The following is a 264,015-nucleotide window of genomic DNA, read 5'->3' as shown; positions in this document are numbered from 1 at the left end:
GCAAAATTTTTTTTCGAAAACCTAGCCCAACCTGTACCCGATGAAGAGTAAGAATCCTTACCCATACCAAACCCGAACCCCAAATCCATTCTGCACTTCGATCAAGTGATGTTGTTGTATGGAAAACTCGAACCCGATCAAACTACATAAAACACACTAAAAACCAATTCTTGAACTCGATAAAGTAAAATGCCGAGACAGAAAGGCAACACACAATTTTTCTGATTACTCGTAATTAATATTATGTTTTCCGAGACTCGTTTAATAGATTTTTCGTTTTTTTTGCCGAGATTTGGTTAAATCTTGTGCTGAAATTATCAGTGATTAACAATCAACCCGAAATCAGCCAATGCTATTGCCGACATTTCGAAATATGTGTCGTGTTTCGGCAAGACAACTGTCATTTACGGTTTACATTTTAGCTTGGCTCTACGCAGTTTCTTTCTGACGAAATATTTCGAAGAAATGTGCCGGAGGTCATTAGAAAAAATGAAATTAGTTCAAAAGGAAGACGAGAGAATCTATTATCTATTCATTGAGCGTAATAACTGCAAATTATTAACGGATCAATATTTTTGCTGACGTAATCATTTTGCTGACAATTCAGGTAATAACTGACATTTGAAAATTTTTAAATTACAGACACTCTTAGCAATTTTATCATTTGCTGAGATGATTAACGAGTACTCGATGGTGCGAATCTCGGTAATTAATAATAAACAATATTTACGATTATGAGAAAGACATAATTACACCACTAGGTGAATTAAAACAGGTTTTGAACAATTATCTTACTTTCGAGGGTTTAAAAATTCAATTTACTGCTTCCGTTTTTTATATATCTCAGTGACAAATTGGTGAAAGTATGTCATCTTTTTCTGGACTTTCTTATAGCAAAGATATATTAACAAGATAATTGCCAAACTATTCAGCATTTTTTTAATATTTCTCTCATTCAAGCTTTAAGTAGAAATTCCACGTCCAAAAGAACATCGAGAGCTGAGAAATGAAGTATTTTTCGGGTATCTCCTTAGAACTACGTTTAAAAATCTCATCTAGAATTTATCCAAACGTTCATCTTCTGAACTGACAGTACCACCCAGCTCAATGTATTCCATCTTTATTTTGTCTGTTACTTGTCAGTAACTTTGATGTAACAATAGGATTAAAACAAGAAACAGCCAACGGTAATGCAAGTGATTAGTTTTGCATTTCACGAAGCAATGAAACATCAAAATTCTTGCAGTTTTCTCGAAAAAGCAACACATTTTATTCAGACTTCATGCTTGTTACAACAATGCTTTTAAGTGTAGTTTTCACATCAAATTCGATTATTGTTAGTGTTTTGTAGGTTGTCAGAAATATCATTAGGCATTTTAAAGCCCAATAATGAAAAATTAAATTTAAAGCCCTACAATTAAAATTAAAATAATTATTTTTCGAACTTTTCAATCTTTTGCAAGACTACCACTGAATCAGCCAGTCCTTCTTAAAACATATTCAAATTAAGAGTGTATTCTAAGAATGGGCAAAACCGTTAAGTTAAAAAAATCGTTAAAAACCTAATAGTTGTACCGAAATAATTAGTACTATTGAACCGCCCCTTTCGTTTTTCTGAAGTTTTGTATGTTTCTTCGAAAATAATATGAGAGCTGCAAATTATATTTTGTAGTAAACATATTCAATAGTAGTAAGTGCATTTTGCATGTGCACTACCAATTCCAGTGTACTACCATATGCATAATATATGCCACAATACACCGATAGACACGATGCAGTAACTTTGCAACATGATGATGCTCGCTGCACAGCCGGTAAAACATATTAAGAAACACTCAAATGGGAGGTCCTATGCATTAGATGATCTTCAAAATTTTGAAAACAAATATAAGTCAACGTAGATTTGAGACGAACCACAAAAATATTCTAGCAAGGAACGATATGCCGTTATCGATATTTGAGAACGAGACACAGATTACTGCATTTTCATGACATTCATGACAATCATAATAAGGAATGTACCTTTCAAAGGTCTATTTTTGCTTCAAAGACGGAATTTCTTTCAGCTTCCTTGGCTGTTCCACAAACATTCTTCTTATTGTGTTATTACTTTTATTTAATAATTACTAGCATTTATTCATGCACATTTCTGCTTTTTGTTGCTATTGTAAAAGTGTTTAGAGTGTTGTGTGTTTTCCTTTTGTTTCTTCAATATGCTCAATAATGTATAATAATAGTCGCCGGTTCTAGGTATATCTATATTACTAGGGTCTGGTTCACTCTCCCACTTTACTTTTTGATAGACAACGAGAACAAACATCAGTGCAGTTTCTGTGATTGTTGCTTCCGCTAACGTTGTCCTATTAAATGTGCATTCCACGTGTGCCAGCGGCCGATCGGTGGAGTTTTTTTTTTGCTGGAAGAAAGGGCGCTATTTGATCCTCTTGGCACTAGTTTCTTTTTTTCGTTTTAATCTTATCTTTCTTTCATAATAGAAGCGCTTCTTATGAAGTGAATCGTTCACTTTCGCACAGCTCAGTACTCACACACGTGCTAAGGGAGGAAGAATCCTTTCAGTGGAGTGAGCTACTTCTGCTAAGAAAGAAAATGATAAGCACCTGCTTGAGGCTCATTTCGCTACTCTCAGTTACTGTTGATGTTTTTTTTTATTTCTATCTGCCTTTCTACAACGGTACTTTATAAACACTGTGCTCAGTAAAGAGCTTGTGTTTATTTAGTTTGAGGATATTCCATAATCTTCTTCAGTTCACTAGAAACGTACAAGGTTCTCTAATCGGGCTTGCCATTAAATTATTGTTGCTTCGTACTTTTAATAATTATTTATGTTTCGGTGTTTTACCCGCTCTCTAGAATCGGATATAGTTTATGGGAGGGCTTAAAATTCAAATGCAAGATTGTAAAAACACGACTGTAGTAATTCAAACTGGAAAACTAAGTTGGGTATCGACTTGAAAGTGTTTTTTTTCATCTTTATTTTGTGTGACACATTACACTTAAGGGCTATTACACATAATGCAAAATTACGCTTTTCTATGAAAAGAAATTAGTCAAAGTTTGTTCCTACATAGTGTGTATACGCAAATAAAAAAACCTAACCAAGTCTACATAAAATAATTACACAAACAAAAGTTCGAGAACGAGGAAATAGAAATGCTTTTAATGTGAGTTTTTACAACATAAAAACAAGGAAGAACTATAAACATTAGTCATTTTTTCGTCATTGTGTTCCACAATCATTTTCCAATTATCTCCGGTAAGCTAATGGATATCCATGTTTTCTGGTGTTATTTTTTTGTTCTCTGGGGTGCTGCTCGCTTCATCTAAAACTTGTATGATATATTATCCAATCTAAACATTTAACACCTGAATTTGATTTCTTTTGATTCCGCGTATGTATGTTTTAGATTATATTTTTGCCCGCAGGCCCAGACGTTTGCTCGTCTTCTGGCGGAAAGATCTCAGTTCGCTTATATTCGACAATTTACATCATTTTCACTGCCTTCATTCGGCGCTACATCGTGCGTTTCCGTTTTAATAATTCTGCTTGCGGTACATCGATCGTGTTGTATTGGCATCCGGTAGGATTGCATGGTCGAATCGCTAACACAAACGCCACTTTTAGCTGTCCGGCCAAAGCCGGAACGAGTGGGTTTGCGATCCCCACAATCCGCTGATTGTTGTTTTTTTTTTCTTGTTAGTTTTTTCATCATTTTGTTGTCTCAGTTAAACATTAAAAATATATATAATATTTATATAGCAAAAAATAATAATATACTTAGATCTTATGAATGGTAGGGAGCTACGTATATTGCTGGAAAGAGTCCTTTTCGGTTGCCAATTTCGCCGTTCCACCAGTGCTCATCGGAGCGATCGGTGACGGTAATAACGTCCCCTCGTCGGAAGTCAAGCTCGCCGGATTCTTGCGCGACAAAGTCGTACAGGGCTTGTACCAGCATCTAAAATGTATGACAATGTATTGTTAGAATGGCAAACAAAAAAAAACGGATTATTCATACGTACCTCCTCCGGCACCATATCGCGCAGTTTGACCTCTTGTGAGCGAGAAACGCTGGCGGTCCGGTGGTAATCGACCAGTTCGTTTAGTGAGCTGAATTTCACCACCCAGAGGAAGAATTTGCCCTGTGCATCGCGAAGTACCTTGAAATGTTGCACCCCATCGGAACACTTTACCGAAAGGCTGAAATCTCCCGGACTGGACTCGCTGATCCGTATCAGGAATGCACCCTCATGTTTGTTGGACAGGAGTTTCTCGGCGTCTGCTCGTGTGATGCGACCATAGTACCAACTGTTAGAAAAAGACAAAAAAATTTCAGTACTTATTTAATCGCAGGTCTTTGAGCAGGGGCGATACTTACTCGTGGTTTTTCATTTCTATGTAGTTACTGGGTATCAGACCTTCCTTCCCATCCAGCTCGGCTCTATACCAGTTCATGTCGTCTTCCATATTAAGAATCTGTGAGTGAGGAAAGGATAACAAAAAAAAAACCTGTTTTAATCCACCTAGCGTTGTAAAGATGCCTTTCTCATTTTCATTCTCTCCTGTATATTACAGCAGAAATACCCCGAAATACTACAATTTGAAAAAGTTTAGAAAATAGTTTTGAAGATTTCTGTTGCACAATACTGCTACATTGATATACTACATTTGAATTTAAGTCAGTGAAAATCTATTCAATCATGTGTGGGAAAGTGAAGTGAGCTCCATTTTATCATATTTGATTATTATTGCCGGTACTTCCGGAACCGAAAGCTGATTATCGGCATAGTGACATTCGGTTCATTCAACCATACACAAATATGATCTACCAATTTATTTACGATTCTCTATGAAGATTTAAATTTTGGAAAAAAATGTACTAGTAGTCGAGCTTGAATAAAATTCAGCAGATCTTTTATGGTTGGTTTATTTGGTTACAGACTCTCATGGTCGGCAAACTAGAGAAATTAACTAGCAAATATAAAGAGGTAGCTTATGAAAAACAAATTCTTAGAACTGCCATTTTTTCACTAAGCACCCTACCTCCGGAGGAAGCAGAGGTTTAAGCCGAATAAAAATTGGATGTTTGGGGAAATCGGTTCAGCCATCTCCGAGAAAAGTGAATGACTTTTTTTTACATTTTTAATGCATTATTTCTAGATTTTTTGTGCATAATACCCTGTGAATCCGGAACCGAAAGTTGGATCCAAATGAAATTGTGGAACTTTGTATGGAATCATGAGACCTTTGATTTGAACCTAAGTTGGTGAAAATCGGTTCTGACATCTCCGAGAAAAGTGAGTGACATTATTTTCACAATTTTGGTGCATATCACCCTGTAGTTCCGGAACCGGAAGTCGGATCCAAATGAAATTCAGGAACTTTGTATGGGGCCATGAGACCTTTCATTTTTATCTAAGTTTGTGAAAATCGGTTTAGCCATCTCGGAGAAAAGTGAGTGACATTTTTTACATTTTTAATGCATTATTTCCACATTTTTTGTGCATATCACCCTGTAATTCCGGAACCGGAAGTTGGATCCAAATGAAATTGTGGAGCTTGGTATGGAATCATGAGACCTTTAATTTGAATATAAGTTTATGAAAATCGGTTGTGCCGTTTCCGAGAAAAGTGAGTGACATTATTTTCACAATTTTGGTGCATATCACCCTGTAGTTCCAGAACCGGAAGTCGGACCCAAATGAAATTCAGGAACTTTGTATGGGGCCATGAGCCCTTCCATTTGAATCTAAGTTTGTGAGAATCGGTTGAGCCATCTCCGAGAAAAGTGAGTGACAAAATTTGTCACACACACACACACACACACACACACACACACACACACACACACACACAGAGATACATTTGCTCAGTTCGTCGAGCTGAGTCGAATGGTATATGACATGCGGGCTTCCGGGCCTCGGTTCAAAAGTCGGTTTTTGCACTGATTGTATAGCCTTTCTATATGAGAAATGCAAAACTTTCTATATGAGAAAGGCAAAGCCGTTGAAGCAGTAACAAGAAAAGTTTTTAATCTTCTACAGAGCCGGTCAATGTAGTTGACATTTTTAAATCGATTTCTAGAACTTGCTGCAAATTTGTTTCCTTCAAGGTGATACCATAAGTTTCTGAACAGAGTAACACTGGTTATGAGTTCAATTTGCTTAGCTTCAGAACTGAAAATTGAAAATCTCACATCGGTTTCCAGACGTAAACAAATCAGAACTAGAGTTCGTTAAATAATTAAATAATTCGTCACATAGTGGCACAGTTTTACATTGCATAAGAGCTCCATGTGGTTTCACAAAACGTACTTGATACGTGATCAGAATTTCCATTAATATAAATACATACGAACACCAGCAGTTTTGACCAACTCTTATTACACTAGAAGGACTTTATAATGCTGTTTTTGCTTGAAGCTTAACTCCATCCTGTTTCGAACTCAACTGCTGACATATGTATGCATTTGACAGCAGTTTGGGTCCGAACTGCAATAGTTTTAACCTCAAGCGATATCGACATAAAACTCAGGGGCTGAGGTCCACTAGGAGATTGATAGTACCTATTATCTTTCTCAGGCGACAATTGCAGGAATTTCCTTTTTCCTTCAGTTATCAGATATTTTTAACGTTTCACATCTGATTACTCTATTTAACTAAATTATCTCTTCATTAAACTTTATTCAATGTATCAATTTCCAGCTAGCTTCCGAGAAATGTTTTATTTGGTATTTTTTCTTCTTCCATGTTATTGCTTGTCTTTCGAGATTATGAATTGAATGATAAAAATCAACTATTGTGAAGATCCATCAATATTACAATTTTAATAACAGAGATAACATACACTGAAATAAAACTCTTATTTATATTCATTAAATTTGTCATATGAATCATATGCAGAATATAATTTATTGAGGTTATATGCAAACTTATATTTTTTATTTGAAGTGTACGTTAAATCCAAATAGACGTTACCATAATGAAAGTTATAAGAATACATCTTATACTTTATATGAAAATCCGATGAAATCTAACTCGTTACAAAACTTATATTCATTGAATGTGTCTTATTTATGAATCGTACGCAGATGGTATTTTACAAAAGACATATGACAATTTGTGATCTTTAATGGAACTCTACATAAAATGTAAATGCTGTTCAATAAATTATATTATATTTAAAAAATTTAATTATATATATATATATATATATATATATATATATATATATATATATATATATATATATATATATATATATATATATATATATATATATATATATATATATATATATATATATATATATATATATATATATATATAATAAAATTCATGTGAACACTTACAATTTTTTATGGAAGCGTAAATAAAATCTGCAACAAGGAAGAAAACGAGACACTGTTTTCTTAAGCTGAAGAAAATAGCAAGAAATAATATTATAACTTAGACATATAATGAAGTTTGTTTTTACGAAAGAATAGTCGTGAACTGCTTGAAGTTGAAGAAAATGTTGTGTCCTCGATATTTATCAACTGACCCTGACAGTTTTTTTTAGGAAGTTCTGTTATTTTAAATCGCTGACAAGACAGCTTTTTAAACTTCGTTCAAAGATATGCCCTAACGGACCATGAAATAAATATCCGGTACATTACATTGCTCTGTCTGTCTTGTAAAAGAATTTAAATTTTTATTTATAGTTTCGGAACTCCACGATTATCGGCAATTATCAGGAGGTGCTACCTTATGGAACTGACGATTAGTATAGTTTGAAGCCTCGAAAAAAGAAGTAGTTTCCGATTATCAGCTATTCATAATGAATCTGATTCGTCTGGTAACAGTAAATATCCGATGAAATCAGCCAATGCTAAAAAAGTAAGTGTAGTTGAAATATTAAAATAAATATAGATTATGAAACGCAAACGAAACAATAAATTTTGGATAAGACAATTATTTTTATTGTAGTTTTTGATTCCCTTAAGTACCATAATCCAGGTATTTTTATTTAATTTGAATCATATACGTATCACTAGAATCAATAAAATAGCAATCATTTGATCTATATATAGCTGCTATATAGAACTGGGATGACCTCCATGAAAAGTTATATATAAATTTTATAAAACTAGTCATATGGTATAGATATCATTATAAATTCGAAGTGAATATAATATGCGCTTCATCAATTGTTCCAATCTATGTTGTGTGGATATCTAATAATGGTTATGGGACGCGCCAATAAATTTGTCTCAGCCTGGAAATTTTATTCGTTATATGAAAATTTTGTACAAATAACGTTAAGAAGAGTTTTAGTTTAGAACATAATCTTATATATTTGACATGATGTTGAATACACTTTGTAGATATCATTGGAAATGCTAATAGTGCAAAATCATTAGAAAATCATATAATATGAAAAGGAAAATTCAGCACAGTGTATTTTGTTGTTTGATAAATTAATATTTTTTTCTCGGTAGTTGACTGCACAGATCAACCAATATAACAAATTTACAATCGAGGAAATAATAAAAAATCAAGACGCGCATGAAATCTGTTGACCTTTGTTTGGTAATTTAAAATGATACAATTTATAGAATATGTCACTACGATGAATCAACCATTTTGTCTAAATCCTATTCTATCGTTAATTTTGTAGCAGGAAATTCTATTTAAAAAAATAATGAATCTTTTTTTCATTACGCGATAGTATTTAAAATTTTCCTTCAGTTTCCATAAATAAGAACTGTAAATCAAGACTTCCCGAGATTTCAATATCGGACATTGTTGTGTGTGTGTGTGTGTGTGTGTGTGAGAGAGAGAGAGATAAATATTGTTACTCACTTTTCTCAGAGATGGCTCAACCGAATTTCACAAACTTAAATTCAAATGAAAGGTCTCACGGTCCCATACAAAGTTCCTGAATTTCATTTGGATCCGATTTCCAGGTCCGGAATTACAGGGTGATATGCACCAAAAATGTGAAAATAATGCATAAAAATTTTGAAAATAATGTCACTCATATTTCTCGGAGATGGAAGTTCTTAAGATGCCATAAGAATATTCCAATTTTCATTCGGATCAAACCCCTGGTTCCGAAGATGGGGTGCTCAGTATGAGTCAATTTCAGGAATACTATGTTAATAAGCTACCTTTTTATATTGGCTAGTGATAGTCTCTAATTTGCAGACTATAAGACTCTGTAACCAAATAAACTATTGATAGTCCCATAAATGATTTGCTGAATTTTATCCAAGTCCGACTACCGGTACATTTTATTCCAGAAATTAAAATCGTCATAGAGAACCGATTTGTAGTTCATGTTAGTGTATGGTTGAATTAACCGAATGTCGCTATGCCGATATTCAGCTTTCGGTTCCGGAAGTACCGGCAATAATAATCAATTATGATAAAATGGAGCTCACTTAACTTTCTCACATATAATTGAATAGATTTTCACTAACTTAAATTCAAATGTAGTGTATCAATGTAGTAGTATTATCCAACAGAAATCCTCGAAACTATTTTTTGAACTTTTTTAAATTATAGTATTCCGGGGAATTTCTGCTGTGATATACAGGAAAAAAATATATGAGAAAGGCATCATTACACCACTGTGTGGATTAAAATAGGGTTTTGTATCTTGCCATTACTCCAGCTTGCATCCAATGTCCTGTTTCTTACGTATCGTATCCAAACCTTTGGTCTTTAAAACCAACTAATTGTACACATCTGAATATCATTTTTAAAAACTTCTTCCTAATCCACCTAGTGGTGTGATAATTCTCTTATCTTGTGATTCAAACAGTCTCCTTAAAACATTTTTATTAATAATAATTTAACCCCAAATTTAGGCTCATTTCAATTGTTTCGATTAGTTCACAAAAGCGTGATTGTACTTTCTGAAACAATTGTGCGTAAAAAAAATGCAATTTGTCTTCTACGTCATTTATAAGGTTGAATTTCCTGAACCAAAATTAACAGCAATTTGATCTTCGATCTTCTTTTTCATCTATGATTCAATAGTAACTTTCAATTAAGCATAAAATTGTTGAAATCGGTTCGGTCATCTTCGAAATAAGGTAACGGAGGTATTTTGGCCACTCTAACACATTTTGGCCCGGTGCCCATATTTCTGGTTGTAATCAAGTTTCCACAAGGTTTCAAAACACGAATCATATCTCAGTAGACAACAGCGCGCTCTACGCGTTCGAACAAGCATATTAAAGCTTGACTCTTTCTCTTTTTACTTGTCACATTTCATTACATTTGATTGACAAAAACAAGGATGTGACAATTCTTCCTGCAATCAATTGTTACTGGCGGTGAAACGTAATGCTTTCAGTGCGATCCAGAAACTAAGAACCAAAGTTCGAAATGGAAGTCATAAAACTTACAACAAGCCAAAACCCGCGAAAATCTCCTTCGAGATTCAAAACTATGCCTATTACTTTTTTCGATAGCAAAGGCATCATTATCCACAAAGAATTCGTTCGCACTGATCAAACGGTCACTGGTGCATTTTATATCGAATTTCTAAAGCATTTAATGGCCAGAATCCGTCGTACTCGACCCGAATATCGCGATCCATAGAAATGGTGCTTGTTGCACGACAATGCGCCGAGTCACAAATCAATCTTTGTTCGTCAGTTTTTGGCCCGAAATCAAGTCTGTGTGTTGAACCACCCACCGTATTCACCTGATTTGGCGCCGTGTGACTTCCCCTTGTTTCCAAAGAAAGGATGCTTTTTTGAAGATGTTGAGACCATCTAAACGGCTTCGACACGAGCATTGGAGGCTGTTCCATAAAATGAGCTGGAGCACCCATTTAAGTAACTATTGAATCGCTTTTATAATTGTGGTAAATCGAAGGGAGAATACACAGATAAAAATATTTTGTGAATTTATATCTATTTTCATGCACATATTTGGAGCAGGAAATTAAATATAAAGTTACTTCATAATTATTTACGTTTCAATATAATTTTAACACAAAACTAAGCGTTAATTGCAAGACACAGTTATATTCTTTGAAAAATCAATGCAATCTTTTTCAGTTTTGCACAGATGATTTTTCAATCAAACTTTCGATTCAACTGATGTCTATTCCATATTACTATTGATTTACATTTCGTGTAGATTTCACTATTTCTTTCTGTGTACTTTGAATAATTTTTTTTAAAAACTCAAGAAATCTTGTTTATTTTGTGATTTATGAAATCAGTCTCGAAATTAAATGGACGCAATGTGTATGTGAAAGAATGGAATTTAAAATCCTGAGACACGGTGTACTTCATTTTGTTTACATACAGAAATATGTACGCTGAACTACAATACATTAGAGTGGCCAAAATACCTTAGTTACCCTACTGAGCGGAGGGAAAAATGCGTTTTGTCGGTGGAATTACTTATACCATTATATCTCTGAATTCAAAGTGATAGTCAATCGATCTTCGAACTTGATTCACAGCCCAGAAGTAGATTCAAAAAATGAGATTGAGCTTGTTGAAATCCTATAAAATTAAGCGGAGAAAAATCTTTGAAAGGTGCACACACAAATAAACACAGAGATATTTTCCGATCTTTTAGAGCTGAGTAGAATGTTATATAATACTAGAGGTCTCCGGAGCTCCGATCAAAATGTGGTTTTCCAGGAATTCTATTACCTTTCTATAGAGAATGGCAAACAACTGCATAAATCCACCTTGTGGTGTAATGCTGCCATTCTCATAAATATTGCATATAGTAATTCCATGAAAAATAGATATATGTACGATCTCGCAGAAGCTCGTAATATTTGGTACAATCATTCTCCAGCGAAAAATATTAGACCCGGAATTTTTCATTTTACCATTAGGGTATTCCATTTTATGGTAGATCGAAGAACCAATTTTTTTTTGATATTTTTATAAACTGGATTTTTTTATTTCATAACTTTGGTAACCACCAAAAAATTGAATTTTACAGGTGACCTAATCCTAGTTCCTGAATTTCATGTCATGGAATTATCAAAATCACACAATATTATATACTCTTGCACTTATAAGATCACAGGGTTTTTTTCGAAGTAGGAACTGAACCGATTTTTTTTAATTTTTTGATATATTGTCTAAAAACCAAGCTTGGAAATTTTCAAAAAGACCATAACCAACAAAAATATGACTCAATTGGTCACGTAAAGCTTTTACGCGAATAAGATCCAATAAAAAGTTTTAATTAAAGGAAGGGAGAGCTAAGCGGGAATATTCTTGTTTAGTGATTGTTTTCACTTTAAAGAGATATTTATTGTGTAATAAATTTGCACTGTTCCAGGTGACTAATAACCCGACCAAAACCTATTTTTATCTGAATTATTCGTAACGTTAGGTAATTGTACATCAGAACGATTTAAAAAAAAATTGCCCCGCTTTACCCCATATGAGGGGTAAAGTAAAGTACTTTATAAAATTTTATGATAATGCCGTTTACATTAACTAATATTAATGAATATTTGAAGCCAACATTCCGTCAACAATTGAAAAAAACAGTAAAAGAATATAATAAAAATTAAAATTTAAAATAAACTGTTAGTTTGAATTTGAATTGAGTTTATGAAAATCAATTGCACAGTTTTTAGAACATTTTCAAGTTGTCGGTTCAAAGTCATCGTCTGGCCAATTTTTTTCGCAATTCATTTTCACAGTTCCATTTGTTTATCTTCTCTGATTCATAATATAGGATAAGCTATCAGCAGTATGTGAGATTGAAAGTGACCGAAAAAGTAACTATAGACGGCCATCGTTTGGGACTTAAAAGCTTAGTGTAGTATCAGGGAGCCGAATCGGGCGAAAAAGGTAGTCGGGGAATGGATTTTTGAATTATTTTCGTTCAGGATTTTGCACATTATTGGAGTCATCTTAGCGATTCTAGATTAAAACGAAAGTGTCATCTACGACTACACGAAAGCTATTGTTTTCAACGTGCTAGAAACTAAACTGGACACAGAATCAAATAGAACAGAAAGAGGCACCCAGGTTGGAATGAGAGCCGCAATTAGTTGGTTTTAGGTATGGTCTTTTAAGAACAATATTATTTTTCACCACATATGAGGCCATTTCGGAGCAATTTTAACTTTTAATCGGTCTAATAATGCGCAATAATAATTACTGTTGATGACTTTTCTTTTTTAGAGGTAGTACAAAAAAATGTACCATGACATTACCTGAAAACAGACACCATGGTAGTTTCCGATCCATGGAACCTCCCTAATCTGCTTTGGAACGCTCGTGCTGGCTTCAGTCTAGTATCGAGCACTCATCTACACATTTTCAAAGTGAGCTCGCCATTCACGCTACCAAAGTGCGCTTGACTTATTTTTCGTGCCGTTTTCTAATAGATGGCGAAACTTGGTTTTTGTTCCTGGAAACCTTACAGTTAAGAATCAGTATGTGTCATTTGGCTGAAGCATAAACAACAATACTTTTTTTTACTATTAAAATGTCGAATTTCGAGACGAAAAATAAGTTTTTGTGAGAAGTTCTTCTCTATTATTTCAATATAAAAAAACAAAAACCTGTTTTAATCCACCTAGTGGTGTAATGATGCCTTTCTCATATCAATCATACTTCGATTCTTAAAAGAATAACCGAAATTGGTTTGTTCGACCGTCTACTGATAAAAAACAATCAATTGGAGAAGATTTGAGGTCGATTTAGAAAACTTTTTACGGTTCTTTTTCAGTGATGTTATAACATTTTTCGCATACTTTACCCTATATTTCCGGATCCGGAAGTCGGATCCGGATGAAATTCAGGAATTACGAATGGGACCACAGGACCTTTAATTTGAACCTAAGTTTGTGAAAATCGGTTGCGCCATCTATAAGAAAAGTTAGAAAACATATTTTCATTTTTTTGCACATTTTACCCTATAACTCCGGAACCGGAAGTCGGATCCATATAATATTCAGGAATTTTGTATGGGACCACATGACCTTTCATTTGAATCTAAGTTAGTGAAAATCGGTTCAGCCATCTCTGAGAAAAGTTAGTGCCCTTATTTTCACGAATTTTTCCACATTTTACCCCATAATACCGGAACCGGAAGTCGGATCCAAATAATATTCAGGAATTTTGTATGGGACCACAAGACCTTTCATATGAATCTAAGTTTGTGAAATTCGGTTCAGCCATCTCCGAGAAAAGTTAGTGAAACAAAAACGTTACATACACACGTACGCACATACACACACACACACACACACACACACACACACACACACACACACACATAGAGAGAGATTTTACGTACTCGACGAACTGAGTCGAATGGTATATGACACTCGGCCTCGGTTAAAAAGTCGGTTTTCACAGTGATTGCGATGTCCAGCCAGCGACAGGCACCATTAAAGAAGGTGACAAGCGATTATAAATACAATCTCCTACTCAATGCTTCATCGGAGAAATAGGTATAAAGCGAGAGGACTAGTGTTTGATGGACAGAGAAGATGTTTGGATGTAAGGTATCGGTCGGGTGACGGGCAGGATGTAGACCATGTTCGATGTACGTTGCTACTATGTCTGTTTCGAGTTTTAGAGTGGCTAAAGCATGATCAGAGTGGCGAAATGGTAGCGCGTATGCACGGAATGCATAAGAACGCAGGTTCGAGTCCTGTGTCTGAGCGTATCTTTTTCCAAAAATTCATCTTTTCAGTTAGTTTTTCTTTCACTTGGCTTCTCCAATATATATTTCCGCTCAGTCATTGTAAAAACCAAAAAGGAATTGTTTTTATTTAGGCATTAGCCCTTCTAAAAACAAAATGCAGAGCCAGAGGTGACATTTATACAGATTTATCTGTATTGTATAGATTTTTGCGTTGATTTAAATCAGAGTAAAGATTTCCTAACTGTAATACAGATGTTAAAATGGAAATCTTCGCAGATATGAAGAATTATCTTTTAACATCATTTTATTCGTGAAAACAGGTAGAGCAGATACAGACTTTTTATACAAAGTAATACATATTTTCTATAAAAATATCTGGCATCTCTGTGCACAGCCGATGATACACACACACTTAACAGCGTTAGGTTGACATATAGCGGAAAGAAACCAGTGCTACTAGGTTTGCCACAATGGTTATTTCCTTAGTATTTAACACGCTCTTTCTTGTAATATTCAAAGCTGAAAAAGTTTTTTTGAAATATAAATATCAATAATATAACTAAACTAATGTCACGGCTACCAAAAAAAACTTGTTGATGATAATTTGAAGAAGAAAAACAATTTTGTTTTGTAACATTATGAGAAAACCTGGCAACTTTGCAAAACCAAATTAGATGAAAACAAAGCGCAATTAAGTGAACTAAGTGAAAAACTTTCACCTCATATTTTTGAAGACTTTTATGGCTTGTCGGGTAGTTTTTGAAGTTTTTAATCGTTAATTAAACAAGTGACAAGTGAACATTACTAATTAAGAAGTCATCCAGCATTCAATAGTAGTGTAATTGTGCGAAACAGTGATCATGTTTTGAGACAAATCGTTTAGTAGATATTCAGAAACATGACGAACTGTAAATCTTGAGACGAAAATGTGTCCTAAATCGAAAAGATACAGTGGTATCCAAAGTATGAAGATGAAGAATTTGAGGAATTTCTCGATAAAAACACGTCTAAAATGCAAGAAGAACTACACAGCCAGCAATTTTCCAACGTTTGAGAGCAATGAGAATGATCCGAGAGGTAGGCAATTCGGTACCGTATGAATTTTAGTCAAGGGACGTCGAACGCCGTTTCTTCACGTGCGAACAACTGCTACAACGGCACAGAAGAAAAGTTTTTTTTGCATCAAATTGTTGCTGGAAATGAAAATTGGTCCGATCCGACAATTCAAAACGTCGAGCAATGGTAAGATCAGCTGGGTGTGGTGTACTATGAGCTGCGGCAATCGAATGAAGGGATCACGGAAGAAACTTACTGACGACAATTGATGCGTTTCAGCAGAGCATAGGAAGGAAAAACGACACAATACAACGATAGAGCTGAGCTGAGCTGAGCTGAAGTAGATCACCCGTAGTTGCACTTCGTGATTGACCGAATGGGTGGAAATGTACAATGAACCAAGAAAATTAAGCTTGGGAGAAGCAAACCATTTTTACTGTACATACCCACTCATTCCTAACTTTTTATTAAATGATCAATAACGACGCTGGTTACGACCAAAGGATGTGCTACTGAGGGAAAGGAAGGAATGTTAGTCCGATACTCGTTGTTTCTAGAGACTGCGGGTACCACTGTATCTCCACGAGCATTACGGGATAGAAGATTTGTTAGTAGGGAGGGAAAGAGATCCGGATATGTTTTGGTAAACAATATGATCTCAACAAAACCTTCTTTTCGATACTCAAGAGAAATATAATAAATAAGAAAAATATAAAATATCGCCAAGGAATGATCTCACCAGTACCCCTTTTCTCCTGCTCGCTCTGCTTTCAGCAAAGCGAGATGAAAAACGATCACTGAAAGAATAAAATAAAAACACTCGCGAATGGGTCCGCTGCAGATCAACCCTAGACCTTCAGTCTGAATGACACGATCGACTTGTAAACTTTCACATTCCATAGAAATCCGACAACACCGACAATGACATGCAGACGGCGCTTCGATCGGTTAACAGGTTAACATCGTTGAATCTTGGGGCGGTAAGTTCTCAGTATCCGCCGCTTGAGCATCTTTAGTTTCGCGGATCAATATTATTCAATAAATAGTACTCTCACTACTAAACATACACTTGCTACACCTGCACTAATATTCAAAATAACTATTTCAACCTAATTTTTAACTATACGTATCAAACAACACATTGAAATTATACTTTTTTGAGAGCAGCGCCAGGACATCGCATCGCATTTCCAGTGATCAAAAAAACGACACAATACAACAATAGACACGACAAAGTAATTTTGCAACATAACAATGCTCGCCCACATGTTGCACAGCCGGTAAAAATATACTCAAACGCTCAGCCTAGGCTTCTCCAGATTATTATTGGTTCCGGTCAGAAATTTCAACAAACAGATAATTAATTATTTAATCATATTTATCAGATTTCTCGTGGTGATGAAATAGTACTGAAAATAATTATTAGGTCGACAATTCAGAGAATAATGTGCCTGATTTCATCAATTGAAACCATGCAACATAGTTACGAAATTCATAGAACAAGAAACTTATACCAAATTGTATCTACATTGGGAATTGCGTCCCCAATTAATATAACAATCCGAACTTTCCATATCGTTTCACGACAACGTCAGATGCGGGAAACGACAGCACTGCTGTTTATCACCGCTCGATTACCTCGAATTATTGAGAAAAGTCCGCTTGGATATAAATAGTATCAATTCTCCGTCTCTGTAAATTGTTTGGGATTTTATTACAGATGCCCGGAAGCCTCCAATGAGTTCGGCATTCGTTCACTCGCCAGAACATAGTTATTGGCATGGGTGCAGAAATGTAAACATTACTACAGACGATGGCTGGTGGCAATAGCATTTTTGATGGAAGCTGCCTCAATGGAAATAACTTTGCGTGACTGAACGATGCGTGCAGCACACACACACAAACACTGTTTATACATTCGCAACTGATGCCAGTCTATTATTATCTGGGTCACAGGAGGGCATTTCAATATATCGACTGCCAATTTGACCAAAATGAAAGGTCGAAAAATTTATGCATGGAAAATAGAATTTGACACCTCGTTTACCAAGCGTAAATATGTTTATTGGACACGAACAAATGAACTGTCTGAAAATAGATTTGACTTATGATGAATGGCTGTTAATGTTGTGACTGGTAGAGTTATCACAAATGCAACTAGATGGATGCGGATCAAGCTTTCAAGCACAGTTCCTCAATTTATTTCCATAAAATAAATGCGACATTCACTTTCCGCAAATATAAGCAATGCCAGATGTAAGTAACACTGCTGCAACTATGAGCACCAAATCATAAAATTGCCCATTCCTTGAGTTCGTTTCCTAATATAACCCGATTTCGTTAGAAAACCATTCACTAGAAAAGACCATTCGCCAGAAAAACATTTCCCAGATATAAATTTCTATTTTATAATTTTCTAATCCATGAAGTTATAATTTGTACGCAAATTTCAAATTAAATGCAAATAAGTGCGGTGAAAGTTTTTTTAATATATCGTTTATTTATGTCCGGCTTTAACCTTTTAGTCGTTCGCCGAAAGTTATTTTTCTGTATAGGTACATCAATTTCACGTCAAAAAGATATACCATCTCTTAGATATTCGTTATATTTGGTACAAGCGTTCTCCATCGAAAAATATTAGACCCGTATTTCTTCATTTTGCCTTCAGGGTGACCATTTCCATGTTACAAACAAAATAAAACGGTGCACAGTGGAAAAAAATCCATGAAAACCCGCAAAGAATTCTGTAACTCATGAACTAATTGAGATAGGTCAACAAACTAAAGCGTTTCTTATGTAAAAATGTCCAAGAAATTCAATGGAATGGTTTACAATGGCCGCACGAATCGCAAACCTGCTTGTTTTTCCCCAAATGTACAGTAGTTTTAAGGTTTCCTATAACATTCACTCTGTAACTCGAAAAGAAGTTGAGTGCGGTATTCTGGAATAGCCTACTTTCATGTAAAAATGACCGCACGAAACGTTTTAATGACTATTTTACCCCATTTCCTCCATTTCATGATATCTTATTGTACATCGTACTTAAATCTCGGTAAACCTTATTAGAAGTTTACTAAATCTAGCTTACTTATAGAAAAAAGTCTGCAGAACCGAATGGAAGAACCTACACTGGCCGCACGAAACGTTTTGATGACTATTTGATGTTGTTTTTGGTACGGTATAGGTCCGATTTTCCGCATCAACACCACAATGACCAGATTCGAATATAAAGCAATTTTTAGTGGATGTCATGTTACCCTATGCCAAGGACGAAATGCCTATTATATGGTATTTTCAGCAGGATAACGATCCGAAACACACATCAAAGTTAGTAAAACAATGGTTTCGTGATAATAATGTATCTGTCATCGCATGACCCAGCCAATCTCCCGACATTAACCCAATATAAAATTTATTATCTGGTCATACTTTCTCAAATAAGAACCATTTATGGGATTTCGTTCAAAAGGAATGGTGCACTATTCCTACGGAGACATGTCAGCGTCTGGTCGAATCAATGCTAAGAAGAGTGAACAAAATATTGCTGAATAAAGGAGGATACACTGGATACTAATGATCTTTTAATAAATCTTTTTTTTTATAATTCAAAAAAAAGAAGTTTTCTTTTTTTATACACCTATTTCACTATCCAAGAAAATTTGAAATTATATAACAATGAGAAAGTTACGGTAGTGTGATACATATAATCAATAAACTGAAATGTTCCCATGAACAATTAATTACAATAGTAAAAGTTAGATAAAGTACTCATACGCCGAATAAAATTGATTTTTTCCTATAATTTCATGTCAAACCTATTTAAATGGCCAACAGTGTATATAGCAATAATAATATTAATAACAATAATAATAATAATAATTATTATTATTATTATTACTATTGAACGAGAAATATTATATTTCCTACAGTACTGTGACGAAAGAAGAGCACAACTTACACTACGATATTAACTGTTATATATTGTATCATCGCAAAATATTTCATATATTATCGTCTTATATTATATTTTATTATATTTCATTATGTTATATTGTATTGAATAATATTGTATAATATTTTATTCTATTACATTGAATTATATTATATTATATTATATTATATTATATTATGTATTATGCTCAAATATATCGACAATGGACAGATACAGGGAGTGCATCAGGGTATCTTACAAGTGAATGACTGAATGATGGAGTGGATTGCCAACCTGAGTCACGTGAAGAAGCTGTTGTGTTTCTCTCTGAAGGTCTGAAATGAGTAAGACGGGTTTAAGCTGGTATAGCAAAATTCTTTATTATATGGCCGGATGTTCTTACTGGAAGGCGTCGGGTCCTTAAAACCCATTTTGACCTTAACAGCAGTTATATGAAAACTATCTGATAATCAAATCTGATCTACTGTAAGTCTACCCGCATACACTGGTAATGCCGTCGCCAGCCTCTCAAGACACGGATGCTTCGGAGACTTATGACATGCCCAGCTCATCGTAGACGTCCGATTTTAGCTGTTCGTACGATGGGTGGTTCTCCTAGCAGCTGTTGCATTTCGTGATTCATACGCCGTCTCCACGTTCCGTCTTCCATCTGCACTCCGCCATAGGCGGTCCTCATCTTTCTCTCGAAAACACTAAGGGCGCGTAGGTCCTCTGCCAACATAGTCCAGGTCTCGTGGCCATAGTGAATAACCTGTCTAATAAGCGTTTTGTAGATGGTCCATTTCATGCGGTGGCGTAGTTTTCTCGATCGATGGGTTTTTTCTGAGTCCAAAGTACGCACGATTCCCTGCCAAAATACGTCTCTGAATTTCTCTGCTGATGTCATTATCGGCGATCACCAGTGAGCCCAAATACACGAACTCGTCAACCACCTCGATATCGTCACCGTCTATCAATATTCATGGTGGGAGGCGTAGTGTTTCTTCTCTAGAGCCTTTTCTTTTCATGTTTTTTGTTTTTGACGCATTTATGGCCAGTCCGATACGCCTAGCTTCAAGCTTTCAGTTCGATGTATGTTTCCATCATCTTCTCAAGGTTACGTGTCACAATATCAATATCGTCAGCGAAGCCCAAAAGTTGTACGGACTTTCGGAAGATCGAGCCACTCGTCGATCCTCGCTCTTCGAATCACACCTTCCAAAGCAATGTTGAACAAGATACAAGAGAGTCCATCACCTTACCGTAGCACTCTCAGAGATTCGAAAGGACTCGAGAGCGTCCCAGATACTCGGACGTAGCACATCACTCAATCCATCGTTACTTTTACCAATCGCGCCAGTTTATCCGGAAAACCGTATTCGTGCATGATCTGCCATAGCTGTTCTCGATCGACTGTGTCGTATGTCGCTTTGAAGTCAATGAGTAGGTGATGCGTGGGTACGTTGTATTCACGACACTTCTGGAGTACTTGTCTTATCGCGAATATGTGATCCGTAGTGGCGCCAGCTCCAGTAAATCCTGCTTGGTACGGCCCTACGAATTTCTTAGCTATTGGTGCTAGACGACGGCAGAAGATTTCGGAGAGTACCTTCAGCAATGTGATTGCGCGGTAATTGCAACAATCTAGCTTATCACCCTTTTTGTTGACGGGACACACCACTTCTTCCACCCATCCATTGGATCTCCTCCTCCCAAATCTTAGAAGTCATCCAGTGCAGCGATCTAGCCAGTGCCTCTCCTCCATATTCGAGTAGCTCGCCTGGTAACTGGTCCGCGGCTTTGTTATTCCTCAGCTTGCCGATCTTTTCACTTATCTCCGACAAATGAAGTGCTGGGAATCTGTAGAAGGCTGAGCGTGCACCCAGATTGATTCCTGTGTCTTTCTTTGTATCTTGTGCTTCGCCATTCAGATGCTCATCATAGTACGATACATTTAGGCCTGTGGTGTTTAGCCTCTACGTGAGCGGTTCACCTTCTCATAGAACTTCCGTGTGTCATTTCTTCCGGAAAACCGTGTTCTGTCTGTTTCGCGCCTGTCTGTATCGTTCCTCGTACGCTCTCGTGTGGTGTTGCGGCATCTTCGCCCTTGCTGCATTCTTCTCTTCGACCAACTGATGACATTCGTCGTCAAACCAGTCATTTCCTCGATTCGTTAACCTCGTACTTAGTACGGTTGCAGCAGTGTTACTCACGGCGGACCTTATATTTCTCCAGCCGTTTTCAAGAGTCGCCAAGCTGCTCTTCCGTTGGTAGCCTAGCTTCAGTTGCTGCACGTATTCCTCTGCAATACGTACGCTACGTAGCTGCTCGAGATTGAGTCCCGGCGTTCCTGTGCGACACTGCGGTAAGTGCGGACATTGATGACGTCGGAAAAGAATCGCCGTCGATGGTCGATTTTATTTTCCGTATGTTGATCAGGTGATCTCCAGGTGGCTTTGTGAATATCTTTGAGAGGGAAGTAGGTGCTTCGAACTACCATTCCTCGGGAGGCTGCAAAGTTCACGCATCGTTGGTCGTTGTCGTTCGTTGCCGCGTGCAGGCTCTCCAGCCCGATCACAGGCCTGTACATTGCCTCCCGGCCTACCTGAGCATTCATGTCGCCGATGACGAGTTTTACATCCCGCCGTGGACAGCTGTCGTAGGTTCGTTCCAGCTGCTCGTAAAATACTTCCTTCTCGTCTCATGTGGGCAGTGCACGTTGATGATGCTGTAATTGAAGAAATGACCGTTGATATTCAATACGAACATCCTATCACTGATTGGCTGCCACACTGACACAAGGACGGTCAGCCGCTCCTAACATGGAGAACAGACGCAGTTTCGAGCCGACCCAACATGGGGAACAGACGCTCGGGTGGGCTCGCTCTCTGTATAGAGGAAGCAAACCCCCCCATCCCTGTCAGCATACAACCAAGGTCCCACCGGGATTAGTTACCCGATCTTTCCTATGGTTACTCCTACCCCAGCCGGCATCGCGGGGAGGTAAGGATAGGTGTTACTGGACAAGAGGCTAAGAACCACATTGGGTCCTGAATTGCGCATTGTCCAGTCGTTGACCATTCAATATATATTGTAATATTGTATGTATATTGAACTACTTGGTTCGTTTATTAGCGTTTCTTGTAGCATCATTTAATATTGAATCTAAAGTTCAATTTCATTATTTGTAAGACGTGGCCTTGAAATCAACTGAGCATGATCGTGGAAGTACCGTTGCCAAAACTTTCTGTTGATTGTAGCCTGTTTATAGCCAAATGATTCCAAGTAAACAATGTTATATCTTACACTGTAATCATTGAATGTCACGAGATTGAATCATACCGCTGACGTGATGTGATTTGGGGAGGGTCAGTTTTAAACTTCTGTAAAAGTCTATTCTCGTCTCGCACACGAAAGCAGTTAAAAACCGAGTCTCAACACAACAAAAATAACCTCACCGTTGCATGCAGTTAGACTGACGACAATCTCACATGTTGGTATTTGTTTTCCGCAAAAAGTGAAACGGGTGGCAAGTGCCTTAGCGACAACCAAACAATTATGCTAATAATGTGAGAAACGACTTCTGCCACTCATCGCCACTAAGTTGGTTGATTGGTGTGCTGGAAGTAAATATCATGTTGCAGTAACCGTGATATCCTCTCCCACTAGAAAACTGACAACTTCGTTCTGTAATGTGAACGATCATTTCCGCAGTCATGGCAAAGGATTGATCCGTTATCAGTAGTGAAGGAAATATATCCGATTGCAGACAGATGAAGCCACGATAAATAATTTCCCCCCTCCAAGAGAAAGTTTCCCAGCACAGCGGTACTGTGAATGCTTTCATTTAAAAAGCAAACTGATTATTCTGTAGGTTTACCTTTCAATATTGGAGTACGAGCAGTATGGAACTGTTTATCGTTGCTTTGTTTGATAATTTATTCTACTTTACCTTGTAGACTTAATTGCAAGAATAAATGTTTCTTGCTCACCTGTAAAGATTGAAAACAGAAAATTTGTTATAGTAGAAAACATTTTTGAGCAATTCATATTATACGAAACATGTTCTAATAAAGTTGGACAGATTAAATTTGGAACAAAACAAATGTTCTGTTAGTTCAATCCACGATGCATTTTTGTCTTTCTCATATAGAAAGGTTATGCAATTACTTGAAAAACTAGTAAACTAGTATAAATGGGCCCGGAGGGCCATGTTTCATGTACCATTCTACTCAGTTCGTCGAGCTGAGCAATATCTGTGTTTGTATGTATGTGAGTGCATGTGTCAAATAATCTCACTAGGTTTTCTCGGATATAGCTTAACCGATTTTCAAAATTCAAACCGGATATAGCTTAACTAGGATTCAAATGAAAGGTCTCGTTGTTCCATTCGTAATTCCTGAATTTCATACTGATTCGACTTACGGTTCCGAAGCTATAGGGTAAAGTGTGTTAAATGTTGTACACCGTCATTTAAAGCGGCGAAATAATAACCGTAAAAAAGGTCTAAACTGGTCTCAAAACTACACCAATCGGTAACAATTATCAGTAAGAAGCCAAACAAACCGATTTCGTCTATCCTGATTCCCGGTTTCCGGTTCCGGAAGCACCGGAAATCAAGGATGGCTTTTATCGTATCAAAGAACGCTCTCTTCTAAGTCTTCACACGATTCAATCAGTGCCATGAAAGAGAGACGGATATCATCTCAGCAACAAAAAACCGGCATGGTTCATTTAACCTAGAATGGACACCAGTGCGAGAGAGAATTTTTCTTGATGACCTGTCTGAGCATCACGAGTTAGTACGCTGCTGTGGGGATTCTCTCTGAAGCAACAAACGATCGCTCATTATCGTTTTGCGATCCGATTCTATACGGGTAGTGGATAATTGCGATAGAATCAATGTTATAGGTTGCCGCTTATTCTAACTATGTGCATATAACCTTCGTATAAGTTGTGTCTATAAAATGTATGTGAATGCTCCACACAAGGGTTTTGAAATATTGCAACCTAGTATGAGAATCATCAAGTCGAATCAACGATTCGATTTTCTGCAATAATTGTCAACTTGCGATTCTCTCTTGGTAAGTTTCACACAGCACCGATCATTACCAGACTGTTATTTTTTTAAGGGCAGAGAAATACTCAGAGTATGAAGTGGATCGAAGAAATGTAGAAAAATTTTCTCACAGTTCATACATTTAGAGACACGAGTTCATGTAGCATCTTCTACCGGATTGAGAATGTTGTATACAATGTAGAGAAATATCGAGCAGCTTCTGTCAAATTGTTGTCCCGGTTTGGCGGTCCAATGCATAGGGTCTTACAAACCAGTTGTCGTATGTTCGAGCCCCGACCTGGAAGGATTTGTAGTGTCAGTAGAATCGCAGCACCAGCCATGCACTGGTTCTGTACACTCTGAATCGGCTGCGAAGTCTGTTGAAACAGAAGGTCAAATTCCACTACAGGAATGTAATACCAAGACTTTGCTTTCCGTCAAATAATCGGTAATTACCAACACTGCCGGAAATAGTGGTCATATATTCAAACATGGATCTCACCGATTGCCACAAACTTAGATTCAAATGAAAGGTTTCGTGGACTTTCATCCGGATCCGACTTTCGGTTCCGCAGTTATAGGGTAAAGTATGTTAAATATTGAATACCATCGCTTAAAGCGGCGAAACAAAAACTGTAAAAAAATTCTAAACTAGATTAAAAACTACATAAATTGAAAGCCATTATCTGTAGGTATTAGGCAATTCCGGTTCCTGGATTTCGATTAACGGTGTGAGTTAATAGCAGGGTGGCAAGTAATTTGCCGATTTTAATTTCCCGGTGCGCGAGCTAAAAATTCACGGTTTTTGGAACAGGGCAAACACGTCTATGTTCAGTATTTTTTTAAATATTGCTTTTATTCAAGCTTCAAACAGAAAATCCCATGTCCAAAAGTACCTAGAGAATTGAGAAATACAGTATTTTTCGGGATTTATAAATAGGAAATATTCATTATGACGAGTTTCCATAACAATGACCAAAAGTTGTACTTGGCTTTAAAAAATCCTTGGAATCACGTTTAATATTTTCAGTCACAATTTGTCCAAACGTTCATCTTCTGAGCCGAGAGTACCCAACTCAATGTATTCCATCTGTATTTTGTCTATTACTTCGCCACTAATGTTATTCGTATTCATTAGCTCTTCAAGATAAAAACTCAACCTTTCTGATTATATCAAATAAATTCGAGGTAACAGTAGGATTAAAACACGAAACATATCTGGCCAACGGATCTGATAAAAGTGATCAGTCTTGCATTTCACGAAGGAATACAGCATTAAAAGACTTCATGCTTTTTCCAATAATGCTCTTGAGTGCAACTTTCACACCAAATTCGATTATTGTTGGTAGTTTTCTAGGTTGCATCAGTCACTTGAAAGCCAAATAATACAAAATAAATTTAAACCCTTATAACTAAAATGAAAGTAGTTATTTGTCGAACTATTTAGTCTTTTGCAAAGATAGGCAAAACCGATTATTTCGAAGAACCACTCAAAACTAAATAGTTTTGCCGAAAGAATTAGTTCTATTGAAGTACTTCTACTTATAATTTTTTTTTTCCCCTTTATGGGCTGCTCTGGCCGAGGGGGGTGGTTACAACGATCCACACTTTCCATACCAGACGAACTAGGCTATGGTGCCCAAATGAACACTAGTAACGAAGGAGGAAATCCTCCAGCATGTAACCCAAGCGACAGATTCCTTTGCGGCTATCAATTTGCAACGAAAGATACGAGTATCTTCTATTGCAAGTTCGCCAGAGAATTTGTCACTTGAGCAGGAAGTGTGTGCTTCACCCTGTAACCAGTCAATCATTGAGTCGTGCGTCTCTGTCGTATTCGTATTTTGTCATCCTACCAGCTGCTTCTGTGTCTTAAATGTCCTCGTCGATGAAACTTTGCAAATTTCGCATTGTATCCGCTTCGGTCTTGTCCCTGCTTTCCTAAATAGTCTTATATGTCTGAAGCGGTACAAACGATTATTACTTTAAAGTTCCTAAACAGATGTAGATATGTTTGATCTACTAACACTATCCATTCTAATCTGCTCTGATTAATTCTATCTTTGTCGAAGTTACGTTACATTTCCTTTTCCCCATTGCATCGCTTTTTTATTATGCCGGAGAAACCTGTTAATATCTCAATGTGATAATTTATCAAGAATAAAGAAATAAATATTTATAATATTACAATAACAACAACAATAATAATAATGATAATAATAAAAGTAATAATAAAAATAGAAATATTGTGACTTACCAAAAGTTAATATGTCATCAAAAGATTTATTACAATAACATACCAATGTTTCGTCGTTTCACTGGGGCTCTTGATTTGTTTTCAATTTCCTTTTGGTATTCCTGTAGCATCCTAGTATATCCATATCGTTTTTGTCTATAATCTTTTATTTTGATATTTTCTCGTGATAAGAATAAAAGAAAATTAGGTGTTAGTAAGCTTGTTAAATTATATAATGTAAGGATGCGCATTTAACACTAGATTGCCCAGGAAAGTCACAATATGTAAACAATGGAAGGACCGCGTGAAATTCTGTGAACTTTTTTAATTCTTTATTTAACGATATATGCACTTAGGAATACTGCACTAGCTTTTATTTATTCTGTCACAGTTTATATTATTGACTTTCTCTCTTTCCATCATTCTGATTGCCTTTGAGCAGTCTAGGTCTAAACTAAGTGTTGGGCCTTCTAGTGTTGAGCACGCATCCAGGAAACAAGAACTACATGTATTTCGTGAAGAAATACTAGGTGTGATTGGATGAAATGGTCCACGTGAACCGCTCTCTTCCAGAAACACACATCTCACACTCTTAGTTAGAAGGTGACATCTGTGTCCAAGTTTGAGAAATCTAAGTACATTCGAACCTTTCCCGATATGAGAGTGTATTCACACTTGATTAATCAGTTTCGTCATTATTGCAATTTGTAAACATTACCGATACCGAGCCGGATCGGAAAGGTTTGAAAGTTCTTAAACGATTCATAGGATATCAATTTACTCCTATTCCTGATAACAATAGTCCTCCTTTTAGAATTAAATTCACCAAGCTCAGGACGAATATGATATATTAATATTCATCCCAACTGGATCAAAATAATTCAAATTGGTGACCAATTCCAGGCATAAGAATGCTCGAAACCACCTAATGACCTATTGTCAATTTCAAGCATTATTAGTCCTGTCCACTCCGTGATCGATTCAGACAACACAATAATTTTCATCTTTTAAATTTATAAGCTAACGATCGATCTCGGTATGGTCAGACTTTGTAAATACGCGAAGTGTAAATTGACTCCCACCCCCATCCACCAAGCGGGGGTACGCACCCTGTAGCTCATCATCCAAAGCCTAGGGGTTGAAGTACTTCTACTTATAATCATTCTCTTTTGTATACGTTTTCAGAGGTTACGAATGTATGTAACTTCTACAAGATTCCTCAAATCAGAAATCGTTCCGAAAGACGCAACTAATTTGCATACATCCCCAAAGAATTCCATTACTTCCATTTCTATTGATAAAAATAGAGAACGATCATTTTTGAATAAAGAACTCCATTATCCATCTCTAGTGTATACCATATATACTATTTTAGCCTAGTACAGTCCAGACAACAAGTATACCTAAGTTTAGAAATGAATAAACAAGGAACAATCCTCCTCCCGCAAAACCGATTCCATCTAACATTTACGATATTCTTTCAAAGTTGGAAGTTAAAATGGACGCTTGTCGCTCTGGATAAACAACAACAATCCATGCCTCTAGTGACTGAAATGATCTAAATTTGATACTTCGTCGACAATAATATCCGCATTCTTGTGATCATACTATGAAATCCATGACCTTCAAAACAGAAATTAAACATAGATTCACTGAACAAATCAAACTATCTTTAAAACCTTTCTAAGGTTTTTTACAAACCCTCAGAAACCAATTTAAGCTCTCAAATAAGGAAATCAAAGAACATCAAAGTCGACCAACTTTTTCAATTTTGTGAATCCTATTGAAATCAATACCAAGATACAAATATTGCCTCAAAATGACATTACTAAGACAAATTATGATGAAATTAGGGCAATCATGAACTCGCCTAAAAACATGAAGGCTTTTTTTTATTAATTTTATTGAACATGTTACCTGATATTACTCTTGCAAACATATTATGCATACTTATTCTAAGATTCATTAGAAATCCAACAGTAGCATCCAAATTATCTTTATTTTTCATTATGAACATTTATTGTACTGTTATTAATAACAACTAAGAAAGCGTTGATGCTTTCTGATTGATTAAAAATTGCTGCCAAACCCATACAAAAATGAATTGTGCACAACCTGTATGAAACAGTGAGATGTTTCAAAACTTTTACAGACCTTCTCGTTCATACACAGAATTGAGTACTGTCACGAAAATACTCCAATTGATAAAGTATTATATTATTAAGAAAATTGCGTCACTCGGTGGATACGTGCTCCCTTTCAGTGGGGGCAAGTGACCCGGGCCCACGGTCTTAGGGGGCCTCGGACAGAACCAATCGAACAAAAAAAACCTGTTTTGATCCACCTAGTGGTGTAATGATGCCTTCCTCATATCAAACATACTATCATAGTATATAATACTGTGGTATTCTTTAAAATAGAATTCGTCAATTCTTGAAAGATTAACCGGAATTGGTTTAGTTGTCCGTTTACTGATAATGACTACCGATTGAGGTAGTTTTTTTGGCCAATTTAGATTATTTTCACGTTTTCTATTTCGCCCCTTTAAGTGATGGTATAAAATTTTTAACACACTTTACCCCTTTAATTCCGGAGCCAGATGTGGATTCCGAATGAAATTCAGGAATTCAGTACAAGACCACAGGAACCTTCTTTAAAACCTAAGTTGGTGAAAATTGTTAAAACCATCGCTGAAAAAATTGAGTGCTATCCATTTGAGAAAATATGACCACTATTTTCCGTGCCTCCGGAATCGGAAACTGGGAACCAGGATAGCCAAAATCATTTTGTTTGGCCGTCTACTGATAATGATTATCAAAATGAGTAGTTTTGGGGTCAGTTAAGAATTTCTTTTTTCGTTTTTTGTTTCGCCGGTCTAAGTGATGGTATGAAAAATTTTACACACTTTACTTTATAATTCCGGAACCGGAAATCGGATACAGATGAAATTCAGAAGTTTTGTGAAGGTTCATCGGAACATTTATTTGAATCTTAGTTTGTGAAAATCGGTCACACCATCTCTGAGAAAAATTAGTACACATATTTTGATTGTTATGCACATTTTACCCCGTAGCTCCGAAACCGGAAGTACGACGCCAGCTGAGTCGGCCGCCGACCCGCCGTCGGAAGCGATGGCCGCTTGCATACAAACCTGTAATTGCCTCGTTTGCCCGGTATACTCAAAGCTAGGTTTCTTTGCTTTAGTTAGGTCCGAACGAGCGGTAGCGATGTGGCGTAGTCGCATTAGATATTTTTTCATTTTCACTTAATAAACGAAAAATACCACATACATTCGCCTGATAGATACACCTATGCAAATTCCTTTGATGTTTAGTAGCCAGGCCTGTACCCAGGATTTCATTTCGGGAGAGGCCCAAAGATTGAAAAATAATGTTACTGAAGATTGCCTATGTACCTAATTCTCGGTGTGCCTTTTACGGCTGTTTTTAACATACACTTTAAACTCCAGTAAATCCCGCTTGGCACGGCCCTGCGAATTCCTTGGCTATTGATGATAGACGACGGCAAAGGATTTGGGAGAGTACCTTGTAGGCGGCGTTCAGAAATGTGATTGCGCGGTAATTGCAACAATCTAGCTTATCGCCCTTTTTGTAGACGGGACATACAACTCCATCCATCCAATCTCCTCCTCCCAAATCTGGGAAATCATCCAGTGTAGCGCTCTAGTCAGTGCCTCTCCTCCATGTTTGAGCTGCTCGTCTGGTAACTGGTCATTGCTCGCGGCTTTGTTGTTCCTCAGATTGCCGATCTCCTCACGTATCTCCGACAGATTGATTCCTGTGCCGTTCTCTGTATCTTGTGCTTCGCCATTCAGATGCTCGTCTTGTACTGCTTACACCTGTCGATCACTTCACGTTCGTTCGTGAGAAGGTTACCAGTGGTATCTCTGCACATTTAGGCCTGTGGCGTGTAGCCTCTACGTCAGCAGTTCACCTTCTCATAGAACTTCCGTGTGATATTTGTACAACTGTCCGCGACTGTCTGTAGAAAAAGATGCCAGTTGTCAGGTCTGGTCCTAGGTGCGAATGTCAAAACCCCTTGAATCAAATTGTTTTTTTTTCGGAAGAACTGTTGTGCAATAAAAAATTTTCGTCAACGTGTAAACATATTTATGTAAAGTACACATGGTCGAGTAATCGATCAAAAAAAAAATTATCCGTATATGGAACTGAGATAAATGAGGGTACCGTTACCCTACTTTTATCTCTACTATTGGTCGATCATTAGTCCTGAGCTGAAACGGTGGTCTTTATTACCGTTCTTACATACACTTCCTCTTACACTTCACTCACAGATCATCTCACCCATCAGGTCTAACATGAAAACGACACAACCTCACAAAATGAACTGGATGAACATCGTTTGACAGCTATCAGTGGTTTGCTCATTTGTTCAATCTGTATTATTTCATTCTGTTCTACAATATTCTGTCTCAATCCACAATATTACATGGTACACAAACCACACATAAACGTCAAAGATGGACTCGATTTACCGTTCATTTGCTATCATCGTGTGAAACCAAATTGGGATACGTTCACTCCACTTAATTTCCACTTCACACTGGTAATAAGGGCCGGTAGTATGAAAATGAAACATAAAAAAGAGTCATGCGGTAGAGTTAAGCCCTACCGGCCTCTCCAATCCCGGATGTTGGAGCGTAATTCAATCAACATCTTATTCAAGTCGTTCCATATCTTATTCATTTAATTTAATAATGAAGCTCAAAGCTGTAACACATATCTTTATCGAATTGTAACGCTAATTGATTGTATCTGATGATGTTTACAATACCGTCAAGCCCACCAACCATGGGAGAGAGATTTCGTACCCGATGGATATTACAATAATAAGTAAATAAATAAATAAATAAATGTATTTGAAATTTATTCAGCCGTGTTGGCGGATTAATATCAAATGTCAAACCCTGCGCTCCTGTTACTTCTATAAATCAAATTCATATCAAATAGCGTTTTATATGGTTTAACCAAAATATTGCATGAACATTATCATCATCAGCATCAACCACTAAGTACTCTTCTACTTGGTCATAGAACTATCGAGATCTCATTTGACAGTCCACTTTACAGTACAGATTACAGTTGACGATGATTTTAGTCAGTCTGTCAAGGTCATTCGACGTGACTGACAAATTGCAACTCTGGTTAAAGAAGCATTCCCCAAAGATACAAAATTGACAATTTTCCATGATTTTGTAAGTCTTATTGACACGCGTTATCCTTAATTATAAATTCCTGTAGGAATACTGTTGTCACTAACTTTCACACCCCTCATCGGGGGATCAACGATTTCAGACGTACATCAATCGGCACTCATGTCTGATCTTGATCATATGCGATTTTCTTCCATAACGATCAAAGCTGATTGGATCATCCAATAATTGATCTCACATGAATTAAGAATCAATTTAGCTCAAAATCACTATTTATTTTGGCTAACGGAAGATCAGTACCGATTTTGATTGATGTGATTTAAAGATCACTAATCAATTGATCTTTAAAAAAACAGATCAGTAGTGATTTTTATTGGGGAAGCTCACAGGCGATCTTCTTTGGCAGTGATCCCGATTTGACGATTTTTTTATCTTGATTTTCGCAGCCCTGATTTTAATTTCCATTTTGTTACCCTGATATCATTAATATACAGATCAATTATTCAATCCAGCTAGTTTTAATATAAACAACACGATAAAGCTAGTTTTAGTATGAGTCACACGAGTGTTTTTCGAAGTAGACAAACGAAAAGAATAAGCGAAACAAGTGCAGGTGAAGTAAATAACTAAACACGATGATACACTGCTAGGCTATTAAGTTTCTACGAAAAAAGCATCGCAATAACCGTGAGGGAAGAGATCATCAGTTCGGAGAGACTTATTAGTCTGAAACTTGTTCACGCGGTTTTGTTATCAAAGAATCGTGAAAATGTCAAGTGACTTGAAATCAGTTTATTTATATGAAGTATCTAATCAAGTTAGAAACGAGTTCATAAATTCCAAGGCGGATGCGTTGCTTGTATGATACAGTGCCAATATGTTTTCGGACGTATTTAGCACATCACATTTTGGAAGGCACTCAAATACGGTTGATTGTGTTTGGTGGGGAGTTCGTAATTGAATCAATCAACTCTTACTTATATTAAAAATAACAACCAGATAACGAATATGGTGTGGTCGCGATATGGTGCTTATAGAAATTAGTGATGATTTATCATGCGGTAATCAATTGAGAATAGAAGTAACTGTTGCGATATCCTGACTGAATTGGCCGCAGACTTGGAGATTGATTTTTTAGTCTTGAGAATTTTTTTTCCTATATACGTCCGAGTTTAGGAACGGTCTCTGAGGATGTAGACCAGCTTTAAAATGTTCTGAAATTTAACTATGCTTTCCCACACCAAAAAACAAAAGGGTATTTCCAGTGTTGACAGTGAAAACAAAAAATGGTGCAAAGCGATGGAACGTACATCCCCAAGCGGATTACATACACGTTATTCGTCGGTAGGTCGATTGCCTAGATGAACTTACAGTCTACTATGAACACCTACATAACGAAGGTGTTGGAAATCGCTCTGTTGATGTTGAGTAAAAGAACTGCTCATTTAGCTTTGAATCGCTTTTTAGCTGCAAATTTTATTTAACGTTTAATATTTCAGTGTGATTGTGGTATATAATTAATTTCACTTACAGTTTTAGTTCTTCTTAAATTTCACCTACAACAATTCAACAATATTTCCCTGTTTCGATAGATCTAATGAATTCGACGAGATCAGATCTGATATGAGTTTTATAAATTCTTCTTATTTTACTCTTCTTCCCCTACTTATCTCTTATCATCTATAGATATAATGAGTTATAGATCGGCGCGCTTATGGGCAGCCGGTATCCACATATTACCGTACAGTAGAGCTGTGTTGACTGCGTCAACATACCCCTACCCGTGAGGCTAGTGTGCACTAGTCTTACTAACTCCAAGCACGTCCAACACTGCCAATTTGACTACTGGTCGACGAAGTACGCCAGTAGAAGTCTGCACATCCGCCATTCTTACACGTCCATCCGGTCCGCACAAAACTTTAACCACACGCCCTCTTAGCCATCCATTACGTACATTGTCGTCCACTACAATCACCAACTCACCCTCCTTGACCGGTCTTGTTTCATCGAACCACTTCGTTCGTCGGGTTATGACTGGCAGGTACTCTCGTATCCAACGCTTCCAAAATACATCCGTCATATGTTGTACGTGGCTCCAATTGTTACGCAAAGCTAGTTTGTCGTCAATCGGGAGAATCGAAGGAACAGAGATTCCATTAGAGCTCAGCAGCAAAAAGTGGTTTGGCGTCAAAGCTTCCTTTTCCGCGGCCTCCAGTGGTACGAATGTTAAAGGACGAGAGTTTACAATGAATTCGGCTTCCGCCAGCAACGTGATTAGCGACTCATCGGTGGGTTTTCTGTCCATTGGAACAGCAAAAAGCGCCATCTTAACAGCACGAACCATCCTTTCCCACGCTCCTCCCATATGAGGAGAAACGGGAGGGTTAAATAGCCAACGAGTGTTCGTATTCGTGAAGGTAGATGCCACACCAGTAACTATTTGTTTCACTTCGTTTTGTAAATCCTTACTTGCACCTACGAAATTGGTTCCCATGTCAGAATAGATTTCCAATGGCGAACCTCTGCGTGCGATGAATCGTCGAACTGCTAATTTGCAAGCTTCCGTCGTCAAACTGTGAGCCACCTCTAAATGAATTGCCCTAACAGTTAGACAGGTGAAAAGAGCAACCCATCGTTTTTGGTTTGTCCGACCAGCCCGAATGAGAATAGGTCCAAAATAATCCAGTCCCACATAAGTAAATGGTTTTACGTAGGCTGCCAGTCTCGCTGCTGGCAACGGAGCCATTCGAGGAACACCAGGAGATGCACGATAAATTTTGCACCATGAGCATTTTTTACCAATACTTCGTACTGTTGAGCGAAGTCGAGGTATGTAAAATCTTTGCTTGACTTCATTGACAATTGTTTCTCCGTAACCATGACCGTATTTTCGATGGTACCAATCTAGCAGTAATAACGTAACAGTATGATCCTTCGGAAGAATTACCGGAAATTTAACCTCATATGGAACATAGTGAGCCTCGACAATACGTCCTTCCATTCGAATCACCCCTGATTCATCCAAAAATGGACTCAGCTTCCGTAGGGAGCTTGTGTTATCCAACCTTTTTTGCAACTTCGGTGGAAGTTTACTATTGTTGGTGAGCACGACAATTTCATTAAGAAAGGTCTCATTTTGAGCCAGACGCCATAGACTCGTTTCAGCTTTCTGAATTTGCTCGGAAAGCAATATATCACTATTGTCGCCCATTTCACCTCGACGCTTTCGTTGACAGCTATCCAGAAATCTATGAACATATGCTAAACTTCGTAACAGGCGCTCCCATTTGGAAAATCGGCGAATATCAACAACCGGCCTTTTCTCCACGTGATGAGAAACGTATCTCGAACGAAGCTCTTCAGATGTGTCGGGTGCATGTGATCCTTGTATTGGCCACTGAGTCTCTGGTTTGTAGAGAAACTCTGGTCCAACAAACCAACGACTGTTTGAGCTTAAGTTAGGTCCTTTTCCCCATTTTGTAGCTTCATCTGCTACGTTTTCCGCTGTCGGTACCCATTTCCAATCAGCAACATTCGATTGTGACAAAATATCACTAACTCTGAAGGTTACGAAAGGTGTATACCTTCTAGGGTCTATACATCTAATCCAGGATAGAACAGTGGTAGAGTCACTCCAGAAAAAACGACGAGTAATCTGTAGAGTGTGATTGTTTTCAACAGTAACAGCCAAACGACATCCAAGAGTTGCAGCCTGCAGTTCTAGGCGGGGAATCGTCTGTGGCTTCAAAGGAGCTACCTTCGATTTTGCTGCAACAAGAGCGCACCGTACAGCGCCACGGTCTTCAATACGGAAGTAGACGGCGGAAGCATAAGCTGCCTCGCTGGCATCTACAAAGGCGTGCATCTGCAGATTTCCGTAACTTTCTGAATGATAATTTGGAAAGTAGCAACGGGGAATACGAATTCGGGGTAACTGCGAAAATTGGGACACCCATCGGTTCCAGAAAGGCAAACTTCGATCAGGTATAGCTTGGTCCCACTCTACGCCAGCTCTCCATAACTCCTGGATGATCAATTTTCCATGAATTAAAAACGTCGCCAAGAAACCCATTGGATCGAAGATGCTCATAACAATTTTTAAAAGTTGTCGTTTGGTTGGTGTGATCGAATTAGATAGTAATACGTTCAGAGTATCACTAAACAAAATTGGAAATGTGAAAACATCTTCGTTCGGCAACCAGATCATGCCGAGAATACGTTCTCCAGATTCGTCGACCGATTTGTCAAATAAAAACCGCTTCATGTTACCACATGTTGTTTCTCCGAGTTGTGCGATGACGTTGTCTGAGTTTGAAAGCCAGTTTCGGATTTCAAACCCACCTTTGGAATGAACAAATTTCACTTCCCGAGCAATACGAATCGCTTCATCTTCGGTATCACGACTATCTAGATAGTCGTCCACATAGTGGTTGTTGATTATAGCTTCTGCTGCCTCCGGAAATTCTGTAGAGTACTCTTCGGCGTTCAAATTCTTGATGTACTGAGACGAACTTGGAGAACAGCTAGACCCAAAGGTGGCTCGGTCCATAATGAACACCTCAGGAATTTGCAACGGATTTTCGCGCCATAGAAATCGCTGGGAATGCTTATCGCTCTCTCGAATTCGAAGTTGGTGAAACATCTCTTTGATGTCAGCACTGATGGCTATCTGTCGCTGTCGGTAACGGCTCAGAACGGCTGGAAGTGATGTTAGCAGATCGGGACCCTTTAAAAGCATCGTATTCAGCGAGATGCCATTAACTTTGGCTGCAGCGTCCCAAACTACCCGTACTTTGTTTGGTTTCTTTGGGTTGATCACAATACCAAGGGGGAGATACCAAACTCGTCTGGGGTCTGCTAAAGAAAGTTCCTTTTCCGACGCTTTGTGAGCGTAGCCCTTGCGTTGATAGTCACGAATTTGTTGAACGAGATTTTCATGTAATTCTGGATCGGCTTTCATTCGACGTTCCAGACATTTTAATCGTTGCTCGGCCATCGAATAACTTCTGGGAAATTCTATGTGGTCGTATTTCCATAGTAAACCTGTTTCAAAGCCACCATCAACACGTACTGTGGTTTCAACGAGAATTCGACGAGCTCTTTTGTCGTCTTCAGTCTCAATTACGGGTCCCACTGGTGGAACTGCTTCCGTTGAAAAAAATCGTTCAACCATACCATGAAGTTCGCGGTCTGTATTACAGTCACATATATGGTTGTGGTGGAATAAACTGCTATGAGTATCATCTCCTAGTCTTCCGTGTATTGTCCATCCTAGACGGCATCGTGTTGCTACAGGCTCATTTGTACGTCCTTCCCGTTTCTTCAGAGTTAAACTGAGTTTTGAATGTTCCACTCCAATAAGAATGCGAGGGTTGGCATTTCGGTAGCTATTTATTGGAAGACCTCTAAGATAAGGATAGTTTTGAACCAGATCTTCATACATGAGACTTTGAGTTGGTAGTTTCAGTCCCTCTACCGTTCGAACGTTAGACATAGAATATCTGGTTTGACTGTTAGCTCCAGATATTTCTACTGATAAACGTTCCGAGTTCGGCTCAGTGCGGGATATATCGCCAGTCCAGTTTAAACACAATGAGCTTGCTTCTCCAGATAATCCAAGTTCTTTTGCGATACCTTTATCCATTAGAGTCAACGACGAGCCGTCGTCGAGAAAGGCAAATGTTTTGAGTGATGATTTTGGTCCATACAGCGTCACTGGAATCACGCGAAATAATATTGAATCTGCCATCTGTCGATGTGTACCAAGCACACCGGATGTAGCTGTAGCAGAATTCAACTTTCCCGCCGGATGAATTATTTCTCTTGATTTATTCACTACTGTAGTCTTTCCAGGATGAAGCAATTCATGATGACAAGCGTCACAGCCGTTCACACCACACGGGTTTGAAGTATGACAAGGCCATTTTCCGTGACGAACAAGACAACGGCGACATAATTGCTGATCTTCCACTGACTTCCAACGTTCAAGTAAATTCAGTGATTTGAATTTAGAGCAATCTTTCACTTTGTGTCCAAACAATTGACAAATTGGACAACATTTACCTTTTGTTTGGTCTTGAACTTTTCTATTTTGAACATTTTTTTCTTTAGCAGTTTCATCGATACCATGTGCGTTCACAAACGCCTTATCTCGAATGAATGCTCTTTTTGTTTCCTTGCCTCGATCTGTCTCGGTGAACAGTGACACCTCGCTTGCCTCTTCGATTACTGACGTCATATATTCCTCGAACGTGGTAAGATCAGGAAACGATACTTTTCGCTTATACCGCGCCCAATCCATCTTGATATTGGCCGGTAATTTTTCAACAAGTTCTTGCAAAAGACACGGGTTGCCGAGATGAGCAATTTGTCCAGATGCAATCAATTGACTACACAGATTCTGTACAACGAGTCCGTATGCAATGAGTGTTTCTAATCTTTCCGCTTTTGGAGGAGGGGTGGACCGAACTTTCTCTAGCAAAGCGTTAACTACCAATTCTGGTCTGCCATACAGCATCCTCAGAGTACTCAATACGCGTGCCACTGCATTCGGCATCAACAAATTACTGCGCACCGCTTCTAGTGCATTACCTCTCAATGAGCGTTGCAATCGCATCATGTTTTCCGCATCCGAAAACCCACATAAAGCTGTCGAGTTCTCATAGCTGCTCACGAATAATGGCCACTCCAGTGGATTACCCGAAAAAACTGGTAACTCCTTAGAGACTACTTGCCGAGCAGCTAATTGTTGCTGTGATGGCACAACTACACCAATAGATGAGCTAATTGCTGAATTATGCATGTTACGATCATTTTCAGGCAATATTGGAGACGAAATTTGCATTTGAGTCTGTCCCAAATGGGGAGTATGCATTCGATTATGGTTAACGTGAGGTGTACTATGAGACCATCTAAATTCATTTCTACTAGTAGGATTTATCGATGAGTTTTGAGAAGTTACAGGTCGTAAGCGTGGGGGAAACATATTTGTATTGGGCACTCTCATTGACCTATTTTCTATCATTAACTCTCCTATTCTATTGTTTATTTGATCGAGGATTTTTTCTAATGTCTTACCTCCTGAGCTTTGATGGACACTATAATTACCTTCTGTATTTGAAGCTAACAGAGACGTTACACCCGTTTTAACATTACCAGATGAACACGATGTCGGTACAATATAAGTACGTTCTGGCACGAACGGAGCTGCTTGACTTGTAGAAGGGTTAGTGGCTGCAGTACAGGTAATAGGTAGCACATTCCAAACAGCATTGTCGGCAGAAACTGGATACATCTCACATCCTCGTAACCCTTGTCCCGTTGAAAACACAGGTTGACTTATTATTGTAGAACGGGTGGCACCGATAGAGGTTGATGTCGGGATAATCCTGGGCGTTACAATAGGTGATGGTATTACAGGAAGAGCATCTGGAATACTCGCAAATGGTCTTTTGGGTATGGTTCCCGTATACACCAAGCGGGAAGTAGCAAAGTCAAAGATACTAGTAGAAGTGGAACTGACGGGTACAGACTTTTGTTCAGCAGCAGCGCTAGTGGTTTTAGATGAACTTATTTGGATTGCAGCGAACGAACTAGTGTCGACGGGAAAATTGTTTGTTTCCGATTTCGCACCCGTTATTTGTTCTTGCTGCTTTTCCATCCAATCATTGACCTTACTTCTACTGCTTTGCTGACTGCACGTTGACCGACTCTTTCCATCATTTTCTTCTAGCGTCGCTTGTAAAACTGCATATCGTTGTTCCATATATCGCTGGTCCAATGCCATTTGTAATTTTAACGCTTCTTCTTGTTGCGCCAACTTGGCTTGTTTGAGAGCAAACTCCTCGGAAAGATGTTTAGCTTGCATTGCTCTTTCCTCGTCCAATTTTTTGAGATGTAGTTCTGCTTGTGCTTGGGACATTGACTTTCGAGACGAATTAGAAGGAACTGATGACGTCCTCAAGCGACAATTGATACACCGCCACGACCGATCTGCTATTGAGTCATTCACACCAGCACATCTGAAATGATGCCAGGCATCGCATTTATCACAGGCCACCATATTATCCGCCTGATCAGGCTCTTTACACTGCGGGCAATTGTACTGCACTGGTAACGACATGACGAGGTTATATAACCTTTGTTCTCGTATATCACATAAATCTGATCACACAGAAGATGTTCGGTAATTTTTGCTTCAACGGACTTTAGAGGACCAGATGTTGACGTGGTCGTTATAGAGTAAAACTCTAAAAAGTTTGTTGGAAATCGCTCTGTTGATGTTGAGTAAAAGAACTGCTCATTTAGCTTTGAATCGCTTTTTAGCTGCAAATTTTATTTAACGTTTAATATTTCAGTGTGATTGTGGTATATAATTAATTTCACTTACAGTTTTAGTTCTTCTTAAATTTCACCTACAACAATTCAACAATATTTCCCTGTTTCGATAGATCTAATGAATTCGACGAGATCAGATCTGATATGAGTTTTATAAATTCTTCTTATTTTACTCTTCTTCCCCTACTTATCTCTTATCATCTATAGATATAATGAGTTATAGATCGGCGCGCTTATGGGCAGCCGGTATCCACATATTACCGTACAGTAGAGCTGTGTTGACTGCGTCAACAGAAGGTATGCGTCAAAACAAGTGTCAACGTGTTATGCGGTCATACTCATAGCTAGATTCTCCGCCGTCGACACGTGATAGCTTTTGCAGTTACTTCAAACGAGCACTGCATTTGCACCATTCACTTCTATGACTCAGCATGCGGAGAGCCACTCTCTCTCTCTCTCCCTCGACTCGTTGTCGACCACGGACGGCGAATGCCTAATTCACAGTAATTTGCATGTTTACTATTGTGCTTTTCCTATTCCTATTACTAGCCCGTATATAAATTTTGCACATGGAACATAAACGAACGGGCAAGTGACACCGACATCCAGCACAGGGAGTCATCGGAGGTGCAGACAAATTTCGCCTCTAGCTTGTTTTGCTTTTGCCTCGCGAAAAAAACTTTGCTGGCTGTAACAAGAATAACATGTATTTTCCATCTTAGAGCTTAAGCAGTGTGCCTTAATTTTATATTATATTATTGAATAAAAAAAACATGTATAGAAATATAAGGTGTTATTGGACGAAATAGTCTACGTGAATCGTAAAATTCCAGAAACATACATCTCTCACATTTAGTTAGAACGTGATATCTGTGTCAAAGTTGGAGAAATTCAAACTTTCCTCGATCTGAGAGTGTATTTACACCTGTCCGAATCAGTTTCGTCGTCATTGCAATGTGTCATAGCATCAGTGCCGGCATCGAACCGGATCATAAAGGTTTAAAAGTTCTTTCACGATTCATAAGATTTCAATTTACTCTTATTCCTGATAAGAATAGTCCTCCTTTTCCAATTGAACCGACCAGCTCAGGCCGAATGTGACATATTATTTTTATCCCAACATCTTTTTAATCCGAATTGGTGACCAATTCCAGGCATAAGAATGCTTGAAACTACCTAATGACCTAATTAATCATATCCACTCCGTGATCGATCCAGAGAGCATTACTTCTTTATCTTGTAAGAAGTGTAAATTAACTCACACCCCCATCCGTCAACCGGGGGCACACGCCCTGTGCTCATCATACAAAGCCTAGGGTTGAATGAGCCTGAATACATCTCTAGTTTAAACCATAATTCATAACACGTACATGTATAGAGGTTTGGCCAGACACATTAGTCTGACCGAAAGTATAAAAATGTTTGTCAAAAGGAATGTTAAAATAAGCATTTTCCAAGAATCTCAGAAACCGGAAGTCGGATCTGATTAAAAACAGGAAGTTTTGATGGCATCTTAAGACCTTTTACTTTAATCCTAGATGGAGGCAATCGGTTCAGCCAGCTCCGAGAAAATTGAGTGACATTATTTGTCACACACACTTTTCCTGATCTCGACGAACTGATTCGTATAAATGGATTGGAGAAGTTATGTTCTTCCAGCATTTATTTTTATAAGCAGTTAAAATCAATATAATTATGAAATTGTTTAGAATACAAAAAAACTGTCATCTTTCTAATGCATATACCTTATTCGAACGATTATGGTGCCAAAAACGAACCGTGCTAGAATCGAAACGAGACACAATATCACGAAAAGAGGTACTGCAGGTATTTCAGGTGCTCAGAAACAATTGCATGCAACTGTATTAAAAAAAAGCTTTTTAATTTGCTCCCAAACATCGCTTTATCATGCAGTTCTTAAAACTCTTACTTGTTGAACAACTATTGCCGTGTGGAATTTAAATCTTAAAATATATTTTGTTTACATGATTTTGTTTACATGGTTTCTCATATTACTTATATTTTCAAAAATATCACTGGAAAATTCGGCTAAGAAATTTGGTTTGAAGCTTGAAAAATATTAGAAACTTTATTTGGGTATAAACAAACATAGAACCTTTTCAATTTGTAAACAAGTTAACCCATTATAACCCAGGGGTTCTCAAATTTGAACCGAATGAGGTGATATCATCAGTTCCATCAAATTCTGTGCTTATTAGTTTATTTATTTGTTTGTTTCATCTGACAATAAAAGTCTTAATGAATAAATAAGGTCAAGTTATAAAATCGAGGATTGCGACACTCTCTGAACAAACTTATGTCACAAAAATCGAATAAATATTCAACTAGGAAGAAAGTTCGAACACACGCTTAATAGGTTCGTTGGCTCCAAACGATGTCCGATGGAATCTTCGTGGACGCAAGCCTGTTGATCGTAGAGTTCGTTGTGAAACCCGGAAGTCGTTGAGAGACAGGATCTTTAGAGAGCCGATTTCGCGGTTGATAATCTTCGCCACAAACGCAGCTTATTGAATCTTCCTTCGTCGTTCCAGGATGTCAAGACCTAACAGGCGACATCGATCCAGGGTACGGTGACAGATCGAAGGGATTTCTCTTAGCGCAAACCGAATAAATCTTTGTTGAACACGCTCAATCCAAACGAGTTGATATGGACTCCATACCAAACTGACATTTTCCAGCAATGGCCGCACTAAGGAACAGTATACCCAAGTAACAATTTTTGTTACGCTAGCTTGTTTGTGACTAGTTTGCAACCAGATATTTGAGTGATTGTTACTAACATCTAACCACTTGCATGACTCAAAAAGCGCAGTTTCTACTAGTTGTTAAATCGGCTAAAAATATGTTGTCGTTACGTTGTAATGCCATACTGAAATAACTTATCTTTTCATAACTTGAAAATAACTGGTTTCCAAGTAAACTAGTTGAAACTTAGTCACCATCGACATTATAAACATTGAATGAATCCAGAATACTTTTCTATCTTCAATAAAAAAGCAGAAGAGTACTTTAAGTCACAAACTTGATACAAGGTACAAATTTCACAACGATCCAAAAATTGTCGAGCGGAATTCAATTTTACTTAACTGTTTTTTTATGCGCCTTCAATAAAAATCTGTTTTTAAAGATATAAAAAATAAACAAAATTATAACCCTATGTTCAGAATGCTCAAAATTATTCCAAGTAGAGTGATTTCTCATCATTTTAAATTCATATATCATGAGAACTATAATATTATCACAATCGATGTTCAATCCCTATATTATTTTCTTCGTGTTTATGACAGTGAATAGAACAAAAATGACTATTCTGCCTTTCACTATTTTCGGCAAAAAGTAGTTTTGAATAAAGTAATATCTTGGTTTTATTTACGTTTCATACACTTCTTGAGACTCCATATTGTGTTCGCCATATTCGAGCCAACAAAGGTTGTTTTGTTTGCATTTTAGTTATCATAACGTTGGGAAAACTTACCGATAACTATCTGAATTGATGAAGAAATTATATGTTACAATCTTATAATATCTAAGTTATTGCTATATCAATTCACAGTAACGATTCACATATACGTTAACGTATTTATAATGGTTTCGCAACGGAAAATAAACCTTTTTTCAACTAGTAGCTAAAAACATAGCTGTGATTAAAGATATGTTAGAATCAAGTAACGATAACTTACAAATGATAGTTAGTTTAATGTTTACGTTATAAAGAAACACTGCTGTCACCTTGTTTTAACCAGTATAACATAAAAAACATGTTCGTGCTCTTGTTGCAACACAGTTGGGTTAAGTGGTATCAAAACTTGTTATGGGTTGCTACTGTTGACGTCAAATAAACTTATTTTCAACTAGTGGCTAGAAGCATTGTTGTGATTAAAAATATGTTTGAATTAAGCAGCGATAGCTTATAAACTATGTTTAATTCAATATAACACAAATATGTTATGATGAAACATTGTTGTCACCATGTTTTAACCAGTATAACATAAAACACATATTCGTGCTCTTGTTGCAACATAGTTTGGACTTTGTCGTATCAGAACTAGTTGCGGATTGCTACTTGGGTAACGCCTCCAAACAATGTGGATCCTTTAAATCTCTACCGATTTTAGCTATGAATCCGAGTTGTTTTGTTGCCTTAGATATTAAATCAGAACAATGCTGATAAAATGTGAGTTATGCATCCAATACACGGCGTATGAATCACGAATTGCAACAGCAAAGGACACCCTAGGACTATAGCTGTTAGAAAAAAAGATAGATAGAGATCCAACACAACACCAAGTTAGTAAACACGGTCAACTCTTGTAGTCAAAGATTAATTGATGAAGTATTCGGTGAAATGTAATTACTTAACATTTGACAACGCTGATCACAAGATGGTTTCGTCGACACCATGCGACAAATTCATCTAACAGTTCAAATCGTCTGCGTAGATCAGCTTACATCCATAACCAAGCAGCAAAGCGGCATCGTTGAAAAACAGTGCGAACAGAAGGGGACCCATATTACTGCCATGTGGAAATCCTTATTTATTCGTAAACGGGGATGAAACTGAGGTTCCCTACTGTACACGTAGAACTCTACCACACAAATATGAACTCAACCATTCAACGAATTTGTGAGATGCACCAAGTCGCATTAGTTTACATAATAGAATTTCGGTGGTCTATACGATCAAATGCCGTTTTTAAATCGGTGTACACTTCGCTACAGAGATAACTAATTTGAAACTATGGCAATGGTTTTTCAAAAGATGGAAGTATTACCTATAGTTTCGAACAAAAGATTCACACGAATATGTTGCTTACTTTTCTTTGGTCATTTGTGTGAACTTGGCAAGGTTATTATACAAATAAAACTTGAAAACAATTTTTATATACAAAGACATTAGAATTGTAAACTATCAACTAGTGCTCTAGTAAAGCTGTTAGGTATTAAACTTCTATAGTACAGGGTCCGGCACACGAAGTGTAACCAATTAAAAAAGCCATAAATTCAGTTTGGAAAATTACTTTTACTTAATTCAAAGTACAAAATGTGTAAAAATAATACAAAATTCAGAATCAATTCACTTTTGCTCGATATGACCACCTTTTGCCTTGACTATGGCTTTGAGACGGTCAAAAAACGAATCGCAAGTTGCCGAATGTGACTTGCAGGTATTTAGGCCCACTCGCGGGCAATAACTTTTTTCAGCGCCTCGAGACTGGTGTATCTTTTAGTTCGGACTTTGCTCTCCAAAATGGCCCAAAGTGAATAATCCATTGGATTCGCATCTGGTGAATTCGAGAGCCATTGTGTGGACGTGATAAAGTTCGGAACGTTGTTTTTCAGCCATTCTTGGTTCACTCGAGCTTTGTGAGACGGTGCCGAGTCCTGCTGAAACGTCCATCGTCTGCCACCGAAATGTTTGTCTGCCCACGGCTTCAAAGCAACCTCCAGAATACTTTCCCGATAATATGTCGCATTTACCTTGACGCCAGGCTCGATGAAAACGATTGGAGAGCGCCCATCTGCGGTTACAGCGGCCCAAACCATTATCTGTTGCGGGTGCTGCCTCCTGGTGGCCAATCGATGACTCAAATTCTCGTATGAACGGTCGGTCAAGTAAACCCTATCGTTTTGAGAGTTTACGAATTGCTCAATTGGAAAAAATTTCTCGTCAGAAAATACAATGTTCGGAAATTGACCGCTTTCGGCCAAACGAAGCAACTCCTTCGCTCTCTCAAGTCAAGATTTTTTTTTCGCGTTCACTTTTGGCAAAATGCTTTCTTGCGCTTGTAAACAATACAACTCCGAACTGTCATTTAGCAAATTTCTAGAGAGCTGATGCTCGTGCGTCAGCTGCGCGAGCGGTCTGAAGTTGGTTACACTTCGAGTGCCGGACCCTGTAAACATGTATTAAAATATAGAAAGTTTTGCGCTAGGACATAATGGGTTAATATGAATTTTACTTTATTTTGCCTCGTCGCACTAAATGATGGTTTGAAATGTTAAACACACTTTACTCTATAGTTCTGGAACAGGAAGTTGAACCCGGATGAAATTCAACACCAATCTATAAGACTATAGGACCTTTCACTTGAGCCTAAATTTGTGAAAATCGATCAAATCATCTCTGAGAAAATTTAGTGAGTTTCGTTTTAGAGGTAAATCAATTTTGATCCAAATCTAGAAGAATTTTACCGTTTTTTGCATTGTGGCTCTAAGTGATGGTGTGTAATTTTAAACAAATCTTATCCTTTGAAAGCATAATGAACGTCAATAGCAACCTATGGGACTGTGAGACTACACTTTTAATTTGAGTTTGTGAAAATCGGTCAAGCCATTTCTGAAAAAAAATGAGTAAAATTATTTGAAACATACTCACACACATTTATACAAATTTACACCTCTTTTTGTTGTAGCTTGTGTAAAAATACTCATGAAATTGAAAATTTTCCACTTATCGCCCTGTAATACCAGAATTGGAAGACGGATCTGGATTGATTTTACGGGGACTTTTTAAATAATTTCCAGAGCTTTTATTTGCATCATAGTTTGAAAAAATCATATAAGAAATTTTTGAGAAAATTGAATGAATATTTTCTTATATATTCACAAATATTACTTTGTGATTCCGGAACCGGAAGTCAGATATAGGTGAATTTCAATATCAAGCTATGGACCCTAAGACCTTTCTTCTGAATCTAAGTTTGTGATAATTGGTTCAGCCATTTCTGAGTAAGGAGAGTGACACTTTTTTCCACTCCACACTTCGTATAACTCGAAAAGTAAAAATCCGATCTCAGAAACATTTGATAGTACTCAGGCTGACGAGGAGACATTTTATTTTCGACCTTTTTGTGTATTCGCTTCAATAGAAAAAAAAACAAATAGTGCTATAAACGTGCAATTTATTGAACAGAGCAACTGAATTCGCGAACAAATTTGAATGGAAGCCTCCGATAAAACCAATCCAAGAACTATGTTCTAGTACGGATTTTTTTATCGATAATGTGTTAGTGTGGAAGATTTTTTCCCGGGCTCCTCAACGGCGTACGTTTAAAACGCATACGTTTGAGGAAACCTTCTTCTCAGCTTTTCGCTAAGAACACAATGAACTTAGTTTGAATGCGATACGTTCGAAAGTATATCAAATTCGTATTCTCGTTTACGTTCGAATCGATCACACTTTTAAACATCGTAAATGCATAAAATAACGCCCATCCAACTTTAAACTATCAGTACTGGTACAGACTTAAGTTTTAATTAAAAATGGTTGATATCATTTGTTATTTGACTTGTTTTTTCGCTGATTTTGTATCATCATGCTTGTTTACGTCTGTATCGACTATTCGACGAACGCATACTTTCAAACGAATGCGAAAAACCCATTCTTGTTTTCACTCGAATGTGTACGAACACAGTTCCTGTGCAAAAGAAGGATCGGCAGAGGAGGTAATTTTTTTAGGAAGATTCCAAGCATCGGAAAAAAGTGACGAATGCTACATAATAAATAAATATCGTACTCAGGACCAATTTTATTCAAGTAGGTAACTGACATTTTCCAATTAAACTTCGTGTAAAGTAAAAAGCGCATTTAAGATAGCAGTCCGATCAGTAGTATCTGCGAAAACTATGTTGCATTTTTCTAGCAATTTTTATCATGTTTTCGATAGTCTACATATTTATTACATTGGTAAAATCATGCATTTAATATAAAATAAAGCATGTTTACCCATGGCGTATTTCCCATAAAGTACCTAATAGATGTAATATTTGATCCGCAAAAACTTGGAACCGCACATATATTCGAAGGCTCGTCAGAACAAACAGCATTTTACTGTGACTACTATGCTTTCTAAATGTTCTATGCAAAACACAAATTTATGATTTGATTGAAAATCACCTTTAGATTCGAAAATAAATTTGTTCAGGAATCAGAACAAATTGGCTCAAATGGCACGAGAGAACTCTTCGGATTAGTTTGATATATTCATTTGTTAGTTTTTCAGCCCGGTATGTGGTTCAATACATAGGAAACATGTGATTAGGGCATATCATACGATAAGCCCTTGCGAATGTTACAAAATATAATGCTCATTGCTCGGTTCTAAAACTTTCGTTTACACAAGAATCGAGTACCGTGCTTAAAACTCGAGTAATGAGCTTTTTTTTGTAATTTTCAAAAGGGCCTATCATACGATATGCCCTAATCACATGTTAGTACCGAAATCGTTGACATTTGTATAGCTTCGTATATGATCCTTTAATGACGCATGGAAGTAGCGAAAACTATTTCAATACTAATAGAGCACTGTACAGGCAACACGGACGCGCCAAGTTCAACGACTTTTGGCGTTAAACCGCACCATCATCCACAACTATCTACGTCGGTCGATTATGGACATAAAGGAAATGGAAAGGATGAATCACGGTTGTAGTACATTATTGTACACAGACGAAGTTCAGTACAAAGTCACAGTGAGTTTAGTTTAACAACCCGATTGCTTTTTGCTTGATAGCAAACTTTTTCCTGGTCCAGTCACATTCATTATTCAGAACAGAATTCGTTAGTTGCAAAATTATACTTGTGGACGTCATAGATTAGAGACCAGTTTTGAAATCACAAATAGACAATTGTGATCATAGTTTGCTTGCCACATAAAAACACAGAAAAAAATGTAACCGAACTGGAATTTCAACTGTTCGCGAGATAAGCATTCGAAAAGTTCATCAGCAGTATGATTCATTCGACATCATGGCCACAACCCCACCGCCAGGCGAATAATATGAATCTGTTGGTATAACCTAAATCTGTCGACCGAACCGGTAGTAAACAGAAACGTATGCAGGAAGATAACATAAAGATCAGGGGTAATTTTGCAACAATCGAGAACCAATTGTGCAGCCTATGCAACAGTAACTGGAGCGGCAAGGGATTTATTGTTGTTGTTGTTGTTATTGTGGGTGCTAATGTTGGTAATGCGGCAATGGTGATGACGGTAACAGTAGTAGTAGCAGTAGTAGTAGTAAGAATGACGTTATTGACGGCCGGTACAGTATGATTCATTTATATGAAATAGCTATAGGTATCGTTGCGAAGTTGCATGGATTCCACGGAAAAGCAAAGCATAGCGTATGTGAAAACCAAATGGGGATAGGGTTAAAGTACAGAAAACGACCGTCGATTGGCGAGTAGAGTATGTTTGAGGAATTGAACCGACAGAAAAATCCAGATAATACCTCGTGTGTGTAAGGGATGGGAAGCCGAGGGGATTTCATAGAGTAATTTTCAAGTTCTACTGAAGGAAAGTGGCGATCCGATGGAAGTGAAGATGCATCATAAACAAACACACATACACCGAGGAGAGTGATTATGTGTGTTTACCTACGATGTTGTATCATAACAATTCTTATATTTTTCGTGAATAGTGCTTATGGGTAATGAGATTACCTATAGATTTTCTATGTGTACACAGTGAGAAAGAAATCTGTGAAATTCCATTGAATCAGCTGTAACAAAAGGCATTCATCAAAAATAACAGAATTTTACATGTGATTTGAAAATTATATAGCTAGAAAATCAATGAAATAAAAAAGAAAAATGGAATATGAATCAAGAATCATTCGTTCACAAAGAGCGTATGTGTATCCGTTGAGCCACAGAAGGAAATATCTGCTGGTCAGGTCAATTGTAAATATAAGTCAGTCGTACTAGTTAGTCGTGTAAAAGCTGTAAGTGAAAATTACGTGCATGTAAATCTAAAGAGCCTCGAACCACTAATCCTTTGGAAGATTGACACAATAGATGGCGGAACCTAAAAGATTAGAAAACAGGTGGAAAAGTATGACAAGTTATTTAACATTGTGGAAAAGTTTGCAGTAATAGACAACATTTCTGATTACATTACGGGTGTTGCATTAATACTAGAAGACTACTAATTACAATAATTATATTCATTTTTCAATGAACGCCTTTGTTCCTGTGGTTCCTTACTTTACATGTTCAAGAATGGTCTTTATCAACTTCATGAAGACATTATTTTAACAGTTCGGCTGAAAAGTTCGTATCGTTCAAAAGAAACACACATTTTTTTGCCAAAATTCGTTTTTATTATTCAACATAATTGCCATCAGAGGCTATACAGCGATTATAGCGATCTTCCAACTTTTCGATACCATTTTTGTAGTACGATTTTTCCTTTGCCTCAAAATAGGCCTCAGTTTCAGCGATTACCTCTTCATTGCTTCTAAATTTTTTACCAGCGAGCATTCTCTTGAGGTCTGAGAACAGGAAAAAGTCACTGGGGGCCAAATCTGGAGAATACGGTGGATGAGGGAGCAATTCGAAGCCCAATTCGTTCAATTTTAGCATGGTTTTCATCGACTTGTGACACGGTGCATTGTCTTGATGAAACAAAACTTTTTTCTTCTTCAAATGAGGCCGTTTTTTTTAAATTTCGTCCTTCAAACGCTCTAATAACGCTATATAATAGTCACTGGCTTTTCCCTTTTCAAGGTAGTCGATGAAAATTACACCATGCGAATCCCAAAATACAGACGCCATAACCTTACCGGCCGATTGTTGAGTCTTTCCACGCTTTGGGTTCGGTTCATCGCGTGCAGTCCACTCAGCTGACTGTCGATTGGACTCCGGAGTAAAGTGATGGAGCCATGTTTCGTCCATTGTTATATATCGACGAAAAAAATCGGTTTCATTTCGATATAACAGCTCCAAACACTGCTCAGAATCATCAATTCGTTGTTGTTTTTGATCGATTGTGAGCTCACGCGGCACCCATTTTGCACAAAGCTTTCTCATATCCAAATATTCGTGAATAATATGTCCAACACGTTCCTTTGATATCTTTAGGGTGTCAGTTATCTCGATCAACTTCACTTTACGGTCATTGAAAATCATTTTGTGGATTTTTTTCACGTTTTCATGGTAACAGCCTCTTTTGGACGTCCACTGCGTTCATCGTCTTCGGTGCTCATATGACCAGTACGAAATTTTGCAAACCACTTACGAATTGTTGCTTCGCCCGGTGCAGAGTCTGGATAACACTCATCAAGCCATTTTTTGGTATCGGCGGCACTTTTTTTCATCAAAAAGTAGTGTTTGAAATTCCTTTTTTTCAATTTTTTTTATAATAACAAAAGTAGCTTCACTCAAAATGCAATATCTCACAAACTAATAATCAGACAGCTGTCAAATTTATACAATTATCTTTGAAGGTTGGTACTAACTGAAAATGGTATGGATTTAATTCTAGTGGCGCCCCCTCATAGAAACGATACGAACTTTTCAGCCGATCTGTTATGTTACAAAATAACACACGAGCCAATATTCCGCGCAAACGGGTAGATCACTTTAATACACATTCCACAAACTTATTTCAAATAATGGTTTACTTCACTTTCCATTGCTCTGAGCTTTTTATGATTGCCGAGAACATAATTTTTCATCAGATTTTATGATTTGAAAAGCTTTTGGTACGTGCTCTTGTGGTACAAAAGCCAATGCTTCTACTTTCTTGAATTTCATATAAACATCTTTGTTCTCTATGTAAAGTGAGCGAAATCCAGTACACTGTACTCTTTTGAAAAAACTACAAGGATCAACCCCATGGTGTTGTTCGAGCCATTGATGTGGAACAAGGCAACCAAAGTTTCTAATGATCTACAATAAAACAGTGCAATCAATCGTCACACTTTTGAATCCGCAATTGCACGAGAGTCTGCTTAGATTGATCTTTATTAGGAACCAACACCGAACATCGTTTGTCTTGATTTGTATTTATTTTATAGCCCACCAAATTACACCAATATCCCGAATGTATGCAATTATATCATTGTACATACTTGCGATACGGATTTCAATATTTAAGCTTCTCTTCGCCAAGCTTGGGTTCAAGTTTTGTATGCAAGCAGTTACTTTTATAGCGTTAAGTTTCTCTACCATTCTGCGATTTCGGTTGCTACGCGTAGGACTGAAACGTTAGCTATAAATTCGTTTCTATTTATAGATTCGCGTACTGCAACAGCTTCGCTTTTGCATCGATTGACCAATCAGAGCAATGCTTTCCCTTTGATATATCGCTTACTCCTTCAAAACCGTCGTCTATGACAGGGAAATTCGATATGCCGGAGATTTTTAGCAGACAAAATAGGACACTGACATATGCGATACTGTGTTAGTTTCGAGATCATGGTTTGAGCCTGATAAAGTAATAAAATGAAACATACGGCACGACTGAACTATTACAATAATTCGTGTTAATTTGTTATGAATAGGTTTTCCCAAATGTATCTTTTGAATCGAACGAATCATTGGTACGCAGACAAATTTTGTACGCAATTCCCTTTTTTACCTGTTTATATAAGTGGTAAATGAATCCATCGGATGGTAGTTTCGGTTTACCTTTATTTGTTAATAATATTTCATAAGTTTCCGAACTACCATTTCGGCACTCAGTTACGCAGCACGAAAAATTAATAATTCCAAAATAGTTTTCGTACAGCGATTTATGCTTTAGCAACTAAAGATTGACAATGTTCATTTCAACAAATAATTATGAAGTGCAATTACGTTAAGTAATAGTGATTACCAACAACAATTAAAAATTTGGGAATAAACACTTTGCATCATTTTGCTTCTATATTACATTATCGACTTTTAGAGCCGCATACTTTGCCTCGGCTTAACCCTGGCGAATAATTTGGTTTAACCCTTACATTGTATTCGACTTATTGTTGTATTCTGTCTTCCGTTATATTCGACTTTTTGTCCCTCTCGACTTTATTGTGTATTCGACCTTATAGTTATTCGACCTTTCGTTATATTCAACGTTTTGTTGTTTCGACTTTTTGTCGTATTCGACCATTTGAAGCATTCGGCCTTTTGATATTTCGACCTTTTGTCATTCGACCTTCTGTCATTCGACATTTTAGTATATATTCCAGTAACACTGCGGTGAAAAAATTATTTCGAACAGAATGGCATCATTGTGTGATAAATAACACCAAAAATGATTCCACTCGAAAATAATCACAGAAGAAATAAACAAACACTTCTCTCAAACGAGAATTTCTAAATTTTATGACAATTCCTAGTGGCGTATACCATCTCGATTTGTTACGAAGTGTATACACGTAAAAATTCACATACGGAACAGCAAACATCATAGCACTCACCTTTAAAACCTGGTTCTTCCGGAAACTGAGCTCATCATCGGCCGTGGCATTAAAATCATGCTTTGCCACCGCTTCCATCGTGCCGAATCGTTGCACCGGTTTGTCTCCGCTGCCTCTCCAAATGATAATGTTATGATAGGATCAGCACCAGCCAAAGCTGCTTCGGTAGTCAGGCTGGGAGACAGACACAGACAGTAAACGACGGACCGGCCGAGCAAGCAGAAATCCTTTTGCCAAGAATTCTACCGACGACCCCACACTGGTTCACAGGCACACATATACCACTCAACACGAACGCGAACGAATATGAAAAAAATATACTTCAGCTATGGTACGGCTTTCTCGCAGCTTCCCCAAAAATCACGCCAATAATTTATCGGATTTCTGCTTCCACTTACTGGCCGTACTCGTGGCTGTAGATGGTACTTGCTGTATGCACTTTTCCCTTTTGTTTTCTTCCTGCACGTGTTTTTTGCGCTCTTCTTATCACTCGCTGTTTGATGCTGATTATTAATCACACCGAACCGATGCGATTTCGCTTATTTGTATGCACGATGTTTATTTTTTTTCTCCGACGTTCAATCCACTTCGGCTGGAAAACATTCACTGACTGAAACACCCATACGTATACAAAAAAAAGGAACGATGAAAAAATAAGAAACAAGAATAATATCAACTTCTGCTCTTTTTTCCTTCAACTAAACCGATTTCGCCTTTTGCTTACTCTCGTGCTAGTGATTTCACAATCTTCAATCTCGAGGAAAACTGTATCCCACCTCGGGGCCGTAGACTGTCGTATTGTCTAATCAGATTTTAAAAATAGCCACACACGTTCTAAAACGCACATATTTTTGACAACTTGCACTTTCTAGTGATGTTCGAGTACGACGCGGTCCGCCAGTACATACCGAATCGTGCCGAGGCGACAGATGAAAGAGTTCTCCACTGCCGCGATTACAGGGCGACTAGTTCACAACTAGTAGACATTTCAAAATTCAAAAATAATAATAACGATGTCGAACTAGCAGCCGACTGCGGTTTTGAGCGAAGGTTCAAAAAACGCACCCAAAGCGCTTGCAGTGAAAACTTCGTCTAGCTTCGCACCGTCGCTAGTCTCTATAGTCAATACTATACTCCAACTTTGGGACCTGCTCTTTATAGCAATACATTATTATCGTATGCTCTGCACTCCGACGATACTATGTCTGTATGTATACCTGTGTCCCCCGTCCCAGTCAAGTGTTCTCTCTCTCTCGCTCGCTCCAGCATGTGCCGACATTTGTCTCCTACTCCCCCGCGCGCACTTCCAGCAAACACAGGGAGGCCGCGATAGCAAAGACCGGCTCCGAAAACGAACCAGTCAGTGTTTTTCTTCTTTGTGGCGGTTGTTGGTATTGTTTAGTGCTCATAAATGTTTGGTTAGAGGGTTCGCGATTCAAATGCTTGGTTTATAACGGTGTTTCCATTAATGGTTCCAAGCAGACAAACATCAACCGAAGAATGTGCTGTTTTCCATACCATAGCTACCCGGCTTTGCGGAGATGGCGGAATAATACGTTAGAGCTTGTTGCTGGTGCTCGCCTAATGAGTTCGAATATGGTATTACACACAGTTCAAGTGATTTTTTTTAAATAACTACGATTCTGACTACCATCACGGATACGCAGTTTCGGAAATCTAGTTTTTCTCTGGTACTACCTGCTAGATAACATTTCATAACACCTATCACTACATTTCTCGACAAATCTTACAAGTCATTTCGCAACTGCCTTGTCAAAAATCGGCGAACTAATCTATTCATTAGTTCGCCGAGTCAGGATTGTTACAAAAAAAAATCGGAAGCAAATCTGCGCAAAGTTTAGAACTAAAAAGTGGGAAGAATTATTAAAATTATTTGAAAATTATTTAAGAAAATGTATGAAAAGACATTTTCAGTATATAGATCAAATCAAATTAAAAATAGTAGAACTACATTGGAGAGCTCTCAGCTTAAGTACGAAAAACATTGGAGAGCTCTCAGTTTAAGTACGGTGCGTTTAAGAAAACGTTTGATAGTACCAAACTCCGGTAAATGTTGGTCTTGTCAAACTCTAAGCTGAAAAGTTTGCCTATTTCTTATTTTCTGAGCTTTCAAATGGCTCCTAAAATAATAAAAAACCGGTTTTCATCCACCTAATGCCATTTCTCATGTGACTTGTAGTCTCAGCAATATTAATATGCAATTCTTAAAAAAAACTGCTCATTGAATAGAAACAGGCAAATGTGTTCGGGCGTAAATTAACATAGACCAAAAACCTAGTTTCAAGCCCAAATCAATTTTTTTCAATTATTTGCAGCTTCGATCTAAGTGAGGGTCACTTCTTCCTTTATTTCCGGAATACCTTTTATTTGGGTCTTGTTTTTGTGAAAATCGGTTGAGCAAAGCGAGTGAATTCCGTTTTTGAAACTTTTATCACTACTTTCGGTACTTCCGGAACCAGATTATATGGTTCGTATGACAAACAAGTTACAGGGCCTATGCATTGAAACAGTTTTGAGCTCAATTTAGATGATTTTTCCGTCTTTTACATAGTTACTCTATACGACGGAACGACATTTCAAACCCTCATCACACTGTAATTCCAGAACCGGATAAAATTCAGGAATTTTGTAAAGACCTTTCATTTGAATCTAAGTTTTTAAAAATTGTTTGAGTAATCTCGGAAAAAGTGACTGAGTTCCGTTTTGGAGGTTTTGATCACTATTTCCGATACTTCCGAACCGGATTCCGAGAACCGGTATATACGATGTGAGTTTGTATAATTGTCAATTCGTTAGACCTGTTAAATTGAGGAATTTATTTACTATTTGTATATACGATGTGAGTTTGTATAATTGTCAATTCGTTAGACCTGTTAAATTGAGGAATTTATTTACTATTTTTGAGAAACTAGTTCATCTTTACACATTCTTGTATAGAAGCAAACCATTCAATTTTCATTTCATTCGCCACCCTGTAAGGCCAAAAAAAATTATAGGACAAGAGTGGCTTTCATTAGAGCATAAGTTTGTTAAAATCGAATCAGTCATCTCGAAGAAAAGTGAGTGCATATTTTTGCATTTCGCATAGCATATACAGTACTATTTAGAAAAAAGAGCCCCTTCACATAAACAAAATTAGTATTGAATCGACTCAGTGCGGTCGTTAGTTCGCCGTAGAGAAGGTTATACACATCAGCATATGGACTTTCTGCAAATTTATTTTATGCACCGTTCGCCGAATACGCTGATTGATTATGTGGTGATTATGTTGATGAATAAAAAAAAATTTTGCAAAAAAATGTTGTTTCCATTGTTAGTCTCGGGACTTATTGATCCATGTGTTAAGGACATCAAAAATTTCAAAAATGTTTATTTAAAAAGTTGATGGTTTCATCCTTTTCCGTCGTGCGATTGTCAAAGGTTAAAATAACAATAAACAAGTTAACTTGGTTTACACTTGATCCTTCAGTTCCATGTGAGACTGAAACTTTAGCAATAATTTTGCATATATCTATAGATTCGTGTGCTTCCGTAGCTTTGCTTTTCTGTTGAATGGCCGATCAGAGAAATGCTTCACAACAGATATAATGCTTACTCTGTCATAGTCAGTAAAATAGGACACTGCTTGCTATTATACAAAATTTCAATTATTTTTTGTTGAAAATACGTGGCTTGATACATTCAAATCGATACGTAGAAATGTTGACTGAGCTGTGTTTAAAACCTAACCACATTTCTACATGTATTTTTGCTTTAATTTCTAATTTGCACAACTATATAGAAAACAGATATGTTCAGCATAAAAAAAAACAAACAATAATTTTATCCAATAAACGTTGTTATCACGGTATCAATCACCGAACTTATTACAAATAGGGTTATGAATAGAAATACTCCGACGAAATTGTCTGAGGTACTACTTAACTACAGGTGACTCAGAAATCCTCCATTTCAAACACCGCTCCAGTAAATCATCGAACCGAATGCACATGAATGTATACGTGTGTGTTTGTGTGAAGGAGTATTAGTGCGATCATGTCATCGATGGCATGGTGGACACGAGCACAGAGTCTCAACCGAATTGCCGTCGCCTGCAGGCAAAGCAAACTGTCAAGCCAATAGTCTACGGAGAGCCCCAGGTTCTGATTCCCGTGTCTGAAGCATCGGACGGGATGAATTTACATATTAGAATGAGCGCGTGAAAAGAAAACGCCACTGACGACCGGAGAAATCATTGGTGATTGGTGCTGTGCTGCCGACTTGCTGGGCTCGTTGGTTAGTACGAACGTGTATGAAAATGAGAAACTGAACAAAAAATAATAAATAAAAGGTCCCACATCATCTAGTCACAGCACACAGCTTAGACCTCGCATACCAAGGGGAGCGAGCACACTTCGGGAAACACCTCATTAAAAGTGTGCAAAATATGAGGGAATAGTAATAACAGCACTAGTAATAAGCTCACAAAACCAGTCACTTCGTTCAGATTCTATTCCACCCAACGTTGAGGACCGGTTTTTTGCCAATGGCATGTAGCAGCAATTTTCCTCCGAATTTGCGAAAATCTTCTCTGGAAGCTCTCGGCTTAGACTCATCGAGTTATTTGCCGGCAATTAGCCATTTCGGCTGGCGTGAAGCAATTGAGGAATTATAGGTGCTACATCGAGACTGATGGGTATGACGTTAAACGAATAAGTATTACGCGTACAATTAAAAACAAAACAATGTCATCGTCAAATCACAGTAAAACATCTATTCTTAATCAAACAGTATGTTGAAAATTAAAATAGGATTTATTTAATCATGCCGACTGCAGTGAATTTATGATTGCATGTTTTAGTTGTTTTGATTAATGACACTACTTTGCTGCTCGATGGTGACTGCAAATTAGTTTACGTCGATTTGAAACTATATCTTGAGGTACGCTATATTGACGACTGCGTCTGTCTTCAATAGTTTCTGGATTAATTTGTTACTTGTTGTCGCTTATCGTCAGTATTGCAAAATTTCAGTTCATACCATTCCACCCAATATTGAATCCATTATATTTTGACTATAAAATTGACGGACAAAAGCTTCATAGAGTTGATCGTGTTAATGCCATATTTTTTTCGTTGGATTCTAAACGCACCTTCAATCTGTATGCATCAGATTTGGCACTGTTGAACATCTCTTCAATTGCGGCTAGCCTATAAATAAATTTGTGCAGAAAGAGTTACGATCCACAATTTTATAACTTGACTACATTTTTTCATGAGGAACGTTTATTGTCGGATAACTTGAATAAAAATAAATAAATTCCAGAATCAGAAGTCTGTTAAGATTCTGTGTGGAATGAACTCGTGAATATTTTCGTGCAATGATTGTTACAATTTTCGACTAAAGCACCAACCCTCCAGACAATTTATAACTGGTTCGATGATGGATTAACGCGGTCGCAGTTCGATCATATACGAATTCCATGAAGGTAGTTCAAAATTAGTTGTTTTGTCAGAAACTATCTATGCTGTGCGTGAACTGATAATGCAAGATTGTCATGTGACATACCTTGAGACATTTCTCTTTTTTACTTGTATGTACGAGATTCAATGCGGACTCGCCGTCATGCTTGCAAAAAAGTGTGTTACTTACTATCTGTTCGTGAAATGTGAGAGCTGGATATTATGTTATGATGTCTTTGCTCGCATGCAAGTGTATAAATCATCATGTAGAATGTTTTAAAAAACAATAGTCATTTTCAATAATACATAGGTTATTTTTCTTACTTTTTGTAATAATATGGGTAGCAACGTGTGTACTATCTATTACTGATAGCAAAATGAAACTTTTAAGTTTAATTCAACACAAATATAGATACCCTCGACAACTTGTCGACATGGGCTCTTCAAATGGGTATCGAGTTCTCTACGGAAAAAAACTGAGCTGGTTGTAAAGGGTGATTTTTTAAGAGCTTGAGAACTTTTTTAAACAATAAAACGCATAAAATTTGCAAAATCTCATCGGTTCTTTATTTTAAACGTTAGATTGGTACATGACATTTACTTTTTGAAGATAATTTCATTTAAATGTTGACCGCGGCTGCGTCTTAGGTGGTCCATTCGGAAAGTCCAATTTTGGGCAACTTTTTCGAGCATTTCGGCCGGAATAGCCCGAATTTCTTCGGAAATGTTGTCTTCCAAAGCTGGAATAGTTACTGGCTTATTTCTGTAGACTTTAGACTTGACGTAGCCCCACAAAAAATAGTCTAAAGGCGTCAAATCGCATGATCTTGGTGGCCAACTTACCGGTCCATTTCTTGAGATGAATTGTTCTCCGAAGTTTTCCTCAAAATGGCCATAGAATCGCGAGCTGTGTGGCATGTAGCGCCATCTTGTTGAAACCACATGTCTACCAAGTTCAGTTCTTCCATTTTTGGCAACAAAAAGTTTGTTAGCATCGAACGATAGCGATCGCCATTCACTGTAACGTTGCGTCCAACAGCATCTTTGAAAAAATACGGTCCAATGATTCCACCAGCGTACAAACCACACCAAACAGTGCATTTTTCGGGATGCATGGGCAGTTCTTGAACGGCTTCTGGTTGCTCTTCACTCCAAATGCGGCAATTTTGCTTATTTACGTAGCCATTCAACCAGAAATGAGCCTCATCGCTGAACAAAATTTGTCGATAAAAAAGCGGATTTTCCGAATGGACCACCTAAGACGCAGCCGCGGTCAACATTTAAATGAAATTATCTTCAAAAAGTAAATGTCATGTACCAATCTAACGTTTAAAATAAAGAACCGATGAGATTTTGCAAATTTTATGCGTTTTATTGTTTAAAAAAGTTCTCAAGCTCTTAAAAAATCACCCTTTATTTTCGAGGAAGCGAGAACCAGCACAATTACAGCTTCAACTAAGGGGTGAAACCATAGGTCAGGCCTTCACATTTAAATATCTCGGGGTTTTGGTTCGACTCCAAAGGTACCTGGAGATGTCACATTGCATCTGAAACAAAAATGCCAACAAAGAATCGACTTTCTTCGTACAATAACCGGATCGTGGTGGGGTGCCCATCCAGGAGACCTGATCAGGTTATACCAAACAACGATATTGTCCGTGATGGAATACGGATGCTTTTGCTTCCAATCCGCGGCGAACACTCATTTCATCAAGCTGGAAAGAATCCAGTATCGTTGATTCTACTGTTTTTCGACACATCCACGAAAGAAGAGATTAGTGGAATTTCGGATCACGTAGGTCCCTAATATTTTTTATAATAAATTTAGAACAGTCAACTGTAAAAAGATGTTTTACACTGACGAATCACACATCAACGAGTCCACAGGCTTCGGCATCTTCAATCAGAACATCACCGCTTCGTACAAACTCAGTGATCCATCTTCAGTTTACGTCGCAGAATTAGCTGGTTTTCAGTACACGCTCGAGATTATTGAAACCTTGCCCAAAGACCATTACTTCATTGTCACGGACAGTCTAAGCTCAATAGCTCTCCGGGCAATGAAGCCAGGAAAGTATCTCCCATATTTCCTGGGGAAAATACGGTGATATTTATGAAAGACCAATCTGCTTCAATGAATTTTTCAGTATCTCTCGTCAGGAAACTCTCGAAAGTTGGCAAACTTCATGGAGCAATGACGAACTGGGACGATGGCTACATTCCATTATCCCTAGGGTATCGACGAAACCTTGGCGTGTTGGACTCGCGGAGAGCGGTCTCTGCACCTGTAGCGACGGTTATCAGGACATCGAGCATGTCGTGTGGTCGTACGTAGAGTATCGCGACGTCAGGTCGGAGCTACTGGAATCCCTTAGGGCCCGAGGTAGACCGCCCAAGGTATCCGTAGTATCCTCTCTCTTGTCGAGGCTAAGAATAATCTTCACCTACAGGTTCGAGACTAACATTCGACCGATTCTCCCAATCCCTCGCCTGTCCACCATCTCTGTCGAAAATAACAAGATCTTTTTGCTGTCACTAACTTTTCCGTTTCCTCTTCCTCTGTTTCTCCACCATCTCAATGTCAACTAATTAGATCTTTGTCGTTTTTAGTCATTCGTTCCCATACCCCCTTTTTTTCACTCCGTTTTCCACAAAATTACTTCATGTTTCTTTCAATCTCTTAGGCAACATCACCATCATCTTTCACGGAAAACTGCTCCATTCGATGACCAACATGCGGGCCACCCACCGACCATTGCCCAAAGCAAAAACAAAAGTGTATGCGCGGACTTACGACAAAATAGTTTTCCACGAAAAAGCAGATCTAGTGTGATATTATGAAAGTGAGACTTGCTGTAGAGTTGGAGATATTTAATGGGATCGAGTTAAGCTTTGAAAGAAACTGATTTGTTCCCAATCGTAAAAACCGTTATGAATTCTCCGTCAAACAAAAGCGAAAATTATCAAAACACACTAAAAACGGGTCGACTGTCATTTTTTTCACTTGACATGCAAAACTAGCTCTTACTAATGTTTTCAAGCAAAACTGGCTTTCACACACTGTGACTTTCGCAAAACGACGTAACTAACAGAAGCAAAACGACGTATGTGTCAAATCAACCAGGAAAAAACGACCTATCATACTGTCCAATGTACATGATCAAATTACAAAATGACGTAAGTGTCGTTTTTGCCTAAAAGTTATCTTTGTAGTTGAAAATTGTGAATTAGTCACTATGATACGTTGCACGCATACAAATTGGACGATTTAGTGAAGAGATGAAGTTGTTTCAATTATTCATTTTCAAATAGGATTTAAAATTGTGCGATTATTTTTCAACATCGCTATTCTCGGTTCAGCTGAAATGTTACATTTGTCGTTTTGAACATTTTATGCAGAATTAGTCACTATGATATGTTGCACGCATACAAATTGGACGATTTAGTGAAAGGATGAAGTTGTTTCAATTATTCATTTTTAAATAGGATTTAAAATTGTGCGATTATTTTTCAACATCGCTTTTCTCGGTTCAGCTGAAATGTTACATTCGTCGTTTTGAACATTTTATGCAGAAATATTCTCATTTGTTTATGTGGCCTCATGAAATGTTTACGTTAAAATTGGACTTTGTTAGATAATTTGACAGAATTCAGGATGTTCGTTAAAAATACAATTTAATAAATAAATACAATAAACCCGTCAAACTATCGAGTTCAACCTGTATCACACCCGCAACTTGTTTCTCACTACAACAAACATTGAAATCGCGACAAACACCGTCAGTGAACTTGTACGACGAAAGGAAAATCTCATCGCAAGTAACTCATACCGAACTTTTTTCTCACACAACCACTGTATCACGTATTCTCATCTATTTTCTGCTACCATGCTTACATGCACTCATCATAAGCCACCCAATATTGCATCGTCTGAAAACAGTAGGTGAACGGGTGTTTTGAGATTTTTCACAATAAAATGTTTTTTTACACCGTTCAATCATTCCCTATATTCCCGAAAATCAACCAACATCGGCTTTTACACCGGTCGCCAAGGGCTGAGCGAGCAAGAGAGAGCACAAACGGTGGATCGTCAACAGCAAAGAAACCCAAACGCGATTGTATTAGTGCGAATGGCCGACGAATTTGCTGGAACTTTATGCTGATAAATCCTTTCGGCGAAGAGCGCTTTTCCGTCGGGGACACATGATCTTTGTTAAAAACTTATTTATAACTAAAATATCATAAAAACTACACAAGATTTCAGAAACAATTCGAATCACAAACCACTTCAATAATGGAGCAAAATAACTACAGACGAGAGATTAGCGAAACGACCGAGACGCAATGAGCACTGCTGAGCAGAACAAAAGCAATCAAACGTTGCACTTCGAACGCACACCGAATACTACTGAAGTTTTTCGACAAGCTCTCATTTCGTCGTTCTAGCTAGCCAGTGATGCCACTTTTCCCTGAAGTCAAATCCGTAGATTTATCTTCAAGTCTAATTATGCTCTTATATGCTCCATTAAGACGAACTTTCCGTGCGGAACTCTTTCGACTGACAAATCATCCTACCCAATAGAGAACAAAAACTAAACGCGTCTACATGTTTAGAATGAAAATTAGTAAATACCAAATACAAAAAAAATCAAAAGGTACGTAAAATAAACAGTTTGGAATTCCAAGCGATAAAGACCAAAATAAAAAAAAATAAGTAATCGGTGACGATGGATGATTGATAATTAGACATGAGGAAAAAATATCTCTAACAAAGATGTGACAATATTCAATAATTTTTCTTTGTTATCTAGAGAAATAATAATAAAAAATCAATAGTCAATAATTTTTTGAAGAAATTATGTTAAATCCGTAGATTTTGGGTGGTCTATCCGTAGATCCGTAAAAAAGACAGAAATCCGTAGATCTACGGATAAATCCGTAGGGTTGGCATCGCTGTAGCCAGCTGAAATCGAAAGAGAAACGAGAAAATGACCAGAGTTACCATATTTACAGATTTTTCTCGGAAACCACAGTTTTTTGCCTATTTTGTCACGCAGATTCTGTGTCACAGAACACAGAATCTATCAAACACACAGATTTCTACAGATTTTCATGAATATTTCATACAAAAGGCAAATTTTCAAAATGTTTTTCACAGATTATGATTCAAAATATTTAACACAGATGGTGCACAGATTTTTCAAGTTGAGACACAGATTTTGAAATGGCAACTCTGAAAACGATGCGTACCAACAGTGATGCCAATTTTCTCTGAAGTAAAGTCCGTAGATTCGGTTTCAAGTAGAGTGCCTATAACCAGAGTGACGACATCTCATCCGTAATTTTGGCAACAATTCAAAACATTCCATTAGCTTTACATTGAATTGACAGGTCGTTTGCTCTTTTGGAACTGGGAGCTGTCATTCCAAACGAACAGCTGTCGCCACTCTGATTATAGTCACTCTAGTTTCAAGTGTCTTTATACTCGTATATTTAAATTTAACAGCTTGGAGTTCTAAGCCATAAAGACAGGATTCCAAAAATGAGTGATCGGTGACGAATAGATGAACTTTAATTATTAAATTTTGAAGTATTGAACAATCCAATCAGCGTGGTCACCACCAGATAGCGTTATGGTGATTGTTTTGACATATCCCATGTATTTAGAAAAATTTTGGACGATTTTTTCAATTTACTTGAGTTTGAAAGAATGCAGATTGCAAATACTTACAAATATGGGTAAGAAAAACGATTATTCACGTGTTGTCATCAAACATATGATTTCAAAATGTCCTATACTCTTGACAATCTAGGATGAAATTTGAAATTTTCAGTTCACATACATATTTGATTTAGATGATACAACATGAATAAATAGACTAGTCATAAAACTTTTGATCATAATTTATCAATTAATCTCAAAATCCAACCCAAAAAACAAAGAATATCCCCGATATGAAAACAGTACCCAACCTCACTTCTTCGAATTTGGTATTTCATGTTACGATTTCTCCATAAATATCAATCAAACATACCACGGAAAGTTACTGAATCATTAATGATCAATTTTTTTACCAAATTTTCACACGTTTTTGTATGTTTGTATTCGATTTATAAGAAAAAATAATAAAAACCCTGCATTTTGTTCGAATCTTCAAGCAAAATCTGAAAATTGTCACCATCGCTTAGTTCAAAGCTCGCCACTCGGGCAGCGCAGCGATCGCAAAAGAGTTGGTTAGATTCTTCAATTGATTGTAACATCAGACGAAAGCTAAAACATTTTCATTTTAATTAATGCTATGAATGACTCTTAGTGAGCATCACATCACTCAAAATTTTTCTTTTAAGTGAATGTTGACAGATTTATTGGCCGTTAGCAGAAAAAAGTGCCCGATTTGATGATTCTCCGTAGAGATCTGGAGAAATAATGCGAAAATCCGTAGATTTTAAAAGGCTCATCCGTAGATCCGTAGAAAACACTAAGATCCGTTGATCTACGGAAAAATCCGAAAGGTTGGCGTCGCTGCGTACCAACGTTGCCAGGTATACCGATTTATCGGTATTTATACAGATATTTGACCTCTATACCACAATACAGATATGTACTCCCAAAATACCACAGATAAATACCGATTTTCGTTGATAGCATGGATAGGCAGGAGAAAAGGTTGCTACGAGATCTTTTTTTTTTTTGCTCACCAAAATGAGCTTTGGTGACATTTCCGTGAACTTATGTTGACAAGATTCTGATACCGATATGGTACAGATAGATTTTTGCGCCGAATGCAGATTTTTGGAAGAATGACCTAGCAACGCTGGAAATATACAAAATTGTACACACATTCGTTGGAGGAATTATTTGGCGGATCGCACTATGGAATCTATTACAGTCATAATTGATAATGGATTGATTGTGCTGTAGCTGGCATTTCTAATGCTGATGATGCTCTGAATTATTCCGAATTAAATGAGAAAAATGTTGCACTTATTGATCATTTTAACTGATAAAAATGGAGACCACACGTTGATTATTGCTTAACTGATCGGTTAATCGACAATGAATACATCTAGGTTTTACAGTTCCCAATCCATCAAACAGTGTCTGGATGTAGCTCTTCTGACTCTTAAGTATGGTTTTATATGACTTTTTATATTTTTTTCTAACAGAATTTATTGCCATCGGTTCAGCGTTCTCACTAAAAAGTATTAGGCGAAAATTATGTGTTGTCAACACCACAAGAAGACATCAATCCATCGTGAAACACCGAAGATGACCAAATGATATCATTCCAGATGTTCATATGAAGGTCGAGCGAATCGATCCATTTATTCGCTCAAATTATACTGGAATCCATCGGTGGATATATCGGGGCATATCCGTTCAAGTTGGTCGTGTTGGTACGAGTGAGTTGGTCATACGTTGTTCTTCTCTACGATACAGTATGCCCGTTAACTCACACACAGTACAAACGGCTCATTTCAAGTACCTATCCGTAGTACGTAAGCGCTTTTTCAATTATGGTCGACGTGTTTCTGATCTTGTTAGTTTTTTTTTTTTTGAGGAAGGTGCTGTGGTCACTAAGTCTGGATAGATAAATGCCAATTGCTTTTATCGAATCCGTTTCGGGAAATTTGTTTTTACCGGAATTATCAAATGGAATGAAATTCAACTACGACGTGGATTTATAGCGAATCGAAGGCGCGCAAATTCTTTACACTATTGCGCTCCAGTTCACAATAACTAAACTAGTTTTTTTTTCTGATAACCGGGTTCTTCGGTGCTCAATAATATTAAATAAACATTATTTCCTCGAATTCGACTATTGAAGCATCCCATTACTGTCAATATTTTTAACCGGAAACCATGAGCTTCACACCAAGTTTTACACTAACCAAATGTTGTACCGACGACACGACCTGCCACTCGCTTTAAAAACTGTATCGCAAATTTAACTACCCCTCAGTAACTGGTAATGTCAAAATGAAATGTCATGAAAAACTATTGAAACTGGCAACACAGGTTGATGAATTATTGATTTTGAATAACAATTACCAAAACCTTGGTTACTGCATATTGAAGACTTGAAGAATGTAAACAAAACAAACTACCTCGAGTGGAAGATCTCATTTCGCGGCAAATAACAAGTTCTGCAGCATCACCTCGCGTAAGAGCAGTGGATCGATTAGTTCAGCTGGGGCTCGAACTTACGAAAAATTTCTTGTAGGATGTATGTGCCAAAATCTTTTGTATTGGATAATTTTTTTGCGTTGTCGGTATCACATAGCGTTTCAATATCCGTCGATGTTTGGTAAAAAATTTAACATAATCAGACTTCAGATCAAATCTATGAGGGCTGTCTGCTATGTAAATGAGTTTTAAGATGGTAGTAAACTGCAAAAGTCTTTGAACCGTTAGTGCGAATCCTTTTATCAATCTGATCATCAAAATTTAGTATCGAATAATAAATGATAAAGCTGAGTCGATCAGATAAATCAGCACTATTCTACGAGATGCAAGTAAATCGTTTGCAACAAATCAAAGATGCTTAAATATTTGAGGTTTATTTCTAATCCATTCCAGAATCGCACTTCATATGCAGGTACGAATAGACTTATAAACAGAATTCAAATTTGTTCTTTTATAATGACTTTCTAAAGTATTCGTCAAATTTATTCTTCTGATTTTCTACCAAATCATTGAACCCTAATTGCTAATCAACGTACATGTAAAACATTACGTCGGCATATTTTGGACATTCCAGGTACTCCTTTACTTCGCAAAACGGGTGTAAAATTTGATTAACCTGAGACATTTGAGAAACACGGGAATCCAGTTTCTGATCAGAATTATGAGCTGTAAAAATAAATTTCCTTAAAATAAATTGATACTCATCATGAATGAGTTTCATGACTACGATACAGATTGAGCTCCTTGATAGCCCTTGAAGATGATATAGCATGACGCCTGTCTATCGCAGCAATACATCCAATGTCAGATTCGCATATTGTGCACCCAGTTCCGGTTGGCGCAAATACAAAAGGAACGTTGTAACATTAACTTACAAATGTCTAGTTATTTCTGGTACATGTTCACGATTAAACTTGGCTCTGTTGCAAGATAATTCTGTAATTCTAGATAAATAAAAATGTTCAATTAGCCAAATTTTATTCTTCGTAGTTAGCGTATTGTGAAAGCGTCTTACTTCGTCGTATTGATAATATCATTTTTCAGGGGTACCAGTTCCCGGCCTCGCGCTTGCTCGATCTTGATTTCTCCAGAACTATTTATAGTTTTTAATTTTGGCACTGATGGCAAAAAATTTCAATTGAACTGTTTCAAAACTTTTTCAAGTGGTTTGTTTATTTATTATGGGGTTCCTTGGTTACTAGTTCGTAGCAACTTAAGCAGTGTTGCTAAAGAACATTATTTTCATCACCATCAAGGGGTCGCTATATTTGTGGTAACTGGCGGTGAATCGCTCACGAACACTTTTTATTTTGATTTTCCTTCGAAGTGTCTGGTCGTGTCGTCGGTTGTACACTCGGTGTAGTGTAGATAATGTTTCGTACATGAATGAGGAAATGACTTATGATATAAGTTTTAGAAACTCAACGGTTCTTTCGGAATCAGCAACATAATCTTTGAGGGTATTTAGAACAGTTATCGATGTCATTTTCTGTACTGGCTTGAAGTTCATTTTATCATTTTCTTTAATATCTGATAGCGACAATCCGTGCCTGTCCCTCGATACATCGGCAATTAATTTTTCTAGATGTATTTTAGACATTCGAAAGTTTCCTACAAAGACAAGTTAATCAATTAATATTTATATCGGTTTATTCTGTATTTTCACAGCACTATGGAAAAGTATTAAAAAATGAATTTGTAAAAGTAGTATAGTATAGTATAGTTAAGTTGGAAAAATATATCAAATCGAAAAACAGTCTTTCTTATGATCACTCTTTACGTGGAAAGTAAGTTTAATATTGTTGTTTTATATGCAAATAAGGAAATATTCAAATATTATGTTCGTAATGTTGCAACGGATCTAGACTTTGAAATCCACCTTATGATCGCCCGTTCTCCCGAGAAAAACCGGAATTCGGATGGAGATTAAAATCTTTCTGTGCACTTCCATGCGTCTGGACTCGTAACTTGAGCTGGAAGTTGACGTATGTCAAGTTCTATAGCGTCCAAATAGCTTTCAGTTACAACATATTCCAGTATAGTTTTTATGTTACACAGAATCTCTCTTACTTGTTTCTCCAATCTTTACCAAAAATGTTTCTGAAAACTAATGATTTAAAAAATATCATCATTTTATTTAAAATTTAATACCGTTGTTCCTTGAATAATAAAAAACCAAAGATAAACTCAAGATTACAATGTCCCATACGATTCAATGAAAAATGTTGGGTCAGTAATCGTGAACCAGTTGGTTCAGTAATAATGTAATTTTATTGACCCTCCGTTTAATTTTCTTTGATATCTTTGATCTGATCTGATTACAGGAGAATTATTAATGTCATTTTAAATTTTTTTTTTCATAAATACGTTTATTTCTTAAGGCAGTTTACATAAGTTTTTCTTCGCCGTAGCATCACTTTTACATAATATTCTTATCCTAATTTAATTCTAACATAGTCACAACGTTTTGCATTTATTAAAACATATTCTCTTATTACTTAAATATCATCTTAGGTAACTCGTCATTAATTATGAAATCTACTCGGAAATATTATTTGAACCAAACGATTAACTTCTATAAATTATAAAATAAGCTGTTATTTTCAGACATTTTGTTAATAATTTCATAAACTGTTTCGAGTTTGTTTGTATCATTACATTATTTTTATTCTAATTTAGCTATTGGTTGAACTCATGGACGCAGCTGGGATCAGAACTAAGTCTTGAAAGGGGCCTTTATTAAATTGAAACTCCAGTTTTCTTTATGAAATGATAAATAAGTTTCATGTATGAAAGGTCACGACAAGCAAGAATGTCTCGAACTGGGACATTGGATAGTCTACCTTGGGTACGCAAAGAATTTATTAGTTGAGATCTGACATCACGATACTCCACGCATGTCCAAACGACATGATCAATATCCCGATAACCTTCTCCGGAAGCACAATGATTAGTCTCGGAGAGCCCAATTCGAAGGAGATGTGCATCTAACGTGTAGTGATTGGACATGAGTCTGGACATCACACGAATGAAATCTCTACTCACATCCAGTCCCCTGAACCATGCCTTTGTCGATATTTTCGGAATAATTGAGTGCATCCACCGACCCAGATCATCTTTATCCCAAGAAGCTTGCCAGCTGGCAAGTGTTCTTTGGCGAGACGAGCTATAGAATTCGTTGAAAGCAATTGGTCTCTCATAAATTTCACCCTCAATAGCACCACGTTTGGCTAAAATATCGGCTCTTTCATTGCCAGGAATGGAGCAATGAGCCGGGACCCACACTATAGTGATTAGATAATTATTGTTCAATATGTCGTTCAGGCACTGTTTTATTTTGCCCAGGAAAAACGGTTCAGTCTTGCCAGTCATGTTTGAGCGAATGGCTTCAATTGCACTCAGACTATCTGTGAAGAGGAAATAATGGTTTGGAATTAATGTGACGATTACACTCAAACTATAATGAACTGCTGCTAGCTCTGCTATATAAACAGATGCAGGTTCTTGAAGCCTAAATGAGGCCGAAACATTATTGTTGAACATACCAAACCCTGTCGCTTCTTCAATTCGCGATCCGTCCGTGTAAAACATTTTCTCAGAGTCAATATGCCTGACTTACTTGAAAATATTTTTGGGATTTCCGTCGAACGTAGATGATCCGGGATTCCACGCACTTCGCGCTGCATGGATGTATCGAAAAATAAAGTTGAGTCAGGGACATTTAGGAGGCTGACACGGATAGGAATATATCTTGAAGGGTTGATTTCCTGTGACATATGGTTAAAATATACTGTCATGAATTTTGTTTGAGATCGAAGCTCGACTAGTCGTTCGAAATTATTAATTACCATGGGATTCAGCACCTCACATCTTATTAGCAGGCGTGATGAAAGCTCCCAAAATCGATCTTTTAATGGAAGAACTCCCGCCAGAACTTCAAGACTCATTGTATGTGTCGAATGCATGCACCCTAAAGCAATTCGCAAACAACGATACTGAATTCGCTCCAGTTTGATAATATGAGAGTTTGCAGCGGAACGAAAGCAAACGCATCCATATTCCATCACTGAAAGTATCGTTGTCTGATACAATTTTATTAGATCTTCCGGATGAGCACCCCACCAAGATCCTGTTATTGTTCGAAGAAAATTTACTCTTTGTTGGCATTTTGTTATCAGAAACCTAATGTGTCCTCCCCACGTGCATTTGGAATCGAACCACACCCCGAGGTATTTAAAAGTTAAAACCTGTTGGATCATTCTTCCCATCATATGGAGCTGAAGCTGCGCGGGATCATGCTTTCTTGAAAAGACGACTAACTCTGTTTTCTCCGCAGAGAATTCGATACCAAGATGAACAGCCCAATCGGACAAGTTATCTAAGGTATCTTGCAATGGTTTATGCAGATCAATAGCTTTGGGTCCAGTAACTGAAACCACGCCATCATCTGCCAATTGTCTTAGTGTACATGGGGTTACTAGACAGCTGTCAATGTCATTTACGTAAAAATTATAGAGGAGCGGACTGAGGCATGAGCCTTGCGGGAGACCCATGTAACTATTTCTGAGTGTTGCCAAATCGCCATGTGAAAAATGCATGTGTTTCTCTGACAAAAGGTTGTGCAAATAATTATTTATAACCGCTGGGAGTCCATTTTGGTGAAGCTTGTCTGAAAGAACATCAATGGAAACTGAATCAAATGCTCCTTTAATGTCTAAAAATACAGATGCCATTTGTTGCTTTTGAGCGAAGGCAATTTGGATGTCAGACGAAAGTAATGCAAGGCAATCATTCGTCCCTTTATTTCTACGGAAGCCAAACTGAGTATCTGACAACAAACCGTTCGTCTCGACCCAAGTGTCGAGACGTCGTAGAATAATTTTTTCGAACAATTTTCTGATGCAGGACAACATCGCAATGGGTCTATATGAGTTGTGATTGGAAGCTGGTTTCCCCGGTTTTTGAATGGCGATAACTTTCACTTGTCTCCAGTCAGGTGGAACAATATTTTGCTCAAGAAACTTGTTGAACAATTCCAACAAACGTCTTTTTGCGAGGTTGGGCAGATTCTTCACCAAGTTGAATTTAATTCTGTCCAACCCTGGAGCGTTATTGTTACAAGACAAGAGTGCTATAGAAAATTCCATCATTGAAAATGGGTTATTAATAAAACCATTATTTGAAGGAGATTCCCGTATAATGCTCTGCGTAGGAACAGAATCTGGGCAAACTTTCCTAGCAAAGTCAAATATCCATCGGTTCGAGTATTCATCACTCTCATTGCCCACGTTACGATTCCTCATTCGTCTGGCCGTGTTCCAAAGAGTGCTCATTGAGGTATCTCTTGACAAACCTTCGACAAAATGTCTCCAATAGCTACATTTTTTGGCTCGAAGTATGCTCTTGTACTTGGTTTCTAAAACCATAAGTTTTTCAAAATTCTGAGGAGTTCCTCCTCCCCGTTTTAGAAACGTCTTGCAAGCATTTTGTTTTGCGAGTTTAGCCTCTGAGCACTCTTTGTCCCACCAGGGGTTGGGAGGCCTTCTGTTAGTCGTTGGCCCAGGAAAGCGTTTAGTTTGGGATTGTTCTGCTGCCTCCAGAATCGAACAAATGAGGAAGTCATATTCTTCAAGTGGAGGGAGCTCTTCCATTGAATTCAAAATACTAGAGATACTACTTTGGTATTTAATCCAGTCGATATTTTTTGTCAAATCATATGGAATACTAGCGGAAGTAGCAATGCAATTGCTACTGCTAATTGAGATGATGATTGGTAAATGATCGCTACCGTGTAAATCAGGCAGTATTTTCCAGGTGCAATCTAGTCGAATTGATGTTGAGCAAAGAGATAGATCTAATGCACTTGGGCGTGCCGGAGGTCTTGGGATCCGTGTCATGCTACCCATATTTAATACCGTCATGCTAAAATTGTCACAAATGTTTTGTATTAAAGATGATCTGCTATCATTGTAAACGGAACCCCACATAATACCGTGCGAATTTAAATCCCCCAGAATCAATCGTGGTGCAGGAAGGGCTTCAACCATTTCATTAAGCTGTTGCTGTCCAACCTGTGCTTTTGGAGGAATATAAACCGAAGCTATGCAAATATCTTTGCCTTTAATGTTTATTTGGCAAGCAACAACTTCTATACTAGAAGTTGAAGGGATGTTTAATCTATAAAAGGAATAGCATTTCTTAATTCCCAAAAGCACTCCACCATACGGAGAGTCTCTATCGAGACGTATAATGTTAAAATCATTAAAATTTAAAGCTATGTTTGAAGTAAGCCATGTTTCGCATAAAGCAAATACATCACATTTTTGACTATGCAATAATATTTTAAATGAATCAAGTTTTGGCATGATGCTTCGACAATTCCACTGCAGGACAGTGATTGTATCATTTGCGACGGGTGATAAATTATCCATCAAAAGATACAAAACCTGAGACAATTGGCCATTGAGCTGATAACTGCTTCAAACAGGTTCTAGCTATTGGAAGGAATGCCATTATGAGGGTCTTTAAGGGTTCAGATATATTGAATGCTGAGAAAATCCATTCAACAATTTCCGAAAACTTCAGTAATCCTGTTGGTGGCTGTGAAATGGAGCCCACTGGATTATTATCTTTTTCTGTACTAGATCCTGGATTGGTTTGTGAATTTGACAAACCAGGAGGCACAGTCTTTGGTTTTGACTTTTTTTGTTTAACACGGGGATCTTTTTTTGAAGATGAAATTTTAGGTGTCTTTTTTGGTAATTTGGAGGAAGACTTCTTTCTCTTAACTGACCCTTGGGTAGTGATAAACGAATTACCTTCACTATTTTCGTCAGAGTCAGAGTCCTCTGGTTCCTCTAGATTTGAAAACCCGTTTTCGGTTTCCAAAGGGGGGACATCAATGACCGTTTAAAGCATTTCTGCATATGTGTGCTTAGACCGTGCTTTTAAAGAAAGCTTAATTTTGTCTTTGTGCACTTTAAATGCAGTGCATACTGAAATATCATCATGAGGACTATTCCCACAATAAATACATTTTTCAATTTCCTTGTTGCAATCATTATCTTTATGAGGCCCTTCACACTTAATACATTTTGGTTTATTACTACAGTAAGTAGCTGTGTGGCCGAATTTTTTGCAGTTCGTACAATTCATTACATTTGGAACAAAAAGCCGAACAGGGAGGCGAATTTTATCGACATAGACATGGGACGGCAACGCAGACCCGGCAAATGTCACTCGAAACGAGTCTGATGGGCGATAAACTTTTTTTTCCTCTTCATGAACTACTGAGTACAGTTGTTTGCACTCCAGTATTTTCACACCCTCAAGCATAGAGTTCTTGAAACGACCAACACCATGCTTGAGTAAATCATCTACCGAAAGACTCGCTTCGGTAACAACACCGTCAATTTCGACATCTTTGGAGGGTATGTAAACTTTATACTCTTTATTGAAATGTTCCGAAGAGACAATATCATTCGCGTGTTTCAAATTATTTACCACAACACGAATTTTATCGTTATTTACTTTTATGATCTCTTTGATTGAGAGAATCGTGTTGTCAAACCTTTATTAATTTGAAAAATGTTTAATGGCTTTGATATACGTCTAAAAAAGACTATCCAAGGCCCAGAAGAGCTCTCCTGATATTTTTTCGTTTGTGGGGGTATCGGATTCATGCTAGGATTTACGTCCATGGATTCATCCATTACATTAAAATTTTTAACTAAACTTTAAAATAAAATTTGAAATCAACACTACACAGTACTCAATCAAAAGGAAAAGAAAAAACTTCTACCTTGAAATTGTTGTCTATCTCCGTTGCACTGCCGTGTAGATCCTCGTTGCTCTAGATGTTCTTGTTGGATGTATCTGGACGTTGATACAATGCTGAAGCTCACTGTAGCGATAGAATATGATGTGATGCTACTGCTACCTGACATCCAGCACCACTCGAATTCCGATTTGCTTTCGTCTTCGCCAGCTGTAACCAGCGCAGGTCACCGGTGTATACCTGCGTGTTGTATGGCAGTGGAAAGACCGAGTTGTCTTGTCTCCTTCTTCCTAGTGCTCCGCACCGATATGCTTCTGCACCGAAGTGCCTTCGCACCGGTGTGCCTTTGCACTCTCCTGCTTCTATGTGCCTTTGCACTCTTCCTCTTCGATGTGCCTTTGCACTCTCCTGCTCAGCACTTGTGGCTGTATATTGCGGCCTGGGTAGAGTTTGGGAAACGCCCTTTGTTGTTTCCTTCACCAGCTTGGCCCAGCACTAGGGCTCTCTTATGCAGCACGACTATACGTTTTAACGGCTGCTGCCAACAGGTCTCTACCTGTAGTTCAACCGTTGTCGTATTTAACGCGTGTAAACCAACCAGCGTTATTAAACTGTACGCTTCTATACACAACCTTCTCGGTTGAACGGCTATTACTGAATGATGTCATTTTAAATGTTTACTAAGTAATGACATTCCAAATTTGTATAGAGAATTAATCATTGTTGCCCTTACACGTTCATTAAAAATGACATTACTGTGTTATAATGACACTTATAATGATCGAGCCGCTTCATATTCCATAGTTGAATGAGAGCAGAGATGCCAGGTCTGCAGATTTCTTATATGGGTCCTAGATACAGTGCTGCAGACATTTTTTGTGGCAGACTTTTGAAAATCGAATTTTCGCAGACTTTCGTCAAAACTCACACTTCACTTTTGAAATCTGCCATTCATTTTTTATTCGCCAAACCAGTTTTCTGTTTTTTTTTTGACTTAGGCTGTGAACCATTTCGTGTTAATATTAACATTTGGTTGAAATCGAGGGGAAAATCACTCTAAACTTTGCCTGAACTCAAAAAAGTTTAACCGGGAGTAAAAAGGTTTAGTAGGGATCTCGCTGGATAATAATGCGATTAGAAAAGTTTAGCCGAGATCTGGAAAAGCATTATTTTGACATAAAAAGCTGTCAACGTAGTATTTGTTTCTTTTCTGTTTTTTCTTTCTTTTTGCAACTGCTCAACGCAGGCAAAGACATCATATTAACAAGATATCCAGCTCTCACATTTCCCGAACAAATCATTGGCAACATCCTTTTTTGTGAGCATGGTGCCCTCATCGAATCTCGTACATAGAAGTAGAGAAAGGAAATCTCGGTTAATTTTTCAAAAGGGTGTATAAGCAAGTGACAGTTTCTCTTTGTTTACTTTCTCTTCTATTAATTACCAAGCGGTTTCCAGGTTTATCACTCAACTCTATGCATGAAATGATACCCGAAACTTTTGACTTTAAAACAGAATAGTGATATCAAAGAAAATTATTTTAATCACATCACAATAATTGAAAGAGAGAGTTTTTAAAGAGAAACTGTCACTTGCTTATACGCCCTAATGAAAAATCAACCGAGTAATATCAAATTCGTGCGCGCCAAATTAGCAGCACTGCGCACCTGTACAATTGACATGATATGTTGAATGTGATACCGTACGATGGCGTTGCTGAACTGAAGATAGATTTCGCTCCAAGCTGACAGGGTCTGATGCAGGTCAACTCTTTGTTTACTTGTCATACACTTTTTTGCGAGCAGATATGCCAGATATTTTCATAAAAAATATGTATTTCTCTATATAAAAAATCTGTATTTATCTGTATTATCTAATCAAATAAAATTTTGGAAAAGTTTGTACTAGCTTGGATGTTCTGTATGAGCCTGTCAAAATCTGTATAATACAGATAAATCGAATGACAGATACACTTCAAACAAGTTGAAAAATGGAATCTCTGGCAACGCTACAACATCAAAGTATGCTAGTAATTATCATGAAAACAATGCGTCGCTATCGAAGAGCGGATAAAAATATTCCTGCGTTATAATTATATAATTGCGGAAATGAGATATATTTGTTATAATTGCGAAAATGAGATATATTTGTCGACGACACGACCAGGCACTTGGAAGAAAAATCAGCATTAAAACTGTTCGCTAACGATTCACCGCCAGTTACCACAAATCTAGCGACCCCTTGTAAATGATAAAAATAATCTTCTCGAGCAACACTGTTTAAGTTGCTATGGACTAGTTACCAAGGAACCCCAAAACAAATAAACATGTTTTGAAAGCGGTGGAATTGTTCTATTAGTGTTAAACTTTGTTCAAATTAAGCAGAAATGCATTTAAATGAACTCGATTTTCGGAATTTAATCGAAACTAAGGATGAAACCAACGAACGAGGACAATGATCTGCTTCCAGCGATTCATCCGTACACTTCAACTGCTAGCTTTTCTGGGCAGTAGGATTCGGTGTAATATACCGGTGTCAACATTGTTTTGTGTCGGTTGATTGCGCAGAAGTGGAAACAGTATTTCACCTTGTTGGCCACTATTCGAGGATTACTAGTGGAATTCCACAAAGAAATCATTTTACTGTACGTTATACAGGGGTGGAATCATGTAAGGTGATTATCACCAAGTGATTATCACTTTTGAAAATTTGGAATCATGTAAGGTGATAATCACCAAGTTCTGTCACCACTGCTGAGAGGCTAACATCACTATCAAACGTTGGCATTACGTAAGGTGATAGTCACCACGATTTAATCACCTTCATGTCAAAATGGAGGTGATAGCAATTTAGTTATCACTTTCAGTAGTGATTTGATTTTTTGAGAAGTGGCTTTATAAATTATTGTCCGTTAGGTGAATTTTAAGCCACTGATATAAACAACCTACCAATATTGATCGAAGAGGATAATTTTTTAATAAAATTCGTACTGATATTGTGTCAAAATTAAATACCAAAATGAAAAGAACTTAGTTTATAAGGTTTAAAGAATTCATAGAATGAACGGTAGTATTTATCAATTAAATCAATTCATTTATGTTGTAATTATTATTTGAAGGAATATCATTGGGGTATTCGTAGAGTCAAAGATAAATTGCTTTCTGGAAAAGTGATAAGTTTATGAATGTAGACATCTCATGTTGCACATAACGTAACATAAAAAATCTATGCTAACATTTTCAGTAGAATTAGATGGCCGTGACTTAGTGAGCGACATATCAGTCTCGTTCAACTGAACGAGTAAAAAAGATCAAACTGCGTTCTTAATTTTCTTCTTGTGAGTTGAACTAAATAAGGCAATATTTTTGGACAATTGGTTGCTGCTAATCATAGTGGATATTCGTAGTACCGGTGGGTAAAATTTCCAAAATGGAGGTAGCATTTGAAAGCTCTGTGAAATGACATAATCGTAAAGTGAATGAAAACTATACCAGAAATTATTTAACGGATCTTTCTCATTCGAGAGGAATGCCATCCGTTGTGAAACATCAAGAAGATCTAACAATTCGTGTCAAAGCTTTCAAATTTATCCCAAAGAATTGACTGTGACATTGATTTCCATTGAAAAATAAAAATCGGCACTAAATTAAACCAACAAGTGAATTTTTTTATTTGTTTATGCGCAGGTAATTTTTTTCAGCGTTACTCTTCGATCCATACAAATCATCATTGATAAACATGACTCGAATTAATGAAAAGGATTGAAAACTATAGGGATAAAAATTTAGATTTTAAAATATTATATGGGTATACGCCACTTTCATATGTTACTCCTCTAAATATCAACGGTATACGCCACATTTATATTTTACTCCTGAAAAATTGACGTTTCTTGACAGGTGATATATGAGTGAAGTTAGCTCAATTGAAGAATCCAACCAACTCTTTTGCGATCGCTGCGCTGCCCGAGTGGCGAGCTTTGAACTAAGCGATGGTGATAATTTTCAGTTTTTGCTTGAAGATTCGAACAAAATGCAGGGTTTTTATTTTTTTTCTTTCGATTCGAATACTAACATACCAAAACGTGTGAAAATTTGGTAAAAAAATCGATCATTTATGATTCAGTAACTTTCCGTGGTGTGTTTGATTGATATTTATGGAGAAATCGTAACATGAAATACCAAATTGGAAGAAATGAGGTTGGGTTCTGTTTTCATATCTGGGATATTCTTTGATTTTTGGGTTGGATTTTGAGATTAATTGATAAATTATGATCAAAAGTTTTATGACTAGTCTATTTACTCATGTTTTACCATCTAAATCAAATCTGTATGTGAACTGAAAATTTCAAATTTCATCCGAGATTGTCAAGAGTATAGGACAAATTGAAATCATATATTTGATGACAACACGTGAATAATCGTTTTTCTTACCCATATTTGTAAGGTTTTGCCATCTGCATTCTTTTAAACTCAAGTAAATTGAAAAATTCGTCAAAAATTTTTCTAAATACATGGGATATGTCAAAACAATCACCATAACGCTATCTCGTGGTGACCACGCTGATTGGATTGTTCAATCGCCGGTGATGGTGATAGTAAAAGTGATCACCTTCGGTGATTCCAAACATTCTGGTGATCACCTCTTTATCACCAGGAGGTGATAGTCACTTATCACCTTACATGATTCCACCCCAGGTACCGCAGAGCACTAGCCTCGCTCAGCTCGTTGTCGGTCATTTCCATGTCTTTCTTCTCACACAACGGTTTCAAGTCAAGAGCTGAATTTTGAACTTGGCTTTATAAAAGACATAACTCATACTCCTCATTTTTTACATTCCGCTCGAGTCAGGTAAATCCATTAAAATGTTCCGTAATATAAAAACCGATCTGAAATTTATTTTGTTTACATTCATCTTGCCGTCGATATGCAGTAACCAAGGTTATGGTGACTGTTATTCAAAATCAATAAATATATCAACTTGTGCTGCCAGTTTAAAAAAATTCACTAGCGTTTTCGATTTGACATTTCCAGTTACTGAGGGGTAGTTAAATTTACGATACAGTTTTGATAGACGAGTGGCAGGTCGTGTCGTCGTATTTGTGGTCTTCAAACCTAACGTGGCATACAATACACAATAATACATAAAAACATAAGTTGGTTACCAATTACCATACAAATTTTAATGTTCATTTGAAATTTTGTTTCGCTGCGGAGCCGCAGAGGAAAGGAGAGTCTCGGAAACACTGGGATAGACAACAAGGTTGCTTTTCGAGAAAAGCATCTATCATTCACAATTTCAAATGCAGCGGAATCAAAATTTCAACTCCGTTGGTTTTGAACGTTTCTATGGAACCTAGATACCGCAACTCTGCAACAACCCGTGTGAAGCGGGCCCTATAAAACATGCACCATGTTAAGCAAAAGAAAAATGCTTTTTTTAAAATCTTACTGTATCTTGGGATCCACTAAGTGTTTTTGTTCGTCTATGTTACTGTCAACTAGAACACTTCGAAATTCCTGCAGCTAGTCAAAAAGATTGATCATCCTACCGCACTCGAGGTGCAGTTCATATTCAACTGAAAGATCCTGAAGAGTGGAGATGAGACTGCAGTCATCTGTAAGTTCGCAACATTCGTACTGTAAATAATTTTGAGGATTGTTGAGTGCAGCAACGCGAGGGACACCCACAATATGCCTTCGAATTCGTGTGTTCCAACGGCTCAACCTCGAAAAAAGTTTAACCCCGTATGCTGGCTTCATCGTTATATTCAATGTATTTATTGATAATTTCCAGCATGGTATGTTATATTCTATCAGACAAAAATTTTTTCAACCACTAAATTACTAAAAATATAAAAAGCTTTTCAACTTACTTGTATTTTGAAGTCTTAGCAGCAAAATATTTCTGATTTGACCTTAGCGATCAGAATAATAAACAGTAACTATGGTGAGTTGAATTGTACCCTTCAGCGTTGCCAGTTGTATGGAATATTTGATCAAGTACATTGTCACTCTGACAGTGTACCCTTACAGTGTACCACATAGCGCAAAATGTGTCCTCGAAAATTGGTCGGAGTACTCCGTATTATAATTTGTATTTGGTATCACCCCAAGTTTAATGCTCTATTCTGAATAAACGGTAGATTTCACACAATGAACTAAGATCAACATTACCACCTCAGAGTAAAAACTTTTTCTTCAACTTCTACTATGATTTTTCTAATGAATTTTTCCGTTTTCAACAGAAATCATTGAAAAGGTGGAGTAATTAGAAATTTTCCCACCGATTTGACAGCTCTTGCTGAAAGTATCATCTCTAAACAAGCAGCGCCTCTACATTTTAGTTTTGCGACAATGTGCCAATTATTTTGGAATGAAATGAGTTTATTAGTATGAGATTGTCTAGAGTTTAGAGTCATTTGCCCCTTGGTTGAAATCTAGTTATTTTGATGTTGTCAAAAATAACCCTGCTCGATAACATGGTTATTTTTGAAAGACCGATGGTTATTTTCCGACAATAAAAAAAATCTTGCAAATAAAATTCCATTATTAATTATTTAGTCAAAATTATTTCCAATGCAAAATAAACCCAAATAACTTTTCATCCGTCAAACTTTGAAATGGGTTGCAGTTTTAGTTATGTCGTTTTTCATTGATTCCACTCGCTCGGTGCCAGTGTTTTGCCCTGACAGCCGATAAATGAAACGGTTTTGTAAAGTTTGGTTTGCACACTTGCTGCTCGAAAAAGAAAACGGGTGCAAAATAGTTGCCCGCGAATTGCCCCGGAAGTGCATTTTTTCGTGCGGTGTAAATCAATTAAACACAGTGCACCTAGAGTGCCTATAACCAGAGTGACGACATCTCATCCGTAATTTTGGCAACAAATCAAAACATTCCATTAGCTTTACATTAAAATGACAGGTCGTTTGTAGAGATGGGCAACTCGCTCCTGAGCTGTTCCAATGAATCGAATCATAAAAGTGAGCTGACAGCTCACAGCTCTTTTTAAAAGAACCGCAGCTCACCAGCTCAGTCATTTGCTACCCAGTTCGCCGCATTGGGAAGCGAGGAAAAAGATGCGAGCTGAACGCATCTTCGAGAAGAAATGTTTGCACCAAGTTTCGTTATTTCTTCCATGCCAGTATCTATCCTTCTTCAACGGATTAAATGAAACATTATCATTAAGAACTCTTACCTGTCACGGCACAAGAAAAACCGGTCACAAAATTAATTATCAGTTCAAACTAAATGAGCTGATGAGCTGATACATCGAATCGATTCATTTTGGTGAGCTGATCGGTTCGGAGCTGCTCACCAATATGAGCTGTTTCGCACATCTCTAGTCGTTTGCTCGTTTGGAACTGGGAGCTGTCATTCCAAACGAACAGCTGTCGCCACCAGCGTTGCCAGGTTGCCAGATTTGTCTGGCAAATGCCAGATTTTCCTCGTTTCGCCAGACACTCAAACTAACCAGATCTTTTGCCAGATTTTCCAAATTTTTTCACGACTTTAAATTTTTCCTAGATTTAGTCAGATCTTACCAGATCTTTACGGTTTTGGCCTCTATACGATAGGTGGGGTGGGGAGACCTTTTTTTTTGCTCACTGAAAATGAAGCCCGGCAAAAATTTCCTTGTGTATAGTAGACCCAGACAAATCCAGATAAATTTTTGAGTTTTGACAGATTTTTGAAAAAATAACCTGGCAACTCTGGTCGCCACTCTGATTATAGTCACTCTAAGAGCAAATTCAGCAGCTGCAAGATTCATATGGGTGGTTTATAATGTAAATGAAACTGAAACAAACGTATCCCCAGCAATCCGTTTTAGTTTTATTTATTCGACCAGTTCTACTGTCAAATTTAAAACTGGTATACATTGCCGTTCTATTTTTTCTATATTTGAAACACAGATAAAACGCTTTTGGGGCTGCCAGTTTATTTTGTTATAATTTCTAGATTTAAATTTTAAAACTGACATGAATTATGCATCTAGAACTAGAACACTACTGAATATGCCCTAAGTGCACCTATTTTGATTGTCCGACAGCACGAAAAGTGCACGAATCGAGCAAAACACTCGACGAGTGTTCTCAACGAAAAACGACATTAAATTTAACTACTCGACACAAAATAATCGCTCAAATGTCAGATTTTAACTAAAAGTTAAAATTATCTGCGAAATGGTATACAGCCTAACAGACTTTTGCAACCCTGTCTGAAGATATTCAAAACTTTTACCTGGCATCTCTGATAGAGAGAGAGGATCGATCATTCTGCAATTTTTGTTACATAGTCACTCTGTGAATTGTAGCAGCAAGCAAAATATCTTATGTTATCAAACGTATTTAATTTTTTTCTATTCGTCAACTACGCAGTTTCTTGTTCAAAATCCTAACGATTTATTTCCCGTGGTTGTTGCGGTGCTATAGTGCGGACTATGATGAAAAAAAAACTGGATTAACTGTGCGTATAATCAGTAAAATTCCTCGGAAACGGTCCTGAAAAAAACTGTAAGTATTTTTGAAACATATAACTTGTCTATAGTATTGCAAATTATTACCCGCTCCAAACTAGAGAAAAAGTTTTCGTTTTTTTTCAAATTCATAAAATACTGTTAAGTTTTCAAAACAGTTCCAAGGTCATGATGTAAAAAGTATCAAGTTTAATTCAGTTTTATTGATTTTCTCTAACTTGAGAGCTGCTGTTAGTCATGGGCTACATGTTAAGGCAACAAATGAAACACCATTTATTCCAACTCTATATTGTTATCATGTAATAGTGTCCTATACAGTAGATCTTTTTTTAAATTTTTTATCTATAGTATTGCAGCTGGAACTCGCCTGTTGTCTATGGATATGCTTTTACACAATTCTGATATAAACAACAACTGTTCCCAACAACCACCCACTCTTACATTCCACATTTTTCGTGATAACTTGCATCACTGAGCGCTATTTTCACTACATCAAAGAGTCGTTACATTGTGTGAATTAGCCGTGATTTAGTACAGAGTCTGTAACAATGGAAGTATCTCGCGAGGATTGGATCGATCGAGCCCAAGAGGGTATGAAAAAATTTCTGAACCGTGGAGGTGCTTGTCGCGGGGATGAATCGCAGTTGCTACAAGGGACCAGCTTGCAGAACACTCTTGGTTACGCACTCAGTCTTACCATGAAGAATCCGAATGAGTGGACCGACGAGGAACTTCAACTGGAATATATGGAGCAACTGTGTTTTTACGATGAGGAATCCCGCAAGACCATTGACCGTTTGATGCAGCAAATATATACCGGCATCCATCCGAATGTTCCCTGTCGGTTGACGATACTTCCGATAGAGTTGTTTAGTGAAGGGAAACTATACGAGGTTCCTCTATTTCGGTATTATTTTCAACAGGCCACCGACACAGAACCCAAGTTCATCGATTCCATTGGAAGGGTGTATCAGAATTTCGAAGATTTTCTACAAAACAACAAGTATCCTTCGGCGGAGATGATGTATCCAAAAGAAGGAAAGCTTGTAGCAACCAATTTGAAAAATGTTGTGTACGATGTAGGAAAAACACCCGCTTGGAAGAACTACTACTACAAGGCACTGGATATTGCCACAGGGATAATTGGTAAGGCACTTTTTTGTGGCTTGCGACTAAATGTTTGGATTTGAATCATCATTTTTTTTTTCTTCTCCAGGCATCGCTGGAGCTACCGGAGCTATTTTTCTCTCCGGAGGTATCGCGATGCCGTTTATTGCAGCCAGCGTTGGTTCGGCTATTTATGCCACTGGAAGGTCAATTGATGTACTGCGGGACAAAAGTGCACACCAGGAATCACTCAATCCTTTGTGTGATCCCGAGTCCCGGACTGCCTGGTTAAGCCTGACGGCCCACGTGCTAACATTTGGTACTATGCCCCACATTTCTGCACTATCCGGAGTTGCTTCTACTAGTCATAGCATTGCAACTGGGTTCAAGGTGTGCAATTTTATCAATGAAACTGGTATGATTATTTGTTTAATTAAAAAAACAACTTAAGAATTTAAGTTAATCTTTGTTTCCAGGAAACATTATCAGCGATCTGGTCATTTGTGATACTTTATCGGCTATGCATTCCAACTATTACAATGCCAACATTGAAACACGTCTGGCTCATGCGGCCTCAATTTGTTTCTGGACCAAAACCGTCATCAGCATACGGCAGGCGGAACTTATGATGAAGAACAATGCGATTGTAGCGTTGAAGCTTTTCGGTTTCGAGGACCACTTCTGCGAGTATTTCAACAATGACTCGCGGGCCATCGATATTGGTTTAAGGATTGTTAAAAACTCGCTCCAAAACAATGTGCTCATCACTTCCGACAGGAAAGACACGAAGGTCATAACAATCGACCGAACGAAGTTCTGCATCGAGACTTTGCTGAAACTGGAACCGGAAGAGGTCGAGAAGGTGTTTCAGATTTTGCAAGCTGTTAACACTGACCAAGACCACGAATTGTTCAATGAATTACGGTTACTGTGTGAAAGCGATGTAGATTTAGTACGGTTTATCACGGCGGAGGCGGAAAAGGCTAAACTACCAGAATGTGAACTAGCTGAAATGCTCATACAGGTGTACGCCTCACTAAAACGGCAGCAGCAACTCAAGCTGAGTATTAATATTACGGAAGGTATCTGTTTTGGAAATGGCCTGAAACTAAGCATCAAGCAGGCTTTCATCTTATTCGCATCCAAGGACGATCACCAAGGGATGGTCGCTCTAATTGATGCCGTGATTGAGCTACCACCCGAACAATGCACAACACTAAACAGGATAATCAAATCCGAACAAGATTACATATCAATTTTTAAGGTGAAACCTAATGATGATAATAGCAGTAAGGAGGACATTAGCAACAGAATTAGAAATGCAATATCAAAGGCCTTAACAGAAGAGCAGTAGAGTTTCCGTAGGAACAAAATCCGTGGACAGCGGACAATGAGTGAAATCTAGCCAAATTTTTTAGGGAAGCTTATCGAGACTAGTAAGCAAAAAACTTTTTAATGCACCGCATAAACTGTATAGAGAGGGCGTAAAACGCCCACAAAAACGCACATACAAATTTTTATTGAATGTAACAAAGTGAAATTGTAGAGTAAAACTTTTAAAAGATGACGCTTAAACATTTTAAACATGCATAAAAGTTTGAATTAAACAGAAACTAAAACTAATGAAGAGACTTATCTGCACCTGTTTATATAGATTTAGGAAATGAAACTGATGCTATAACACCAACAAATTTGAATGAAACATAAATCCTGTAGCTGGTAGTGAAGAAGCTCACAATAGAATAATTGTTAGAAAACGCAATGCTATTAATGTTAGAAATGTTCCATCAATAGCGAAAACTAGCGAGCAAAATGAAACTTGTTATGAATTTATTTAAAATATTTATACGAAAGTCTATTATGAATGATTTATTTTCGACAAATATATATAAACGCTCTATACTGATAGATGGCACCACAACCTGACAGTTTTATTTGAATGTTTGATTTTGGTTTAAATACCTACAATTCAAGCGTCTTAATCGGAATATAGTAAGTCACCACTTACAAGCTGCCATCATAAGGCATAACTACACATGTTTATACATGACACTTGGCACTACTGCCTTTCACGGTAGCAGAATGAGAGGGTGTTAGTGAACAAATGTAAAAATCCCCAGGGTGCGATGGAATACTACACCATGAGTTGTAAACTAGCAAGTTGGGTGCTGCGGCATTGCAGGATTTTTTTTGGGCAGGAAAGAAGGTGCGGAAAAGTGCATATCGAGCGGCTACCTTTTACCAGACCTTTGGGAACATCTAGTGCACAAGGATCAGGAATCAGAAGTAATTGGCTCAAGTGGCACGTTCCCCTAGTTATTTGTCGTGAATGCTTCTGTCATCGCCATTAGGACCATCCTTTGGAGATGATTTAGGTTTGACTGAACTGTCGCAACTTCTCCTTTCTGCCATCATACAAGACATCCATATGCTAAAATTGGTCTAACGATAGTTGTGTAGATCCAATGATTGTATCTGGGTTTGAGTCCCATGACTTTCCAAAAGCTCGTCTGCATTGGCCGAAACGCATGCAAGCTCATTCAATCCAATGTGAGTAGACCAGTTCAGTTTTGAATCAAGAATAACCCCGACGTATTTAAATTGATCGACCACAGTAACCTTTGAACCGAAGAACTATAACGGACGAGCTCCTGTGATTATCCTACGATGAGTGAAAAACACCATTGATGTTTTGCCCGGATTTACAGATAATCCAACCTGACGAGCTCAACAAATCGCAGTGCGTGTTAATGTTTATACCGGTCATCAATATACGATAATCGTCGGCAAAACCATAAGTCGGAAATCCAAGGTAATTAAGTTTCCTTAACAAACCATCAGCGAGTAGGCTCCATAAAAGTGGGGATAGTACACCACCTTGGGGATAGTACACCATACTTTTGCCAAAGTTTAGCATAATATTATGCTGAACTAGTCAGTAAACAACAAATATGCCGAAATCAGCAAATCCGTTTGCGAGATTTCGATTAGTGAGTTAGTTTTTACTGAAACTCGGTAAAGCACTTGTCACCTAATGTCTATTTTCGATTTTGCAAAGCACCACGTCGCCATTGCACGTGGAGCTAAAAAACAAATAAATTGGAAGAAGGATCTGCTTCGCAAATATAATTATTAATATCTGCTTGTTTTCAGGTAGAGGCGTTAAGGAGCACTAGATAAAATTGCCTGATGTTTTATTTTTATTTACTGCATTTGATGTTCAATACGTCTAAGCTCTTTGCACATCAATTGATAATCACATCGAGATTGTTTCAATTTTTTGTGCTTAGTACATTCAAAGGAACATAATAAAACACCCTCCTTCTCCAACCTTTGCTTCTGCGTCTTATTTTTCATTCCATAATAAATAAAAATCTATTCCACGTTCGATTAATGCTAACTCGGCAATTCATGATGCAATCCCGATCGCTTTTGCCGAACTAACAGTAAAATTTCTGCTGGCAAGTTGGGCACTAATTGCCAGTAACTAAATTTAATTGATTTCTACGTCATTGTAAGATTTCCGCGAATTATTAGTGCAATTGATTGTACACACGTTAAAATACAGGCATCTGGAGGCAATTGAGCCGAAAATTATAGCAATAGAAAATCATGGTTCTTACTCAATGTACAAACAGTTAGTTCGGCGAGCTTAAAAGTTTTGAATATGGTCGCGAAATGGCCAACATAATTTCAACAGTTCATAATTAGAGATGCAGTTTGAACGGTGAGATTTCGGACACTAATTTATCGTTAGTGATTCTGGACATCAGAATACTATTTAGCCACACCTCAGCCACACTCAGATACAAAACACCATTTGAAACTCTGTACAATGAAAGCCAATTCCGAACCCGGAATATTGTGGAATGTTCATATGGAGTAATGAAGCGATGATTCCCGGTACTGGCGCTAGGAATGCGTGTAAAAATATTAACTGTACAACCCATTATTGTAGCTTTTGCTGTGTTGCATAATATTTCTATTGATGCCAAAGAAGAGGAGCCTCCGGCAGAAATTGAAGGATTCGAATGCCTCTGTCGTTCCAGATAATCTGAGATTATGCTAACGTAGAAAGGAGCACAATTGATTACGTTCGAGATTATTTAGTTCACAATTACTTTTCACAGTTGTGAAAAATCGTTGTCAGTTAGTCACATAATAAAAAAGAATGTTATCTTTATATTTTTCACAAAAACGAAACACAAAAAAATAAAACAACAAATTTTGAGATAATTCAATCACTTTCCGAACTAGAAACATCAATTTGCTTTCGCGTGTTACTCTCATATATATATATCTTCAAAGCTCCATTCGCAGAGTGCTTTTCACGCATTTCTTGGTACCAAAGTTGTTGAGATTGTAACTTCATTTCATTGCTTTGAAGGGAAATGTGTGCTCCAATTTACGCTTCTGAACTTCGTACCGGTGGATTTCCTCCATCTTCTTCTGGTGACGTTCTAATAACTTCTTTTTAAGCTCCACTTCAACTGTTGATGGTGTTTTACACTTCGTTTTCAAAATGCTGCTGGTAGATCGTGTTAACATTACTAGGCTGTAATTTTCCTAACTTTTTGCTGTTGATCAACCTTGATGCCCCGACTAGTACTAGCGACAATTGCATCTGGATCACCAGCGAAAGCTGATGATGCCAGATAAAGTGGCCGCATTATTAATGATCTGGTTTGGTTCGGCAATGGCTTCTTTATGTGATGAAAAATTAGCTATCGTGAAGTCATTGCTATCATCTTATAACATATCATCCTTACTAGCCCGTGTAATTATTGTTTACTCCAAATATTCTACGTCATATGTATCTTGACTATCATAGATGTCCGAATTGCCAGAGACAGACAGACAGCCAGAGCAATACCAAGTTCAATTTGTTCCTCAGATTTTGGCCTTCATTCGCAGTTAGCTAAGCAAGTGTGAAGAAATCCAAATACTTTTTGCCCGGTTCTGATGAGACCCTTAAATTTAGGCGACGCTTACGATAAACTAGGAATTTGTCATAAAGTCGGATAGGCAGGGTGGTAAGTGACCGGGAAAACCGGGAAAAAGTCGGGGATTTCGTTTCACCGGGAAAAAGTCGGGAATTTTAGTGCAAATCCAGGAAAAAAAATACTTGTCCTAATCTTAGTAAAGATTTTCAGCATCATGATTTTTCTGATTAAAGAAATGAAAAGTTGGAGACAATACTCCATTTTGTGTTTGAGTGAGAAGTTCAATACAAGTTTTGAAACATCGTATTGTCCCACACAGGATTTATGGTACACTATCCATTGGATTCCATGTTTCGTTCAACAATTTTTGTAAGGGTTTGGCAGCAATTTTCAATGGATCAGAAAGCATCAAAGCTTTATTAGTTTTACGTTTCGTCTTTGACTCATCGGTGCAGAGCAGTTCAAATTGAACTGCTTAGTGCTAAACTCGGCAGTTCAATTTGAACCGCTAAGCAGACGTAAAGTTTCTGCTACTTACAGAACACTTTTTGTTTTGCAACGGAGTGCAATGTCTTTTCTGACGTGCCGAACGAAAACGTGTTTTCGACTATTTCTGGCCGATGCAGGTATGGTCATTTAGGGGTTAGCCAAATTTTGTGCTAGGGCACATAACCGTTTTTATTAGTTTTACGTTTCGTCTTTGACTCATCAGTGCAGAGCAGTTCAAATTGAACTGCTTAGTGCTAAACTCGGCAGTTCAATTTGAACCGCTAAGCAGACGTAAAGTTTCTGCTACTTACAGAACACTTTTTGTTTTGCAACGGAGTGCAATGTCTTTTCTGACGTGCCGAACGAAAACGTGTTTTCGACTATTTCTGGCCGATGCAGGTATGGTCATTTAGGGGTTAGCCAAATTTTGTGCTAGGGCACATAACCGTTTTTATTAGTTTTACGTTTAGTCTTTGACTCATCAGTGCAGAGCAGTTCAAATTGAACTGCTTAGTGCTAAACTCGGCAGTTCAATTTGAACCGCTAAGCAGACGTAAAGTTTCTGCTACTTACAGAACACTTTTTGTTTTGCAACGGAGTGCAATGTCTTTTCTGACGTGCCGAACGAAAACGTGTTTTCGACTATTTCTGGCCGATGCAGGTATGGTCATTTAGGGGTTAGCCAAATTTTGTGCTAGGGCACATAACCGTTTTTATTAGTTTTACGTTTCGTCTTTGACTCATCAGTGCAGAGCAGTTCAAATTGAACTGCTTAGTGCTAAACTCGGCAGTTCAATTTGAATCGCTAAGCAGACGTAAAGTTTATGTGCCCTAGCACAAAATTTGGCTAACCCCTAAATGACCATACCTGCATCGGCCAGAAATAGTCGAAAACACGTTTTCGTTCGGCACGTCAGAAAAGACATTGCACTCCGTTGCAAAACAAAAAGTGTTCTGTAAGTAGCAGAAACTTTACGTCTGCTTAGCGGTTCAAATTGAACTGCCGAGTTTAGCACTAAGCAGTTCAATTTGAACTGCTCTGCACTGATGAGTCAAAGACGAAACGTAAAACTAATAAAAACGGTTATGTGCCCTAGCACAAAATTTGGCTAACCCCTAAATGATCAAAGCTTTATTAGTTGTTACCAACAATAGCACATCGAATGGATGCTTTTGCTGGATTTCTGTTAAATTTCAGAATAAGTTTGCAGAATATGATTGCAAAAGAAATATCAGGTAACATGTTTAATAAAATTATGAAAAATTCTTAGGAGCCTTCATTTTTTTGAGTGGGCTAAGAATTGTTCTAATTTCATCATAATGTCTCAGTAATGTCATCTTGAGACAATACTTGTGTTGAAATCTTGATATTGTTTTCAATAGGATTCACAAAATCTGAAAAGCTGTCGACTTTGACCTTGTCCACCGTTTTCAAAGAGTATTTGGTTTCCTTCTTTGAGAACTGAAATTGGTTCCTGAGAGTGTGTGAAAAACCTTAGAAAGGTGTAGAAGATGGTGTGTAGTTTCTAAATTCCAAGTTTGATTTGTTCAGTGAATTTCAGTCCATTTCAAGAATTTTAGAAGGATTTTGTTCTGTTTCGCCAAAATTCAAATTTGAAAGAATATCGTATATGTTGTTAGATGGAATCGGGAGAGGATTGTTTCTGGTTCATTTTTGACCTTAGGTATACTTTTTTTAGGCTATACTAGGCTAATATAGTATTGGAATACACTACAGCCCATCAGTTCACGAACAGTTCAACGAGTTATCCCAAGCAACCAGAAGTTCCACAATTACTTAAAAAGTCAACTTTCTTGCTGCTTAAAAGTACACGCGGAACTTTTGAGAACTTGAAAGTACAGATCAAGTTCCCCGTGAACTTTCTAGCTGCTTAAGAAAACACGTGGCAATTTTTGACAGTTCGAAGTACAGAACAAGTTCCGCGTGAACTTTCTCGCTGCTTAAGAGTGCACGTGGTACTTTTAGCAACTTGAAAGTACAGAACAAGTTCCGCGTGAACTTTTTCGCTGCATAGAAGCTGAACAATGTATTCTAGAAGCAGTTTAGAAGTTCGTTCTGCTGCGTCGCGCGAACTTTCAAGTGTGGATAATTACTTAAAAAATGGGCTGCTTAGAATGCTATTGATTAACTTTGAGAGCTGCTTAAGCCAAATCAGTCACTTTTATCCGAACTTTTGGTTAGTTGGGTATACCTCCTCAAAAAGTGAGTGAAATGATAGTTCTCTATATAGAAATGGAAGTAATCGAATTCTTTGAGGATGTATACAAGTTAGTTGCGTTTTTCGGAACGTTTGCTGGTCCGAGGAATCGGGTAGAAGTTACACACATTCGTGACCTTTGATAACGTATGAAAAGAGATGAGAGAATGTGATTGTTGGTAGAAATACATGCAAAAAGTACATCACAGCTGCGGAAAAATTAATTTTCAATCGAATAATATGAGATGAAAATGAGATTTATGTCGCCTGATCGTCAGCATATTCCTACTAATGCATTTGACTTTTGCTGCCATTTTCAAGTGAAGCTCCCAGAATTCATCATCAGTTGAATAATCGTACCTAGTCATTTGAAGTTTCCCTGGTCAGTTTCAAGTGTCAAGTAGTCTAGTTGCTTCATTGTCTTTGCTGTTGGTAATGAGCAAGTGCGAATGAATATAATTACAAATGGAGTAAAGCATTAAAAACGAAAACTAAAGGAGGAAACTATCAATTTATGTGTATTCTGTAATTGATATTTCAGCTATATTTGTCTTTCATCTATTCTGCCCATTCTTGCTTATCAGTCCCATATGGAAAATCGGCATGTCGAGAAAAAGACGATTAAAATTTTATTTTCGAATATTTTATTTATTGTGCTACCTAATGCTAAATTATGGTATTATTACATTAAATATCGGTAATACACCATTATACATTATTGAAATTTATACTGAATGGGACTGATATGCGGGTACTTCACATATGTGACAGACATGAGTTGATATTTTTTCACATTTTACTGAACAAACCCTCAACTTTTATTGCAATTTCTGAGAGTATATTGAGGATAGTTTGCATTCCTCAAGCTAACTCAATATTGGCGAAAATCGATATGCGAGTATGGGCAGTATTGTCTTGAACCAATTCGAATGTTTAAATAAACCTCATTTGAAGGCAGAATTCACACTATTGAAAGAGATATTTTGTTACTTCGAGAGACCAACTGACGGTGGTAAAACTGAGATCCGATTGGAAGTGTGAAGAGTGAAGAACTGAATGCTGCCCTTTAGGTACGCCAAAGAACGTTGTGTGTGTCAGAGTGTGAAGTTTACTGCAGTAGGGTGATCGTCAATGTGTTCCACATTTCTGTTTCAATTGAATTGAATGAAGTTTTACTGCACTGCTCACTATTATTGAATCTGTAACTCTCGTATTATTTTCGAAGAAACATACAAAGTTTCAGAATAACGAAATCAAAACGGTTAAAACTGGGATAAAACAAATGGTATATAAAAAAAGAAGAACGAAAGAACTGCTCAACAGAGCTAATTCTTTCGTTAGAACTATCAAGTTTCGAGCGATTCTTTGTAATGAACGGTTTGCTCATCTCTAAAATACACTCCTAGTTTGAATCCTAAGAGTCTTAAGAACTACTGATTTTCTAGATAGCCTAAATAAGACTTATTTAGTGGTAGTCTTACAAAAGACAGAATAGTTCGGAAAATCGATTTAGCCATCTCTGAGAAAATTGATCGCACGTTACATAGATACAATTTCAGATCTTGTCGAACTGAGTCGAATGGTATATGACACTCGGCCCTCCGGGGCTTGGTTCCAAAATCGGTTTTCACAGTGATTGCATAACTTATCTATATGAGAAAGTCAAGAAAGACTTCTTGCCATTGCTATGTGCACTTGGCATAATGAATATTTTCTATTTCTTAATCGAGATACCCAAAAAATACTTTATTTCTCAACTCTCGATGTTCTTTCGGATATGGGATTTCTGAAAAAATTCAAAAAAAAATTCTGAACATAGGCGATTTAAGCCTGTTAAAGAAAGCCCTGGATAGATAAAAAAAATCTGCCCTCATAATTACAGATACTAGCAAACGAACATTATGAGTTGAAGGGTTCAAACCGATGCGATGTACTTTGAGCTGCTGAAACTTAGCGAAACTGTCAACAGCGTTCGAACAGAATGATCGACTGCCTCACCGCTACCAGATATACAACTCAAACGATACAACCGTATCCACCAGGATTTTTCCACATTGAAATCTTTGACATTTTCAGCGAAGGTGAGAAGATGAAAACGCTCGGCTAACTTAGATACAGGCGACTTTGTTCTGTCAAATTGGATTTGACAACCGTCACTGAATCAATTTTGGTAGCCGTCTGGTGGCCATGGCTGCCCAGGTAGCCAAAACGCTATGCGGGATATGAGTGTCAAATCGATAGTCCCACGGCAAAAAGGCCTAACTGTAAATGAGAGCCTCTCTTTGTTTACTTTCTCTTTTGTTTATTACTGAGCCATTATTGCAAGGTTTCCAATATAAATCGAAAGCTTGTAGTTTTACCTTGAAAGTTTATCGAAGAGTTAAGCGTCAAATATAAAATCGGTAAATCGTGAAAGAAAAGTAAACAAAAAGAAACTGTCATTCGCAGTTAGGCTCTTTTGTCGTAGGACGGTAGAACGAATTGTTTTAATATTTAATATTTCTCAAACAAAAAATGCTGGCTCCACTGTTTCTGATGCCGTTTCATGTCACTATCTCACATTAGGTTAGTGAGAAATTCATTCGAGACAGACATACAGTTTTTTGCGTTCATTTGTTCTCATCTACACATTTCAATGAAAATACCGTAGGAAAAACAACGAAAGAACACGATACCCGTAAACAAACTGTAGGTAAAAGAGTTTATTACCGCAACCTTTCGGTGTGTGAGAGAATACACACTACGAGAGTGACATTGGTGTGAAACAGTGATGCCACTTTTTGTTGAAGTCAAATCCGTAGATTTGGTTTCAAGTGTACATACTAGTACACTTACATAAACTTAACACTTAACAGCTTTAAGCTCTAATCACAAAAGCAGGCTTCAAATAATGACAGATCGATGGCTTGGACAAGCCAAAAAATATGCAGACGATGTAACAATATTTAATTATTTTATTTTCCTTTGATATCAAGAGATATAATGCCAGATCAGGAGATTTGGTGTAAAATAATGCTAAGTTCGTAGATTTCATATGATTCATCCGTAGATCCGTAGAAAAGAAAGAAATCCGTAGATCTTCGGATAAATCCGTAGGGTTGACATCACTGGTGTGGAACCTTCAATGGGCAATAAAAGAGAGTGAGCAGATCATTCGGTAGTGAAGGCAATCCGATGAGTGAGCTAACACAAATTCACTTTGGGATAAGTTGGGTTTGAGCTGTGCTGCTAGTCGCACGCATGTTTGTTAATGCTCCGTAACTTCCGTTTTCCTTCTTCTATAGTTACTGATTTCAATTTGTGTTCGATTGTATGCTGTACGTACTTGACGTAGAACCAGGGCATTAGTGTGCATCAGAACATAAAACAAAATATTGGAAAAAATAAGCTGTTTGCGGTGCGTGTTCGAAACCGATAGTGACACTTGCGATGGTGTTTGTAAGCTGAAGTATAGCGTACGTAGCAAAGTGCCTCCAAATCCAGACTGAAGTTGGCTGAGTAGAAAATCTGGTCTGGTTTAGCAGACGGAAATCGTATTTGTGTGATGTGATGGTAGCCAGTCTGTGTACTGTAATATGAGCTAAATATCAGTAAAATTCCCAATAATAATGTGCGCGGATGAACAATTACTGAATGTTTGAAGTTCGATTGCGGTGAAAATATTTTGAATACTGTTCTTTGGTGGTCAAAGTCACCAAAGTGTAGAGAGCCTTCGACGATAGATATGGTCGCTTGTTTTCAAGGAATTTTGTCGTTCGCTGATGTGTGACTTTTTCATTATATTTCTTCGAAAACGAACCAACGGTGCACAGTGGGATACCGAAAGCTGTTAGCAAGGAAACATCCCCGGTTGAAGGAAGGTAAAACTGTTCTGTATGCTACTCATAATCCGTTTCATGTAGCTTATAGTAGGATGAATTTTTCAATGCCTTGCATTGTTGGATTCTATTAGTGTTGATACAGGCATACAAGGCGTGTGGCAAAAAAAAATAACTTCACTCTAGGAAAATTGCTAGAATATAGTTTTACTAAATGTGAACGTAGATTTATAAAAGATCTGTTCAGCATTTTCTAAAAAAAATATTTGAAATTGTTAATTATAAGTTGTAGATCTTTTGCCCCTCATTAGTGCCGTAATGATTTTGAATAAATAGTGCAAATTAAACTTGCGAAAGTTGAGTTATTTCAAATATAGAGGTTTCACCTGTTCGGGTCAGAAAAGCTTCGGGTTGGGTATCGAACCCAGGTGGGCTGCGTGAAAGGCATCGACTAACCCATCACACTATACCCGTTCCCCTTAAATTTGAGTTTATTTATATTCGGCTCTCCAACAGGCATCTCCTCATTGTTTATTTCAACAGTAGTCGATTCCTAGAAAAAAAATTCAGAATATAAAGATTTTTTTCTGAACAAATTACAGTGTACGAAACACGACAGATTATCATGACATTAAAAATACAACTTTAAACTCATTAACAGATTTAAATTTGAAAGATATTCAAATAATTGTGAAACACTATAAAAGATTCAAAAGCTAATTTTAGAAAGTTGAAACCTTCAGTTAGTAATATCTTCAAGTGCGTTCAAGACGTATTTATAATAATATTTATAGCAATAAAATTTTTGCAAACTCCCGTTTCCCTTCGTAAATAGAAATTTCTATTCACGACATGCGTCACCAGTGATTTGTTTGCTATGTTTGATGCATAATGAATAATGGTCGCACATGAAGTCCCCAACAGATTGGTGTTTCCGAAAAGCCTATATGAAAATTTCCAACGCTGGTGCATATCTACGTATTTCTGATTTATCTACGGATCTACTTCTTAGAATTTATGTGTTTTTGTTTATTTCTTTCCGCAGAAAACTGCAGAAAGTTGAAATTGTGAATTATTCAATTATGATCAAATAATTTTTGAACACCAAATTAAAGAACAATATTTCTCTCCGGTTTTACCTTTTTTTATAAATATAAAAAATAGGTATAGAATTAACTCAAACTTTAGAAAAATTTTCCGATGTCATGAGGGCCGAGTGTCATATTCCAATCGAATCAGTTCGACGAACTGAGCAAATGTCCATGTATGTGGGTGTGTTTGTGTTGTCAACAAAGTGGTCGAGATCTCAGAGGTAACTGGACCGATTTGGATCAAAGTAGTCGCAAATGAAAGGTCTCGCGATGATTCAGAGCAAAGTGGAACACGATTTTCTGTTTTATGCTATTTTTTTTTATAAATACGTTTATTTCTTAAGGCAGTTTACATAAGTTTTTCTTCGCCGTAGCATCACTTTTACACAATATTCTTATCCTAATTTAATTCTAACATAGTCACAACGTTTTGAATTTATTAAAACATATTCTCTTATAGCTTAAATATCATCTTAGGTAACTCGTCATTAATTATGAAATCTACTCGGAAATATTATTTGAACCAAACGATTAACTTCTATGAATTATAAAATAAGCTGTTTTTTTTGACATTTTGTTGATAATTTCATAAACTGTTTCGAGTTTGTTTATATCATTACATAATATTTATTCTAATTTAGCTATTGGTTGAACTCATGGACGCAGCTGGGATCAGAACTAAGTCTTAAAAGGGGCCTTCATTAAATTGAAACTCCAATTTTCTTTATGAAATGATAAATAAGTTTCATGTATGAAAGGTCACGACAAGCAAGAATGTCTCGAACTGGGATATTGGATAGTCTACCTTGGGTACGCAAAGAATTTATTAGTTGAGATCTGACATCACGATACTCCACGCATGTCCAAACGACATGATCAATATCCCGATAACCTTCTCCGCAAGCACAATGATTAGTCTCGGAGAGCCCAATTCGAAGGAGATGTGCATCTAACGTGTAGTGATTGGACATGAGTCTGGACATCACACGAATGAAATCCCTACTCACATCCAGTCCCCTGAACCATGCCTTTGTCGATATTTTCGGAATAATTGAGTGCATCCACCGACCCAGATCATCTCTATCCCAAGATCCTTGCCAGCTGGCAAGTGTTCTTTGGCGAGACGAGCTATAGAATTCGTTGAAAGCAATCGGTCGCTCATAAATTTCACCCTCAATATGTTTTATGCTATTGTTTCTTAGCACCTACAAGACTATGCACAGCACCCTTTTTCGATTTAAGCACGGTTCGTTTTGGCAACATAATCGTTCGAACATGACATATGTATTAGAAAGATGGGAGTATTTTCGAATAATTTCATATTTATATTGATTTATACTGCTTGTAACAATAATTGCTGGAAGAACACATAAAAAATGCTATGAATATTAGAAAGAACGCATAGCAATCGCTATAAATATTATATAATTTCATTAATTTGTTTCGGAGATAGCCTGACTGATTGCTACAAACTCTGACACACATGAACAGTCCTATGCGCCCATATAAAGCTTCTCAATTTCATTTGGATCTGACTTCTGGTTCCGGAACAACAGGATGATATATGCAATGAAATTAAAATAGTGTCACTCATTTTGCTAGTAATTGGCTGAACAGATTTCGTTCATCTTACATTCAAATAAAAGGTCTTAAGGTTCCATAAAACTTCTTGTTTTTAATCAGATTCGATTTCCGATTCAGGAGATACAGGGTGATTAGTGTAAAAATTTCATATGAATGTATGTGGTTCATACGGTTCACAGATTTTGAGAGTCGACTACCAAATAAACTCAATTCAGTTTTACCGGTAATAAGTTTTCGATTCCGGAAGGCACCCAAAAACTTTATGTAGAACACACTACGATTTCCCTAAGGCTAAACTGATTTAAAAAAATTTCGAATCTAAAGAAATGGTTAACAATCAATTAAGCGAATTTAACTGACTTCGGCTAAACCGATTTCCGAAAGTATCGGGAATAGAGAAGTTAAAAGAAGGGCAAAACGAATTTAATAAACGAAAAATAAAATTAAAATAAACTTATGGTCCCATACAATATTGGTGAATTTTATCCGATACCGAATTCCAATTTTGAAATTACAGGGTTATGAGTTTTTAAAAATTCGAACCGTCATAGAAGACGACAATACAAAGAATCTTCAAAGTTGGGTTCAAAACTATTTCAATATATTCGTCATACTAATTTATGGACATATGAACTATTTTTGGTTATGCTGGTCTCTGGATACCGTTTCGGGAAGTACCATAAATAATGACAAAAACCTTTAAAAAACTTAAACTTCTACATCTCATGGAATGATTAATCGATTGTCACACGTTTAGATTTAAAGGCATAATTTTAAGATTTCATACAATTTCTATCTTCGATTCATCTTGCAGTTTCAGCTTTCTAATTACAATTAATTTAAAACGTCGGCCATTAAAATAATTTCATCGAAACTAAACACAACGAAGATTATTCACGCGAAAAACACATGCTAATTGATAAAAAAGGTATCATCTCACTGCTAGGTAGATTAAGTACGTTTTTCTTATAAATCTACAATCTAATTGACACCAATATCTACTTTTTGATAAACTGAATTACTCCTCAGAAATAAGTAGTACATGACGATTCATTTTCTTATACTGTAATTTCCGGATATATTTAGATTCAATATAGATTGACGTCAGAAAAAAAAACTGGAATCAATGAGTCGTTTCATTCTGACTTATAATAGCAAATCTTACGGTTGGTAATATCAAAAAGAATAGTGATTTTTGCTAACATGCTAATAAAACTTGGAGATGTAGATTATTTGCAGCCTTGTAGTTAAAAACTAGAGAGTTGCATATGGTATGAGTTGTCCCGGGTTGGCGGTTCAATGCATAAGGCACTGGTCTTACAAACCAGTTGTCGTATGTTCGAGCCCCGACCTGGAAGGATTCGTAGTGTCAGTAAAATCGTAGCACCAACCATGCAATGGTTCTGTACACTCTGAATCGGCTGCGAAGTCTTTTGAAACAGAAGGTCAAATTCCACTACAGGAATGTAATACCAAGGCTTTGCTTAGTATATGATACACTACCAATATTGGGGCCAAGCCAAGAGGAGGACGCTTAGAACAATGTGCCAATCACACATTAACACAATGCGTTGGCGCATTTATCAATATTGGCACTTTCGTTTCCATACAGTTGCACAGTTGCGGCACACAAAGGGCTCAGTTTTGACAAGTAGCTGTTTCATGGGGAACAGCGTGGCACACTTAGACTCACAGTATATCACGTGTGTTTTTAGAGGCACAATATAGTTTGTGTTAAGCGACTCTCCCCTTGGGCCAAGCTTAATGTGAAATTTTGGAATGTCAACAAACCGGAGATCACCATCTAGATTTTTAAAATAACTTAAAACATAATTTTTTAAATCCTGCTTGACAGCATAGAAAGTCGCCATATTTGATTTGAAAATAGCTCAAAATATGACTTTTTGGCATTAATTCGTCATACCTGTAACAAAAAAAACAATACTATAGTAACATGCAATAACTTCGATAAAGTGGAAGTCGCCAATTTTGGTTTAATCGTTACTTAAACCATCAAATTTGAAACCTTTTCGTCGAATCCATTCGTACCCAATACACATGTAGAGATTTGAAACAGTATCGACAACAATATTCATTGACAACTACTTATCAAACTGGTTGACGTGATCTGTTTGACACGTTCAAACGTCAGTCTAATTAATTCAGTTTATTATAAATATCAAATACTTTTGCTATACTTGTTTGAATTAAATGTTTTCGAAACTACTCGTTGTTGAATCTCGATAATCAGACTCAGAATTACCGTAACTGTAGACGCTGCTAAGTAGGTAATTTGAAGATGGATTTATATTATTTCTCGATAAAAACTAGACTAGGTTCTGAGTGCGAATGGCAGTTTCTCTTTGTTTACTTTCTTTCTCAATTATTGCGAAATTTTCCTGTGTTTTTTGATAGTTTTTTCAGTGCAGGAATGGAAAAGGAATCAGAAAATATGTTTTCCAGTGTTCGGGAAGAAAAAAAAATGATTTCTGAAATAAATATACCTGTTATTTTTTTTATAACCTGTTGTCTTATTTTTCCTGTTCTTGCAAAAATGTACCTGTTAGTTGTTACAGGTACCAATGTTTGTATAACAAACAATCTGTTACTGCGAATGAAAAAGTTAGTGAAAAACGAGTGACAGGCAAGTGATAATCAAGTGTAAACAAGAAATAGTTCAGAATTGAAGAACGAAGTACAAAATGAATAGCGTTTACAGGGATTGCGTAAACGTGTTTTCCAAAATTGTCGAAATTTCAAGCAAAGTCTTGGCATTACATTCCTTTTGTGTAATTTGACCTTTCTGTTTCACAGACTTCGCAGCCGATTCATAGCGTACTACGATCCTACTGATCCTAAGAATCCTTCCAGGTCGGGGTTCGAACACACGAACAACTGGCTTTTAAGACCAGCGCCCTATGCATTGAACCGCCATCCCGGACCGAAAATACATGTCGGAATCTCGCGGAAAGTATTATTGCCAAACTAGTTGAACTAGGACCGCTATATCTCAAGAACGATAGCATATAGTAAAATTTTGACTAACATCGTTTTAGTTGGAAATTTAGCGTTCTGTCACAAAATTTTGTTTAATAATAAATAAAAATAAATTTTTCATGACTCAAAAAATTTCATTTTTTTAAATATGTAACTTTTCCAAATATTATTTCTCCATTCTAGAAATTTGACAAAATTTCTCTTTGGACTTTAGCTACAATATATTAAAAAAAATCCTCTTTTGAGATATTTGAATTTTAAGTGTTCTTTTTTCAAACAGCACTAATTTTTTACATAGTCCTTATAATTATCCAAAACATTGCTTAGTCCTTTCTCAAATGAAAGGCTAGAGTGGAAATGGTGAAAACTTCTAAAGCAAATTGTCTCTTTTGATCATAAAATTGCATATGCAAAATTTGAGCCAAATAACCAAATACAGGAAAAAATCGATCATCGATTTCGTATAGAATTGCAAGGTGACCGCAATGTTTTTTCATAACATAATCTATATATATATATATATATATATATATATATATATATATATATATATATATATATATATATATATATATATATATATATATATATATATATATATATATATATATATATATATATATATATATATATATATATTTATATATACAATAATAGCAAAAAAAGTATGTGTTGATAATGTTCTCTGGTATGCGAGGGCCGATCTTCAAATTATTTTTTTTGTTCGATAGGTGATGTTTATGCGGAGGTTTTAGGCTATAGTACATAAGGAAAATTCTTCGGGAAAGTAAAGAAAAACTAGAAAATTGGTTCGTTTAGAATTGGAAATTTTCCATTCAATTCATGCTAGATCTCCAATGATTGTTTGGCGCGTATCGATTTATGCCCACTGGAGAGCAAAATATGAATACTAGATTATAATAAAACCTTTTGGCGCCAAACGAGCTGATTTGTGCAAAAATTTCACTGAGCCTACTTGACTCACGTTTTTCTTCATTTCGAATCACATGTTCCCATTTTCCGATATATAAATTTGGGTTCAATACCGTGAAGTCAAATTATAAAAGGACTAGAAGAAAAGAAAGTGATTAACGTTTTTTACGATTCGTTGTTTTCCTAAAATTCCAGAAATGTGAATTGTATCTTCTTGGTAGATATAATTATTGCTTTCACAATGCACTGAGACAACAGGATCAGCATACCTCAGCTGCCACTTCAAATTCGGCTCTCTACTTTTTGGAACGATTCCATTCGAATTAGAAGGATGTTTTCTGTTTTTTTTCGGCTTAAATTTTTCATAACCATTTCCCGTGATAAACCTTTGAAGGATTTTTTGGACGGGATTTTGTGTAAATTTCGTCAATTGCTTCAATTTGCAAGTTCGGTTATTTATTTGAGTCCAAACGTCTTCAATTGGCCCAAACGCGATTCGAATTATATCAACCCAGAGTATTCCGAAATTTCAAATTATTTACATTTGAGTAACTATGAACAGTTTCGTCCAATGTACTCGAATAATCCCGTTTGCCTTCTGTTTTTAAATTACATCGATTGAACCGAGATTTGGAAACTCATCGACATGTTTTACCTATTCGAATGATTCACTCTCTTGCTCATAAACCGTAAAACTGATTTTGTTGTATTTTGAATCATTTGGGACTTTTAAGAGCAGGAAAAAACTGCTTTAAAGTGCGAAGTGTGCGTGAATTGGGGAAAATGTTGAGATCGAATCAAAAACAATTGTCAGATGATTCATTTTTTCAGAACACTACCATTCTACTTCACTAATCTAAAGCAATCATGTGGTCGTTAGATTATTCTAATTTGAGAGTATTCGAATTAATTTCCATCCAAAGATTATTTTTGAGCTGTGAGAAATTCACAGGGACAGTTACAGGTACAGAAATGAAAGGAACAAGCTAAGTTCAGGAAAAAATAAAGAAGGTACAGGAACAAGCGCAGAAAGTACAAAACCAAGTACAGAAATGAAGGAAACAAGTATAGGAAGTACTGGCACAATTGAGTAAAGAAAAAGGTACAGAATGTGCAGATGGTACAGATATAAGTACAGAAGTTTCAGGACCAAATACAGAAAATACTGGAGCAGGTACAGAAAATACAGGAACAAATTTTGAAGCAAGCACAGCAAGTACAGGAACAAGCACACAAATTACAGAAACAAGAACACAAAGTACAAAATAAAGTGCAGACAATAGAGGAACAAGTACAGAAAAAAGTTAATCGCAAACGTTGTCGAGACAACAATTTTAAATGAAAAATTAGAAGAAGAAAAAGTTTTCATTCCACGCATCCCAATGATGCCCACTGCTGGGCCATTTCAATTTGAACGCCATTTTCTCATCCGTTTAACTTTTCTATTACCGTCAATAATCGTTACGAATCTGTAGCGTGAATTTAGAGTTTTTTTCGAATGGTAAATTGTACGCTGCCTGTTTGCGTTTCGGCAAACCATCGGTTTTATATACTTTGTTCTGTTGTCTGCGATATAGAAAGGTTGAGGCCACTATCATAGAGCATTATAATGATATTATTCTTCAATAATCATTAAAATTAAATAAGTAGTTTTGATTTTCTACATCTAATCTAATATTGTTGCGCTACGAAGTGTGCAGGGGTCCGCTAGTTAGTTACAAAATAGACAGAATAGTCATATTTCATCTAATCACTATCATAAACACGAAGAAAACAATATAGGAGTTGAGCATTGATTGCGATAATAATATAGTTTTCATTGTATATGAATTCAAAATAATTAGAGTTTTATGTAAATGGATTAATTTTTAGCATTGGGAACATGAGGTAATTTCATTGTTTGTTTTGCCTTTCTAATATAGAAAGGCTATGCAATCGCTGTGAAAACCGACTTTACAAACGAGGCCCGGAGGGCCGAGTGTCATATACCATTCGACTCAGTTTGTCGAGATCACAAAATGTCAGTGTGTTTATGTATGTATGTATGTGATAAATAATGTCACTCAATGTCTCAGAGAAGGCTGACCGATTTTCACAAACTCAGATTCAAATGAAAGGTCTTATGGCCCCATACACTTAAAATTTATTCCGATCCGACTTCAGGTTCCGGAATTACAGGGTGATATGAACCGAAAAACGGAAAAGAAATAGTCACACACGTTTCTCAGAGATGGCTGAATCGATTTTCACAAACTTAGGTCTTAAATTCTCATACAATTTTCCTGAATTTCATTTGGATCCGACTTCTGGTTCCGGAATTACAAGAAAATATGTGCAAATCTATAAAAGATGCGCACTCAATTTTTTAGAAAATTTCTGATTCGATTTCAACAAACTAAGAAGCAAATAAAAGGTCTTTAAATTCTTCAAAAAGTCACCGAAAAGTTAATGCTGATTCGAATTCCGGTTTCGTTATTACAGTGCGATTAGTGAAAATTTTGAATTTCCAAGCGATAGCGAAACGAAGTGCACATTTTCATAAAACTTAAAATATAAAACTTTTCAACATAAACTGCTAAATTCATCTAGTTGGCAGATCATAATAGTCAGTGAATATATATATATATATATATATATATATATATATATATATATATATATATATATATATATATATATATATATATATATATATATATATATATATATATATATATATATATATATATATATATATATATATATATATATATATATATATATATATATATATATATATATATATATATATATATATATATATATATATATATATATATATATATATATATATATATATATATATATATATATATATATATATTATATATATATATATATATATATAATATATATATATATATATATATATATATATATATATAATATATATATATATATATATAATATATATATATAATATATATATATAATATATATATATATATATATATAATATATATATATATATATATATATATATATATATATATTATATATATATATATATATATAATATATATATATATATATAATATATATATATATATATATATATATATATATATATAATATATATATATATATATATATATATATATATATATATTATATATATATATATATATATATATATATATAATATATATATATATATTATATATATATATATATATATATAATATATATATATATATATATATATATATATATATATATATATATAATATATATATATATATATATATATATATATATATATATATATATATATATAGAACTACTAGTCCCCGGTTTTCGCTTCCGAAAGTACCGATAATAATGAAAAAAAGCTTCAAAAACGGAACTCACTTTTATTGTATTGAAAGATACTGTGCAATTTAATTCAGATCCGACTTCCGGTTCTTAAATTATAGGGCGATGTGTGTCAGAACATTTACATCGTCATTCAAAAAGACGATGAAAAATTGGTAAGCGTCGACACCGTGTGCTTTGCTCCGTTCGCAGCGTGCTTTGTTAAATTTCGTATAGGGTGCTTGGTTGCCACATTTAAATCTATATATTTCAGGTGAAACTATGTAAATTTGTAAATCTTTTATTCAATTTGTACTACTTATTAGTGTTATTTTAAAATCATGATAACGTATACTTTTCTATAAAAGTACACTTATTGCCTTTCTCATATAGAAAATTTATGCAATCACTTGAAAAATTGAATAGTAAAAAATTGACCCGGAAGCGTAAGTGTGTATGTATTTGTGTGAGTATGTGTCAAATATTGTAATTAAAAAAATAAAAAATCTCATAGTCCCATATGTTGCTATTTAATTTCATCATGCTTTCATAGGGTAAAGTGTTTAAAATTGCACACCGTCATTAAGAGCGACGATGAAAAAAGGGTAACATTCTTTTATGTTTGGCTCAAAACTGATTATATTTGTAGGTTATATTAGTTACTTACTAATCTAACCGACTTCGGCTATACTGGCTAACTCTAACACGACTCACTCAATTTTCTCAGAAATGATTTGATCGATTTCCACAAACTTAGGCTCAAATGAAAGTTCCTATAGTCTCATCGGTTACTGTTTAATTTCATCCGAGTCTGACTTCCGGTTCAAAATCTATAGGATAACGTGTGTTTAATCATTTAGTGCGACGATACAAAATAAAGAAAAATTCTTATTAACTTTACATAACTGTTCACAAATTGAAAAGGTTATGTTAGTTCATACCCAAAGAAAGTTTATTTTAGTCAAGATTGAAAAAAAAAACTCTTGACAGAACCTTCTAGTGATATTTTTGAAAATATAAGTAATATGAGTAATCTTTACAGTAATATGAGAATCATTACACTACTAAGTGAATTAAAAAAGGTCTTTGCCTTTCTCACATAGAAAGGTTATGCAATCACTGTGAAAACCGACTTTTGAACCGAGGCCCGGAGGGCCGAGTGTCATATACCATTCGAATCAGTTCGTCGAGTACGCAAAATGTTTGTGTATGTGTTCCGGAGTTATGGGGTAAAATGTTCCGGAGTTATGGGGTAAAATGCGCAAAAAAATGAAAATATGTTTTCTAACTTTTCTCATAGATGGCGCGACCGATTTTCACAAACTTAGGTTCAAATGAAAGGTCCTGTGGTCCCATACGTAATTCCTGAATTTCATCTGGATCCGGAAATATAGGGTAAAGTGTGTTAAAAAATTTTAACCATCGCTGAAAAGGGCGCAAAACCGTTCAAAGTTTTCTAAATCGATCTCAAATCTTCCCCAATTGATAGTTTTTATCAGTAGATGGTCAAACAAACTAATTTCGATTATTCTTTTAAGAATCGAAGAAAATTATTTTGAAGAATACCACAGTATCATATATGATAGTATGATTGATATGAGAAAGGCATCATTACACCACTAGGTGGATTAAAACAGGTTTTTATATTGTAATAAAAAGATTTTGATTTGAGGTGCACCAAAAAACAATTAAATAAAAAAAATTATGTGGAATCGCCTGATGGCGTCATGTTGCCAAAGATTTGTTCGGGAAATGTGAGAGCTGGATATCTTGTTAATATGATGGCTTTATTACTACTTAGTCACCATCAACGACATTGTAAAAATTAAATGAATAAAGATTGCTTTTTTTATAAACAATAAAAGAACAGCATAGTATATGAAAATACAGACTTGATACGACATACAAATTTTACGATTTTTAAGCTGTCGAGCGAAACAGTTTAAAAATCGTAAAATTTGTTTGTCGTATCAAGTCTGTATTTTCATATATAGGGTGATTTTTTAAGAGCTTGAGAATTTTTTTAAACAATAAAACGCATAAAATTTGCAAAATCTCATCGGTTCTTTATTTTAAACGTTAGATTGGTACATGACATTTACTTTTTGAAGATAATTTCATTTAAATGTTGACCGCGGCTGCGTCTTAGGTGGTCCATTCGGAAAGTCCAATTTTGGGCAACTTTTTCGAGCATTTCGGCCGGAATAGCCCGAATTTCTTCGGAAATGTTGTCTTCCAAAGCTGGAATAGTTACTGGCTTATTTCTGTAGACTTTAGACTTGACGTAGCCCCACAAAAAATAGTCTAAAGGCGTCAAATCGCATGATCTTGGTGGCCAACTTACCGGTCCATTTCTTGAGATGAATTGTTCTCCGAAGTTTTCCCTCAAAATGGCCATAGAATCGCGAGCTGTGTGGCATGTAGCGCCATCTTGTTGAAACCACATGTCAACCAAGTTCAGTTCTTCCATTTTTGGCAACAAAAAGTTTGTTAGCATCGAACGATAGCGATCGCCATTCACTGTAACGTTGCGTCCAACAGCATCTTTGAAAAAATACGGTCCAATGATTCCACCAGCGTACAAACCACACCAAACAGTGCATTTTTCGGGATGCATGGGCAGTTCTTGAACGGCTTCTGGTTGCTCTTCACTCCAAATGCGGCAATTTTGCTTATTTACGTAGCCATTCAACCAGAAATGAGCCTCATCGCTGAACAAAATTTGTCGATAAAAAAGCGGATTTTCCGAATGGACCACCTAAGACGCAGCCGCGGTCAACATTTAAATGAAATTATCTTCAAAAAGTAAATGTCATGTACCAATCTAACGTTTAAAATAAAGAACCGATGAGATTTTGCAAATTTTATGCGTTTTATTGTTTAAAAAAGTTCTCAAGCTCTTGAAAAATCACCCTGTACTATGCTGTTCTTTTATTGTTTATAAAAAAGCAGTCTTTATTCATTTAATTTTTACAATGTCATTGATGGTGACTAAGTAGTAATAAAGCCATCATATTAACAAGATATCCAGCTCTCACATTTCCCGAACAAATCTTTGGCAACATGACGCCATCAGGCGATTCCACATCAAATCTCGTACATAGAAGTAGGGGAGTAAAATGTCAAATTCGTGCGCGCAAAATTAGCAGCACTGTGCACCCATAAAATTGACATGATATGTTGAATGTGATGCCGTGCGATGGCGTTGCTGAACTGAAGATTGATTTCGCTCGAAGCTGACAGGGTCTTTTTAACTAGTTTACTTGAAAATAAGTTATTTCGATGTTATGGAAAGATAAGTTGTTTCAGCATGTCACTGCAACGTAACAACAACTTATTTTCAACCGATCTTCTATATGTTGTTAGTCACTAGTAGAAACTGCGATTTTTGAGTCACGGAGAAAGTTAAATGTTAGTAACAATCACTCAAATTTCTTGTTGCAAAATTGTCACAAATACAGGGTCCGGCACTCGAAGTGTAACCAACTTCAGACCGCTCGCGCAGCTGACGCACGGGCATCAGCTCTCTAGAAATTTGCTAAATGACAGTTCGGAGTTGTATTGTTTACAAGCGCAAGAAAGCATTTTGCCAAAAATGAACGCGAAAAAAAAATCTTGACTTGAGAGAGCGAAGGAGTTGCTTCGTTTGGCCGAAAGCGGTCAATTTCCGAACATTGTATTTTCTAACGAGAAAATTTTTCCAATTGAGCAATTCGTAAACTCTCAAAACGATAGGGTTTACTTGACCGACCGTTCATACGAGAATTTGAGTTATCGATTGGCCACCAGAAGGCAGCACCCGCAACAGATAATGGTTTGGGCCGCTGTAACCGCAGATGGGCGCTCTCCAATCGTTTTCATCGAGCCTGGCGTCAAGGTAAATGCGACATATTATCGGGAAAGTATTCTGGAGGTTGCTTTGAAGCCGTGGGCAGACAAACGAGTGGGCCTAAATACCTGCAAGTCACATTCGGCAACTTGCGATTCGTTTTTTGACCGTCTCAAGGCCATAGTCAAGGCAAAAGGTGGTCATATCGAGCAAAAGTGAATTGATTCTGAATTTTGTATTATTTTTACACATTTTGTACTTTGAATTAAGTAAAAGTAATTTTCCGAACTGAATTTATGGCCTTTTTAATTGGTTACACTTCGAGTGCCGGACCCTGTAAGCTGGCGTAACAAAATTATTCCATTATGTTTTGAAAACAGCAAGAACACGAAGCATAACTATTGTTTCCCGTGTACTATACTACTTACTACTATACTTTCTTAACGAAGATTGATTTATGTTACTCTAAGTATCAAAGTATTGTGTAAAAATATTCCAATTCACGTTTTTTTGGTTGGTTACGACATAATTGGTTATTTACCTCAGTATTGCTTGAAACTTCGAGAAAGCCGTCTTTAAAAATCCTCGTGTGACTCGTTACTTTCACCTATTAAATTTTATGCACCTAGTATAAATCTCTAAAGTCAACAACTGTTTTTATAAAACGCTTAAATGTTGTTTTGTTTAGAATTAGCATAAGATACCGCCTCTGTGTTGCTACTCCGTTATTGATCAAGACCAATTGAGACTGCAAAATAATCTTTGGAATCAACATGCTTGGGAATAATACGCTGTTCACTTACAAATCGAAGAATCTTGGGAAAAGGTAGTAAATTTCTCTTGTCTCATCTGTGCAGAAAACGAGCCTATCCGAGCGTCTGTTCCTCAAGTTAGAGGCGGCTCAAAACAGCGTCTGTTCTCCATGTAAGGAGTAGCTGATTACTGTCCTTGTATCTGCATGGGACTCTAAACAGGGCTGACAACAATGGCCCTCCGGCGAAACATGAGGTTGGTGCAGGCCTTACAAGCCGCCCGTAAAAAAGAAGTTACAATGAAGGAAGAAATATGACTCGGAATAATCGGCAAAGACCTATGCGACGAACAAAGGACTACGATTGGAAGTTTAGTACATGGAACTGCAAATCGGTTGGCTTCTCAGTATACGACCGAGTGCTGCATGATGAGCATGCAAATTCGCAGCTTCGATGTTGTAGCACTGCTAGAACTTTGTTGGATGACACAAAACGTGTGGAAAAGCGGGCATCGTTTGGTCACCTTCCAGCAGAGCTGTGTTCCAGCTTTTCTGGAACGGGATTTGTAGTGCTGGACAAGATGCACCAGCGCGTGATTGGGTGGCAGCCATCAGTGATAGGATGTGCCTATTGAAGATCGAGGACCGCTTCTTCAAGTACAGCATCATTAACGTGCTCTGCTCAAATGAGACAAGAGCCGATGACGAGAAGGTAGCATTTTACGCGCAGCTGGAACGACCCTACGAAAGCTGTCCACGACGGGATGTAAAACTCGTCGTCGGCGACACAAACGCTCAGGTAGGCCGGGAGGCAATGTACAGGCCTGTGATCGAGCTGGAGAGCTTACATGCGGCAGCAAATGATAACGGCCAACGATGCGTGATATCCACAAAGCCACCTGGAAATCACCTGATCAACATACAAAAAATCAAATCGACCACGTTCTCATCGACGGGTGATTCTTCTCCGACGTCATCAATCTCCGCAACTACTGCAGTGCCAACATTGATTCTGACCATTATCTTGTCGCGGTTGCTATGCGCTCAAAACTATCAACAGAGCACAGTGCTTGGTGCGGTGACTCTTGAAGATAGCTGGAGGAATATAAGGTTCGCCATAAGTAGCACTGCTGCAACCGTACTAGGTTATCGAAGTTATCGAAGTTATCGAATTGAGGAATTGACTGGTTTGACGGCGAATGCCAGCAGTTGGTTGAAGAGAAGAATGCAGCAAAGGGCGAGGATGCTGCAACACCGCACAAGAGCGAATGATAAACGATACCGACATGCGCGGAACAGACAGAACTCGGTTTTACGGAGAGAAAAAACGCCACTAGGAAGCCAAAGATCGCTCAGCGATGGAACAGCAGTACCGCGCAAATGATACACGGAAGTTCTATGAGAAGGTGAACCGTTCACGTAGAAGCCGCACGTCACAGGCCGAAATATTCAGATACCAGTGGTAACCTTCTCACGAACGAACGTGAGGTGATGACGAGCATCTGAATGGCAAAGCGCTAGATACAGAGAACGACACAGGAATCAATCTGGTCTATCTATCTGATCTTTCGGAGATAAGTGCTGCTCAATCATGGAGGAGAGCCACTGACTAGAGCGCTACACTGGACGATTTCTAAGATTTAGGACGAGTTGATTCTACCGCAGAAATGGATGGAACGAGTGGTATGTTTTTTCTACAAAAAGGGTGATAAATTAGATTATTGCAATTACCGCGCAATCACATTGCAGAACGTCGCCTACAAGGTACTCTCCCAAATCTTCTGCCATCGTCTACCATCAATAGCTAAGGTATTCGTAGGGCCGTACCAAGCGGGATTTACTGGAGCCCGCACCACTGCGGAGAACATTCGCGATAAGACAAGTACTCCAGAAGTGTCGTTAATACAACGTACCCACGCAGTTTGCTTTCACATCTCATTCAAGCCAGTCGATAAAACAAAACCGCTTACGTTCGGGACGGAAAAAAACAAGTATAGTATTGTGTACTGAACAATAGAACGAGCTCGAAATGAGTGAACCAAACGAACAAAAGCTACCCCCGCTACGAAAGAATACAATTATTGTTGACTTCAGGCAGTGCAAAATTCGACCTTCGATGCGAGAACTTGAAGGTTTGCTTAAGCACGAAATGCATCTTGACATTAAACGTGTGCATTTACTTCAATGCAATAAGACAAATAATGTTGTTTGCATTCAGTTTTATAAAGAATTGGATGCAATTCAATTCGCAAAAGATAATAACAATGTGGAGCACGAAAACATTTGGTAGAACATTCCAGTATGTATGGAAGATAGTGCTATAGAAGTGCGTGTGCATGATCTTCCCTCAAGCGTCATCGATCCTTATATTCGCAGAACTATGTCCCAATACGGAGAGATTCTCTCTATCGAAAAAGAAAAGTGAAAGAACTTTTTCCTTGGTATTCTAAATGGCGTACGTTTGTTACGCATGTGCTTGAAGAGGCCTCAACCTTCTTATGTGACTTTCGGTCAGGATACAATAATTCCTTGCAAATCACTTGTTACCTATGACAATCAGATGACCACATGTCAATATTGTCAAAAAGCTGTTCACTACGGTAAGCCATGTGATAAACTGGACAAGGAGACAACTACACCAAAGGACAACGGTGCTTCTTTAACACTAACCCCAAGCAACCTCAGTACACCTGTGACAGCCACCAACAACAATGAAGCATCCCCAGTTAACAACTCACCATACAACCAACCATCAACTGCAACCAATGTACAACAAGGCGCATCTACAGCAACTAGCAACGAACTCAAGACTGCGAACAACTCAGCAAAGAAAAACAAAAAGAAGACGGAAATCAACAACAATACCACCGATGCGGCAATGGATGACGAGACGAGCCACGAACAAAGTGCCTCTCAATCTTCGCAGGAGGGAAATGGATGCTCCTCTCCCCCTAGAAAAAGGGTGACAACGAGATCCAATACAAACAAAAATCTTTCATTTAAAAAATCGGCTCAATCGGCCACGTAAAGCTTGTACGCAAATAGGCCTGAATAGAAATATCTTTTGAATAAAAAACGTACAAACGCACCATTTTGATTTTATTTTGCGTTAAAAACGTTTTCAATAGTGCGACGACATTGCAAATGTTAGAAGAGTGTTTCAGCAACGATATTCTGAAGAAAACAGTCGTTTACCAGCGGTACAAATGTTTCAGAAGTGGCCGTGAGTGGCAAAAGAAAAGGCGATGTTCACAGTTTTCATTGATTACAAGGGTGTTGTGTATCATGAATTCCTTCCACAAGGCCAGACCGTCCACAAGGAGTATTATTTTGGCGTTATGAGACGAAAAAGATCAGATTTGTGGGCAAACAACTCGTGGATCAAGCGCTGACATGAGTGTGTTGCAGTCGATGGGGAGTACTTTGAGGAGGACAATATCGATTTTGATGAACAATCTTGTTTTTAATTTTCCGAATAAATTCCGGGAACTTTTTGATCAAGGTAGTAAACAATCGCCTGAAATTATCCGAATTAAACTGGTTCTGCAAATTCAATATTTATAGAAAAGCATATTTAAATCAATCAAACATTGTGTGATTCAAACCCTGTATTGTTGTTGCATATGAGTTGCATTTTTGTCCCACTGTGCACGCAACTCGAAAGAAAAAATACCCTTGTTTTATTTCTCATTAATTTTATTTATTTATTACCACACTCACACAAGCATTTTTTTCTCGATCTCACAGGCCGGAGTAATTGGAATGGTGTGAGAAACGTTTCTACATATCAACAATCAGTTCGCCCGGAGAGCGGCTCCTGTAGCAGTGTTGTACAGCCGAACAGAAAGCGAGAGAAAGAATTGCCCAGTGTGTGTGTGTTGGCTGAAAGTTCCGAACCAAATCGACGATCATCAAGTATATACTCTACTCCGGTGTTGGATCCCGAGCTCGAGACGTGTTTTAAATCGGTGTGCTACCATCATAATAATCATAATAAATTCATTTTTGACAAGTGAGTGAATTGGAGTTTTGCTCGCGCACGGCACTCTAAATAGTGATTGCTTTGCAGCATTGATCTTTAAGAAGATCACTCGGAAATGTGTTATTGAGAGATTTCTAAGTATCATTTTTGTCAATTGGTACGTTATTGATTGTGTGTTGCAACAACGATTATCCGATTGATGTAAAGTGCTATGTTTTTCATCTATCGGTCAGTGCGGCAGTACCGAGAATGACGAGATGGCCTGCGGGCCGAAAATTTCGCGATTGTCGCGACCAACTGTCATGCGATACCCGGCTGTTGGCTCCATCGGTCGGCAGTGGGTCCTGGTATTGTGGCTGATATTGACTGGATTGGGATTACTGCCGAATGGTTCATGTAAGTAAAAACCGTGAATCAGCTGGTATAAATACTACCGTGAACAGCTGGTATAAATACTACCGAATATCACAGTCAGGGGCTAAAGCTAATGCTAGGGGAAGGATCTTATCTTGATTGGTATTCCCGATATTTGTAACCAGATAAGGAAAACTGCGTTTATTGAACAGCTCAATACACAGTGACATTTACGCGACGGGATTCAAAATGTAGTGTGTTTGCGAGCAAAAAAATATGCGATTTTTAAACTCAGTATAGGGCATAGGGAAAACCTTTAAGTCTTACCCAGTAGTTGTGGAAACCCACATCCCGAGAAATAAAAACTACATTTTTATAACCTTAATTGGATAACATTTCGAACCGTAAGAAACACAGTGTGGCAGAATTGTATTTATTTATTCCGATCGTGGTGAGTTTCATCTAAATTTCGAGTCACGTCTGTCGTTTAAAACATGCTCTTTACCGATATGGAATGGCAATGGCGCATTTCTCCAAACCGATGCTGTTTTGTTTTTCGTTTGTTAGTCAAGGAAACAGCTACAAATCGGGCGCCCCGGCAGGGTCCAGACGCTTTGAGACATTCATCGGTCGTAATTTATTGGTTTGAATGCTTGCATCGAATAACAAATCGGGGATCGTTTTTCCATACCTTCTTTTTAATGTTATTGCCAGTATCCCGGGTTGGCGGTTCAATGCATAGGACAGTGGTCTTACAAACCAGTTGTCGTATGTTCGAGCGCCGACTTGGAAGGATTTGTAGTGTCAGTAAAATCGTAGCACCAGCCATGCAATGGTTCTGTACAGTCTGAATCGGCTGCGAACTCTGTTGAAACAGAAGGTCAAATTTCACTACAGGAATGTAATACCAAGGCTTTGCTTTGCCAGAGTAATTTGAATAGGCTTGCCATTACGAAATTGATTCACATATTTGGTAAGTTAGGCTCGGATTTATAATAAAAAGTTGATTTTGTCATTCGGATCGTTCCTTCTACGACAACTGTATATTTAATAATCTATATGTCTGCGCTTGATTGTTGTGATTCTTTAATTACTTCTGTTATGTTTTTGGCTTTCTGAACAGCAGATAAAGTGATTTATTTAAGTTATTCTTGAGGCAGGCAGTTTATTTGGTATTAATTGCAGTAAGTTTGAAAAATATGTAGATATTCACCCTCATTCTTGTTTACGACCGTAGGCGATACATTCGGAAGTATGTCAAATTCGTATTACCGTATACGTTCGAATCAATCGCATTTTCAATCATCGTATATGCATAAGAACAACGCCAATCCAACATTAAATCATCAGTTCTGGTACAAACTTAAGTTGTAATGAAAAATTGATTTTTATTTAAAAGATATCTTTATTCAGGCCTAATTGCGTACAAGCTTTAGCCGATTGAACCGATTTTTTAGAAAAAAAAAATTGTTTTTATATCATTTGTTATTTGACTTGTTTTTTCGCTGATTTTGTATGCTTTTTTCCTAATACATTTTGAATATCATATTAGTATGTTGGTAATCATTAGTTAATTTAAACACTGTTTTTATCAAGCGATTTGCTATTATAAATTACATTAAATCAGTTCATCAATTTTATTCAATATAAAATAGCTGGCTGTTGATTGAACTCAACAAGGAAGAATGTCGCGTACTGGGGCATTGGATAGTCTATCTTGGGTACGCAAAGAATTTATTAGTTAAGATCTGACATTACATTGACATTGGAGTATTCCACGCATGTCCAAACGACATGATCAATATCGCGATAACCTTCGCCACAAGCACAATGATTAGTCTCGGAAAGTCCAATTCGAAGGAGATGTGCATCTAACGTCTAGTGATTGAACATGAGTTTGGACATCACACGAATGAAATCCCTACTCACATCCAGTCCCCTGAACCATGCCTTTGTCGATATTTTAGGAATAATTTAGTGCATCCACCGACCCAGATCATCTTTATCCCAAGAAGCTTTCACTCTCAATAGCTCCACGTTTGGCTAATTTATCGGCTCTTTCATTTACTCGAAACGAATCTGAGGGACGATAGGACTTTTTTCCATCGACAATAGATGCTGAGTACAATTGCTTGCACTCAAGTATCTTAACTCCCTCAAGTATAGAGTTTTTGAAACGACCAACTGCATTTTTAAGCAAATCATCGGCTGTCAGACTTGCTTCAGTGACAACGCCGCCAATTCCGCCTCCTTCGATGGAATGTAAACTCTATATTCAACAGCAAATAATTTTCAGGTTACAATTTCGTTCGCCTGTTTCAAATCGTTAACAACAACTCGAATTTTATCTCTATTAACTTTAGAAATTTTGAAAAATTTGATGTAAAATTTCATGTCAAATCCTTTGTAACTCGCATCAAATTTAATACCTTTTCTTTTTTTCGAAAAAAGACTATCCATGGCTCAGTGGTACCCTCTGGATAATGTTTAGCCCTTGGAGTATTTAAGATCTTACTAGTATCCGGAATTTGATTCGGATGATCTTTCATGGGATCATCCATTACATAACCTGTTTTTTTGTAAATTATTAATATCAAAATGAAAACTTATGTATAGTAGAAATGTCAGTTGTAAATTGATCTAATTGGCAGTGTTTTGATATCGTTTTCTACCATCTCAGTTGCTCTGCCGTTGTTGTCACAACTGAACTGCCTGTACCTGAAGATCAAATGTAATGCTTGCAGTGTAGCACCTTACGATTTACGCATTTACTCGCATATGTCATCTCTTTCGATCCTACGTAGCGTACAAATTCTGGTACCTGGTAGATCAGCACTGGGTTGCTTTAGCACCTCTGTGCCTTTGCACCCCTTCGTCTTCGCACCTTTATGCGATGGCACCTCTGTGACTCGTCACTTATATGACCTCGCACCTCTGTGTCTCTACACCTCTGTGCGTATGAACGGGATGGCCTTCGTTTCTTTATTGCAAGTCGGATAACGCCCCGAATATTGTCTTGGCGATTAGCACCAGCCGTTTTAGCTACCTGCAGCCGTTAACTCACGAGCCAGTATAATCAAAACACAACCTCTTCGTTTGAATGGTTTTTACTGAATGAAAAAATGATATTTCAGAGTATGATGATGATGATGGCCCGAGTTATAAAAATAATCATTTTTGTCCTAGTAACGGGGGCTTTTTTAGGAGGTTTGTTTTTTAATAGGAATTACTCTATGATCTGAAAGTTGTTTTGATAGTGTAAAAGGACATCTCTACTCAGTATTGTTTGGAAAATCATCATGAATAGGTTAACTCCAGAACAACACTTTCAAAACGTGAAAATTTATTTTTAAAATCAGTGTTCAGTTGAAACTGTTTATAGCGTGAAATTCTCTTCAGTGATGAGGGTCATTTTTGGTTGTATGGATACGTCAACAAGCCAAATTGCCGTATTTGGAGAAAAGATAATCCACACAACGTTCAAGAATTACCGATGTACTGCGATAAATGTACTGTTTGGTGCGTTCTAGGGGCTGGTGGAATCATCGGTCCTTATTTCTTTAAAAATGAGACAGGACTACGCGTTACCGTAAATGGTAATCGATACAGAGCCATGATCAATGAATTTTCCAAAGTTGCCAAAGTGTGGACGAAATGACGACCTTCAAAATGACCTTTGTGAAAAATAGTTGTGGCGGCCATATGCCCGAAATCATATTTAAATGTTTAAAGCCAAGAAATTATCTGCGAAATAAAAAAAAATCGTTTCATAATTTGGCATGTGTTATATTTAAATTTCAAATCAGTAAACTCCTAAAAAACACCCTTTACATATTTGAATTTATAACCATAACTAAATATGTTATAGTCCTGGGGGGTCCTTTGCTGTATCAAGTATACGTCACTATCTAACTCAGTCCATGGCATCTCGTTACCAGCCACTAAAGTTATGTACACTCAAAAAAATATTCACTTTCGAACTACGCTACAACGTACTTGATTATTTTCCACAACAATTTTCATATAATTTCCATAGGACATACCCGATAAAACTTAATTGGGTGTCCACATATGACAACAACACATGTATTCATTGATTTCGATATGAAATTCTGAAAACATCTTATAAAATTTGACGTAATATTTATGTGAGAAATTTCTGAACGTTATTATAAATAAACTACGTAATTTTTTTCAATAATTTTATCACAGAGAACAGACATCCAAGTAGAGATTTCAATTTGTGTAAGAAATTTAACGGTTGTTTTGGAAAGCAATCACCAAGCAGCAATTCTCATGTAGAGGCGCTTCGAGCAGCCCAGTAATCTCTTATGGGCTCTTGCGTTCGAACTTTCATACAATTCGAATAAATCCAAACATCGAACATAAAAAAAGTAAAACACGTGAGAATGCCAAAGAGCGTCGTAGTTCGAATGGTGTTGCGTTCTTGGCAGAAGTGTATAACGTACGGTCATTGGACTCAAAGCTTTGTGATGTGGTTAGAAATCCAGCCTGGTATCAAAAGGATCGCTATCAAACATAGTTTCATTGCCAGAGATATAATGAAGCAATGGTTTCTAATTAATCGCATTCGGGAATGTTTAATTTTCTTGGAATGTTTTCATTTATGAGCATCAACTGTAGACCCATTCTTTAGAATATCTTCTTTATCAAATCAATGCATTGCATCAAGGAATCGAACCGTGAGCTGTACCGCACCATTTCACTGATGCAAGACGTACCGTGATGGTAGCTATAGCTTGTACCGTAATGTAGCACTCTCTGTAAACAGTAAACGGAATGGCATGGCTGCCCCCTTTTCTCATGGATCTCCTGATGCTGAATATATCGGGCTGCTTTTTGATCAATCATAGCAAAACGTGCTAACGCGCTTCTCTAGCGCTACTTGTTTGCTTACCATTGATCAGAAAATTGAAGAAAGCAAACTGTATCTATCCAAGCAGACGTTACCACGTGCCGATAAACACAAACAAGCCCCTGGTGCTGGTCACTAGCACAAATTTTACTGTTGTGTGCAGGGTTTGTTAGGGACTCTAAATTAAAAATTGTAATATGGTGCTGGCTTTCAAATTTGTGAGTTTTATCGAAGTTGAACATTGAATATTTTTTTCTTCGTTTCTAAACAATTGTTTTTCTAGATAATCAGAATATATAACTCTAATTAATGCAAAGAAATGTCGTTTGGAAGAATTTAATAAATGAAAGGTTGTTAGCGGATTTAGTATTTTTTCACAATTTTTTCATTTATTTAACCCTTTACAAAAACCTGTCATGTGTCCGTCTGATCATCTAGAATATGGAAACGTTGGACACAACATAAAAACTAACCACAATTATTAAGAATTTGTACTTGAACCCGCCTATTGAGCCGCTCACGTTGAGTGACTGTCAAACTGCTCAGCCGCAAGCTTGTTTATTATAGTTAAATAGCAAAACTATCAATCATGAAATGATCAGAGACAAGTGTTGATGTATTTCCGTAACGATGCAAAACCAGATCGAAGTCTAGGAAAAATGACAAAGTGATGGAGTTTCTCGGATAAACCAACAACTGGGGTGCGGGTTCGACCGAATTGTGCCTGGTTAAGAAATTTCAGCGCAGCGCAATTCAGGTTCAGGAAGCAGAAAGAAACAGAATGTGCAACAAAAATACTCGAGATTTACAAATAACATAACGGAAAACAGTAATTAAGTTATTCTAAAGGGCAATGAAATCGAAGTATCGAAGCCACCTCTGATGCGCATGACGAAGGAAAGAGAGGACACCACATTGGACCACATTAGTCCTCTCAATAAAAAAAATTGAAGAATCTATCTCGAAAATCCGGAAGGTTTAGTGTTTTCATCCGAAAAGCTACGCAGTAAACCACGTCGAAAGCATGGCTGTTACCAGACTTGCCGTTCTAAATATTGGTGGTGACTACATTGCTTGCTAATTGATTGCACAGAAGCATTTTGCACTATGAAGTTCGATACAGACTGTACCTGCACCCTAAACAAATTGTTATTTGTTTTCAAATTTTCAAATAACGATTGGTGATATTAGAGAGCGCGTCAATTCTCCAAAGGTCGTTTCATAGAATACCATCGTTGAAGTCGCTTAGTCGAAGATAATTTCGAAGATGTATTATTTTGTTGACAGTTTCGCACATTAATCAAATATTGTTGGTGTTAGAAAATAGCTCTTTTCCTTGCATCCTTAGCTTCCTCGCATAATCTGCAAATTGTTTCAACACGTATTACGACAGTATTTATATTGATTTTTGAACAGAGAGATATCTCTGTCTCACTATTGCGATTGTACCGCCGAAGGGCTATGGCATGAATAGAAGTTTATCTTAGTATATCTCGAATAATAATAAATTGATAATAGCTCCACGTTCTGATCATACTTTCAACCAGTTTTTTCACGGACCTGATTGACAGACTCCGCCAATTTTTCTCGAATTGAGCGTAACAATCTTTAAATCGTGCCATGATTTTCCTGCCGGTTGGAACTTCATAATCTCCAAAATATTTTCAATCGAATTGGTATCTAGATATTATGGGTAGAGATGGTCGTGTTACGTGTTTTTTGAATTCAAAACACGCGTCGAAAAATGTTCGGGTTCGGTCAAGTACTGACAATAATTTTTTTAGTTTCAAACGGGTACGGGTTGGGTCAGCTTTTTCTTGAACAGATCGAGTATTGTTTCGTCCCGTTGTTTTGTGGTTACTCGCTTCGAGCCTCGATCGTTGTAGTCATCGTCCTTCTTGGTCATCTCTAATCGCAGGACCTATTTCGTAACAAAATTTTTAGATATTTTATTTTTCATTTAGAAGCTGATTGAAGTAATAATTTAAACTCTTTTAATGTGTACAGAGTGTACTACAGCTTCAGAACTCATTGCCTATCTAGCACTCATTTCTCATCCGGTACGCGAGTGACCGTTGTTAATATCAGACTTAAAAATGGTGGACGGATAAAATATGTTCAAGTGCATTAACCTTCAACATTGTCTAAAACATTGCCTTCCAACTGCCTCTCACTGATATCTGGAGAACGCAGTGCAGAAAAAATCCTCCACAGCCAAATTACATTCGTTGTGAATAAAATTAAAACTCGTTATTGCATGTTTACAGTCAATAAGGCGAAACCTGCGAAACCACTGTAGAACTGCGCACGGTGCGAATTGTTCTAGTACTGACACTAGCAATTCAATGAAGGATGTAGATCGGCGGGATTGATTTTTAGTTTTAGATGATTTATTATTATATATCGTTTATTTGGCCCCGGGTTCAACTGTATATTGCCTTTGAAACAAACGTATTTATGAAAAAAAAAATAGATTGGAAATAGGTTGATGAATAAAATAGTATATATGCGAAATATGTACCTCCTAGACTGAGCTCAAAACGAAAACTCCGAGTGAGTCGTTTTGTAAGTTAAACTACCCAGAATGGGAAACACATCCCGCAGGTAGTATCATAATTGAACAGAACCTGCGCACATGTTTAGCTTTGTACGGCCTCTACATAGTTCAATTCTTTTTTTTTTGTCTCGATTATAGAGGTTTGAACCTTGAGGTCATTCGCCTCTTCGAATCAGATAAACTTTCTGACCCTATGTGGTATACGTGGTAGTCATTGACTTACCCATCACGCTATACCCGCCTACAGTAAGTTCAAATCTCAGTCTCCTGGGCATTATTTTGTTCATGTAGGTTTGCTGGGCTATACTTTATATTCAGAGTTTAATTCACAAAACGATTTCTCCAGATAGAAAAAGCCACGTGTTTGAATCCCGTCTCTGAGGTAATTATCTCCCAAATTATAGTAATTCTGGAATATTCATCAGCTTATTTTTCATTTAGAATATTTTCTCGTTAGCTACTGATAATGAATGAAAATGCAAAAAAAAAGTTTTGTTGAGTTCTACCTCGGCGGCATACAAATATGCATTTTCAGTTCGGTTTCACATCTCATCCAAGTCAGTCGATAAACCAAAACCGCTTACGTTCGGGACAGAAGAAACCAAGTACAGTATTGTGTAGTGAACAATAGAACGATCTCGAAATGAGTGAACCAAACGAACAAAAGCTACCGCCGGTACGAAAGAATACAATTATTGTTGACTTCAGACAGTGCAAAATTCGACCTTGGATACGAGAACTTGAAGGTTTGCTTAAGGAGCAAATGCATCTTGACATTAAACGTGTACATTTACTTCAATGCAATAAGACCAATAATGTTGTTTATATCCAGTTCTATAAAAAGTTGGATGCAATTCAATTCGCTAAAGACAATAATAATGTGCACTATGTGGAGCATGAAAATATCAAGTACAACATTCCAGTATATATGGGAGATAGTGCTATAGAAGTGCGTGTGCATGATCTTCCCTCAAGCGTCATCGATCCTTATATTCGCAAAACCATGTCCCAATACGGAGAGATTCTCTCTATCGAAAAAGAAAAGTGGAAGAATGTTTTCCCCGGTATTCTAAATGGTGTACGTTTGTTACGCATGTGCTTGAGGAGGCCTATACCTTCTTATGTGACAGTCGGTCAGGATACAAGAATCCCGTGCAAATCACTTGTTACCTATGACAATCAGATGACCATATGTCAATATTGCCAAAAAGCTGTTCACTACGGTAAGCCATGTGATAAACCGGACAAGGAGACAACTATACCAAAGGACAACGGTGCTTCCTTCACACCAACCCCAAGCAACCCCAGTACACCTGTGACAGTCACCAACAACAGTGAAGCATCCCCATTCAACGAAACCATCCAACGTATCCCCTATAGAACAAAGTACACCAGCTGCAGTTAACAGCTTACCATCTAACCAACCAGCAATATGAACGCAAACAATGTACAACAAGGCGCATCTACAGCAACTAGCAACGAAATCAACAACAATACCACGGCAATGGATGACGAGACGAACCACGAACAAACTGCCTCCCAGGAGGAAAATGGAACTGCCTCCCAGGAGGAAACTAGAAAAAAGGTGACAACGAGATCCAATACAAAAAAAATGTATCTAAAAACTCAGCTAAATCGGCCACGTAAAGCTTGTACGCAAATAGGCCTGAATAAAATATCTTTTAAATAAAAAAATATATATATGCATTTTCACAATTTAATTCAACTATATTTTTCGCATTCAAGGGTTAGTGTTATTTTTCGTGCTCAGGACACATTACCGTTTATGTTTATGCTAAACCGCTAAGTAGACATAAAATTTCTGCTCTTGGCAGAATACTTTTAGTTTTACACCGAAAGGCAATGTTTTAATTGACGTATCGAACGAAAACATTTTTTCGACTTATTGATCATGCCGAGGTTACCTAATTTGTGCGTAGGCCACATAACCATTTTTGATTTTGTTTACTACGTGTCGTCTTCGACCCATCCATGTTCAAATGTTTTCATTAGGCACGTCAGCTATGACACTGCACATATAAGTAAAGCAAAAACCGTACTGCAAAATGCAGAAACTTTACGTCTGTTTAGCATGAGTCGAAGACATTCAGTGCGGTAAAATTTCATTTTCAATCGAATAATATAAGATGAAAACGAAATTTATGGCCGCTGACCGTCAGCGGATCCCTACTAATTCATTTGACTTTTGCTGCCATTTTCAAGTGAAGCTCCCAGAATTCATCGTCGGTTGAATAATCGTATCTAGTCATTTGAAGTTTTGCTTGCTCAGTTTCAAGTGGAAAGTAGTCTAGCTGCTTCATTGTCTTCGCTCTTGGTAGTAAGCAGATTCGAACGAATAGAATTATAAATGAAGTAAAGTATTAAAAATGAAAACTGAAGGAGGAAACAATTAATTTATGCTATCTGATTAGTCTTTCATCTATTATCTTAAACCAATTCTAATGTTTACATGAACCTCATTTGAAGGCCGCTCTCACACTACTGAAGGAGATATTTTGTTACTTCAAGAGATCAACTGACGGTAATTAAACTGATCCTCGATTGAAGAGAAACGAGTGATGAACTGAATGCTGCTCGTTCGGGCCGTCAGCAAACATTGTGTGTGTCAGAGAGTGAAGTTTACTGCAGTGGAGAGATCGTCAATATGTTCCACATTCAGTTTCAATTGAATTGAATGAAATTTTACTGCACTGGAAGACATAACTTTAAAAAAAATATATTTTTCTTATCTGTTTATTGTAGGTTATCGATGAATAGTTGAACAAAATTTGGTTTATGGTTAAACAGTTAGTCTCCAAGAGACGTTTTTTGCTCATTCAAATGTTGATTCGGAAGCTAGATTTCGAATGGTTTCTTTTATGAATAACTTGCTAAGCAATCAAATTTTGAATATATGTGCTTTTTTACGTACTGTAATGGCTCGAACCTGTGCGTAACTCTACTTAGATAAAGTCATCGCAATCGAAACTGTACGTACTGGCCACAGTACACGAAAAATGGAACAAGTGAAACAAAACTCCAAAATGACTAATGATGAACCATTTATCTGAGGGTATTAATCAATTTACCCCAGGAACGAAAGAGAAGGTCTGATGTGCAGTTTGTCATCGTTGTTGTTTTTGTTGTTGGTTGGATGGCTCGTTATGGCGAAGATCCTCTTCACATCGCACCAACATCTGCGCACGAGGAAACCTGGTGCGCATTCAAGGAGGAGCTGTTCAAAAGCCAACGGAGAACCCTGTTGGGAGGCAAACGAACCAGCGAACGAGTGGTAAAAAATAAATAAAACGATCAGTGCCTTGTTATAAGATTTCAAGCTTTTTTTTCGTGTGCCTCCTTCGTTTAGGGAAGAACACAGTCTCAGTAATAATTTCGTATTTCTTCTCCGGTGTTTCGTTTTGCGTCTGGCTGTTCCAATTCTGTCTTGCGTTTCTTCCATTGTTTCTCGTTCTTCAGAGTATGGAAAGTTGTTGCTTTTATTCTTGATTTCATTGGAATGGTTTCTCTCGTTTTACTGTTCATTCTTGGTAATATATTTTTTTTCTTTCGCGTAAGTTAGGTAATTCAAAATTTACATCCCAACGCCTAAAAATGTACCATAACGAACGGTGAACCAGTTCCGATACAAACAAACCATCATCAAGAATCTCATAACGCCAAGATCACTTTTCTCTTTCAACACAATGGAATACTTGTAGTCAATTTCGCTCGTTCTTCCTCATCCATGGTGATCGAATTGTATTGTTACAAGAAATGGTCAGATAATTTTACAATCGTGCCATGACCGTTTCCCACCCTTCCTACACCCGTTTGGCAGTACAGTGATCGTAAACTTTTGCTACTTACTAACTTGCTGCATACTAACGAGACACGATTTACGTGTATGTGGTACCTTGCACTGGACTCCGCTCCTGGCCTGACCCTCGTAAGAATGGAACCAACCAGCCCGAGAGATCGAGAAAATACGATTATGGGCGAGCTAACACTGAACTCGTTTTGCTCGCCGGCGGACTCGTGTCCTCTCCCGGCCAGCAACGACAACTGTTTTGTTATTATTTCCTTTGCTCAGCCTAATATGGATAAGGGACGCATTCGCATTTTGTGGCGATGTTTACCTTCAGAGCTTCAATTTTTGGAAACGCGAGTAATTTACCTATCCGGGGGGAGGGGAATAATTTTTTCTCATACATTATGGTACTATTAACTTTTGAATAGTTTGGAGCTGTTCAGCAGAAAAATATCTTTAACTGTGATAAAAAAATGTTGTACTTGTTTTCCAAAATGCAAAACTCAAACCGGGATGATATTTACTAGCTGTTCGTTTTTATGCTGTTTTGTGCTTTCCTCACGAATATATGCTTCGAAATAACTATGAAAATCAACTTTCAAACCAAGACTCGAAGCCTGGAGTGTAATACACCAGTCAGCACAGTTTGTCGGGTTCAGAAATTGTCTGTAAGCACGTGTGCATGTAACGCAAATGGGTACTCGATTTTCTTAAAGATGACTGGACCAATTTTCATAAACCTAGATTCAAATGAAAGGTCTCGTATCCCCATTTCCTGCTATAGAATTTTATTCAAATAAGAGCTCCGCTTCCGGAAAACAACTGATCCAATTTACACATGCCCAAATTAAAATGAATGGTTCTACGTTCCGATAGCCATACTACCCTTGAATTCTACCCGTATCCGATTTCGGGTTTCGGACTAAAGAGATAAAATATTTAAATAGAAAAGAAATTAAATGCCCAATATTCCAATAGCGTACCATTGAAATTTATTGGGATTCGACATCCGGTTCTAGAATAACGGGAAAAAAATGTTCTAAAATATGAAAAAGTTCATTTGATTTTCATAGACACCGATTTTCACAAGCTTTGATTAGGATGAGAGCCTGTTTACGTTAAAATTCGGACACTTTTCTTTCAGCGTAGATTTTTAATTATTCCACAAATCGCCGAAACATTTCTCTTTTTAATGCGGTGCCTGGGTGTTCCCCTCAAAAAAGTTCAATTTCATTGTGTATCAGGCAACTTATAGTATTTTAAGTGATAGTGCAGCTGTGGCAAGTGTGTGTTGATGAGTGGAACGTGTGAAAAGTGGTATTTATTGAACATTACTGAATCGCGAAACGTTAAAATGTTATTTATGTGTCATCTCGCGTTGTTTACAGCAATGCAAATAGGAGCAAAAGGATACTGGTGGGATCGTTCCATAGAGATGTTTCACGTTTTGCTTATTTCAATCTTATTATATTTCTCCTTACTACAAATCGGGCTAGACTAAAATCCGTCAATTATCCGGGGAACGTTGGATCTAATTTTTTCGGGTTAAACGATAAGTTTGAGACGCGCGCGTAATGTTTATAACCGTATTTTTTGCGACCGTGCTTAACTAGGACGTTTGTAAATATAGTTTAGACTGCGAGGAGGATAAATTTAGTATTTTACTATTTTGGTTAGAAAGTAGATATTGATATTAATTCGTATCGCGATTATCGTGTGCTTTCTTGCCAGTTTTACGGCAGACTTTTGAGAAAAAAAACAGAACACCGCCTGTTCGGTGTTCTACGAGTTTCGAAAGAAATTTCGTATTCTAGTAGGAAGCACATATTGATACAAAACGCGATAAAATTGTAACATATTCTCGGTAGCCGGTTATTCAGAGCAATGAAGCAAAGTTTTGGCATTACATTTCTTTCGTGGAATTTGACCTTTCTGTTTCAACTGACTTCGCAGCCGATTCATAGTGAACAGAATCATATCATGGTTAGTGCTACGATCCTACTGACACTATGAATCCTTCCAGGTTGAGCCTCGAACATACGACAACTGGCTTGTGAGACCAGTGTCCTATGCATTGAACCGCCAACCCGGGCTGAGCAATGAACACATGATAATATTATTCGAACACTTACTAACAAACAACTCCTACCTGTGATGCATGTGGAAATGCAGAGGATTTCTCGGTTTCTAGTAGCAACATGCATTGAACTAACAATTCTTCCTTCCAAAGTAGATCTGCATTTGGACGTGGCCGGTGTCGGTATTGATCAGCATGCAGTGATCAATCAATTTTCCCAAGTAAGTTGTTTCAGAAAAACATTTTGCAAGCTTAATTGGCGGAGTAGCAACATGCGGGCGGTCTCTAATGCTAATGCTAAATCGCTGAAACATTTCTCTTTTATAACAGCTGTAACTCTCCACTTTATATCGTGGTACAGCATGTTTCAGGACCGCTTTTACAGAAGGACACGTACCCTGGGCCCCCGGGCCCACGGGCTTATGGAGCCCTCGACGGGAAACCCCGAGCAAAAATAAAGGTCATTCAGTTTGTTATGGGTACACAAATAAATCTTGGCATGTTTACATTCTTTTCTGCTTTTCTCTAATAAAAAGGTTATGCAATCACTGTGAAAACAAACTTTTGAGCTGAATATCATATAGCGTTCGATTCAGCTCGACGAACTGAGCAAATGTCTGTGTGCATCACAAATATAGTTACTCAATTTTCTCAAAGATGGCCAAACCGATTTGGACAAACTCAGATTCAAATGAAATGACTTATAGTTCTATACAAATTTACTGAATTTCATTTGGATTTCATCTGATTTTGGATCGGAATTACAGGGTGATATGCACCAAAAAAGTAAAAATAATGTCACTCAAATTTCTCGGAGACGACTGAACTGATTTTCACCATCTTATATTCGACTGAGAGGTCTTCAGATGCCGTAAGAAAGTTTCTCAAAAATGTGTACAAGTAAGTTCAGGCATATTGACTCTGAGAAAATATTACACACGGACGGATCACGAATTGAAGAGGCCCAGTAGCCGTCAAGATTTAGTGTCATCTCAAAATTTTTTTTTTTTGGAAAATCAACTTTCTGGGACTTAGTCTCTAAAAGTCGATTTCCAAAAAAAAATTATTCGAGATGACACTAAATCTCGACGTTTCATGCAATTCTAAGCCTTTTGGCATCAAATTTTTTTTCGATTTCGGCAATTTCATGTTCGCAACGCAGCAACGGCTGGTGCACAGCCAATATTCGGGACGTACCCGACATGAAAGCAGATAAAGAAAGCCATCCCATTCATACGCACAGAGGTGCGGAGATGAAGGGGTGCAAAGGCACAGAGGTGCTAGAGCAGAGCCGTAAAGACATCCAACACCTTTGCGCTCAGATGCTAAACACGCAAAACAAAATGCTTGCAAGACGTTTTTAAAACGAGGAGGAGGAACTCCCCAAACCTTGAAAAATTCTTGGTTTTAGAATCCAAGTACAAGAGCATACTTCGGGCCAAGCAATGTAGCTATTGGGACATTTTGTCGAAGGTTTGTCAAGAGAAACCTCAATGAGCACTCTTTGGAACACGACCAGACGAATGAGGAATCGTAACGTAGGAAATGAGAGTGAGGAATACTCGAGCCGATGAATATTTGACTTTGCTAGGAAAGTTTTCCCAGATTCTGTTTCAGTTCCAGCGGTTATAAATAATTATTTGTACAACTTTTTGTCAGAGAAGTGCATGCATTTTTCACATGGCGATTTTTTCAAAATTAGCTACATGGGTCTCCCGCAAGGGTCATGCCTCAGGAATCAGGAATCAGAACAAATTGGCTCAAATGGCACGTTCCCCTTGATATTTGGAGATTTGTGCCTTGCCATCAATTTGTTTTTAACATCATTTTCCCGATATATAAGAGGGAAGGATTGAAAGGAAATGGTAAGGGTTGGACTAGGAGGATGGGAAAAATTGACGACACAAAAACACATAAAAGCAGAAGTAAATTCTGCACCCATAAGGGATGCTGAACAATCTGCTGAGGATCACATTTAGTGGAAGCAGAAGGAAATTCTGAACCTCTACGAGGTCCCGAACAGTCTGCTGTTAATAAAACCTCCAACCCCCGAGAGGATTTAGAGATCTTACAAAAGCGACACCATTCTGCACTCCCGGAAGAATGCAGAACGACTCGCAGTATGTACGAGCAGAAGTAAATTCGGTACCCCCCAGAGGATGCCAAACCCTATTTAAGGTGAATACAGAAGGGATTCATTCACTCCAGGAAGAACGATGAACCCTTCTGACTATAGCTCCTTACCACATTGGGTGAGAAACGAGAGAATATCCTTCAATTTTAGCTCCGCATACACAGACTCAACCATGTATGGAGAACCAAAAACCCGGATACGTAGCTGCGTCAATGCGGGACAGTTACATATCAGATGATATGAAGTACCACAATCGCATTCACACAAATCACACGAATAATACTCAGCACGTTGAATAGTAGCCATGTGATAATTGAGTTTGCAATGTCCAGTCAGAGCTCTGACCAGAACACATCAATGATACTTGGAGAAATGCAGTAGACACTTTGACATTTTCAGATCTAAATCTGGTAGAAATGCTTTTGTCTGAGCGCAAGTTTGCAAGCTGCGCCAGTAGCTGGCATGTTTGGATGCAGCCCAAGAACGTATCTTGTGCTTTATCCAACTAGTTGAAAGTGGTAAAGCTGGTTCAGGACCAACGAAATCATTCGTTGCACCAGCTCTAGCCAACTCATCAGCCCATTCATTTCCAGTAATACCAGAATGGCCGGGTACCCATAAGAAGTAAACAGCATTTGAAATGCTGAGGTCTTCAATTTGAGTTCGACATGCGATCACTAGATTCGACCGTGAGTCATTCGAACTGAGTGCTTTTAAGGCTGCCTGACTGTCGGAACAAAAATAAATACGTTTACCACAGATCCTCTGCTGAAGTGCCGATTGTACTCCACACAGAATTGCGTAGATTTCTGCTTGGAACACAGTACAGTATCTACCAAGTGAATGAGACTGCTCCAGCCTATTTCACGACAGTAGATACCAGCACCAGCACGACCATTCAACAGAGAACCGTCCGTAAAACAAACTATGTGTTCATCAAGTTGTCGTTCCAGACAACCAGACAATCATTCCTAACGAAGAGGATAGCTCACTTTGAATGTTTTAAAAGGAAAACTGCATGTGAGAGTTAGGTCACTAGGAGCGAGTAAATACTCATCCCACGGTACCATTTGAGACCACAAGCGAGTGTGACTGGTAGCATATTCTAATGGGTTACTGTTCCAAAGCCCTGTAACCCTAAGACGGTATGCACAAGATAATGCTTCTTGTTTTAGGAACACATGTAGTGGTTTAATGCACAGTAGCGCCTCTAGAGCAGCAGTAGGAGTTGTCGTGAATGCTCCTGTCATCGCCATTAGGACCATCCTTTGGAGATGATTTAGCTTTGACTGAACTGTCGCGACTTCTCCTTTCTGCCACCATACAAGACATCCATATGCTAAAATTGGTCTAACGATAGTTGTGTAGATCCAATGAATATATCTGGGTTTGAGTCCCCATGATTTTCCAAAAGCTCGTCTGCATTGGCCGAAAGCTATGCAAGCTCTTTTAATCCTGAAATCAATGTGAGCAGACCAATTCAGTTTTGAGTCAAGAATAACCCCGACGTATTTAACTTGATCGACCACAGTGACCCCTGAACCAAAGAATTGCAACGGACGAGCTCCTGTAATTATCCTACGATGAGTGAAAAGCACCATTGATGTTTTGCCCGGATTTACAGATAATCCAAACCTGACAACACCATTGTTCAACAGATCGCAGGGCTTGCTGCATTAAATCAAAGAGAGTGTTAATGCTTATACCGGTCATCAATATATGATAATCGTCGGCAAAACCATAAGTCGGAAATCCAAGGTTATTAAGTTTCCTTAACAAACTATCAGCGACTAGGTTCCATAAAAGTGGGGATAGTACACCACCTTGAGGACACCCACAGACACTCAGCTTTCTAATCTCTGGCCTGCCGAAGCGATGATCAAAGAAGTTGATTGCTAAGCATTGCGTGTATCCAGTAAGGGAAAAACCCAAGATATTCCGTTCACGACTGCAATGTTTAACCTCCTGCAGCCATTCAGCCATCGGCACGGAAATACACCTTGACTTGGGAGTTCCTATTTTTGTGGCCTTTTACGACATGGAATAGGAAACCAGTGGATCAATTCTTGGTAAAAAATAATTCCGCCGGATGCCACACGGCTTACCTGTTTGGTGGACTTATACCACCGGTACAGGTGGACCGTAGCGTTATTCTTAGCAGTTGGGAAACCGCTACCGACACTACACGGCTATCTAGGCTGCTCAGAGAGGGAAGTTAACATTGATGGTCAACTTCCATGGATGGCCGAGCAGCCGGATAAACCCGACATGAAAGCAGATAAAGAAAGCCATCCCATTCATACGCACAGAGGTGCGGAGATGAAGGGGTGCAAAGGCACAGAGGTGCTAGAGCAGAGCCGTAAAGACATCCAACACCTTTGCGCTCAGATGCTAAACACGCAAAACAAAATGCTTGCAAGACGTTTTTAAAACGAGGAGGAGGAACTCCCCAAACCTTGAAAAATTCTTGGTTTTAGAATCCAAGTACAAGAGCATACTTCGGGCCAAGCAATGTAGCTATTGGGACATTTTGTCGAAGGTTTGTCAAGAGAAACCTCAATGAGCACTCTTTGGAACAGGGCCAGACGAATGAGGAATCGTAACGTAGGAAATGAGAGTGAGGAATACTCGAGCCGATGAATATTTGACTTTGCTAGGAAAGTTTTCCCAGATTCTGTTTCAGTTCCAGCGGTTATAAATAATTATTTGTACAACTTTTTGTCAGAGAAGTGCATGCATTTTTCACATGGCGATTTTTTCAAAATTAGCTACATGGGTCTCCCGCAAGGGTCATGCCTCAGTCCGCTCCTCTATAATTTTTACGTGAATGAAATTGACAGCTGTCTAGTAACCCCATGTACACTAAGACAATTGGCAGATGATGGCGTGGTTTCAGTTACAGTTACTGGATTCCCAAAGTTGTTAACCTGCAAAAACCATTGCAAGATACCTTAGATAACTTGTCCGTTTCGGCTGTTCATCTGGGTATCGATTTCTCTGCGAAGAAAACAGAGCTGGTCGTCTTTTCAAGAAAGCATGATCCCGCGCAGCTTCAGCTTCATATGATGAAGAAAATGATCGCACAGCTTTTGACTTTCAAATACCTCGGGGTGTGGTTTGATTCCAAATGCACGTGGGGAGGATAGAGGATAGAATTAAATCCATACCATTTTCAGTTAGTACCAACCTTCAAAAGATACGTGTATAAATTTGACAGCTGTCTGATTATTAGTTTGTGAGATATTGCATTTTGAGTGCCGCCGATACTAAAAAATGGCTTGATGAGTGTTATCCAGACTCTGCACCGGGCGAAGCAACAATTCGCAAGTGGTTTGCAAAATTTCGTACTGATCATATGAGCACCGAAGACGATGAACGCAGTGGACGTCCAAGAGAGGCTGTTACCGATGAAAACGTGAAAAAAATCCACAAAATGATTTTCAATGACCGTAAAGTGAAGTTGATCGAGATTGCTGACACCCTAAAGATATCAAAGGAACGTGTTGGACATATTATTCACGAATATTTGGATATGAGAAAGCTTTGTGCAAAATGGGTGCCGCGTGAGCTCACAATCGATCAAAATAACAACGAAAAACCATGCTGAAATTGAACGAATTGGGCTTCGAATAGCTCCCTCATCCACCGTATTCTCCAGATTTGCCCCCCAGTGACTTTTTCCTGTTCTCAGACCTCAAGAGAATGCTCGCTGGTAAAAAATTTAGAAGCAATGAAGATGTAATCGCTGAAACTGAGGCCTATTTTGAGGCAAAGGACAAATCGTACTACAAAAATGGTATCGAAAAGTTGGAAGATCGCTATAATCGCTGTATCGCCTCTGATGGCAATTATGTTGAATAATAAAAACGAATTTTGGCAAAATAATGTGTGTTTCTATTAAACGATACGAACTTTTCAGCCGAACTGTTAGATATCTGATAACAAAATGCCAGAGTAAATATGGATGCGTTTGCTTTCGTTCCGCTGCAAGCTCTCATATTATCAAACTTGAGCGAATTCAGTATCGTTGTTTACGAATTGCTTTAGGCTGCATGCATTCGACTCATACAATGAATCTTGAAGTTCTGGCGGAAGTTCTTCCGTTGAAAGATCGCTTTTGGGAGCTTTCATCACGACTGCTAATAAGATGTGAGGTACTGAATCCCTGGTTACTAGTAACTTCCAAAGACTAGTCGAGTTTCAATCTCAAACAAGATTTATGACAGTATATTTTAACCATATGTCAAAGGAAATCAACCCTTCAAGATATATTCCTATCCGTGTTAGCCTCCTAAATGTCCCTGACTCAACGTTATTTTTCGACACATCCATGCAGCGCGATGTGCGTGGAATCCCGGATCACTTACGCTCGATGGAAATCCCAAAAATATGCACAAGTAAGTTCAGGCATATTGACTCTGAGAAAATATTGTACACGGACGGATCACGAATTGAAGAGGCTACTGGGTTTGGTATGTTGAACAATAATGTTTCGGTCTCATGTAGGCTTCAAGAACCTGCATCTGTTTATATAGCATAATTAGCAGCAGTTCATTATAGCTTGAGTGTAATCGTCACATAATCTCCAGACCATTATTTTCTCTTCACAGATAGTCTGAAGCCATTCGCTCAAACGCTGCTGGCAAAAATGAACCGTTTTTTTTTTGGGCAAAATGCCTGAACGACATATTGAATAATAATTATCAAATCACAATAGTTTGGGTCCCGGCTCATTGCTCCATTCCAGACAATGAAAGAGCCGATATTTTAGCCCAACGTGGTGCTATTGAGGGTGAAATTTATGAGTGACCGATTGCTTTCAACGAATTCTGTAACGCGTCTCGCCAAAGAACACTTGCCAGCTGGCAAGCTTCTTGGGATAAAGTTGATCTGGGTCGGTGGATGCACTCAATTATACCTAAGGCATGGTTCGACAAAGGCATGGTTCAGGAGACTGGATGTGATGTCCAGACTCATGTCCAACTTATTTATCATTTTATAAAAACAACCCATGTAACCAGTAAGCACTAATAGTGGCATTAAATTAGCCTTTTATGAGCACCAAAAATGCTTAATGCTCTATATCTGCAATCTGAAAGCTCATCTGTTGTAAATCAATCAGAACTCAGCTTTCAGAATGCACACCAGCCATAAATAAGCATTATCTATGAATAGCCGTATATTTTGCCAAAGTCGGCCTTAATTTAGTCTCAAGTGCGATTGAAATGCCAATTAGCGATTATTTGCTGTCATAATGTGGCATTAGTATGTGCTTATTGGTTACCGGGGAATTGGAGTTTCAATTCGATAATTGACCCTTTTGAGACTTAGTTCTGACTTCTACTGCGTCCATTAGTGCATCTTATATCTGAATTTGAATAGAAGTGATGTGCTGATAGTTTATGAAATTATCAATAAAATGTATTAAAATTTCAGCTTATTTTATAATTTATAGCAGCTAATCGTTTGGTTTAAATAATATGATAGTTAAAAAATAAGAGGAATATGTTTTATTAAATTCAAATCGTTGTGACTATATTAGAATTATATACGGATAAGAATTCTATGTAAAAGTGATGCTACGTCGAAGAAAAACTTATGTAAATTGCCTTAAGAAATAAACGTATTTATGGAAAAAATAATTGTAAAGCGAATAACTTTACATTAAAAGCAGCAGTATTATCAGTATTTAATATCCGTAAAATGTTGCTTGTAAATCATTTTCAAAATTTATCAACGAGAAAAATATAAACTTTCTAACTAACCGCAATATTGATGAAACATAAAAAGCAGAGAATGAAAGAGAGGGAGAGAAAAAACAATTTTCGGCAAGGCCATTCACTCTCCGCTACGCTGCTGAAGGTAGAACAGCTGTATTCGGGCATACCCGAACCCAGTCAGCAAATGCAAAAGACTGAAAATAATGATAGAGGAAGACCCTCGGGATGAATCGGGAAAATAAAGAATAATGAGTAACATAACAAGACAAGTTAAGTGATGATTATCATACTTTTTTTCGCGCATCATATATAATACACCACACGATCATCGCTCCAGTGGCCAGTATACGAACGGATGGCAGTCGACTCCGGAAAACTGTTCCCGGCTGGTTTTCCTGCCTGACTGACGGTAAGGTACAACCAAGGACACAAATTTGTGGTTCACGATTTCTGTGCATTTTTCTCTCCTTGCTGGTGGATGACTTACCATTTTTGGTGCGTGAGTGCACATCATGTAATATTGAGTTGTTAGGTTACATTTCAGTGTGTCTTGTCTCGAACTTTGGCGAACATTCTTTATGTTGTGTGAACAGTTTCCATTTAATTGTGATAATGTATTTTTTCCTCGAGTTTATTGTACGAAACATATACTTTGGTTTACTGTAACTACCTTCGAAAGTAGCATAACTACATGTTTGAACTTTTTTTTTATTCATACCAAACCGCGTTATACTCTGTGGACTTTGTTTTTGAGAAGATACTATAAACAACAAATTTTACTACATTTTTTTCATACGACCCAATGTTTCCGACATTTCCAGTTGTTAACATCTTGACTGATCATTAAAATAATTTCAATTTAATGAAAGATGTTTATCAATTTCCGAAACATTCATTCGAAATCCAGTAAAAGAATGCTCTCGACACTAATTTTTGTCGTCAATAAAGTTAGCAGTTTTGATTGAGGGTTGCAAGTTCATTCATACGGGACATGCTTCCGAATCGAGAATCTTCGAAGTCGTTTCAATTTCAGCATAAACAGTTATATTCGATTTTTGTAACCAAAAAAATATGCAAATCTTTTCGTTGATGTTCCCTAGCAAAAGCGTAAACCCATTTCTTGAGGTCAGTCGTTTTTCCACTCGGACACCTTCGCTCTGCTCAAAAGGGCACAGGAACAGGCAGCTGCAACAAACTTGAATGGTTAACAAGTTGGCTGACTGGTTTCGTTCGCAGCTCCTGGGCCCCTGGACCAAACTCTCAAACAACGGCGGGCGCTCCCCGGTCCAAGGAGTAAATAATAACGATGAAAAACATCAGAAAGAAAACGAGGCATCGAAACGAGTATCAACTTTTATGCCTTGTTTGTGTTATCGACTTTACACGCTGCTATTGACGGTTCCGTCTTGTGACGGGTAGGAGATGGGTCGGGTATCCCTATGACACTCCACCACGACCCGAGCCAGACCCTGGTTGTGTTTATGTTTATGCAAAGCGATTTTTTGTTCCGCCTGAACCTCCGCTCAGCATGCGATAGGCCTCGGAGCCGTCCGGCGAGGCTGATGCGAAAATCGTCGTTCCCCGCTGCTTTCCGATTCAATCATTTTGGAATAATGACGCGAACATCAATCAGGGGTCTCAACAACAGGTTGGCTGACGGGAGCCACCAATCTCATAACTCGATGTTGACAATTACTGACTCGTGGTTGAAGCAATGTTTGTTAACACAAACACTCTGGCGCTTAGAATAAAAGACTATGTCTACGGTAAGTAACCAAAAAACAATCTTGTAATTTCCAAGAAATTCACACTTCCGATTGCTTTCATTGCTTTTGTATTCCTGTAAAATGAGAAGTCATACGATCACTATAGAAATAAGGTAGTGATTATTTAGGACTTGGACGATTCTAAATTATTTGGGACTTGGACGATTATAAAATATTCAATTCAGTTAAAGTTCGCAAAACTATTTTCAACTCAGTGGATTATTCGGAATATCACAGTGTTATATAAAACAATTACAGTGGCGATTGAAAGTTTGCGTATATTTTCCCGGACAATAACAATAAGTAGAGAAAAATTATTCAATTTAAAAAGAGACAGGTATAGTTGACTTATACGAAAAACTATTGGAATCCCGGAGAATTTTTCCGAGATTTATACGCTTTGTCACGGCAGTGTATTACAAAAAAAAACGCATTATGTTCATGCCATTTGTTCCACAGCTTTGTATGTATAAAAATCTAATATTGATGAAGGAGTTGGCATCACTGGGAGTACGACGCGGTGTCTAACTGCTGCTCTCAAAAAGGCTTATTTCAATGTGTTGTTTGATACGAATCTTACTTATAATGTCTCATTATATTTCTTCTGAGTTTCGAAAATCAGCTTTTGTTAAGATCATATTGTTTACCAATACACAAACGAATCTCTTTCCCTCCTTACTAACACATCCGTGGTATCTAGAAACAACGAGGATCGGACTAACATTTCTTACTTTTTCTCAGTAGCACAGCCTTTGTTCGTAGCCGGCGTCGTTATTGATCATTTAAAAAAGTTAGGTGTGAGTGGGTATTCACAGTGAAAATGATTTGCTTCTCCCAAGCTTCATTTTTTTATTCATTATACATTTCCACTCATTCGGTCAATCACGAAGTGCAATTACGGGCGATCTACTTCAGCTCAGCTCAGTTCTAAATATATAATAATAAAAATCTAATATTAGTCGCAAAAAATCTATTTGAATACATTTCGACTTTTTAGCTCTAAATTGCATATGACGGGAACAATAGTATGAATAATAATTATATCGATGATTTCAGAGACAATTTACAATTTTAGAATCATAAAAACGGCTATTTTTCAAAAAGCAAAAGCAGTTAATCTCGAGGTAGTTGAATGGAAATTCAAAAAGAGAAAAATCACCTTTTTTGGAACATTTTTCTAAACAAACTGATTTTTTTGTTGAAGAGAAATGAAAGAAACTGCTTTTGCGTTTTTCAGCAAGGGCTGTTTTCCCGACATTATAAGTAGAACTCCAATGTTTTCAATAAATACAATGATTAACTTCACCATAAATATCGAGTAGCACATAGATTTTGAGGATATAAACAACCTTGAGTTCTATATAGTGGTTTTCAGCTGGACATAGAATGCGACGGAATCGTCGCAGGATAGCGAAATAATGAGCGTCAGAACCACTGATGCCAGGTTTGCAGATTGGTATGTAAATTTGCAATTTCGTTTGTTAGCAGACTTTGCAATTAAGCCGACTTTTTTGCAGATTTACGAAATTTTTATAAACAATTGTCCATTTTAATGACATTTGCTATTACTGTAGGGTTTTCGTTTGGTTTTTTCGTCATACTTCTAAATATTGTGGTCGAATAGGACCATTTCTAAAACGCAGACGCCTAAAATTTCACCTGGCATCGCTGCCAGAAAATTAGACAGTTGTTTTAACCCCTTCGCTGTCTGTTGTATTGAAATTAATTAGCATTAGAGCCAAAAGAAAAATTAATCGACTGTTGGATTGAGGCCAATTGCATTTTCAACTGGTGAAATTCCTTAGCGACAATTGTTATTTCATTGTTCATCGAAAGCATCAACAAATGTATATCTGTCAAAGACGACCAACTTTTTAGAGTAGACAAATAGCACAATCGAATAAAGCACGAGGTTTTGAAAACCAAGGCGTCGATTAATACAAAATATAAATGAAAAGGGAACATACTAAGCACAAAATAACCATTATGAACGATTCAGACGATCCGTCTTATTTTGTCACAGTCAATCTCCGTCACCGGCACCGTCAACATTAATTACATGCATTCTTATGGAGCCATTCACACGTAACGTCACCGTCACGGAACGTCTTGACGGACGGAGCGTGTGAACGTTCCGGTAAAGAAAGTATTAAACTAATTTTGACGGAAGCTGACGTTCCGGTGGCGGTGACGGAAAGAGGCGGATCGTCTGAATCGTACATTATGTCAAATAAATAGCAAACGCTTAAAAAATCCGTGCAAGTTTTAGCCGTAATCTGCCTCATACGCATTATCAATATGAATTCATTATGACTGAAGTTTTCTTAATAATAAATAAAAAATTAGTCATTGTAACGGTCAATTTAAAAAATATTTTTTTCTGGCTTGTGGTCTCGAAGGGGTTGAATCGATGCGAATGACAGTTTCGCGATCTTTGCGGCATTTTGTCGCTATCTTATCGCATCGCAATCTTTTCTAGCCGACAGTGAAAATCACTATATTTCAGTTTAGATCATCGGATATGAATCCTTAGTTTAGCAACCCTCGGTAAGTCGCACAAACTTCACCTGTTAATATTAATCTAGCTTTTCAAGTTATAATGTACGTACGTATATCTTTAACTTTGTCTATGATTTTTATTACTGTCATTGAAGTGTAATAACGTGTGCTACTTGGGCACTTCATAAACCATATCAACCGAAATTAAAGTCTTTCAAACCCTTCATCCCCCCTTGTAGAGTTCAGAAGACTTTTTTAAATGCCTATCTAAAAAGTGACGTTAAAAAGGTGCACAGTTTAAAATCCGCACACACAAAATTCTTTCTTAAAATTCTAGTTTTCATTTAGTTTATTTCTGCTTTATATCCGAATGCGCGAACCATAGATTTTTTTTCTATTGGGCAGAGTTCCGGAGTTCTTGGGGGGTTCAGATCTTTCGGCATCATTCGCCTTGTACTATTATAGCTCGTCCTTTATGTAGTGACATGATGCCAAATCCGACCTGTATATCTTCGATCCGTCGGGAGCCTTCAGTAGAGAGCATCCTCTTTTTGAGACACTCTCTAGTACACATGTCCATTCATGGTGCTTGCGGTAACGAAAGGATACTCCGCTTACCGCGAGTACAAATTGCTTAACGAATTAAGAACTTCTTGACGAACTTTGACATCTTCTGGGTCCGGAGGATCTCATGAACATCACACTCATCCTTGATAGTTACATACACAGTGGAACTCGCGATTCCCAACTTTTTCCGATGTGACATATCCTCAATCTGAAAAATCAAATTGTAAGAAAACTTTGCTGTTGACCTCAACCTTCATTTCGAAATCTTGGAACGTTAGCAAAAGACCAAATGTTTCTCGATACATTCACTTCAACTAAAAAAATCTAATGATTTTGCACGAACATGACATTCACTGAATGAACATCATTTGATAGCTAACATTTGAATACATGTTATTGGAAATGTAAACGAACCATCAGTACAAGTCAAACATGAACTTTATTAACCACGAGTTCATTTGAGATGTGATCTTGTAAAAGTTAATTAAAATCATTCAATTAAATTCGCAAACAACAACTGCAGCAATGTGCACTATAGCAAAGCCTTGGTATTACATTCCTGTAGTGGAATTTGACCTTTTGTTTCAACAGACTTCGCAGCCGATTCAGAATATACAGAACCATTGCATGGCTGGTGCTACGATTCTACTGACACTACCAATCCTTCCAGGTCGGGGCTCGAACATACGACAACTGGTTTGTAAGACCAGTGCTCTATGCATTGAACCGTCAACTCGGTGATCTAAAAACTGGATAGAAATCATCTACACCAAGTACAATCGAGCTTCTTTATCGGTCATAAGTATGCCCAGTATTTCTGAGAGAGAAAAGGACAGCAACCAAACACTTGTTATCCGCAACTAATATATAACAACGCATGAGAAAATAATAGCAAAAATACTGTTATTAGGTATTTTTATGCGGATTTCCGAAATAATACAAAATTTTTTATGCGAATCTTATTTGAATCGTTTTTCTTTTTTTTACGGTGCTTATCTCCTGCATGGAATTTTTTTTCAGAATCAAAGTCTTCTTAAAGCGGATTGTTTTAATTTTATGAGAATTTCCAAAATTATGTTTGCCTTTCTCATGAAGAAAGGCTATGCATTTCAATCAACTTTTGAATCAGGGCTTTGTGAAAATCGACTTTTGAATCGAGGCTCGGAGGGCCAAGTGTCAAATACCATTCGTATGTATGTGTGTATGTAACAAAGATATGCACTCGATTTTCTCAGACCGTTTTCGTTTGATTATTATATCAGGTTTGATCACAGTTCCGTTGCTAAGCGCAAACACAGTTTCGCGAGAAAAGTTTGTTTGAGGAAAATATCCTGGGTCAGTTTCAGATTTTTGAAAGAAAACGACAGGTCTCTTGGTACCGTAGCCAGATATTGACTTTTATCCAGATTGAATTTCAGGTTTAGGAGTAACGGCATGAAATGTGCAATAAAATGAAAAAACCCTTCTTTTATTTACCTAATGGTGTAATGATGTCTTTCTCGTATTACTCATAACATCATAAATATTACTGTGGAATTCACAAAAACAACTGTTCATTGAAAAGAAATAGGAAAGTTTGGTCGGCTTTAATCTAACAAACTCTACAAATCCTGTTTACCCTGTAGTTCTGGAACCGGAAGTAGTATCCACAACAAATTAAGGAATTCCGTATGAAACTGTAAGATTTTTCTGTTGAACCTATAAATTTGTGAAAATCGATTTGGCCATCTTGAAGAAAAGTGAATGAGATCCTTTTTGCAGTTTTTAATCACCATTTCTCTTCTTCCAAAACCGGATTCAGATGACCGAAATAGCCGAAGTTGATTTGTTTGCCAGCAACAAATATGACCTCCAAATTGGATCAGTTTTGAGCCTAGTTGAACCTACAGTTACTATCTCATGCTCCATTTCGCTTGAACCAATTAAACGAAATCTAACAAACGAAGCCAGCCTGCCTTTCTGTTACTTCTTCATATGTAAGTCAAGCTAAACAGCATGAATCAGTAGCATAAAACATGTAGTAGAATTATTATTATTATTATTATTGTTATTGACATCGCTACACCACCATCACGGTATTACTGCACTAACGGCGGTGTAAATTGCAAATTTTTTTTAAAAAAAAGCTTCAATTCATTGACATTCTTTTACTTTATTTTTCATATAATTTATTTTACCTCGGCTTTACATTCTTTTATTCTTTCGGTCTCACTCATCATAAAATAGCTAAACTTTTTATCAACCGCAGCAACGTCTTTCACCAATATCACACACTAGTAGCAGAAATCCGTAACCCTTTCGTTTTCTTTATAGCGTGTACGAAATAGAACAAAGCACGCATAGTTCGTTTTGTGTTTTCTTCTTCCACCGTACATATATTATTGTATATATTGTCATTCTATATGGCGATTTGAAAACTTTGACACTCATCGTCCTGTAGCTGCGTAACCGGAGGTCGGATCCGGATGAAATTTAACAGTAGCTTTAAAGATAATATGAGCTTTATCACACTTTAGTTCCGGAACCGGAAGTCGGATCCTAATAAAATGTTCTACAAATTTTTAGAAAACTATGAGACCATTCATTTGGGGCTTAATTTGTGGAAATCGGTTCAGCCATCTCTGAAAAAAGGGAGTGAATATTTTTTGCCATTTTTTGGTACTTTTCATCCTTTATCTCCGGAACCGGAAGTCGGATCAATAGCAGGCTATGGGACCATAAGACCTTTCATTTGAATCCGAGTTTTGGAAAATCGGTTCAGCCTCTCTCTGAGAAAAGTGAGTGCATATTTTTGTTACATACACACACGGACGGACACACACACAGACATTTGCTAAGTTCTGAGTTGCTGAGTCGAAGAGTATATGACATTCGGCCCTCCGGGCCTTGGTTAAAAAGTCGTTTTTCACAATGATTGCATAGCCTTTCTATATGAGAAAGAAAAAAAAGGTTGCATTGTAATCAGAACCAAAATGTTTGCTTTGAACATATAACGCAATACCACTACAAACTAGTGTGGAAACGTTCAATACTTATATTACAGTGACGTATTAGAAATCAGAACAAATTGGCTCAGGCAACATGTTCCACTAATGTAATGAACAGAGATAGCATTTTGCTTTGTTTTTCATATAGGGAAAGATGGGGAGAGATGTCACACTTTTTTATGTTAAGATAAAACGATCAGGAAGTAGCGAACCGTTGTTGTAAATATTTTTATAAATACTTCAAATATCCATCCATCTTCATTCATCCAGTGTGTTTGTTCGTAGAAAAATCAAAGATTATCATAGTGAATTATTAACAACAAAAATATATGTTTTGGGAGATATGCCACTTTGCAGGGTGAGATGCCACATGTTGTGAAGAAGAAAAATTGAGTGTCTTCTGTCTTTCTTTGATACATTTTATGGATGTTTCTAAGTTTTCGAGAGACCACGAAATTATCATTACATCAACCTTTATTTTATATTGGGTAGGCATTCTGCATGCTTTGAATAATACACAAAACATTTAGTTTTTGATTATTGGGCGCATCTTACGTCACGCGTTTCTATTGAAGAGATAAAGTAGGTATAAACCCTATCATTTCCAAATCACGATAAAAAAAAACTTTGCCAGTTATTGAAAAAATATCTTCGATGACATTCTATCTGTCACGAAAATTAGTTAAGTCATTATTTTGAGATGGATTTCAAATGAAATACCATCTTTTACGAGGCGCAAAGTAAAATTTTCGATCACTGCAACGGTACTAACAGTTTATTATCGGTCATAAATATTTAAAGATGAAATATAATTCGCAAATTTTACTTACTATTTTCTTGACATCTCACGAGGTGAGTTCACACTGACGCTCACAACGCCCAGAGCGACTTCTCACCCCACTTTACCCTACTTAGGGTATGAGATCCAATCTCTATTATATTGATTCAGAAGCCAGACGTGAATGAATCGTTTTATTTTGATTGATTCATTTTATATATCTATTATCTAAATTAGTGAACATGAAGTAGAATGGATATGAATGGATATTTATTACTCTTTTAAAATTTGCTATGGTGAAATGGTAATTCAGTGTTTCTTCAACGCGTATGAAAAGGTAAAAACAAAAAATGAACACGATTGTGTAGTCTCATTTACGGGATTGGAAAACAAGCTTATTTGAAAAAAATTAAGAACATCTACATCACCTTTTCACTACTTCAGAACTCAGTTTGTACCCAACCGATTAATTCTATTGCCTTTGAATGGATTCCGGTTTCAAGTAGCAAATTGATGAGTGGGATTAGGACTGAGAAGCTGGAAAAAGCTGCTTTGTATTTTCAAAGAAATTGTTGATAGATGCGCTATCTATTTGTTCTAAAATAGATGTTTCTGTACAGTTTGATTCTTATGTTTTTGGCAAACTACAGTACAAGCAATTAGTTAACGTACATTTTTTCGATCAAAAGAAAAAAGAAATGTACGAATCAGTCAAGTTTTATTAATAATAAGAGAGATTTAGTGCACCCGATGGGTAATCCAACTGTTTGATACTGCAGCTTTGATTCAGTTAAATGATATACGTACAACAATAAATCCAATAAATCTCCATACAAACAATTTTCAATTTCAATTATCTCTTCACCTTTCAATAAATTAGATCGCAATCTATCCTTATGGGTTCCGGGTAGCAGTTCGCAACCGGCCGGTTGTTCGGTCGCATTTTATTCACACAATTTCAAACCACTACACTATCTTCCCAATCTGGATTATCTATAGTTTGTTTGATGGAAAACACTCTTGTTTTGTCATATCGAGAATGCACTTGTCCGTCAGCCGATCCATCAATCCATCCATCCATTCCGTTCTTGCGATTCATTCGGACAGATGTGCCACTCAAAATGGTATCAGTTACCGGGCCCGGTCTCGACCGAACACAAACAGGGGAGCTTAGGAACATAATAACGCGGCAAAAAGAGACATAATCCCACGTACCTCAACCGGTGCAACCAAACCGAACAGGACACGGCGGCGTTGGTAGCGCCTTTCGGTTGGTGAATGCGGGTGCTCGAACAGCCGCCGCCTGTCCGTTCATTCGTCACTAATGGGGTAAAGCTTTGCTAGTAATAGCCTTTTAGTTATGTAAATATTGTTGTGGATTGTAGTACTAATTATGTTGTTTTGGTGTTTTCTTCGTTTTTTTCAGGTAAGTGCCGTGCTTTGCATATGAAACGGAGCGTGAAACGGTTTGTATGTAAGGTTGTTTTCGTGACTTGGAATAATTCGATTATGTTATATTAATGATTTTGATTAAGCTTGCAGGTTTTTTTCTATTTAAATGAGTTGTAAATCCAACCCGTAACAGATTTCTACACTATATTCATGAACCAACTATTTCAATATTACATAGAGACTCCACTTATTTTTTATTTAATTCATTTATTTGAGATGGACCAAGATGTTTAAATTTAACGGAGCCGGAGTTTCACCTACAATTTTTCACCGGAAATAAATCAAATTTTCTGCACTTTCAGGAAAATGCTTTCTTTGGAATATTTCAAGTATTTAGTTATTTTTCTTAAAATTCTTCGCATCATCTTTTGAACACTAGTCAACTTTAGCAATCATTCTATTCTAACTTCTCTTCTTCCTTGAAGCACATCGAGTCATTTTTCTCGATTGAGCGGACAAATGAGTAAGTCAAGATATATTATGAAATTCGATAATAATAAACGGTGCCTTTTTCAGGTTCTTTACTTTTTTTCTGTTTAAATTAATTTTCATTTGGACCTTTTTGCTGGGTAACTTAACCTGGCTGATTTTACATGATAAAAAAATGGAATTATTTTGTTTAGTACAGGATTTTAGGGGAAAGTTGCTCCGATTGCCATCCAGCGAATTAAAAGAGGAGAATGGTTGACGTCCTCGTGCATTATTTTGGTGTCGTCGCTGTTGTGCTTCAGTGTAGATGTCCGATTTCTCAGAAGACTTGACATAGTGAACGATTTGCTGACAGTATTGACACGTAGTTGATTAGTTTTCGTAGCGATCCGTACGATAAGTTCTCGCTGAATGGAGAAAATTGCTCTCTTTATTGAGACAAACCGTTTCGAATAAAAAACTACCAACTTCTTCTCCACCGATATGTTGTACTTTCATGAACTACACAGTGTTTATTGTTGTCGTCAGCTGCGAATTTAATTACCTTGGTCTCAGAAGCGAACTGCATATGTATTGCACTGTTAATTTTGTTTAGTCAAATATCAATCACCAATACAGTAAATGCGTATTCTACTTACCATCTTAGAAACACAGCTAGCTTTGAAAACCAAAAACCAAGAGTAATTCCAAATTTGTTGATCTCTTTTTAAGTTCATATGAAGTTGACGAAGCATTTCTCCTAAATGAGCTTGAATACAAATCGAATTTCAAAATTACTGTAAGTAATTTGCAACAAATTATTCACTGGATTTTGATTTAATTTTAAGCTTATTTAGGAGGGGTTCTTCTTTAACTTTATTTGAACTTAGCGAAGTGTTTGAAAAAAATGAATGAAACATTGTTCGACATATTCAGAATTATCATAACTAATTAGCAATAAAATATTCATCTATTTACATTGTCATCGACGATAAGTACTTCGCTAAGTTCATGTTTTCTCCGCTAATGTTAGATGAATCTTCAAAAAAAACATCAGTTTTTTCAGGAAAAATTTACCAAATAAGCTGTGTGAATTCCCGCTCACCGACAGGGAAGAAAATTTTTTGTATTTATCAACATTGGCTGTTTCCCTAAGATTGAAAATTGCCCCTTAAGTAAGATTTCTATTTTATGTAACGAAGGTCGAATGCGACATAATTTGAAGTCAACAATTAGCCTTAGTCGCAGAATCACTCTTCCTCTTTATACATATATAACTATATAGTTTGTTTTTTCCTGACAGTAAACAATCGACTGTCTCGATTAAAGTATGAAAAGCGAACTGGGTAACTTTTCTTTCCTTATTGTGAGCATGTGAGCTTTTGTCCACAATTGCAATTCGCTTGACATACAAGAAATTATTAGCATATGTTTATTTTTGTGTGAAAAAAATCTGTATCTGTTGTTTTGCCTGAAAAGTTACCCAAAGTCCATCTTTGCTAACGTTTCGTTGTCCACCTGTATCAATCCTTTCCATATAACTTTTGAGCTCGTGTTTTGGCCATTCGCTTCTGGTACGATCAAAACTGATATCCGAACAATATCTTCAGTCGATATCCCATTTAGTTTTAAAAAATTCTCAATCACTTCCAATGCAGTAGCCACTGTAAAGTTCCATTACGACGCTTAATGTGATCTCTCTGAACATTAGTTTTCCGCTAACGGAAACGTTTGAGGACCTTGTACACGCTTAGATTCAATCAAATTCAACAATTTCACAATTTTTCTACTCCAACCTAAAGTCCAAAAAGTTTTTGTATGCAGTTCTTGCAATGATTGAGCGGAAAACAAATTTATAAGTTAATTTAATGAAAATTTATAACAGTGTCTACCACAGTATGAGAACGCAGGTTCGAGTTCTGTCTCTGGATTCTTCATTTTTCCATCTTTTCTCTTAGTTTTAATTAATTTCTCTTCTCAATCTATTGTTTCACTCAGGCATTGTATAAACTATATTTAGTTATGCAGACTACACGTCATCAGCTTAAAATTGAAAAAAATCCTTTTTAAGTCCCTAATATGAATCGTAACAAAGTGTTTACTAGTGGAAGAGTAGAGCTTGCAAGGCGCCCACTGATGGCGTTTTCGTTTTTAATTTGCACTACACCGGTGCAGTGCTACACGGAGGCATGAATAAACGAACAAAAATGACAAAAACATAAACAGTAACCATTGACTACAATAAACGATTCCATTGCACAGAGCTACACCAAACTTTTGATGAGTGCTACACCCGTGGTATAGGTGAAGAAAAAGTGTAGAATAATTTTTTCGAACAATTTTCTGATGCAGGACAACATTGCAATGGGTCTATATGAGTTGTGATTGGAAGCTGGTTTCCCCGGCTTTTAAATGGCGATAACTTCCACTTGTCTCCAGTAAGGTGGAACAATATTTTGCTCAAGAAACTTGTCACAATTCCAACAAACGTCTTTTTGCAAGGTCGGGCAGATTTTTCACCAAGTTGAATTTAATTCTGTCCAACCCAGGAGCGTTATTGTTACAAGACATGAGTGCTATGGAAAATTCCATCATTGAAAAGGGGCTATCAATGGAACCATTATTTGGAGAAGACTCCCTAATACTGCTATGCGTAGGAACAGAATCTGGACCAACTTTCCTCGCAAAATCAAACATCCATCGGTTTGAGAATTCCTCACTCTCATTACCTACGTTACGATTCATCATTCGTCTGATCGTATTCCAAAGAGTGCTCATTGAGGTTTTTCTTGACAAACCTTCGACAAAATGTCTCCAATAGCTTCATTTCTTGGCCCGAAGTATGCTCTTGTACTTGGTTTCTAAAGTCAAGAATTTTTCAAAATTCTGAGGAGTTCCTCCTCCTCGTTTTAAAAATGTCTTAAAAGCATTTTGTTTCGCGTGTTTACTAACTGAGCACTCTTTGTCCCACCAAGGGTTTGGAGGCCTTGGGATTGTTCTGCGGCCTCCAGATTCGAACAAACGAGGAAGTCATATTCTTCAAGTGGGGGAAGCTCTTCCATTGAATTCAAGGTACTTGAAATACTACTTTGGAATTTAATCCAGTCAACATTTTTTGTTAAATCATATGAAAAATAATCTGAATTAGAAATGCCTTTGTTACTGCTAATTGAGATGATGATCGCTACCGTGTAAATCCGGAAATACTTTCCAGGTGCAATATAGCCGAATTGAAGTCGAGCAAAGAGATAAATCTAATGCACTTGAACGTGCAGGAGGTCTTGGGATCCGTGTCATGCTACCCATATTTAATACCGTCATGCTAAAATTGTTGCAAATATTATATATTAAAGATGATCTGCTATCATTGTTGACGAAACCCCACATAATTCCGTGCGAATTGAAATCTCCCAGAATCAATCGTGGAGCAGGGAGGACTTCGACCATTTCATTAAGCTGTCGTTGTCCAACTTAAGCTCTTGGAGGAATATATACCGAAGCAATGCAAATGTCCTTTCTTTTAATGTTTATTGGACAAGCAACAACTTCTATACTAGAAGTCGAAGGAATGTTTAATCTTTAAAAGGAATAACATTTCTTAATTTATAATAGCACTCCGCCATTTGGGGAGACGTATTTTTAAGTCATTAAAATTTAAAGATATGTTTGATGTAAGCCATGTTTCGCACAAAGCAAATGCATCACATTTTTGACTATGCAACAAAACTTTAAATGAATCAAGTCTTGGTATGATGCTTCGACAATTCCACTGCAGGACAGTAATTGAATCATTTGCGGCGGATGATAAATAATCCATCAAATGATACGAAACCTGAGAGAACTGGTCATTGAGCTGATAACTGTTTCAAAAAAGTTCTAGCTATTGGAAGGAATGCCGTTATGATGGTCTTTAGAGATTCAGAAATATTGAATGCTGCGAAAATCCATTCTGCGATTTCTGAAAACTTCAGTAATCCTGTTGGTGAATGTGAAACCGAGCCCACTGGATTACTGTCTTTTCTTGTTCTAGTTCCTGGATTGGTTTGTGAATTTGTCAAACCAGGAGGCGCAGTTATTGCTTTTAAATTTGGCTTCTTAGATTAAACACTGGGATTAACAGAACCTTGAGGAGTGAAATATTAATATTATTATTATTATTATTATTATTATTTTTATTATTATTATTATTATTATTATTATTATTATTATTATTATTATTATTATATTTTTTCAAATATATTTCAATTCATTGCAATTCTTTTAGTCTTTCGGTCACACCAATTATAATACCAATAGTATTAGACAGACATCCGTAACCGTTTCGTTTTCTTTATAGCGTGTACGAGATAGAACAAAGCACGCATAGTTCGTTTTGTGTCTTCTTCTTCCACCGTACCACCTCGTACTGATATTGTATATATTGTCATTCTATATGGCGATTTGAAAACTTTGACACTTATCGCCTTGTAACTGCGGACCGGAGGATTAAATATTACAGTAGCTTTAAAGATAATATGAGCTTTAATTCAAGTCAAGATTTGTGAAAATCGGTTCAATCATCGCAGAGAAATCGAAGGGAATTCCAATTTTGAGTTTTTCGTCACCACTTTCGCTGCTTCCGGAACAGGAAAAGGGGGGAACAATAGTGTTGAATTAAGTTTTCATGCCCACTAACTAACAATCTCTGCAAACTGGAAGAATTTTTCAGACAGTTTTATGGGATTTGTACCTGTTTTCGACCATTATTCGTGAGAAAATACCAATGAAATTGATAATTTTACACTTATCACGCTTTAGCTCCGGAACCGGAAGTCGGATCCGGATAAAAAGTTGTAACAATTTTCAGAAAACTATGAGACCTTTCATTTGAATCTTAGTTTGTGAAAATCTCTGGAACCGGAAATCGAATCGGGATGAAATTCAGTAGCAGCTATGGGACCATAAGACCTTTGAATCCAATTTTGTGAAAATCGGCCTCGGTTAAAAAATCGTTTTTCACAGTGATTCCATACCCTTTCTATATGAGAAAGGAAAAAAATAAACAAACTCGCATGGATGTCGTGGTTGGACCCGAGAAAATTTTCAGAGCGAAACTACGAGATTGGAGTTCGATCTAGAGCGACTCCAGATTGCTAAAACGAACATCTCAGAAGTTGATTGGGCGACTCTGGGCCAGCTCTCGGACTGCTCTGATCAATAAACGAAAACGGTATAAGTGTGGAGTTTTGAAACCAAATTAACTGCTACGTAGTTTAATAAACTGAAATTGTTGTTATGTTTATGTTTTTTTTGCAAAGTATCGTAAGCAAAGTCAACTCTTTTTCTGCAATAGGAAAATAATTGTTTCAAACCTCTACGTCAACCATATCGGACTTTATGAAGTACCGGATAGCCTGTTCAAAATTAGAAGCTACTATTTTGAGGAATCGGTGTTCTTTTCCAACAAGCCACGCTGAAATCATCCACGAAGGTGCCAGACCAACACGTACTGTCATTACTTTCGAAATACTCGCGGTTGCTTTCTTATGGAGCAAACTATATCCAAAATTTAGCCACATTTGAACTCAATTTTTCATTCACAATTTACCCTTTTCAAAACAATTTGAACACTATTCATACTAATAATAGTTATAACCAGATGACGTATAACATAATATACAATTTGATTTTGAACCCAAATTCTCAAGAACCAGGCTCGACCACGAATGAGCTTGATCGATGCATTCCACCGACTCTATTGATTTACGCAAATTTACAAAAAAACTTGAAAAAATACTGTGTACTACACAAATACTGTCATCCTGCTTCCACTGTTCAAACGTCTTAAACGGTAAAGTGAGAAAACGTCAATTTTAGACTTTCGCATATTTTGTCGTTTGTTTACCAAGGCGTGACGAGATAAACGTCAAAATTCAATCATTATTCGGGGGTTTACGTTTCGCCGAGAAAATGTGTAGGTGTGACAGAGATCGTGGACTGGAACGAAACCAAAATAAGTTCATATTTAAGTGGATTATCGTCGTCTCCAATCGATTAATAATGCAAACAGACAAATATTAGGCTGCGAAAACAAATAAAAAGGAACCGTGACCCGGGGGATTTATTTTTGCTCGGAATGTTTGTATGAGAATTCAACTGTTTAGCATCGACGAGTGACAAAATAGTGCTTACGATTGGACGGTGAACTCGGCACGACTTGGACAGGAAAGACAAGTAACAAATCGTGTGCTAGTTATGAGTCGGGTGAAAAACTTGCTCAGAGGGCATTGAGAATCGACTCACGTTCGGATAGAAGCTATTGTTGTAGTGTAATTTAAAAGGTACTGCACTTTCCATTTTTTTTTGCTTCAATAATACAAATTAATTTTTTTCTTAAATAACTTGTCCCTTAGTAAAACGTCCATTGTTGCAAAACACAAATGCAGTTTTCTTCGCAGTCGTTGTGCGGAAATTTAAAAGAGAAATGTCAGATCCAAAATGGATCTCACTCACTTTTATCAGTGATAGTTTGACCGATTTCCACAAAGTTAGATTCAAATGAAAGATCTCACGGTCCTATATGGAATTCCTGAATTTCATTCGGATCCAGCTTCCGGTTCCGAAGTTATAGGGTAAAGTGTGTTCAATATTGTACACCGTCACTTAAACCGACGAAACAAAAAAAGTAAACAATTTTCTACACTGGTCTCAAAACCGTTATTCTCAATCTTAGGGTCAAACAAAAGGTCTTATTGTGCTACCAAAAATTACTGCATATTTTCTAATACAACAAACATTTAAATCGTCGTTTAGAGTACGATGGCAAAATCGAATCAAATCTTCGAAATGTGCACAGTTGTCTGATTTTTTTTCAAACAAAACAACGCAAGTATGCTATGTATTCAATCTTCAGTTTACACTTTTTTAATTTTACGATAAATTAATAAAAAAGCGAACCTAAAGAGCAACCTCTAAAGAAGTGAATAGATCGATTGCCCGATACAGTTAAAAAATGCTTGGTTGTGTTATGAAGCTACTAAGCCTGACACCGTACGGGCTTCAATCGACGTGTTTTAAGTGTCATGCATGTGTCGAGCATCAAACTACTATCTGGAATGTGTTCACACATCTTAACGGTTAGAGTAAGGTTGTAAGATCGAGTCCACCCTTTCACGATACTTTCCTCTAATTCAAAATTTTTCGCTGCTTTATTCATCTGTCTTTTTTTATATATAATTTATTTTACTCCGGCTTTAACCATTTTGGCATCTGTCTTTTACATCAGTCTGCTTCTCGTTTGGTAGTGATGGAAAGTAAAAAAGTAAATGATTGAATGACAAACCATTAGGTAAAATTAAAATAAACAATAAGGATTCAAAACACAATCTCATTAACCGTGCACAGTGTACGTGTACATGTATTTCGAATTTCTTTTGAAATGTGTTTTCTTCACAGGGCTACTGAATCAACTGTGCATTTTTATGAAATGAAAAAGGTTTGCAATCTCGTCTTTCGTAAAGCAGTTTTTTATTTACTTTTTTAAGTTGAAGTGCTTTTACAAATGAAAGCTTACAAGGTGAAATACGTTTACAAATGTTATCTCCCGGTTGTGAAACAACAAATAGAATAAGCCGAAGAAAAAATCAAGAAGCGCTTCTTTCATTTGGATCACATATTTTTCAGTAGAAATTCTACATTGTTCAAAGTACTTATCATACGAGAAAAATCAAAACACGACTGTTTTAACAACAGATCAGGTAAAACGTGCACCAGCGATTTTTTTTTGTATCATATGATGTGCACTGGAAATGCACTCGATTTACAGACGTCAGAATGTCTGTTATAATCAATTTTTTATGCTGGTTCTCAGGCCTATGAAGATACCCAAAACCCGCAAGACAAAAGAAATTTTCGTTCTGCCTGCGCTCATTACAGCTTCATTGCCCGTTGTGGTAGTATAGTAAGGGCAGGCGTTGAAACAAAAGCAAAAGAAAAAATGAAGGCGATGATTACGATTATTATTTATCGCCTGGAAGGCGTGTCACATTTCACACCTGACTGAGCCCCCTTGTGAACCCCAGTGCTGTACTCCTGCAGTTCAACCCAAAGGGGAAAATTGTATTCTATGAAATGTAGGCTGCGGTAGACAGCGCTCCGGTGGCAACAGGAAGGTGGGGCATTTTACTGAAAAGGTGAGAATTGTGCGGATGCATGTTATCGACGCTTATAATGGCACTTATTTTTTATTCATTCTCCAACTCCCAGCGTCGCATTGGGAAACCGATCGACCAAGACGAAGAAGCAAACGCTGAAAGATAGCGCACTTAGGAAAGAACATATGTGAGAACATCTTTTGAATCAGCCAATTCCCGGGGATTGTTGTTAGCATATATAAAAAGTGTCTGAGTATATCGTCCCGACCGAAGAGGAAGGTATTATGTTACCGGTTCGTGACATTATTCCGAAAGCGGAATAAAATGATGGAAAAATTCTGTGCAATGGAGAAAAGTTCGTAGAAGAAATGCTGTTTATTTAGAATTTGTGAATACTGTTGAAGTACGTACTCGGTATGAATTGTCGAGTGGAATACGGAAATATTCAAGCTTTGTCATCGAATTTAATTCCCCTTCAAACTTATATACTAGGATATAGAAAGTACCCAGCTTTCTTAATAGCAGACGAATCGAATAAACGTTGTTAAAAAGCTACTGTGACCAATCAAAAGAGTAACCTCCATAAACTAATCACACCGTTCGAAAGGCTCTACTTATACTGTCCGTGTGTTCAGTAACATGGCGATTTTCTCAGACATGGAGATTTATCTTTGCTTTACGGGTCTTGACTTGACACTCAAGACGAACGTTCATCGATGCAAGTTATGTCGTAATCACACAGAACGACTACGCGACGATAAACAACACGTCGCACTACGGACCAGCAAGTCGTCAATCGAGCAACACATACAAAATGCGTCATTGAAACCTGTCAGAGGTAGACATATTAGCTTGTCCATTTCTACATAATCTGATTGGTGCAAAATGTGGACAAATGAAACAGTTGCTTATAGGAAACACTTTTGATTTAACATCTCCCTAACTCACACTGAACAAATCTCGAGTAATAATCTTCGAATATCAGTATGCCGAGAGAAGACAAAGTATTTAAAATCAAATCTGCAGTCAATTTCATAATCTAGTAAATAAATCGATACGTTTGAACGGATATTTGCGTGCAAAAAACGTTAATTATAAATACAGGAAACATATCTTCAATTGAAACCGATTTTACACTAACGTAAACTAATTTAAAGTATTTCATGAAAGATTTAAACAGCTTATGAGTTATCGAAAATATCTCAAGACATTTCCAAAAGTGTAATTGTCAGATATAAGAATATATATGTTTAGCCTTGGTACTCAAAATTGGATGCTTCATGGAAAGAACATATTTTTTATTCAAAGCCCATCTAAATCTACATGATAGATGATTATAATCAAATGATGTAAATGAAGAGGAGGATTTATGCCTGTTGGAGAACAAGTTTGACAGAAACTTTCTGCACTGGGCTTTTCAATACTCCTCTCTTCCTCTCATCTCTGCTGCTTTTCAAGTTCTTCCGACAATTCATGAATTCATCTGTGTATTTGGAACCCAAGAAGAAATCTAGTTAATGTTTTGGGTTTTATCAACTGAACTTTACAGAGTGTATTTCTGCATCGATTTTCATTTCGCAAAAGAATGAATATATGTATACTTTCCCATTGTAGATTGGATTATAAATTTCATACGTCGTTGTTGGATTATGTATTTCATACGTACTTCAAAAGAACGTCGATATTGTCGTCGTCGAGTCGAAGAATGTGGTCGATGATAGGAAAGTTGAATTTAGTTTGAGAGCAGTGTTGTTGATTGCCGAAAATTCGACAGAAGCTGCTCGATATTTATCAATATTGTATACAACATTTTTAATCCGGTAGAAGATGTTACAAGAACTCGAATCACTCAATTCATGAACCGCAAGAGTTTTTTTTTCACATTGCTTCGCTCCACTTCATACTCTGAGTATTTCACGGCCCTTAAAAAAATTAGAGTCTGATAATGATTGGTGCTGTGTGGAATTTACCAAGAGAGAATCGTAAGTTGACAATTATCGCAAAAAATCGAATCGATGATTCGACTTGATGATTCTCATACTAGGTTACAATATTTCAAAACCCTTGTGTGGAGCATTAACATACATTTTCATAGAGACAACTTATACAAAGGTTATATGCACATAGTTAGAATAAGCGGCAATAGTAAAATGATTCTAAGGCAGTATCTAGCATCTTCCGTGGTAGAAAAAAACTCGCACGTCTTAAAATTCTGCAAATTAATGAGATTCTTTTTAATTTCCTTAATATGTTATTCTCAGAACAACGTAGAATTCATATAGACGCCCAAATATTTTAAAACTTTTACTTTTTCTATAACATTGTCTTCAACAATTAAGTTGGGAAGATTTGGAAGTAGTTTTCTTGGTCATCGGAGTCTTCTGTGACTGTCTAGGAAATAACATATACGACTTACAAATAATATTTCAAAGATTTTGTTAAAAACTGAAAGTGTCGCTATAGGTTGGTAATAATCGGGTATTGCAGAGTTACCTGATTTCAAGATTGGAATAACTTTAGCAACTTTAAGACAATCTAGGTACAAACCTCCTTGTATGATCAAGCTGAAGGAGTCATTGCATTGTTTTTAATAATCTTTACTGGAATATGATCAGGGTCAGGAATTTAGTTCGTTTTTAGTTAATTGATGAGAAGTATGATGTCATTCACTGATGATGGCTGAAGGAAAATTGAATTTGCAATTGAATCTATGTGTTGTATTGGACGAGACCCAAGTGACTGGTAACTTCGAATGAACTGTAACAAATCCGTATCCAATCCAATCCAATCGTAATCCAATTTTTTAGAAACATGCTTCAAAAAATCCGCTAAGCGAACATTGTTGGGTTCTTGACGACATCGTTTTAGGTAGTTGTTTTTCACTTTTATTAATATCCACAATGGTGCAATCTTTTAATATTGTGTCATATTTTGCTATAATAGGTGCTTACATAACCATGCACCATGTTTCGATCACTTAGATCACTTAAAATAGTGTGATTATTCAAACGATGAGCATCAGAAATGTTGCATATAACATGACCCAAAACATTTGAGCTGGCAGGCCTCGTATGAAACGTATTTGAGCACATAAAACCATAAAACTGAAAAAGATATTTATATTTCAAGATAACATTGATATTGGATGAATTGATTGTCTCCGAAAATCAAAAAAAATGACGAACACTACTAGTTTTGGTTAGGCACCATTGTCATGAAAAATAAAATCATAAGACGGTAAACGATAAACACCATGAACATCAATTACTTCCCCGGACAGAATTACTTCCGTAGTTTAGATTATATTTCTAATAATCATAACAGTTTTCTTTGATAGAACCTTGCCAATAGTTGAATTTGTGATTTCCATCACAATTAAAGCAATAAAAAATTATCTGTGGTTTTGTAATGAATTTCATTCATTGGACAGACGTTGTTTGAGTGCAATTTCCATGGCAATTTTTAGACCATGACCGAAGCTTTGACAAAAAGACATTGTGTTATGTTTTCAATTCCATAATGTCGTTTCCATCAATCTCTGCGTGTAGTAAAATCTCTGCTTTTGACAGGAACGTGATCCACATGTAGCTTTTGATTCCGAAATTCAAGCTTGCTACATTTATTCATACGGCCCACAGTGAACAAAACAAATAGCGTTCAACTGACAAAATGTTTTGAAGATGGTAATAGTTAAAAATGTCACGCTTTAAGATGGAAAACTAAATACATAAGTAACAACCTACGTAAAGAATGTCAGAATGTCTACCCACAACTATACAAGCAGATTTTGACTGGTGTTTTAACTACCTTTTTTATTCATCGATGTATTTCCCTTGAAGAGCAATGCAATTGTTCCAACGGTGTTCCAGCATTTCTGCACCACTTTTATACCACGATTTCTTCGTAGAGCGCTTCAGTTTCAGCGATGCAAATCTTTTTCCAGTAAGCTTTCTTCAATGTTTGAGCAGAGAGGAGAATTGGCATCACTGGGAGTACGATGCGGTGCCCAAGCGTTGCTCCAAAAAAAGTTTAATTTCAATGTGTTTCAAGCAACTTATAGTGAAATAATTGGTCGAAACAGTAATTTTGAGTGATAGTGCAGCTGTGAAAAGTATGTGTTGATTAATGAAAAGTGTTATTTATTGAATAATGCTAACTCGCGAATCTAAAAAAAGGTTCAAACGATGGAAACTGAGAACTTACCACCCGGAAATGTTAATTTATGTTGACCGATCGAAATGCCATCTGCATATCATTGTCGGTGTTATTATATTCAAGCGTAACAAAAATAGATTGTGGTCATTGTGTCAAGACAGTACAATCTAGAAAAGACTTAATATTTATATGGTTTTATATATTTATATGGAAAGTTCAAAAATTTACATGTCAATCTTGTGATTCTGTGATTTCGGAAGGATTTACGGATTTAGGATAAGTTGCAACGTATTCTCGGTAGCCGGCTGCCCAAAGCAATAAACATGATAATATTATTCAAAAATTCACAGCAAACAACACTACCTTGTGATGTAAAACAATGTAAAACTACGTGCTATTCCCGATCAACAAGGGAGAACAAAATTGTATCTAGGGTTGTTTCGTTTTTACCTTTTTCTATCTAAATTAGTCATAATCTTGGTCTCGTTAATAGTTACAATAACAGAAATTATAACTCAATTTAACCTAGGTGGTAACAAAATTGTTACAAACCTTGATATGTAAATATGAATATTATATCTAAATTTGTTACAAATTTAGTACGACTTTTCAGCTATTATTACCATTTTTTTTGGGGGAAAAGGCTTTACCGTGCAAATCTAAAAACAAATTCGCGACGTAAAATGAAATTGCATGCCTTTAGGCGATTTGAATTGCCATAAAAAAGTCGCGACTCGTAGTTTCTAACCGGGAAGTTTTAAGTTGCTAACATACGCTACGATGGCATTGGGGCATGAGAACCCACTGAGGATAGCAGGATATATTGGCATCATATAATAACTAGTGTAATGCCGTTTTTCAGTGAAAAACACTGGTGGCGTGGATTGCTCTGGTTTTGCACTTTCGAGCAGAAATGCAACATTCTGACGGTGTTTCATTGCGATTTCTGCTCGAAAGTGCAAAACCAGAGCAATCCACGCCACCAGTGTGTTTCAATGAAAAACGCCAAAAGTCTATATTGCTCCCCACCTCTTTCGTCGTTTCCTTCCAAACGGCATATGAATGAAAAAAGGGCTATTTTAGAACTATGAGCAAGCTTTTTTGGTGCTGAAGAATAGTTGTAAATGAACGGAAATGACTAAATTGACTAAATGACTATTTTTTTCGGAGATGGCTAAATCGAATTTCTTAAATTTAGATTACAACAAAAATTCGTTGGAAAGACAGTGCAAAATCAGAAGAAGTGTAAATAATATCGATTTGATAAGCAAGTTTTTATGATTGATGATCAATCAATTGCCTATTAGTCACATTAGTATGCGATATCCGCTGCCAGAAGCCTCGCAAGTAATGTTCGAACACTATCGAAATTGAACTTTTATTCCGGTTTGATTGTTTGATATCTACCTATATTGAAACAGAAAAATGATCCAAATGGAAGGTCTCATATCGCGGGTCGGTTGCTTTAAACTCAACATTGCAAATTTTAAATCCCAGCTCACGGTTCCGGATTGGAAGTAATCGAAATACTACGAAATGAGACTCTCATAAATTTATCAGATATGGATAGATTGAACTTTTCAAATCGAAGGTGCGATAAATCGTTTTTGTCTGATTCAAAAATGTTCATGCAATGAACAACGGATAAAATGCGATATCTGCAATTCGTAGATCTTAATAATTGATGACCTAACCAACTTATTTCGATTTTACTGGTCTTGATTTCAAAAATTGTGAAAGTGATTCGAAATTACGTGAGTTTGCTTTAGGCCATGATAAAATTTTTAATACTTCTCACTCTGTGTTTTTTTTGGAAACAAAAATCGGTCACCGATAAGGTTAAAGAACTCAAGCATTAATTTGACTCCAAGCTTATGAAAATCATCTCTGAGGAAACATTGCAGAAATCACTGAACTGAGTCGAATGCTATATCATTTTTTCCAATATTTATGACTCGAGTTTTAAAGCTTTTGCCTAACCCTTCTTCCCTTCTAACCCCCTTCGAAGGAAAAAAGCGCAAAATCATCTATTTATTTTCAATTTAAAATAATATTTGCATAAAAACTTTACATAATTTAAGTAGAAATTACTTAGGAACGTTCTCAAGTTTAAAATTATGACCGTCTTTTCAAAATCAAATACCAAATTATTGTTTTCAAAAACATCTTTAGGTATGTGAAATTGGAAATTATGTTTGTTAATGCTTTTTATTGAAGCATAACATTACTTGGGTTGAAAGTCGAAAACAAGATCGACAAAAGTGTTTGAACTCTCTTTTTCTCAATTCTCTAGTATAGTTTTACCTGAAATATAACGGCCCTCAATATAGTATCTGGACTTGCTATAATCTTAATAAAAACTGAATGTTTGTTTCTGATATGGAATCATATTTATAACATAATAAGATATAAATATTAAGATCATATATAATTTTGATAGAATCATGTTATGCTCTGTTGATCGGGATTCTCAAGTAAGTGGTTTCAGGAAAAAAAATTTGACAAGCTTGATTTTTTATCAATAACGGAGTAGCACACACGAGCGGTCTGTAATGTTAATTCTAAGCTTGCTTTAAAATCTGAGCATAGAAAACAGTCGCTGAGGGCCAAACCTGGTGAATATGGTGGATACGGTAGCAATTCTAATTTAAATGCATGGATTTTAACTATCGTAATGATGAATTGTATTTGATCAGCTGTGAAAAATGCGGCGCCCACTTTGCAAACATTTTTTTATATTCGTTTGCCCATGCAAAATTGTGAAAAACAATTTAGGAGTTACAACGATTTAATGGAAATGCATACCCGTTTTTTCAATTGTTCTATCAAGTGGAAACTGCTTTTTCAAAAAGATGACATTTCAGAGACGAGGCATAATCGAGGTTGCGAGATGATAGACGCTAGGCATATAACAGTGAATAGAAAAAATAGTTTTCTGTGCAGATGATAGTTTTGTGCTGGCGTTTCAAAAGTTAGAGAAAATCTTTATTTTCCCTACACCACGTTGATCAAATTAAATTGAATAAGCTCAACGGTGGTCAGTACAGGATTCCGTGATACAAGTCAATTTATATTCTTGTGTTTGTATTGATTAATTACAAACGCCAATTGTGTTTGTACTGATTAACCACAAACGCAGTAATCTAATTCGTCCATAGATATTAATGCCTACACTTCCCACAGAGTGTTGTCTGAAGGCTTTCTCCTAAATATTGAGATTTGACACAATTCTACCATTTCCTACTGAGATCTGGTATTGTAGAAAAAGATTTTCCTAACATCAGATTACTTCTTAATCAAATTATCGACTTAAAAAGTAAAGGTTTACACTTTAAAAAGGATGTTTAATTATTTTTACACATTTTTTTGCAACTGTAAAATGTATACCACAGTGCACTTTTTAAAACTGGATGTTTGATCATCTCGCCTGATCATTTTTCAGCATATCAAACAGTCGCGAGCCGTCGTTTTACAATAGTCTTAAAAATTTTATCGATTTTCTCTGAACTTGGCAAGCCAGACCCATTATTTCCCATAACCGTCCAAAGGTGCGAGCTAACTTTGTACACACCCACACATACAAGGCATGGAGAAAAAAATGCTCAACCTACTTCAGCTGTGCAATGAGTGCACCAGAATCTTTTGATGTTTCAAGTTCTCTCGTCGGTTTTTTTCCTCAACCCGTGGAAAAGTCGATTTTCCGCCGTTGAGTTTTCACTGTGGTTTGCACTGCTGAGTACAGACTGACACCAATATCTTTTTGTGCTAGACAGCATTACCGTCGGAATTGGATGCTTTGTGTCGCCGTATATAGATTTTTTTCACGATTCCTTTTTCGGTTATTATTTTATGGCAAATCTATAAATTAGCTGCTAAACAGCAAAACTTACGACAGGAATAAAGACTTAACCTGAAGAACTATGATGTTATTTTGATATTTGATATTTAAATATAAACCTGTTTTAATCCACCTAGTGGTGTAATGGTGCCTTTCTCATATCAATCAAGCATACATACTCATATGTAATACTGAGGTTGTCTTCGAAATAATTTTCTTGGATTCTTGAAAGAATAACCGTAATCGGTTTATTTTGCCGTCTACTGATACTACAACTACTACAGATAGGAGCAGCTTTGATGCCGGGTAAGAACATTTTTTACGTTTCTTGTTTCGTTCCTTTAAGTGATAGTATACAATGTTTAACATACCCGTTTGGCCGTTAACTATTGTTTTGAAGCCTGTTTAGATTTTTTTTCGTTTTTCGTTTCGCCCCTTGAAGTGATGGTATGAAAATTTTAAGACACTACACACTGTAATTCCATAACCGAAAGTTTAGATGAAATTTAAATGTTTTGTATGGAAGTATAAGATCATTCATTTGAATCTAAGTTTGTGCAGTTCGGTCACGCCATCTGTGAGAAAAGTGAGTAAGTAATTTGAAATTGGAATTTTTACACTAATCACCCTAAAAATCCGAAACAGAAAGTCGGATACAGATGAAATTTAAAAGTTTTTCATAAGACCATTCCTTTGAATCTAAGATCATTCCTTTGAATCTAAGTTTGTAAAAATCGGTCACTCCGAAAAAAGTTAGAACACATATTTTCATTTTGTTGCACATTTTACCCCATAACTCCGGAACCGGAAATCGGATCCAAACCAAATTCCGGAATTTTTCAGGTTTCATTTATATCAAAGTTTGTGAAAATCGGTTCAGCCATCTCCGAGAAAAGTTAATGCAAAAAAAAACGTTACTTACACACATATGCACATACACATACACACACAATCAGGCATTTTGCGTACTCGACGAACTGAGTCGAGTGATATCTGACACTCGGTCCTCCGGCCCTCGGTTCAAAAGTTTGTTTTCACAGTGATTATATAACCTTTCTATATGAGAAAGGCAAAAATGAACAATCAGTATTAGGGGTACAGCGTGATGGGTTAGTCGATGCCTTTCACGCAGCCCACCTGGGCAGCTAGTGCATCAATATGAGGTTGATATAATTCCGGCAGATGCCTCACGACTTACCAGTTTAGTGAATTTACCAGATGCGACTTGTGAACGTTGGATAAAACGGTTTAAAAGTGGGGATTTCAGTGTTAAACACATAGAAGGCAACAGGTCGACCAAACAAAATGAAGAAGCCGATTTGCAACGAAGGCAATACCCAAACAGAAAACAAATGGCGGAGGCACTTCTGATAGTCTACACGTCATGGGAAAGATTCATAATGTAGGAAAATAGGTTCCTCACGAGGTGAAGGATAAACAACAGGAAATGTGAGCAAAATCTTGCTTCATCAGCAAAAATCAATGGGTATTAAATGAATTTATTTTGAGAATCCCAAGCGCAAAAAATCAACTGAGTCAACCATCGACATCAACTGCAAACCCTAATCGCTTCGGAATCAGAAAGGTGTCTTGTACTAGGAGCTTTTCAAATCAAAGCAAACTGTAAATACTAATAGCTACCGATAGCAAATGGTGCAATTTCATCAAATATTACTCAAAAAACAACCAGAGAGCTTCTCAAGATACGAAAAAGTACTTTTGCAGCAGAACTACGCCCTGCACACGAAGCGAAAATGATCAAAAGCATCATTTTTAAACTCGTAATCTTTGTCGCCATACTCTCCAGACTTGGCCCCCTTCGATTATAATATGTTTTCATCGAAGTCTCACACTCTTTATGAGTAGCACTTGCACACCTGGTATACCACCGGGACAAAAGTCCAACTATACTACACAGCTTTCAAGAAGCCAACGTGCCATATCGTTCTAGTTCTAGTTCAAGCTCGAAACCTTTACTCAGTGCAATTTATATGAAAATTTGTCAGATCTGGACTTTAGAGCATAATGATCGTGGTGAGTCGAACACGATTTTCTCGGATGAAGCACCATTTCTAGGCGGAGATTCGAGTGAAGCGTGCCTGGTTGGTGAACAGTGCCGATTTTAGTAGTTCAGCGCTTTTGTCCAAACATCCGGTCTAAGTGAATGTTGAGGAAAGCTGCGAAGAATTTGAATGCAAAATGCGCGAATTTCGCAAACGAAACCTAATGAAATTGACTACAAAGATGTTTGGACCTGAGAACGGAAATTAGCTCTCTCAAGAGGATCATGACCAAAAGCCGAGGCAAAGAATTCGGCTCTGTCGCACCTGAAAAGAAAAAAAAGGCACCATGACTCTCTTTATCTACCTACGCAAGTCCGATAGAAAATGTGTGTTCCATGACATTAGTTCTCGGAACACGGCATCATCTCGCTACAAAGCGTACAAACTCACCGTATTCGACAGTATCCCTGAGATATATTTTCACAACTTTCCAGCCCGGTTGGTTGCGACTGTGTTCAAAATGTGATGAATGAAATGTGACACAGCATCCCGTTCCGCCGGCTTTGTTTACAACGACGTGCCAACAAATGCAATCATTAGACGGTGTAGCATTTACATGCAGAACTGGTGCATCTGCGGTTGACTGCAGCTGAATGCGAACAATATAGGAAACAGATTACAGTTGGTTGCCTTAATAATTGTAGATGATTCACTGTTTGCTGTGGAAATCGTCCCAGAGCTATAGAGATAAATGCATTGATAGTCTGATTCGGTCTCAGTAGCAGATTTAAGATGTCAGTTTTGGAAAAATTGACTTTTTAGAGGTGGAACATTTGGAAATGTCGGAGAATTAATGGACTGGACTATTTGGGATAGCAAAAACGAATGCCATGGCAGGCTATGGATAAATGAATTGAACGATTTAAAATGAGTTAGAAAATTAATAAAAATAGGAAATAATGTCAAAAAGCAGAAATGGCCAAGAATCGAAAATAGAATATAAAAATTCAGCTTGCTAAGCACACCGTATGTTATCGATGTAAATGTAATGTAATTCGAGTTGTGAGTGAGTTTTGCATGGCTGACTTAAATTTGTCATGGAGACGGGTATAGTGTGATGGGTTAGTCGATGTCTTTTATACAACCCACCTGGGTTCGATTACCAACTCCGCACATAGGGTCAGAAAGTTTTTCTGGTTCGAAGAGGCAAACGATCTCAAGGCTGCTCAAACCTCTATAATCAAAACAAAAACAAAAAATGTCATATTAGTACTCATTTCAAGATTCAGTGACGTGAAATTTTAATCCTTTGCTTTAAAATGCACACAGGGAAAATGTAAGAATTTTACAGATAATCTAATTCTATCTAATGCAATTTATAAAAAATAAATCGTGGATGGATGGAAGATCGTTTGCCATTCCTGCTTCCATGTCGTAAAAGGCGACAATTGCAGGAGTTTCTTTTTCCTTTCAGTTATCAGATATTTTCAATGTTTCACTTCTGATTACTTTATTTTACTAAATTATCTTTTCATTCAACCTATCAATTTCCGTCTAGCTTCGGAGAAAAGTTTTATTTGGAATGTTTTCTTCTTCCATGTTATTGATCGTCTTTCAGGATTATAAATTGAATGATAAAAATCAATTATTGCACAAATACGTTGATATTACAAAGTTAATAACATAGATAACATATATCGGTATATTGATTACATACTAAAAAAACACTTGATATTAATATTTCAAACAATAAATTAATATTTTTCTCGGTAGCTGGCTGCCCAGATCAACTAATATAACCAATAATAAATTTAATAAATAATTAAAATAATAAAGCGGAAATCAAAAATAATCAAGATGCGCGTGAAATCTGTTGACTTTTATTCGGTGATTCAAAATGATTTTATAACAACTGTTTAGAATATGTCAATGCAATGAATCAACTATTTTGTCTAAATCCTATTCACTCGTTTATTTTGTAATTTCACGTAATTTCATTTATAAAAAGGGGGGAAGTTTTTATTCTTTACGCGATAGTATTGCAAATTTTCCTTCAGCTTCCACGAATAAGAGCTGTGAATCAAGACTTCCCGGGACTTCAATATAGAATATTGTTGAAACGTTCACTCGGGAAATCAGCGAGTTTAGTGGTGCATCCGAGCATCTTGAAACCGAAACATACTGAGTCGCGCGCGAATAATACCAATACTGAAATTTTTACTAACAAATATCCTTCTCCCGTGACACTTGTGGAGTGCGCAGTAGTATATACGGCCTCTAGTAACAACAAGAGTAGCACTAACATCCCTTCCCATTCCTTAAACGATCTATGTTCGGGCCTGGCCGGCGCCGGTACTGATCAATGAATTCTCTGATTATCAATGTACATTGGAGGATGATTTACCAGTCCCAGGTCGGATCATCTAGAAACTCCCTGTACAATTTCAGCTAATCCCGATCAGTAACGGAGTAGCAACCAGGGGTGGTCGCTCAAGCTCAAGAAAGGTTATGCAATCACTCGACTCAGTTCGTCGAGTACGCAAAATCTCTCTCTCTCTCTCTCTCTCTCTCTCTCTGTATGTGTGTTTTTATTTTATTTTGTGTGTGTGTGTGTGTGTGCGTATGTGCGTTACATTTCATTCAATTTAGATTTAAATGGGAGCTCTTTAGGTCCCATACTAAGTTCCTGAATTTCATTTGGATCTGACTTCCGGTTCCTGAGTTATGGGGTGAAATGTGAAAAAATTGTGAAAATAAGTACACCAACTTTTTTCGGAGATGGCTAAACCGATTTTCACAAACTTAGTTACAAATGAAAGGTCTTATGGTTCCATAAAAAGTTCCTGAATTTCGTTTGAATTCGGTTCCGGAACTACTGGATGATATGCATAAAAAAATGTGAAAATAATTCACTAACTTTTCTCGGAGATGGTTAAACCGATTTTCACAAAGTTAGATTCAAATGAAAGGTCTTATGGTCAGTGTTGCTAATAAAGCGAGAACCCAGTTCATGCAGCACATTTTCGAGCGAGTGCGAGACGTATTCTATTTTACTCGCACTCCTCCGCGCACGTTTATGAGTCACTCACAAAAAGGTGCGTTTTAAACACGAGTAGTGTTTTCCCTTGGGTACGATGAGTGAGAGTCTGCAGGAGTGAATACTTACTGCGAGTGGGTTACTGCAGCGAGTCAGCTCGCTCTATTTCAGATTATGTCCGTACTCACTCCAAAAGCGAGTGCCCATCAATACGCACGGAGTGGGAGCACTCCTCCAGTGCGCTAGCAGTGTGTTTTCATCTTAGCAAATCGAAGTGAACAGTTTCCATCTTAGAAAATCGAAGTGAATAGTAGTATCATGATAGCCGCACGAGTATGCTACAATTTGACCTCAGCTTATGCTATTAGTATGCAGACTGATCCTTTTTTAAATAATGTACAGTATTAAATTAACGCTGTTGACGTATTTCGCAGCTTTTCGAAAATATATAAAAGACCGCTACCGAGTGAGGATAGAGCAATTCCCATTTATCACTTCACATAGGATAATGATAAAAAACATCAACTTTCGGTATGCACTGTAGAATTGATTGAAAATTACTGGAATTTGTCGTAATAATTGAAAGAGAAAGTAAACAAAGAGAATAACTGTCATTTGCTCTGCTAATGTTAATCGAGTAATGTTTTCTTCTGTATGATAGTAATCTCATATAGTGTATCACGCAATATTTGGAATATAATGTAATCAGGATTGTCGATTGTACTAACATTTAGCTGCTAAACAATGTCCTAATGCAAAACTTACGCTGAATCAGATATGGGCACGTGGTACCGTTAAAAATTTTCAACTTGCAAATGACGAAAGCATGGATTAAATTTTATTCTAGATGTTCTAGAATTGCATGGATGCATTGATCCAATGCAGTTTAACGAGACTTGGGTTCGAAATGGCATTTGCTGTATAGTTGTGCTAAATTCACACATCATTATGAATGATCATTGTCACTATTATCAATTATGGATACAACAGAGTTTGTTCTAATTGCAGGATTGATTTACTCTCATTATAGTCTAATTAGGTAAAACTGGGTTAAACGCTATTTATCATGAATTTTATTTATGAAAGGAACAGGAGCACAGGATTTTGCGCAGCGTTTGAACCAGCCCTTTACTGAGGAATCATGTAACAGTGGCAAGCATCCTTCTGAAAAAAATCAAGCAATTAATACGAATGGCTGAAAAAATTGTCATTGCTGACTAAATATTCATTCAGTACTTTTTTCCACAAATTATCGATTAGAATATCTTTACTATGATTAAGGAATTAAGACTTCATTCGATCGACACTAGCACTTGGTAGAACGCTCTATTCTTGCCACCGGGCTGGTTTGAACGCTTGTTTGTGTTCATTCTAGCCAAGTACTGCGCTCCTGTTACTTCTGTGTATGAAATTCAAGTAAATAGAGTTAATATTTTAGAAACTACTGCATGAAACATGTTTTGTTATAGATTTTTTATTATTGTCATTATAATTGTTTTTAATCACAGCATGGTCGAGCCTGATCGGATAGCATATTAATCCCCCGCGCATAGGACTAAACCCAAATACGGTATAAGAGTACACGAGTGGGAGAAAAATTGTGAGTGGGATGAAGAGTGCGAGTATCTATGGGGAACAGCTTCAGTAAGAGTGTGCACCCGCGGACGAGTTGGCTAACGAAAGAGTGGAATATGCATGGTAGGTGTGCTCGGTGTTTCATCGTCACTCAATAAAGAGCAGTGCGATAACAAAATAAAGGATCAAAATAACCACGGGGAGCACACTCACACGAAGGTTTTAGATGTATTGATGGCACACGAGTGAGAATTATCTGCACAATATGAGCGAGTTTAGCAACACTGCTTATGATCCCATAAAAGGTTCCAGAATTTCATTTGGATTCGACTTCCGGTTCCGGAATTACAGAGTGATATGCACCAAAAAAGTAAAAATAATGTCAGTAACTTCTTTCAAAGATGGGTCAACCGATTTTTACCATCTTAGATTGAACTGAGAGGCCCTCAGATTCCATGAGAATATCCCGGTTATTCTTGATGTAATATATAAGAGATAATGAATAATATGAGAAAGGCATCATTACACAACTAGGTGGATTAAAACATGTTTTTGTTAGAATAACACCTGAAATAACCCTGAAGAAACATAACTGGACCTCTTACATCTCGCACTGCAATTCCATTTTCAATTTTGCTTCTCCCTGTAGCTACCAATCTGTTTTGCAATTGTAATAGTGCTCATTATTTCTATTCAAATATTGCCGTGTTGTTCCTTCTCAAGTGTGTCCTTCATTGCTATTGTGAACATGTAAATAACCTGTAAGCAATTCTTAAATAAACTTCTCCTAAGAGAAATGACCCTTCAAAGAACACATATGCTCCGACTCAATTGTGTGTTTAGCTGGTAGGAATAAATTGGAATAAATAGTTTGACGAACCAAAAAAGTTTTATGCAAACCTTCGAACAAAGAACAAAGGCTTGAAGGTTTTTTTACTCTGATTTTTTTTTTGCATTTGTAAACAACAACATTTGACTGATGCTACTGGAATAGTCAAGGTATATTCAAATCCTTACGCCAGTCAACACCAATAAAATTTTCCATCCATCATAGCTCGAATGTCTTTGCCCACTAAGAACAGCACGATAAGTCTCATACCAACAGGACAAGCCGGTAATAAATTGTTCCCCACGGGTCTGCAAGCGTACTGCAGCAGCAGCACCACCAATTTGTCGAACATTGTTGGCGCATGAGCAGTCTTTTTACGTGCCTATTGCAAGTGCCCTTGCACAAACTCGACACCGGCTTGTGCATCATGCAGTATCATGCAATCGATAGTTCCTCGCCATCATCGGGGTGCTGCCCACTCAGTCGATTCTCCTCGCAACCGGAAAACGTTCGGGGCATAGAACCGTAGAAATTTCACGCTCTTCTGTTGTGGTGCACTATAAATAGAAAGTAATAAATATAAAAATTAAATACCATGGTTTATGTCAGTATTATTTATGTATTTACGCAGCGGCAGATTCGCTTGACTGGCGAATAATCGCACTCGAGACGCGATGGAGACTGTTCGGCAGATAGACAGCGAGATCAAGAGAGAAAGAGATACATTGATGCTCATCAACTCTAACGAATACAATTTGGAGGAGGGTCGGGTGGAAAATTAGATGGGATGTACGGCGCCTCAACGAGTGCGCATGAGTAGCGTGGAGGTGCGAGAAAATTTTGCTATATCGCCAATCTTTCCATCTATCGGGTGCTCGTTGTTTAAGCAAAACGAGAAGGTGTTGATAAACGCTTCTTGTCGCTACGGCGTCATCACAACCTAGTCAGAACTAGTTCGTGAATGTGATCGATGATTCGCAGACTGATGGTACAGTAGATTCTTGACTGTCTCAAGTTCATTACCTCGAGGATCAGGAGTGGTGCTGGCTGGCTGGCCAGATCACATTAAATCAAAGCAAACTGATACGAAAAATTTGAAAATGGTATAGAGCAGCTCGAAAGTTGTTATTTTGTCATTGACTAGGACCAAAATGTCGATTTCATTGATTGATTAAGATTAAAGGAAAATAGATTTCAGAACAGTCTATATGGAAGCAATATTGTGCAAACTGCTCGCTTTCCAAATTTCCAAAGTTTGCTTAAGAAGACAAAAGGAAAAATTGTTAGTAAATCTTTCGAGATAACTATTTTTTTGTATTTTTTATCATGCATCCCAATAAACGGAAAATTTACGGATTCGTAGATACAATAAAAAAATGCATCTGACAAAAGTGATCATCGAAGTAAGATATTTTTGAAACTCTTAGGATTATTTTCTAACATATTAATTATGTTTGACCAAGGTTGCTGTTATACCAACCAACTATCAGATGTACCGACATTATTTGGAAATCTGGTTCAGAAATGTTTTCATTTTGCTTGCCATGCTGATTCAAGACCTGCGATTTACATTGAATACTTTCTTACGCAACACGCATACATCATTCAGCTCACCGGTTCAGTGACTGAAAAATTCACTTCCGCTATTTTTAGTCATGGAACAAAACTCTGAATCTCGAATATTTCGATGTTGAATTTCCACTACGCTACGAATAAATTCGCAACTGAGAAATAATAACTGCGATATTTTCGATGCACGTAGGGTGGTCAATATGAACAATAATATTTTTACCACATTCCAAACAGTGATTATAGCGACGAAAAGTTACTTTAATTCCAGCTGGTTGATACACTTCACTATTTAGTTAAATCGAATAAAACGCTTTTGATGAGCATGAATTTGGTTTTTAGAAGTAACAGGAGCGCAGCATTGTCAGCATGTCTCGAACACACAGTTCTATTTGTATGGCGCATTTGGATTGGCGTAGCGGCAGCCTGCGCTCCTGTTACTTCTGCATACGTTATTCAAACTGAGTTGGGAAATATTTTTAATCAGCTGCATAACATGATTTGTGGTTGTTTTAATTAATGTTTTTATTGTCTAACTAAAGGGTGATTTTTTAAGAGCTTGAGAACTTTTTTAAACAATAAAACGCATAAAATTTGCAAAATCTCATCGGTTCTTTATTTTAAACGTTAGATTGGTATATGACATTTACTTTTTGAAGATAATTTCATTTAAATGTTGACCGCGGCTGCGTCTTAGGTGGTCCATTCGGAAAATCCGCTTTTTTATCGACAAATTTTGTTCAGCGATGAGGCTCATTTCTGGTTGAATGGCTACGTAAATAAGCAAAATTGCCGCATTTGGAGTGAAGAGCAACCAGAAGCCGTTCAAGAACTGCCCATGCATCCCGAAAAATGCACTGTTTGGTGTGGTTTGTACGCTGGTGGAATCATTGGACCGTATTTTTTCAAAGATGCTGTTGGACGCAACGTTACAGTGAATGGCGATCGCTATCGTTCGATGCTAACAAACTTTTTGTTGCCAAAAATGGAAGAACTGAACTTGGTTGACATGTGGTTTCAACAAGATGGCGCTACATGCCACACAGCTCGCGATTCTATGGCCATTTTGAGGGAAAACTTCGGAGAACAATTCATCTCAAGAAATGGACCGGTAAGTTGGCCACCAAGATCATGCGATTTGACGCCTTCAGACTATTTTTTGTGGGGCTACGTCAAGTCTAAAGTCTACAGAAATAAGCCAGTAACTATTCCAGCTTTGGAAGACAACATTTCCGAAGAAATTCGGGCTATTCCGGCCGAAATGCTCGAAAAAGTTGACCAAAATTGGACTTTCCGAATGGACCACCTAAGACGCAGCCGCGGTCAACATTTAAATGAAATTATCTTCAAAAAGTAAATGTCATGTACCAATCTAACGTTTAAAATAAAGAACCGATGAGATTTTGCAAATTTTATGCGTTTTATTGTTTAAAAAAGTTCTCAAGCTCTTAAAAAATCACCCTTTATTATGAATCAGGTTCAGTTTTTGTTCATCGGCGAATTTATTTATCATGTATTCTGCAAAGGGTTTAGAACGGCTATGAAAATTCATTTTTCAAATATCTTCTATTCGAGAATCATATCAGATATATTCAATGTGCGAATTTTTTCTTAAATATCATCGAGCAAAATGTTCGCTAGTGCACTTTTCACAACTGATTTTTTGCCATGTGAAATCAGTTTCAGTGAGAATCGCGTCGTCAAATAATCAGTACTGAACTTTTCTTCAGTGAGTCTTTTGATCGGTGATTTTTTTGTCTAAAAATCGCTTGTGAAAATTTTCATTCGTGATTTTCGAAATTTTGATTTTTTCTCGACACTGCTGGCGAGTGAGACGCATGGTCCAACACTTCCCACTGGAGACTTCCCAGTGTGTTGTGAATGCCTTTTGATTAGTGTGATGGTTCATTGTCGTGGAGAAAATTTCAAGTTTCAGTCTATCTCTACATTCTGGTCACTTTTTGCAATTGCTCATTCATTTGTTGCTAGTAGTGAACACCGTTCACAGTTTCACCCGATATCAGAAGCTCGAAGTTGATCACGCCGGCCCTGTCCTACCATACATAAAGCACAACCTTCCAACTGTATCGATTTGGCCGTGCCGTCGATATCGATGCTTCATCTAGATTCACCCACGATTTCACCAGTGACAATGCGATGCAGGAAAGACATTGTTTGGTACCGATTAGGCAACATGTCACACGTCACTTTTCGATTCTTGTGATTGAAATTATAAAAATTGACGCTGTCTGTCACCATAACTACCTAAAGGCAGCACAAAGAAAGCAAAAATGGAATTGGTTTTAATAACAAGTTTATTAGTCAAAAACTCATGAGAAGTGTCAAAGCAACACAATTCATTCAAAAGCTAAAAATGATAATTTACATGTGATATGATATATACATATTTGAATTTTTAAACCGATATCTAAAAATGACGTAAACTCTTAGTGGAAAGTGTTTTTTTTTTGCAGAATTTGTGCACAATTGATATGAATAAAAATAACAATGTTTTTCACGGGATATATTGAAGTGAGTTTCGTGTTCTGGACTCTAATTGTATATGTCATACGAAATTCGTTGTATCTTCCAGCATGAAAATATTCCAGCTGGTTATGGTAATAAACCAACAGAAAATAACCTACAGAATGAAACAGTGCTTTGTTCGCGTAGGTCATCCTTAAGAAAACGAAGTGGGTTCATTATTATATGTAATTCCATCACCGGAATCCGAGAACCGGTATAATCTAAGTCGGTTCGTACGGCCACCAACTAACATGACGTACAAACTCTACTAATTTTTATTCAAATTTTGAAGTTTTTATACGATTTTGCCATCGTACTCTGAACGACGCACAGTGGGAAAAAATCTATGAAAATCCGCAAAGAATTCTGTAACTCATGAACTAATTGAGATAGGTCAACAAACTAAAGCGTTTCTTATGTAAAAATGTCCAAGGAATTCAATGAAATGGTTTACAATGACCGCATGAATCGCATTACTGCTCGTTTTACCCCAAATGTACATCAGTTTAGGGGTTTCCTATAACATTCGCTCCGTACTTGAAAAGAAGTCGAGTACGGTATTCTCCTCCCACACTGGCCGCACGAAACGTTTTGTTGCTATTTTACCCTAATTCCTCCATTTCATGAGATCCTTACTGTGAATCGTCCTTAAATCTTGGTAAAACTTCTTGCAAGTTTGCTAAATCTAGCTTATCTTATGTAAAACAGTCTGGAAAATCGAATGGAAGAACCTACACTGGCCGCACGAAACGTTTTGATGACTATTTTACCCCATTTCCTCAATTTTATGGTATTGTATTGTAAATCGGTCTTAAATCATGGTCAAACTTTTTGGAAGTTTACTAAATCTAGCTTATATTATAAAAAAAAAGTCTGTAGAACCGAATGGAAGAACCTACACTGACCGCACGAAACGTTTTGGTAGCTATTTTACCCCAATTCCTCCAATATGTAAAATTTTCATCTAAATCACCCTTAAGTCTTAAGCGAACCACGTTGAAATCATACGAAAACTATCTTATATTATGTGAAAAAGGCTAGAAAATCGAATGGAAGAACCTATACTGGCCGCACGGAAAGTTCTGGTTTACCCCAATTCCTCTATTTCATGATATCTTGTTGTAAGTCATCCTTGCATCATCAGAGGTACAATCGCCATCAGTGCAGTCACTTTGTTTGTCGTAACTGAAAGTACGTTTTTCTGCATCGGAATTTTTTCCCACTGTGCGACAGTTTAAATTTTTGTTGAATCCGAAAATATGCAGTAATTTTTCGTAGGACCCTAATATCTAGCCTTTCATTTGACCCTAAGAATGGAAATATCGGTTCTACCAACTCTGAGAAAAGTGAGTGAGATTTGAGCAAATAACTATTTTCTCCCGCCGTAAATCGAAAACCGGGAACTAGGATAGCCAGAATCGGTTTGTTTAGCTGCCTACTGATAATGACTATCGATTTGTGTAGTTGTGAGATCAGTTTAGAAATTTTATGGCGTATTTTGTTTCACCGGTTTAAGTGACGGTGTACAATATTTAACACACTTTACCCTATAACTCCGGAACCGGAGGTCGCATCCGGATAAAATTCAGGAATTCCGTATGACACCGTGAGACCTTTCATTTGAATCTAAGCTTGTGGAAATCGGTCAAACCATCGATGAAAAAAGTGAATGAGATCCATTTTGGAACATATTACCATTATTTCTGGTGCTTCCGGAACCGACGACCGGGTACCAGGATAGCCGGAATCGATTTGTTTAGTTGCCTATTGATGATGGCTATCGATTTGTGGAGTTTTGAGTCCAGTTTAGAAAAAAATTCGCGATTTTTGTTTCACCGGTTTGTGTAACGGTGTACAATATTGAACACACTTTACCCTATAACTCCGGAACCGGAAGTCGCATCCGAATGAATTTCAGGAATTTCGTATGCCACTGTGAGACCTTTCATTTGAATCTAAGTTTGTGAAAATCGGTCCAGCCATCTCCGAGAAAATCGAGAGCACATTTTTGTTACATACGCATATCAATACATACACACACACATTTGCTCAGTTCGTCGAACTGAGTCGAATGGTATATGACATTCGGCCCTCCGGCCTCGGGTAAAAAGTCGGTTTCACAGTGATTGCATAACCTTTTCTATATCAGAAAGGCAAAAACAAAGTGATATAAAAACAACAAAATGATAATCCTTTATGCAATAATGGCTATGGATAAGTATGTTCATTTAAACATGGGTTTATGTTCTGAGAAATTTTGTCCGCATTGTTAGAAATTATATTATATATTGCTAAAATCAACTAATAATATCAATTAAAATCAACAATCTACTGTTGAACTGTTGAATTCAACCATTCATATTTGTTGAAAACAATATTTTATTTTGATAAGCCAGCTAAAAAATTAGTTCAATGAAAATGGAGTATGTCTTAGCTAAGAAATGACAGCACGTTGAATTGGTGAGTTTAACTAAAAAATTTGCCATTTCAACTATGGTTCTAGCATTTTTAAAAGAATAGTAGTTAACAAATCTAAATTAGTAATATTAAGAATTTTTTAGTTGTCCTAAAAAATAACTAACTAAAATCAGTAAATCAACTATTTTTTTCGCCAAAATGCTGATTTCGGTATTTGCGTGTGAACGAGATGTAATTGAATTCGCTTCGGATAACAACAAGGTGCGCAACGTTAAATATAAAATCCTTGAGTAGTTGTTAGATTGAGACTTAGAGTGCGTGTACATGACCTTCCCCGCATGCCAGATTACATTACATCCGAATAGACATGTCTCAATACGAATATTCTTTCCACCGAAATTTTTTTCTCGGTATCCAGAATGGTGTGAAAGTGCTACGTATGCGACTGCATAGGCGATTCCATTTTACGTTGCATTTGTTCAGAACGGGAGGTTTCCTTGGAAATTGCTGGTAACCTACGAGAATCATAAATTACATTTTCAGTTTTGTGAACAACCTATTAACTACGGAAAATCCTGTACTAGAACTGCGAAAAAGACACCTTCAATCAAAGCAGCAACGGTACCTTGTGAATACAATACTTCTGAATTAAAAACGCCTTCACCATCGGACCAACTAGCAACTACAATAAATGTATAACAAGACAGTAACGAATTAGTAACGAACTGCTGCGAACAACAATAAAACCGAAACGAAAACGAACCCTCTTCTATTTATCTATCACAATCATTGCTGAAGTACAGCACAAAGAAAACAAAAATTAAATTGATTTTATCAACAAGTTTATGAGTCAAAAACTCATGAGAAGTGTTAAAGCAAAACAATATATTAAAAAGCTAAAAAGGACAGTCTTGTTCAAACTGGTTGCAAATTGTTTTGATGTTTTTAGCTTGTTTTACGAATTTCTAAACCGATATTTAAAAATGACGTAAACTTTTAGTGGAAAGTGTATTTATTCAGAATGTGTGCGCTTCTGAAACGATTGTGTGTAATAATGTTTTCACACGGAACAGTGAAGTGAGTTTCGAATGTTGCACTCTAATTGTATAAGTCAAATGATGTTTTTTTGTATTCTCCAATCTTCCGGGCTACGCCGTTCGGTGTACTATTTGTATTCGATTTTTGTTTTCCGAGTGCTCAAAGCTTTCAGCAAGAGTGTCGATTTCGCAAAATCGAATGAAGAAAACAGCGAATAGGAAGAAAAATTTTCAAAAAGAAGTCTACGTTTCGTTTATGTCTTTTTCTCCAATACAACATCGAATTTATACCTGTCAATATAGAAAAGACAACAGTGACTGAAAAATTCTTTTCGGTAGTAGTGTGCCATCTAGTGGATAGTAGTCATTTCGGTATTAACGTTTATTCGGTGACAGTGCGCCATATAGCTGCAAATTGCAGAAGCCAATTCAACCATTTATGTTAGTTGTAAACAACGTTTTATTTCTCTAAATCAACTAAAAAAATAGTTGAATGGAAATGAAGTGTGCCTTAGCTAAGAAATGACATCACGATTAATAGGTGAACTCAACTAAAAGAATGACCATTTCAACAAATATTTTATTATTATTGAAAAATAATATAATATGGAATGAGAAATAAAAAATCAAAATTAAAAATTAAAAAATTAAAAAAAAATTTTTTTTGCAGTCTCAAAAAATAACTAAATAAAATCAAAAATTAACTAATTTTTTCGCCAAAATGCTGATTTTGGTCTTTCCGTGTAGCTAACAAAAAATGGTTCAATTTGCCACATTAAGCTTGTTGTACGCAAATGAGTCTGAATAAAATTTTGATTAAATGAAACAAAATACTTGAGTACAAATACAAAACTTTCTTTGTCTCGGTGTTAAATTCCTTTTGTGGAATTCGACTTCTGATTTAGTATATTTCGCTAATAATTTCTCCATGACTATTGCTACGACTCTATTGACACAAGGAATTTTCCCAGTTTGAAACTTCTTCTTACGACAACTGACTTGTAAGTTAAACCTGTCATTCCGTTGAATCGTGAATCATGAAGTTCCGGCGCCGTTACATAAAAACATAGCTCATTTTCAGTTGCTGCTCAGTTTCGTTATGGAATAGAAAGCTTCTATCACATCCCGACTTCACACGTCACTGGCTAGAGTAGCCTGAGATTAAAAAGGGCGCAAGTCAACGGGATTCAGATAACAGAATCGTTTGTGAGTAAATAAAAACGTAACAAATTTAAATACCCATGAATTATGGCATTGATGAGTGGTCTCACCCCACCACGGAAACCGGCTGCACGCCAGCGGAAAGGAAGCGAACCGAATCGAATGATCATAATTTCACACACTGGTCATAAAGGCCCTTTCCCGAAATGCACAAACCGCTCAACACCCCTCAGATTGAGGTAACTAAAGGGAAATGGTAAACAGAAGGGCAGAACAACACGCGGATGCAACACCACAAAAACACAATATCATAATTCATATTTCACACCCTTCGCAGAGCGTTGAAGACTGTTTTACACGGTTATTAACGATCAAAAAATCATAACAAGCGAACACGACAAACGGTTGCTTTATTTGGTCTACCATCATGAAAAGTGAACCCTTGAGCAATGTGAACCATACAAATTGACAGTAATCCTACTAATTGTAGTGGTTGGAGTTTTCAGGTATGTTTGCTTGCGGGATCGAAATTTGATTTATCTGCTAATAGATCAGCACTACAAATTGTTTACTGTTCAGTTAAATTGTTATTAGTGAGCGACTGGGGAAGCGAAAGAAATAATTACATTTACTGAATTTATATTCTATCCTATCACAATGAATTTGAAAGTGAGTTGTTTTGCTCGCCATTACTGATAAATTTTGACATAAGAGGTTGGTTAATTCATGTTCTTTTATAGGCTTATTACATAGTTTGAAAGAAGCCTGTAATATTCTATTGAATCAGCTATGAGAAAAGACATCCATCATATCTAAGTGAATTATGTGTGTGATTTAAAAATTACATATCCAAGCCATGCCATTCAATGAAATTTAAAAAAAAACAGAGTGGGACTCGAACAAAGAATCATTAGACTATGAAATACGTCCGTTTTTCGATTTAGCCGCAGAAGCCAATAAATGGTGCATATAACTTATACAATTACAGTAGCTCTCCGAGAGCTAGCAAGTCACAATTATGAGAGAAACATAAAAAACTCAATCAGTCAAGACGTAGTATACAATTGAGATATTGAAAAGTGCGTTTTGTTCATTGCATTTCACAAATCAACAAAATTCATGAAAACGCAATACATCAAATGACCAAATTTCACAAGAATCTGTGACATATCCAGACTTTCCGTTGGCACTTAAAATTTTACGTTCATCTAAATGTATACTTAAATAATTTATAAATCCTGTGTTAAATCAACTAAAAACGTGTTATTTTTAACGCTCGAACATTTAAGTTTCAGAAGACGAAAGTTTACTGATAGCGCGTGTTGAGATTTCAACAATGGCATTTGAGGACTGTCTTTTAATCCCATAATATGCGTTCAGTTCATCGACTTGCTCATGCTTTCTGGAAAATTATTCAGAAACTCGAAAACTGCACTAAAAACTTTCATTAATTAATAAAATGGTAATTGGATGCAAAATTCCTTTTTAATGGAAAGTCATTTGGGCTTGATCAATTGTCCTTCGACACGGTCTGTGTAATAAATTGCCGTTTCGGTGCTAAATATGTGTCAGTGATACGACAAGTACAAACCAGACATCTTCAACATATTAGCGTCTCCATGCTCCAGATTCACGCTCGTATGAACACGACGAGGTAAAAGCGACTCGCTGTCAGATCGTAAATAGTCAGAGGCATCCCATAATTGCTGCCGGGTCGGCGTAAGATCAAAGCAATCCGAAAACAGTACCATTTCATACAGTGAGCTGCTATTTCTGCTTCTACTGCCTAGCCGTGGAAGACGTGTGCTCCACCGGAATGTGGTCGGTTGACGGGGCTGAAGCTAAAAGACCACGGTAGACACGCTACGATGTGTTCATTTTCCGTCGTACCTCCATTGGATTTCCCGTTTTATTCGCAACTGTTGTCATCGTCCCGACAACAGCGGCGGCAGTGAAATTACCTTGGCTACTAGACGACACTCGAGACGAAAACGACAGAGATTCAGGACGTTTTTTGTGCATTATCCGAGTGATAGCTTTTCCGGTCGTGTTCATCTTAAAATGGACGACGAAAGTGGCCAATAGGTAATATTAGGTTTCCGGTTCGTTGACACTGAAAACAGTACTTGCTTACAAATGTTCGATGATGAATAGTGTAAATTTCTACACTTCGAAGAGGCAACTGAAGTTGGGCCAAGACAATGCGAAATTTTCCAAAGTTTCATCGACGAGGACATTTAAGACACAGAAGCAGTTGGTAGGATGACAAAATACCAATACGATACAGACGCACGACTCAATGATTGACTGGTTCCTGAGTGAAGCAAATTCCCTACCCAAGTGACAAACTCTCTGGTGAACTTGCAGTAGAAGATGCTCGAATCTTTCGTTGCAAATTAATAACTGTAAAGGAATCTGTCGCTTGGGTTACATGCTGGAGGGTTTCCTCCTCCGTTATTAGTGTTCATTTGGGCACCATAGCCTAGTTTGTCCGGTATGGAAAGTGTGGAGCTTTGTAACCCCCATTCTCGGCCAGAATATTCCATAAAAAGAAAAAAAACTTCTTGATTTTACAAATCACTCCACTTGTATTCAGTTTACTATGATAATGATTTTCGATTCCAGTGGTATAAATTCAAAATGTCAGGTCGTTTTAATTTAGGTAAAATTGAGCATCACTATTGAATTTGAAGACGATAAGTTTAATTCTAATTCAACATATAATTTTCTACGGTTTGTTATTTTGATTGTCGTATTGTTTATAGCTGATATTTTATTTCATCAGAAAAAAACAACCTTTAAAATATATAGAAATTCCCATGACATCATACTCAATTAGTTTTGACATTTTAGATTCTGATGCATTCTAAACGAAAGCTATTCAACAATATTGTATTAGTAACATGTTCCGTCACGAGATGGTGTAATTGTGATGTCTTTTTCAAATTGTATTGGATTCCCTAAAGAGATCAATATTTATATATAATAAACTTGGAGCATTCATCTAGTCCTGTCGTCATTATGCTACCGAATTAGAGTATGCATATCGGAATGTCTATACTGCATAAAATTGTCGTTTGGTTTTTGATCCGTCTAGGCGAAATCGAGACCAACGATCAGTTGAATCGTATACTACGTATTGTCTTCGGTGGACCCCGAAGAATGATTGGTACAACCCTGAGGAGAATTTTTTACTGACCTTGTCGCTCGTTACAGCTAGTGTTGGTTGCTTGACTGCACTGAACCCGCGGAGTTTCAGTAGTTAGCCGATGAATGTTTAGTTTCATTGTAAAAAGGTGGATTCTGGAGATACGAACACCCGTCAACATCGCTTTTTTCTGCTTGCATAAACCGTTATGCATCCGTGAACACTTCCGACAGATTTCGAAAATCCGAACTGCTGCTCATTTCGAATCATAACTAAACTCCTTGAAACATTTACACTGCGCTAAAATTGAACAACTCCCCTTACACGCCACACACTCTTTTGAAACGAAGAATCGATGATCTGTCTGTGTTATCGGTAGTTTACCTACTGGCTGACATTCTTCCTCGTAATGAAGATTCAGAAAGCCGTCTTTCTTTGTTGTCCTTGAACGATAATCATCGCATACGGAGACCAAAACGTCGCTTGCGTCCTCGGAAATACACCTCAACTACACGCTGAAGTCCAAAAGATTTAGAGTAGGATTGTCGCGACAGCTTCTTACCCAATCTAGCTTTAACGTTGGCGGCAATCGTTCCACCAGTTCGTACCTCAACGAAACGTTATACAAGAAATCAGCTATATCGCAGGTTTCTACTGTCGCAACAAGATTTTCAACAGTGAGCGCAAACTGGATCACGGTGTCTAGTTTTTCAATATTAGGAGACGGCAGAGAACGAATTTTTCTGGCGATTTCTTGTATGATGACCTCCGGCCTTTTGTACTGCATCTTGAGTGTAGTCATAACTTCTTGTACGTTGGATGAGTGAAGTAATCGACATATGACCGCTTCCAGTGCCTTTCCTTTTAGGTATTTCCGCAACCTGAGCATGTTTTCCTTGCTCGAGAACTTACAGAGTTGTGTCGATGAGTTGAACATAGAGAAAAAAACGCGGCCAGTCTTTGGGGTTACCACTAAACTCTGGCAGATCTTTCGATACAGCTTGTCTAGCAGCTAACTGGCTTCGATTTAGCGTATACGTAGCATCTTCGCTTTCGATTCCAGTCACAGGCGGTGTTATTCTTTGTCGCGATTGGGGTACTAGGGAAGATCTTTGCCCAGGAAAAAAAAACAAGTCATTATCGATGGTTCCAGTCTCTCTTTGATTCACGGGCCGCGAACGTATATTAGAACTAGCATTCGGATACGCTTCCATATGAAAGTTTTCGCTGTTGGTTCAAACATTGTTGTTCTATCGAATATTGCGGTTGAAAATGTTGATCGAAGATCCTATCCTGTCACATGGGACGTTTGATTCTTTCAGACCGCTGTGCCCGTATTCAGGCTATCGTTACCCGTGGTTCTGTATTTCTTCTAGCATCCGCCAGTCCGCATTCAGGATTCAGAGTGCCTGCAGATTGGCTCAGTAGAGGGTATACGATTGAGCGAAGATTCACAGAATTGTTTCTCGCCAAATTATTCACCGAAGACCGCACTTCGCGTTCGGTGCTAAGCAGTTTGTTAATTGATTGTGTCAGTTCACACTGGTACATTTGGGGCAGCACCAACTTATTTGCTCAATTAACTGGCTAACGTCAACGCACGCGAAATGGTAGGAGAGAGTGTTCGGTTACCGGCACCCTTTTATTTTGAACTCACAACTTCTGACTTAGTGCACATTATGATTAAGAAACTAAGTTGATCCATTTGATTGAAAAAAAAAAATTATTATCATTGTAGTAAAGCGATAAATTTTGGCCATTTCAATAAAGGTGTTCGGTTACCTTCACCCCGAGAAATTTAGTTAAAAATGGAAAAATATAAGAAAAGACTGCAGTTATTCAAAGAAAAAACTGATTTTTTTTTCTTTTTAGAAGCGTTTTGGACAAAAGTCTTCATGCCTGATGGCGACTTCGCCTTGGCTCTTTGGATGGTGGCGCCTTTGGTGTTGATTTGCCCGGTCTTCCACGTTTTTTCTTAGCCGGAGTATCTGCTGTATGAGCAGCTAGATGTTTGGCCAAAACTTTGACTTGCTTTGTCTCGAAAGCAGCCTGCATATCACTAACAACGAACGGTAACCGAAATCGGTAGATTGGTTGCGAAAATTTTGATAGCATTCGATATTAAATTACGAAATAGATCGATTTCACCTCCTAAATATTCAATCCACTCACCTTTCCGATTGATGCTCTTCAATTTATGATACTATAAAAAGTCAGAAAAAACTTTTGTGTTGATTTTCACGCAATTAAAATTTGTTTTGAACGCAGCAAAAATTAAAAGCGTCTGTTTGTTTCGGTATTCGACACAAAAAGAACATGCTGCTATAACATACACATGACATTTGTCGGAATGATGCTGCTTTCTGTCAAATGTTATGGTAGGGTGCCAGCAACCGAATACTGCCGGCAACCGAACACCTTCCCCTACCACAAATCACAATCGTCGCACTGTACCATTTTTACGTTATCGGGCTCATCACACAGATCGCAACTTCTGACTCGAGTTTCGCGAACGCGACTCACGGTATTTTCCGCTTTTGTTAATACTGTATTAAGCAGAATTGCAAAATTCTAAAAGTAGCAAGTTTCAGAACTAGTAGTGTTTAAAAAAAGGTTACTTACAGCAGCATTTTTCCGAATAACTCTGTCGAAGTCGATCCTCAGAGCCTAATACCGTTTTCGTTTATTGATCAGAGCAGCCCGAGAGCTGGCCCAGAGTCGCCCAAACAACATTTGAGATGCTTGTTTTAGCAACCTGAGCAACGCTCTAGACGACATCCACGAGTTTGTTTATTTTTTCTCTTTTCTTATGAGTTGTTGTTTAGGGCGCGTACCATGTGTTTGTTTTACTCGGAGTCAGAGTCGACGTGTAGGTTCGAAAACGAAAACGGTGTAAGTAAATACATATTTTGATATCTTGCATCAGTTTAAATAGATCTTATAATTTGGTCACTAGCTCTTACCAATAGAGGTAATAGAACGTTTTTAGAAATTTAATTTTAAGTAGAATAATCAAATAATTCAGTCAGAAATTTCACTTTAGAATACGTTTCACGTTTTTCTACCGCAAGTTGTTTTCTTCTTACTGTCTTTCATCACCGGTGGACAGAAACAGTTTAGGTACGTAGCGTTCTTAACAGTTATCATGATTCGATGATCATATTTCGGATAACATGTAGCAAAAATAATGATACGTTAGATACAAGAGATATTCACGATAAAAAAAATTATCTCTCTTTCAGAGGGTAAATTTTGAATGGGTGCCCCATAGTAAAGTAAGTCATTTTCGCGTTAAACTGGGACGTACTTGATTCCTTAATCCGTATAAAAACATGAAATATGTTAAGAAAAACACTTTTTGAACAAATGTGGATTGTAGGCGCTATTAAAAAATTCTTTCCTTTCGCAATATTGAAATCTGTATTTTTCAGGAGAAATATAATAGAGATTAATTTGTATATCTAGAAACCCTGTTCCCCACGGCATATTTCGAAACGACACCCATACTAGTATAAAGATGTGTTCTACATCAATACTTTCATTTTCGCATTGCGAGAAAGTATAAACAAATGTTAAGGCGAATTTCGTATTCGCAGTTGGCTAACCTTCTCTCAGATTTGATAGAAACTTTCTGGACATGTATACTTTGTGACAAAAAAAGTTATTATTACTCTAATGTTATTATTATTAATATTATTATAATTTTTATCACTATATATATATATATATATATATATATATATATATATATATATATATATATATATATATATATATATATATATATATATATATATATATATATATATATATATATATATATATATATATATATATATATATATATATATATATATATATATATATATATATATATGAATTCTTTGTAATCGCCTCACGTTAGAACGGATGGACGAATTTACATGATTTTTTTTTGTTTGATCAGTTTTTACTCCCTCCGGGTTCGTACATAAAAAAAATTAGGAAAACTTGCCGGAAAAGTGGTAAACATCTATAAGATTCTTTTGTATGGACAATGGAATTTTCCACTGAAAAAGTCGCCAATAATTACTAGATCTACGATTGATGTTTGGCGCGCAACGAGTTGCATAAGTGCTTGGCCGTCGAAGGAAAGAATATTAGATCGTTGAAAAAATTTATTTGGCGCGCAACGAGCTGTTTTGTGTGGAGATTTCACAGGCATACTTGATCCACGTGATTCGTCATTTCGAGCGCCGTGCTTAATTGGGCATCAAAATTATAGCTCACTAAACTGACCATACTCACATATCAGTCCCGTATAGAAAGTCGTCATGTCGAGAAAATGACGATTGAATTTTTGATTTATTGTGTTACTTAATGCTAGATTATGGTATTATTACATGAAATATCGGTAATACACCTTTGTTATTCTAATATTGCAACAAATGAAATTATTGAAATTTGCACTGAATGGGACAAACATGAGTTGATATTTTTTTCACAATTTACTGAAAAACCCCTCAACTTTTATTGAAATTTCTAGGAGTATATTGAGGATAGATTTCAGTTCTCAAGCTAATTCAAAATTGGCGAAAATCGATATGACTGGCGGAATGCATACGACTGTTCTAGAAATACCGCTTGAGGCAGGAGAAAAAGTTCTGATATCATTTACCAGTTGTTGAATTGTGAGTAATGGAGTCAGATGAATAATATTGGTCATTGTGAATCAATGAAAAGTTTGTGCTGTAGAAGCGCAAAGGTCACATAATAAGTGCATATAATAAGTGACAATTAGATATCAATATTCAAGATGGATTGAGACTATTTCTCTACATTGTATACAACATCGTCAATCTGGATGATGTTAGAAGAACTCGTTGCCTCTCTATCGCCCACCGGTTGGGCGATCTTACGACGTTCGACCAAGGTTCTAGTTAGAGATGTCCTGCAGTACAAGCCACCTCTAAGTCTAGATTGAATTCTATAGTTTGTAGCACCTGCGTAACAAATACTACACGCTATAGACTTTGGAATGGGGCCCTTCGTCCAAGGGATGCAAGGTGGAAACCAACGAAGAGCTCCGGTGTTTCGGAAACGAATGTTTGCTGAGTGAGGTTTGGATTTTGACTGTGTCTTTATTGATAATTATTGGGTTTTTATATCTAAATTTCTTAAAGCCAATTATTTACAAATATATATAAGTACATTGAATATTTGAATGATTCCTTATGTTCCTACGTTGCGCCGCTTATGTTATTGAATATATATATATCAATATATCGCGGTGCGACAATGGCATCGGCATCGAGAATGTTGACTTAGCATAATTTGTCTGTTTTACTATGTGACCGACCGGACTCAACGCCGAGTGCAGTTGATGTAATTTGATTCTTCCTCGCGGTGTGCAGTAAGTACTAGTTGTATGAATTATTGCGGTCAAAGTTTCTTTAATCATGAATGAACGAGTGTTACGGCAATAACAGCTGATTTTTGTTTTGGATTTAAGGTTTGCGTCGGCGACACTCTCAATGCATGAACCGTGAGAGAATTTTTCTACATTTCTTCACTCCACCTCATACTTTGAGTATTTCACGGTGCTTACCAAAATAGATACAGTTTTGCAATAATCGGCACTGTGTGGAATTTATCAAGAGAAAATCGAAATTTGACAAATATCCCAGAAAATCGAACCGATGATTCGCCTTGATGATTCTCATACTCATATTTCAAAATCCTTGTGTGGAGCATTCACAGATATTCTCATAGACACAACTTATGCAAGAGGTTATATGTACATAGTTAGAATAAGCGGCAATAGTAAAATGATTCTATCACAATTATCCACTGCCCGTATAGAATCGGATCGAAAAACGAAAATTGCTTCAGAGCGCGCTAACCCGTGATACTCAGACAGGTCATCGAGAGATAATCGCTTTCGCACTGGTATCCATTCTATGTTAAATGAACCATGTCGGTTTCTTTTGTTGCTGAGATGATATCCGTCTCTCTTTGATGGCACTGATTGAAACGTGTAAAGAATTTATGCTTGAAGATGCTTTTTTAATCTTATTTTTGTGTATTACATCAACGTTTTACATTACAAGTGTTTTGACCCTTTGGCCTTTCATCTTTGTTGTTCATACGATTCGTTATTAATAATAGGTGTTTTAGTTACTCTTGTTTTACATACCAATTATAATATTTATTTTAATTATTAATAAAATATCTACCTACTTATAACTATCCCTAACCTAATACGTACAAATTTTGAATTATTTGTATTACAGAAATTGAGGACCTCTATTCAAATTTCGTGCAGTATTGTTCGAATTTTTATTCTAGTATATCCAGGGAGGCCATCTCATGTACTTCACTAGTCCTTGTCCAAGGGGGTAGATTTAGAATCATCTTCAAGATCTTACTTTGAATGCGCTGAAGCCTAAGTTTGTGCGTTAGTGCACAGCCCCGCCAAACAGGGACTGCGTATTCAATTGCTAGAAATATCCACTGTACTAGAGCTCTTAAGTACGTGTGGCACTTTTTGGCAACTTGAACGTAAAAAACAAGCTCTGAGAAAACATTATTGATGCTTAAAAGCTGTACACATTTTCACATTAATTTTGGGTGATTTTTCTTTTTTTTTTTTTGGGCTAAAGCAAATTGTTGTCGAATTCCGTTGATTGTAGGTTACGTAATCAGAAAAATATTAGAGAGAAACGTTAACCACTTAGTCGTTTGATAATTCTGCTCTCCGAACACATAAATGGGAATAAATGATTTTCGGGATAAATGAGACGAAGTTCGACGGGTCAGCTAGTTATTATTACATTATTTTTTATTTTTATCCTTAGCTTTATCATTATGATTATCATCATCATCATCATCATTATCATTTTCATTTTCGTTATCAAATTCGTCCATAATGAGCTTCCCTATTGATGTAGCCGTTTTCGAGATATATTTAGACATAGAACACAAAGAACTCAGATTTTTAATAATTTTGTCTGTAAGATTTCCAGCAAGCCTTATTTTGAGAGCAACTGTATCTTAAAAACCATAGCATTCAGGAATCGGAACTAATTGGCTTTATAGAACTTTTTCATCTATTATTTCGTCATCTTGACTAAGAGTGGAATAAAGTTTATCTATATAAAATACATTGAAAAAAAAAATCCACTATATCATTTTCGAGAAAAATAGTTATTCGATGTAATTTTCGAAATAAAATATAAATACAACACTTGTTACTGTATCTACTTTCTCCACATAGCTCCGATAAATACCTAAAACATTACAGAAGACACGACCAATCATGAAAAAAAAACTTAAAACTCCATGCAGTTTCTAGTTACAATGTCGTTTTTCTCATCCTAGTTATTTTTCATGGATTTATTTATATTTAACTGAATGTTATCAAAGGTTTTACTTTCCATTCGGTACTATTTTTACTAGTAAAATTAAACAAACTGTGTGTGACTGATTAAACTGCAAGCTGCAGTAGTCACCCTTAGATTAGCTACCACTGTTCGATCCATTGACTCTAAGGGTAAGATAGGTGAATTCGCTTACAGTGACAGTCTTTCTTCAGTGACCATGAAAAGGGCTTTAAAATTCCAATTACTCGCGCGCACGCGGCATGTACGGTTGAAAAATCTTCCGTTCTACCTCGACAATAGCTAGGTCCGTACCCTCTCGATGAGACGTGTTCGCCCAGCTGCGCATCAAAAGAACAAACCTTTTCGAGTATACTTGCACACACCCCTTCCAGATGAAACCCGTTTTCCCTGCGGTAATCGTTCGTTCCATCAGCAATCTTGCTGACATGCTTATTTATTTAAAGTATCATAAATCCCTTACAAAAAAACGATACCCTCCTTTTTCATTCAACACTTAACAAAAAATGTAACGAGTAATTACCCAGCATTGCCGAGAATTGTAGATCTTATCAGCTATCCATTTTCGTTTCCATCTATTCACAGGCTCGGTCAGCAACAGCTTCTCGAATCAGTTGCTGTACACCACGTACATAGACATCCGGCTGGCGAATGTGACTATCCAGCAGAACACCACCTGCTCGGTCGAGATTCTGGTCAAGGATCTGAACGAGGCATCCGCGATGGACTTCTACCACGAGAGGGGGCTGGTTTGCTTCACCGAGCACAACTCAGAAACGATTCAGTGCGCCCAGCTAAGAGGAACGGGTGGTTCGCTGCAAGCCGTCAACAAAACTGCTGTGATAACCAAAGGGTTGGATAAACCCGAAGGCCTAGCGATAGATTGGTATACCGACAAGCTTTACTGGACCGACGGCGAGACGAATCGAATCGAAGTCGCTACGCTGAACGGTAAATTTCAAAAAGTGTTGATTTGGAGCGATCTGGATCAACCACGTGCCATAGCTCTAGTACCTGCCAGACGCATCATGATCTGGACCGATTGGGGCGAAAGTCCGAAAATTGAACGCGCCAGCATGGACGGAGATCCCCAGTCGAGGGTAGCCATAGTACAGGATCGAATATTCTGGCCCAACGGGCTGGCAGTTGATCTGGACAATGAACTGATCTACTGGGTCGATGGGAACCTTCATTTCCTGGACGTAATGAATCTGGACGGTAGCAATCGACGAACTTTAGTGAACAATCTCGATTATCCGTATAGCCTTACGTTCGCTCCAAACTCTCTTTTCTGGACCGATTGGCAAGACGGAACTCTGCACTATTACAACATTGCCAGTGAAAAACACGAAGAAATTCTTGATAGTCCAGTGGTTCCGATAACCGTTCATGCATGGAACTCCCGACTCCAGCCAACCGCAGATAATCCTTGTCGACGAAACAATGGTAATTGTTCACATCTGTGTCTGTTGTCTACTAATATGGGCGGATACAGCTGTGCCTGTCCAACGGGGGTTAAGCTTCTAACGACAACACAATGTGCCGATGGTCCTCAAGATATGCTTTTTGTCGTTCAGCGAACGCAAGTGAGTCGAATATCATTGGACTCTCCGGACTATACCAGCGTTCAGTTGCAGCTTGGGAAGGTTAGGTATGCGATCGCGATCGATTACGATCCAATAGACAACTATATCTACTGGTCGGATGAGGGATCGAATGCCATCAAAAAAGTTCGTCCAGATGGAACTGGCATGATCGAGATCGTCAACACAGAAATTCAAAGTCCGGACGGTTTGGCCGTGGATTGGCTAGCGCGGAACTTATACTGGACAGATACGGGTACAGATCGAATACAGGTTTGCCGATTGGACGGTTCTTTTCGACGGGTATTGATTTATGAGAATCTAGAGGAACCGAGAGCGATTGCTCTAGCTCCTACGCTGGGTTGGATGTTTTGGAGCGATTGGAGTGAGAAGGATCCGAAAATCGAGCGCTCTTCACTGGATGGGACCGAGCGGGTGCTGATCGTACAACAGAATTTGGGATGGCCCAACGGGATAGCCCTGGACGTGGATGCCAGGAAGATCTACTGGTGCGATGCTAAGTTGGATCGAATTGAGGTTGCCAATATGGATGGTTCCGGCAGAAATATCATTTTATCGGACAATCTCCCACACGCTTTTGGATTGAGTTTGTTGGAAGATTTTCTGTATTGGACCGATTGGCAGCGAAGGTCTATCGATCGAGCGAACAAGTTGAATGGTAATGATCGAACGGTAATCGTCGAAGCATTTCCAGATTTGATGGGGTTAAAGGTAGCGAAGTTACATGAAAATAAGGGTTCAAATCCATGTGTAGTGAAGAATGGGGGCTGTTCGCAACTGTGCCTCAATCGACCGAAGGATTATGTCTGTCGATGTCAAATTGACTATGAGTTGGATCGAGATAATCGAACTTGTTTCATTCCATCTGCCTTTCTTTTGTTTTCGAGGCATGATACTGGAAGTATTGGGAGAATCTCGATTGATAACCACAACCACACTGATTATGCTCCATTCCGAAGTGTGATTGACGCTCACTACTTGGACGTCGATATAGCCGATCGTAGAATCTATTGGGCAAGCCAGAAGCAGAAACACATTTCACGAGCGTACATAAACGGTTCAAACGTGGAAAAAATAGTTGAATCTGGATTGATACAACCTGAAGGAATTGCAGTTGATTGGTTAGCTCATAATATTTACTGGACAGATTCCGACGCTCGTAGAATTGAAGTGGCCAGATTAGATGGCAGCAGTCGCAGAATCCTGATTTGGAAAGGAATCGAGGAACCAAGGAATTTGATCTTAGAACCGCGTCGAGGTCTAATGTACTGGGCCGAATGGCCATCGGATTCCATTCGAAGAGCTGTAATGGACGGTAGTGAACTGAAGACAATCATTTCTGGAGCTAACCTTGCAACAGGATTAACGTTGGATCCCGATAGTCGTCGTCTTTATTGGGCTAGTCAAAGCTCCCCATCTGCCATCGAGTCGGCTGACTGGGATGGTAACAAACGGAAAGTGCTCGTTACGGCAGACAGTGATAATCCTTTCGTTCCCCATGCAGTCACTTTGTACAAAGACTTTGTTTACTGGAGCGATTGGAACAGTGGTGAAATCGAGCGTGCAAACAAGACAACCGGTGAAAATCGAACCATAGTCCATGCTAACCTCAAATATACAAACTCCCTGTTGGCTTTCCATCCAAACCGGCAGTCTGGATCGAATCAATGTCGAACGAACAATGGAGGCTGTACTCATCTCTGTCTAGCGCTTGGTCAGCGGAAAATGACATGTGCATGCCCTACTCACTATACGTTGAATGCCAATCGAGTTTCTTGCAGTCCGCCAAAGAACTACATCATATTTAGCCAACGAAACTCTTTCGGACGTTTCATGCCGAACACCACCGACTCCCCGGATGTTCCCCTTCCGGTCACTGGTAAAAACATACGAGCGGTGGAGTACGATGTTCTGACCCGTTACGTGTACTGGGTAATTGCTATGACTGCCTATTAGGTTTTGCACGAGGATGACATAACCTCACAAAATAAGCTGTATGAATATCGTTTGACAGCTATCAGTGGTTTGTTTACATATATATTTTGTATCATTCCATTCTGTTCCATGTTATTCTTGTATCATTCCTTCGTGTGAAAACAAACCACCGATTAGGTTTTTTAGGTTGGCAGTGACGATAAATGACGTAATAACTATCAAAAATGAATTTGATTCATCGACATTTCATTTGTGTCGTCATCGTGCAGAACCTAATACAAGAATAACATGGAACAGAATCGAATGATACGGAAAGAACATGTAAACAAACCACTAATAGTTGTCAAACGATGTTCATCCAGCTTATTTTGTGAGGTTATGTCATATTCGTGCAAAACCTAATTGTTAGACCAGCAATAATACTAAAGCTAACATTTATTTTGACAGATTGATGGCCGAGGTCCAATAATTCGTCGAGCCTTCGATAATGGGACTACAGCAAAAGTGTTTATCGATCCAGCTTCCTCGCCATTCGACATGGTAATCGATCCGGTCGGAAGGTTACTTTTCTGGAGTTGTTCGCACACCAATACCATCAATATAACAACGTAAGTTTTAAGCAAATGGTATTGATTGAAAGGATTAGTTAAATATATTTGTATGATTTGCTTAATAGGTTAGATGGTGATATCGATCGAATCGGAAACGTTGACATTGGCAGTTCGGAAAAACCGCGTAGTCTGGCCCTGCATCCTACGAAGCGTTTACTATTCTGGACCGATGTCGGTCCCGCACAATCCATTGTCCGAGCAAAACTGGATGGATCGCAACGTAAGGAATTGGTTTCCAAATTGGAAGGAATAACGGCTCTCGCTCTGGATTCTCAGATGAATCGGTTATTCTACGCACATGGGAAACGTATCGATACGGTGGATATTGAGGGAAGAGAAATGTAAGTATCCCTTTGAATTCAGGGTTTGTCGTGATCGATGGTGATCCGGGTTGGCGGTTCAATGCATAGGGCGCTTGTATTACAAGCCAGTTGTCGTAAGTTCGAGCCCTGACATAGAAGGATTCTTAGTGTCAGTAGGAGATCGTTGCGACAGAAATGAAATAGTTCTGTACGCTGCAAAGACTTTTGAAACAGAAGGTCAAATTTCACGATAGGAAGGTTGTCGTCCTTATTCTGAATAACGACGACGGATTGGTTTGTCGATCGAATATGGTTCGGTCGAATCCTAGCTACCTTTGATTTTGCTAGCGTTATTAGGAATACGAATGAAATACGATCGAAAAAACGATACGTCGTTATTCAGAATAAGGGTGTTTGCTTTAGTGCTCAAAAGCTACTGACTTGGAACTATCATCGGTTTTGAGAGCACAGGATGCTGAGTGTTATAAATTTCGAGTTGTCATACAATTGACGACGCAAAAATGTACGAAATTTTTAAACCTATTTCAATTTGTTAGGTTTGCGTTAATTTTTTTTAGAACCGTTAGTGAAATGAACAAAATGCTTTCAAGAATTTTTTTTATTTGTTATGACGGTACAAACTAACTTCGATTATAATGCCCCCCAGGCTCCAGGTCTGGAAACAGTTAGTCAAAAATTCCAAAATGGAACTTTCATCGATTTCTCATGAAATGTTTATAAGTAAGGCATCATTTCATCACTAGGTGTTTGGAAACAGGTTTTTATGTATACAAAATCAGTGATTTCGGCATTTGCTGAAATCTGTATATATATTTATTATTTTAAACTCATCTTTCGCAACAATAAGTCAGAGTGTGATTTGCTATCTCTGGTCGGTTGTGCCCCTGATGTTGATTTTGATGTTCCAATGAGTTAGAGTGAGATTTACTACCTCGATCAAAATGAGAAATGAATCAAATTTTCTTTGGAGAAGACGCATTTTCATTGCTATCTTGCGAATAAATGGGGAACAGTGGTTCGCTATTCACGCTCTCATGCATTGGTTCGGTGTCACTGTTGTTGGCGGAATCAACGTTATTGCTCTTATATGTCCAGGATTTGTGTGCTGTAGTTTGCGTACTGTGTCCTATATAGCTTTGTTGAGAATGTTTCATTGTTGTTGATGGCTGTCACAGCTATACTGAAGTTGTTTGGAGTTGGTGTGAAGGAAGCACTGTTGTCCTTTGGTTTAACACATGGATCAATAAGTCCCGAGACTAAAGCAGAGATGGCGCTCGTAGTAAACTAGTAACCACGTCTTTCTAGAGTACTAACCTTTGCTTGAAACGGGTCAAAATTTTAAGTCGATCGGACCAAAAACAGCTGAGTTATCGAGTTTGGAGTAAAGTCGTTTTGTAATTTGTTTAAAAAATGGAAAAAAACGAGTTTCGTGTTTTGATAAAACATTGTTTTTTAATGGGTAAAAACACTGTGCAAGCGAAACAATGGATTGAAAAATGTTATCCGTACTCTTGTCCGTCAAAAGCAACGATTTGTCGGTGGTTTGCCGAGTTTAAACGTGGTCGTATCGACACAAATGACGCTAAGGTAGACCTGTGGAAGCCGTTACACCGGAAAATGTGAGTAAAGTGACAAAAATTATAATGAAAGATCGTAAAGTGAAGCTCCGTGAGATTGCTGAGATGACACAGATATCATATGGAAGTGTATTTACTATCCTTCATGAAAAATTGAGCATGAAAAAGGTTTTTTCCAAGTGGGTGCCGCGATTGCTTTCGATGGAACAAAATGCACCCTGCCACAAGTCGATGAAAACAATGGCGAAATTGAACGAATTGGGCTTTGATCTGCTTCCCCACCCCCTATACTCGCCAGATTTAGCCCCCAGTGACTACTGGCTCTTTGCTGATCTTAAAAAAATGCTCCAGGGAAAAAGATTTGGCTCAAATGAGGAGGTCATCGCTGAAACTGAAGCTTCTTTTGAAGTGAAAGATAATTTTTTTTATAAACATGGTTTTGAAAAATTGGAAAAACGTTGTTTCACCCTAAAAGGTGATTATGTTGATGAATAAAAAAAAAATTTGCAAAAAAAATGTTGTTTCCATTGTGAGTCTCGGGACTTATTGATCCATGTGTTAGTTGTCTTGTCCAGTTTATCACATGGCTCACCATAGTGAATAGCTTTTTGGCAATATTGTCATGTAACCATCTGATTGTCATTGGTAACAAGTGATTTACACGGAATCCTTATATCCGAATATAGAATATAGCCATCTTCAAACGCATGCGTAACAAACGTACGCCATTTAGGATATCGGGGAAAAAATTCTTCCACACTTCTTTTTCGATGGAAAGAATTTCTCCGTACTGGGGCATGGTTTTGATCGTTTGGTTTTCAATCATTTCGGAATCGTTCTATTTTTCACTACACAATACTGTACCTGTTTTCAACCGTCCCGAACGTAAGCGATTTTGTTTTATCGACTGACTTGGATGAGATGTAAAAGCGAACTGAGCCTTGCACCAGTTGTTCTCTATACAAGTATAAACGTCGCAGCATAAACCAACACTAGATGCGAGCTATCGACACGCGAGGGGCGTACCAATTTACTTTCAGTCAGCCTTTAAACATTTTTTTCTTGGTTTTAGTTTTCCTTTTATTAATTTTTCCCGATTTGACATTTAACTTCTGCTAAATTTATATATGCTATCGATACCTCGTAATAACGATCACTATCTGACAATTACTATTTCAGCAAAACACTGGTAGCTGAACACATCAGTCTGGTATCGTCAATCGCTGCTCTGAATGGCTACATTTACTGGCTGGATGAACGGCCGGGAATGGAGCGTATATCGGTTCAAGGGGAAAGTCGTCGCACGGAAATTCAGAAAATTCCTCACATAACCGATATAGTGGCCGTCTGGACTCCAGAGGGACGAGCGTTGCGCAACCACACATGCCATTCGGCAAGGGCCAAGTGTAGTCACATCTGTATCGGATCGCCGGACGATGCTAGGACAGACGATATTTGTGCCTGTCCACAGGGGTTAATGCTGATGAAGGATCGGCGCAGTTGTGGAGCACTACCAGTCTGTGGACCAGATCACTTCACTTGTGCTGTGACGTTTCCCAGTAACGGACTAGACGGAGACAATAATAAGGACTGTATTCCGGTATCGTGGCGTTGTGATGGACAGAAAGATTGCCCTGATCGGTCAGATGAGCTAGATTGTCCTGCATGCAGGGCGGATCAATTCAAATGCCAATCGGGTGAATGCATTGAAAAGCACTTTGTTTGTGATGGAACGACGCAATGTTTGGATGGATATGACGAGGCAGTTTGCTGTAAAAATCCCGAAGATTTTCAATGTCCAACAAGTAAGGTTTGTATCTCATACCATAATGTTTGTGATGGAAATGAGCATTGTGCCAACGGCGAGGATGAAGCACCGGAACTTTGCACGGAATACAACAACAGGCGCATGGCTCCCAGTGGAAGCAAGATTACGATGTTGATCGTGGTGGTGATTGCGGTAGCCATCGTCTTCATTGTGGTTTACTTATTACAGACCTGCAGATCTAGGTTTGGTTCAGGATCTTCCGAACCAAAAGAAGACCAAGCAGCAGCTCCACTATCGCCTGGAGGTATCAATAAGAACATTCGGGTATCTAAATTGAGTTCGGTGGCTGATGCGGTACGCATGTCAACCTTGAACAGTCGTAACAGTACCAACAGTTACGATCGTAACCACATCACAGGTGCTTCCAGTTCCACCACCAACGGAAGCAGCCTCATTGGTTACCCATTGAACCCTCCACCATCGCCAGCGACGACCGCCGGTTCGGCAAGGTACTCCTCTAGTTACAACCCGTACAAGCACTATAAAATCATCAATCAACCGCCACCGCCAACGCCTTGTTCAACGGATGTTTGCGACGAAAGCGACTCCAACTACACCTGCAAGAGCGGACGTAGTCGCGATCGGATCGGCATGACCAGTGGCAGCTTGGGCGGTGGTGGCACCAGCAGTAGTAGCGGACGCGGTGGTGTCAAGTATAAGAACCACAACAGCGATCGGTACGATTCCGAACCATATCCACCACCTCCAACTCCTCGTTCGCACTACCACAGCGATGTCGGTGGAATGTTACCCGAAAGCTGTCCGCCATCGCCGAGCTCACGGAGTTCGACGTACTTTTCGCCACTACCTCCGCCGCCTTCACCGGTGCCGTCGCCTTCTAGGGGATACTCTTAGCCAAGTAGGTTGTTCTAGGTTAAGTGTTTGACAAATTTGAGAATCGCTGATTGAGTATTTTTAGAGGTTTAGCTAAATGTCGTAGCTAATGCAGCATCTACAAAAACTTTCTGTAGCACTTTGAATGACTTAAAGTGTGTAAATATTTAATTATATCGGTTTCAAAGTTTATTTTCGCAATATTAGACCAGTAGGAGCAGTTTTGTTGCCGAAAATATTTAAACATAATAAAAACGGTATTGTACATTCGATGTTTTATTTGTAAATCTTACAATGTTGTAGGCATATTTGTAGTAGTTTACAAATTGTATTTTCTTGATTTTACTGTCGAATGTGATTGAGTGCTATTTAATTGGAAACATTCATACATGATCAGGAGCTATATTGATTTCATTTTGACGTATCGATCATAATTTCGAGCGAAATAAAATATATGTACAATAAAACATGTTTCGTCTTCCAACGTGTCAAAAACCTAGCAAAACATTTCGTCAATAGAAACGTTATACTATAAGAAAAAGTGCCTTATTTTTTACATATACGAAAGAAGAAAGTTAAACTTAAGCTCTCCGATTCGAAATAATGAAATAAACAAAACAGTTGCTTGAAGTAAAACTTAGTGGAGACAACAAAATTAATTAGTTATTGTTCAGTTGTAAATAGTCATGCAAACATGAAACGTTAAACTCATGATTTCAAAGCAGCCACTAGACTTCTTCCAGTTATTCGAAGAACCAGTTTGAGCAATAAAGAGCACATTTCTCACTTATGCTCAACATACCTATGGCAAGAGTCAACAATCATCGGCTAGTTTAAAATCGTATTCATAGCTTTAGTTTTCAATAGTTGTAGGTTTGATTGTCACTGACCCTCGCAATAATTGTGTGTTGTATTATAAATAGTTTAGTATCCATGCTCGAGCGGTAGATGAGTTACAAGTATGTCTCACGTGAGAAATGTGCTCAAAAGACTGATTTAAGATGTGTAAATTATTGCAGGATATAAAGTTTTCACTAGTTGTAAAAATAGCATTAGTATGTAAACTGCTTGTATTTGCCAGTGGTATCCGCATAGTGCAACGCAAACTGATGCCTCTTCTCATGAGCTTAAATTACATTCAGAGAAATTATATCTAAAGAGTAGATAAAACAGAATTATAGTTTAAAAATTGTTGTACAAAATACACAAATAAATTTTATATTGTTCGGAGTTTGTTTATTTTTTTCGAAATGGTATACGTCGTTCGCAACTTCTAAATTTTGCCTAATATGAGCAAAAAAGAAAAACATGCCTTTAAACGGTTTAACTTAATTTATGCACTGACAATTTTTTCAGTAATTTGATTTTCTAGCATTGATAATAGTATATCATAAAAATTTCTCTTATCTGATTCTGATGCAGTTTATTCAATTGTACTCCATTTGAAAAAGGGCGAGAGATCAACGATTTCAGACGTAGATCATGTCATGTCTTATCTTGATCATATGTGATTTTTCTCTAATGTATCCACTACTGAGCCAAATAGAACCGAGGAACAAACCTCATAGACTCCAGAACTATCCGAAACAGGTCCACTTCGAAGTATATCCGAGAACTAATAAAACTTTGACGAATTGGAGCGAAAGGGTATTCTTCTTAATAAACAACACTAGATTTAAATCGTTCACAGTCAGCTGTCAGAAAGAGAACGGTCTTCTCTGCACGCTGATCATTTATTTAGAATTCTGCAAAACAGACTTAATTCAGATTAACTACTTTTTAGGGTAAAAGTTACCCTGTTGTACTAAATTCTTGTATACAACAAGTCCTTCCCATTTAGGAAGAGAATTAACCTAATTCGAGAATTCATAAAAATTATTTTACATTATTTCATAAAATTCTTCGACAACAAATCGACAAAATTATCATTTATACAATACATAATCATCAAAACTTAAATTTTTCCGACGTCTTTTAGATCTTCTGAGGGGTGCTTCGATAGCATCCTTTGTAGCTTTGCGTTTCCTAGTCTTAGAATTCGTATCTAAGTTTTCTTCTGGGAATCCACGAAAACAAACTTCATCATCAATAGATTTTCTGTCCACCGGCCAACCAAGCCGCGGAATTCGGTTGGTTTGTTCATAGTTTGGTTCCTGTCGTTTCTCTTCTTCTTCTCCATCTTGCAATGTCGTTTCATGTTGTCCCTCCAATCTTCTTCGTGGTCTGACAGTTATCAGCGCGTTTGGCCGAACCACCGAGTCCGGATCTTTCGAAACTCTAAGTTGAGTACGATGGGCGAGAATTTGCGCGTTTCCAATTTGAACCTGGAAAGTATTAATTGAAAACCTTTTTAGAAATGTTGCTCGGACCCATCTTGCTTGATTGTGTGAATGATTATTCTTGTACCATAATTCATCTCCCGCGTTCAGATCATCTAAAGGCGTTACAGAACTTGCTGGGCCTAATTGCGTTAAATCATCATGTTGCGGGATTTCAGGAGAAGATAGATTATTTTGGTATTTGTTTTTGGGGTTGATTAAGTCAATCAACATCTTAGGTCGATAAACGAAGATTTTTTCAGATGGAAATTTACCATCCTTCGTCATACAATTTCTGAAATTTAACAGAAACAAATTTATCTGGTCCTCCAAATGCAATACTGCTATATCTGGGTCTAATAAGTATTTTTTTAAAACATCTTTTACTGTTTTCACTAATCTCTCCGCCTGGCCATTGCTAGCCGGGTTGTAAGGCGGAGTTTTTAATACTTTTATTCCTTGTTTTTCTAAGAAATTTTTGAATGCAAATGAATTGAAAGGAGGGCCACCGTCCGTAACTAAAACATCCGGTAAACCAAATATTGCCATAAAAGCAACTAAACATCTTAAAACTTTCTTGCAATCTGTGCCATATTTCATCCATTCCAGTTCCACCCATTTAGAAAAACTATCTACTATAAGCAGAAAAGTGCGATGCTCAAAATGGAAAAAATCTAAATGCACCCTGCTAAAAGGTCTAGTAGTTTCCTTCCATTTAGAAGTAATTTTGGGTTTTGGTGTAATCATCATACTGTTGCAACTTTCACAGTTAGCAACAAATCTTTCAATTGCTTTATTTATCCCGTACCAATAAACGAAACGTCTTGCCATTTGCTTCATTTTTACAACTCCACCATGGTTGGTGTGTAAAAGTTTGAGAATAAGCATTCATCAATAATTTCTAAATCATGCTTGTTAGAAAAAACATTGGCAAAGTGTATGTCTACTTTGTCTGGCCAACCATGCTGTACAAACTTCATAATTTGTTGTAAAAATTTGTCTGATTTTGTTTCTCTAGCAAAAAGTTTGAAATCCATCGGGAAATCATTGCTAAAATTTAAACTATGTATTACATCGTACTCTTTGGCAACAGTATCTTTTAGCGGAAACCTAGAACAGAAATCCGCATTACTAATTTTAGAGGATGGTCTATAGTTTATTTCTTCTACCAAGAAGTTTTTTCTTCCAATATTATTCACTAAAATATTTTCCGCAAAAAAATCCCTCCAGTTAGGAATGAAAACGTCTAACCAAGTTCTTCCAAAAAGCGGATAGAAATTGTTTTTGCAGTTTATAATCAACAATTTCAGATTCGCTTTTACATTTCTAAACTCCACTTTGACTACCACCTCCCCTATTAATTGCAATTCAGTCCCATTCACTACAATAAGTTTTGTCGAAGATTTACTCAAAGTTTTTGTAAAATGCGAAAAATATTGAGCTTTGCTTATCACTGATACAGAAGCTCCGCAATCTACCTTCATTTGAATCTCTTTCCCGTCAATTTTAACATTAATTAAACAAGGGCTATTAATTTTATTTATAGAGGAAACATGCATACAACACAATTCACCTGAATCAGAATCGCCGTCGTCATCAGAATCTTTAGTATTCAGACGATTAAGAAGATCAGAAACACTGTCCTTGCTGCTACCAGGAACATCCACCAGATTGACCTCACGCTGTTTTTGAATCCGTTGTTTGTAACATTTCCTTGCTACATGTCCTTGTATTCCACAAAAATTGCAAACACGTCGATCCAACACTGGTTGTCTCCTAAAATCATTCCTCCACTCGGCAGGCTTCTGTCCCTTATAATCTCTAGCGTTCTCAAATTGCACTTTTTTGAATCGTCGATCGGTCAAATTCTTATAACCGAGCCTGTCTTTCACTGGGATACGTGTTTTATCTTCAAATTTACCACTGTTATTTTTATAAACATCAGCAAGATTTTGTAAAATTTTCCCTCTGCCCATAGCAGGAACAAATTTCAAAGCGAAAGCTTCGTCTTCTTTCTCAGTTATAGGTTTGGAGTTCGCACTTGTCATCTCCCAGGTTTCCAAAATTTTTTCTGCCGTAGCAAGATTCAATTTATTTTCGCTCAACAACTTTTTTTTCAACTCAATATCTTTTACCCCGGCAACCATCCTATCCAGAATGGCCTGGTCTTTATAATCACCATAATTACAAAATTCGGCTTGTAACCTTAAAGACAAAGCAAAATCTTGTAAGGTTTCGTCGGGTTGTTGGACACGAGTATTAAAACGAAGTCGTTGGATTAAATCCGATTCGGTTCTATCCAAACGAGCTTTCAGTTTGCTAATTAGCTCTTCATAGGGAACATTTTCAAAATTGCCAGTCGGAAAAAGTAATTTTAGTTGAGAAAATATTACTGGACCACCCATAGTTATGAAGTAGGCCCGTTTGTCGTTATCATCTTCAATTTTATTCACGATGAAAAAATATTTCAATCGTGTAGCCCAATCTCCGAAGGACGTGCCGTTCCGGAATGGTTCAATCGTGGCTGCAACTGTGGGCGCCATTTGAATATTAAAACTATTCAAAATTTCACTCTGAGGATCCTAACAAACGTTAGGGATATTCGCCAATTATTTATAAAATACCAAAAAAAGTATAAAATTGCACTCACCGCAATAATTAACGCTTACGTGTAATCGATCCTATGGATTTCCCGTCAAATTAAACGAAATTATCGCTGCGTCTTCGTCCAACAAATTAGTCAGAAACGTCCAGATAGAAACTCCTTATGAGACAGCGACCTAATAAAAGATCAAAAATAATATAAGAATTTTGCCTCACATAGATTTATCTCACTATAAAACGAATAATGAATAACACGAAATAAAGTCTAATTTAATTTTTCTTTAAAATATCGTCGAAGAAAATCTGGCACCACTGCTGCAATTTATCCTCACCTGAGAAAAAAAAATTGACGCTATGCTAAAAAACAAAATGGCTTTTTATAAATTGCTTGGCGTCGGTATGAAAATTTAACACAATTTCTTTCGCTCTACTTCCCGTTAACTTACAGTTTTATCAATCCAGATGGTTTCTTAATTTTTAAAGATTTCCTTACTGCCTCAGATAAAAGTCCGAACCGTGAAATCCTTTTCCTTCGGGTGCAATCTGCCGGGATCAAATAGCGGCCACCTTGTCGTCGCCGTCGTTTTCCTCGTCGCCAGTTAATGTATCCACTACTGAGCCAAATAGAACCGAGGAACAAACCTCATAGACTCCAGAACTATCCGAAACAGGTCCACTTCGAAGTATATCCGAGAACTAATAAAACTTTGACGAATTGGAGCGAAAGGGTATTCTTCTTAATAAACAACACTAGATTTAAATCGTTCACAGTCAGCTGTCAGAAAGAGAACCACGCTCATTCAATGTTACTCTCAAGTGAGTCATTTGTACTCACTTTTGCTTATTTGGTTCAAATGTCAAAAAGTGAGTAATATTGATTTATAAGAATGAGTAACTTCGACTCAGTTTCTAAATTGACAACAAGTTTTACTCACAGAGCTTTGAAAACGTTGTGTGAAAATTTACGTGCACTGAACTTTTCCCTTTGTCGGAAGGCGGAACTTTTCCCTCTGTCGGAGGTGGAACGGAGGAAGGCAGACGGATCCTTTCCAATGAGCGATGAACAGGTAACGGCTTCCTTCATTCGTTGGAAGTAAGTCAGCAAAGCATTCCTTATTCGAATCCCTTATTCAATTCGCTTGATATTGAGTAATATTTACTCACTCGAGCTAATTTTACCATTTGTAGCACTGAGTAAATGTTACTCAGAATTTGACAAATACCATATTTACTCAAAAGTGAGTAAACAAGCTTTGCTCACTATAGAGTAGTTCCACTTTTAACGAAAGTGAGTGAAATTGTACTCACTTTAGAGTAACATTGAACGAGCGTGACGGTCTTCTCTGCACGCTGATCATTTATTTAGAATTCTGCAAAACAGACTTAATTCAGATCAACTACTTTTTAGGGTAAAAGTTACCCTGTTGTACTAAATTCTTGTATACAACATTCTCCACCAACATCAAAGCTTATCGAATCATCCAATGATAAAAATCACATAAATCAAGAATCATTTTAGCTCAAAATCACTACCCATTGTGTGACGGAGGATCAGTACCGATATTGATCGATGTGATTTAAAATTCACTGATCAACTGATCATGAAAAGATTCTCCGGCAGTGATCTCGTTTTGATGAGGTTTTGGTCTTTATTTTCTCAGCCCTGTATTCTACACTAAGGAAATATTATTCTTTACCTATAACAATAATTTATCTGTGAATCACCAGGAGGAATATATCAGATGATTTGAATGTTTCATCAATTCCAACCAAATACGATAGGTTAAGCTTAGATGTACACGAGGGTAGTGCCACAAACGAATTTCCAGACATGACAGTCACGATCTTTTTTTGGCGCACATCTACGGTCCTCCGTGAAACTGGCACCAATGGTGATAGATTGGTTTCACTGCTGAGTTCCCATCATACATTCATAAAGCAAATGTCAAACCGTGAGAACCCTTGCGATTCGGTAGCTCATTTGTATATATTGAGATGTTATGGCATACTTTGGTTGAAATGATAACAATGCAATTAATCTCGCGCTCCACCAAGCGGTGAGTGCGGTCATTTCAGAAGGTACCGGGAACGAACCACATTTTCCAAAAATATTTATAAGCACGTACATGTCTTTATTATTTATCTTTGGTAGTGCGAAATATTGATATATCTGTTCTCATGCGTCCTCCGATTTGTTTCACTGTCAGCGTCTGCAGTAAATGTTAGTTGAATTAATGAATAGTATGAGACTAGTGGTTCCATTCACTCGAGCTCTGGTGAAATGTCATTTGTCGTGCTGGTTGGTACGTACGTCAAGGGATTAATACGAGTGAACTGACGGATAAGAGTAACATTTGATACGAGAAGAAGTGTTGTTACTCCAGGCTTGCTCAAACAAATCAAAATGAAGTCGGTGTGTCATTTCATGCGTTTATATTCAATCATAAGCCATCATCATAACCTCACTCAACTGTACTTTCCTCCTCCTTTCCCTACATTCCTACCTTCTCGCTCAAAACTGGTCTGCTCTTCGCACTCTTTCTCTATTTTTCCATCCTCTACAAATCATAACCTCACAATATCTTCCTTCCTCCACCGTTTCTAAATTCTTCACTTTCCTCAGCGTTATCTCATAATATTTACAATAGTGATTTTCTACTCACGGTACCGGAGACTTGTGAACTTAGCCTATTGATCATCTCGATTACGTCGCCATTTTGCCAACAGCGAACACACAATGGCTGCTCTCTTCCGGCGATCGATCAGCTGCAGCTCAATGACGTCGCTCGTTCCGTCAGCATTCACTCGCCGGTATCCAACGCCGCGAGTTGCACACTGAGTCCGGCCACGGTACTTTTCTCGATCCGTATGCGTCAGCTAACTTTCCGCTTTGTCCACCGTCAACAATGCTCGAATCAAACGAGAGGGTCAGTCCACCAAACTTGAAGTACGAGAATCGTTGTCTGTCCGCGCGCCGCTTGGGTCGATGATAGCACCACAGACTAACAGACATGACAGTATGAGTAATTTCTTATAAAAATAATTTTTCGTGATGCACTAGTTCCACCTATATTGTACTGCGCGAACTATTTACTATCTGTACACCCCTTGTGTTATGTAAAAGTTTTTTTTACTAGTTGGTTTCCCCTCGTTTGTCAACACCGATCAGCTGCTTGCAGGGTTGCCTGATTTCATCAAAATATTTGAAAATGAATCGTCACAATAAATTATTGGATTATGTTGATAATATATTTAACTTTTTCGCGATGTTAGAAGGTAACCATTTATTTGACTCAACGTTGTTCATCTAGACTATTTTTTATTGTGTTGGTAGTTTTCACCCGAAATTAAGTGGCGGCAGACCAGAAGCAAGTAAATATTGTAACAAAGCGGGTTCGATTTTGTATTGCGTTGGAGGATGAGAAGTAGGCAAAATTATGTACATAGTTTTGGCAATATGTATTAAATCTGTATCCTGCATGAAATTCACATGGACGTATACAAATCAAAACATTACAGGTAATTCTGTATGATTGGCAACTCTGTTGGTAAATGAAAAAAATAAACACAGTCTAGATGACAGACAGGATGTTTTTGATAGGGTTACGTGGCGCCATCATGACACATGTGAGTACTGTCCCAAATAAAGGAATATTCAAAATGACCGTTAAAATGATTGAAGAATCTAATTTGAGTGTCCTGTCTGTTAGTCTGTGATAGCACGCCTGCCGACGCAATGAATTGAGCCGTCGCCGAAGAAATACGAGGCGAACCAAAAACAACAAAACCCTGAAATAATGGCTATATTGAATCTTTTCGTGACCACCCTCTTTGGTGAGTTATTACCCTTTCGGGGTGTCCGTTAATATGCTTGGTGCCCGCCGATTCGCGTTTGGGGTCTTGCTCTTTCCTAGCGCTAGATTTGTTTTAACAGCGTCGCAGTCGTTTTCCTACCCCGTTCGTTAGCTGGTGTCCTCTTGCTAGTCGTTGTGGACGGATCTTCGAGCTGTAATCGACGATTGCAATAGTTTTGGATGGTTTGAGCGAACCAGCACATACCTGTTTACGGCCACGTTTTCAGATTATGTAGAATGGCCGATAGCGGCGAATTGTTTCGTGTCACTGCGGAGTGAATTTGACGTCCGCCTCCGATGACTGATTGAGCCGAATGTGGATGTTCTTTGCTTTTCCCTTTCTGTGCTATTTGACGTTTGTGCGGAAGCTAGTGTTCGCATGTTTTACATCGTGCGTTTGCCGAGGAAGCGGTTCGTAAACAAGCAGTGATGCCAGGGTTGCTGGCCTGTGTGTTATTATCTTGTTCAATTTGTGTTGTTGGCTGACGAATGAGATTAGACTTTCGATGGAGGGAATCGGTGGTACTATTACCCGCTAAATACTATTTGTTGTTTATTTTGTTTTTAATAGTGCTAACTATTGAATATGCTAAATGAACTGATCACAAACGCAACAGTGTAGTTATGTTTACTAACCCCGAGCACATCGCGGATAATCGATCTTTCTAATCCTTAAAATAAGCTATATGGATAAGTGCTGTGTGATTGGATGATCGGGACGATCAATAGTCAGAATGGCCGAGTTGTAGTAGTCTTTTTATTGAACTTTAAATAACAAAGCAAAACAGATAGATCTGGCCGCACTGAATCTACCAACGTAGCGCCATTACACTATTCTGAGATTCTAGTTCCGGTCGAGAGAGTATGAGAGAGTGTGCGTGAGAGCTTGGAAACAAGTGTAGCATGATCGGGAAATCACTAAGAAGCCAGACCGGCATTGTATTGTTAATCAGCAACGCGTGCAGCCGGGAAAAATCACGCTCCAATAAAAGTACTTGGAAAGAATAGCATCGTGTTTTATTCTGCTACAAGATCAAAGTAAGTTTTTATTTTTATTTTCATATTTCCAGCTCGACTCAAGGTGGCCGCATCCGGAAACGCCGCTGTTGGTAGTGATGTCTGAGGAATTTGGCGAAGGAAACTGCTCATTAGTTTGGAGATATGTAATAATTCCCATAGGACCGGAAATACTGTCAGCATTCAAAACTCTTTGCATGGTTTTACAGTATTCGGTATCAAATGCGAGCCTTCCGACACTTTTTTCAAATTTTTTTTATGCTACATGTTTCCAGGTAGAGGCTTTAAGCACTACTGGCAACAAATTTGTGAGCCTCCTTTAAGTGTTCATAAAATGAATTTTTGATCCTGAATGGCGTGTTTATAAAGTTGAGAAATCACAAACAAAATTAATTGACTAGATTTTTAATTACTGACGATTCGGTAATTAATTTTTTCATTTTATCATTTTATTGGATTGCCGAATATTCAGTGCACGTTTCACTGAGCAAACAGTAAATCTTATGCTGACGATTTCGGCAATATTTGACGTTTGTCAAATTTGAGATTGCCGAGACGCTCCGTAATTTTATTTTTGCCGAGATGATTGCTGATTACTCGGCTGTGCGAATCTTGGCATTCTTTTTTGCCGAGACTCAGCTAAAACTTTTAAGTGTGTAAAGAAGAAAGATTGCCAATTGCATTATACCTAATGAACGAAACTGAAAATAATAAGATTAAGTTCTAACTTTCAGATTGGATTTCAAAAGCTTTTCGTCATATCATTATTTCGGGAGGGTCAAACGTAAAACCAACTTCCAGCGTTTTTTAAACTACAACATCATAAAATTCAGACTAAGAAAAGTTTTGGTTTCTTTAAATTTGGATTCTTACGACTTTTTCATTCCGTTGTGTTTCGATTTCTTATCACTTCTATGTACAGATTTTCAATGCAGGTTTTTGAGCTCCCGATACAGATTTACAGATTTTCCTTCTGAAAAATGCAGATTTAAATGTGGCAACCGTGCTTTTGAGCGCAGTAATGACTGATTGAATCTACCATCCTACTACTATGTTCACATTAGCGCTGATATCACTTGATATACCGAGATGATATGCATATCATGTCGAAGTGTTCACATATGATCGAAATGATATCGTTTGACAATCAAGTTGTCATATTGAATGTTCCCATTAGAAGTGAGATCAATAATATTGTTTTTCTCTCCTACAATTCAATCAATAATGGAGGTTTTGCATTTATCGGTCTCCGAACGCCAATATTCTATGATAAAATCAAAATTATAATGATTGTTTATTGTCACTCTCAAAGTGACGTTCATAAATGAGTGCGTTCAATGCCATTATCCGTGTTGCTAGTTGCGATTTTTGAGAACTCGACATGATATCCCGGATATCATGCTAAAATGGTGATGCGCGTTGACATCAACTTGTATGGGATATCAAGTGATATTGCACATGATATCATCGGATATCAAGTATAATCGTATATCACTTGATATCAGCGCTAATGTGAACATACTATACAATCACAATCTATTGAAATAACATCTTTTGGCATCATTTTGTTGTAAGAATTTCACTTTATTAGTGAATACAGATTAATACAGATTTTTTATATGAAGCAATACAGATTTTCAATGAAAATATCTGGCATCTCTGCACTGAATACAGATTTTTGGAAGAATGACCTGGCAAGGCTGATACCCATTAATGGGTACGTTATATTAATCGTGTATATACGAAGTGTGCATCAGAGATGCCAGGTCTGCAGATTTGTCTGTAAATCTGTAGATTTGGGGTATAGTGCTGCAGACATTTTTTGTTGTGCAGACTTTTGCAGATTTTTGAAATTCTAGCAAATTTTTGCAGACTTTTGAAATTCTCGCAGACTTTCGTCTATATTTACAGAATTTCCGCGGCCTGGTTTTTTTTTGCTCTCCAAGTCAGTTTTGCGTGTCATACTTTATAAAGAAATTGCTGTCTGCCAGTGCTGTCATGTTTTTCCAAAAATCTGTATTTGGCGGAAAAATCTATCTGTACAATATCTTTCTCGAAAAATCAAACATCGATTTAGGGTGGAAACTGATTTTGCGACCAAAAAAAAAAAAAAGGTCGCTCGACCTGGTTTACCCCTATGGAATCCAACACAAAAACTGATAATCGGTATTTATCTGTATGAAATTTTGAGATATATTTTGAGAGATACATACAGTATACAGATCCTGTATCGAGTCCAAAAATCGGTTTAGTTGGCAGCGCTGCTAATCGGTATATATGGACTGCAGACTGCAGATTTTTTTTTACCTGGCATCTCTGGTGTGCATTCAAAGCATTCAAAAATTTCAAATCTGTAATGTCAAGAAAAATCAAATTTCAAAAACGATTATAACAATAACATATGAAATCATTACTTTTTTTATATGTCGATATCTTAGAACAGAGTAAGTTAATTTATTAATGATTGATTAACGCCATAAAAAACCTTTCAGAATTATTCTCTTATAATTTAGAGTAAAATGGAGCAGCATGACACGAAAACTCAGGAGCTATATAGTTTAACTAACGTCCACAGCAAATCAGTGGAACAAGGTCAATTCGTCCACGTAGTCGAACTGCCGAAAATGAAAGATGAGGGGTTTAAAATGAAAGCAACAGTGTTCAAAGTTGAATCTAATCAGCAAACGAACGAATTCGACGACCGATCCGAGAAAACCACAAACACTTACGCTGAATCAAATGATACTTCTTATATTTGTGGCGTGTGCGGGGAAAACTTTGCGTGCTCTTTTAACCTTGAGCAGCATCGGATGGTCCATTTTGAAGTGAACCCTAACGAAACAATCTGCAGAAATAATTTCAATGACTTGGCTTTCGTTCCTGGTGAAAATATGAATAAAGATCTGGAAATTCACAGTCATAGTCGTGTAGTCGAAAAACCTCATAGATGTGCAGTATGTGGATTAGGATTTAAGAAACGCACCAATCTCAAAACACACACATATGTTCACACAGGAGAAAGGCCTCATGGCTGTGAAGTGTGTGGAAGGAAATTCAGTTATCGGAGAGATCTCAAAGCCCATATGCTTATTCACACTAACGAAAAACCTCATAAGTGTGAAGTGTGTAGCAAAGATTTCCGCACTAGAAAAATATTGAAAGTACACCAGAGAACTCATACGGATATCAAACTTTATAAATGTGATTCGTGCGAGAAAGGATTCCACACCAAAACTGCCCTTACCAGTCACAAAATAACCCATATGGATGTTAAACCGCATAGTTGTGAAATTTGCGGAAAGGGTTTTAGTAAGCCCTTTTATCTTAGTTCCCACATGATAACACATACGGATACAACACCTTATAACTGTGATGTATGCGGAAAAGGATTTTATTCGAAGAGGAACTTTATTACCCACAAACTGATTCACACGGATGAAAAACCTCTCAAATGCAAAGTTTGTCAAAAAGAATTTCGTCATAGAAGCTCACTTTCGGAACATGCATACATACACACGGGAAAGCCACCACCTACTTGTGAAGTATGTGGGAAAATTTTCCCGATGCGGAAGAATCTTACAGCACACATGATTGTACATGCAAAGGAAACACGTTACAATTGCGATATTTGCGGCAAAGGTTTTCATTCACGTCAAAACCTTGCTAAGCATTGGTTAATTCATACCAATGAGAAACCGCTGAAGTGTGAAGTATGTTGTAAAGAATTTCGGGAACGTTACAGACTCGCAGAACATGCTATGACTCACACAGACAAAAATCCTTTTAAGTGCGATGTTTGCGGAAAAGGATTAAAATCGCGTAGAAGTTTTTCAACGCACATGTTGATTCATACAAACGAGAAACCGCACAAATGTGAAATATGTGAAAAACATTTTCGTTCGATCAATACTCTTTCACTACACAAGAGAATTCACACAAACGAAAAGCCTTATCAATGTGATCATTGCGGAAAAACATTTCGACTACGCGGAAACCTTTCAAAACATGAGCGTATTCACACTGGTGATAAACCTCATAAATGTGACGAGTGTGGAAAAGGATTTACCATGCCTTGTTATCTGGCGACCCATAAGCTACTGCATCTAAAAAAAAAACCTTATGCATGTTCTTCCTGTGGACAAGGTTTTAACACTTCCAAAGCTTTAATACAGCATGAAAGAAAGACACACGGGCAGATTCCAACACAAATGCGAGGCGATTAAAAACATAATAGGGAATGCATACAATAAAATAACGTGAAATGGTTTCAAACATCAAAGTGCATATTTTAGTGAAAAATCAAACGAAGCAAACGAATTGTTACGTTGTTTTAAATCAAAGTTTTCCCCTCCGCAGGTTTTGTAAGTTGAGAGCATAAAACACATTCCCACTATCTTATCAGCAGCTATTGAATCTGATCAAAATTTGACATCTTGTATAGCGTATTACAGTTTGAGAGTTAAAATTTCCTGGAATAAATTTTATTTTCATTGTAAGATTTTTATTTATTTATATGGAAATATGCGAAAACCTCCATTACACCTATAGGTGGTATGAAATAAGCTTGTCATAGAAGATATCATGACTTCATATAAATGCTGCCACAATATTATGTACAATACATTTTAATTATATGTGGTTTCCACTAATTATTCAATAACCTACTAAATAAATGTTATATGAACATATGTAGTCCGAATTTTGCAGTAGTCTTTGCTTGGTAGTTCTTAAAATATTCAAACACTTGGTCTTTAGATTTCATGAAGTTAACAACTGAGAAATGCGTGGTCGTCCAAAAACGTAATAAACTATTGATAGTCGTCTATCATAGCTGGTGTATTTTTTCACAAACGACATTTTCTCTCCAGCGGTCTACTTAGTGGTCTCAAGCTATTGAATAGTAACCGTATAAGTTTTGCTTCATTACAGGTTTTACAAAACATTTCGTCTTTCTTCAGTTTATCCATTCCACTGACCATTTCCTATCGCTGTAGTTTCTAGAGGTTTGTATAGCCTAAATAGCGCTTGTGTCACAATTTTTTCTTACATATTCCTTCACCCGTTACCAAAGCCGTGTCAACGTTTTTCACCTCCAGCGTTACGTGAACAAATTATCTTTCTCCTATAACTTTTTTTTTATCAAAATGGCTCGATCTTTTTCAAAATTGATTTCAACTCTAACGTTCATTAGTGCCCCCAAGGATAGTAGGATTGAATTATCTTTAGAACTATACGCGGGACATACAGCGTCCCATTGTTGCAATAAACCCCGGTGTATAAAGTGTGGAGGGAGTCATGCGGATCCTGCAGTGGAGACATTGAAAAATGTCTCTACTGTAAGGAGGGACCGCATGACCTCTCGGAATGCCTCGCGTACCAACTGCTCAAAGACAAAATGAGGCGTTCACTCAAGCAACATTCCAAGCGTTCTTTTGCTGAAATGTTGAAGAGTGCTACGCCTCCAGTAAACCTTTACGCCTGTTTGTCAGCTGACGAGAGCGATGCTGATGATCCCCTTGAAGGTACATCTTCGGCGGTCCCTCATAGCTTCAGAAAGAGAAGAAATAAATCTTCTAGTAAGCTCCCTAGTAAGGGTTCGAAGGTATCTTCTGGCGGGTCACAAAAAATTAAAACAACTGGAAGTAATGGCAAAAACCCGGAGAAAAAAGCTCCAGGCATTGGAAAAATAAATTCCGCGCAAGAATTTCCATCAGTTAAAACATTCTTGAAGCAGTTGACTTCAAAATGGCCCCTTCTTTCAGCGATTGTATTGTCACGCTCAGAGGTCACGGATACAATCACTGTTATACAGTGGAATTGTAGAAGTATCATCTCAAAAATAGATCCTTTTAAATTTCTAGTAATTAATCTGAAATGTGACGCATTTGCATTATGCGAAACTTGGCTAACTTCTGAAATACCCTTAAACTTCCACGATTTTAACATTATTCGTCTGGATCGAGATGATCCCTATGGGGGAGTACTTTTGGGGATCAAAAAGTGTTATTCTTTCTATCACATTAACCTCCCCTCGATATCAAATATTGAAGTTGTCGCATGTCATGTTACAATCAAAGGCAAGGACCTTTGCATTGCCTCCATCTACATTCCCCCAAGAACCTCGGTATATCAGCGGCACAGTGATATCATTGAGCTCCTTCCTGCACCGACGTTGGTTTTAGGAGACTTCAATTCATATGGTACGGAATGGGGCTGTCTTCTCGACGATAACAGATCAACTATGATCCATGATATTTGCGATAACTTCAATATGACAATATTGAATACGGGAGATATGAAACGAATTCCTGCACCACCAGCAAGACCAAGTGCGCTGGACTTATCCCTTTGCTCGACATCGCTACGGTTGGATTGCACGTGGAAGGTAATCCCTGATCCCCACGGTAGCGATCATCTGCCTATCGTAATTTCAATCGCCAGCGGATTAAGACCATCGGAAACAATCAATGTTTTGTATGACCTCACACGAAATATTGATTGGAAATGCTACGCAATATCGATATCTGAGAAACTAGAAACAACACAAGAACTTCCTCCGGAGGTAGAGTACACGTTTTTGGCTGACTTGATTCTCGACTCCGCGATTCAAGCTCAGACGAAACGTGTACCCGGCGCGAAAACAAGCATCCGTCCTTCGAACCCCTGGAGGGACAAAGAGTGCTCACAATTAAACGCGAAGAGGGCTTCATCATTTATCGAGTTTAGGAAAAACGGAACACCTGATAATTATAGAAACTATGCGGCATTAGACGCTAAAATGAAAAGCTTGATTAAAGCAAAGAAAAGCAATTATTGGCGTCGATTCGTAGACGGATTATCGAGAGAAACATCAACGAGCACTCTTTGGAACACGGCCCAACGAATGCGTAACCATAACACCGCGAACGAAAATGAAGAATATTCTAACCGCTAGATATTCGATTTCGCTAAAAAAAAGTATGTCCTGACTCTGTTCCGGAACAGACGATCATGCGCGTCGCCTCATCAAACAGAAACGAAACACCTTTTTCGATGGTAGAATTCCCACTTGCGCTCCTGTCGTGTAACAATAAAGCTCCGGGGTTAGACAAAATCAAATTCAACTTGTTGAAAAATTTGCCTGACTCTGCCAAAAGGCGTTTATTGAATTTATTCAATAAGCTTCTTGAGGATAATATTGTCCCACATGACTGGAGACAAGTAAGAGTTATCGCCATTCAAAAACCAGGAAAACCAGCCTCCGATCACAATTCGTATCGGCCGATTGCTATGCTTTCCTGTATCCGGAAATTGTTCGAAAAAATGATTCTGTTTCGTCTAGACAATTGGGTCGAGACTAATGGCTTACTTTCAGATACACAATTTGGCTTCCGCAGGGGCAAAGGAACGAACGATTGTCTTGCGTTGCTTTCAACCGAAATTCAAATGGCATTTGCTCGTAAAGAACAAATTGCGTCAGTTTTCCTAGACATCAAGGGGGCTTTTGATTCAGTTTCCATAAACATCCTATCTGAGAAGTTGCATCAGCATGGTCTTTCACCAATTTTGAATAACTTTTTGTATAATCTGTTGTCCGAGAAATACATGTATTTCGCGCATGGTGATTTGTCGACAATACGATTCAGTTACATGGGTCTTCCTCAGGGCTCATGCTTAAGCCCCCTTTTATACAACTTTTACGTAAACAACATTGATGAATGTACCAACACATCTTGCACGCTAAGACAACTTGCCGACGACAGCGTTGTGTCTATTATAGGACCCAAAGCTGCCGATCTCCAAGGACCATTGCAAGATACCCTCGACAACTTGTCGACATGGGATCTTCAAATGGGTTTCGAGTTCTCTACGGAGAAAACTGAGCTGGTTGTATTTTCAAGGAAGCGAGAACCAGCACAATTACAGCTTCAACTAAAGGGTGAAACCATAGCTCAGATCTTCACATTCAAATATCTCGGGGTCTGGTTCGACTCCAAAGGCACCTGGGGATGTCACATTAGGTATCTGTAACAAAAATGCCAACATAGAATCAATTTTCTTCGTACAATAACCGGATCATGGTGGGGTGCCCACCCAGGAGACCTGATCAGGTTATACCAAACAACGATATTGTCCGTGATGGAATACGGATGCTTTTGATTCCGATCCGCGGCGAACACTCATTTCATCAAGCTGGAAAGAATTCAGTATCGTTGTTTGCGTATTGCCTTGGGTTACATACAGTCGACTCACACGATGAGTCTCGAAGTGCTCGCGGGCGTCTTACCGTTGAAAAATCGATTCTGGGATCTCTCATATCGATTGCTAATCCGATATCTTGAATCCGATGGTGATTGAAAACTTCGAAAGGCTTGTCGAGCTCAATTCTCAGACCCTTTTTATGTCTTTGTATTTTTATTACATGGCTCAGAATATTAATCCTTCTTCGTTTGTTTCCAACCGTGCTCATTTCTTGGATACTTCTGATTCTACTGTGTTTTTTGACACATCCATGAGAGAAGAGATTCGTGGAATCCCGGATCACGTGCGCCCTCAAGTGGCCCCAAATATTTTTTATAATAAATTTAGAACAGTCAACTGTGAAACGGTGTTTTACACTGACGGATCAAACATCAACAGGTCCACAGGCTTCGGCATCTTCAATCAAAACATCACCGCTTCTTACAAACTCAGTGATCCGGCTTCAGTTTACATCGCAGAATTAGCTGCTATTCAGTACACCCTCGAGATCATTGAAACCTTGCCCAAAGACCATTACTTCATTGTCACGGACAGTCTAAGCTCAATAGAAGCTCTCCGGGCAATGAAGCCAGAAAGTATCCCCCATCCCGTTTGTTTAACCGGTATGTTACTTTCGTCGTTTTGAAAATTTCATGCAGATTTATTGTTGTTTGTCAACAAAAGCACGTGCGAGACCCGAGCCGGCAAACTGACACCAACACAGCGTACTTCGCAGCAGCAATGTCAGATCTACGGAAATCTCAGTAGATTTACGGATCCGAAGATTTTCTACGAACCTACGGATCTGTAGACAAAATCTACGAAAATTTATTTTTTTTCTACGGAAATATGAATTTATCAACGGAGAACTACGGGAACTAGTTTTGTCTGACCAGCCAAAAAAGGGCTTTCCACCGCGAGAGTTTCCGAACAAAATGTCAATCTACGGATGACACTATTACTATCTGGCATCGCTGCTTCGCAGATGTAGTTGTGGTGAAAGTAACGCTTTGTTGATAAGTATATAGCAATAGTAAACCTTTTACTGATTTATCGATCCATTCATATAAAAAACACTGACAACAAATGAGAGAACTGTCAAAAATTTTCCTTCTTGTCTGGAAGGGTGTTATTGCTTTCCGTGCGTTCATTTATAGAGAATAAATCCGTGTTCTGGATTGACTGAATTTATATTAACATCCGAAATGTCGTTCCATCGACGCTGTGGCAAGCGGATCACACTTGCCAACAGCAACCGAACAGCAATGCGGAATATTAGCGAGTTTAATCACGGTTTGGTGCTGAGTGGTGAGACCCTCCAGGATGACGTACTGTTCGAAGTGCGAATCGATGAGAAGGTAGAGTACAATTAATTAATTTCTATGTTGATCAATTGATTCTCGATCTCGACTATTAGATTCATGCCTGGAGTGGCAGTATCGAAATTGGCGTGACTACGGTGAATCCGGAAACGACCGAATTACCTCCGTGTGCGACAAAGTTACGCAACGGAACTTGGGTAATGTCTGGAATTTCAGTACTCAAAGACGGTCTCTCACTGATGGAGTACTATGGCTCTGATCTGGATAAGTTAGGAGAAGGTGATCGCGTTGGAGTGCTTCGAACGGCTCAAGGGGAACTGATTTTCTACGTAAACGGAGAATCGCAGGGTGTGGCTGCTGTTGACATACCAAAAAATGTGTATGCACTGGTCAATCTATATGGAAAATGCGTACAAGTTTCTATTTGTCCTTCGGATAGCTTAGAGTATGCAAATGAAAGTACTCAAATTTCTCAAAATATCGATATTGCTATGTCTGTGGAGATGTCAGTTAGTGTTGCTGCTAATGGTGGTGGACCATGTATGTCGGGAACTTCGCAGGATGGAATGGATCCAAATGACAAGCTGCGGTTCCATACTCGTTGTGGATCACTAGTGAAGTTAAGTGCAAATTGTCGTACGGCCGAACGGCGCAGGCCACTGGACGAATTTAACAATGGAGTCGTTATGACTCACCGACCTCTGAGAGATAATGAGCTGTTTGAAATACGAATCGATCGACTGGTCGACAAATGGTCCGGATCCATAGAGGTCGGTGTCACAACACACTGTCCGTCTGCATTGCAGTTTCCAGCTACCATGACAAATCTGCGTAGCGGAACGATTATGATGTCTGGTTGTGGAATTTTAACAAATGGAAAGGGAACTCGCAGAGAGTACGGTGAGTTCAATCTGGATGAGCTGCGTGAGGGAGATCGGGTAGGAATGATGCGTAAATCCAACGGCAATCTCCATTACTACATAAACGGACGTGACCAAGGAGTTGCTGCAACAAGAGTATCTCAAACTTTGTGGGGAGTAATCGATCTGTACGGAATGACCATTAAGGTTACGATTGTGGACCGCGACGAACGAGAGCAACAGAACTTGGTTACGAGAAGAAACAACCTGATGAGTTTGCCAGTTTCTGAGCAAGAACTGATTCCTCCTAGTCCAGAAATAGACTACAGTCACTCGGACCGACTGTTGTTCCATCCAACATGTGGATCCCATGCCAGTGTTACTCACAGCGGACGCACGGCATTGCGTCCGAATGCATCGGATGATTTCAATAACGGAGTCGTGTTAACCCGTCGTACCTTACGACCCAACGAGATGTTTCAAGTAAGTCTGATAAAAGAGTTTTCTTACAGTTCGTTCAAATAACTGTTCGCTTGCAGGTTCGCTTGGAGAGAGTAGTCACTAAATGGGCAGGATCTATCGAGATGGGCGTCACTACACACGGTCCAACGGAATTAGACTTTCCATTCACCATGACGAATGTCCGTTCGGGAACATGGATGATGACTGGAAACGGAGTGATGCATAACGGTATGACCGTTATTGAGCAGTATGGACAAAATTTGGATCGATTGCAGGTTGGTGATCGGGTAGGTGTAGTTCGCAAAGATGACGGCACAATTAATTTTTGGGTCAACGGAGTAGATCAAGGACCAGCGGCAACAAATGTTCCGGAAAAAGTGTACGGTGTTATTGATCTTTACGGTCAAGCGGCACAGGCTAGTATTGTTGACACATCCGAGTGTGGGACTCCGGATACAGGCAATTCCACGATATCGAACACCACCTTATTCAGCAGTGAACCAAAGCTGAAATTTCATTCTGTTCACGGTAAGAATGCACGAATTTCCAACGGAGGTTTGACTGCTTGTCGGCCTAAGGCTCTTGCTGAATTCAATGATTCAATCGTATTTAGCAATAGGCCTCTGAAGCAACGAGAGTTATTCGAAATTGTACTCGAAACAGTTGTTGACCAGTGGAATGGCAGTATCGAAATCGGTGTTACTGGAATTCGTCCTGATGAATTAAGTCTCCCAAGTACGGCCACTGATCTTGAGCACGATACTATTATGATATCCGGAACTACATTGATGCGCAATGGTGTTACGGTTAGAAACGATCTACCGTTCGATTTGGATACATTGACTGCTGGTTCACGAGTTGGTGTAATGCGCAATGGAGATAATATACATTTCTTCATCAATGGAATCGATCAAGGTCCGTACTATGAGTGTAAAGCTCAAAATTTGTACGCAGTCATCGATTTGTATGGTCAATGTGCCCAAGTAAGTATAACAACGCCGCAACCGGATATACGAGCTCCTTATGCGATCAGTGAAAATTCGCAGAGCTTGCAAGCGACATCCGTGATTCAACCCGCTCTGGAGGCAAAGCATCGTTGGTCATGTATCTCCGGTAATGTAACACTGATGCAAAATTGGACACTGGCATCACGATGCACTAACACTGCCCTATCGCATTGTTTAGTTTTCTCGGAGCGTCCACTAGTAGTAGGCGAGACATTTGAAATTAAAATTACAGATATAAACCCTTTATACGCGGGAAGCCTGAAAGTTGGGGCTACGGATTTGAATCTCTCTGATGAGCATGTGCGTAAAAATATTCCTATCAGTATGAAACGCATACCGGCAAACGTTTGGTATGTTAGTGGTAATGAAGTTCGTTATAACTCAACATTACTTCAAAAATCGCTAGCCTCCTTGGATTGGCTTCGAGTAGGGGATCGTATTGCTATAGAGTTAACTGCCACACGAACCTTGAAGATACTTCTCAATTCGGAAGACATGAACATCAACTTTCATAACGTATCGGAGGACATTTTTGCTGTAGTTGAGCTGCTGGGATCTACCATGGCTGCCCAGGTTATCTCATCACAAGGCCCGTCATCCCCATTACGACCTTGCAGCCTACGTTTGCAGGACTCTCTCGAACTTGGATTGGATCCACTGAACAAACAGGACTCTATGTTAGAATCGATAGATTCGGACAGTTTGTCGTTCGAGTTTTCCGAATGTCACGGGAAAAATATTCAGCTATGTGATGATAGAAAATCGGCCTGTCGAGTACAATCATATCAACAGGGAGTTGTCTGTTTATCGAAACCTCTATGTAAAGGTCATAGTGTTAGTATTAAACTTACTCAAGTAAATCCCAGATGGAAAGGAACTATCGCTGTCGGAGCCCTGGGTGTCTGTCCGGCAACTCACCAGTTTCCATTCCCAACATCAGCGATTTTATTCCGTAGGCCCTGTTGGATCGCTACCCATGATTACATCAATATCAACGGAAACAAGACACAGTCAAAATATGCAGAAATCTTCGAACAAATCCAAGTAGGAACAGTAATCACTTTAACATTAACTCAAGCAGGAAATTTGGGAATAGCGTTCGGACAGACTCAGTTGGATGATTTGGCCACCGGATTACCCCATCACATCTATCCAATATTCGATATCTACGGCCGGTGTGAAAGAATTTCCATAGCTACAGGTGATCTGAAGAGCGGTAGTCCAATTAATGAGGAGCTGGCTACTATGCCTTCTGGTTCGGTATCCACCGGTATCTTAGCGGGCACTTCAACAATCGATGTCGAGAATGTTCGCCAGTGTGAAAAGGCAGATCTTGAGATCCACGAGAAAGAAACCGATATAGCATGCGCATCGAATCCGAGTACTTCCGCTATGTAAGTATGATGAAAATTTATTAAATGGTCTTGAGAAAATTCCTTCCAATACTAAATTCTTCGGATATTCAGCCTATAAAAGTTATCTGCTCTAAATTGTTAATATGCTAATAATTTATTGTTTAACTAATCAACAGGGTCTGAGTGTTTAGTAGAATATTTATGAACAATAAAAAGTGTTTACACCATTGAATTCTACTATAGGTATATCACGTCACTATACACATTCAGTATGTATCTCACAACACTTTTAAAACATGTATAATAAATGTCACATCACAGATACGTATTTCGAATACAACTTGTATTTATCATCAGTGTATCAGGTTTCTAAGTAAATTTACTTACGTATCTGTGATGTGACGTTTATTATACATGTTTTAAAAGTGTTGTGAGATACATACTGAATTAGTATAGTGACGTGATATACCTATAGTAGAATCCAATGGTGTAAACACTTTTTATTTGATCATTATTTTTTAATTTAAACATATATTCATTAAGGCATACTGCCTTAGCTCTAAGATACTGAGGACAGGGCACATTGCTGTTGTTAGTTCATTAGAATTATCTATTCAACTGAATTTTTGGGACAGAAGCCCGTAGTACGTATGTTGTGGGCCAAAGGTGCACGACATCCTGGAAACAGCGACAAATATCATATCATACTGTTTGTATCGGCAGTTTAATTGACTTAGTTCTGGTCGTCACAACCCCGATCTCATACCTACCCGGTGTCAAATGATGACTGGTGACTCCTGTTTTTAGCAGAATGAGGAGGTGCGGAGTATTGGCAAGCGGTGGGACGGAGTGCAACTGTTAATAAGGAACTAACATCTTACTACAGATGCCTCGATTATCAACCCACTTTGTGACTCTTTCTAATATTCTTAACATGGGAAGTGTGCAACACATAAACTCGTATTATAAATTTCTTATATTATTACTAGTAACTATCTTATTGCCCTAAGCTTCGGATGATGAGCTGCAGGGCGCGTACCCCCCGTTCGACGGATGGTGGGAGTCAATTTGCACTTCGTATTAACAAAGTCGGACCATACCGAGATCGATCGCTCGCTTAAGACTGTAAAAATGAAATTATGGATTGATCACGGTTGCTTGAAATTGACAATATGTCATTAGGTGGTTTCAGACATTCTTGTGCCTGGAATTGGTCGCCAGTTTAATTATCTTGATCCAATTGGGATGAGTATTCACCCCGATTTTGTTCGAGTCGGATTGTTTCGATCGAGTGTGTTACTTTGCATTCTGCAGCTCGATCGACTTCAAGTTTTCCATACAAAAGCCCCACTCGATCGAATTGCAGAGTGCGGGTTTTTGCATTCGTTCGACGGAGCCGGATTCAATCGGGGTGCTTATGAACCGCTAAGAAACTTTCAAACCTTTCCGATCCGGTTCGATTTCCGTACAGATTGCATTGACGGCGAGACTCAGCGATGCCAGATAGCAGTAGTGTCATTTCCGTAGATTGGCATTTTTCTCGGAAGCTCTCGCGGTGAAAAGCTTTTTTTTGCTGGTCAGACAAAACTAGTTTATCGTAGTTCTCCGTAGATAAATTAAAATTCCGTAGATATCCGTAGAAAAAATCCAATTTCCGTAGATTATGTCTACGAATCCGTAGATCCGTAGAAAATGTTCGAATCCGTAGATCTACGGAGATTTCCGTAGATCTGACATCGCTGGCGAGACTGATTCGGTCAGGTGTGAAGACATTTTAAGCAATCGTGCCGTTGTGTACATACTGTGGCTTCCCTGGACAGTCTAGTGTTGAATACGCATCCTTACCTTACATTATATGGTTCAACAGACTCACTAACACCTGACGTTATTTTATTTTCATGACGAGAAACTCAACGAAATGAGAGTGTTTGTAACGTTTAAGTTATTTTGAGCTTTAAAGATCAGCATGCACTGAAAAAAATACATCTAAATTAAAACAATAGTTGGAAAACGTTCATCAAAATACAACTCATCAATACTGGCCTCACTGCATAGCCACGAACCGCTACGTCGTCAAAAAAATAGCAAGCGGATATGTACTATCGCACAGTTGTCAAACTGCAAAAAGCGGTAAAGCGAAAAGGAAGAATCTGAAGCTGGGAAGAATCATTTTCAGTTAGCAGCCATTATTCCGGAGAATATTCAAGGGTTACCATGTCGAAGCGAAGCCGATTCAAGGTAGGCAGCAATAATTTAACCACATGGCAAAACTAACCACCTGCTCTTTGCAATTCAAGTAAAGACACAACCGCAAGATAGGAAACCTGTGTTCACAAGTACGGAAATTACGAATTTCAGTAATCGAGATAGAGCACACTCAACAGATTCCGCTAAAAGGGTAAGAGAGACAAATCACGCGAAATTACATGCGTGCAAAGTACAATGGATCAACCGTTTTAGGGTTTTAATGCGCAGCGGCAGATCGCGATCCTAGAGCCAAACGGATCACTTCAGGTTGAGCTGCAACGGCGTGAACAAAAATCAAGTGGCGTTGGACGACAATCCGTGCAGTCCGACAGCCGTGGGCACGTGACGCGATCGCCAAAAGAGTGCTTTAGGAAAGGTTTGAACGTCGTCGACAAACGTATCTGACACGCATGAGTTCCACGGTCCGCGCTAGTAAGCTGACGTCTTTGGTTGTGCTGATGTCATCAAACGGAGTGGAGAAATTACTGATTGCATGGCTCTGCAAGACGAGTCAGTTCTTGCTCCGTGCAGTCTGGGGTGATGTGTGAAAGCAGTAATCAATCGGATAGGCCAAGCGCTTGTGTTACCTTACCGTGAGCAAACACGATTTTTTGTAAGATGACGATGTATGATAACGTAGGAAAATGATGGTCAGGCTTAAAGAAATGTGTAGAGCTGGATAGAGAAAGAAGTGCTTTTGGTTTAGAGAAAGAAAGTGAGGAGGCGGAAAAGTAGATTGGAGTACATGCTCGAAAATATATAAGCAATATGAAACGATACACAAAATGATTTTATTTGGGCTAGTTGGATTTCCGTCGCCTTGAGGAACGAAAAATCCGATTTTACATGTTGAAACAAAGGATTGTTATCGAAGACTTAAGACCAAGGAGGTTCGAGAAGGAAGAACCCTGGGGTGTCCCAGGAAAAAGACGAAACAAAGGTATTTTATGCAATAACTTAACTTTTGGTAAGTTGCGATATGGTGGGAGAAAAAGGTAAATGCACTACTATTTTTATTTATTTTGTTTTATTTTTTTCACTTTATTATTATCATTATTATTATTGTTTTTATTATTATTATTATTGTTGTTCTTTACGCTTTATTTTCTGTCACAAACATAGTAGTTAATAAGCTATATTTCCCTATTTATCTCCACTATCCCTAACTTAATGTATCTGAAACCAGTGGGACTGACTAAGAGCAGAGTCTGCTGGTGCTTTACGTGTCTAGTGCTTTACGGTCTAGTGCATATCAACGGTCAGGCTTTAGTAGGCTCACAGCCAGCTTGTAGCTTGCACTCAAGCAGATGGGCGGACACTGTCTGCCAGGTTGTGAGCTGATAAATTACAATTACAATTACAGAAGTCCGTAGTACGTATGTTGTGCACGGCAACCGCGATGTTGATGGTCATGTGTCTGCATTTAATTGTTACTCTCGAGGAATTTCACGATTAATTTGATCTAGACTTTGGGGATGAATTTTGTCTCGGGTTGGCGGTTCAATGCATGCCCTATGCATCTGGTCTTACAAAAAAAAACAGTTGTATGTTCGAGCCCCGATCTGGAAGGATTCGTAGTGTCAGTAGAATCCTAGCACTAGCCATGCAATGGTTCTGTACACTCTGAATCAGCTGCGAAATCTGTTAAAACAGAAGGTCAAATTCCACTACAGGAATGTAATACCAAGGCTTTGCTTTAGAATATTTTCGTATAGATGTATAATTACTACCAAAATATATCACTGAAACAGAGTTCTTTTTATCGCAGGAGTCGATCGGTCATGGATAGCGTTTCGGAGAACCTACTGATGAATATATCCATAAAAAATCGTACTGCCAATGAAGCGAGGAATCAGGATCTATCAAACTCCTGGTAAGTTTTGCAATGTGATAAGAGTTAAAACCAGTAACATAAAATATTTTCTGTTTTTTGTCGTTAATACGACTTACTTTACTGTGGGGAGTCTTTCCAAAAATTACCCTCTAAGAGTTATAAGTTTTTTAACGTCTCTTGTCTCTTGTTGCATCTAACGTATTAATATAATTTTTGCTACATGCCATCAGAAATATGATCATAATTTTATGATAAAATTTTCAGTTGTATGACATAACCTTTTCAAAGTATAACTTTTCTGAAATATTTGGTATCAACAAGTATCAAAGATGAAAACTCATGACGCGTATTTGCTTTTTCGTATTTGTTATCTCAGAAGAACATTTAGTACATAACGCATAACGTGAGAGCTCCCAGTTTACTGTTTTACTGAGAGTGTGATCTCAGTTCTGAACTGCAAGCTAACGGTGTTAGATGTGCCAATTGTTTTTCAAAATCCTGTGTAGATTTCAAAAGTGTACTCGGATTTTCATATAAAAACTGTCCCCAAACAGAAAAAAATTGATATGCGCTGTTTGAAAGGGTTTATATTGAAGATGATTTTCCCAAAATTGTAACTCTTTAACTGCCATATTGGTGGAGTTAGGGTGGTTCATCTGGTTTCATTTTATTTAAATTTTTCAAAAACCTCTTTAGCAAAAAGATTGAAAAAAATCAGGAATATTTTAGGAATTATGGGAAACCTTTCTGATTTTTTTTTCAGAATTTTTCAAAATGTTTTTCATGTGATTTTTTTTAATCGCGCTTACAATTTTGGTACCACTCTAGATTTTACATCAAAAATAAATCATTTATGAGTACATTCCGCTGTATTTTTTCTGATATTTATAAAATGTGGGGGAATAATATCAGACTTTAAAAAATTTATCATTCGGAAAAGCATGCGTCTCCATCAATTTATCATCATCCGATGGAGACGCATGGTATTTAGTTCTGAAATCATGTATCACATGCCCTTAGAACTAAATACCTTGCGTTTCCATCTGCAACTTGAGTTCAGGGGTTAAGAAAAAATTTTCATAAGGAAGGATCGGTGAGAGAAACATAAATCAGAACTAATGAATTGACAAATAGTTAGGTTTTAATATACGGTTTAAAGTTTTTATTCATGAACTCATTTTTCATTTATTGTATTCAAATCAAATAACTATATTCAGTCAAAATTTTAAAGGACAGTTCAATTATTGTTCTTTTGTAGAAAAAAAGTATTCCTAGATACCAAGCGCAAAATCAAGGAATATTCGAAATCAAACGAAATCTAAAAACTATCAGTTTTAGGGTAAAATGTTCGTCGACGTTCTGTATCACTTGGTATGAATAGCCAAGTTGCCTGAAACTGCTCAACAAGGCAGCTAAAGTCAAACGGCTTAAGCTCATAAAGACGAATTAATCAAACTGGGATCGGACTGACAGTAAATCCGACGAAACAACATGTATGAGAGGGAAAGGCTTTAAAATATAATACCTTCCCACTCGAATAATGGTGCGTGGTGACGATATCGTGGACGTTCATGAGTTCGTGTACTCATTCTTTTATGACCGCGGATAAGGATACAAGAAAAGTAATACGTCACCATAAGAAATTAATCAACGGCGTATAAACCAAGGTTTGAAACAGCTGCTTGGAGATCCACCTATCATACGTACAGCTGAAATTGGACAGCTACGATCGACTGGGCATGTCATCAAGATAACAGGCGGCAAACATTTGAAAATGGTTCTTGAATGTGGTTCGGAAGGCTCAAGGAAAAGAAAAGCATAGCGAGCAAGCTGGATCGATCAAATGGAGGCAAAGAGTGGTCATAGACTGAGCTGTATGGAGACGACTTCTAGGTACGTAATAAACAGGCTTGAGCTAATACGTGACAAAAGTACTCACGAAACACCAGAAAAAGACCACTTAGTGCAAGTAAATTCGATGAACTATATCTGCGAAAGCGTTTAAAATTCTATTTTTACACATAGCTTAGTTTCTCATTCATTCTTAGTTAATGAATATTTCGATTAAAGCAATAAAACAATACGATTTTCCAAAACTGTTTAATAAAGGGGTCCACTTCAGAAAATAGCAGAAAACTGAAAATATTAAGTTTAAAAGAACATTTTGTTTGTATATGAATTCGACGATGCGAATTTATACGTTCTTTTTGGGGTCTTCGTGACTTACTGCAGGCGCTTCGGCTTGGTTTCTATCTGGTTTATAATATTTTTTAGGACCGCTAATAGGTAACCTCGAAACCTACAGACTATCCCTCAAAATGTTGAAGTTAGAAATGAATTTCAACCGTCCACTGGCACACATGTTCACTAATGCATTCCCTACATAATTGCTTGGTAAATCGACCCAGGCGTGCGCGTGTGTAAATTACATAAGGAATAAAATTCTTTTAATTACGTCAATACTCAAGCCCAGAGCTCAGTTTGTAGATGGAAACGCATGGTATTCAGTCCTAAAGACAATTTGATGGAGACGCATGCTTTTCCGAAAGATTTATTTTTTAAAAGTCTGATATTTATTATAAATAACAGTTCGGCTGAAAAGTTCGTATCGTTTAATAGAAACACACATTTTTTTGCCAAAATTCGTTTTTTTATTCAACATAATTGCCATCAGAGGCGATACAGCGATTATAGCGATCTTTCAACTTTTCGATACCATTTTTGTAGTACGATTTGTCCTTTGCCTCAAAATAGGCCTCAGTTTCAGCGATTACCTCTTCATTGCTTCTAAATTTTTTACCAGCGAGTATTCTTTTGAGGTCTGAGAACAGGAAAAAGTCACTGGGGGCCAAATCTGGAGAATACGGTGGATGAGGGAGCAATTCGAAGCCCAATTCGTTCAATTTCAGCATGGTTTTCATCGACTTGTTACACGGTGCATTGTCTTGATGAAACAAAACTTTTTTCTTCTTCAAATGAGGCCGTTTTTTTTTCAAATTTCGTCCTTCAAACGCTCTAATAACGCTATATAATAGTCACTGTTGATGGTTTTTCCCTTTTCAAGGTAGTCGAAGAAAATTATACCATGCGAATCCCAAAATACAGACGCCATAACCTTTCCGGCCGATTGTTGAGTCTTTCCACGCTTTGGGTTCGGTTCATCGCGTGCAGTCCACTCAGCTGACTGTCGATTGGACTCCGGAGTGAAGTGATGGAGCCATGTTTCGTCCATTGTTATATATCGACCAAAAAAATCATTTTTATTTCGATATAACAGCTCCAAACACTGCTGAGAATCATCAATTCGTTGTTGTTTTTGATCGATTGTGAGCTCATGCGGCACCCATTTTGCACAAAGCTTTCTCATGTCCAAATATTCGTGAATAATATGTCCAACACGTTCCTTTGATATCTTTAGGGTGTCAGCTATCTCTATCAACTTCACTTTACGGTCATTGAAAATCATTTTGTGGATTTTTTTTTTCGTTTTCATTGGTAACAGCCTCTTTTGGACGTCCACTGCGTTCATCGTCTTCGGTGCTCATATGACCAGTACGAAATTTTGCAAACCACTTACGAATTGTTGCTTCGCCCGGTGCAGAGTCCGGATAACACTCATCAAGCCATTTTTTTGGTATCGGCGGCACTTTTTTTCATCAAAAAGTAGTGTTTCATCAACACACGAAATTCCTTTTTTTCCATTTTTTTCACAATAACAAAAGTAGCTTCACTCAAAATGCAATATCTCACAAACTAATAATCAGACAGCTGTCTTTTTTTCCCCTTATGGGCTGCTCTGGCCGAGGGGGGTGGTTACAACGATCCACACTTTCCATACCAGACGAACTAGGCTATGGTGCCCAAATGAACACTAGTAACGAAGGAGGAAATCCTCCAGCATGTAACCCAAGCGACAGATTCCTTTACGGCTATCAATTTGCAACGAAAGATACGAATATCTTCTATTGCAAGTTCGCCAGAGAATTTGTCACTTGAGCAGGAAGTGTGTGCTTCACCCTGTAACCAGTCAATCATTGAGTCGTGCGTCTGTATCGTATCGGTGTTTTGTCATCCTACCAGCTGCTTCTGTGTCTTAAATGTCCTCGTCGATGAAGCTTTGCAAAATTTCGCACTGTATCCGCTTCGGTCTTGGCCCTGCTTTCCTATATAGTCTTTTATGTCTGAAGCGGTACTTACGATTATTACTTTGAAGTTCCCTAATCAATGTAGATATGTTTGGTCTAACCCTTCGATCATAAAATTGCGATATCGCAGTTTTTGATTTTTGCGATAGTTGATTTAACTAATTTATTTTTGATTCAACCAATAACGTTTTTGATTTGCATATATTCAAGTAGTTAAAAAATATGTTGTTTTGAATGCTGTCAAATGCCGGAGATAGTTGAAAGCAAACAATAATTGCAATGCAAAATCAATAACTTTTTTAGTTGAAATCTGTTCGCGTCGCTTCAAAATGTCAATGAAAACAACATCGATGGTTAAAGCGTTTGGTGAAATTGTGTTCATTCGATATGAGAAATTTATGATAACAAGTGTTTATCTAATATCGGTGTTGTGATAAAGTTAACCTTGTTTAAGATGAAAAAGATTTAGTGACAAATTAGAAAATGTTAATGAATGATCATCTCGTAGTCTTTCAGGTATGCGCAAAAATTTCATGCTTCAAATTCGATCATTGTTTTACTTCCAGCAGACTGTTTTACTTCCAGCTGTTTGATACCGATGATGATGTTCATGCATTAGCAATAAAACGCTTTTTGACATGAATTTAATTTATGAAAGTAACAGGAGCGAAGGGTTTCAAACACACAGAACGCGCTGCGATTGAATGGCGCGTTTAATTGTCGTCGCAAAATTCCAATTCCCAGCGGTTTATGCACCCAAGCTCATATAAATTGACTAAAATTTTCGCAAATCAATAACATTGTTCGAATTGATTCAACTATTTGCAATGTCTAAAACAAATAAAACCGATTTATTTTTCAACTAACAGAATTTTGTTTCAATAACAACACCAGTTATTTCAACTAAAATATTTGTTGAAATTGAAAGGTATGTGTCCTCACTAATTGACAGCATTTTTTTTTCAAACAGTTAAATTAGTTGTTTCAACCATCGTTTCTGCTAATCGAAAAACAAAAATGACAGTTTAGTTAAAACAACAATCGATTAGTTGTACCAAATTTTAACCATTCGAATTCAGAAAATCAACTAATATTCTGGTTGAAATGGGATCGCGGGTGGTTCCGTGCGTTTCCTTTTGCCCCATTGCATTGCTTTTTACTATAACGGAGACACCTGTTAATATCACAAGCTAGTAGATTATCAAGAATAAAGGAATAATAATAAGATTGATAATAATAATAAATACAATAATAATAATAATAATAATAATAATATTAATAATAATAAAAGTGATATTAGAAATCTTAAGGCATTTTACTTACCAAAAGCTAGGTAATTTTATTAAATACCTATTTTGCTTCGTCTTGAGAACAGTCTAGGGTCTGTTTCTTGGTCTCAAATCTTCGATGATAATCCTTTGTTTTAGCAGGCTCGGTTTGTTGACAACATAAAATAAAATAAAATATAATCAGGTGTTAGTAAGCTTGTTAAATTATATAACGTAAGGATGCGCATTTAACACTAGATTGCCCAGGAAAGCCACAATATGTAAACAATGGAAGGATTGCTTAAAATTCTGTGAACTTTTTTAATTCTTTATTTAACGATATATGCACTTAGGCACACTGCACTAGCTTTTATTTATTCACAGTTCTCATTATTGACTTTCTCTCTTCCAATCATTTTGGCTGCTTTAGAGTAGTTCAGGTCTAAACTAAGTTTTGGGCCTTCAAGTGTTGAGCACGCATCCAGGAAACAAGAACTACATGTATTTCGTGATGAAATACTAGGTGTGATTGGATGAAATGGTCCACGTGAACCGCTCTCTTCCAGAAACACACATCTCACACTCTTAGTTAAAAGGTGACACCTGTGTCCAAGTTGGAGAAATCTAAGTACATTCAAACCTTCCCCGATTTGAGAGTGTATTCACACCTGATTAATCAGTTTCGCCGTCATTGCAATTTGTAAACATTACCGATACCGAGCCGGATCGGAAAGGTTTGAAAGTTCCTAAACGGTTCATAAGATATCAATTTACTCCTATTCCTGATGACAATAGTCCTCCTTTTAGAATTAAATTCACCAAGCTCAGGACGTATATGATATATTAATAATCATCCCAACTGGATCAAAATAATTCAAATTGGTGACCAATTCCAGGCATAAGAATGCTCGAAACCACCTAATGACCTATTGTCAATTTCAAGCATTATTAGTCCTGTCCACTTCGTGATCGATCCAGACAACATAATAATTTTCATCTTTTGCATTTATAAGCGAACGATCGATCTCGGTATGGTCCGACTTTGTCAATACGCGAAGTGTAAATTGACTCCCTCCCCCATCCACCAACCGGGGGTACGCGATCTGTAGCTCATCATCCAAAGCCCAGGGATACAACGCATACATACATACATGTATAAATATATACAGGCAACAAGGCATACTGACATACACACACACATACATACATACACACACATGTGTACATACATATACATATATACAAATATGTATTTCACACGCAAACATTGTAACATTGATTTACTATTTCTATTCTAATAGATTTTTACTAAATTCATTGTGCCAATAGTCATTTCATTAATAGAGTCACCATATTATTCTACCGATTACTCGACTTTCAATAAATGAATTATGATGAAATCAAATACAAAATCTTTGCTTCATCTCTGATAAGCAATACCGCATAAAAGTAGTTCAGAATATGTACGATATTGCTGTTATAGCGACGCGAAATACTTCTAATTTCATTTTACTCTCGAAGTCAATCTATCGAACAAACACAACAGATCTCGCTCTAACTAATGGTTTTCATATATGAAATGACTAATGGATTTGAGATGAATGGAGGTGCCGTCACCCAATTTCTATCTCTTCTACTGGTCGATCGTTGGTCCTGAGCTGAAACGGTGGCCTTTATTACCGTTCTTGCATTCCACTTCACTTACACTTCACTCACATATCACCTCATCCATCAGATCCCACACGAGCACAACACAACCTCACAGAATAAACGTCAAAGATGAACTTAATTCACCATTCAACTATTCCGTTATCGTGTGAAACCTGACTGGGGTACGTTCATTTCACTTAATTTCCACTTCATACTGGTAATAAGGGCCGGTAGTATGAAAATGAAACATAAAAAAGAGCTCAGTTAAGCCCTACCGGCCTCTCCAACCCCGGATGTTGGAGCGTATTGCAATCAACATCTTGTTCAAATCATGCCTCACTCAATAAGCTCAATAATTAAACTAAAAGTTATAACACATATTTATATTAAATTGTAACAATAATCAATCGTATATGATGATGTTTGCAATACCGTCAAGCCCATCAACCACGGGAGGGTAGCTTCACTCAAAATGCAATATCTCACAAACTAATAATCAGACAGCTGTCAAATTTATACACGTATCTTTTGAAGGTTGGTACTAACTGAAAATGGTATGGATTTAATTCTAGTGGCGCCTTCTCATAGAAACGATACGAACTTTTCAGCCGATCTGTTACAGCGTAATGTACTCATTAATGATTTAGTTTTGATGTAAAATCTAGAGTGGTACCAAAATTGTAAGTGCGATTAAAAAAATTCGATAATTTTGATCATTTTTTTTCACATGAAATACATTTTGAAAAGTTCTGAAATTTAGAAAGGTTTCCCATAATTCCCAAAATATTCCTAATTTTTTTTAAATTTTTTTGCTAAAGAGATTTTTGAACAATTTAAATAAAATGAAAATCAGAAGAATCACCCTAACTCCACCAATATGGCAGTTAAAGGGTTAAAATTTTGGGAAAATCATCTAGAATATAAACCCTTTCAAACAGCGTATATCATTGTTTTTTCTATTTGGGGGCAGTTTTTATATGAAAACCCGGCTACACCCTTTGATATACGTTGAAAACACTCATGCCACCTACTCGAATGTTCGCCGCGATCTTTCAAAACGTTCCACTACGTTCCGAAACGATAACAAAATTCTTCTGCCTACTATAGAAATATTCCAACTACAACCATTTTAACACCACACACATATATATATATATATATATATATATATATATATATATATATATATATATATATATATATATATATATATATATATATATATCTTATATATTAACAACATATATGTTTTTATGCACTAATCACATCTACATTAAATTATCTAGACATTGTCAGGATAGAGTTTTGATCCATGCTTTTGAAGGCGAGATATTCAATGAACGGCGACGGCGTTTTCAGCTATGCAATTCTTCTTTCAGCAAACTCTTCTTAATCCACCTAGTGTGTGTGAAAATATATTTCATAGGGTAAGGGCTCCCTATTTCATCTCATTTGTAAGGACGTCGCCTTCAAACCTCGATCTAGCCACTAAAATCACTATAACTATTTCATATTACTGCTTCATTCGCCTTGCTCCACATTGAGATTTGATTCACATTCCTTGGAAATTAAAATAATGTTCATAAAACAGCAAAAACACTTATGAAATGTTCACTACTCTGCTCCTAATTTCATCTCAATGGATTTTTATCCATCCTATCGTTGGCGACAGCAATCAAAACGAAATATTCCACTATCACACTCTCAGGTTCAAAATGTCAGAATTCTTCTTAAAAACGGCCTAATGCCAACTATGAGACAATATACGATATTTTTAGAACCAGTTTGAAATCATTTCAACGTTTAAAAATTTTTCAGTCGTTTCCGTTACCTTTCGCTTTAAATTTAAAATTTTACTGAAAAGTTAATTTGGTGAACTTTAAATAAAAACAAAACTGTGATTGTTACTATTTATTCATTAGCCCTTCTTAAAACAAAGTGTAGAGCCAGAGATGCCATTTATACAGATTTATATGTATTGTATAGATTTTTGCGTTCGCATACTGGTTTAAATCAAAATACCGATTTTGTAAAGATTTCCTAAATTTAATACAGATTTGTACAGGTTCATAGAAAGAAAGAAGTAAAAAATTAGACTTTGCTCTCTGAGTATCTATTAGTATTTGATTGCAGTGATTCTTTAAAAGTTTATTAATCAACGGACAAATCACATGTTAAAGTGGAAATCTTTTATGTAGATAATTGATTATGAACACTGACAAACATTTATATTAAAATTTGGAACCAATTTGAACTATTTGAAGCCAGATATTTTCATAGAATATGTCTATCTGGTCTATCTGTTTTCACTAATAAAATGATGTTAATAGATTTTATTAGTGAAAACAGATTTAACATCATTTTATTAGTGAAAATAGATAGACCAGATATAGAGTTTCTATGCAACGTAATACATATTTTCTATGAAAATATCTGGCATCTCTGTGCACAGCCGATGAAACACACACACTTCACAGCGTTATGTTGACGTATAGCGGAATGAAACCAGTGCTACTAGATTTGCCACAATGGTTATTTCATTAGTATTTAACATGCTCTTCCTGGTAAAATTCGAAGCCAAAACAGTTTTATTAAAATATTAATATCAATAATATAATTAAACTAATGTCACGGATACCAAAAAACATACTTTTTGATGAGATTTTGAAGAAGAAAAACAATTTTTGTTTTGTAACATTATGAGATAACTTGGCAACTTTGCGAAACCAAATGAGATGAAAACAAAGCGCAATCAAGTGAACTAAGTGAAAAACTTTCATCTCATATTTTTAAAGACTTTTATTGTTTGTCGGGTAGTTTTTGAAGTATTAAATCGTTAATTAAACAAGTAGCAAGTGAACATTATTAATTATGAAGTCATCCAGCATTCAATGGTAGTGTAATTGTGCGAAAAAGTGATCATGTTTTGAGACGAATCGATTAGTAGATAATCAGAAACATGACGAACTGTAAATCTTGAGACGAAAATGTGTCCTAAATTGAAAAGTGAGTTTATTTGAAATGAAAAAAACGATAACCGAAGAAATTAAAACCATTTCTTTCAATAGGAAAGTGTGACAATAGCTTTTATAATCATTTTAAAACATTTCCCAGTTTGGTTCAGGTAGGTTTTAAAATATTATTCATGTTCAAAGTAATGAGGTGAAGGGGTGAGATGGAAATAGGAGCTCAGATGAAATAGGGAGCCCTTACCCTACTTTTATTAAATAATTTCGGATACTAATTTTGACACCAATTGATTCAGATTGATTCGACTAGTTCACAAAAGCATGCTTCAGTGTTTATGTCACACAGTCGGCATTTTTTAGAACTATTTATTGGAATATGAGTTAAAATTAAATTATTAAGATTTAAATTGCATGTTCAGCCACAAATTGTAACTTTTCAGCCCTATAATATACATGATTTGGTTATTACCATGAAGACATCATTTGCTTCCACAATTCTGTGATTTTTGTGTAGAGAAAATTGTAAACCTTCTTGTATTGTGCACACAGCCGGCATCATTTTTCCAACCTAGTGCTTGACATTTGCGTTGCTTATTTGTATGAAAAGAGTGATGCTAATCTACAAGAACCCTTCTTAGTCCACTTTGTGGAATTTTCATGTATCTCTTTAGTGTCATCTCGAAAAAAATTTTTTTGAAAAATAATTTTTCTGGGACTATATAAAAATATCAAAATTTTTCCAAGTCCCAGAAAATCAATTTTTTCCAAAAAAATTTTTCAGACACTAAATCTCGACGTTTTATGCAATTCTAAGACGTATGCCATCAAAAAAATTTCGATTTCGGAAATTTCATGTACTATGGTGATTTTTCAAGATCGAAAATTTTCAAACCTTAACCGTCGGGCAGCACCTCTTACCAATATCTGATTCAGCTCAAATTTTATATGGGGACTTTTTTCGAAGTGCTCAAACTTCTGAGTACCACCGCCTTACGAAATTAGGGGGGATCCCAAAATATTCGCTCCCTTATATAGAGTGATAAAAACAATGTTTTTGCCTTTCTCATATAGAAAGGTTATGCAATCACTTTTTGTCGGTTACGTCACTTATACAATCATATCTCCGGAACCAAAAGTCACAGCCATTTGATCTTTGAACTTGATCAATAGCCCGACAGTAGCTTCCAAACGTAGCGTTGTTAAAATCGGTTCAGCCATCTCTGAGAAAATTGAGCGCGGTAAAATAACTTCGAAAAGTACACACACACACAGAGAGAGAGAGAGAGAGAGAGAGACATTTTCCGATCTCGTCGAACTGAGTCGAATGGTATGTAACACTATGGGTCTTCGATGATCCGTTCGAGAGACGGTTTTTCCAGCAATTCTAATACCTTTCTATAGAGAAAGGCAAAAAGCAAGGGGAGGACGCTTAGAACAATGTGCCAATCACACATTAACACAATGCGTTGGTGCATTTATCAATATTGGCACTTTCGTTTTCATACAGTTGCACAGTTGCGGCACACAAAGGGCTCAGTTTTGACAAGTAGCTGTTTCATGGGGAACAGCGTGGCACACTTAGACTCACAGTATATCACGTGTTTTTTTAGAGGCACAATATAGTTTGTGTTAAGCGACTTTCCCCTTGGCAAAAAGACTTTCCCGACCGCTAAAGTCAATGAATCATTCTGAAACTTTTACAGAATAATCTAAACTAATTTTCTAAGTAATCGTCAGTTGGGTTTTTTGATATTCGTCACCGTTTCTGAGAAAATCAGATTTGAAGCGTGAAAATAGCCCTCTAAATCACCTTAAGACACACTAGCCTCAGCCATTAATAGCGGTCATCGAATGTATATATCCCGTGATCACGTGGTATCGCAATATGATAGTATACAACCACACAATAGTGAACAGTGAATTGGCAGGAAATAGAGCTAGGTTATTGAATAGAGCGAATAAAAAAGATGTCGATGGTGTGTTAGCGATTAGGAACAGTTGGGATGGCGAGAAATTTTCGACAATGATCGTTTTAATGACAGACGTTTTAGTGGACAACATAGAAAAAGTGGGTATGGTTATAATGAAGAAATCGCAACTCATATGCTAGTGCTGTTTATAACTATTGTAAAAAGAAGGGCCATCTTAGAAGAGTCTGCTATAGTTATAAAAACAGACATTCAGTCAGATTTTTGAAAAATGATACTAGGGAAGAAAATTATAATGTTAAAAAGTCTAAAGAACGAGATTCTTCTGTTGAGACTGATGGTCTTGAGTGCATGATGATATCTACGATAAATAAAAAAAATGATGCTCGCATGGTTAAAGCTGTTGTTCAAGGCTGTGTCTTGAGTATGGAAATTGATGCAGGATCGGCGGTATCGGTTATAAGTGAAGCAGATTTCCAGCAGATTGTTTATTAATATACCGTTAGTCGACAGCAGGCTTCCCAAATGTACCGCCGCGCGACATTATTATTGAGGCTGTCATGCTACTCTTTCCATGACAGCCTTGTGATAGGTTTCATCACGACAGCCCTTAGACAAATAGTTCTGTACAGCCAACGTTGCCGTCATTCAATTCGTTCGACAGTTCATTCCATCTCAAGACATTTTGTCGTGGTCCACGACAGCCGAAGAAGCATGAAGTTCTCGCTATTGCGACAGTAAACTTCGGGTATCAGTCACTGCGTTGTTTCTGTCGAGAGCAAAATATCACTCTCCCTTGACCAGGTCTGCGACAGTAGCCGGTGCGAGGCAAGCATGTGGGTTTTTAGTTTTGCCTTTGGTGATTGCTTTGCGCAGCGGTTGATCATTGCGCATAGCAGTCACCGTTGTTAAGGCATTGATAACAATATAATTGATAATTAATAATATACGAAACTACTAATACGAAACGGATTGAATAACGGACTTTGGTTTTAATGAAAGTTGATTTTTATATTTTGGTCGATCTTCTATGAATCGATCGATCGATCAATGAAATTCCATACAAAGAAAAGTTAGTTTTCAAGAAATTATATTCATAATTAAAGAGCAATGTATTTCAACAGCTGAGACAGTTCGGCGTGCTCGTTTCAGACAGTTTACGTTCGGTTTGTGGGCTGTAACATTCATAGTGTATGCGCGTACTGATGTGCGTGAAGCATTATATTCATCCTCTTTATCTCTTCCTTCAGGATAGTAAAGGCACGATCGTTCCTTATACAAGAATGTATAAGCCAATTGAATCAGATTTTAAATTTATTTGTAAACGGTAAATAAATGTTCGTAGCGAAAGATATATTCAAATCAAAGATTCCGTATTCGATACTCGTTAGCGTGATTCTGAATAGCCTTCGACTTTGCAGTCGACTTATGTCTACGGGACTATTGCATGGCCAGTGCTGCAATACTACGGATCCTTTCAAGTCAGGACTGAAAAATACGAAAACTGGCTGGTTAAGTTCGTTATATGTACATTGAACCACTAATCGAATAAAAACATTGAGTGCAAAATTTGGAGTCGGGATTTGCAAGGCAAAAATCATTTAGAAACATCTTATTTGCAGGTACCGTAAAACAAAACTTTGAATGCAAAAACTGAATGAAAAATTTCGGTTCTTCCAAAAAACATGTTTCCAAGCATGGAATGCAGCATGGTTGCCCGTAACAGATTCGAATGTTTATTTTGTTTTATTTAGAAAAAAAGTTTTAATTCCCCAAGTTATGTAATAATGTCTTTCTTGAGTAATAAAGGGTGATTTTTTAAGAGCTTGAGAACTTTTTTAAACAATAAAACGCATAAAATTTGCAAAATCTCATCGGTTCTTTATTTTAAACGTTAGATTGGTACATGACATTTACTTTTTGAAGATAATTTCATTTAAATGTTGACCGCGGCTGCGTCTTAGGTGGTCCATTCGGAAAGTCCAATTTTGGGCAACTTTTTCGAGCATTTCGGCCGGAATAGCCCGAATTTCTTCGGAAATGTTGTCTTCCAAAGCTGGAATAGTTACTGGCTTATTTCTGTAGACTTTAGACTTGACGTAGCCCCACAAAAAATAGTCTAAAGGCGTCAAATCGCATGATCTTGGTGGCCAACTTACCGGTCCATTTCTTGAGATGAATTGTTCTCCGAAGTTTTCCCTCAAAATGGCCATAGAATCGCGAGCTGTGTGGCATGTAGCGCCATCTTGTTGAAACCACATGTCAACCAAGTTCAGTTCTTCCATTTTTGGCAACAAAAAGTTTGTTAGCATCGAACGATAGCGATCGCCATTCACTGTAACGTTGCGTCCAACAGTATCTTTGAAAAAATACGGTCCAATGATTCCACCAGCGTACAAACCACACCAAACAGTGCATTTTTCGGGATGCATGGGCAGTTCTTGAACGGCTTCTGGTTGCTCTTCACTCCAAATGCGGCAATTTTGCTTATTTACGTAGCCATTCAACCAGAAATGAGCCTCATCGCTGAACAAAATTTGTCGATAAAAAAGCGGATTTTCCGAATGGACCACCTAAGACGCAGCCGCGGTCAACATTTAAATGAAATTATCTTCAAAAAGTAAATGTCATGTACCAATCTAACGTTTAAAATAAAGAACCGATGAGATTTTGCAAATTTTATGCGTTTTATTGTTTAAAAAAGTTCTCAAGCTCTTAAAAAATCACCCTTTATAACCTCTATTTTACGCTCAATCCACTGTTTGAGTCGGCTCTCACGCTCTCACATTTCCGGAACTTCTAGGGCGAACATGGAATCGGAAAAGAAAAGTTATTCGTGAATAGCAAAGCGAACTATCGAATTTATTTCGGATCCGACTTCCACAGTCACAAGTCTAATAATGTCAAAAAATTTCTAAAGTCTAATTGGCTTAGTAGCTTGTGTCCGCATTTAAAAAAATCAAACGTTTGGAACTATAAATATTGTAACTAAATAGTGAAACATTCTGAGAGCCGAGTTCATTGCACATATTTAACAGTTTTCTTTCTGAAAAGAAATTATGTTCAGAAAAATGTAGGTGTAAATTCCCGGTGAACGACCACAATTAAGTTTGAAACTCATTGTTTTAGTTATCCTAGGAGAAACAGAATTTAAGAGCAGTATATGACACGAATTTGTCTGTCATTTATTTAAAATTCAAAAATTAAATTTTTAAATTCCCAGTTTGGGTACCGATCATCCCTTAATTTCAAAACAAGAAGTTAGATATGGATGAAACTAAATGGAAGGCTATGGAGCCACAAAACCCATAGTTTTATGTAAGTCGGTCAATGTGCCCATGCACACACACATACAAGCATACTTCTACCAGGGCCGCTTTTACAAAGGGATAGTTGGGGCACGTACCGCCGGGCCCACAGTCTTAGGAGGTCCTTTTTTTTTTTTCATAAATACGTTTATTTCATAGGCAATATACATAAGTTTTTCTTCGCCGTGGCATCCACAATACATAGTAGTTTAAACCTAATACATTTCGAATATCATATTAGTATGTTGGTACTCATTAGTTAATCTAAACACTGTTTTTATCAAGCGAGTTGCTATTTTAAATTACATTAAATAAAATACATTTAAATCCCCTGAACCATGCCTTTGTCGATATTTTAGGAATAATTGAGTGCATCCACCGACCCAGATCATCTTTATCCCAAGAAGCTTGCCAGCTGGCAAGTGTTCTTTGGCGAGACGCGCTATAGAATTCGTTGAAAGCAATCGGTCTCTCATAAATTTCACCCTCAATAGCACCACGTTTGGCTAAAATATCGGCTCTTTCATTGCCTGGAATGGAGCAATGAGCCGGAACCCAAACTATTGTGATTAGATAATTATTATTCAATATGTCGTTCAGACACTGTTTTATTTTACCCAAGAAAAACGGTTCATTTTTGCCAGCAGCGTTTGAGCGAATGGCTTCAATTGCACTCAGACTATCTGTGAAGAGGAAATAATGGTTTGGAGATAATGTGACGATTACATTCAAGCTATAATGAACTGCTGCTAACTCTGCTATATAAACAGATGCAGGTTCTTGAAGCTTGAATGAGGCCGAAACATTATTGTTGAACATACCAAACCCTGTCGCTTCTTCCATTCGCGATCCGTCCGTGTAAAACATTTTCTCAGAGTTAATATGCCTGAACTTACTTGAAAATATTTTTGGGATTTCCATAGAGCGTAGGTGGTCCGGGATTCCACGCACTTCGCGCTGCATGGATGTGTCGAAAAATAAAGTTGAGTCAGGTACATTTAGGAGGCTGACACGGATAGGAATATATCTTGAAGGGTTGATTTCCTGTGACATATGGTTAAAATATACTGTCATGAATTTTGTTTGAGATCGAAGCTCGACTAGTCGTTCGAAATTATTAATTACCATGGGATTCAGCACATCACATCTTATTAGCAGGCGTGATGAAAGCTCCCAAAATCGATCTTTTAATGGAAGAACTCCCGCCAGAACTTCAAGACTCATTGTATGTGTCGAATGCATGCAGCCTAAAGCAATTCGCAAACAACGGTACTGAATTCGCTCAAGTTTGATAATATGAGAATTTGCAGCGGAACGAAAACAAACGCATCCATATTCCATCACTGAAAGTATCGTTGTCTGATACAATTTTATTAGATCTTGCGGATGAGCACCCCACCAAGACCCTGTTATTGTTCGAAGAAAATTTACTCTTTGTTGGCATTTCGTTATCAGATACCTAATGTGTCCTCCCCACGTGCATTTGGAATCAAACCACACCCCGAGGTATTTGAAAGTCAAAACCTGTTCGATTATTCTTCCCATCATATGAAGCTGAAGTTGCGCGGGATCATGCTTTTTTGAAAAGACGACCAGCTCTGTTTTCTCCGCAGAGAATTCGATACCAAGATGAACAGCCCAAACGGACAATTTATCTAAGGTATCTTGCAATGGTTTTTGCAGATCAATAGCTTTGGATCCAGTAACTCAAACCACGCCATCATCTGCCAATTGTCTTAGTGTACATGGGGTTACTAGACAGCTGTCAATGTCATTCACGTAAAAATTATAGAGGAGCGGACTGAGGCATGAGCCTTGCGGGAGACCCATGTAGCTAATTCTGATTGTTGCCAAATCGCCATGTGAAAAATGCATGCGTTTCTCTGACAAAAGGTTGTGCAAATAATTATTTATAACCGCTGGGAGTCCATGTTGGTGGAGCTTGTCTGAAAGAACATCAATGGAAACTGAATCAAATGCTCCTTTAATGTCTAAAAATACAGATGCCATTTGTTGCTTTTGAGCGAAGGCAATTTGGATGTCAGACGAAAGTAATGCAAGGCAATCATTCGTCCCTTTATTTCTACGGAAGCCAAACTGAGTATCTGACAACAAACCGTTCGTCTCGACCCAAGTGTCGAGACGTCGTAGAATAATTTTTTCGAACAATTTTCTGATGCAGGACAACATCGCAATGGGTCTATATGAGTTGTGATTGGAAGCTGGTTTCCCCGGCTTTTGAATGGCGATAACTTTCACTTGTCTCCAGTCAGGTGGAACAATATTTTGCTCAAGAAACTTGTTGAACAATTCCAACAAACGTCTTTTTGCGAGGTCGGGCAGATTCTTCACCAAGTTGAATTTAATTCTGTCCAATCCAGGAGCGTTATTGTTACAAGACATGAGTGCTATGGAAAATTCCATCATTGAAAAGGGGCTATCAATGGAATCATCATTTGAAGAAGACTCCCTAACAATGCTATGCGTAGGAACGGAATCTGGACAAACTTTCCTCGCAAAATCAAATATCCATCGATTCGAGTACTCCTCACTCTCATTTCCTACGTTACGATTCCTCATTCGTCTGGCCGTATTCCAAAGAGTGCTCATTGAGGTTTCTCTTGACAAACCTTCCACAAAATGTCTCCAATAGCTGCATTTCTTAACCCGAAGTATGTTCTTGTACTTGGTTTCTAAAACCAAGAATTTTTCAAAATTCTGAGGAGTTCCTCCTCCTCGTTTTAAAAACGTCTTGAAAGCATTTTGTTTCGCGTGTTTAGCATCTGAGCACTCTTTGTCCCACCAAGGATTTGGAGGTCTTCTGTTAGACGATGGACCAAGAAATCGTTTGGTTTGGGCTTGTTCTGCGGCCTCCAGAATCGAACAAACGAGGAAGTCATATTCTTCAAGTGGGGGAAGCTCTTCCATTGAAGTTAAGACACTTGAAATATTACTTTGGTATTTAATCCAGTCAATATTTTTTGTCAAATCATATGGAATATTAACTGAATTAGCAATGCCTTTGTTACTGCTAATTGAGATGATGATTGGTAAATGATCGCTACCATGTAAATCAGGAAATACTTTCCAGGTGCAATCTAGTCGAATTGAAGTCGAACAAAGAGATAAATCTAATGCACTTGGACGTGCAGGAGGTCTTGGGATCCGTGTCATGCTACCCATATTTAGTACCGTCATGCTAAAATTGTCGCAAATATTATATATTAGAGATGATCTGCTATCATTGTAAACGGAACCCCACATCATTCCGTGCGAATTGAAATCTCCTAAAATCAAACGTGGAGCAGGAAGGGCTTCGACAATTTCATTAAGCTGTCGTTGTCCAACTTGAGCTCTTGGAGGAATATATACCGAAGCAATGCAAATGTCCTTTCCTTTAATGTTTATTTGACAAGCAACAACTTCTATACTAGAAGTCGAAGGAATGTTTAATCTATAAAAGGAATAACATTTCTTAATTCCTAAAAGCACTCCACCATACGGGGAGTCTCTGTCGAGACGTATAATGTTAAAGTCATTAAAATTTAAGGCTATGTTTGATGTAAGCCATGTTTCGCACAAAGCAAATACATCACATTTTTGACTATGCAACAAAACTTTAAATGAATCAAGTTTTGGCATGATGCTTCGACAATTCCACTGCAGGACAGTGATTGAATCATTTGCGGCGGATGATAAATTATCCATCAAATGATACAAAACCTGAAAGAGCTGGCCATTGAGCTGATAACTGTTTCAAAAAAGTTCTAGCTATTGGAAGGAATGCTGTTATGATGGTCTTTAGAGGTTCAGAAATATTGAATGCAGCGAAAATCCATTCTACAATTTCCGAAAATTTCAGTAATCCTGTTGGTGAATGTGAAATGGAGCCCACTGGATTATTGTCTTTTCTTGAGCTAGTTCCTGGATTGGTTTGTGAATTTGACAAACCAGGAGGCACAGTTTTTGGTTTTAAATTTGGCTTTTTAGCTTTAACACGGGGATCTTTTTTTGAAGGTATAATTTTAGGTGTCTTTTTTGGTATTTTGTGGTTTGTTAATCTCCTCTTAACAGACCCTTGAGGAGTGACAAACGAGGTATCTTCACTAATTCCGTCAGAGTCAGATTCCTCTGGCTCCGCAAGATTTGAAAAACCGTTTTCGGTTTCCAAAGGGGAGACATGTATGACCGTTTTGAGCATTTCTGCATATGTGCGCTTAGACCGTGCTTTTAAAGAAAGCTTCATTTTGTCTTTACGCAGCTTAAATGCAGCGCACACTGAAAGATCATCATGAGGGCTTTCCCCACAATAAACACATTTTTCAACATCTTTATCGCAAAGATTATCCTTATGAGGCCCTTGACATTTGATACATTTGGACTTATTACTACAGTAAGTAGCTGTATGTCCGAATTTTTTACAGTTCGTGCAATTCATAACATGCGGTACGAAAAGCCGAACAGGAAGACGAATTTTATCGATATAGACATGGCTAGGCAATGCAGATCCGGCAAATGTTACGCGAAACGAATCTGAGGGACGATAAGACTTTTTTCCATCGACAATAGATGCTGAGTACAATTGTTTGCACTCGAGTATCTTAACTCCCTCAAGCATGGAGTTTTTAAAACGGCCAACTCCATTTTTAAGTAAATCATCTGCTGTCAGACTTGCTTCAGTCACAACACCGTCAATTTCTACCTCCTTCGATGGAATGTAAACTCGATATTCAATAGCAAATAATTTACAGGTTACAATATCGTTTGCCTGTTTCAAGTCGTTAACTACAACTCGAATTTTATCTCTATTAACCTTACAGATTTCTTTAACTTCAGAGAAATGTGATGTCAAATCCTTTGTAATTTGCATCAAGTTTAAAATCTTTTCTTTTTTTCGAAGATAGACTATCCATGGCCCAGTGGTACCCTGTGGATAATGTTTAGCCCTCGGAGTATTTAAACTTTTACTAGTATCCGGAATCGGATTCGGATGATCTTCCATGAGATCATCCATTACATTAAATTTTTTTTGTAAATTAATAATACCAAAATAAAAACTTATGTTTAGTAAAATTTCAGATATAAGAAATAAAAAATAAATTAAATTAAATCTACCTTGTAGCTGATGTCTCTGTTCCTTTATCGTGAAGAACGACGTGAAGCTCTTCCAACGATTTCCAATTGGCAGTCTTTTGCTGTTTCCAATTGGCAGTCTTCTGTCGTTTACTGCTATCTCAGTTGCTCTGCCGTCGTTGTGAACACCACTGCACTTGCTGTACCTGACCCCAGGTACAGTGCTTTTGCTCTTGGTGGCGATCAAATGCGATGCTTGCAGTGTAGCACCTCGCGATATATGCCGTCTCTTTTGATCCTACGCAGCGTACAAATTCTGGTACCTGGTAGATCAGCACTGGGTTGCTTTAGCACCTCTGTGCCTTTGCACCCCTTCGTCTTCGCACCTTTATGCGATGGCACCTCTGTGACTCGTCACTTCTATGCTCTCGCACCTCTGTGTCTCTACACCTCTGTGCGTATGAACGGGATGGCCTTCGTTGCTAGCTTTCCAGTCGGGAAACGCCCCGAATATTGCGTTTGCTATGGGCAGTTTAACTACCTGAAGCTTAGAATTGTCTCGGTAGCAGCCGTTAACTCACGAGCCAGTACAATCGAAACACAACCTCTTCGCTTGAATGGTTTTTACTGAATGACTTAGGAGGTCCTTGACGGAACCCACAGAGTAAAACAATAGTAATTAAGTTAGTAGTTAGTTAAGGGACACATATCAATCGTTCCCCCGGGCTCATTATTACGTTAAAAGTTCAATGAAGTGAGTCGAATGGTACATAACACATGTCTTTCGAGGCCATTCAAAATTCGGGTTTCAGAGTGACTACATCAGTCTCATCTAAAATACCTCATAATTCAGAGATTTTAATTAAATGATTTGCGATTTGAAAATATCTTCTGAACTTTTCTTCTCGATCCATTCAAAAAACAAAAATTCTTAATGTGCACCATCAGGAAAAAACACATAAACAACCATCTGTTGAACTACCTTTTATCTGAGGGCTTCCCCAATCAACTTCATGGTTGCGGACCCTGTATTTGTGTAGATGGTACTAAAAGATCTACCACCTCAACGAAAAAGAGCTCAATTACAAGGTCCTGGGAGTACATAGAAACTTGCAATGATAGCAAAGGGAAAGTCAATTTAGGCCGCAATGAAGCTATATTAGTAGGCACTGAATTCCATAAAAAAAACTTATAAACTTATTTTCATAGTTTTGTGATATTTATGAAAACAAAAGAGGTTTATTGAAGATCGGTTCTCAAAGGTAGTAACAAATTAAGAACTCAACGTTTTCATATTCTCATTCCTTCAACTGCTGGCAAAACCTATGTGAATGTTAAATGAACAATGGTATTTAAATAAATTTAAGCTATTAGTTGATTGATTCTTATGTGAAAAAGAACAATTGAGAATTCTAAATTTGTAACAAAGTTTGGGGTAAACCAAAAAATTTGATGCTTTTGGGAAACATAATGATTTCATTATATCTTTTTTTTAAACTTTTATCGAAAATCTGAAAGCACTTGTTCTCATATAAACATAAAAGTTGTCTTTTCAATTTTATGGTCGAAAACTATTCAAAGTGCACCAAACACTTTATTTTCGTTGAGAGTATCATATTCTATAATTTCAACGAAATCGGTGTGGCACGGGTACCAAAGTGTGCCGACAATTGGTGAAGTAACGTTAAATACACTAAATAATTAAATAGTTGTGAAAAGTAGCTACGATTCGATCGAAAAATCAAAACGTCATTATTCAGAGTAAGGTGCATAAGACATTTTTGGAGTATTATTAATGAATGGAAGTGTATCTGTTTCTTTAGGAATAAGAAGGAAGCACTAAGGATCAATACTTTAGAAATTCAGATATATGAGCCGTTACACAAAACTCAGTGTTTATCTTCAAATATTCGTTAGTTATTAAAATTCATTGCCTTCGCTGACAGTATATATAAATCTAAAACAATTTCAATATTTCACAATGGTAATGTATTGTAATGAAACCCTAATGTTTCCTGCAAAGGTAATCCCAACGACGCAATCGTATGTACTAGTACCGTTTCATTGAGGCAATCGAAATAGTGCGAGCGCACTATGAACCACAGCTCGTCTCCAGAAACAGCCGGTTTATTACTTCAAGAGACATTGATGATAGCCCTTCGTAACAGTAATTCCCTAAAAATCAAAGGATGTCTTCGATTTTCAAAAGCTGTCGCCGTAACAGTTCATGCGAAAGAGCGAACATAAAGAAACAGGATACAAACAGCCCGTTCGGTTTGACTACTCTCCGGATAGAATACTCTCATCAATCTGGCGAGTACAAACTGTCTCAGTGACAGCATTCATTTAGGTATGCGAGCGCTGTTGCCATTACAGTTCGGCATATGCTTCACACATATTGTAGACTGGGCTTTCGATTTTGCGCTCAGACAGTTCATGCTATCTCGTGGCGGATGTCATTGAAAAGCAGTACTGCTGGGAAGCCTGGTCGACAGCAAGAGACAGCTTGTTGTGGTGAACGGTAAACGGTTGAAAATCTTGGGGGAGATCGATGTTAAGGTGAAATTGAATGGCTTCGAGCACCTGCATAACATACGCTAATGGTTTTGGAATGCCGTAATCGATTTGTTCCCTTGATTGGTCGTTCTTGGCTTGATTGCGTTACCCTCATTGGAGATCTGGCTTCGTATCTGTTTCTTCAGTTAATAGCTTAACTGATGAGAAAAAATTTTCAGAACCTATTGTGGGTTATGAAGATGGGCTGATTCTGAAGCATGAACAGCCGATAATCAAGAAAGTGCACACTGTGCCGTTTAAACTGAAGGATAAAATGCCAGAGTATTCGGATATGCTGGAACAGCAAAAAGTAATAACGCCTATTGAAGCCAGTGAATGGGTTTCGCCGGTTATTGAAGTCGTGAAGCTATTCGCATGGTTGTTGATTGCAAGAAACACGATTATGGCTCACAGGAATCAATGTATCAAAGTAACCCTTGTTGCATCAATTTGTAGCTAATCACATTAAATTTCCTATTGCGGAAGGGGTTTTCAAAGATATTACAACATTTGGTGGATATTTTTACAAAGTTGGCCAAAATAGAATCAATCCTAAATTGGGCCAAAATATCTCTGTTACCCTAGTTCCAGAAGACTCAGCACATAGTAGGAAGCGCAGTTGGAAGGATGACTTTGAAGAACCGTTGCACGGAATGCCTGGTCGTGTACAGGGCCTTTCAGAGTATTCTCTGACTTCGAACTGTTAAAACCTACGCAAGAAAAGTTTCCAAAAACGGGCCGTAGTCCATCAAAAAAGCGAAAACGCATTGTGATGCAATCAAAACTATGATCAACAACAGCAGTGGAGTCTGCAATCGAGTATTATGTTTTGAATTTACATGAATTTATTTGGCACATTATAATTATAAGAATTGTTTGATCTCAAACATCGGTTTAATTTATTTAAGAGGTAGTTAATTTTTCAGATGGGAGAACTGTTATGTCAGAAGAATTTTTAAAATATTTAGTTCAAAACACAACATGAGAGCACTCAGTTTACTGTTTTACTAGCCAACGGTGTTAGATGTGCCAATTGTTGGTGTTAGATAAATTGAAAGCGAAGATAAATAAAAAGCATAATCGTACAAACGATAAAAAGGTGTTTGACATAATAGTATTTTGGAAGGCTCAGTGATCTGTAGAAGGATTTAAATAATCTAACTACCAATAGAATCGAAATTTTTCAATTTGAACGTGTATTCCAACAACATTGAGTACGAGAACAAAAGATCCGCTAATATACAGCTGCATATATATATATATATATATATATATATATATATATATATATATATATATATATATATATATATATATATATATATATATATATATATATATATATATATATATATATATATATATATATATATATATATATATATATATATATATATATATATATATATATATATATATATATATATATATATATATATATATATATATATATATATATATATATATATATATATATATATATATATATATATATATATATATATATATATATATATATATATATATATATATATATATATATATATATATATATATATATATATATATATATATATATATATATATATATATATATATATATATATATATATATATATGCAGCTGTATATTAGCGGATCTTTTGTTCTCGTACTCAATGTTGTTGGAATACACGTTCAAATTGAAAAATTTCGATTCTATTGGTAGTTAGATTATTTAAATCCTTCTACAGATCACTGAGCCTTCCAAAATACTATTATGTCAAACACCTTTTTATCGTTTGTACGATTATGCTTTTTATTTATCTTCGCTTTCAATTTATCTAACACCAACAATTGGCACATCTAACACCGTTGGCTAGTAAAACAGTAAACTGAGTGCTCTCATGTTGTGTTTTGAACTAAATATTTTAAAAATTCTTCTGACATAACAGTTCTCCCATCTGAAAAATTAACTACCTCTTAAATAAATTAAACCGATGTTTGAGATCAAACAATTCTTATAATTATAATGTGCCAAATAAATTCATGTAAATTCAAAACATAATACTCGATTGCAGACTCCACTGCTGTTGTTGATCATAGTTTTGATTGCATCACAATGCGTTTTCGCTTTTTTGATGGACTACGGCCCGTTTTTGGAAACTTTTCTTGCGTAGGTTTTAACAGTTCGAAGTCAGAGAATACTCTGAAAGGCCCTGTACACGACCAGGCATTCCGTGCAACGGTTCTTCAAAGTCATCCTTCCAACTGCGCTTCCTACTATGTGCTGAGTCTTCTGGAACTAGGGTAACAGAGATATTTTGGCCCAATTTAGGATTGATTCTATTTTGGCCAACTTTGTAAAAATATCCACCAAATGTTGTAATATCTTTGAAAACCCCTTCCGCAATAGGAAATTTAATGTGATTAGCTACAAATTGATGCAACAAGGGTTACTTTGATACATTGATTCCTGTGAGCCATAATCGTGTTTCTTGCAATCAACAACCATGCGAATAGCTTCACGACTTCAATAACCGGCGAAACCCATTCACTGGCTTCAATAGGCGTTATTACTTTTTGCTGTTCCAGCATATCCGAATACTCTGGCATTTTATCCTTCAGTTTAAACGGCACAGTGTGCACTTTCTTGATTATCGGCTGTTCATGCTTCAGAATCAGCCCATCTTCATAACCCACAATAGGTTCTGAAAATTTTTTCTCATCAGTTAAGCTATTAACTGAAGAAACAGATACGAAGCCAGATCTCCAATGAGGGTAACGCAATCAAGCCAAGAACGACCAATCAAGGGAACAAATCGATTACGGCATTCCAAAACCATTAGCGTATGTTATGCAGGTGCTCGAAGCCATTCAATTTCACCTTAACATCGATCTCCCCCAAGATTTTCAACCGTTTACCGTTCACCACAACAAGCTGTCTCTTGCTGTCGACCAGGCTTCCCAGCAGTACTGCTTTTCAATGACATCCGCCACGAGATAGCATGAACTGTCTGAGCGCAAAATCGAAAGCCCAGTCTACAATATGTGTGAAGCATATGCCGAACTGTAATGGCAACAGCGCTCGCATACCTAAATGAATGCTGTCACTGAGACAGTTTGTACTCGCCAGATTGATGAGAGTATTCTATCCGGAGAGTAGTCAAACCGAACGGGCTGTTTGTATCCTGTTTCTTTATGTTCGCTCTTTCGCATGAACTGTTACGGCGACAGCTTTTGAAAATCGAAGACATCCTTTGATTTTTAGGGAATTACTGTTACGAAGGGCTATCATCAATGTCTCTTGAAGTAATAAACCGGCTGTTTCTGGAGACGAGCTGTGGTTCATAGTGCGCTCGCACTATTTCGATTGCCTCAATGAAACGGTACTAGTACATACGATTGCGTCGTTGGGATTACCTTTGCAGGAAACATTAGGGTTTCATTACAATACATTACCATTGTGAAATATTGAAATTGTTTTAGATTTATATATACTGTCAGCGAAGGCAATGAATTTTAATAACTAACGAATATTTGAAGATAAACACTGAGTTTTGTGTAACGGCTCATATATCTGAATTTCTAAAGTATTGATCCTTAGTGCTTCCTTCTTATTCCTAAAGAAACAGATACACTTCCATTCATTAATAATACTCCAAAAATGTCTTATGCACCTTACTCTGAATAATGACGTTTTGATTTTTCGATCGAATCGTAGCTACTTTTCACAACTATTTAATTATTTAGTGTATTTAACGTTACTTCACCAATTGTCGGCACACTTTGGTACCCGTGCCACACCGATTTCGTTGAAATTATAGAATATGATACTCTCAACGAAAATAAAGTGTTTGGTGCACTTTGAATAGTTTTCGACCATAAAATTGAAAAGACAACTTTTATGTTTATATGAGAACAAGTGCTTTCAGATTTTCGATAAAAGTTTAAAAAAAAGATATAATGAAATCATTATGTTTCCCAAAAGCATCAAATTTTTTGGTTTACCCCAAACTTTGTTACAAATTTAGAATTCTCAATTGTTCTTTTTCACATAAGAATCAATCAACTAATAGCTTAAATTTATTTAAATACCATTGTTCATTTAACATTCACATAGGTTTTGCCAGCAGTTGAAGGAATGAGAATATGAAAACGTTGAGTTCTTAATTTGTTACTACCTTTGAGAACCGATCTTCAATAAACCTCTTTTGTTTTCATAAATATCACAAAACTATGAAAATAAGTTTATAAGTTTTTTTTATGGAATTCAGTGCCTACTAATATAGCTTCATTGCGGCCTAAATTGACTTTCCCTTTGCTATCATTGCAAGTTTCTATGTACTCCCAGGACCTTGTAATTGAGCTCTTTTTCGTTGAGGTGGTAGATCTTTTAGTACCATCTACACAAATACAGGGTCCGCAACCATGAAGTTGATTGGGGAAGCCCTCAGATAAAAGGTAGTTCAACAGATGGTTGTTTATGTGTTTTTTCCTGATGGTGCACATTAAGAATTTTTGTTTTTTGAATGGATCGAGAAGAAAAGTTCAGAAGATATTTTCAAATCGCAAATCATTTAATTAAAATCTCTGAATTATGAGGTATTTTAGATGAGACTGATGTAGTCACTCTGAAACCCGAATTTTGAATGGCCTCGAAAGACATGTGTTATGTACCATTCGACTCACTTCATTGAACTTTTAACGTAATAATGAGCCCGGGGGAACGATTGATATGTGTCCCTTAACTAACTACTAACTTAATTACTATTGTTTTACTCTGTGGGTTCCGTCAAGGACCTCCTAAGTCATTCAGTAAAAACCATTCAAGCGAAGAGGTTGTGTTTCGATTGTACTGGCTCGTGAGTTAACGGCTGCTACCGAGACAATTCTAAGCTTCAGGTAGTTAAACTGCCCATAGCAAACGCAATATTCGGGGCGTTTCCCGACTGGAAAGCTAGCAACGAAGCTAGGTGAGCTTCCAAAATACGAGAAAGGCTAACACGCGTCATGAGTCGTACTCGTTGATACCGTTGATTTTGAATTATTTGAAATTATGTCATACAACTGAAATTTTTATCATAAAGTTATGATCATATTTCCGATGCCCTGTAGCAAAAAATATATTGATAAGTTACATGCAAGATATTCACGATCAAAAACTCATCACTCTCAAAGGGTAATTTTTGAAAAGGTGCCACATAGTTAAGAAAGTCATATTCACGACAAACGGATTTTTTTCAAGTTTTGAATATACAGTTTTAGAATAGTAGCTGTTTAATATAACTGATCTGTACTGTAGTGTAGGTGCATCGTTTCAAATCATAGTAGTAAAAAAGGTGAAAGCTGGCACAATTCACACAATCGATCAACTAACTGATATTAGGAATGAAATGTGTCAGTTTTTTTTTTCATATTCACAACATCCAGTTAAGTCTTTGACATTACCCACTCGCCTTTTTTAACAGCTGTCTGCGGGACTCTCTGCAATTGCAACACTCGACGAATCTTAATATTCAGCGTAGTCAGAGCACGCATCGGTTCAACGCTCTGCAAGGTAGTTTCGACAGTAACCGGGGTGGTGAATTATCGCAATCGGTTAACTTCGACGAAGGCTTCGAAGACTACCGCTCCAACGCTGCCAGTGTACAACCTACCGGTAGCAACCCACAAGCAGGGAATAGTGCCCAAGAAAACAATACCGATCCGAATTATCTGGAAGACGCGGATAGCAATATCGATTTTACAATTCAACTTAACGAATCGGAAGTGGAGGAGGACAGTAACACGATTGCAAATAATCGTGCCAAATTGGGACTGTCCTTGCAACCGACCTGCTCGACGGCTCCTGAACATCAACCAGCATTATCACAATCATCTACGGCATTAGTTGTGGCCGAAAGTCGTCGTGCTGCTGTAGATTTACAAGAGGATCAGATCCGATCTTTTCGTGCTAATTCGATCTCTTCCTCAACGATGCTAAGTGTTGTGGAAAATAAAGATTGTGACTATCTTAAACTTGTGATGGGATTCAAACGAACTCTAATGCTTCCGGATGTATTCTTCGCTGGAGATGTCTTTAGCTGTTTCTGCGAAGGCTGTGCTCCTGCGCTGCAAGGCTCTTTGCTAAAAGGTTGGGTGCGATTCAAGATCAACCAGCAAACATTGAGCAGCTCAAGCATCGCCAATACAGCAGATGATTCTATTTGGACAACCGCATATTACAACGCAAGAGTTGAAAAGATTCGATCGGTTTTGGATCATGGCCAACCGTTACCGATAGGTAATTTTTTTTGTGCTGTTGTATATTTTGTACTCTGAAAAGTAACAATTTATTTTACAGAATCATGCCAATTTCTCCCGGAAGCCACATCCGTAGGTGATAACTTTGTTCCTGGGACTCACATTCTGCTGCAGTCATCGCCTGATTCCGGTGAACGATCTCAGCGATCATCCTTCCACCGATATATGGCTAGCAGTGTTTGCTATCGCATCTGTGCTACGTTTGAAGTACGTGTTCGATCGCAGGCGCTGTCGAATATAGACCTCGGTGAAGTTGTTAGTGCAAGTGATACCGGATCGTCAACAACGCCAGCGACTGAGTTGCGTCACTGGACCACCAAAGAAGCGGATGCATGCGTTTTGACTGCTTTAATGATTTTGTTAGCTCCGGCATAAACAAATAGCTCGTATCGTAAATGTGTTCTATTATGCTCATGTGAAAGTTAACTGCTTGCAGTAACTGAGATCACATTTTATATAGAACAAGTTTTGACCCCCGATCTCAGATAAATATTTGAGGATCGTATTTATCCGATCTCATCTAAATAAAAATATTCCACTCATAGCTCACTCTGCTTTCACGAACCAAAGTTTGCAATGATCGACTGATTTAGTAACTAAACACATCCCGAAACTATGAAAGTAATAATACATTGACATATTCAGATTGTATGCTCGATCCAGACTATTATTTTCACACCTATTTGTCTCATAAATATAAGTTGAAGTAATGATCATGTAAAATGACATTATGATGAGGGATATAATATGAAATGATTCCTATGACTATCATACTATCAAAGTAAAATTATTTATCTGAATGAAAGTTGCATTACGTCGCATGTGGTTATGCAAACTCTCAGCTGGCAAAAATAAACGAAAACCATTAACAATTTCTACACACATTCAAAAAGCATAATTACTCTTAAGCAGAAACCTATAATAAAGTTTGCATGCACAGTGTAAAATTTTTCGTTTTTATAATAATATAAAGCCCTTCTGAAGAATAATGTGTCTGTCGTCTTGACCTTACTTTACATATCAATCAAAGTCCAACAAACAAATAACTCGGCCCATGGACATTCGGTACTACCCCAATACTTCTTGTATCATCTTAGGTTAGATCAATGCACTCATGCTAGTTTTCAATCTCTTTTCATGCATTCTACCGCATCAGTCCCAAGCAACTCTCTCCTATGGACTACGGTTCGTGAAACAAATGATTTTTGTTGCTGTGGCGTTGTAGTCAACAAGAAAAAAGAGAGGCTGTTTACTTCACCAGAGTTGGTGGACTGCTTTCGTAACAAAGTTACGTCTGTTAGCTGTAAGCAGAAGATTCCTTGGTAAGGATAAAGCATACTTGGTAGTATTGAACATATAACATATTTCGACTATATAGTAGCAGCATCTGAAGAGAAAGATAAAACACGCATTAAAAATCTATTTCTGGCTCGAGCTGGACCGGAACTGCAGGAGGTTTCGCTTCTATTCCCGGTGCGGATGTGGGAGAAGATAAGGAAAAAGGCGTCGATCCATATTCTGTTGCGATACAAAAACTAGACACTTACTTTTCTCCTAAACAGCATAAAACGTTTGAACGGAACGTTTTCTGGACACTCAGGCCAAGACGAGACATTGGAAAAGTTTATGCTACGTAGTCAGGACCAGGCCAGGAAGTGCAACTTTGGCAGGACAGCACAAGAAAGCAGGGCAATAAGCGTAGTCGATAAAGTGATTTTATTCGCCCCGAGTGATCTGAAGGAGCAACTTTTACAAAAGGATTCTTTTGATATTGACGAAGTCGCAAAAATCGTAAGCTCATACGAATCAGTGAAACACCAAGCACAAATGATGAATCGACCATCTCTTGGAGGGACAGAGCCATCCGATCCTAGCATTAATGAAAGAAGCATCAATAAAATTTGAAACGATCCTCGCAATGAATGTATGAGATGCGGGAAAAGGGACCATTTCGCGAATGATCCAAAATGCCCTGCACGTGGGAAAGAGTGCATCAAGTGCAAACGAATCGGTCATTTCGCTGCTCGGTGCCGAACGTCAGCTGTGAAGCGGAAATATACGGGGAACATAGACCAGGACATAGCAAAGATTTTAAAAGGCATCGGGTACACGAAATTGAGACGGCGGCTGAAAGAAAAGATCAAAGTTTTATATTCAGTGTGAAAGATTTGATTTGATGCGAAAATTTCGGTCGAAGATAGTGGAAAGATCATTGAACAGGTATCTACATTGTACGTCGTTATCGGAGGCCAACAATGTTTATAAGGCCGCGCTACAGCTATGAGTTTGGGTGTTCTGGTAATTGGGCTTCCGAGTACACATGGAATCGAATCTACATGTAAACGTCCATTCCCTAAAATTAAGGGTATTCAGGTAGAAATTCCTATTGATAAGAGTGTGGTTCCAGTATGTCAACATCCTCGTCGTCCTCCAATCGCACTGTTGTCTAGAATAGAATATAAATTGATGTTTTTACTCAATAGCGACATAATAGAACCTGTCGTGGGCGGTTGTCAGTGGGTCTCGCCATTGGTAACGGCGGTGAAGGATAACGGAGATCTTCGTCTTTGTGTTGACATGCGTCGTGCAAATGCAGCAATTTTGCGTGAGCGCCATATTATGCCCACAATTGAGGACTTTCTGCCACGTTTTACATCGGCTAAATATTTCAGTCGGCTGGATGTTGAAGAGGCTTTCCATCAGGTGGAATTCAAGGAACCTAGTCGTTACATAACAACTTTCATAACGCATAAAGCGCTATTCGCACTAGGCCGTGACGTATCCGGAACGGGACTGGACCGGATCCCGTCCGTGATACGCTTCAAAATTGTTTAATGCAGCTCCATGTGAATATTCTCACTAGACCGTGTCGTACCCGTGTCTGTATCGACACACGTCCGAAGCACGGTCAAAGCATGCGTTGACTCAAAGACACCATTGGCAGGTACTTGAATTATCACATGCTTTCCATCCAAGGCTCCAAGACAGCGGGAGATTCCACAAAAATCGTTAGCAATCTTCTTTCACATATCTTCTGTTGGTTTCGGTAGTGCATCGTCGATTAATTTTTCGGTAATTACACGACATATCTCGTGAACAATCTGGTAGACAGCCCCAAGTCTGTAACTAAATGCTATGGCTTTTTTGTGTGGCTCCTGTCACTAAATTTCTGAAACCATGAGACGAACATAAACTATAAGCCATTTCAACGATCGTTATACAATTTTTGGTTGGTGTTTTCTTCACATTTACAAAGAAATCTTGTAAACAAATTAATGAAAATACCTTGAACAAACTGCCAGCCTCTCGGGAGTCACTGCTAATCGGAATGTAGTGTCATGTTTTAAAGACACGGATGAATTTTATTCAACAGCGAGTTGAAACAGGCTTCTGACATTCGGAAATATTCCTTCATCTAGTCATTCACAAGCTGCTTATATAAAATGGTGAATTCACCCTCAACTGCTCTTTTTCGCCAAAGTTCTTGCATCCAAATTTTCTTTCTTTTATTTTGTTTTAAAACTGCTGATTATCTTCGTCGTTCAAAGCAATTGCAGTTCTGGCCAATTCTTCGTTAGAGAATGTGCCATTTTCGTAAGAAGCAGAAGCACATCAAATGCAACGATTGTGTATGTTACTAATAGCAACGGTAGCGACACGGAAAGTGCACGGTATGATGAGAATATTTTACAAAGAAATCCCGGCACGTTGCGGTCCCGTTCCGGATACGTCACGGCCTAGTGTGGATAGCGCTTAAGGGTATTTTCCGATACAAGCGACTGATGTGAGAATACTGTCAATTTCGTCGACGACATCCTTGTTTTCGGCAGCACTGAAGATGGGCATGATAAGGCTTTAAAGCTAGTCCTATCAGTCTTGAACGAACACGGCATTCTTCTAAATCAAGAGAAATGTTTATTCAAAGTAAACAACCTTGACTTCCTGGGACATACTATTTCTCCAGATGGTATAAAGCCCTCGAACAGTAAAGTAGAAGCATTACAGCAATTTTGTATCCCAAATACAGCAGAAGAAGTCCGGAGTGTCCTTGGTCTCGTTACCTAGGGCGATTCCTTTCAAATCTGGCGACAATTACATCTCCTCTTCGTGAACTGATTCGATCCGGCAGTAAGTTCTACTGGGATAAGGAACAACAAGAGTCTTTTGCAAAATTGAAGGACTTAATTAGTAATGTTCAGCACCTATTTTTTCGATAATAATCTCCGAACAAGACTAATAGCTGACACATCGCCGGTAGCCCTGGGAGCTGTACTGGTTCAATTTGAAGGATCAACGGATTTCCAGCCTCGCCCCATCGCTTACGCAAGTAAAAGTCTGACAGCCACCGAGCGGAGATATTGCCAAACCGAAAAAGAGGCGTTAGCTTTGGTATGGGCAGTAGAACGGTTTGCGATTTATCTGTATGGAAGAACTTTTGAACTGGAGACGGATCATAAACCGTTAGAAGCAATTTTTCAACCAACCTCTCGACCTTGTGCTCGAATTGAAAGATGGGTGTTACGCCTTCAATCTTTCTCTTTTGTCATTAAACTTGAAAATGCGACTAACTCGGATGTAAACTTACGCATTGTTAAACAATGCTTGCGTTCCGGTAACTGGGATAAAAATGAAGCTAAATCGTACTTGCCCTTCAAGAATGAACTTGGATTCTTTGGCGATATACTGGTTCGAGGTAATAAGCTCGTCGTGCCTACAGCGTTGAAAGTGAGGATGCTTGATATTGCCGGGCGAGTCAATAATGAAGCGGCGACCTCGCGATCGAGTATGGTGGCCCGGCATGGATAGTGATGCAGTGGCTCGCGTGAAAGCATGTGAAGGTTGTCGTTTGGTTGGGTTACCTACCAGACCTGAACCGATGAGTCGTCGCCCGCTACCGTCTGGACCATGGATTGATACTGCAATGGATTTCCTCGGTCCATTACCTTGTGGTTCGTACCTTTTTGTCATCATCGATTACTATAGTCGCTATAAAGAGGTGGAAATAATGTCCAAAATAACGGCCAGGGACACAATCTGTAAGCTTGACAGAATTTTCACTCGCCTGGGGTATCCTCGGTCAATAACGCTCGACAATGCCAAGCAGTTCGTAAGTACAGAGTTAGATTTATGCAGCAAGCTTCACGGAATCTCATTGAACCATTCAACACCACATTGGCCGCAAAAAAAAGGTCTCGTCGAACGGCAAAACAGATCTCTCGTAAAACGGTTATAGATCAGCGCTGCTCTAGGCAGAGATTGGAAAAAAGATCTACATGATAATTTCATTATGTATTATACAACACCACACTCGACTACCGGAAAAACGCCTACCGAGCTTATGTATGGCTACACGATTCGATCAAAGCTACCAGCTATAGGAGATATCGAGACCGCTCCACAAAACACACACTCAAATAAATATTCACGTTCGAATTACTTGAAATTTCACGTAAACTGATTTTGAACGTTAATGTGGACATTTTACCTGACAAAGATGAATATTATGTGAACATCCCCTGATATGCATATAGCTATCACATATAAATTACGTGAATTTCAGGTGTGAAAATTTAATTTTCAAAATGGCTAACAGTGTGAGTGCTCATAGCGCAAGTAATTATAAAATAGCTGTTGGGAAAATCTGTGCAAATGACAGCATTGATTTAAAGGTTTGCCGAAGCTACGAACAGGCGGTCGCCGAACTTCTCGAGGATTCATCAACAGAGTTATCGAATTTCATCGAGGAGGATCAAATAGCCGACGAGTCTGTACACTTGGATAAGCCCACTAAATGCTTCACTCCGAATTATTTGTTTCAACTGTTGGAAAATAGTGAAACCGGTAAGCACGTCATAAACCGATCCAAGAACGGTGAATTATCCGTCCCGAATCAATTGAAACTAGCAGAAGTGATTGCTAGGTATCATATTTTTCAAGAAAAAAAAGTTACCCAAAACGACCTAGAGTGTTATAGCTTGGCAGTCACAGCACTTTTTCAATTTGAAAGAAAGGTAGTAAGAAATAAAGCTAAATTTATGAAATTGTTCTAAAAAAGAAACTTTTCAGGAAAATGACTATGTACCGCGCGGCGGTGATAGGAAAAACCCTGGCGGAAAAATTGGCAATTTAAAACAAAGTAAAAGGAAAAACGAATCGAGAGAAGAAAAATATCTGAAAAACTTGAAACGTCGTGTCAACAATAATTAATTCAGATGCAACCGAGTGGCTAGTATTGAATCAACAGCCGTGGTCTACTGTTCTAGACAAATGGTCGATGAGCTTTGAAGACAGGAAGGGAATGCTGAAAAAATTAAAAGTTTCAATTATTCAAAACATTTCCGCATTATACTGACATTTTCGGTTATCAGTTGGTATGTTAAAAAATAACTTGATAAAACGTTAACATATTTATTATTATTTAATAGATGAATGTTATTTAATACTTAATATAGATCGATTCAGATTTTCTACAACTTTTCCCTGGTGCGTCCAAAGGAATCGAGGAGTTAAAAACGATTGCAGAAACCTTGAGCCTTACTTCAGAAAAAAATCGTACGATTCATCGGCCGAGAAATTAATAAAGTATCTTGACAGTTCAAATGCAGGTATGTACAACTTATTATCCAACGATATACTAACATTTAGATGTGATGAGTTAGCATTTTTACTTATTGAATTATCAGTAACATTAGACGTTAAAAACAGCTGTTATTCTATTTTCTTTTATTTTGCCAACGTGTTGTTAAATATCTCCCAACAAATTTGTTTTTTGCCTTTCTCATATAGAAAGGTTATGCAATCACTGTGAAAACCGACTTTTGAACCGAGGCCCGGAGGGCCGAGTGTCATATACCATTCGACTCAGTTCGTCGAGTACGCAAAATGTCTGTGTGTGTGTATGTGTGTGTGTGTATGTGCGTATGTGTGTATGTAACGTGTTTTTGCACTAACCTCTCTCGGAGATGGCTGAACCGATTTTCACACACTTGGATTCAAATGAAAGGTCTTGTGGTCCCATACCGAATTCCTGAATATTATTTGGATCCTACTTCCGGTTCCGGAATTATGGGGTAAAATGTGCAAAAAATTGTGAAAATAAGTGCACTAACTTTTTTCAGAGATGGCTGATCCGATTTTCACAAACTTAGATTCAAATGAAAGGTCTTGAGGTCCCATAAAAAATCCCTGAATATTATTTTAATCCGGCTTCCGGTTCGGGAGTTATGGGGTAAAATGTGCAAAAAATTGTGAAAATAAGTGCACTAACTTTTCTCAGAGATGGCTGAACCGATTTTCAAAAACTTAGATTCAAATGAAAGGTCTTGTGGTCCCATACCGAATTCCTGAATATGTTTTGGATCCTACTTCCGGTTCCGGAATTATGGGGTAAAATGTGCAAAAAATTGTGAAAATAAGTGCACTAACTTTTCTCAGAGATGGCTGAACCGATTTTCACAAACTTAGATTCAAATGAAAGGTCTTGTGGTCCCATACCGAATTCCTGAATATTATTTGGATTCGACTTCCGGTTCCGGAATTATGGGGTAAAATGTGCAAAAAAAGGAAAAATAAGTGCACTAACTTTTCTCAGAGATGACTGAACCGATTTTCACAAACTTGAGGTCCTATAAAAAATTTCTGAATATTATTTGGATCCGACTTCCGGTTCGGGAGTTATGGGGTAAAATTTGCAAAAAGAAATAAAATATGTGTTCCAAATTTTTTTCATAGATGGCGCGACCGATATTCACAAACTTAGATTCAAATGAAAGGTCCTGTGGTCCCATGCGTAATTCCTGAAATTCATGCGGATCCGACTTCCGGATCCGGAAATATAGAGTAAAGTGGGTTAAAAATTGTATACCATCACTGAAAATGGGGAAAAACCTTAAGAATCGACCTGAAATCTTTCCCAATTGATAGTTTTTATCAGTAGACGGTCAAACAAACCGATTTCGTTTATTCTTTCACGAATCGCAGAGAATTATTTTGAAGAATACCACAGTATTATATATGATAGTATGATTGATATGAGAAAGGCATCATTACACCACTAGGTGGATTAAAACAGATTTTTTTTTTGTCACGAGTAATAAAACTTCACAATAGGTATATAAATATAACATCAGTGCATTACATTATGCTTCGTATACATGGCTTGCTTTATGTAATATGACACCGGTGTTTCGTTATCGGTCTGATTATAAAGGTTTTATCCTCACAACAGCCAAATATTCTGACATTATGTGCGGGGTTGAATTCTTGCGAGTTTCGTGAATGTCGATCAATTTACCCATTCCGCTATAGCAGCCCTCAACAAGTTTATATTTCCAAGTTAATGGTACTTGTTTACAAATTAGTCAGTTATAGGTTTTATTTAACCCGGTTTTAACCATTGTTGTATCATTCATAACTTGGAGTATACAGAAAAATCACATACGTGCCATTCAACGCTATATTGATGAATCCAATGTATTGCGCAATCTGAAATAAACGTGCGTCAAAAGCATAATCATTAAACCAAAGTACACTAAAATATCTGAGTATTGTTTGTTGTATCAAATAAATAAATGTACCCAAATGTATGTGTTACATCGATGACGATTTTTATATTTTGTCAGTTAACCAAATTGTTATTGATAAACCATTCATTAGAGCTAAATGAAAAACGAACACATGCTAATTTTGGTACATATCCTTTGACAACTCCAATCAGCATCGATTAGGTTTGTTATGATGTCATTGTTTATTTGCTCGATTTTTCATATTAATGACACAAACCGATTTTTTGTTGAAATTTATTCTATTTGATAAACTGAAATCCAGAATTCCAAATTCCATAGACATTTAGCTAAATTTGAAAGATACATACCTTGAATCAAATCCAAGAGTCCAAATAAATAATCCTCAAAAATAGCTTCATGATTATTTCTATTATATTAAGAATAAATCATGTTATAAGTCTCGACATAAGAGCAAATTCACCAGCTGCAAGATTCATATGGGTGGTCTATAATGTAAATGAAACTGAAACAAACGTATCCCCAGCAATCCGTTTGTTTTATTTATTCGACCAGTTCTACTGTCAAATTTAAAACTGGTATACACTGCCGTTCTATTTTTTTCTATTTTTGTTCCAAATAAAATTTTTATTAGGCTCATTTGCTTTAGCTTAACGTGGCCGATTGTCTTGTTGTTAGGGAGAGAGAAAGGGATACCGTATTACGGGGCGGCATACTCCCCAGTTAGTAAGGGGACATAGGGAGGGTGGGACCTACACAGTATTGAATTGAAATTTGAATACATCATTGGTTTGTGGCATACATCATTTAGACACATTTTGCGTTCGATGAATCTTCATGTTTTTCAGCTTGTAGCAATGAAGAGATTATTCTGGATTGGGATGCTTCGTTGGTGTGTTCTGACGTTGATGTGACGTTTTTGGGTAGCTTCCAGCAACTCAGTCAGTTCAAGGCAGGTGCATGCTCCGAAGCATCGTTTACACAGGCCATACTTCCAGCAACGTAAAGAAGAGTGCGGTAGAGCTGTAGACGAGAAAGAGATAGGGAG

The 264,015-nt window shown here is 37.5% G+C and overlaps 7 protein-coding genes across 15 annotated transcripts; 4 read left to right on the top strand and 3 right to left on the bottom strand.

The window, feature by feature from the left end:
• Positions 1 to 2,854: 2,854 nt before the first annotated feature.
• LOC131438738 (growth factor receptor-bound protein 2) lies at positions 2,855 to 63,539 on the bottom strand. Of its 4 annotated transcripts, none has more exons than XM_058608963.1 (5): positions 63,430 to 63,539; positions 53,684 to 54,293; positions 4,398 to 4,495; positions 4,042 to 4,327; positions 2,855 to 3,977 (listed from the first exon to the last, which is right to left on the bottom strand). In XM_058608963.1, the coding sequence occupies exons 2-5, from the start codon at positions 53,759 to 53,761 to the stop codon at positions 3,804 to 3,806; spliced, it is 636 nt and encodes a 211-aa protein (XP_058464946.1). In that variant the 5' UTR covers positions 53,762 to 54,293; positions 63,430 to 63,539; the 3' UTR covers positions 2,855 to 3,803. The 4 variants fall into 4 exon arrangements, with proteins under 4 accessions (XP_058464946.1, XP_058464949.1, XP_058464950.1 ...); XM_058608966.1 differs by having other exon boundaries at positions 53,684 to 54,275; XM_058608967.1 differs by having other exon boundaries at positions 63,462 to 63,530.
• On the bottom strand, positions 32,556 to 41,192 carry LOC131438730 (uncharacterized). Its single transcript, XM_058608940.1, has 2 exons — positions 40,527 to 41,192; positions 32,556 to 40,462 (listed from the first exon to the last, which is right to left on the bottom strand). The coding sequence occupies exon 2, from the start codon at positions 40,257 to 40,259 to the stop codon at positions 33,927 to 33,929; it is 6,333 nt and encodes a 2,110-aa protein (XP_058464923.1). The 5' UTR covers positions 40,260 to 40,462; positions 40,527 to 41,192; the 3' UTR covers positions 32,556 to 33,926.
• Positions 63,540 to 83,361: 19,822 nt separating the features above from the next.
• On the top strand, positions 83,362 to 86,635 carry LOC131438733 (uncharacterized). Its single transcript, XM_058608943.1, has 4 exons — positions 83,362 to 83,623; positions 83,935 to 84,732; positions 84,803 to 85,108; positions 85,170 to 86,635. Exons 2-4 carry the CDS (start codon positions 84,135 to 84,137, stop codon positions 86,045 to 86,047), a joined length of 1,782 nt encoding a protein of 593 aa, XP_058464926.1. The 5' UTR covers positions 83,362 to 83,623; positions 83,935 to 84,134; the 3' UTR covers positions 86,048 to 86,635.
• Positions 86,636 to 95,538: 8,903 nt separating this feature from the next.
• Positions 95,539 to 199,394, top strand: LOC131438731 (low-density lipoprotein receptor-related protein 6). The gene is made up of 6 exons (XM_058608941.1): positions 95,539 to 96,204; positions 114,428 to 115,058; positions 190,038 to 192,988; positions 193,439 to 193,599; positions 193,668 to 193,943; positions 196,682 to 199,394. The coding sequence occupies exons 2-6, from the start codon at positions 114,920 to 114,922 to the stop codon at positions 198,183 to 198,185; spliced, it is 5,031 nt and encodes a 1,676-aa protein (XP_058464924.1). The 5' UTR covers positions 95,539 to 96,204; positions 114,428 to 114,919; the 3' UTR covers positions 198,186 to 199,394.
• On the bottom strand, positions 169,958 to 259,925 carry LOC131438735 (uncharacterized). 6 transcript variants are annotated; one of them, XR_009230978.1, is made up of 5 exons: positions 259,309 to 259,925; positions 210,171 to 210,308; positions 203,133 to 203,262; positions 199,726 to 200,488; positions 199,181 to 199,317 (listed from the first exon to the last, which is right to left on the bottom strand). XR_009230978.1 is itself a non-coding variant. In XM_058608950.1 (5 exons), exons 3-4 carry the CDS (start codon positions 203,023 to 203,025, stop codon positions 200,442 to 200,444), a joined length of 1,017 nt encoding a protein of 338 aa, XP_058464933.1. In that variant the 5' UTR covers positions 203,026 to 203,262; positions 210,171 to 210,308; positions 259,309 to 259,925; the 3' UTR covers positions 199,181 to 199,317; positions 199,726 to 200,441. The 6 variants fall into 6 exon arrangements, 5 of the variants coding, with proteins under 5 accessions (XP_058464931.1, XP_058464933.1, XP_058464932.1 ...); XM_058608950.1 differs by having other exon boundaries at positions 202,056 to 203,262; XM_058608949.1 differs by having other exon boundaries at positions 199,726 to 203,064.
• Positions 210,266 to 212,453, top strand: LOC131438734 (zinc finger protein 227-like). The gene is made up of 2 exons (XM_058608945.1): positions 210,266 to 210,401; positions 210,471 to 212,453. Exon 2 carries the CDS (start codon positions 210,477 to 210,479, stop codon positions 212,178 to 212,180), a length of 1,704 nt encoding a protein of 567 aa, XP_058464928.1. The 5' UTR covers positions 210,266 to 210,401; positions 210,471 to 210,476; the 3' UTR covers positions 212,181 to 212,453.
• LOC131438732 (neuralized-like protein 4) lies at positions 217,276 to 255,434 on the top strand. Its single transcript, XM_058608942.1, has 6 exons — positions 217,276 to 217,535; positions 217,595 to 218,842; positions 218,899 to 221,222; positions 225,199 to 225,303; positions 253,611 to 254,425; positions 254,486 to 255,434. Exons 1-6 carry the CDS (start codon positions 217,383 to 217,385, stop codon positions 254,818 to 254,820), a joined length of 4,980 nt encoding a protein of 1,659 aa, XP_058464925.1. The 5' UTR covers positions 217,276 to 217,382; the 3' UTR covers positions 254,821 to 255,434.
• Positions 259,926 to 264,015: the final 4,090 nt, after the last annotated feature.

The sequence above is a fragment of the Malaya genurostris genome, chromosome 3 (assembly GCF_030247185.1).
Source record: "Malaya genurostris strain Urasoe2022 chromosome 3, Malgen_1.1, whole genome shotgun sequence".
Classification (NCBI taxonomy): Eukaryota; Metazoa; Arthropoda; class Insecta; order Diptera; family Culicidae; genus Malaya; species Malaya genurostris.
The sequence above is the reverse complement of the archived record's forward strand: the minus strand, read 5'-3'. Positions and strand labels throughout refer to the sequence as shown.

What these genes read in the sequence shown, in the direction of transcription:
- LOC131438730 (XM_058608940.1), bottom strand. Translation starts at nt 40,259, where the DNA reads ATGTCGTTACCAGTGCAGTACAATTGCCCGCAGTGTAAAGAGCCTGAT.
- LOC131438738 (XM_058608963.1), bottom strand. Translation starts at nt 53,761, where the DNA reads ATGGAAGCGGTGGCAAAGCATGATTTTAATGCCACGGCCGATGATGAG. An exon ending in GGAAGAACCAGGTTTTAAAG is followed by an intron (nt 4,496 to 53,683) that starts GTGAGTGCTATG and finishes CCTCACTCACAG; the next exon opens with ATTCTTAATATGGAAGACGA. An exon ending in GCGATATGGTGCCGGAGGAG is followed by an intron (nt 3,978 to 4,041) that starts GTACGTATGAAT and finishes CATACATTTTAG; the next exon opens with ATGCTGGTACAAGCCCTGTA.
- LOC131438733 (XM_058608943.1), top strand. Translation starts at nt 84,135, where the DNA reads ATGGAAGTATCTCGCGAGGATTGGATCGATCGAGCCCAAGAGGGTATG. An exon ending in TATTGCCACAGGGATAATTG is followed by an intron (nt 84,733 to 84,802) that starts GTAAGGCACTTT and finishes TTTCTTCTCCAG; the next exon opens with GCATCGCTGGAGCTACCGGA. An exon ending in CAATTTTATCAATGAAACTG is followed by an intron (nt 85,109 to 85,169) that starts GTATGATTATTT and finishes CTTTGTTTCCAG; the next exon opens with GAAACATTATCAGCGATCTG.
- LOC131438731 (XM_058608941.1), top strand. Translation starts at nt 114,920, where the DNA reads ATGGCCTGCGGGCCGAAAATTTCGCGATTGTCGCGACCAACTGTCATG. An exon ending in AATACCATCAATATAACAAC is followed by an intron (nt 193,600 to 193,667) that starts GTAAGTTTTAAG and finishes TTTGCTTAATAG; the next exon opens with GTTAGATGGTGATATCGATC. An exon ending in GATATTGAGGGAAGAGAAAT is followed by an intron (nt 193,944 to 196,681) that starts GTAAGTATCCCT and finishes TTACTATTTCAG; the next exon opens with CAAAACACTGGTAGCTGAAC.
- LOC131438735 (XM_058608948.1), bottom strand. Translation starts at nt 203,025, where the DNA reads ATGGCGCCCACAGTTGCAGCCACGATTGAACCATTCCGGAACGGCACG.
- LOC131438734 (XM_058608945.1), top strand. Translation starts at nt 210,477, where the DNA reads ATGGAGCAGCATGACACGAAAACTCAGGAGCTATATAGTTTAACTAAC.
- LOC131438732 (XM_058608942.1), top strand. Translation starts at nt 217,383, where the DNA reads ATGTCGTTCCATCGACGCTGTGGCAAGCGGATCACACTTGCCAACAGC. An exon ending in AAGTGCGAATCGATGAGAAG is followed by an intron (nt 217,536 to 217,594) that starts GTAGAGTACAAT and finishes CTCGACTATTAG; the next exon opens with ATTCATGCCTGGAGTGGCAG. An exon ending in TGGCCAACCGTTACCGATAG is followed by an intron (nt 254,426 to 254,485) that starts GTAATTTTTTTT and finishes TTTATTTTACAG; the next exon opens with AATCATGCCAATTTCTCCCG.